Source organism: Homo sapiens, chromosome 12 (genome assembly GCF_000001405.40).
Source record: "Homo sapiens chromosome 12, GRCh38.p14 Primary Assembly".
Classification (NCBI taxonomy): Eukaryota; Metazoa; Chordata; class Mammalia; order Primates; family Hominidae; genus Homo; species Homo sapiens.
The window spans coordinates 82,346,852-82,635,209 of record NC_000012.12 but is presented as its reverse complement, the minus strand read 5'-3'; the positions used below and the strand labels follow the sequence as shown (position 1 = coordinate 82,635,209).

The 288,358-nt window shown below is 36.1% G+C and overlaps 2 protein-coding genes, 2 long non-coding RNA genes and 2 pseudogenes across 24 annotated transcripts, besides 6 other annotated features; 2 read left to right on the top strand and 4 right to left on the bottom strand.

The window, feature by feature from the left end:
• Positions 1-8,552: 8,552 nt before the first annotated feature.
• LOC107984487 (uncharacterized) lies at positions 8,553-20,982 on the bottom strand. Its single transcript, XR_001749145.1, has 3 exons — positions 20,902-20,982; positions 18,062-18,204; positions 8,553-8,697 (listed from the first exon to the last, which is right to left on the bottom strand). It is a non-coding gene; the product is annotated as an uncharacterized LOC107984487 (long non-coding RNA).
• Positions 57,888-58,668, top strand: LOC100418732 (KIAA1586 pseudogene; annotated as a pseudogene).
• Positions 102,199-102,403: a silencer, noted in NCBI's record as "fragment chr12:82926586-82926790 (GRCh37/hg19 assembly coordinates)". NCBI's record gives its function as "represses an EF-1alpha promoter that drives an FKBP-Casp9 reporter gene in an ReSE screen in HepG2 liver carcinoma cells {active_cell/tissue: HepG2}" and the evidence as "EXISTENCE:reporter gene assay evidence [ECO:0000049][PMID:32094911]".
• LOC107987180 (uncharacterized) lies at positions 119,396-130,915 on the bottom strand. Its single transcript, XR_001749233.2, has 3 exons — positions 130,214-130,915; positions 124,001-129,094; positions 119,396-123,566 (listed from the first exon to the last, which is right to left on the bottom strand). It is a non-coding gene; the product is annotated as an uncharacterized LOC107987180 (long non-coding RNA).
• On the bottom strand, positions 155,971-276,681 carry METTL25 (methyltransferase like 25). 20 transcript variants are annotated; one of them, NR_144943.2, is made up of 13 exons: positions 276,294-276,681; positions 265,650-265,823; positions 248,243-248,407; positions 245,288-245,394; positions 235,816-236,415; positions 232,080-232,227; positions 204,223-204,317; positions 200,486-200,515; positions 178,390-178,483; positions 160,627-160,709; positions 158,492-158,566; positions 157,858-157,929; positions 155,971-156,278 (listed from the first exon to the last, which is right to left on the bottom strand). NR_144943.2 is itself a non-coding variant. In NM_001347934.2 (13 exons), the coding sequence occupies exons 2-13, from the start codon at positions 265,750-265,752 to the stop codon at positions 156,186-156,188; spliced, it is 1,656 nt and encodes a 551-aa protein (NP_001334863.1). In that variant the 5' UTR covers positions 265,753-265,823; positions 276,386-276,681; the 3' UTR covers positions 155,971-156,185. The 20 variants fall into 20 exon arrangements, 11 of the variants coding, with proteins under 11 accessions (NP_001334863.1, NP_001306604.1, NP_115606.2 ...); NM_001347934.2 differs by lacking the exon at positions 160,627-160,709 and adding an exon at positions 196,419-196,492 and having other exon boundaries at positions 276,386-276,681; NR_144941.2 differs by lacking the exons at positions 160,627-160,709; positions 265,650-265,823 and adding an exon at positions 227,339-227,393 and having other exon boundaries at positions 235,571-236,415; positions 276,386-276,681.
• LOC100421061 (hepatitis A virus cellular receptor 1 pseudogene) lies at positions 165,989-166,752 on the bottom strand (annotated as a pseudogene).
• Positions 233,546-233,840: a silencer, noted in NCBI's record as "tiled region #15106; HepG2 Repressive non-DNase unmatched - State 24:Quies". NCBI's record gives its function as "represses a minimal TATA promoter and a strong SV40 promoter by Sharpr-MPRA in HepG2 cells {active_cell/tissue: HepG2}" and the evidence as "EXISTENCE:reporter gene assay evidence [ECO:0000049][PMID:27701403]".
• Positions 275,893-276,453: an enhancer, noted in NCBI's record as "H3K27ac-H3K4me1 hESC enhancer chr12:82752536-82753096 (GRCh37/hg19 assembly coordinates)". NCBI's record gives its function as "activates a minimal SCP1, AML or CMV promoter by ChIP-STARR-seq in naive H9 embryonic stem cells {active_cell/tissue: H9 hESC(naive)}" and the evidence as "EXISTENCE:reporter gene assay evidence [ECO:0000049][PMID:30033119]".
• Positions 276,384-276,943: an enhancer, noted in NCBI's record as "active region_6690". NCBI's record gives its function as "activates an Ori minimal core promoter by ATAC-STARR-seq in GM12878 lymphoblastoid cells {active_cell/tissue: GM12878}" and the evidence as "EXISTENCE:reporter gene assay evidence [ECO:0000049][PMID:35858748]".
• Positions 276,384-277,014: a biological region, named in NCBI's record as "H3K27ac hESC enhancer GRCh37_chr12:82751975-82752535".
• CCDC59 (coiled-coil domain containing 59) lies at positions 276,405-282,907 on the top strand. 2 transcript variants are annotated; one of them, NR_033192.1, is made up of 4 exons: positions 276,405-276,531; positions 277,941-278,250; positions 280,616-280,715; positions 281,898-282,906. NR_033192.1 is itself a non-coding variant. In NM_014167.5 (4 exons), exons 1-4 carry the CDS (start codon positions 276,834-276,836, stop codon positions 282,057-282,059), a joined length of 726 nt encoding a protein of 241 aa, NP_054886.2. In that variant the 5' UTR covers positions 276,823-276,833; the 3' UTR covers positions 282,060-282,907. The 2 variants fall into 2 exon arrangements, 1 of the variants encoding a protein (NP_054886.2); NM_014167.5 differs by lacking the exon at positions 276,405-276,531 and adding an exon at positions 276,823-276,987 and having other exon boundaries at positions 281,898-282,907.
• Positions 276,454-277,014: an enhancer, noted in NCBI's record as "H3K27ac hESC enhancer chr12:82751975-82752535 (GRCh37/hg19 assembly coordinates)". NCBI's record gives its function as "activates a minimal SCP1, AML or CMV promoter by ChIP-STARR-seq in naive H9 embryonic stem cells {active_cell/tissue: H9 hESC(naive)}" and the evidence as "EXISTENCE:reporter gene assay evidence [ECO:0000049][PMID:30033119]".
• Positions 282,908-288,358: the final 5,451 nt, after the last annotated feature.

Here is a 288,358-nt window from a genome sequence, read left to right as displayed (position 1 = left end):
ACTCCAGTGGCGCCTGGAACACCAGTGAGACAGAACCATTCACTCCCCTGGAAAGGGGTGCTGAAGCCAGGGAGCCAAGTGGTCTGGCTTGGCAGGTCCCAACCTCACAGAGCCCAGCAAACTAAGATCTACTGGCTTGAAATTCTTGCTGCCAGCAAAGCAGCAGTCTGAGATCCACCGACTGGGGACTCTGGAGCTTGGTGGAGGGAGGGACATCTGCCATTGCTGAGGCTTGAGTAGGCGGTTTTACCCTCACAGTGTAAACAAAGCCACCAGGAAGTTTGAACTGGGTGGAGCTCACTGCAGCTCAGTAAGGCCGCTGTGGCTAGACTGCCAGATTTCTCCTCTCTGGGCAGGGCATCTCTGAAAAAAAGGTAGCAGCCACAGTCAGGAACATATAGATAAAACCCCCATCTCCCTGGGACAGAGCACCTGGGGGAAGGGGCAGCTGTGGGCACAGCTTCAGCAGACTTAATCCCTTGCCTGATCGCTCTGAAGAGAGCAGCGGACCTCCTAGCACAGCATTTGAGCTCTGCTAAGGGTCAGACTGCCTTATCAAGTGGGTCCCTGACCCCCGTGTATCCTGGTTGGGAGACACTCCTAGTAGGGGCCGAAAGACACCTCATGCAGGAGAGCTCTGGCTGGTATCTGGCAGGTGCCCCTCTGGGACAAAGCTACCAGAGGAAAGAACAGGCAGCAATCTTTGGTGTTCTGCAGCCTCTGCTGGTGATACTCAGGCAAACAGGGTCTGGAGTGGACCTCCAGAAAACTCCAGCAGACCTGCAGCAGAGGGGCCTTACTGTTAGAAGGAAAACTAACAAACAGAAAGGAAGAGCACGTCCACTCAAAGACCCCACTGAAGGTCACCATCATTAAAGACCAAAGGTAGATAAATCCACAAAGATGGGGAGAAACCAGTGCAAAAGGCTGAAAATTTCAAAAACCAGAATGCCGCTTCTCCTGCAAAGGATCACAACTCCTGGCCAGCAAGGGAACAAAACTGGACGGAGAACGAGTTTGATGAATTGACAGAAGTAGGCTTCAGAAGGTGGGTAATAACAAACTCCTCTGAGCTAAAGGGGCATGTTCTAACCCAATGCAAGGGGGCTAATAACCTTGAAGAAAGGTTAGATGAATTGCTTGCTAGAATAACCAGTTTAGAGAAGAACATAAATGACCTGATGGAGCTGAAAAACATAGCGCAAGAACTTCGTGAAGCATACGCAAGTATCAATAGCCAAATCAATCAAGCAGAAGAACGATATCAGAGATTGAAGATCAACTTAATGAAATAAAATGAGAAGACAAGATTAGAGAAAAAAGAATAAAAAGGAACAAAAAAAAAAGCCTCCAAGAAATATAGGACTATGTGAAAAGATCAAATCTATGTTTGATTGGTGTACCTGAAAGTGACGGGGAGAATGGAACCAAGTTGGAAAACACGCTTCAGGATATTATCCAAGAGAACTTCCCCAACCTAGCAAGGCAGGCCAACATTCAAATTCAGAAAATAAAGAGAACATCACAAAGATACTCCTCAAAAAGAGCAACCCCAACAGACATAATTGTCAGATTCACCAAGGTTGAAATGAAGCAAAAATGTTAAGGGCAGCCAGAGAGAAATGTCAGGTTACCCACAAAGGGAAGCCCATCAGACTATAAGTGGCTCTCTCAGCAGAAACTCTACAAGCCAGAAGAGAGTAGGGGCCAATATTCAACATTCATAACCCAGAATTTCATATCCAGCCAAAGTAAGCTTCATAAGCAAAGGAGAAATAAAATCCTTTAAAGACAAGAAAATGCTGAGAGATTTTGTCATCACCAGGCCTGCCTTATAGGAGCTCCTGAAGGAAGCACTAAACATGGAAAGAAACAACCAGTACCAGCCACTGCAAAAATATACCAAATTGTAAAGATCATCAACACTATGAAGAAACTGCATCAACTAACGGGCAAAATAACCAGCTAGCATCATAATGGCATGATCAAGTTCACACATAACAATATTAACCTTAAATGTAAATGGGCTAAATGCCCCAATTAAAAGACACAGACTGGCAAATTGGATAAAGCATCAAGACCCATCAGTGTGCTGTATTCCGTAGTCCCATCTTACGTGCAAAGGAACACATAGGCTCAAAATAAAGGGATGGAGGAAGATCTACCAAGCAAATGGAAAGCAAAAAAAAAGCAGGAGCTGCAATCCTAGACTATGATAAAACAGACTTCAAACCAACAAAGATCAAGAGACAAAGAAAGGCATTACATAATGGTAAAGGGATCAATTCAACAAGAAGAGCTAACTATCCTAAATATATATGAACCCAATACAAAAGCATCCGGATTCATAACGCAAGTTCTTAGAGACCTACAAAGAGACTTAGACTCCCACACAATAATAGTGGAGACTTTAACACCCCACTGTCAATATTAGACAGATCAACGAGACAGATAATTAACAAGGATATCCAGGATTTGAACTCAGCTCTGGACCAAGTGGAACTAATAGACATCTACAGAACTCTCCACCCCAAATCAACAGAATATACATTCTTCTCAGCACCTCATCATACTTATACTAAAATGGACCACATAATTTGAAGTAAAACACTCCTCAGCAAATGCAAAAGAACGGATATCATAACAAACAGTCTCTCAGACTACAGTACAATCAAATTAAACCTCAGGATTAAGAAACTCACTCAAAACCACACAACTGCATGGAAACTGAACAACCTGCTCCTGAATGACTACTGGGTACATAACAAAATGAAGGCAGAAATAAAGATGTTCTTTGAAACCAATGATAACAAAGACACAATGTACCAGAATCTCTGGGACACATTTAAAGCAGGGTGTACAGGAAAATTTATAGCACTAAATGCCCACAAGAGAAAGCAGGAAAGATCTACAATCAACACCCTAACATCAAAATTAAAAGAACTAGAGAAGCAACAGAAAACAAATTCAAAAGCTAGCAGAAGGCAGGAAATAACTGAGATCAGAGAAGAACTGAAGGAGATAGAGACAGAAAAAACAGAGTAGAACTGAAGGAAATAGAGACACAAAAAACCCTTCAAAAAATTAATGAATGCAGGAGCTGGTTTTTTGAAAAGATCGACAAAATTGATAGACTGCTAGCAAGACTAATAAAGAAGAAAAGAGAGAAGAATCAAATAGACGCAATAAAAAATGACAAAGGGGATATCACCACCGATCCCACAGAAATACAAACTACCATCAGAGAATACTATAAACAACTCTACGCAAATAAACTAGAAAATCTAGAAGAAATGGATAAATTCCTCGACACATACACCCTCCCAAGACTAAACCAGGAAGAAGTTGAATCTCTGAATAGACCAATAACAGGCTCTGAAATTGAGGCAATAATTAATAGCTTACCAACCAAAAAAAGTCCAGGACCAGATGGATTCACAGCTGAATTCTACCAGAGGTACAAGGAGGAGGTGGTACCATTCCTTCTGAAACTATTCCAAACAATAGAAAAAGAGGGAATCCTCCCTAACTCATTTTATGAGGCCAGCATCATCCTAATACCAAAGCCTGGCAGAGACAGAACAAAAAAAGAGAATTTTAGACCAATATCCTTGATGAACACTGATGCAAAAATCCTCAATAAAATACTGGCAAACCGATAAAAGCTTAATACTGGCACATCAAAAAGCTTATCCACCTTGATCAAGTGGGCTTCATCCCTGGGAGGCAAGGCTGGTTCAACATATGAAAATCAGTAAACGTAATCCAGCATATAAACAGAACCAAAGACAAAAAACACATGATTATCTCAATAGATGCAGAAAAGGCCTTTAACAAAATTCAACAACTCTTCATGCTAAAAACTCTCAATAAATTAGGTATTGATGGGACGTATCTCAAAATAATAAGAGCTATCTATGACAAACCCACAGCCAATATCATACTGAATGGACAAAAACTGGAAGCATTCCTTTTGAAAACTGGCACAAGACACGGATGCCCTCTCTCACCACTCCTATTCAACATGGTGTTGGAAGTTCTGGCCAGGGCAATCAGGCAGGAGAAGCAAATAAAGGGCATTCAGTTAGGAAAAGAGGAAGTCAAATTGTCCCTGTTTGCAGATGACATGATTGTATATCTAGAAAACCCCATAATCTCAGCCCAAAATCTCCTTAAGCTGATAAGCAACTTAAGCAAAGTCTCAGGATACAAAATCAATGTGCAAAAATCACAAGCATTCTTATACACCAATAACAGACAAACAGAGAGCCAAATCATGAGTGACCTCCCATTCACAATTGCTTCAAAGAGAATAAAATACCTAGGAATCCAACTTACAAAGGATGTGAAGGACCTCTTCAAGGAGAACTAGAAACCACTGCTCAATGAAATAAAAGAGGATACAAACAAATGGAAGAACATTCCATGCTCATGGGTAGGAAGAATCAATATCATGAAAATGGCCACACTGCCCAAGGTAATTTATACATTCAATGCCATCCCCATCAAGCTACCAATGACTTTCTTCACAGAATTGGAAAAAAACTACTTTAAAGTTCATATGGAACCAAAAAAGAGCCCTCATTGCCAAGTCAATCCTAAGCCAAAAGAACAAAGCTGGAGGCATCACGCTACCTGACTTCAAACCATACTACAAGGCTACAGTAACCAAAACAGCATGGTACTGGTACCAAAACAGAGATATAGACCAATGGAACAGAACAGAGCCCTCAGAAATAATGCCGCATATCTACAACTATCTGATCTTTGACAAACCTGACAAAAACAAGAAATGGGGAAAGGATTCCCTATTTAACAAATGGTGCTGGGAAAACTGGCTAGCCATATGCAGAAAGCTGAAACTGGATCCCTTCCTTACACCTTATACAAAAATTAATTCAAGATGGATTAAAGACTTACATGTTAGACCTAAAACCATAAAAACCCTAGAAGAAAACCTAGGTAATACCATTCAGGACATAGGCATGGGCAAGGACTTCATGTCTAAAACACCAAAAGCAATGGCAACAAAAGCCAAAGTTGACAAATGGGATCTAATTAAACTAAAGAGCTTCTGCACAGCAAAAGAAACTACCATCAGAGTGAACAGGCAACCTACAGAATGGGAGAAAATTTTTGCAACCTACTCATCTGACAAAGGGCTAATATCCAGAATCTACAATGAACTCAAACAAATTTACAAGAAAAAAACAAACAACCCCATCAAAAAGTGGGTGAAGGATATGAACAGACACTTCGCAAAAGGAGACATTTATGCAGCCAAAAGACACATGAAAAAATGCTGATCATCACTGGCCATCAGAGAAATGCAAATCAAAACCACAGTGAGATACCATCTCACACCAGTTAGAATGGCGATCATTAAAAAGTCAGGAAACAACAGGTGCTGAAGAGGATGTGGAGAAATAGGATCACTTTTACACTGTTGGTAGGACTGTAAACTAGTTCAACCCTTGTGGAAGTCAGTGTGGCGATTCCTCAGGGATCTAGAACTGGGAATACCATTTGACCCAGCCATCCTATTATATAATCCTTTGGCTTATTATTATTTATAAGCCAAAGGATTATAAATCATGCTGCTATAAAGACACATGCACACGTATGTTTATTGTGGCACTATTCACAATAGCAAAGACTTGGAACCAACCCAAATGTCCAACAATGGTAGACTGGATTCAGAAAATGTGGCACATATATACCATGGAATGCTATGCAGCTATAAAAAAGGATGAGTTCATGTCCTTTATAGGGACATGGATGAGGCTGGAAACCATCATTCTCAGTAAGCTATTGCAAGGACAAAAAAACCAAACACCGCATATTCTCACTCATAGGTGGGAATTGAACAATGAGAACACTTGGACACAGGAAGGGGAACATCACACGCCAGGGACTGTTGTGGGGTGGGGGGAGGGGGGAGGGATAGCATTAGGAGATATACCTAATGTTAAATGATGAGTTAATGGGTGCAGGACACCAACATGGCACATGTATACATATGTAACAATCCTACACGTTGTGCATATGTACCCTAAAACTTAAAGTATAACAATAATAAAATTAAAAAAAGGAAATAAAATAAAATAAAATAATCATCTGTACACACAAAAAAAAACCCACAATGAGATACCATCTCACACCAGTTAGAATGGCGATCATTAAAACATCAGGAAACAACAGATGCTGGAGAGGATGTGGAGAAATGGGAATGCTTTTACACTGTTGGTGGGAGTCTAAATTAGTTCAACCATTGCAGAATACAGTGTGGCGATTCCTCAAGCATCTAGAACTAGAAATACCATTTGACAGAGCAATCCCATTACTGGGTATATACCCAAAATATTATAAATCATTCTACTATAAAGACACAGGCACACATATGTTTATAGTGGCACTATTCACAGTAGCAAAGACTTGGAACCCGTCCAAATATCCATCAATGACAGACTGGATAAAGAAAATGTGGTGCATGTACACCATAGAATACTATGGAGCCATAAAAAAGAATGAGTTCATGTCCTTTGCAGGGACATGGATGAAGCTGGAAACCATCATTCTCAACAAACTAACAGAGGAACAGAAAACCAAATACTGCATGTTCTCACTCATAAGTGGGCTGTGAAAAATGAGAACACATGGAGACAAAAGGGGAACATCACACACCGGGGCCTGCTGTGGCGTGCAAGGCTAGGGGAGGGATAGCATTAGGAGAAATACCTAATGTAGGTGACGGGTTGATGGGTGCAGCAAACCACCATTGCATGTGCATACCCCTGTAACAAAAGTGCACATTCTGCACATGTACCCAAGACTTTAAAGTATAATAAAAACAAAACAAAAACAAAAACAAAAAACACTGCTATTTTGAATTCTTAGAGAGTTCACATACTGCTGTCTCAGATTCAGAGGATTGTTTCTTGCTTTGTCCATTTGGGGAGTCATGGTTCTCTGCTTGTTGTTTCTTGTGGATGTATATCTATATCTTTGCACTGAAGGATTATTTATTCCAGTCTTCTCTGTCTGGCTTGTATTGATTTTTATTTGATATGTTTGCTTTTAATTTACCCGTTGATTATTTTTCTTTTTCTCCTTTTTCCACTAGGTTACTGCCTCCTTTTGATCACTAGATGGCTCCTTAAGTCCAGGTTTGCCCAGTTCTAGTAAACAATCGCAGCCTGTCTGGAATGGAGAAGATACCAAGGAGAACATCCCAGTAGTATGAAAAGGCTGGCTAGGGGTTCGTGCCGTGGGGACCAGTGTAACAAACCACCTACAGTGCGGTGCTGCTGAACAGCCACTCTGATTTGGCATCTCCTTTGGCCAAGTGACAGAGCAGAGTTTTCAGGCCGGGAATAATACTCCCACCACCCCGCTTTGTCTCTTGCTCTCAGAGATATTTCTCCCTTCAGGCATTCCTGATGCGCTCATGAGTGGAGGTAGAAACAGGTCTCCTGCCAGGGAAACCAAGATGGTGCAGAAGCTAGTTGTTCGCCTTGATCTTACTTTTCCCAGTGTAGAAATTGTGAGTCAGAGGACAGTTTTCCACGTGCTTGGTGCCAGGCAGATTGGCATCAGGGATGTGGAGATCTGTTTCTCTTATCATCGCCTTCAAGTTTGTTCACTTCTCTGTGGCCCTGGAACTGCCTCCTCCTCATATTTGAGTTCTGGGATATTGCTGGTGACAATCTTAGAACTGTGTTTGTTTTTGGTTTTCTGTGAGGTTAAGTGAAGCCAGCTTGCTTCTTCACTGTCAATTAGGAACCACTTCAGACAATTATAGATTAAGCAGACTGTGTTGATGATTTAACTGCTCCAACTTCCATTATCCATTCTTCCTATGTTTTGCTCTGTATTGCAGGTAACTGTACCATGCCAACTCTCCACTTCCTTGCCTTTTTCTTCTGGTTCCTTTCTACCAATGTGAGGAACTGGCTAGATTGAAGTGTGGGACGAAGGAAGAAGCTAGGTTTTTTTCCCTTCCTTCCTTTCCACTTCAGGTAGCAACTCTGGCGATAACCACATAGTCTCTGTATTTCCAACTTTCATCAGATAGCTACTCCCTCTGTGGTCCTAACTCCTGGTGGACAGCCTCTTACAAGGAGGCATTGGCTTTGGGCTCTGTCAACCTTACCTCCTCCCTTGGGCCTCCTGCCATTGCTATATTCAGGCTGCCTCACTATCTCTTATAGATCTTCTCTTTGTACATCCATTATTAAACTATCTGATGTGGGCTTTGCCTTCTTGATTGATCTTGACTGACAATAGTAAATAATGGGTCATATAGGGTCCCAAATCCTGCTCAAACCATAACACAAAATTTTAATATAATTAAAGTTTTATATAATGATTAGACAGCATAGGATTCAGATTAATACATAAAGATTTTGATATACCTATGAAAAGAATGAGACAACCCCTATTGGGTCTCAATGATTATGTACATGTGAGGTTTTGGAAGTGTTTGAGAGGATAGGAAGAAGAAAATGGTAAAAAGACATATACAAATAAGTAGAACTTACCTAGAATGGGTCCAAACAAGTTGCTATAATGGCTCAGAGGAAGATGACAACATTTTAGCTTCAGGTATTGGGATGGTAAACACAGAGCAGGCAGTTTTCAATAAGGCCTTGATGGATGACTAAATCTTGAAAATTTAAAGATGAGGATAATGATATTCTGGAAATAAGAAAGAGCAGGCGCAAAATTTCAGTAGTGAAAAGAGGAGAAATTTACTTTTTATATTGAAATGTCTAGTTTGACTGGAATACCAGAAGAAAAAGCTAGAATAGGCTGGGTCTGAATAATTGAAGGGTTTAGGTAATATTTTAAAAGTCCTAGTTTCTATTTTTCACATACCCATGGCTTGTAACTAATATAGAAGTACACTTCAGTTTATGTGCAACAATATGATAACAGGGATTTTGTTTTGTTTACTGCCCAATCTGTAGTGACTTGCAATGTGCTGCTTGGCATAATATGTGCCCAATAAGTATTTGTTATATAAATTAATGGGGCATAGTCTTTGTATCATAGTTCACAATAACTATAAAACTAATCACTCATTTATATAAAAATCAGGCACCTACTAAGTGAAGGGCATTTTTAAAATGTCTCCTCCAAATATTTAACAGAACAAAGTGCTGCATTAGAAAATCATTCTAACAACATTATCACAATAACTACCAACACCTCTCAAAATGTGAGCTTTGAAGCACATGAATCTGTGAGACCTTGAATATTATTTAGCACAACTCCTTTCCAGCAGAATCTGGGCTTGGGCTCCACAGGATTCAACACCTATTTATCCCTTAAATGTTGCTGCTAAAATGTGGCCCTTCACAGAGGTTAATGGATCTTCAAACTGGAACGTCTTTCCAAACTTTCACAGCTGCTCTGAGTAAATACACCAGATTCCCAAATGCCAGGCTTGTGTGACAGAGCTCTGGCACCAGCTGAGTTTGCCATTCATTATGCCATTGTCTCACAACACACCCGGAAAACAAAGCCCTATAGATGGCTGGTCATTATCTTGGTTTGGGATAGCACAAGGGCCCAGAGGGCAGTGCTTGGAAGAAATCCACTTGTGTGTAGGGACTTTTAATTGAAATCTCAAACACACTCCGGAGCTCTGGAATGCTACTTCTTGGAGCTATTGCTATTCCCTCTCACCAGGCACATTTTGGCTCTAACTTTTGTAAGGATAGGAAGCTGTTCCATAAATGCTGTAGCCTGGCGAATGCGGCTACAGTGAGACACTAACAAATCCTGCTTTTAGGTGAACTGTTTCTAACCATGGATGCTTGCCCTGGGCTATCCATTTCAATTAGTGAGATTTAGTTTTGTCTTCTTTAATTTCTAACTTGGCCTGTTTTTAATGAGCAGCTAAAAATTCTATAACAATGAAGATGAAGAATGACTTACATTCTTTATTTGTAGTAGGAATGTCCATGTATCAACTGTTATTTTGAACAAGTTTGTTTTTTTTTTTTTTTGGTTTCTTGTTGTTTTGAACAGAAGTTTTCATCATGAGGGAATCTGATTTATAAATGGCCCTTGACATTCTATAGAGAGGGGAAAGGTTACATTGATAATTATATCTGTGAAGAAAGGGGAAAGAAAAGTTTGGATGATGGCTTGTTTACATGACTATCTCTGGAGTTCTGTACTATAGCACTGAGGAGATATTTTCACTTCTTACTCCCATCTAAGACCAAAGGATTTTATTTGCCAATGGCGATGTATGGCTTGGCAAATGTAGAGCTACTCAGAAGACGTTATACTGAACATAGATCCTAGTGGATTGAGACTACACCAATCTGCGAAGATTCTGGAAATCCAGGGCACAAGAATGCTACTGAAACCATGATCATGGCCTCAAAGCCCCTTTCACTACCAGTTATCACACATGATCATAACGATCCTAACACTTTGATCACCTGAGATATGTCTAAGGAAAACTTTTACAGGTTCTACATAATCCCAATATCTACTTCTGTTAAACTCGTTCCATAAAATGTAGGAGATAAATAAGGTCCTGTAAATTATTGCTGTGCAATATAATCAACACTAGTAGGTACAACGGGTAGAATATGCCTAGTTATCAACCTGAGCCTTCTCCAAACACAGGCAAAATTTGATTTATAAACAAAAGAAATGATTTCTATTTTGTCAAACTTTAAAATCTTCAAATCCATAGCAACATTGTGTGTGTGATTATCTAACACTTTGGTAAATTGTTTCAGTGTATGTAACTTTTCAAAGTACTTTAGTATTAGGTAAACTGACATGATATAAAAATATTGGGAAGAACTTACAGCAATATTAAAAAGCTTCCTGTTGCAATTATATTCAGAAATAAATACAGCTTAATTCTGATTTAAAATCTACTGCTGATTCCCTTTTTATATCTTCATCCTTTATCTTCCCTACCCCATCATGTTATCAATATTGCATTTATTATTTTTGTTTTTCGATGACTTTATTTCTTGGTAAAAAATTATGCTTGCTTGTCATTTTTGAAAAATTAAAGCAAAACAGAAAAATACAAGAAAGTTTTAAAAAATCCCACTACAGGCCGGGCGCGGTGGCTCACGCCTGTAATCCCAGCACTTTGGGAGGCCGAGGCTGGTGGATCACGAAGTCGGGTGATCAAGACCATCTTGGCTAACACTGTGAAACCCCGTCTCTACTAAACATAGAAAAAAAATTAGCTGGGCGTGGTGGCGGACGCCTGTAGTCCCAGCAACTGGGGAGGCTGAGGCAGGAGAATGGCGTGAACCCGGGAGGCGGAGCTTGCAGTGAGCCAAGATCACGCCACTGCACTTCAGCCCAGGCTACAGAGCGAGACTCCATCTCAAAAAAAAAAAAAAAAAAAAACCCACTGCAGAAAAAAACCCATTATTAATATTAAAGCAGGCATTATTCTCCATATTTTTCTCTTCATGTGGCAAAAAGAAATAAACATTAACTTATTATTTCTAAAATAATTACACATGTCCAAGTCTGGGTTCCCAGGAAGCAGATGTTAAGATGGAGTTTAGGGTGCAAGATAATTATAAGGAATCAACACACGACAAGAGAAAGGCGAGAAAGCAGTGTTGTGCAGAAAGAGAAGTCAAACTGTAGTACTGGCCCAGAAAATGCCTGAACCAACCCAGCAGAGAGCCCTGGGACATGTAATGTCTTTGGAGGGTCCTATATGGGTCCTTCAGACTCCTACTTTTTCATGGAATGCAGACTGTCCACAGAAAGGGTGTGACTCAGGCAAGGTGTCTTCATGCAGCTGACTTCCTTTTTCTCAGCTGGGCAGCAAGTTCTTCCTTGGGGAGGAACTGGACAGTATATCACCATGCCCACCATGGGTGGTGGTGAAGTCTGTGTCAGGCTTTATTGGCAGAAACATAGCTGAGAAACCCATTCCTCTAGTGGTGTTATCAAATCCAGGAATTAAAAACATCTACCAGAAGTAGCTTATGTAACATCCAGCAAAGTAAATTTAGACTTTCTTTCACATCTTTCCTCTAGTAAAACATTTGCTTTGATAACTTGATTACCTTGTGGTTTTAGAACACTAATCTTTGTTACTATGGCATATGGAAAATATTTAATCATCTACTAATTCCTTTTGTAAGCATTATTTGTACTACATGAAAGCATAGATTCAAACTTGGAAAAGGCCTGAGAGCTCATCTTGTTGAATTCCTGTACTTGATATCTGCAAATAATGGCTCATAGAGGTAAAGTAACTCCTCCAAATTTACCTGGTGGCAGAACCAGAGCAAAACTTGTCCTTTAATTCCTAATACATTACGTTGGCACAGAAGTAATTGTAGTCTTTGCCATTATTAATAAAAGTAATGGCAAGAAGAGCAATTATTTTGGCACCAACCTAATAATTGCTGTTTTATAAAATATGAAGTGTTATTTTTAAAAAAACTCCTTTAAAAGGGGGGAAATGATGAAAATATACCTCTGTATCATAATATCATAAAAATTTGCCTGCTAAATATATGACATTTCAGAGTTTATCATGATAGCTTTCGTTATAAGTACTGATTTGAATAGGCGATTAACAGAGAAACAAACCATCTTAGATGTGTTCTTAGATGAAAGAGATGAGATGAGCAGTCTGTGTGTTCAAAGAAATTTGGCAACATTTAAACCCTATAGAAGCTCAGAGTTTTCACAAATGATATTTCATATTCATTTCAAAGTATCATTGTTGAGCATTTTTAGGGAATTAGGATAAATTTGTTTTTATTTTTTATTTCCATAGCTTTAGGGGAACAAGTGGTTTTTGGTTACATAGATGAATCGTAAAATGATGACATCAGAGATTTTAGTGCACCCATCACTCAAGTAGTGGAAATTGTAGCCAATATATAGCTTTTTTAAAAATCTTTCACTCCCTTCTCACCTTCCCCACTTCTGAGTCTTCAATATCCATTATGCCACTCTGTATGCCTTTGCATACCCATAGCTTAGTTCCCCCTTGTAAGTGAGAACATATGGTGTTTGGTTTTTGATTACTGTGTTACTTTACTTTAGTTAGAATAATGCAAATGATTACTTATTCCTTATTAATGTCCTCTTCTTTTTGATATTGAAGTGTTTCCTTTAGTATTTCTTGTAGAACAAGTCTGCTGTTGATAAAATCCCACAGCTTTGTGTGTGTGTGTGTGTGGTCTGGGAAAGTATTTCTCCTTCATGCTTGAAGAATATTTTCACTGTATGTACTCTTCTAGGGTAAAAGCTTTTTCTCCAGCACTTTAAATATGCCATACCACTCTCTCCTGGCCTGTAAGGTTTCCACTGAAAAGTCTGTTGTCAGATATATTGGCATTCCATTGTATGTTGTTTGCTTCTTTTCTGTTGCTACTTTTAGGATTCTTTATTTACCCTCGATCTTTGGGAGTTTGATTATTAAATGCCTTAAAGTTGACTTCTTTGGTCTAAATCTGTTTGGTGTTCTATAGCCTTTTTATACTTATACTTGGATATTGATATCTTCCTTTAGGTTTGGGAACTTCTCTGTCATTATCTCTTTGAATAAACTTTCTGCCCCTATATCTTTCTCTACTGCCTCTATAAGGCAAATTACTCTTAGATTTGAACTTTTCAGGCTATTTTCTAGATCCTGTAGATGTACTTCATTGTTTTTTATTCTTTTTGGTTTCGTCTCCTCTGACTGTGTATTTTCAAACAGCCTGTCTTCATGCTCACCAATTCTTTCTTCTGCTTGATCAATTCTGCTAATTAAGACTGATGTGTTCTTCAGTATGCCAATTGCATTTCAGCTCCAGAATTTCTGCTTGATTCTTTTTAATTATTTCAATCTTTTTGTTAAATTTATCAGCTAGAATTCTGAATTCCTTCTCTGTGTTCTTTTTAATTTCTCTGAATTTCCTCAACACATTATTTTGAATTCTCTGTCTGATAGGTCACGTCACTGTTTCTCCAAGTCATATATCTGTCCTCTTGAATTTCTCTGAATTTCCTCAACACAACTATTTTGAATTCTCAGTCTGAAAGGTCACATATCTGTTTCTCCAGGATTGGTCCTTGGTGACTTACTTTGTTCATTTGGTGATGTCATGTTTTCCTGGATGGTACTGATGCTAGTAGATGCTTGATATTGTTAGGCTCTGTGTTCCCACGCAAACCTCATCTTGAATTGTAGTTCTCATAATCCTCATGTGTCATGGGAAAGACCTTGTGGGAGGCAATTGAGTCATGGGGGCAGTTACCCCCATGCAGTTCTCGTGATAGTGAGTGAGTTTCTCATGAGATTTGATGGTTTTATAAGGGGCTTTTCCTGCTTTGCTTGGCAGTTCTCTCTCCTGCTGCCATGTGAAGAAGGATGTCTTTGCTTCCCCTTCCACCATGATCATAAGTTTCTAGAGGCCTCCCCAGCCACGCAGAACTGTGAATCAATTAAACCTCTTTCATTTGTAAATTACTCAGTCTCAGCTATTTCTTCATAGCAGCATGAAAAAGAACTAATACAATGTTCTTTGGTGTCTGGGTATCGAAGAGTTAGGTATTTATTGTAGTCTTTGTAGTTTGGGCTTGCTTGTACCCATCCTTCTTGGGAAGACTTTCCAGATAATCAGAAGGACTTGAGCATTGTGATCCTAGCTGTGTCTGCTTTAGGGGAAACCTTATGCCCAGTAACACTATAGTGTTAGCCAAGTGAAAGACCAAGTCTTTCAGACTTGTAGAGGTACTGCCTTGATGGTCTTGGACAAGATCTAGAAGAATTCTTTGTATTACCAGGCAGAAACTCTTATTTTACTTCTTTACTTTCTCCCAAACAGAGTCTGCCTCTGTTATGAGCCCCCTGAAGCTAGGGATGGAGCGACAGAAGCACCCCCATGGCCACCAACACTGTGACTGCATTGTGTCAGACCTGAAGGCAGCACAACACTGGGTCTCATCCAAGGCCTGCTGTAATGACTCCCTGGCTACTGCCTGTGTTTGTTCAAGGCCTGGGGCTCTACAATCAGCAGACAGCAAAGCCAGCCAGGCCTATGTCCTTCCCTTCAGGGTGATGAGCTCCCCCAGGCCCCAAGTGGGTCCTAAGGTGCTATCTGGGAATCAGGGCCTAGAGTCAAAAACCTTAGAAGTCTGTCTGGTGTTCTGTTGTACTGTGGCTGGCACTTAATCCACAAGATTCAGTTTTTCTTACTCTTTCCTCCCCTTTCCAAAGGCAGACGAGGTTCACCCCATTGCCACTGTCACTACAGGCCCATGGGGAATACTGCCAGACTACTGCCAATGTTTTCTTAAGGCCTAAGTGCTCTTTAGTCAGCTTGTGGTGAATGCTGCCTGGCCTGTATCTCACCCTTCAGTGCAGTGGGCTCCTCTGCCGGCAGGTCCAGAAATGCCATCCAACAGTCAAGTCCTGGAATTGGGGAACCCAGGAGCACACTCAGCGCCCTACTCCCCTGTGGCTGAGCTGGCACCTAAGGTACAAGACAGTCCCTTTCACTTTTCCCTATGTTGCTTTCAAGCAGAAGGAGTCTAACCCCATAGCCACCACATCTGGGAGTGTGCTGAGTCTTACCTGAAGCCAGCAAGTCTTAGAGTCTCACCCAAGATCCTTGATATAATACCTGGGTATTGCTATTGGTTATTCAGGGGCCAAGGGCTCTTCAGTTAGCAGGTAATGAATCCTGCCAGGACTTGGTCCTTCCCTTTAAGGTAGCTGACTCCCTTCTGGCTCAGGGTGTGTCTAGAAATGTTTTCTAGGAGGCAGGGCCTGGAACAGGGGCCTTACAATTCTGACCAATGTCCTATCCTGCTGTGGCTGAGCTGGTATCCAATATGAAATACAAAATTGTATTAGTTTTCACACTGCTGATAAAGACATACCCAAGACTGGGCAATTTACAAAATAAAAAGGTTTAATTGGACTTACAGTTCCACATGGCTGGGGAAGCCTCACAACCCTGGCAGAAGGCAGGGAAGAGCAAGTCACATCTTACATGGATGGTGGCAGGCAAAGCGAACTTATGCAGGGGAACTCCTCTTTTTAAAACCATCAGATCTCATCAGACTCATTCACTATCACAAGAACTATCACAGGAAAGACCCACCCCCAAAATTCAATCACCTCTCACTGGGTTCTTCCAATGACATGTGGGAATTGTGGGAGTTATAATTCAAGATGAGATTTGGGTGGGGACACAGCCAAACTATATCAAAAGTCCTCTTTCCTCATCCCTCTCCTCTCCTCAATGGAAAGGAAAGAGTCTCTTTTGGAGCCATGAGCTGGACAGCGTTGTTAGGGGAGGAGTGATGCCAGCACTCCCTTACCGACCCCAACTGGTGTCTTTGTGGGTCACGTAGCCAGCAGTCCACTGTCTCTGGGCCCAGTTCGGCACTAAGACTCGCCTAAGAGTCCTTCAGACTACACTACATTTCAAGTTTATTTAGAGCCCCACAGCCCTTTAGTCCATGGTGGTGAGTTTTGTGGGAACTCAAGTTCTGACAGCTGGGATTCGCAATTCACTTCTGGCTAGGGCTGATTTAAATGCTCCCTCCATAGGGAATGTCAGCTGAGTTTGGTCTGGTTTTACTTTCTGCTATAACAGGACAGCACTGAGTTCATTGCCTCTCAAATTTTGGCATTGCCTCCTTTCTCTCTCCCCAGCACACAAAATCACTCTCCACACTACACCACTGCTGCCAGGGGATGGAGGATGGGTGGCATCAGTGATTCAAGACTGTTTGTTCTACCTCTTCAGTGTCTCTTCAAGTAATACAAAGTTAAAACCAGGTACTCTGAGTGCTTATCTGATTTTTGGTTCTTATGAAGGTACTTTTTTTGTGTAAATAGTTGTTAAGTTGGTGTCTCATTGGGGGAACAAACAGTGGAGTTTCTATTCAGCCATCTTGCTCCATTATCCATCTTTTGAGCTTTTAAATAAGAATTCTATAGATAGATATGTGAAAGAAATATTACGAAAAGCCAAGTCTTAATACTCATGTATTATGTCTTTTCATTTACAAAGTTGGGGGAAAAACCATAAAGAATATGTATATGATCTCTGAGATACACTGGTCTCAGCTTTAGGGTGGAGAGGTTATACAAACTTGACACCAAGCACTGAGTATTAGCAGAGACATAAGTTCCAATTTGTCTATCACCTTCTTTAAATAACACTGTCCCTTTAGATTTCTTGAACAACACGAACAATCTGAGACTAGTGTATCTCCATGCATCTTAGTGGGTTCTATGAATGCAGCATTCCCACAGCTGAGTTAAATACATTCCCCCCATAGCTCAGATTTTATATGAATATATTTCAGAATCTTCTCAGTATCTGCTCCCCATCACCATGACAACCAAGGGTATTTTCAGAGAAGTCAGCCAGTCACTAACATCTTCTCAGCTAATTTTGAGAGATGGGATTTCAGAATCTGTGAGAGCTGACACTAACTTGTAAGTACCAACACCTTCATGCCAATGTATAGTTAGTCAAGATTTTGGTTCCATGTATTAAAAACCCAACTCAGACTGGGCGCTGTGGCTCACACCTGTAATTCCTGCACTTTGGGAGGCCGAGGCAGGTGGATCACAAGGTCAGGAGATCGAGACCATCCTGGCCAACATGGTGAAACCCTGTCTCTACTAAAAATACAAAAATTAGCTGGGCGTGGTGGCATGTGCCTGTAATCCCAGCTACTGGGGGGATTGAGGCACGAGAATTGCTTGAATCCAGGAGGTGGAAGTTGCAGTGAGCTGAGATGGCACCACTGCAATCCAGCCTGTTAACAGAGTGAGACTCCATCTCAAAAACAAAAACAAAACAACTCAAGCCAGTTTAAGGCAAAGAAAGTAAATTTGTTGGTTCATGTGGCTGGAGAATCTAAGATATGAGGATGGCTTTAGTGGATCCTTTAAAGATGTCTCCATAAAACTACTCCCTTTCCTCCATCTTTCAGTTTTGCTTTTCTCCATAATGACCTCAATCTCATATAGGCCTTTAGCATCCCCAAAATATCCACTGGCAACTTTATACTTGCATATACTTACAGCTAGCAATCCAAGAGAATGGAGTGACACTTCTTCAAAACAAACTCTGGCACAAGTCCCAGGGTAATCTCCAATTGGCCTAGTCTGTGTCATGTGCCCCACAAACCTGGAGTTTTGGGTATGGTCAACACTGCCCACACAAACTGGACAAAGAATGAGAGAAGAATAATTCCAATAAGAGACATTGAGCATCAATAAAAAGTTTATAAGACAACCATATAGGTTAGGTTGTCTCTTACGAATGGTATGGCATCAAAACTAGAATTATGCAAAGTCTACATATCAATCAGAGGAAGGAAAAAGCATTTTAAGCCAAAAAAAGTGCAGGTTGAATGACAGAGGTTTGATCATTACATAATCCAGAATAATCTAATCACAGAATCCTAATATTATTGTAAGGGGTTTCACTCTATATATCCCCTGTAGCCACATGATTATTTATTGGGATTATACCATACTTTAATTTTCATTAGTCAGATTATGTTCTATTGAAACTTTAAGGAACCCACCAAAAACTTGCTGAAACAAAGGAGGGAATTTATTAGCTCATGTAACAGAAAAGTTAGGGCTAGGTTTCAGGCAGAACTAGGTGTAGGGGTCAAACATTGTCATTGGATCTTGTTTCTGTCTCTCCATATTTCAGCTCTACTTTGTCTATATTGACTTCAAAGAGTGCTGGTGCAGAAGCTTGTGATTCTTTGACTGTCACAAATTGAGCAATGCACCATTTTTAAACCAATCACTAGATCAGAGTGATATGGCACTTTGGCCAGCCTCAAGTTACAATCTCATCCTGGGAGCCAGGAATGGAGATCAATTTTGTTCAAACCACATTGACAGGGGTCAGAGATTGTACAAGGGAAAGTTAGGATGCAGTACCAAAAAAGGCAAAAGGAAGATATCCCGTATATAAATATCTTCTTCACATTTTGCAAATATATGCGATGTAGCATCCTGGAAATGACAGGAGAGGATGAGATCAAGGGTGTTGATAGAAAGATTTTGTAAGATGTGAGTAACTCTTCAACCACATAAAAACAGGAATCACTAAAGAAAACCAAAAACAGTGAAGTTACAACTTCTTGGTCACAATAACAACAACAACTAAAAGCTTTCAGCAAAATTTACACTAGAATCTTTGATTCCTGTAGCTCTCTCACTGAAATTTATTTACATCCTTGATTTTCTATTTCTTTCCATTTGTCTACAAATTCAGCTACTGCAGGTTTGTTCTCATGCCGTGGCTTCAGGCTTTGGTGTCCTCTCAGTCTTTCAAATCTTAATCTACTGGATCTTGTGATTCATCTTTATCTCTAGGAATCCTTTCATCCACACCTGTCTCTTTGCCTGAACTCCTTTGACATTTCAACCCTTCAACTCTACAAGTATTCTTAGGACTCCCTATCATCTCTCTCTTGTCTCCATCTACCTATGGGCAGTGGGAATCATTCTTCCTGGAACCCACATATTCTTCTCTTAAAAGTCAGAAAAGACTCAAAGTTTTGGTATTTTGGCATGTCACCCTTAGAAAAGAAGAAAGACACTTTTTTTGTCATGCACACAATGTACAGAGATGCAATGATATAGAGAATATTGAGGTAGCGAGAAGTTGGAAGCACTAATGTTATAAAGCCATCATCTTCACAGATACATAGGAGTAGGAAACAGATGCTTAGAGACATAAGGAACAGTTTGCAGAAACAGCTGTGGAGAATGAACTAGATCATCTTTCAAATAAATGAATAGATTGCTGAGCTATTGTGAGATCCCAGTTGAGGTCACATGACATGAAAGTATGTTACAGAAGGAATACATTGCATTTTTCTTCTCTTAGCCTTTGATAATATTTTAACTATTTGTTTGTTAGGCTTGTGAATAAATTCCATTAATTTTAACAAAAGTAGAATGGCACAAATACTTGCCGTCTGGGTTAGGAAAATCATCAATGAGTTAATAATAAATTGAGTCTAAAAATAAGTTTGTGATCTTCAAACATTTTTGATCACAAAGTTGTGTAGATAAAATAAAGATCTTTAACAAAGCTTTTTAAAAGAACCTGTAAGGTTATAATATTTACCTGTGGTCCTTCCTTCTTTATGTTCATAAGAACCACTTGAGGATTTTTTGTTGTTGTTGTTTGTTTGTTTGTTTTAAATGCAGAGTGGCAAAATTCAGCCCTAGAGATTCACTCAGGAAGTCAGTGTTGCAGGTATCAACTGTACATTATTCAAAGCACCCTAGGATTCTGTGATAGTTGATCCTTAGAAATACCAGCCTATACAAAGGGACAGGGGTGCAGTACCTGTCACTCTGTACAGTCCCTATGCTGGAATTGACCTTTTGTGTCATTTTTTCCAATTTTATCCTAATGTTGAAAGGTCAAATTTGCTCTTTTTTTTTTCATTTCACTGTGAAGCATTGCATATTTACTCATCTTGTAGGAGTGGAATATGGTCTGCAATAATTAGCAAAGTAGCCCGAATGGCAAACTGTATTAACAAAGGAATCAAAAGATGACAATGAGCAAAGCTAAAAGCCACAGGCATCACATTTTAATGGTCGGATGACACCAGGCCTCTGCTAACTGATTACATTTTCTAGTTATAGGATAGTAAGGAAATCCATCTTGAAAGATTGCCCAATTCCCACACAAGAATTTTCTAGAAGTGATAAGGTAATAGTAGAGGTAATGGCACATTTTTCATACAAGAGCTTATTATGATATACGTGACTCTTATAAAGCTGGGGATTCTGAGCTATAATTTAACAATGTAAGAAGGGGAAAAGCTGCAACTGTGATGAAACATTTGTTATGGACTAAGGATAATAGCTCAACTCACCTGTCTAATGTCTTGTTGAAAGAAATGTAGCCTGGATCAAAGTAACTTTTGATATTTTAGTTTGTGGAGCACAGAACAATCAGTAGAAAGCTGTACATTCTTCCTGCAGTGAGAAAGTAGTGGAATTTCAATTTCAAGTAGGAGGAAAGGAAAAGATATAATCTGGCTCATTTTTAAGGGGATGGACAATATTCATTCTACATAGTTTCTCAGCATGTGGATACTGGAGGGGTCCTCTTTGATATATCTAAAATCCAAAGTGAAGATAGGAAGTACAGGTGAGTACAAAGATGGGATGGGGTCACGTTAGGCAACAGAGGTAAGGTTGGGATGGAGTCAAGGTGGAAATAATGGAATTACATAATAGGCTGTTCCTCCCTTTCTCTCCTCATTCAAACAATTAAAACCCAATAGGAATTTCCTTTTCATTCAACTATTTATTTAACAGTTTTTAGTGAACTCCTATTATGTGCTGAGATTCATTAAGCTCTTATCCAAGAGAACTCATCCTTCCCTTTGCATTTTACAAATCAGAAAACTAAAATGCAGACAACAAAAATAGGACAAAATTTAATTTACTCTTAATACAATAAAGAGGGGAGCTGGAAAGGGAAAGAAGAAATTATCTTAATATGAAACATATATGACTTAAAGAACTATAAGGTTTATGGAGTGCTAAATACTTGAATAAATGTGAAGACATCATAAACGGAAAGGCAAAGACTGAATGATATAAAGATATCTGTTTTTTTCAAGATAATTATATAAGGTAATACAAATCCATTTAATATTCCAAGGATTTATATTTCTAGAAGTTGTTAAATGTTTTATAAAGTTCACGTGGAAAATAGGTGGGGAGGACATAGCTAAAAAATGAAGAAAGAAAGAACTAACCATCATGGTATCTAAGTTCAACAGACAGTAGAGTACATTAAAAACCAAAATAAGTGAAACAGAATAATGCTGATATGAGAAGAGAAAGTCTAAAGCAGCAGTCCCAACCTTTTTGGCACCAGAGACCACTTTCGTGGAAGACAATTTTTCCACGAAATAGGGAGCGGGGAATGGTTACATGATGATTACATTTATTGTGCACTTTATTTCTATTATTATTACATTGTGATATCTAATGAAATAAATTATACAATTCACCATAATGTAGAATCAGTGGAAGTCCTAAGCTTGTTTTCCTGCAACTAGATTGTCCTGTGTGGGGGTGATGAGAGACAGTAACAGATCATCGGACATTAGATTCTCATAAGGAGCGTGCAACCTATATCCTTTGCATATGCAGTTTACAGTAGGGTTCATGCTCCTATGAGAAGCTAATGCCACCGCTGATCTGACAGGAGGCAGATCTCAGCGCATGCAAGTGATGGGGAGTGGCTGTAAATACAGATGAAGCTTCTTTCACTTTCCCAGCATTCACCCCGTGCTGTGTGGCCTGGTTCCTAACAGGCCATAGACCCATACCAGTTCGTGGCCTGGGGTTTTGGGACCCCTGGTTTAAAAAACTATTATATAAGAAATAAATATACAATGAAATAGGTCCCATAAATAAACAAGAACAATAGTATTTCAATTAATATTTTATGCACATTTTTGATAAAATGTTTTAAATCACCCCATAATACATACAAATGTAAATTCCAGATGAATTAATAGTAATTGATTTTTTAAAATGTTACACTAAAAAAGAAATCAAACAATTGAATGTATATCAAATCTCTGAATGGAGTAGAAAGCTTTTCTAAGTTACAAGCAATTTAAAAAACAAAGAAAGCAATAATTTAATAGAATAATAAAATAACTTCATAGATTGTGTGTTAAAAACTAAAACTAAAATGAAAGCCAAAATAAAAAATATTTTTGACAAATGTGACAGAGGAAAAGTATTTTTTTAAGTCTAAAAATATTAAATCGATAAAAGAATTAGAAAAAATTTACCTGAGTAGATGATATTCAGAAAAACAAACACAGTAGATAATAGACAATTGTAAAGTAAATACTTAACATAATTCAATGACATACTACTATCATGTAATAAATTAGATTTTTTTAAAATTATAATACCTAGTTCCAGGTAAAAAAGGACCTCCCAAACAATACTATAATATAAGTATAATATAACAGTTTTTATTTCTTGAGTGGTTATCATACAGTGGTCTTTATGTGGATTTATAAATGTTATTGCATGTAATCCTCCCAGTCCTTGGGAGAAAACTTTCTTAGAGTGGTTAAGTAATTTGCCCATGTCACATAGCTGGAATTGATTTCAGAACTAATTTCAATATAACATGGGTCATATAACCCAATATAACCTGGGTTATACTGTTTTTAAATTAGTTTCCTTGTATGACTCAACAGTTTTCAAATGGCCATGCCCTTTAGATCAATAATTTTATTACTGGTCATTAATTCTAAAGAAATATTCCTAAAAATGGAAAAAAATGTATGCACAAAGCTGTCCATCTCAGTTTTGTTTGACAGTGAAAGATTATAAACAATCTTTATGAATGACTATAGGAGAATAGTTGTATAAAGTACATCAAATAAATGGAATATTACTCAACCATTAACACTGTGATGAAAAGCATAAATAATACCAAAAATGATTATAATATTGTGGAAAATGAAAAAAACAAAATGTAATTATATATAAAGTACAAACGTGTCAAAACCACTGTGAATATAAATGCAAAGAAAATTCATCAAAATATTAACTTTGTATTCAGATTGGTAGGGCTGCAAGTGCTGCTTTTTTTCTATCTTTTTCTTCCTATTTATAATGAGTTTTAGATTTCCTTTTACAAAACAAAATGTCATATAAAAGTATGTATGATCTACTACAGAACGTCTAAACTTGGCTATATATTTTAAGCAGATACCATTGCATGTCCCTTTTGAATTTTTGTTATTGCTATTTGAAAATATCAGTTTCATACCCTAGCTTTGGCTTTTCTCCATCCTTTGAACCCAAGCATATGTAATATACCTATTTATTGCTTGCACACATGTATGTCAATGAATTATCATCCCATAATTATTACCTAATATGATAGAGAGAGCCACAGATCAGCTGAGATTATGAGACAGTGGTGCAGCAATCTTAGCTTTCTCTATCTGGTACTACCCTATTTTATTCTGAGATCCTAAATTCAATAAAGATCACCTAAGAGCACAGCATAAAATAAATTCTTTCAGTGATTTTGGGATTTTTCAATTAAACAGAATGTCTGTGTGTGGTAATGTGTGGATTTTATGAATGAACTATGTAAAAACACACTTTCCAATAGATATTTGAGGAATTTGACATCACAGTAAAAGTCGAAGATTGTCATATTTGGTTCTAGATCTTGCTGACTCTCAGTCCTTCATTTGCTATTCTATACATTGTAGTGCACAGTGAAAATTCATTTACTTATTCCAGGTTAAGAATTGTGGTTATTAAGATGATGGCTTGAGCTACCTATCAATAAAAGTATTTCGTAAGTGGTGGAGATAAATTTTGTAATATACTCAATTGAACAGAACATTTTAAATACTTGAGAAGTGGTCATTCATAGCTATTTTGGGGACACTATTTTTATTCTTACCCACCCATGGATGGGGCCTGAGAAATATCTTCAAAGTAGCTATGAGCTAATTTACATTGTTTTAATTTTAATTAGTCCAATTCAGCAGAGCTTCATTAAAATAACAGAATATGAGAAATCCAGGATAAAACTGTTTATACTCCATTGTACACGCATGAGTGTGTATGACTGTGGTTATGATTGTGTTTGAGGATGTGTGTGCTCTCTTCCCTGATGTAGAATGGAACACTGATGGCACAAAGCATGGCTTGAGAGAATTTTACCTCCCTTCCGCATGTCCATCAAACCCTTTTCTATATTTTTATATGCATAATAGATGTTTTCTCAGTCTTATAAGATATTCCATACAAATGCAGCTTTACATTCCATCTTACCTCTTTCTACAGCTAGATGGACAACCCTAAGACTCAATAAAAGTTCTGGAGCTGCCACTACCAGGGAGGTTAAGGGTCTCTGGGGACTTTCTTGCAGAGAACCCTTCCTTCTATCACCTTTTCCTGGATACTGGATAGACATGAGTATTCCATAGATACATTGTATGGGTAAGCATTTTACTACAAAACTTTCAGTGTGAAAGAAATCGAATTAAATTTTACTCTGAAACTCTGTCCTGCCAGAATGGTCAAGAGTGCAAATCACTATTAATTTTGGGGTTGAGGTGGAGTAGAGCTTCTCTTTCTTGGGATCCATAAAACTTCAATAACTTTATATAATATCCCCAAAATGAAAGGGTCTGCTTCAGTTCGTCACGTTCTCCACTGATTATATTCATCCATTCAACAAATATTGAGAACTTAATAATGGGCAGGCATTTTTCCAGGGACTAGGGACACTCAATGAGTTGGACATCACCATGCAGGCTCACACGGACATGTGGAGGCAGGCAGCTCTGTGATTCTGTGGCTCCAATGCTAAGTTTGAGCATTGATGAGTTTGCTGATGCTTTGTGTCACAGGCCCAAGGAACAGCTTCTCCAAGTCTGCTCTGTAGCCCTTCCCCTTTCAGGTCTTGTTAACTGCAGTCATCTCTGACACTGGCTCTTACTTTCTCTGTCCCTCTTTACTCTCTTTCCTTCTCTATGTATACTAAAAGCACTCTCCACTTCTCTCTTTCTTCAATATATTTTCCCCAGAAAACCACAGGCCAGAAACCAGGTTGTCTGTAAGCAACTTTTGTTTTTTGTCCTCTAACACAAACCTCCTTTCTGGCAAGCTGGCACAAAGATCTGGCTTGGAAAAAAAGTATATGGGGGAAAGAGCATGGAAAGAGAAGTAAACACAGGTGTGTATGTCAATAAAATACCTTGCGTGAAGTGTGGTGAAGTCCTAGAGAGGCTTGACTTTCCCAAGGCCAGTTCATGTTTAGTTTTCCAGAGATTTTTATTAAACAAGCTCAGTCTGATCCTTTATGAAATTGAGTATAAATTTATTTTTGAAATAGGTCAAAGGATTTAAGGTCAGAGCCCATGGGTTCTAACATTTATAGGATTCTGGATCTTATTTCTGTATTGGATCCAAAGTGAAAATAGAGAACCAGAAACATTCTGGGATTTTTAAATCTATTTTTCTTTTGAAAGCTTCCTATTTCCTTTATTCTTTGCCAATTCTCAATTACCCAGATACAATTATTTTGAGATTGATGCTACTGGTAGAGAATAATAGTTATAGTTACTTATGTAAAAGAAAAATCATATCTACTTCATTTGTATCTCCAGTAGGAAGAGAATATTCAGTCACTGGGATAAAGTAAGAGCAAATAAATCAAAGGGAATTTCAGGAATGCATCATACCCAGAGCATTCTGTGACAGCTCAGCTCTTTTACAATCAAAGCTAAATTTTGCGGTTTTTGAAGCCAGCCCTTATTTGAGAGTCTAAACATCAATGAGTTGATGTAAGAGGGAATATAATTTGGTCTTAGAATGGTATATAAATAGCAGTGCAGATAAATGAGGGGTACAAACTATAATTTGCACAATTTTCTAAATCATTTTCACAGCAAGTTTCATGGAAAATAGCATTTAACTTTGACTTTGGTCAGCTTTGGCATTTCTGTACTTGAGGGTGACTATTGATTACTTGAATACTAAACTATTTTCACTCTTTTTCTACAGTCCGCTTTTTGCTAGTTCCTGGTTCAGAAGGAAGCCTTGTGAATGGGATGGTGATCCCTTTATGATAAATAATGTATTCCTGCACTTTATCTAGTCCCTACCATCATTGCCCCAAAACAGTTCTCTGTCTTGTTACCAGGATATGCCCTTTCCTACATATCTGGATTTCCTTGGTAGGAATCCAGATTTCATTTCAAGTATTAGACAGTGCAAGAATAATACATAAAAACATAACAAATATGCTTTAATGCAAGTTGGCCAAGCGATTTGGTAAGATTTATTACCCTCAAAGGCAAATGTTTAAGTGGTCTCCTTTAAAATAGAGTTTCTATAGAAACTTTTAGTTTTGGAATATTTGTATATTACATATATTTACATCCAGCTGGATATGGGCATAAGGAGAAGACTCATAACTTCATCTCTGCTATGGTGGCTGGAAACAAAAGGTGGGGTGGGATGGCTGATCTGGTCTTCTACAAATATAGGAGTGGAATAGGTGCTCCAGATCAGAAGTAATGGTAACCCTATTTCCAGGGAATTATTTTTGAGGCTCAATTTTTGCTCAAAAATTGAGCAAAAATTTTTGAGTAGAGTATTTCTTAAGTTTTAGTAATACTACTGGAAATGTTTTACATTTCTAAGTGATTTAACTAATATTTCTGCATCACACATTTGCCAGGCCTGCTTCCTCAAACTGTTTGTAGAAAGGAAGAAAGAAGAAAGTATGGGGTGAGAGGCAAGAAAAAGAGGACCCAAAGTCATGAAATGTATCCAATGCAATAAACTTTTCTAGGTATTTTCATAAGGCATCAATCATATATAGATCTATATAATTTGAGGCTCAATTTATGATATTATTTATATTTGTAGTAACTTATTTGAATCTGAGAGCCTCAATATCACACAAGAGCCTGAAATATTAATTTACACGTATAAGCACATTAATCAGTCTCAATGTCAAAATGACCCAGAGTGAGTGGATACAATGAAAGTGAAATGAATCAGACTTTCCTTTTCAAAATCATTCTTAATAATTAAAAACACTCACTTCTCTACGAAAAAAAATCCAGTTCTTTGCAAAATTTGAAATGCATAATATAAGCTTTTGCATCCAAGACATGACAGTGCTTATCTCTTACCACAATAATAAAACTATATGTGAGTTCTTTCTATGTACCAGTGATTATGCTAATATCTGTACCAATATTCCCTTCATTATTACATCTTGAGATAGATACAGTCTCCTTCAATTTAGAAGAAGAAGTTGTGATTAGCTAAGGCCTAATGAGTGTTATGCTGTAGTCTAAGATTCTAATCTAGGGCTGCCTAACTTCAAAGTCCGTGCTCTTACATTAGGAATCTTATAGCTTTAATAGGAATATAACATTGACACTAGACATGAAAAAATCATGTTTGAAAGAGAAAGCATCTAGAACCTTGTGCATCTATCACTTACTAAGGGTAAACTAATCACAGATCAAGTTCAAGGAAAGGAAGCATTCAGGAGATGGTCAGCCACCCAAAACCAGGCAAAAACACAAAGGCAAATACAAAGGCAAAAACACAGAAATGGAAAACATGGTGAAGTGAAGGTACTGTGGGAAAGTAACTTTAAGAGATGGGACATTTATATCTGACATCTAAGCCGGTAAGAAACATAAAAAGACAAAATTAATTAACTTTAAAAACATTGAGTGCATCCTATGTGCTAGGAGAGAGGCATGTGCCAGGGATATAGTAATGAGTCTTAGAGAAAAATGAGATACGATATCAGTTAGGATTCCTTTGGTTGCAAGTAGTGGAATACTTGACCCAAACCAGTTCAAGCAAAAAGTGATGATACTGAGATCTTAACTGAAATAATTGGGCTGTTCAAGGGGCCATCCAGTTTCAGGCATGGCTTGAGTTGGAACTCAATGCCACTAGAGAGTCACCTAAGTCCAGCCCCTAGCGATTTTTTTCTTTTCTTTCTTTTTTCTTTTCTTTTTATTTTGAGATGGAATGTTACTCTGTTGCCCAGGCTGCAACCCCTGCCTCCCGAGTTCAACTGATTCTCCTACCTCAGCCTCCTGAGTAGCTGGGATTACAGGCACATGCAATCATGCCTGGCTAATTTTTATATTTTTAGTAGAGACAGGGTTTCACCATGATGGTCAGGCTGGTCTTGAATTCCTGACCTCAAGCAATCCACCTGCCTTGGCCTCCCAAACTGCTTGGATTATAGGCATGAGCCACCGCGCCTGGCCTCTCTTAGCGATTTCATGTTTACATTTGGTTCTACTTTATCCTCTGGGTGAGAGGTTGAGAGAAACTAATGTTAAATAAGGACAAACGTTCTGGAATTGAACCTTATTGGTTCTGATTTGCCTGGCTTGAGTGTAATCATCCATGAAGCAATCACTGTGACTAAGGGGATACAATGCACAGATTGAATTAGCCTAAAGCAGGTGCTCTAGTCTTGGAGCCTACAGGTCGTGGAGTTAGCACCCATGCCAAATAAGTGTAAATGGACAAACCAAAATTGGGATCCTAATGTCAAATGAGGAAGGAATGGACCCTAGGTGATGAAAACAAATATTGCATCTAAAAGCCAAATGAAAATAGGACAGACAAGTGGGAGAATAAAAATAAACAGCAGTGGTAAAAATTTAAAAACTGGAGCTGATTCTAAAATAAATGTCGAAAAAGAAAAACAAAGTAGATAATTTTTGGAAATGGTAAGGACTAGTGACCAGAGAATTGGGTATTGAGGATGTGTGAAAGACAGAGGAAAGGTAAAGGTAGGGATGAATAAATAAATGTTAATAATAAGATTATTTAATCTGATAGGATTGTTAAACACTATTATTAAAGTAGCTTCATAATAGTTCAGTAGATTTTAAAATATATAGTAATAATAAGGTCACTTCATGGGGAAGATCCCAACTTCAAACTATCTATTATGGTTCATTGATGTTTTTCCAACAGTGCTCTAAGACAAGAGTTGGCACACTTTTTTCGTAGAAGGCCAGATAGTAAATATATTAGGTTTTGCTGGCCATGTGGTCTCTACTACTCAACTCTGCCATTGTAGTACAAAAACTGCCACAGGTGATATATAAATAAATGAGTATGGCTGTATTCCAATAAAACTGTATTTATAGATGCTGAAATTTTAATTTCATATTTTTCACATCTCAGGAAATATTCTTTTAGGACTTTTGCAATCATTGAAAAGGTAAAAACAATTCTGGGTTTCAGAGTGGTTTAAAAAAGAGGAAATGGGTCAGATTTGGCCTGTGCACCTTGTCATAGTTTGCTTACTCTGTTCTAAAATAATCAGTTACATGTTTCCAGAAGATTACCTAGAAAATGTGAAAGAATCATTGAAAGGAAAGAGGCAGTAAGGAAAGCTATTGCTTTCCATTAGACCATTGCACTAATCCAGGTTGAAGTAAGTTTGATATAGATGTGTTGAAAGTCTTGGTTGAGAAAGGAAAACTAACTAGATGACAAATTAAACTTTGTTATAGAGAGTTAGGCGCATCAAAGAAATAACCTGGAGTGATTAGGTAGAGAGTTGTATTAAAGCTGGTGATTCAAGCAGGGGAAGAAATGAGTAATACAACCCATGGAGGTAGAATGTATTCCCTTGGACTTGAGGGATGTAGTTGGGGGTCAGTTCAGTGATGGCAGTACTAGAACCTCAGAATGGAAATGGAGGGACAGTGCCACAGATGCTCAGGGTCTGTGATTGTGCTTGGCATATTTGGATGCTTTTGGGGGAGATGGTTTTTCACTTCTCTTGAGTTACTTGGAAAATAAGCATTTCAGTGATACACATTATGGACTGTCTTAGTTTTGTTTGTGCTGCTATAACAAATACTTGAGATTGGGTAATTTATAAATAATGGAAATTTATTTCTCACAGTTCTGGAGGTTGGGAAGCCCAAGATCAAGGTACCAGCCAGTCTGGTGCCTGACAGCCAGGTCTCTGCTTCCAAGATGGCACCTTGAATGCCGTGTCCTCATGTGGCGGAAGGTAAAAGGGCAAAAGTGCCAAAGGCTGTGTGAAGCCTCTTTTATTTTATTTTACTCATTATTTTCAACTTTTGTTTTAGATTCAGGGAGTACATGTGCAGTTTTGTTGCCTGGGTATATTGCATGATGCTGAGGTTTGGGGTATGAATGATTCTGTCACCCAGGCACTGAGCATAGTACCCAGAGTTAGTTTTTCAACTCTTTACTCCCTCCCTTCCTGCCTCCTCTAGTAGTTCCTGATGTCTATTGTTGCCAACTTTATGGCCATGAGTACCCAATGTTTAGCCTCCACTTATAAGTAAGAACGTACAGTATTTGGTTTTCTGTTTGTGTGTTAATTTGATTAGGATAATGGCATCCAGCTGCATCCATATTGCAGCAAAGGACATTATTTCTCTTTTTAAAAATAGCAGAATGGAATTCTGCAGTGTATATATGCCACATTTTCTTTATTCAGTCCACCATGGATGGGCACCTAGGTTGATTCCATGTCCTTGCTATTGTGAATAGTGTTGGGATGAACATGTGAGTGCATATATCTTTTTGGTAGAATGGTTTGTTTTCTTTTGGGTATATACCCAGTAATGGGATTGCTTGGTTGAATGGTATTTCTGTTTTAAATTATTTGAGATATCTCCAAACCACCTTCCACAGCAGCTGAACTAATTTACATTCCCACCAACAGAGTATAAGTGTTCCCTTTTCTCTGTAGCTGCATCAACATCTGTTGTTTTTTCTTTTTAATAATAGTCATTTTGATGAGTGTGAGATGGTATCTCATTGTGGTTTTGATTTGCATTTCTCTGGTGATTTGTGATGTGAAACACTTTTTCATATGTTTGTTGGCCACTTGCATGTCTTCTTTTGAGAAGTGTCTGTTCATGTCTTTTGCCAATTTTTTAAATGGGGTTTATTTTTTGCCTGTTCAATTGTTTAAGTTCCTCATAGATTCTAGATATTAGACCTCTGTTGGATGCATATTTTGTGAATATTTTCTGTTATTCTGTAGGCTGTTTATTTCTGCCATTCTGTAAGCTGTTTATTTCCCAAGGCCAATGTCTAGAATGGTGTCTCCTAGGTTTTCTTGTCAGTTTCTTATAGTTTGAGGTCTTACATTTAAATCTTTAATCCATCTTGAGTTTATTTTGTATATGGTGAAAGGTAGGAGTACAGTTTCATTCTTCTGTATATGGCTTGCCAGCTGTCCCAGCACCATTTACTGAATTATTTTTGTTGACTTTGTTGAAGATCAGATGCTTGTGAGTGTGTGGCTTTATTTCTGTGTTCTCTATTCTGTTCCACTGGTGTGCGTGTCTGTTTTTGTACTAGTACCATGCTGTGTTTTGGTTACTGTAACCTTTGAGTTTGAAGCCAAGTAATGTGATTCTTCTGGCTTTGTTCTTTTCACTTAGGATTCCTTTGCGGTTTGGCTCTTTTTTGGCTCCATATGAATTTTAGAATAATTTTTTTTTGAGATGGAGTCTTGCTCTGTCACAATGCTGGAGTGCAGTGCATGATCTTGGTTCACTGTAACCTCCACCTCCCAGGTTCAAGCGATTCTCCTGCCTCAGCCTCCCGAGTAGCTAGGACTACAGGCGCATGCCACCACACCCAGCTAATTTTTGTATTTTCTGTAGAAACAGGATTTCACCATGTTGGCCAGGATGGTCTCCATCTCCAGACCTCATGATCCACCTGCCTTTGCCTCCCAAAGTGCTGGGATTATAGGCATGAGCCACCGCACCTGGCTGAATTTTAGAATAATTTTTTTACAATTCTGCGAAAAATGACATTGGTAGTTTAATAGGAGTAGCATTGAATCTATAGATTGCTTTGGGCAGTTTGTCCATTTTAACAATATTGATTCTTCCAATGCATGAGCATAGAATGTTTTTTCCATTTGTTTGTGTTATCTGTGATTTCTTTTAGCAGTGTTTTGTAGTTCTGCTTGTAGAGATCATTCAGCTCCTTGGTTAGACATATTCATAGGGTTTTTTTTTTTGTAGCTATTTGTAAATGGGATTCCATTCTTGATTTGGCTCTCAACATGAATGTTATTGATGTATAGAAATGATAGTGATTTTTGTAAATTTATTTTTTATGCTGAAATCTTGCTAAAATTATTTCAGTTCTAATAGTCTTTTGTCGGAGTGTTTAGGGTTTTCTCAGTATAGAATCATACAGTCAGTGAAGAGAGATAGTTTGACTTCTCCTTCTCCTGTTTGAATGCCTTTTATTTCTTTTTCTTGCCTAATTCCTCTGGCTAGCACTTTCAGTACTATACTGAATAGGAATGGTAAGAGTGGATATCCTTGTCTTGTCCCAGTTCTTAAGTGGAATGTGAGGCCTCTTTTATAAAGGCCTCAATCCTATTCACAAGCAAAAAGCCCTCATGGTCTAACCACCTCCTAACAGCCCTGCCTCTTAATATTATTGCATTGGAAATAAAGTTTCAATATGAATTTTGGAGGGAGACATAATCATTCAAACCATAGGATGGACTAAAGACTGAAAGTCTTCCTTTTTTCTGTATTTTACAAGCTCCTGTGTTCTTTAATAATCTTGAGGAAACAGGAAGCATCTTTTGGAAAAAAACTGAGTTGGACTTTCTGTTATTAGGATGGGTACATATTGAGCAGATCAAATTTCAGGCAATTTCTTCCCCTGAATTCTAATGTTATAGGCAAATGTATACCAATAACTAATAGGATATTTAAATTTTTGCTAAGAAATATTTTAATTTAGAGATGACATTGTATCTCTGCATTGATTTTAGGTAGTTATAATATACTAGAGGGTAATCAGATTTTATCCTTAACCAAGTCACAAACTCCAACTACATATAGCAACAAAGAAGCAGTCATGTCTTCTTGAAACTTCAGACACTGTGTATAATGTGAGAAAGTAAAGGTACATAGCTTGACATAAACATGACCCCTCCTGGAAGAAGAAACTCCAAGCATGGGTCCTTCACCCTTTGAAACAGAAGAGAATCCATCCATGTGAAGTGCAATCTGTGAAGCATTTATATATGAAGCATAGCATTGTCAGTGCACAATGAATGTAGAGTTTCTTTGTAAGATAATTTATCAAATAGAAAAGAATTTATAGGCATGATGCCAGTGAATTCTTGCTGTAGTGCATTTGTAACTTTTATTCCATTTGCAGTATTCAATTTATATTAAAGTTAAATTTAATAGGCTTTATACAAAGAAGTTATTTCTAAGACATTTTTCAAAGGGTCTGTTCAATGAAGTATTGCTAATGGTCACTTAATCATCCAACTAAGGCACAGATAAAGCACTATGGGAAGTAAAATGGTGTGTGCAAAGCTATTCTATTTACATAAGCAATGGAAAGAAAATGGAAGTCTTAAGTATCCTCACTGAGCTCTCTACCACGATTATTATTCCTCTTTATTTTTTCTTCCCCAATTTTACTAACATATACACTTTTATCATCTTGGGTAATGTCTGTTTAAGAGGAGAAAGAATCATTTGGATTAATGTATTTATTTCCCCTGTACTTGGAATTTTCTTATTCCTTTATTTTTTTGTTTGAAAATAGTTAATGAGTACCTATTAAATACCAGACATTAAACTAGATGTTTGGGAAACAAAGATAAAAAAGACAAAATCATAGTCTAAAGCAGTTGTTCTCATAAGGTGGTCAAGGACAAATATCATTAGCATCAGCCTAGAACTTGTTAGAAATGCAAATACTCAGGCTTCCCATTTCACCCAATAATATGTGTTTTAACAGCTCCTCCAGTGTAGGTGATTCTCTTCTACACTCAGTTTTGGGAACCACTTATCTAACAAAAGAAAGACATGCAATTATAGTTGCAAAACATTTTAACAAGGTGAATAAGAGTTATGTATAAATTCCTATTGGAATGGAGAGGAGGAAGCTTCTAACCTCTTCTATATTTAGTATAGAAAATACATGCTCTATCTAAGATGCACATATGTTCTTGGCATCCTTCCCATGCAAAAAACACTTCATTGCTCTCTATTGCTTTCAGAATAAAGTCCAGGATTCCTAGCATGCCATTTGAGAGTTTCCAGGCTTTAGCCTCTGCCTGTTCTCTAGCCTCATCTCTTGCCACTCCATCAACTTTATACAGTTTGTAGCACTCAAACACACTATACTATTTTCATCTTTATTCTGCCTACAGTATCTTTACTTCAGATGTATTCACAACATTGTACAACATTATGACTCCACTAAGGAGTAATCTGCTAAGGGAAGTCTTTCCTAACTCTTCCCTATGGTTGTCTCAGCTTGTCTTCATGTGTTTGGGCTGCTGTAACGAAAATGCCGTAAGTTGGGTGGCTTACAAATAACAGAAATTTATTTCTTACAGTTTTAGTGGTTAGGAAGTTCAAGATCAATGCATCAATGCAACTGTGTGGATTTGACATCTGGTGACACCCCATTCCTCAAAGATGGTACCCTCTATGTGTCCCCACATGACTGAAGGGATGAACAAGCTCTCTTAAGCCTCTTTTATAAGGGCACTAATCCTATTAATGAGAGCCCTCATAATTTATCACCTGCTAATGGCTCCACCTTTTAATACCAACAGATTGAGGATTATGTTTCAACATATGAATTTTCAAGGGACACAAACTTCAATTATAGCACAGCTCACCTGTATAAAATTACATCATGGAATTCATTACCATTACATTGCTTCTCAGCATATCTGTCCATCTCTGACAAGTAATTGTTAGTTGCTGCAAAGAAGAAAGTTTAGTGTACCTTTTTATGTTCTTAATACCCATGCAATGTCTGGGACTGAATGGAAGTACAGAGAGTTTGCTGAGTATATTTTAAGAAAGGAGTATATTTCTTTTATGAGAAGTTTCTGTATTACATGGTTAGACTTTCGGGTGTATTCCTTTCCTTCAACTCCAGAATTATTTAGCCAGTCTATTGTGTTTAAAATTTCCTCTGATTTTCACACTTTTGAATTATGAAAAATTGTTGGAAAATGTTTTAAAATGAGAATTTCAAATATGCTAATTGATATTAATGGTAAACATATTTATAACTTTTGTAATTTTATGTGGATATCTGAAAAAATGCTTTACTCTCAGTCGTCAGAAGACATTGCCCAGAATAGAGGCTCGTCTCTCTGTAAAGGACATTATTAAGTGATTGCTCGCCATCTTGTCATGTTACACCAACTTTATCATTCTGTGCAAGGCTATATATATATATATACACATATATATATACACACACATATATATATATACACATATATATATACACATACATATATATATACACATATATTCTGAGATGGAATTTTGCTCTTGTTGCCCAGGCTGGAGCATGCAATCTCAGCTCACCACAACCTTTGCCTCCTAGGTTCAAGCGATTCTCCTGCCTCAGCCTCCTGAGTAGCTGGGATTACAAGCATACACCATCATGCCTGGCTAATTTTGTATTTTTAGTGGAGATGCTGTTTCTCCATGTTGGTCAGGCTGGTCTCTAACTCCTGACCTCAGGTCATCCACCAGCCTCAGCCTCCCAAAGAGCTGGGATTACAGGAGTGAGCCACCACACCTGGCCAACACTTTGTCTTAATCATTCTTCTTAAACATTTATTCAAAGGTTTAATGGACACCTATTATGTGCTAGGTGCTAGAATTAGAGTGATATAATGTAAATACCACTTATTGAGAATTTTGATAGACATTGAGAATACTGCATACATATTATTGATGCTAATTCTAACTATAACCCATGAAGTAGGAACCATTATAGTTTTACGAGAAGAGAGATTAAATAATTTGCTTAAGGTCACATGCCTAGTAAATTACAGAGCCCCAGAAATGAACTCAGATTGCCCTGATGTTATTATCTAATAACGTTCTTATTGGTCTCCTTCTGAGCTTCATGCTACCTGTTGGTTAGATATATTTAACTTCATTTTATATATCTTTCTTTCATAGATGTCATTGTCATCACATATGAAATTTTGGATGCCTAGCAATCAATCTCACTTTAGATTGGAAACTTTTAGAGGTAGACACCATTTATTCCTAGATCCTTCGTACAAAGGATCTATATTGCTCTGCTGTTTTATGTGTAAACAGTGCCTTTTAAAGAAGTTTAGATTATCAGATACTGCAAATTGCTTCAATTCAATTTTCACACCATTCATTCATTGCAAAAATGTTGATTAAACATCTATTATGTATGAGATACGTTTAGGCCCTGGAGCTATACAGAGAAGGAGATAAAGTTTTTCTCCTTGGAGAGATTATATCAAATAGACAAAGAGAGACAGATAAACAGGTAATTACTATACAGAGTGATAAGTGTACAGAGAACTGTGGATATACAATTGAAGGACACATTATGACCTAGACTTGGGGCTTGAGGAAGAGTTACAAATGAATTCTTAGAAAAATAATAAACCAAATACCTGAAAGTCCTGAAGAACCAGTGGAAGTTATGCTAGGGGAGGAGAAGACTGTTCTGTGTAGATGGAATTGTTTAGACAAAAATCTGGAGGCCAAAGTTTACATTCACAGTACATGTCAGAAAAGGAAAGATAGAAGCTTAGGGTGGAGGTCTTTCGTTTTACAATGACTTCAGACCCTGTCCTGATAAAAATAGGAAATTGGTGAAGGGATTTAAATAGAACAGTAGCAGATCTGAATTTTGCAAAAGTTCCTTTGGTTGCTGTATGGAAAATCAAGTGGATAAAATAAATAATAGAAGCAAGGAAATACATGAAGTGGCTGTGACCCAAATTCAGCAGCACATAATGGTGAACTAGAGTGGAGGCATTGGTTTCAAGAGAAATGTGTAGACTAAAAAGGTATCTTTAAGAAGTAGAATGGATAGGACTTTGTGATAGATTGTAGGTGGCAGAGGAATCCAAGGGAGATATCAGAGATAACATTCTGGTTTCTGACTTGGACAGCTTTCACTAGGCTAGGGAATTCAGGGTATGAATGCTCTTTAGAGAGGAAGATAATGAGTTCTGGTTTTGACAGGTTGAAGTTAGTAAAAAAAATCTTAGTGTAGGTTGGGACTCTACTGATCATGAAGAGATTTGCAGATAAAGAAGCTAACTATTAGAAATGAACTGACTACAGTGTGTCAAATGGTTTTGTAAAACTGAAATTATTATCTTAGATTAATTCTTTTTGAGTTTAGTGTAAAGCAGAAGTTCAAATTTCCTCATAACTCCTAAAAATACTAAATGCATATTTTGATGTGATGCAAAGTAACTATTTAAACTTAGTTTCAATTGGCATAATTCCAGCCACTAAGATTCTATAATTGGAAACAGATATCCTCACAGATCTTCAATTCATCAGCCATCCCACAGGTACCACTGAACATATAGTTTCTTAATATTTCAAAATTCCTGAGCTCAAATTTTAATTTTTATTGGAATTCAGATTATTGAAATGAATCCTACATCATAAACTCTAGCACAATATTTTTGGGTGTTTTCATTAATTGAAACATATAATTGATTGAGGAAAGAATAATAAATGTGCTCATAAGATTTCAGAAGGTAGTTTTTTTTTTTTTTTGCTTAGCTTCACAAAGCCTTATCTCAGAGGAATTCATCCTCCTCATTATATTACCTTGATAAAACTAGTAAGAAAGAGCTCATCACCAGTTAATGGGAAATGTCATTGAATCATCAGCATCTAGTAGGTCGTATTATAATTTACTTTAGTCAACTTGTGATATATTAGGCTTTTTTTCTATTAACTAGCTGACAATAAATGCAGCGTTTAAATTTTGAAGCTGATTCTGTATTTTATGCCATTGTGAATACAAGAGTGCTTTCCTAGGTATGTAAAGAGCTTCTACCAGCTGGTGGTGGTGAATCAACACACTTCAGCTGGGCACCCAGAGAGAAGTATGCTATTGTTAGACTGTTGACCCAGGTTTCTATGGCCATAGAATTGCCCACCTAGAGATCACATCAGCATGCATGGTATCAAATAGTGGAACATGAATAGAGTCAAATAATCTGTCATAAGTACAATCAGTCTGATGAAAATGATCTGGCTCAAATCCCTGAACAAAGACTGTGCCACTGAAAAATTCAATTGAAGCATATGTTTTGCAGGTCTGAAATAAAAATTCATTCACTCCACAGTAAAAATAACACTTGGGGAACTTTGTATTCATCTGGCAGAATCATTTAGATTAAAGCAACCATAAGTGAAAAGCACAACACCTAGCAAACGCCATTGAATCTGACATCTTTCTAGGTTTCATCAGAGTCTTTTACAGCCCTTTTTCCTTGCTAGCTAGATCAACCTGATTCTAAAAAATGCAGTAGAGAAACAAAGTAACATAATCAGAGATGGTATTATAAGGTCTATTAACAAAGCAGCTCAGTCATATCAGCTGAAGGGAAACAGCTGTGGATGCTGAAACCCTTAATACATTAACCCTTGTGTTGCTATTTATAAGAACCCTCTGTCTGTCATCATGCCTGTTGTGTCTGTCATTTGCACCTGGTATGAGGGTCTTATGGAACAATCATATATCATTTACATGCAGTCAAGAGCCAATGCATTGTAGAATCATTATTCCTAAATGCTGAACTCCTTTGAATTTAAAGAAAAAAATGCATGAGTACATAATTAAATTGATAATACATTACATCGAAATTCATTACCTGGAAGATATGCATAACTTAAAAAAATTTTTTTTGAGTTCCTGTGTTTTTTGAATGGAGATCCTTAATTAATCCTATTCATTGTCAAGTTTAACCATGATTTAGGATGTCATTCAAATGCATGTTCCTGCTCAAAATGAAAACTGTCAATCAACTTAAATATATACATTTATATATATATATATACACATATATATATATATATATATTTCACTTTTCTCCATCACCATGATGGTCTTCATTTTCTCAGAAAAAAAAAGAAATCATTCTGTTCTTTCTTTAGAGCGATGTCTCTAACAAGGCAATTGCCTAGTCAAAGAATTGAAAAGCTCTTTGGACAATGTGAAAACTTTCCACTTAACCACAGACAATTGTGTTTTCTTTTCTTGAGTTTTTGCTTACCAGTAGCAAATGTCTATGGTTACTAGGAATGTGTTATTGTTTTCCAGAAGGCCTGACCTCTACCTAAATTTGGATTTGACGTATCCAAAGTTCAACCAAATAGAGAGGGGGAAGATGATCACTGAAGTCACCAAAAGCGTAATATATCATGGAGAATTTTAGCTGCTTCTGCCCCTCGCAACTCATGAAAACACACTAGCACCAAGCAAAAGAATTATTTTAGAATATGCTTAGGATAAGAACCTCTCTTATTTAAATAAAATGACCTGAGGATTCCATTATCTCAAAATGGATCTACTCAAATTACAATGCATGTTTTTGACTATTTGTGTAACTATGGAAAACCGAAGTAAAGGCATTGGTGCAAGCTGCGGATTGGCTCAACTGAAATGCCTTCCAACACCAAAGAGCATGCAGAAGCTCACACATTTCTTAGACTACCTTGCAGTTAGGGTTTCATGTATGACTGAAGTTTCACCAACTAGATGATCTCAAGCAAAACTTTGAGTCAGGAATTTGTTCTATGAAAAGAGAAGCAATTTGGAAATAGCCACTTTGAAGGTATAGAACATGGCAGAAGTGGCTGGTTCTGAAGGTGACAGCTGTAGGGCAGCTTCCTAGTTTAGCAAATAAAGTACTGCTTTCATAGTCCTGCTGAAGGAGGGGTAGCTTTCCTGTTGAGAAAGGAAAAAAGGAAAACTGAGTCACTCTCAGTAACTTGGGAAGCAGTGATTGAGGGCAATTTTGTTAAGATCAAGAACGTTCTAAGACCAAACATTGTTATGTTCTTGAATATTGTCTCACCTTCATTACTACTCATCAGTATTTATATTTGTTAAATAATAAATATCTTTCTATTCACTTGCAGGAAGCAACTGGGGACTTTGGATGGACCATTTATGATTTTACACATTGATGGCTTGTGGTTTAAGCACAAGGTTGGTGCATTGTGTCTGTACTCTGCTGGTACTTTTGTGTCTAGTAAAGAGTTGTATATGGCCTTTTAGTCTGCACAGAAAATAGGCTGAGTTTGTTCTTAGGATGACCACTATCCCAATTTGTCCAGGACTGTCCCTGTTTTAAAACTGAAAGTCCCACGTGCCTAGAAATATTTAGTCCCACACAAATAGGCATATTTGGATATCCTATTTGTATGCTGCCTTCTCAGCCTGCTCTGTCTCCCCCCACTCTTCCTTGCACTAACAGCTTTTATGTTATAGAAAACCACCACGGCTGAGTTTTTCTACAGCTACTGCTCTTTTCAGAGAGCAAACACCTGTCAACTTTGTCTGCTAATGAGCCCTGTTCCCCTGGGCAGTGATCTGCTCATTTCTTCTTTTCCCAGAGGACTAAACAACCCAGCCCAGGCTTGACTGCCTGGTTCTTCCTTGGAGCACACATGGCACAAAATACTTCCAAAGCAAAAATAACTGAAAACACACTGGAGCTTACTTTTGGTAGCATGGCAACCAAACCACTGCTGGCTGCATTTGAAAGCTCCTTATTACTGTGAAAGTTATTTTGCATAAAGTTACTTGTTAACTAGGCTAGACACTTTCAGCTCCCTGTGAACCTTGCTTTTTTACAGATTATTTTCCCCCTCAGAAACCTTTTTGAACCAAAGGAGATTTGGAGATATCATGAATAATAATAGGAAATACTTGCCAAGGCCCTTCCAAAGGGTTGAGAGTATCCCTGCATACTAAGCCTAAATTACTTTGGGTTATTTCTTATTCTTTTGACTACTTAATGATAGAGAACAAAAAATACACCACAATACTCTATTCTTTTTATTCAGTTCAAGATAATATCCGACTCTCTATCGTATCCAGCCAGGTATGTGCATCACAATGTCAACCAAAAATTGTTAAGGGTAATGGGTGATTACTCACTCACTCTCATCCCAACAAAGAAAAAAATTATGGGCCTTAATAATTTGCAATTTATCCTTAATTACTTATACAGTTTTATTTCCCACTACTCTCCAATCATTTAAACACTTTAACTAGGTAATCTCATTGATCTAAAAATAAAACACTTGTAATTGTTTCCTAATCTCTGTTCATCCTGTTGCCACCATTAGAGTATTCTCTCCTCTACTCTTTGTTGATACTGTACCACAACTCAGGCAATTACTGTTATGAGTACCATGACTCGTACTACAACTAAGATTGTGACTACACCAACGATTACTACTTTGACTCTTATGACAACATCATTAATGAGTTAGATAAGTTAGAATGAGACTGACCCTGTATTGGGTGCTCTGCAATAATTGTCTCATTTGAATCTTCACCATTACTCAAAAAGTGACTATCATTTTTCTTTGATGGGTGAGGAAACTGAGGTTTGAGATACGAGGTAACTGTCACAAAGTCACAAAGAAAACAGATGGTGGGTATTGGTATGGACCCAGGTCTTTAGGACTTTAAAATTCACATGCTTAAAAATACTTAAATGTTGCTCTGTCGAGGGGAATCTTTCCTAATGATTTCACTCCAGACTGATAATCATTCCTTTATGGTCCTTATTTTCTATATCACTCATATGAATAGTAATGGTATGTTGCTCAACATTGCTATTTTACTAAATGGAATATACATTTATTTTCACTCATTGAAATAGTAAGAAGTATATTTCCCTACTTCTGTGCTAATGATAAGCACATAGTTATAGCTTAGTAAATATTTTTTGAATTGATTTAGTTATTGAATTTCACTGACTCCTCTAACAAAGTAACCAAAATATTTCTAACATTACCTTCTAAATTCAAAAGATATAGGTAATGGAATAGTATTCAGCCATAAAAAAGAATGAAATTCTGTCATTTGAGGCAACATGGATGAGCTTGGAGGTGAAATACGCCAGGCATAGAAAGACAAATACCACATGTTCTCACTCATATATGAAAGCTAAAGGGGTTCATCTCATAGAAGTAGAGAGTAGAATAGTGGTTACTAGAGGATGGGATGGGTAGGTAGGAAGGAGAGGTGGTAAAGGGGAAAGAGAGGTGGTCAGAGGGTGGCTGGTAGATGCAGTGTTGCAGCTGGATGGGAGGAATGGGTTCTTGTGTTCTATGGCACTGTGGGTTGACTATACTTAATGACATTTTACCATGTATTTTCCAGAGGATGGGGGAACAGATTTTGGGTATTCCCAACATGGGGAGGTGATAGGGGTTTAGGGTGATGAATGTGCTGGTTGCCTAGAGTTGGTCATTGCATGTTGTATGTATTATCAGGCTGTGCTCCATAAATATGTACAATTATTATCTATCAATTAAAAATACAAGCAAAAAATTGTACATGCTCATGGAGTGCCATGTGGCATTTCAATCCATGTATACATTGTATGGTGACCAGATTGGGGTGACTGGCATGTCCATTGCCTCATGTCCATTACCTTATCCTTTCTTTGTGCTAAGACCATTCAGGGTCCTCTTTTCTGGCTACTCTGAAGGGTATGGTGCACTGTCTTTGACTATGTTCTCCACGCTGTTCAGCAGAGCTCCAGAGCTTGTTCCTCCTACCTAGATACAGCTTTATGCCCATTGACCAACCTCTTCTCTTTCCCACTCCACTCTACTTTCCCAGCTTTGGTGGCCACTGTTCTCTCTACTTCTATAAGATCAACTTTTAAAAAATGATTTTAATGACTGCATAATATAAAATTAAAGTTTTCAGGCTCAATGTTTTAAATAAATTAATTAACTAGCTCTCTAAAAGTTCAATAAAACTTATCATGAGCTGCATGTTGTGCCTACATGGTCTCACCCAAGGGAAGGTGAGCACATTCATGTTGAGTGGTGAAAATCCAGGCAATATGTCTGTATGGTTCTTTTATTATTATTACTATTATTATTATTATTATTATTATTATTATTATTATTATTATTTGGAGACGGAGTCTTGCTCAGTTGCACAGGCTGGAGGGCAGTGGCGTGATCTCAGCTCACTGCAAGCTCCACCTCCTGGATTTACGCCATTCTCCTGCCTCAGCCTCCTGAGTAGCTGGGACTATAGACGCCCGCCACTATGCCTGGCTAATTTTTTTTGTATTTTTAGTAGAGACAGGGTTTCTCCGTGTTAGCCAGGATGGTCTCGATCTCCTGACCTCGTGATCTGCCGGTCTCGGCCTCTCAAAGTGCTGGGATTACAGGCATGAGTCACCGCACCCGGCCTTTTTTTACTATTATACTTTAAGTTCTGGGGTACACATGCAGAACGTGCAGGTTTGTTACATAGGTATACACGTGCCATGGTGGTTTGGTTTGCTGCACCCATCAACCCGTCATTTAGATTAGGTATTTCTCCTAAAGCTATCCCTCCTGTAGCCCTCCACCCCCAACAGGCCCCAGTGTGTGATGTTCCGCTCCCTGTGTCCATGTGTTCTTATTGTTTAACTCCCACTTATGAGAAAATATGTGGTGTTTAGTTTTCTGTTCTTGTGTTAGTTTGCTGAGAATGATGGTTTCCAGCTTCATCCATGTCCCTGCAAAGGACATGAACTCATCCTTTTCTATGGCTGCATAGTATTCCAGGGTATATATGTGCCACATTTTCTTTATCCAGTTTATCATTGATGGGCATTTGGATTGGTTCCAAGTCTTTGCTACTGTGAACAGTGCCACAATAAACATACATGTGCATGTGTCTTTATAGAATGATTTATAATCCTTTCAGTCTATACCCAGTAATGGGATTGCTGGGTCAAATGGTATTTCTAATTCTAAATCCTTGAGGAAATGCCATACTGTCTTCCACAGTGGTTGAACTAATTTACACGCCCGCAAACAGTGTAAAAACGTTCCTATTTCTCCACATCCTCTCCAGCATCTGTTGTTTCCTGACTTTTTAACGATCACCATTCTAACTGGCATGAGATGGTATCTCATTGTGGTTTTGATTTGCATTTCTCTGATGACCAGTGATGATGAGATTTTTTCATACGTTTGTTGGCTGCATAAATGTCTTCTTTTGAGATGTGTCTGTTATTATCCTTTGCCAACTTTTTGATGTGGTTGTTTTTTTTCTTGTAAATTTGTTTAAGTTCTTTGTAGATTCTGGATACTAGCCCTTTGTCAGATGGATAGATTGCAAACATTTTCTCCCATTCTGTAGGTTTCCTGTTTACTTTGATGATAGTTTCTTTTGCTGTGCAGAAGCTCTTTAGTTTAATTAGATCCCATTTGTCAATTTTGGCTTTTGTTGCCATTGCTTTTGGTGTTTTAGTCGTGAAGTCCTTGCCCATGCCTATGTCCTGAATGGTATTGTGTAGGTTTTCTTCTAGGGTTTTTATGGTTTTAGGTCTAACATTTAAGTCTTTAATCCATCTTGAGTTAATTTTTGTATAAGGTGTAAGGAAGGGATATAGTTTCAGCTTTCTGAATATGGTTAGCCAGTTTTCTCAACACGATTTATTAAATAGGGAATCCTTTCCCTGTTGCTTGTTTTTGTCAGGTTTGTCAAAGGTAGGATGGTTATAGATGTGTGGTGTTATTTCTGAGGCCTCTGTTCTGTTCCATGGGTCTATACATCTGTTTTGGTACCAGTACCATGCTGTTCTGGTTACTGTTGCCTTGTAGTATAGTTTGAAGTCAGGTAGCATGATGCCTCCAGCTTTGTTCTTTTGGCTTAGGATTGTCTTGGCTACGTGGGCTCTTTTTTGGTTCCATATGAAAGGTAAAGTACCTTTTTCTGATTCTGTGAAGAAAGTCAATGGTAGCCTCATAAGGATAGCATTGAATCTATAAATTACTTTGGGCAGTATGGCCATTGTCATGATATTGATTCTTCCTATCCATGAGCACGGAATGTTTTTCCATTTGTTTCTGTCCTCTCTTATTTTCTTGAGCAGTGGTTTGTAGTTCTCCTTGAAGAGGTCCTTCACATCCCTTGTAAGTTGTATTCCTAGGTATTTTATTCTCTTTGTAGCAATTGTGAATGGGAGTTCACTCATGATTTGGCTATCTGTTATTGGTCCACAGGAATGCTTGTGATATTTGCACATTGATTGTGTATCCTGACACTATGCTGAAGTTTCTTATCAGTTTAAGGAGATTTTGGGCTGAGATGATGGGGTTTTGTAAAAGTACAATCATGTCATCTTCAAACAGAGACAATTTGACTTCCTCTTTTCCTAATTGAATCCCCTTTATTTCTTTCTCTTGCTGGATTGCCCTCGCCAGAACTTCCAATGCTATGTTGAAAAGGAGTGTTGAAAGAGGGCATCCTTGTCTACTGCCATTTTTCAAAGCGAATGTTTCCAGTTTTTGCTCATTCAGTATGACATTTGCTGTGGGTTTGTCATAAATAGCACTTATTGTTTTGAAGTAGGTTCCATCAATACATAGTTTATTGAGAGGTTTTAGCATGAAGGGGTGTTGAATTTTGTCCAAGGCCTTTTCTGCAGCTATTGAGAGAAACATGTGGTTTTTGTCATTGTTTCTGTTTATGTGATGGATTATGTTTTTTGATTTGCATATGTTGAACCAGCCTTGCATCCCAGGGATGAAGCAGATTTAATCATGGTGATTAAGATTTTTGATATGCTGCTGGATTTGGTTTGCCAGTATTTTATTGAGGATTTTTGCATCGATGTTCATCAGGGACGTTAGCCTAAAATTTTCTTTTTTTACTGTTTCTCTGCTAGGTTTTAGTATCAGGATGATGCTGGCCTCATAAAATGAGTCAGGGAGGATTCCCTCTTTTTCTATTGTTTGGAATAGTTTCAGAAGGAATGGTACCAGCTCCTCTTTGTACTTCTGGTAGAATTCGGATGTGAATCTGTCTGGTTCTGGACTGTTTTTGGTTGGTAGGCTATTCATTGCTGCCTCAATTTCAGAATTTGTGATTGGTCTATTCAGGGATTCGACTTCTTCCTAGTTTAGTCTTGGGAGGGCATATGTGTCCAGGAACTTATTCATTTCTTCTAGATTTGCTAGTGTATTTGCATAGAGGTATTCTAGTTTATTTGCACAGAGGTATTGCATATAGTATTCTCTGTTGGTAGTTTGTATTTCTGTGGGATTAGTGGTGATATCCCCTTTATCATTTTTTATTGTGTCTATTTGATTCTTCTCTCTTTTATTCTTTATTAGTCTGGCTAGAGGTCTATCTATTTTGTTGATCTTTTCAAAAAGCCAGCTCCTGGATCATTGATTTTTTTGAAGGGTTTTGCGTGTTTCTATCTCCTTCAGCTTTGCCCTAATCTTAATTATTTCTTGTCTTCTGCTAGCTCTTGAATTTGTTTGCTCTTGCTTCTCTAGTTCTTTTAATTATGATGTTAGGGTGTCGATTTCAGATCTTTCCTGCTTTCTCTTGTGGACATTTAGTGCTATACATTTCCCTCTACACACTGCTTTAAATATGTCGCAGAGATTCTGGTACATTGAGTCTTTGTTCTCATTGGTTTCAAAGAACATCTTTATTTCTGCCTTCATTTTGTTATTTACCCAGTAGTCATTCAGGAGCAGGTTGTTCTGTTTCCATGCAGTTGTGTGGTTTTGAGTGAGTTTCTTAATCCTGAGTTCTAATTTGATTGCACTGTGGTCTGAGAGACTGTTATGATATCCATTCTTTTGCATTTGCTGAGGAGTATTTTACTTCCAATTATGTGGTCAATTTTAGAATAAGTGCAATGTGGTGCTGAGAAGAACGTATGTTCTGTTGATTTGGGATGGAGAATTCTGTAGATGTCTGTTAGGTCTGCTTCGTCCAGAGCTGAATTCAAGTCTTGGGTATCCTTTTTAATTTTCTGTCTCATTTATCTGTCTAATATTGACAGTGGGGTGTGAAAGTCTCCAACTATTATTGTGTGGGAGTTTAAGTCTCTTTGTAGGTCTCTAAGAACTTTCTTTATGAATGTGGTGCTCCTCTATTGGGTGCATATATATTTAAGATAGTTAGCTCTTCTTTTTGCATTGATCCCTTTACCATTATGTAATGCCCTACTTTGTCTCTTTTGATCTTTGTTGGCTTAAAGTCTGTTTTATCAGAGAGTAGGATTCTGACCCCTGCTTTTTCTTTTTGCTTTCCATTTGTTTGGCAAATATTCCTCCTTCCCTTTATTTTGAGCTTATGTGTTTCTTTGCACGTGAAATGGTTCTCCTGAATACATCACACTGATAGGTCTTGACTCTTTATCCAGTTTGCCAGTCTGTGTCTTTTAATTGGGGGCATTTAGTCCATTTACATTTAAGGTTAGTATTGTTATGTGTGAATTTGATCCTGCCATTATGATGTTAGCTGGTCATTTTGCCCATTAGTTAATGCAGTTTCTTCATTGTGTCGATGATCTTTGCAATTTGGTATGTTTTTGCAGTGGCTGGTATTGGTTGTTCCTTTCCATGTTTAGTGCTTCCTTCAGGAGCTCTTGTAAGGCAGGCCTGGTGGTGGGAAAATCTCTCAGCATTTGCTTGTCTGTAAAAGATTTTATTTATCCTTTGCTTATGAAGCTTAGCTTGGCTGGATATACAATTCTGGGTTGAAAATTCTTTTCTTTAAAAATGTTGAATATTGACCCCCACTTTCTTCTAGCTTGTAGGGTTTCATCTGAGATATCTGCTGTTAGTCTGATGTGCTTCCCTTTGTGGGTAACCCGATCTTTCTCTCTGGCTGCCCTTAACAATTTTTCCTTCATTTCAACCTTGTTGAATCTGACAATTACGTGTTTTGGGGTTGCTCTTCTTGAGGAGTATCTTTGTGGTATTCTCTATGCTTGATTGGTGTACCTGAAAGTGATGGGGAGAATGAAACCAAGCTGGAAAATATTCTTCAGGATATTATCCAGGAGAACTTCCCCAACCTAGCAAGTCAGGCCAACATTGAAATTCAGGAAATACAGAGAACACCACAAAGATACTTCTAGAGAAAAAATTTAAAAAAAGATATAAGATGTGGCTTCAAATACATGAAAAGACCATAGTCTAATTTATAACATTTCGTGGGGTCAATGAAACACTTATAAATAACATGATACAATTATGAACTAAAATTTCAGTAAATTTTTAAAATAATATAAATTTTAAAGCATGTGATGTGACAATAAAATGTTAGGGATATATAACCTTTTGAGAGATGTTAATTATGATCATCTGCCTGTTGGTAATCCTTTGAAGTCATCTGTTCTTTTTCTGAATTTCTCTAGGAAAATATTAAATATAGCCCTGCCATTGAATGTCTAGGTCTGATTTTGGAGCATGAGTTCCCTGCCATTGGTTTTATAACCACACTCCTTTCCTATCACTGCATGATTAATTAATTGGCCATTTCTTTACTACACTTCCCTCTTCCAAATATCAGGCTGTACCATCATTGCATCATTGTCTTTAACAACTGATTCAGTTGAAGTTCTTCTCCTGTCTATCACTGCTCTTCAGATTGACCTTGTTAAACACTTATGAGTGCTTCTCTGTGTAAAGCATTTGACTACTTTGGGAGACATAAAACTGACAGTCTAGAAAGGGAAACAGGTAAGTAAAAATAACACGATGTATTTATTGTTTTACTTACTAGGGTCTCTGGGAACAGAACAAATGAACTATATGCTGTCATGGAAGGGACTATGAAACATTTTAATACTTGAAAAAATGCATCAGCTCCAAAATATGAAAATAAGCTGCAAAATTACATAAATATTACTTAAATACCTATAGATCTACCATTATATTACTAGGGCTTAGTTGTAAGTTCATGGTGTTTTGAATAATACGCACTGGATTTCAATTCTGGTTGTTACTTACCAGCTATGTGACCCTGGGGAAGTTACTTAGTCATTTTTCACAATGGGTGAAATGTAGATTATCTTAACACTTATAAGATGGTTGTAACAACTAAATAGGTATAAACTATTATGAACAATACTGCTAATAAGTAAGCTCTCCAAAAGTTAACTATTATTAAATTATGTCAATTTTGCAAAATGTGGATGTGTTTCAATGGTTGATATAATGTAGGCTGGGACCAACAAAAGTAGGAGTGTCTGGGGCCTTGATGGTCTTAAAATGTTTCTTGGCAATGATTGATGTGTGTGTGTTGGGTAGAAGGAAGCTGAAATATGATTTCTGTTTAGACGGGTCACAGGTAAAGAGAAGCTTGAGCTGATTCTTAATTTGCTACAATCTGCTCTTTTGATACTTCTATGATTTCTCATTTCCAGGTCAGAGAAATAAAATCAGGGATAGGGCACTGGATGAACCATTGCTTTTCTAATTTTGTAATGGGAATAGATTGACTTCCCATCATGTGTTTGGACCTATGCCTGACTTACATTTTTGTTTGTTTTTTCAAAAAAACATTTTCCTGGGCTGTTAAAAAAATCCTTAGGACTTTGCCTCATTAATTTGTCTTATTGGGTGTTTTCTGAGAATGTAAGTTATAGTAATAAATTATTAGTAGAATAAAAATAAAATATTAATAATTATTATATTAATATTTTTCTTCTTTTTAAAAATAAACTTAATTTTCCTAAACTTTTTAATCTAAAATATTCTTGCTTTTATGTAAACAATTTAGTAAAATAAATTGGAGAATTTCTTGTGGAATAAAAGTATTTCAGGGTAAAACAGCTATAATGCAAATAGAGATAGCTACCTTTACCATAAAAGCTTAATTTTATTTTCTTTATAAGGCAGGAAAAGCATAAGATGATACTGCAATATGGAATTTTGAATGATTTTTAGCACATGAAAAAGTTTTTCAGAAGAGTATCTTGTATTTATTGCTTTTCCTTAATAGTAATGTGAAATTTGGACAGCTAAAAATGAGCTATATAAACTAGAATTTTGGTTATCTAGAAATATTAAGAATTTTAGAGATGTCATTTGTGTGCTTAGGCTCCTTGCTCATGCTAAAGACCAAAAACTTCTATGTGACTCACTGGCATAGGATTTTTACTTTTAGAATCTGAATATAACGACATAGTATGTTAAGCCCATATTCTTCTTGCTTATGGAAACTACCCCATGCAATGGGAGTCTCAGCTTTGCTAAGAACTTATTTGGTATTGAAATTTGATGATAGAGAAAGGAAAAGATATTTTTCTCTATAATTAATCCATTTTAGAAAGAAATTTTATAGGGTAAAGGTCATACCTGCTTAATCTTCCTATTTGAGGTATAAAAGAAGTTTTGGAGATGGAGGATTTGAAGTCAAACAATATTAATTTCAGTTCAATTCTTGGTTCGATCTCTTATTATTTCTCAATATTTCTGAGTATAAGTTTTCCCAAATTAATAATGCTCACTTCACAGGTTTTTTTTGTAAGGATTAAAGAAGAAAACTTGTGAAACAATATTATTCCTGAAACATATTAGGCCAAAAAATATTTATGCTTTTTTTCTCCCTTCTTTCTAAATGATAATTCTGAGTTTATTCCCTTAATCCAGAAATTCTGACCATTCATTGACTACCAAGTATCTGTAATTTAAAGCTGGTGATAGAGAAAGAGATGGAAAGAACCTGAGACCCTGAACACCCCATTCTATCCTTTCACAAATCAACCTTCTAGAGGTCACCGAGGTGACAAGACCATACTAATTCACACCTCTTATCACTCTGAGGCTTTAACCCTAAACCACAGTGCAGTACCCTGATGGTAGCTACACTGAACCACATGGGTGACTTCTAATCATATTCCAGGGTTAGTGCCTTTGTTGCTTCTTTTCTCCTACCCTTATATAAATCTTGCCTTCCTTTTGGCACTAATCAAATGATGGAGAAAGTGCTAAACATGGATAATATCCTGCTGGAAGGAAATCCGTCTTTCCCCCTCCTGAAGGAAGTTCTATTCTTAGAAACCTCCTGCCTGACTCAACTTCCTAACTCCCTCTTTCCCATGGGGCTTTGGGAGAAAGAACTGAGCACGGACATCTCAAACAACTCCTACCTCCCACTCTTCCTTTTGGGAACCAGCTACTTGCAGGAAGCATAGACTCTGCTCCGTTCCTCCATGCAGCCAGTTTTGTAGGAACAGGCCTCAGTGGAAGCTCAAATATGCTTTGGCTATTCAGTGTCTTTTGTGGTTCCATATAAATTTTAGGATTGATTTTTCTATTTCTGTAAAAAATGCTATCAGGATTTTGACAGGGATTACTTTGAATCTGTATATCACTTTGGGTAGTATGGGCATTTTAACAATATTAATTCTTCTAATCCATGAATATAGGATGTCTTTCCATTTATCTGTGTCTTTAATTTCCTTCCTCAGTGTTTTATAATTATCAGTGTGCAAGTCATTCACCTCTTTGCTTAAGGTTATTCCTAAGTATTTTATCTTTTGGTTACTATTGTGAATTATATTGTTTTTTAAATTTCATTATTTATTCTTAGTATATAGAAACACAGCTGCTTTTTGTATGAGATTTTGTTTTCTGCAACTTTTTTGAGTTTGTTTATTGGTTCTAACAGGTTTTTTTCTTCTGAAATCTTTAGAATTTTCTACAAATATGTTCATTTCATCTGCAAGAAAACCCCATAATCTTACTTCTTTCTTTCCAATTTGAATGCCTTTTATATCTTTTACTTTTCTATTTGCTGCAAGTAGAACTTCCACTACTGTGTTGAATACAGTGGTGAGAGTGGGCCTCCTTGACTTCTTTCTGATTTTAGAGGAAAAGCTTTCAGTTTTCTCCCCTCATTTATGAGATTAGCTGTGGGTTTTTATATATGGACTTTAATGTGATGAGGTAAGTTCCATCTATGGATATTCTGAGAGTTTATATGGACATTAAATTGTGTCACATGTGTTCTCTGAATTCACTGAGATGATTCTATCTATCTATCTATTTATCTATCTATTCTTTTTTCAATTCATTCTTTTAAATGTAGTATATCATGATTTGCATTTGTCGAACAAGCCTTGCATCCAAGGGATGAATCTAACTTGGTCATAGTATGTGATCATTTTAACGTCCTATTTAATTGTTTGCTTGTATTTTGTTGAAGATTTTTGTTCAATAAAATACAAACCGATGTTCATCATGAAGCCCATGTTCAACATGAAGACCCATGTTCATCAGGGATATTGGCTTGCAATTTTATTTTCTTGTTTGCCTTTGTCTGGCTTTGGTATTAGGGTGATGTTGGCCACATGAAAGGAGATTGAAAGTATTTCTGTTTTTATTTTTTGGAAGAGTTTAAGGAGGATTGACATTATTTCTTCTTTGACTATCGGGTAGAATTCACCTGTTAAGTCATCTTTTCCTAGGCTTTTCTTTGTTTGCAGGTTTTTAATTACTGATCCAATCTCCTTATTTGACATTGGTCTGAAGGGCTTTCTATTTTTTCTTGATTCAGTGTTGATAGGTTGTATGTTTCTAAGAATGTCTCCATTTCTTCTATATTATCCAATTTGTTGGCATATAATTTTTTCATAAGAGTCTGTTATGATCCTTTCTGCCACATTTGTTACATTATCTCCTTTTCAATTCCTGATTTAATTTGAGTCTTCCCTCTATTTTTCTTAGTTGGCCTAGCTAAAGATTTGTCAATTTCATCTCTGCAAAATCCTTTTCTCTTTTTATTCTGTTCTCTGTGTCATTTATTTCTGCTCCTACCTTTATTATTTCCTTCTTTTGTTCTAACTTTGGGCATAGTTTGTTCTTCTTTTCCTAGTTTCTTGAGGTGTAAGGTTATTTTTTTTTTTTCTGGTAATACTTTGTCTTTTTTACTCTAGGCATTTATTGCTATAAACTTTCCTCTTAGTATTGCTTTTTCTGTATCCCATAAGTTTTGGTTTATTGTGTTTTTATTTTCATTTCTGTTGAGAAATTTTAAAAATTCCCTTTTGATTTTCTTTTTGATCTTCTTGACCCAATGGTTGTTAAAGAATATGTTGTTTAGTTTCCAGTTACTTGTGAATTTTCTGATTTTCTTCCTGTGATTGTTTGCTAGTTTCATTCCATTGTGGTCAGAAAAGATACTTGGAATGATTTTGATCTTCTTAAATTTGTTATACAACTTATTTTGTGACCTAACGTGTGCTCTAGCCTACAGAATGTTCCATGTTCACTTCAGAATAATGTGTATTCTTCTGCTATTGGGTGGGAAGTTCTGTGTATGTTTGTTAGGCCCATTTGGTCTACAGAATTATTCAAGTCTGCTATTTTTTTTCTGAACATTCTATCAATTATTAAAGATGATGTATTAAAGTCTCTTACTATTACTTTATGGCTGTCAATTTTTCCTTCAGATCTGTAAATATTTGCTTCATATTTTTAGGTGCTCTCATGTTGGGTACATAAATATATTTGTAATTGTTATATCTTCTTTGTCCCTAGAGACAGTTTTTAACTTAATGTCTACATTGTCTAATATAAGTGTAGCTGCCTCTGCTTTCTTTGGTTGCCATTTGCATGGAATATGTTTCCCATCCTTTCATTTTCAGACTATGGGAGTTCTTAAACCTAAGGTAAGTCTCTTATAAATAGTACATTGCTGAATCTTGTTCTTTTAAAATCCATTCAGCCATTTTATGTCTTTTGATTGGGGAGTTTAATATATTTACATTTAAAGTAATTATTGATAGACGAGGATTTACTATTGCCATCTTAATGATTTTCTGTTGGCTTTGTGGTTTTCTTCCTCTCTCTTCCTCTCTTACTGTCTTCCTTTGCTATCTGAAACTTTTGTAGTGATTTGTTCTGCTGCTTTTTTCATTATATTTTGTGTATCTATTATAACTTTTTCTTTGTAGGTGCCTTGAGGATGGCATAAAATATGTTAAAGTTATTGCCATCTATTTTAAGTTGGTAACAGCTTCCTTTAATCTTAAACAAAATCTCTCTACTTTTACTCCCTTGCTTTGTGTTCTTGTAGTCTGAGTTTGCATCTTTTTATATTGTTTATCCAGTACCAAACTTTTGTCTATATTAGGATTCAAAATAAATTACACACTACCATTACATTGTTACATTATGCTTAATTTGTCCATATATTTACCTTTACCAGGAGATTTATGCTTTTATATTGCTGTTCAGTGTATTTTCATTTCAACCTGAAAAACTTTTTAAAGCATTTTTTGTAAGGCACGTTTAGTGGTGATTAATTTGTTCAGGTTTTGTTTGTATGGAAAAAAATTTATTTCTCCTTAATTTTTAAAAGATAGTTTTGCTGAGTATAGTGTGCTTGTTTGGTAATTTTTGCTTTTAGTACTTTGAATATATCATCTTACCTTCTCTTTGCCTGTGAGATTTCTGCTGAGAAATCTGTTGATAGTCTTATGGGTTTCCCCTTAGATGTGATGCATTGCTTTTCTCTTGTTCCCTTCAAAATTCTTTCTTTGCCTTTAATTTTTGATAATTTAATTATAATGTGTCTCAGTGTAGACCTCTTTATGTTCAACCTATTTGGGACCTCTTTCACGTCTTGAATCTGGATGTCTATCCTCTTCCCCAAATTTGGGAAACCATCATTCTGAGCAAACTATCGCAAGGACAGAAAATCAAACATTGCATGTTCTCACTCATAGGTGGGAATTGAACAATGAGAACACTTGGACACAGGAAGGGGAACATCACACACTGAGGCCTGTCGTGGGGTGGGGGGTGGGGGGAAGGATAGCATTAGGAGATATACCTAATGTAAATGACGAGTTAATGGGTGCAGCACATCAACATGGCACATGTATATATATGTAACAAACCTGCACGTTGTGCGCATGTACCCTAGAACTTAAAGTATAATAATAATAAAAAAAAAGAAAATACATTTCCACCCTTGGGGGAGAATGTCCTTGGAGTTATTGAATTAATATATTGTTCTGACAAATTTCAGAACATCAAAGGACCAAATATACTTTGGCTACCAGCATTCCTAGTGGTCACTCTAAGGAGCAGTGGTGCTATTGAGACAGTGGTCACTTGAAATTGAGAACAGGACTTTCTGGATAAATTCCTCCCCTGTGGGAAATACAGGCACTCCTACTTGGTCATAAGCTCCACGCAAATGGAGGAGAGCACAGAATTCTGAGCACTATTGCAAGGGAAATACTTCTTGCCCCTTCCCTCTTGTATCCCTCTAAGAGGAGGGACATCCATTAGTGTAACATGTGTGACAACTTTCCATGTTGTTCATTCTTCCACAGTGGAGGTGAAGTGACCAGGTAAATTGATAACTTGGGATTAGGATCTGTATCTCATCCTCTTTCTGTCTTTTTCCTAGGAGCTGGGTGCTCTTATGCTGGCTCCTACACACATTGAGTTTCTTAAAGTTAACTTCAGAAATCCCCACAAACCCTCTATGGGTGGCTTGCAGTGTTCACATACTGGCAGTGTCTGGTTGACTAAGTTTGTCTAAGTGTGGTGTTCCATGTAAGGTTTGTTGCAACAAACCTATGCCATATTCTCCAATGTCACCTTTATCAGTAAGAAACACTGGGTGGGTATTCAGCAGAAACACACTGATATGACTATAACAGTTATTAAAATAACAAAATACTTGTGTATATGTTTTGTAAACAGTATAGTGGTAACTACAATAAGTTGAGATATTAATAATATAAATAAAATGATGAACTCAATAATTCAACCTGATGAGTCATGTTTCTTTCATAGCGATATCTGAAAATTCTTTGCAGCGAGTTCAGCCCAAGTGAGAGTAGGCATTGCAGCTGTATTGCAAAATCTTCACAAGGTATTCTGTATCAGTTTTCATTGTCTTTACATTAATTGCAACTGCTTCCAAATAGTCTAATTTGTACTTTGGTTTATTGTTATTGTGGTGCAATTCTAATGTAAGTAGAAAGTGTGTAGCATTTTGAGATACTGAAATTCAAGAATTTGCAATAAAGTAATTTAAGTGAACACCAAAATTTAAGAGATCCCGAAGTTTAAACTTCTTAATGCAAATGTTACTTTTTATAAACCGACATTCTCTGAATCTGTAGGATAATCAAGAAGAAATGACATTAATATTGAATCACAACCTGAAACTACAAAAATTAGAACACTCAGGAATATCTTTAATACTATGTAAGAAGTAATATAAAATTAAGCAAATAATATACATACCCAATGGAAAAAACAAATTTGCTTTTAAATTATTGTTAGTGATGTAAATTTTGAGGCAAATTGTGGTCAAGATTGTGTTATTTCAGTTAAAAGTGTTCAATACTACATTTCTCAAAAACCACATTCATATTTGGTTAAAGCTTCTGATTCAAATAAAGAAACTTAAACTTGCAATTATCTATAAAGATAACATTGAAATGCACATCAGTTTCACACAATAAAACATTTGAAACACTGAAAAACAAACGCAGAAACTTTGTCAAATAGTATCAAAAAAGAAAATGAAAAATCTTAGAAAGTGTCATAAGAATTTTTAACACCATCTACTATATAGTTTAAAAGGTCAAATATTTTCAAATATAAACTACTGATGATGTTGCCATGCATGTGGTGGAAAGGGAATACTTTTACACTGCTAGTGGGAATGTAAACTAGTACAACCCCTATGGAAAACAGTATGGAGACTCCTTAAAGAACTAAAAGAAGAACTACCATTTGATCCAGCAATCCCACTACTGGGTATCTACCCAGAGGAAAACAAGTCATTATATGAAAAAGACACTTGCACATGCATGTTTAGAGCAGCACGATTCACGATTCGTAACTGCAAAAATATGGAACCAACCCAAATGCCCATCAATCAATGGGTGGATAAAGAAAATGTGATATATATATACACATACATATATGTATACACATAAATACATACATACATACCATGGAATACTACTCAGCCATAAAAAAGAATGAAATAATGGCATTTGCAGCAACTGGATGTAGTTGGAGACAATTATTCTAAGTAAAGTAACTCAGGAATGGAAAACCAAACATCGTATGTTCTCACTTCTAAGTGAGAGCTAAGCTATGAGGACACGAAAGCATAAGAATGATACAATGGACTCTGGGGACTTGGGGGAAGGGTAGGAGGAGTGTGAGGGATAAAAGACTATACATTGGGTACAGTGTACAATGCTTGGGTGACGAGTGTACCAAAATCTCAGAAATCACCACTGAAGAACTTATCCATGTAACCAAACACCACCTGTTCCCCAAACTATTGAAATAAAAAAAATATAAACTATTTAATAGAACTTTGTGAAAAGAAAAATTTCAAACAGAGCTTAAGATTGCAATCTAGGTTTATGGTCTCTCTGGGTACAAAACATTCATCTACAGAAATGAGTTAATACTTTTCAAAAAACATATATTAAGGCAATAAAGTTATAAAATTCTGAAATTAGTAAGGAAGCTTAAACTATTTTAAATAAAACTTTTACTAGTTTAATTAAAGTTTAAGCTTTATGAATTAGATCATTCTGCATTTGTTGATCTTATAGAGCTATAAAGAACAACCACTAAAATAACACATCTGATTTTATTGCTACTGTTTGAGAAAAATAGTTTCAATTAGAAAAATTACAGAAAAATCTCACTGGATTTTGTGCAGATAATGTTAGAAGAATACTACAGAGAAATTTGAGTGTTTCAGGCAAAATTTTAGAAACATTCCCAGATGTTTTAATTTAGCACTGTGTCAGTCACTGTATTCAATTATCACTGGATGATGCAAATCACTGAATATTTTCTTGATAAACTTTTATTTGCTCCCATATATAAAATAAACTTTGGAGAAAAATTCCTGGAGTTAAAATCATGAAAATTGGAAGAATATTTCGACTTAAATAGGCAATGTGTGGTGCTGAGGCTGCAAAAATCTTATTTTTATTTATTTGTTGGAAATTGTGAAATGGGACTGCTTGAAAATTTGTAAAACAAAATGTTTATAAGGATTTGGCTTTAATAAATGATAGTCTAACAGAAATCCAGTGTGATCTGTTGCTTTACAAGAAAGAATATATTATAGTTATAAAAGCTGACTGATAAATAAAAATGTTTGAAAATATAAAATTAAATAGAGAAAACTTTGAAAGTGAAGCCAATGATATCATAAAAATATAAAAAATTATACTACTTGAAATAGAAAGTATCATCTTAATAGAGATTAGTAATGTCCATAAATAATATGAAAATACAACTGTTATTTTTATAACTAAAGAAAAACAAGACTTTGAATTTATTGAATCCTAAAAATTATCCACATAAATTTTGCAAAACTCTTTGGATTGATATGGAAAAAAACAATAAAATTAAGCCTACTAAATAAATATTGTAATAAATTATTTTGTGACTCAGCCAATAATAGAGATATTGTATATATAAAACTTTCAGATAAATTTACATAATAAAGGGAATATATTTTCATATTGATTTATGTATTAATTTATATTTCCATACAGATTATTTAAAGCTTTTCACAGCATCCAGAGACCAAAATTTTGTAAAAAATTAATGGCAATTATTTCAACAAAAGAGAATCTGACAGAGCAGTACCATGAAAAATATAATAGATATTAAGAGATACTTTCTACTTATTAAATTACATTTCACCTATTGAATGTAACTTTAATAGAGAAATCAAAGAGGTTGATGCCACTCCAAGATTACAGCTTAGATGCTAAGCTTAAATACTTAGCTTTTTATAACTCTGTTAAACAAAAGATTACATCAACAATTTATAAAAAACAAACTATAATTTGGAAATTATTAGAATTAGTTGATTAATGATTTGCATTACAGGTTATCATTATTTAGCATTTTTCAACATACTGTTTATTTAGAAAATATAAGAAGTGCTATTTTAAACATCGACTTATAAATTTATATCATGATAGAGATTATTAAATATTTTGAATCTCACTCCTGAATAAAGGAGACATCTATTTTCTTTATCTGCCAATTGTTTATTTTATTTTTTATTTTTTATTTTTTTTGAGTCGGAGTTTCGCTCTCGTTGCCCAGGCTGGAGTGCAATGTCGCCATCTTGGTTCACTGCAACCTCCGCCTCTTGGGTTCAAGCAGTTCTCCTGCCTCAACCTCCCGAGAAGCTGGGATTACAGGCATGCGCCACCATGCCCAGCTAATTTTGTATTTTTAGTAGCGTCGGGGTTTCTCCATGTTGGTCAGGCTGGTCTTGAACTCCCGACCTCAGGTGATCCACCCACCTCGGCCTCCCAAAGTGCTGGGATTACAGGCATGAGCCACCGCACCCGTCCCCAATTCTTTATTTCTTAAGAGGTTCAAGACTTTGGTTGAGAAAGTGAGCAGTCACATCTTTTCACTTTCCAGCCAGAGCCTCAAAATTCTGGCCAGTCCATCTCATGACTTCGTAGGATAGAATAAACTACCTTTCCACTCATTTTTTTGTTAGGTACATGGGAAAGAGAGTCAGAGGGAGTGAAGCAAGAAATCCAGAGTGGGAACAGAGAAGGGACCTGGCTTGATTGCAGCAAGTGGAACCTCATTGCATAATCTATCTGTAAGAAGAGACAGACTCTGATATGGTTTGGCTGTGTCCCCATCCAAATTTCATCTTGAATTCCCATGTTGTGGGCAGAACCCAGTGAGAAGTAATTGAGTTATGGGGCCAGGTCTTTCCCAGGCTGTTCTTATGATAGTAAGTATCACAAGATCTGATGGTTTTATAAAAAGAAGTTCCCCTGCACAAGCTCTTTGCCTCCTACCATTCGTGTAAAACGTGACTTGCCCTCCTTGCCTCCTACCATACTGTGAGGCCTCCTCAACCACGTGGAACTGTAAGTCCATTAAACCTCTTTCTTTTGTAAATTGTCCAGTGTCAGATATGTCTTTATCAGCAGCATGAAAACGGATTAATACAGACTCCAACAAAATAGGATGCTGAGAGATTCTGAGCTCAGTTCCATGATCTCATGAAATGTTCTTGAAGCTGGCTGTATACATTTTTCATTGCTGCTATAACAATAAAACAAACTTAGAGGCTATTGATATCCATTTGAGGGGCCTTCAAAAAGTTCATGGAAAATATATATTATTTTGAAAACAACTACACATGGATTTCAAAATTGTTTCATACTAAAATAAACTTGTACAAACATGTTACAAGATGTCTGAGCGATGTCTGAGCAATGTCTAGTTTGAGGTACTAAGAAGGATGAAACATCAGTTTGAAAATAGCCTCTATTCTATTCTGCTAAAGTTGAAGCAAGAACAAACAACAAATTTGTGGTGAAGCTTGGGTGGAAAAATGGCGAAATCATTGATGCTTCATAAAAAGTTGTGGGGACAATGCCCAATAAGGTATGGCCACCTGTGCCCAATTGTGGAATAGAGGTGGGTGGGGACATGGTTTGCTCATGAGATCAGTTCCATGGCATGTTGCTGATGCTGGTTTCTGAGTCTCACTCTCCATCTTTCTGGAGACTGTATAAACTACTCAATATCCTTTAATAATTAATTTTCTGATCAGATTATCCAGTGTTTGTGTTTCTTTCAGCTAAAATATTTACACCAACCTAATTGATTGATCGTATTTGCCACTTTCCAGCTTCCAAAGTTTTGTGTGTGTGTGTGTGTGTGTGTGTGTGTGTGTTTCTAATGTGTATGAAATCACATCAGTTAGAAACCCCTGTTTCTAACCTGAAACTGGAACAAGAATTTCCAGTGGGAAGTACTTATAAATATATATGACACACACACACACACACACACACACACATATACACACACACATATTTTAAAAAATCCTTTAAAAATGTTACTTAGCACTTATCACACTTTACCTTGATTTCATATTTAATGTGTTATGTATTATATCACCCTTGAAATCTATTATATAAATTTGAAAGTCTTTAAGGACATGATAGTGGGTTGAATGGTGGACCCAGAAAAATAAATCCTTGTCCTAATCTCTGGAAACTGTGAATGTCGCCTTAGTTTGAAAAAATAATCTTTCTGATATAATTAAGGATCTCAAGATGAGATCACCCTGGATTTAGGGTTCACCCTCAATCCAATGACAACTGCTCTTATAAGAGAAAAGTAGAGACACAGGGAAGCAGGGGAGAAGGTCATGTGTGATGGAGCCAGAGATTGGAGTTATGCGGTCCTACATGAAAGAAGGCCTCTAGCCCCTAGGAGCTGGAAGAGGTAAGGAGGTATTCTTCTCTAGAGGCTTTGGAGGAAGCACAGCCCTGCCTATATCTTGATTTCAGACTCCTGGCTTCCAGAACCATGAGAGAGTAATTTCTGTTGTTCTAAGCGTCTACTTTGCAGTCACTTGTTATGGCAGCCCTCAGAAGCCAGTACAGACATCATCGTTAAATCTCTCATGGCAATTTCTGATCATGTTATTATCATTACCGAATCTGAGTTACCCAGATACTATGATGAACAACAGTGGTTTTTCTTCCCTATCATCAAATCTTCATTTATCTGGTAATAGCTCTTACTTTTAGTTTGGGGAGCTACCTTTCCCCTTGGATGGGGTTGCCAGTCAAGTCTGTTGTCTTGGCTTCTTCCTGCATATGACCCAAATTTGGCCTATCAGATCCTATCTTCCTGGAGCATGAATCTTCAGAAACTGAGATGAGACTGAATAGAAGTGTAATTTAATTTTTTTAACTAATTCCTGATACTTAGATCACCTGAATTTATTAGTGCTTGTCCTTTATACAATCGAGTCCTTCAGTTTATTTAAAAATTCTATGAACTATTTCCAATCTGTCTAAAACTCTTTTTGTGCTTAGATTGGTAGAGTTGGTTCCTTTCTTTGTAAAAATACTACCGGAGATAGCAACTTTTTAATATAAACATTCCTGAGGTCATCCTAGACTCACTGATTCTAAATCTTTGAGGATCAAGTCCGGAAACCTTCATTTTCATAAGCTCCATAGGTGATTCTTTTCTCCTTTATTTATTTCCTTTAAAAATGTTAATAATTGATGCATCTTTTATTAAACAACATCTGTTGATTCAGATTACAATGTTTAGAGTGTACAAAATCTAAAATTCACTTTAAACTTAATCTTAAAGTGCTGCTGAATATATCAGAATTGGAGATAAAAAACTGTTGTCATGACAACTATTTATGGGTCTTATATATTTACATGAAAAGAATATAGCCCCACAGGAACTGGTAAACCCCATAGACAAACTAATCAATGTACTTTGGTCATGTTCCGACTTTACTTTTTATCTTAGACTTCAGGCTAGAAAATGGAGCAAGGAATAGTTAGGCTACAAATCTCAAACTCTATTATACCCCTGTTTCTAACCTGAAACTGGAACAAGAATTCCCAGTGAGAAGTGCTTATAAAAAATATTTTGGAAAAAATTCAGGTGTGAGAAGGAAACAGTCAATTCAGACTTTGTTTCTCACCTCTATTCTCTTCTCCTGGTCTCTGTAGAGGTACTTAATTTCCTGACAGCTTATTTATAGTAGCAATGACAGTACTAGCAAGTTAGCATCCCTGATCCACGTCTCATCTTCTTCTTCTTTTTTTTTTTTTTTTGAGACAGGATCTCACTCTATTGACCAGTCTGGAGTGCAGTGTCACAATCATGGCTCACTGTAGCCTCAACTTCCCAGATCCAAGTGATCCTCCCACCTAAGCCTCCTAAGTAGCTGGAACCACAGGCATATGCCTTCATGTCTGGCTAATTATTTTTTTCTTTTTTTGGTATAGACAGGTTCTCCCTATGTTGCCCAGGCTGGTCTCAAACTCCTGACCTCAGGTGATCCTCCCACCTCGGCCTCCCAGAGTGTTGGGATTACAGGCGTGAGCCACTGTACCCTGCCCCCAAGTCTCACCTTCTGTTCTTCCTGTGCTCCTCTGGGTGTATGTCAATGTCTCTAACAGATTCTCAGCACTGCAGTAGCCTCTGTTTGATAAGAATATGAATCTTGAATCTTTTTTCCCTACTACTAGGCTTCTTCTGGTCTGCAGGCTTTGACACTTCCTGTCTTCTTGAGGCTCAACAATCTATGAGGATGTCCTTAGATCCAGGCACTGGCATGGTTTCCTCAATCATTCCACCTTACTGCTCAGGGATTATGTTCAAAGCCTCCAGTAGTACCTTGAAGAAGCTTGTGGTCTTTTCTATTCTAAGAGACTCCCAAATATTTGTTGGGTTTCTATTACAGGATTTTGTTTTGTTTTGTTTGAGACAGAGTCTCTCTCTGTGGCCCAGGCTGGAATGTGGAGTGCAGTGATGTGATCTCCACTCACTGCAACCTCCGCCTGCTGGGTTCAAGCAATTCTCCCACCTTAGCCTCCCGAGTAGCTGGGATTACAGGCACGTGCCACCAGGGCTGGCTAATTTTTGTATTTTTAGTAGAGGTGGGGTTTCACCATGTTGGCCAGGCTGGTCTCAAACTCCTGACCTCAGGTGATCCACTCACCTCGGCCTCCCAAAGTGCTGGGACTACAGGGGTGAGCCACTGCACCCGGCCCCAACTATGACAGCTTACATCGTGCTGCTTCTCACTCCACCATCCCATTCCTGAAATATGGGACCCTTCAGCCTTCGTCAAGCCTCTAGCCATGTCTTTAAAGTGATTCTCCCTTACTAATAATTGTCAAACTTTCCTATCTTTTTGAGATGGGAAATTGCTCTTACATCATCATATATTTTCTTCGTTTTCTGATTAATGAATAAATACTGTGCTCTGATAACTTTAAGAATCTCAGACTTTGAAGATCATTAAAACCTTTTATCATTCAAAAAAACCTGGCTTCTATTGATATATTAGGAAGCCTTGCTTTCAAGACTATTGCTTATACCATGGACTTGGTCAAAGTCTAATTTGAACCTCAAAGATAAGCAATGACTTCTTCTCTGTTGTATTCTCTCTGGCCCTGAGGGCATTTATAAGCAGAACTGTTGTGGTTGCCTGGATGGTGTGAGATGAATAATCCACATAAGCAAAAAATGAAGAAACTGAAGTTGGTTTATATCAAAATATTAACCACAATACTCTACTCAAAGAATTGGTTAAAGGAAAGTTCTATTAATGATTTCTTCTGTATATTTTTCTTCACCTACTATGTCTAAAATTGTAATGAGAATTAACTCCTACTAGAAAACTGTAACTAATAACCAAAATCTAACAAAAACTACGTACTTAATGAGAAAGAGAGAGTGGGAGAAAAATATATAGAGAGAGATAGAGAGGAAAAAAGGGATTTATTATAAAGACACTCAGCTATTCAAATATTCCAAGGACAAAAATAGGGTTGCTGGGCTTCAGAGGCAACTAAAACCAAGCATGGATATTCCATCAGGACTATAGTTATGCAAGAACCAGCCCTACCAGCTCACCAGAGTCACTTGTTAAATTAATAAACTTTGTGAGCTGGTTGTAAGACACAGCCATTATTAAAAATTAAATCATACAAACTTACAGTTAAGTAAATAATATTATTTAGGTACTAAATAATCAAGGCTCACTGTTTCCTAATTATCTTCCTATTACTAACGTTAATCTTATCTATTTTATATTTACTATTATCTGTGTTCTGTGCTCTTCCCATTTATTTACATTTATTGCATTTGTGTGTTGGCAATGCCATATAATGATGTGCTAATGGGAATCTCTTCCCAAATTATGTTCAGTGACATCACGATAGTAGTTTCAAATTAGCCATGGTGGTAAAACTTCCACCAAAGAAATTGGCAAATGCAACAATCAGATCTTTTTTTTTTTTTTTTTTTTTAACTGGAGAACTGCTTGTTAAATATTTTCCAGAGCACCGTTGCTCAGGACTCTCTCTATTTTCTATGTCTTTCCTTTCACATTTTTATGCCTTTGCCCTTCTCTCTCAATCATTTGGCTATGTCTGTGTTTTCACACATGTAGCTAGAAACATGAGCACTGAGAAGTTTTAAGATTCACAATTTAAAGTTAAGGCACTCAAAGACAATACAATCATAATAGCTCCTGTGCTAGCCAAAATGGACTGAGATGAGAAGAAATTCCCAGAACAGGGATGCTGTGTAGACAGTCTCAAAATTATCCACTATATTATCACCCTCACATTCTGTTTTTAGAGTTTTCTCATGAAAGATCGTCCATGAAAATGCCCAGAGTACCTTGTCAGTTCCTCTCTTGGTGTCCTAATTGTCCTCTCTGTTTCTAGTTTCTTACCACTGTCCTCAAAGCAATTCAAAGTCTTTTTATGCCAAACACAAATGGCTAGCTCGGTCTCTCCCTCTGAAAGCAGGACTTTGATACAAGTTTAAGGGCATAAGTAGTCTTTCAGGCTGCTCATAGAAAGCCAGTAAAACAGAAATATTCCTTTTAAAGCAAATTAAACTCTCACTAACCCCAGGAAGTTCGAAGGAATTATTTTCCCAAACTCTCACGACTCCCATTTATTGGTTGTAAAATGTATTCTTTAAAACATGAAGAGTTCTTTTTCAGGTTATTTCAAAGGCTAGCAACTCTCCTGAGCTTTTTTTCCCAGCTAAGATGACAGAAAAATGCTTACTGTCCAGAGGATGCAACTAAAATTCCTCCACAAAAGTGATGCATGATTCTAATTACATTGCAAACCTGGATATATTCTCTGTGCTTGATATGGAAAAGGTAACCACTGCAGGGATTCCCAGTTAGATTTTGTCATATGAGAATAACATTGCAGAGCTTTCATTCTTCTTTTTAAAATTTTAAGAATCAACTGACTCACCTAAAAACTCATTGGTGACTGATTACACAAAATACGTATTGCTCTTCTGGCTGACTTTCATCCTAAAGTTAATTTTCTGCAACAGTGTTTTTTTTTAAGAAAACAGATTTGTAACATAAATATCTGCTAACCAAATCATAAAAAAGCAAAAAGTGAAGGTTTTTCTGATTTCAACAATTTTATATATATAAATATATATAATAAGTATATATATATACTTATATATATATACACATACACACACACACAATAAGTATATACTTGCTTTTCAAATTGAAGAAACCATGAGTAAATTGAGAATAAACCATATCAGGCAATCAAAAACTTACATTTTAATATGGCCCAGGATCATATCTAATACCTACTTTATCAGCTATTAGATGTTCAGCTAACAGGCCAGAGCTCTTTCTCCCTATTCCATTCCAAATATTTCTGCATAGTTACTTCATCTAAAAGAATGAAGCCCCAGTTTTTGAGGGAACTATGACAAAATCCAGAACAGAGACTCTAATGTGCATTTCTGAATCTATAGCACTAAATGCAGTGCTGGACTTACAGTAGATGGCCAATAAATCTTTGTGGAATAAGTGAATGAATGAACATCAGATACCCTTCCGGAGATCATTTTGAACTTTAGTGACACTGTGTTTGTAATCTTTGAGAATAACTGTTCACATGGTAGTTCAAACTAAATTTTTTTTACATGAAGTAAGAGAAAACAAATTTGGAATAGTTCAGTGTGGTGTTTCATTTTGTATTGTTGTTTAATGTGTGGTTCTCTAAATACTTGCTATAAAACTGGTAGTTAGATCACTAGGTTTAATTAAATTCACATTTTAAAAACTTTTTTTTGCAATAATATTTCATGTAGGTACTATGTAATTCCTATTGCATCACATCAGAAGAGGCATCAGGTCCAGTTGTTCCACTTTTACTCAGGAGAAGCTTAAGTAGTAGGTTCAAGGAATGTCAGCCCAATCTATCTATTATAAAGTTCCCCATCAACATTTTACTCAGTGGTTTTAGAAGCCACTGATGATCTTTGATCAGATCACTAAGGATTGCAAAATAATGACTTTCCTAATTTTACTATGTCTTTTAAATTATCTACTTATTAACTACTTTGTAGTTCTACTACAAAGATTTTTTTTCACATTAACTATTTGTTATCCTGACATACAGTTTGCATAAAAAAGAAAAAATTAAAAGCTTGATTATTTCCTTTACCAATTTTCAGGATCCTTTACCAATTTTCAGGATAAAATTGATATCACAATTTTAGAAGACATGAGTGTATCACACCGGGCAAGAATGAAAACAAGTATACGCATTTGGATCAAGGCAAGAATAATTTTCATTCATTCATTTATTCAAGAAATATTTGTGATACACTTATATTAGATGTATGTGATTCTCAAGTAAGAGATATATTCTAATTTCCAAATAGATTATTTCTACTGGCAAAACACATTTATGAATATGGGGATAACTTCTCATTCATGATGTACCTTTCTTTCACTTTAATTTTTGTAAAACTCTTCCCAGAACCTCTGTTCTGCTCTTATATCCAGGAGATACAAAACCTGAAGGCTGGCCTTCAAAGCTGGCAGCAGAGTTACAATCTCCTTTTCTTTAGCTAAGTGGTTTTTAAAAACTTCTTTGTCTGCCATGGTTGAGAAATGGCTGTTCATAACGAAGGCTGGAAACAATGCCAAAGGGAAAGTAATATTTTTCTTTTGATCTTTTTTCTCAATTTACTAAGCCATTGCAATCATTTTCTCATTTGTTTCTTGCGACTCAGGAGGTAAACAGAGCGCGTGTTTTTTCTTCATTGTGCATAAGAGGAAATTGAAACCCAAAGAGATTAACTTTCAGGCTCAGGGTTACTAAATACAAAATCAGGGTAGGAATCCTAGTCACATTTCCTGGCCATTTTTTTTCCAGTAACATTTTAATAAAGCTACAAAACCTAGGTAAGAGATAGAAAAATAGTAGTGTATAGTGATCTCACTGTGCCTTCTGTTTAGATCTACTTATGGATTCAGCTTGATCTCCATTAAGAGATCAATTTCAGAATTTCTGGAATCTAAGAGTGAAAGAACCAGGCTCAGGAGCAAGAGTGAGGTGGTGGCTCCAGGGGTCCAAGTAGCTCAGTCCTCTTGCAGATATTGTTCTGACAGCTTTCTACCCCAATCTACTAGTCCTCACTCTTGGGTTCTACTTTCTCTGCTGCTAGCTGATTAGACCCACCTATTGGGTCTCTGACATATATTGTGAGATCTCTTTATTCCCTTTCATTTGTATGCTCAACAATTGCTATCTCACCTCTGCCAAACAGAGTAGCTACTTTGTGAAAATGTATTAAATCAGACCATGAATGCCTAGATATGTGTCTCTAATCTGGAATTCTGCTTTAGTCTAAAAGGTCAGTTCTGTCATTTCCTTTTCTCTTTAACTGTTTTTTAAATTTTTTATCTCATGCCCTGATGTATTTGTATTCTTAAGAGCATAGTGGCAATTAGGGATTTTTTGGTTGTAAGCAAAAGAAATGATCGTTGCTAAGCAAAAAAATATTTAACAAAATAAATAAATGTGAATAATGTGAGGGTAATTTCAGAATGAAAGGAGAAATGAAAGAACCAGGCTTACCAGGAGCAAGCATGAGACAGCTCCAGGGATCCAAGAAGTTGAATTTAACTGATAGGCTTGTCAGCATGTTGCTGCTGCAATGATTCAGCTTCCTCAGTTTTCCTGTGCTAGAGTCAATGTGTTCAGGATCCAAAGTCTCAGAGAGTGAGTCTGATTTTTCTAGCATTTGGTCGCATAAAACTGTAGTCAAGCCCTAGCTGGGTAAGACCTTGACCAACAGTCCCACAAGACTGTGAGCAGTTGGCAAGAATAAATTTTCCCAAAAGTGTTTAGAGTGCTATGTCAAAAATAAAAAGAAATGAGTTATAATTATCCAATTTGAAGAGTATATTGGCAAGAGCAATGAATGGAAGTTAGGAAACCTGGATTCAAATTTCAGTGCTTCTGTTATTTAGCTGTGTGATCTCAGCATGCTATTTCATATTTCTATAGTTCAACTTCCTCATCTACAGAATAAAAAGCATGGAGTAGAAGATAGCTAATTCTTGTCTTGTTTTTGTTTGCTCTGAAATGGTATTTTTCTAACTTCAGGAGGTTCTCCCAGGTAAGTAAGTCCATGCCGATAAGTGAATACCTTCATTGTTTATAGACCTTAATCATTTCTCCTGCTTCTATTTGGAAGTCTCTTTCATGGATTAACAAGTCTTGTATCATACACACTTACAATGTTCTTCATTCTCATTCCTGCCCACCATTGTGTGCTGACCCCAGTACATCTCCTAGTCCTGGCTTTCCTTTGCTCAGTTCATTTCCTCCTGAAATATGATATTTGGTCTCTTTAATACTGCTCAGGAGGTGTGTTCTTAATTTCTTTTTCAGAACAAACAATACAGAAGCTATTTACTTCTTTCACTTTTTCCCTCTATGGAACTTAGTCAAATTGACAGCAGCATTTCAACCCTATTTTTCCCACCTACATTAATTAAGTCCTTAAAAATTTAAAAACAGTTTTATTTTCTTAATTCCATGCAAAACAAGCATTAAATTGGTCCTAAATAAAATGTCCAGACACCCCCTTTTCCATTTTCTTCACATTTCATTCATATTCATACCAACAGTCATTTATCCTTTAATTCATGTGACACTTACATGGGATGATTCTATGTATTGTCGCTGAGAAAAATAAATTCTTATTCCTGCATCCCCGTATAATATTCATTTTGTATTAGCCACTGATATGGCTTGGCTCTGTGTCCCCACCCAAATCTCATGTCAAATTGTAATCCCCACATGTCAGGGGAGGGGCCTGGTGGGAGGTGATTGAATCATGGGGGCTGATTTCCCCCTTGCTGTTCTTATGATAGTGAGTGAGTTCTCATGTGATCTGAGGGTTTAAAAGTGTGCCGCTTTCTTCACTCTCTCTCTCTCTCTATCTCTCTCTCTCTCTCTCTCTCTCTCTCTCTCTCTCGCACGCGCGCGCTCCACGATGTAAGACAATGCCTACTTCCCGGTAGCCTTCCACCATGTTTGTAAGTTTCCTGAGGCCTCCCCAGCTATGCAGAATTGTGAGTCAAATGAACCTCTTTTCTTTATAAATTACCCAGTCTCAGGTAGCTCTTTATAGCAGTGTAAGAATGAAGTAATACAGTCACAGAGTTAGGCTCTGTTACAAATGTACAGATATATAAAGTCTAATCCCTACCCTGTAGGATCTTACACAAAATTTTTGAAGGGAGAGAAAACATATCAGCTTCCCCAAATACAGACTGAATATAATGAATATCACAAAAGAGTAGCAACACATTGTTATCAAGTATAAAAAAAGAGACATTTATCTCCATTCATGTAAACAGAGAAGGTTTCATGGGACAAAGCAGTATTTGAACTAGGTTGGAAGTAGATAAAGAGAACTGGTCTACCATCACCTACTTTTGCTCCCCAACAACCTATTTACCAAATAGAAACAGTGACTAACAAATATTTGGTTCCTGACTTATTTGTGTCCAATCCTCCAATAACATCCCACTGAATTTGAAATAAAATATCTACCCTTTACTGTGGCTTACAAGGCCCTGCATGACCTGGTTTTTCCTCCCACCATTTTCACATTCAATTATTATTTTCCAGCCATGATGGCCTTTTTGCTACGTCTCAAATACAGCAAAGGACATTTGCTGTTGGACACTTGTCTTTTCTGGCTGTTTGTTGTTGTTGTTCCAGAATCTTCTTTCCCAAATCTTTACATAACTAGTGCTTTCTTGTCATGTAAGTTTCACTCTAAATATTATAGCTTCAGTGAAGACTTCCATGAACCTAATCTAAATTAATGTATCTCCAAGGCTCTTTTGCACTCCTCTACTTTGCTTCTCTCAAACTACCTGAAATTTTCCTTGCTTATTTACTTGTTTTCTTTATAAATTCCTGCCTTCTCATGACTAGAAATTTATTAATAGTTTTTAATGTATGATGAGCTTTTGTGTGATGAGTAATACTAATATCTGACTTATTATTGTCCAGTTTATTAATGTTATAATTTTATTAAACAATAAGCTTTAAAAATTCCTTTAAATAATCAATTGCACAAATTAACAAGAGAAAATTTATGACCCTAGCAAAGTAAATTCCCCCAAATATTTAAATATTATTATTTAATAAAAACTTTTTTTTTTTTTGAGATGGAGTTTCACTCTTGTTGCCCAGGCTAGAGTGCAATAGCATGATCTTGGCTCACTGCAACCTCCGCCTCTTGGGTTCAAACAATTCTCCTGCCTCAGCCTCCCAAGTAGCTGGGATTACAGGCACCTGCCACCACTCCCAGCTAATTTTTGTATTTTTAGTAGAGACAGGGTTTCACCGTGTTGCCCAGGCTAGTCTTGAACTTCTGACCTCATGATCCACCTGCCTCAGCCTCCCAAAGTGGCACGGGTGAGCCACCATGCCCAGCCTATCAAAAACATTTTAAAAACACTTTACATTTTAGGTTATTTTCAATGTTTGAAACGCCTTTTAGAAAGACAAGACACTGTTAAAAAGTTACAAAATTAATGAATATATATACTCTAAAGTCAAGAATGAAAGTGTTTTAGGTTATTCTTATCCAAATTTTTCCTTATTTCTCAGTTTGTCTTCCTAAATTTTTATTAAAACTCTGCCTGGGGTTTTAATAATCTTTCATCTTAAAGAAAAGGGTATCATTTCAGACTAACCAGATTTGGGGTATGATTTATTTAGAGTTCAAGTCTTTGTTGGGTCATGGCCCTAGTCGAGTCATCCAAGGTGTTTTCTAGGCTACTAATGGTTAGTAAATACCTTTTAATAGTAAAATTGTAATCATTACATCATGGGACTTTTATTGTTTTTTTTTCTTTAAAAAGGTTTTGATTTTTTGAGATTCAATAGCTTTCTAAGAAATGAAGGATTCTCTTAATTTTTACCTATCCATTGCCCTGTCGATTTGATGTGCTAGTTTGGTTTGTTAGTGCAATTAAAATCTTATGTAGTATCTTATTAGTATTTTATTATGATTAGTTGGACCATCAAGAATTGTCAACTCCTAGGAGATGAGAGATTGTGTTGTAGTCAGCTCTACTCTTTTGTACATTTGGTTAATTTTTCATTTTAAGACATGTGGTTGAACCATTCTTTAAAACTTGGTTATTGTGTGTGACCATTGAAGCTGATTAGCTGTAGATACCCTTTGAATCTGATTCATTATATGTGCTAATCAGACCTTCTTTTTCTTGCTAGTGAATCCACTTTTGCTGGGATAACATGGTTTCCTTATGTACTCTGTGTTCATCAAAGAAAGTAAATACCTAAACTTTACAGATAAATATTTAATGAATACTTTTATATATTAACAATCCCTTATATATTCAAATCAATAAACTATTAAATATATTCTATTATAATCACAATTTTTGTGTATTATAATACCTATTGGTAATCTTATATAAACTTTTCCTATTTGAGTATTATTAGAAACATATAGACTTTCTTAGATTTAGTCTGTTTAAGTAACTACTATAATGGTCATAATAATTATCATGAATCTTATTTTAATGCCCAAACTATATAAATTTGGCCAGTGAGGGCCCTGAAATTTGTCTCTCTTTATTTCAGCATTTTTTTCTGACTATTAAAGAAACATTCTTACATTTAGTAACAACTGCTTTTAGAGTTCAATGTTCTCATCTATAAAATAAGAAGCAACAATAGATGTTTCATATCCATAGTGATTTTTTTCTACCCTAAAGTTTGGACTCATTTACCTTTCAAGGAGTCCTTAGTGTGTGTGTGTGTGTGTGTGTGTGTAGATTAGAGACCAAAATATGCATACAAGAGGATTATAATGAGATTTGGCTTACATATAATAGTTATAAAGTTGGAATGCATGTTATAAATTTACAGTTTTTTCCACTCAACATGTCATATGGCTGCACCAACACACACACACAACTATATATGATAAAGCATATACATAAGAAAGAACAAAATATGTAAAAGTATAAACCTGGAAAACTTGATTTTTAAACATTCAAATATGGGGGACTCTGGGAAGATGGCATCAGAGTTATTAAATTTCTCCAAATTCCATATAAACAGGGAAAGGAACTAGGATAGCCAAACCTAAAACACATAGACAACATCTACCATTAAGCTAACACTAGGTTAACTTTAAACATCAAAATATGAACAGGTAGGGACCAACCAGTACCACCAAGAAGCACCATGTGGTGTCAGCAATAATGTGAGAGAAAGCAGAGGAAAGACATAAGGATTCTAATGTCTACAAGAGCTGAAAAGTACCTAAATCACTAGCAGGTAGTCACTGGTAAACTCATCAGGGCATTTTGAAGTTAGCAGGTGGACCTGGGAGTAACTGAGTTAGTCACTTTGTAGATTATTCGCAGTTAAGAGCTAATGGGTGATGGAAGCACAATGATGCTGGAAAAATCTGGGATTTATAATCTCTTACTAGTAACCAGTGAAAATTTTCTTCCAATATTAAATCATGTACTGCATAGAAAATACTGAGTAGAATCTCAATATGAACAAAGAAAAGAAATGGTTTATAGAAACACTGGGGAGAAGGAGCCAAAGTTAACAAACCTCAGGAAAATGCCAGCTTTTGTTTTTGAACACATTTTGATCGTGGCTCACTACAGCTTTGAACTCCTGGGCTCAAGGGATCTTCCTGCCTGTTTCTTGAACAGCTGGGACTACAGGTATGAACCACTGTGTCTGGCTTGAACACATTTTTAAAAGAACAGAAGGGAGAAATCTAGAACCAGTAAGCTAGGAAAGATATCCTGATTTACCTTTTTCTAATACAGAAAAATAAATACCATGAAAATCACAACAGAAAAGAATTTTTATCAAATCCCACCAATGTCTTTATAATAATAAAAAAATACTAGGAGCAAAATATTATCCTTTCAGACAATGAAAGCATGCCAGGACAATCTCCATAGGAAGATACATCATAACTGTAACCAAATTTCTTAAACTGAGACAAAAGGATTTAAGAAAATGTTAATAGCTATGAAACAACATAAATCATAATTTTTAAAATTCAAAAATAAGGTAATTGGAGAAGAGAGAAAAAGAGTATAGGAAGATTTGAAATTTGAGCTCATAGAATGTAGAAAATCATTACTAAAACAAAATGTTACTTCAGAGTTTAAAAATAAACCAGGAAGAACAAAACAGTGAATAAACAAATAGATAATGAATGCCTTTAGAGAAATAGAACATAAAAAGTAAAAAAAAAAATTAAAAAGAAAGTGTTAAAAGTATTTGAGAGACAGTGACAATTATAGATGACAGGAAAAGAAGACTCAGCATACACATAAAGGGACATCCTGAGCACAAAAACTAAAGCAATGAAAGAGAACAAATACTAGAAAGTATAAATCAAGAGAACTTCTCTGAAAAAAAGATGGCTTAAACCATGTGTTGAAAGGGCACACTGTATTCCTGCTGATGAGACAGCTAATTCTCTTCTGAATTTATTTCTTGTAATACAGGTGCTTCCTTGACTTACAATGGGGTTATGTCCCAATAAACCCGACATAAATGGAAAATATCATAAGTCAAACACGTATTTAATACACCCAACCTACCAAACATCATAACAGCTTAGCTTACCTTAAATGTGCTAAGAACACTTACATTAATGTACGGTTGAGCAAAATCATCTAACACAAAGCTTATTTTTATTATGAAGTATTGAATAGTTCACTTTATTTATTTATTGAATACTATACTGAAAGTGAAAAGCAGAATACATTCTCAAAGCACAGTTTCTACTGAATGTGATTTGCTCTGGCATCACTGTAAAGCCAGTGTGCACCTTCCCAAATGCAGTCAATAGAAACTAACACTTGCTATTAACATTTTGTCTTTTAATATCTTCCCCTAAAGGCTTCGGTTCTAACAGATACGTAAACTGATCTCTGATTTTTTTTTCTGGTGATAATTTTGCTATGTTTTTCTACTGAATGAAATGTGTCCCCATCTTTACAGCCTCAGGTGAAAGTTTTCTCCCTGAACAAACCCAACCTCTAACTCCATGGCACATATTCCTTGTTATTATATCACACAGTTCTGGTACTAATTCTTTATTAGTCAGGATAGAGCAAGTTACACCCTGGTTGCTAACAATCTTGTAATCGCAATAAACAATCGCAAAAAACAATAATGTTTTCATGCTATTTCTCTATTGCAGGTTGGGTGGAGTCCAACAATGTCTGCATCTATTGATTTACATTTCTTTCATTATTACCAAAGTTAAACATAGTTTTCATATTTTAAAGCCATTTTTGGCTTAAATTGAGATTATCTTTCCTTTTGATGTGTAAGAGCTCTTTAAACATTAAGATATGTCTTTGTGCATCAAAACTGTTACCAATGTATTGCCCTTTGTTACCTTATTTTTAAAAAAATTATGTCTCACATTAAAAAACTAGAAAGATCTCAAGTCAACAAACTAACAGGCTGGGTGCGGTGGCTCATGCCTGTAATCCCAGCACTTTGTGAGGCTGAGGCAGACGGATCACTTGAGGTCAGGAGTTCGAGACCAGCCTGGCCAACATGGTGAAACCTCGTCTCTACTAAAAATACAAAAACTTAGCCAAGCGTGGTGGCGCACACCTGTAATCTCAGCTACTTGGAAGGCTGAGGCAGGAGAATTGCTTGAACCCGGGAGGCAGAGGTTGCAGTGAGCTAAGATCACGAGATCATACAACTACACCACTACACTCCAGCCTAGGTGACAGGGCGAGACTCTGTCGCTAAAAAAAAGAAGAAGAAAAAAAACTAACAGCACAACTAAAAGAACTAGAGAACCAAGAGCAAACAAACCCTGATGCTAACAAAAGACAAGATGGATTAAAGACTTAAATGTAAAACCCAAAACTATAAAAAACCCAGAAGAAAACCTAGGCAATACCATTCAGGACATAGGCACAGACAAAGATTCCATGACAAAAGTGCCAAAAGCAATTGCAACAAAATAAAACAATTGACAAGTAAGATCTAATTAAACTAAAGAGCTTCTGCACAGCAAAAGAAACTATCAACAGAGTAAACAGACAACCTACAGAATGCGCAAAAAGTTTTGCAATCTATCCATCTGACAAGGTCTTATATCCAGCATCTGTAAGGAACTTAAACAAATTTACAAAGAAAAAAAACCCCAAAAAACAAATAACCTCATTAAAAAGGGGGAAAAGGACACTTCTCAAAAGAAGACATACATGTGGCCAACAAACATATGAAAAAAAGCTCAACAACACTGATCATTAGAGAAATGCAAATCAAAATCACAATTAGATACTATCTCATACCAGTCAGAATAGCTATTATTAAAAAGTCAAAAAAAAGAAAACAGTAGATGCTGGCGAGATTGTGGAGAAAAAGGAAAGCTTTTACACTGCTAATGGGAGTGTAAATTAGGTCAGCTCCATTGTGGAAGACAGTGTGGCGATTCCTCAAAGACCCAGAGGCAGAAATATTTGACTCAACAATCCTGTTACTGGGTATATACCCAAAGGAATATAAATCATTCTATTATAAAGATACATGCATGCCTATGTTCATTGCAGCATTATTTGTAATAGCAAAGACATGAAATCTACCTAAAAGCCCACCAATAATAGACTGGGTAAAGAAAATGTGGTACATATACACTCTGGAATAGTATACAGCCATAAAAAGAACGAGATTACGTCCTTCAGAGAGACACAGATGGAGCTAGAGACCGTTAGCAAACTAATGCAGGAAAAGAAAAACAAATACTGTGTGTTCTCACTTATAAGTGGGAGCTGAATGATGAGAATGCATGGCATTGCGGGGAACAACCACACTGGGGCCTGTTGGAAGGTGAGGGGTGGGAGGAGAGAGAGCATCAGGAAGAATAGCTAATGAATGCTGGGCTTAATACCCAGGTGATGGGATGATCTGTGCAGCAAACCACCATGGCGCACGTTTAGCTATGTAACAAACCTGCACGTCCTGCACATGTACTCCTGAACTTAAAATAAAAGTTGGAAAATTAAAAAAAAATTGTGTTATGGTAAACATGTAAAACTTTTAAGTTTTATGCCATCAAATTTATCTAGCTTATCCTCTATGGCTTCTGAGTTTTACATTTTAACTAAAAAGTTTTACTCCCTTTAAAATAATAAGAATAAAAATTATCCCATGTTTTCTTCTAGTACTTTTTTTTTTACAGTGGATATTTTCTGCTCTTGTACTTTATAATCTGCAATAATCTCTTTGATCCCCACACCCTAATTATTGAAATTTTTATATTTATTGGTACTTTACAAAAAACATTTTTCCCTAATTTTGTATTTTCAGTTTCACAATTTCCCCCAATCTGGTGTGTGTGTATATATGTGTGTGTGTGTGTGTGTGTGTGTGTGTGTGTGTGTGTGTGTGTGTGTATAGTGGCTGAGTCTATTTCCCCTTCTCTAATGCAGTAATTCCTAAAGGAAATATCATGAACCCACCTTCTCTCATTCTCAGTGGTGTATTATTGGGTGGGGTTGTTCCGAGGGAACCCCTGAAACTCTGAATGGCTTACATTAAATATGATACCATCTCCTGGTCCTTCCAGGGAAGGACTTAAACCTCACTGAAGGTAGTTACATACAATGAGAAAATTTTTTGCCCTATTGAAAAGAGAAATTTACTCTCTCTTCTGCAGGAACTAAAACACTTCTTTCTTTTCTTAGTAGGTATAGTGTGAAGATGTGGAGTCTGCAACATGGCAGCTACTTTTCAACTCTAATGGATCAGCCGAAATCTTCTGAGCGCCACCAAAGAGAGCCTGAGGATAAAGCAAGCATGCAGACACCTTGGAAGGTCAAGGGTAGGAATAAAGATAAATGATGCTGACTGAATTGCCAGATCTAGTCCTGCCTGAATTTAGACCTACATCTGGATTTTTCACTTACATGAAAGAGTAAATTTCTCCCCTCTTGAAAAGCCAATTGGAGTTGAATTTTCTGTCACTTGCAACCAAAGAATTCCTGATGCTTTTTTTTCTGTTATCCTTGCTATTTCCAACAGTTCTATCTTCTAATTTCATTTTACTCTGAGTCAGATGTAACTGAGTAGTATACGGGTTGATTCTGCCTTGTAGCTACTGTCTTTTTTTCCACACCAGAATAGACTTACAGAATTTATATAAATTGAATTAGTTTTCAACATTTAAAAATTGAAAAGAAGTTCCAAAAATATGTAGTTTTTTTTAGCAATGGGCCTAGAGTTGCAATAATTAGCTAGAGCTAAATAGCCATGACTATATGAAGATGAGTCATAGTGGCTCCAGTTTTCCACAGTCCCTATACCTCTATGGCCTTATACTAGGCACATGTCCTTTGCTTTCCTGTCTGGTATTCCTGAGTTTCGAGTGTGTGATCTCTGATGTCCAACCTGGTAGATAATGGGGATGGAGAAGAAGAGAGTGTCTAGGCTTATTTCACTGAGGAACGACAGAATGATGATTCCTAGAGGGTATCTTTATTACTTTATACTAATCTCTATTTATCTTTATCAAAGTATTTAGTGAATTGCCATTCCAACAGGGAGTATTTAAACATTTTTGGAAAAATAAGAATTACTTTTTCAAAAACTGAACTACAAAGGCAGTTAAAATAAGGCTTAAAGTTATTTTCTTCCGCTTAATTTGGTAAATTATATTTGCAAAAGCCCAATCTCATAATTGAATGCTACTTGAATGAATGTGCTAATGGTGACATAAACATTTTTAAATTAAAAAAGATCTAAAAATATCACTTAGATCAGTTCTTACCTTTAGCACATTCTACTTTATATAAATCCAGCTTGACTAAGTCTAAATGACACTCAGTGGCACACTTTAGTTCTTTGTAAAAGATTGCACTAACAAGCATATGTGACTGTAAGATGTTATCAGCTCCTCCACGTAAGAGAATGAAATCAGTCCAAGGCCAGTGATGTGTCAGGAAGGATTGTTTCTCCTTTCTAAGTCAAAGGGAACATGGATATTTTCCAAAGGAGTCTGAATTTTGTCCTTGTAAGTGACCAGGCACCCTGACTTCTAGTAGAATACAACTGGTAGCTATAAGGAGTAGCATTATACAAATCAGAGTGTTCCTTTTTAAAATAAAAATCTATGAAACTCAAAAGTTTGTTGTGCTATGATATAGGCATTTGAATAGTATGTAGATCTAGTAGGCACTTTTAACATATACACCTCTAACATTAAATGTGAACATGTGCTTTAATAAACATTCTATAAATATTTCATAAATGTCATTCATATATTATTTTCTTAGAAGAAAGGTATGTATTTATTTACTTGTGTTAATATTCAAGTTAATGACCCATAAAATCTGTTTAGTGTTCAAAATCTAATCTTTTCATTGGTGACTTTGAATATGGAGTTGGGAATGACAAAGGAGGAAAAGAGATATCAGCGTTTACTGAATCATGATAGGAGCTACCAATAGTGAGTAATTGCTATGTGCCAGACATAGTTTTGAAAACTCTATATACATTTCTCACATGTATATATTTTCATATATATATATATACATATATATATATTTTTTTCATGGAGTCTTCACAACACATCCTTTTTATTCTCATTTTACTTGTCCAAGGCCTCTGCAGGGTTTGAAATGTTCTCTTGTTGTAGGGGCAGGTGGTCATAGGGATCCTGGCCCAGGAAGAAATAGGGGGATATTTATGAGGAGAGTGCCAGTAGGAGATGTATTGCTGTGCTAGGATATTCTGTATGATATGTTACTTTCTCTAGCGTTTTATTTTGATTATCCCTTTAGTTAGGTGTTACGCAAATATTTCAGGCCAGGTGACCTTGTTGTCTTTTTGCAAATTAGAAAAAGGCTCTGCTCTGTGCAGGCAGTGCTTGGCCAGGGGAACATGAGCTGCATTTCCACCAACACGCCTTGTAACTCACTTTATCCAGATCCCTTGTTCATAACACAACCTGTAGCACCATTTCCTGTGTCTCTGACTGAGAAAAAATAAGTGAAAATGAGAATAATGTAACAAAGTTAAAGCAGCAGCTTCTGAGGTCATTACAGTAGCAGCAAAATGATCTCTTGTGGCATTCAAGAGGAAGCTGAGTCACAGGGTCAGCCTATGGTCCAGTAACCCCTTTTGCACGTAGAAACTGTTTGTCAGTTGGGAGATTTGGGAATTCTGATTTTATTTTTATTAAGGAAGTCACAAAGGTAATTTTAGTTAAGGAGACTGTCTTTTAGAAGATAAGGACCTCAAATAAACTTAGAGAAATAAAGAGCATTAATTTTTCAAAAAAGCAAAGAATATGTGAACTAAAAACTTGAAAATCACACTGATCTATTTGGAAGGCTTCCTAGAGAAGAGCTGATGAGGGAAGTCAAAGAAGAAATCTTTTCCTTACATTTCAAGGCAGGCGTTACATTTACAAGGAGTGTAAAGAGCTAAAGTGGTATGATGAGTGTTAGCGAGTTTTGAACAGATGCATTAAAGATATATGGAAGTGGTAAACTGGGTAAGCATACTGGGACAAAAAAGATATTAAGTGATATGGGAGCTCTGAATACAAAGTGCTTTAAAAAATCTTTATGCTGGAAATACAAAGGAGTGATGTCAGCAAGATGGCAGAATAGGATTTTCCAGCACTTATTCCCTTGCAGAACCATCAATTTGAAAACTATCTACAAGTGACAATACTACATAAGAGCTAAGGAATCCAGGTGAGAGATTATAGCATGTGAGTATGGCACAGAAATAAGAAAAGATACCTTGAAGACGGTAGGAAGGACAGTGTCACATTACTTGCTTCACCCTATCCCAAAGCCCAGGCAGCACAGGACAAAGAGAGACTCTGCTTGGAGTAAGCAAAGGGAAGTGAGCACCTGACTTTGCAATGGACACCAGCACTAGTGGAACCCAGCATGAGACACCCCTTCCAGTGGAACCCAGCATGAGGTCAGCACCTATAGCTATTGGCTCCAGGTTGGCCCTGCAGCTCCAGGGTTCAGGCCTGCCCTAGGGCTACGCCAGCTCCATAGCCCCAGGCTTCAGGCCTGTCCCAGCTCCCGCCCCCACAGTCCAGACTCTGGTCTGGCACCTGCAGCCCTAGGCTTCAGGGCCACCCCAATGCCAGACCAATACCTGAGGCCCCAGGGTCCAGATCAGCCCCCAGGGACCTAGTCTCCAGGCTAGAATCTGCAGAATCAGTCTCCAGGCTAGAACCTGAAGAGCAAGCCTCCAGGAAAGCCTCTGTGACACCAGGCATCAGGTTAGCACCCATGAACTCAAACTGCAGACCAGCCTTTATGGACCCTGGCTCTAGGCATGCCTTAGTACCAGACCCAAGCTTCAAGCCAGTCCCCATGAAACTAGGCTCTAGGATACCCAAGGTACAGATCTACTGCAGTAGAACAGATTTCATGCCTTCCCCAGTTTATCTCAGCACTGGGCTGGCCCCTGTTGACCTAGGCTCCAGAACTGCCCTGAGTATCCAGGCTCAAGGACAGCTTCTGCAGACTCAGGAGCCAGGCATGCCCTCATGGAGTGAGGCAACAGGCCCACCCCATTACTGGGCTAGCTCCCATGTTCTCAGGCTAAAGATCCACCTCAGCACCAGGCTGGTACCCATGGACCCAGACTCCAGTTCAGTTACCACAAACACAAGCTCCAGACCCATCCCCAGGGACCCAGGCCTCAAGCCCAGCCCCATGGACCCAGTCAACAGGTCCACCCCAGTGAACTCCAAAACCAGGCTGGCCCCCATAAACCCAGGATCCTGGCCCACCCTAGTAGACCCTAAAATCCAGGCTCATTCCAGTGGACCTAGTCTCTATGCCAGGCCCCATGAATCCAGGCTCCTGGCCAGGCACATTGGACCCAAGTATCAAGTCTGCCCACCTGCTGATCTAAGCACCCACCCAGATTGTCCGTGAACTCCAGTGTCAAGCCTTTCCATGAACCCAGGCAGATGACCTGCCCAGAATATGGACTGGCTGACTGGTAAAGAACTTTCTCTACCAAAGCCAGTCTATAAAGACTGGAAATGGTGCTTACTTCTTCAAATGCACACATACCAATGCAGGGCCACATGATCCCATGGGAAGGAAATGTGACACCACCAAAGGAATAAAATAAAGCAGTAGTAACTGATCCTAAAGAAACAGAGATTTACAAACTGCTGGACAAAAATTAAAAACAATAATCATAAAAATGCCCAGTGAGCTACAAGAGATACTGATCAGCAACTAAACAAAATCATGAAAACAATATACAAACAAAATTAGAAGCTCAATAAATACAGAAACCATACAAAAGAACTACACAGAAATTCTGAAGCTAAATAACATAATGACTATACTGAGAAATTTCATAGAAAGCTTAAGTAGCAAACTCAATCAAGCAGAAGAAAGAATTGATGAGCTTGAAGACAGATCATTTGAAGTTACCTGGTCAGAGGAACAAAAAGAAAACAGAAGGAAAAAGAGTAACGAAAGTCTACAGGAATTACGAGACACCATTAAGTGAACTAATATACGTATTATGGGAGCAAGCCAATACGTGGATTATTGGCATAGAGTTTATTTAAAGAAATTATGACATCTTGGCAGCTTTTCTGACCAAATAATAAGAAGAACAACAACAATAATAACAGAAAACTCCCTAAATCAGAAAGGGAAATGAACATCCACATCGACAAAGCCCGAACACTGTCAAATGGATTAAAAATAAGAAGATATACACCAAGACATATTATAATCATATTATCAAAAGTCAAAAACAGAGAGTTTTGAAAACAGCAAGAAAAAAAGCAACTTGCCACATATAAAGCCATGTTTGTAAGTCTACCAGTGGATTTCTCATTAGAAACTTTGCAGGCAAGATGAGAGTGGGATAATATATTTTAAATGTTGAAAGAAAAGTCTGCCAACTAAGAATACCATACATGGTAAGTCTGTCTTTCAAAGATAATAGAGAGATAAGGGCTTTTCCAGGCAAATAAAAGCTGAAGGAGTTCATTACCACTAGACCTGCCTTAAAAAAGAGAATTCTACAAGTTGAAATGAAAGAACACTAACTAATAGCTTAAAAACATGTGAAAATATGCTGTAATGATGAGAATACAGCCAAATTCTGAATACTCAAATACCATAATGGCTGTGCATAAATCACTTTTAACTCTAGTATAAAGGTCAAAACACAAAAGTGTTACAAATGAATATAGCTAAAATAATTTATTAATGGATGCATGATATGTAAAAAACAGAAACTGTGATATCAATAATATAAAGTATGGGGAAAGAAGAAGTTAAAATGTAGTGTTTTTGTATGCTATTAAAATTAAGTTTTATCAGGCTAAAATATACTGCTATAAGAATTTTATTTTGTAAATTTCATGGTAACCCCAAAGCAAAAACCAGTAGTAAATACACAAAGATAAAAAGAAATAAAAGAGAGGACCAGTTCCAAGATGGCCGAATAGGAACATCTCCAGTCTGCAGCTCCCAGCATGATCGACACAGAAGATGGGTGATTTCTGCATTTCCAACTAAGGTACCTGGTTAATCTCACTGGGACTGGTTGGACAGTGGGTGCAGCCCACGGAGGGTGAGCTGAAGCAAAGTGGGGCATTGCCTCATCCAGGAAGCACAAAAGGGTGGGGGATTTCCCTTTCCTAGCCAAGGGAAGCTGTGACAGACTGTAACTGGACAATAGGGACACTGCCACCCAAATACTGTGCTTTTCCAATGGTCTTAGCAAATGGCACACCAGGAGATTATATCTCGTGCCTGGCTCAGTGGGTCCCACGTCCTCAGAGTCTGGCTCACTGCTAGTGCAGCAGTCTGAGATTGAGCTGCCATTTGGCAGCGTGGCTGGGGGAGGGGCATCCGCCATTGCTGAGGCTTGAGTAGGTAAACAAAGCAGCCAGGAAGCTCGAACTGGGTGGAGCCCACTGCAGCTCAAGGAGGCCTGCCTGCCTCTGTAGACTCCACCTCTGGGGGTAGGGCATAGCTGAACAAAAGGCAGCAGAAACTTCTGCAGACTTAAACATCCCTGTCTGACAGCTTTGAAGAGAGCAGTGGTTCTCCCAGCACAGTGTTTGAGCTCTGAGAACGGACAGACTGCCTCCTCAAGTGGGTCCCTGACACCTGTGTAGCCTAACTGGGAGACACCTCCCAGTAGGGGCCAACTGAAACCTCATATAGCTGTGTGCCCCTCTGAGACGAAGCATCCAGAGGAAGGAACAGGCAGCAATATTTGCTGTTCTGCAATATTTGTTGTTCTGCAGCCTCTGCTGGTGGTACCCAGGAAAACAGGGTCTGGAGTGGACCTCCAGCAAACTCCAACAGATTTGCAGCTGAGGGACCTGACAGTTAGAAGGAAAACTAACAAACAGAAAGGAATAGCATCAACGTTAACAAAAAGGACATCCACACCAAAATCCCATCTGTAGGTCACCATCATCAAAGACCAAAGGTAGATGATACCACAAAGGTGGGGAGAAACTAGAGCAGAAGAGCTGAAAATTCTAAAAATCAGAGCACCTATTCTCCTCCAAAGGATCACAGCTCTGCCCCAGCAACAGAACAAAACTGGATGGAAAATGACTTTGAAGAGTTGACAGAAGTAGGCTTCAGAAGGTCAGTAATAACAAACTTCTCCGAGCTAAAGGAGGATGTTCGAACCCATCACAAGGAAGCTAAAAACCTTGAAAAAAGATTAGATGAATGGTTAACTAGAATACACAGTGTAGAGAAGACCATAAATGACCTGATGGAGCTGGAAATCATGGCACAAGAACTACGTGATGCATGCACAAGCTTCAGTAGCCAATTCGATCAACTGGAAGAAAGGGTATAAGTGATTGAAGATCAAATTAATGAAATGAAGTGAAAAGAGAAGTTTAGGGAAAAAAGAGTAAAAAGAAACAAACAAAGCCTCCAAGAAATATAGAACTATGTGAAAAGACCAAATCTACATTGGATTGGTGTACCTGAAAGTCACGGGGAGAATGAAACCAAGCAGGAAAACACTCTTCAGAATATTATCCAGGAGAACTTCCCCAACCTAGCAAGGCAGGCCAACATTCAAATTCAGGAAATACAGAGAATGCCACAAAGATACTCCTTGAGAATAGCAACCCCAAGACACATAATTGTCAGATTCACCAAAGTTGAAATGAAGGAAAAAATGTTAAGGGCAGCCAGACTGAAAGGTTGGGTTACCCACAAAGGGAAGCCCATCAGACTAATAGCAGATCTGTCAGCAGAAACTCTACAAGCCAGAAGACAGTGGGGGCTAATATTCAACATTCTTAAAGAAAAGAATTTTCAACCCAGAATTTCATACCCAGCCAAACTAAGCTTCATAAGTGAAGGAGAAATAAAATTCTTTGCAGACAAGCAAATGCTGAGAGATTTTGTCACTACCAGGCCTGCCATACAAGAGCTCCTGAAGAAAGCACCAAACATAGAAAGAAACAACCAGTACCAGCCACTGCAAAAACATGCCAAATTGTAAAGACCATTGATGCTAGGAAGAAACTGCATCAACTAATGAGCAAAATAACCAGCTAACATCATAATGACAGGATCTAATTCACACGTAACAATATTAACCTTAAATGTAAATGGACTAAATGCCCCAATTAAAAGACATAGACTGGCAAATTGGATAAAGTGTCAAGACCCATCAGTGTGCTGTATTCAGGAGACCCATCTCACGTATAGAGACACACATAGGCTCAAAATAAAGGGATGGAGGAAGATATACCAAGCAAATGGAAAACAAAAAAAAGCAGGGGTGGCAAGCCTAGTCTCTGATAAAACAGACTTTAAACCAACAAAGATCAAAAGAGGCAAAGAAGGCCATTACATAATGGTAAATGGAGCAATTCAACAAGAAGAGCTAACTATCCTAAACATGTATGCACCCAATACAGGAGCACCCAGATTCATAAAGCAAATCCATAGAGACTTACAAAGAGACCTACAAAGAGACTTAGGCTCCCACACAATAATAATGGGAGACTTTAACAACCCACTGTCAATATTAGACAGATCAACGAGACAGAAGGTTAAAAAGATATCTAGGACTTGAACTCAGCTCTGCACCAAGCAGACCTAATAGATATCTACAGAACTCCACCCCAAATCAACAAAATATATATTCTTGTCAGCACCACATCACACTTATTCTAAAATTGACCACATAGTTGGAAGTAAAGCACTCCGCAGCAAATGTAAAAGAACAGAAATCACAACAAACTGCCTCTCAAACCACAGTGCAATCAAACTGGAACTCAGGATTAAGAAACGCACTCAAAACCGCACAACTACATGGAAACTGAACAACCTGCTCAATGACTGAATGACCACTGGGTAAATAATGAAATGAAGGCAGAAATAAAGATGTTCTTTGAAACCAATGAGAACAAAGACACAACGTACCAGAATCTCTGGGACACATTTAAAGCAGTGTGTAGAGGGAAATTTATAGCACTAAATGCCCACAAGAGAAAGCAGGAAAGATCTAAAATCGACACCCTAACATCACAATTAAAAGAACTAGAGAAGAAAGAGCAACAAATTCAAGAGCTAGCAGAAGGCAAGAAATAACTAAGATCAGAGCAGAACTGAAGGAGATAGAGACACAAAAAACCCTTCAAAAAATCAATGAATCCAGGAGGTGGTTTTTGGAAAAGATTAACAAAATTGATAGATCATGAGCAAGACTAAGAAAAGAGAGAAGAATCAAATAGATGCAATAAAAAATGATAAAGGGTATATCACCACTGATCGCACAGAAATACAAACTACCATGAGAGAATACTATAAACACCTCTACACAAATAAACTAGAAAATCTAGAAGAAATGGATAAATTCCTGGACACATACACCCTCCCAAGACTAAACCAGGAAGGAGCTGAATCCCTGAAAAGACCAATAACAGGCTCTGAAATTGAGGCAGCAATTAATAGCCTACCAACCAAAAAAAAGTGCAGGACCAGACAGATTCACAGTCAAATTCTACCATAGGTAAAAAGAGGAGCTGGAACCATTCCTTCTGAAACTATTCCAATAAATAGAAAAAGAGGGAATCCTCCCTAACTCATTTTATGAGGCCAGGATCATCCTGATACCAAAGCCTGGCAGAGACACAACAAAAAAAGAGAATTTTAGACCAATATCCCTGATGAACATCAATGCAAAAATCCTCAATAAAATACTGGCAAAACAAAGCCAGCAGTACATCAAAAAGCTTATTATCCACCATGATCAAGTGGGCTTCATCCCTGGGATGCAAGTCTGGTTCAACATACACAAATCAATAAATGTAATCCATCCCATAAACAGAACCAATGACAAAAAACACATGATTATCTCAATAACTGCAGAAAAGGCCTTCGACAATATTCAAAAGCGCTTCATGCTAAAAACTCTCAATAAACTGGGGATCGATGGGACATATCTCAAAATAATGAGAACCCACAGCCAATATCATATTGAATGGGCAAAAACTGGAAGCATTCCCTTTGAAAACTTGAACAAGACAGGGATTCCCTCTCTCACCACTCCTCTTCAACATAGTGTTGGAAGTTCTGGCCAAGGCAATCAGGCAAGAGAAACAAATAAAGGGTATTCAATTAGGAAAAGAAGAAGTCAAATCGTCCCTGTTTGCAGATGACATGATTGTATATTTAGGAAACCCCATCGTCTCAGCCCAAAATCTCTTTCAGCCAATAAGCAACTTCAGCAAAGTCTCAGGATACAAAATCAATGTGCAAAAAATCACAGGCATTTCTATACACCAATAACAGACAAACAGAGAGCCAAATCATGAGTGAACTCCCATTCACAAATGCTACAAAGAGAATAAAATACCTAGAAATAAAACTTACAAGGGATGGGAAGGACCTCTTCAAGGAGAACTACAAACCACTGCTCAACAAAATAAAAGAGGACACAAACAAATCGAAGAACATTCCATGCTCATGGATAGGAAGAATCAATATTGTGAAAATGGCCATATTGCCCAAGGTAATTTATAGATTCAATGCCATCCCCATCAAGCTACCAATGACTTTATTCACAGAATTGGAAAAAACTACTTTAAAGTTCATATGGAACCAAAAAAGAGCTCTCATTGCCAAGATAATCCTAAGCAAAAAGAACGAAGCTGGAGGCATCACGCTACCTGACTTCAAACCATACTACAAGGCTACAGTAACCAAAACAGCATGGTACTGGTACCAAAACAGAGATATAGACCAATGGAACAGAACAGAGCCCTCAGAAATAATGCCACATATCTACAACTATCTGATCTTTGACAAACCTGACAAAAACAAGAAATGGGGAAAGGGTTCCCTATTTAACAAATGGTGCTGGGAAAACTGGCTAGCCACATGTAGAAAGCTGAAACTGGATCCCTTCCTTACACCTTATACAAAAATTAATTCAAGATGGATTAAAGACTTACATGTTAGACCTAAAACCATAAATCCCTAGAAGAAAACCTAGGCAGTACCATTGAGGACATAGGCATGGGCAAGGACTTCATGACTAAAACACCAAAAGCAATGGCAACAAAAGCCAAAATTGACAAATGGGATCTAATTAAACTAAAGAGCTTCTGCACAGCAAAAGAAACTACCATCAGAGTGAACAGGCAACCTACAGAATGAGAGAAAGTTTTTGCAATCTACCCATCTGACAAAGGGCTAATATCCAGTATCTACAAGGAACTGAAACAAATTTACAAGAAAAAAAATCAAACAACCCCACCAAAAAGTGGGCAAAGGATATGAACAGACACTTTTCAAAAGAAGACATTATTGCAGCCAACAGACACAGAAAAAATGCTCATCATCACTGGTCATTAGAGAAATGCAAATCAAAACCACAATGAGATACCATCTCATACCAGTTAGAATGGTGATCATTAAAAAGTCAGGAAACAAAAGGTGCTGGAGAGGATGTGGAGAAATAGGAATGCTTTTACACTATTGGTGGGACCATAAACTAGTTCAACCATTGTGGAAGACAGTATGGCGATTCCTTAAGGATCTAGAACTAGAAATACCATTTGACCCAGCCATCCCATTTCTGGGTATATACCCAAAGGATTATAAATCATGCTGCTATAAAGACACATGCACACGTATGTTTATTGCAGCGCTATTCACAATAGCAAAGACTTGGAACCAACTCAAATGCCCATCAATGATAGACTGGATTAAGAAAATGTGGCACATATACACCATGGAATACTATGCAGCCATAAAAAATGATGAGTTCATGTCCTTTGTAGGGACATGGGTGAAGCCGGAAACCATCATTCTGAGCAAACTATTGCAAGGACAGAAAATCAAACATTGCATATTCTCACTCATAGGTGGGAATTGAACAATGAGAACACCTGGACACAGGAAGGGGAACATCACACAGTGGAGCCTGTCATGGGGTGGGGGGATGGGGGAGGGATAGCATTAGGATAGATACCTAAAGTAAATGATGAGTTAATGGGTGCAGCAAATCAACATGGCACATGTATACATATGTAACAAACTTGCAGGTTGTTCACATGTACTCTAGAACTTCAAGTATAATAATAAAAAAATAAAAGAATAGCTTTACAGAAAATCATCAAATCACAAAAGACAGTAAAAGTGTAATAAAGAAATAGAAAAACCACAAAACAAAAAATTAATTTAAATGAGAGTAGTCCTTTCCTACTTATAATTACTTTAAAGTAAATGGGCTAAATTCTCTAATCAAAAGCCATATAGCAGAAGAATAGATAAAATCAGACAAATGAAAACACTATATACTACTTAAGGAGACTTACTTTCACTTTAAGAATACACACATGGGCATGGTGGCTCATGCCTGTAATCCCAGGACTTTGGGAGACCAAGGGGTGTGGATTGCTTGAGCCCAGGAGTTCAAGTCCAGGCTGGGCAACATGACAATACCCTGTCTCAACAAAACAAAAACAAACAAGAATACAAAATTAGCTGGGTGTGGTGCTGCATGTCTGTAGTCCCAACTACTCAGGAGGCTGAGGTGGGAGGATCACTTGAGTCCAGGAGGTTGAGGGTGCAGTGAGTCGTGACTGCATCATTGCCCTCCAGCCTGGATGACAGAGGGAGACTCTGTCAAAAAAAGAAAGAAAGAAGGAAATACAGAAAAAGGGGAAGAGAGGGAGAGAAAGGAAAGAAAGAAAGAAAAAGGAAGGAAGGAAGGAAGGAAGGAAGGAAGGAAGGAAGGAAGGAAGGAAGGAAGGAAAAGAATACATACAGGCTGAAAGTGAAGGAATGAAAACAGCTATTCCATGCAAATGGTAACCAAAATACAGCAAGAGTGATTACACTTATCAGATAAAATAGAATTTAAGTAAAAAACTATCACAAGAGACAAAGAAACTTATTATATAATAATAGAGGAGTGAATACATTAAGAGAATATAACAATAAAAATATATATGCACCCAACATTAGAACACCTAAATATATAAAGGAAAAATACATAAGATAACGGAAGAGAGAAATAGATAGCAGTAGAATAATAGCAGGGGACTTTAATGTCCTACTTTCATTAATGGCAATATCATCCTGACAGAAAATCAATAAGGAAACAGTAGAATTAAACAACAGTGTAGACCAAATGGATGTAATAGACATATGCAGAACATTCCACCCAAAATCAGCAGAACACACATTTTTGTTTCAAGTGCACATGGAACATTCTTCAGAATAGACCATGTGTTAGACCACAAAACAAATCTTAACAAATTTAAGAAGACTGAAATCATAGTAAGTATATTCTCAAATCACAGTAGTATAAAACTAGAAATAAACAACAGAAGAAATTTCAGAAAATTTACACACGTGTGGAAATTAAACAACATACTCTTGAACAACCAGTTGGTCAAATAAGAAATCAAAAGGGAAATAAAAAATATTTTGAGACAAATAGAGATGGAAAGACAGCATATAAAAAGTTATGAGATGCAGCAGAAACAGTTATAAGAGGGCAGTTTACAATGATAAATGCCTACATTAAGAAAGAAAGATCTCAAATGAACAAACTCTATACCTCAAGGAACTAGAAAAAAGCAGAATGTATCAAGCTCATGGTCAGCAAAAGGAAGAAAATGACAATGAGCACAGCAGAAGTAAATGAAACAGAGACTGGAAAAGCAATAGAAAAAAATTAATAACCAAAAATTGCTTTATTTAAAAGATAAACAATATTGACAAACCTTTAGCTAGACTAAGAAAAAAGAGAGAAGACTCAAATAAAAGAATTTTAAATAAAAAAGGAGAAATCACAGCTGATAGCACAGAAATATAAAAGATAAGAGACTAAGTGGACAATTATAAGCCAACAAAAAATGGATAACTTAAAAGAAGTACAGAAATTCCTAAAAATGTACAGCCTACTAAGATTGAATCATGAAGAAATAGAAAATCTGAACCGATAAATCAGGAGGCTGAATCAATAGCCAAAACCTTCCAACAAAAAAAAAGCTCAGAACATGAAGCCTTCACTGGTGAATTCTACCAGATATTTAAAGAAACATTAATGCCAATCCTTTTCAAACTCTTGAAAAATTGAAAAGAAGGCAACACTTCAGAATTCATTTTACAAGTTCAGCATTATCCTGATAAGGATTATGTCTGATCCAAAGACAGACAAACACTCCACAAGAAGAGAAATGTATAAGCCAATATCCCTGATGAACACAGATGCGACAATCCTCAACAAAATTAGCAAACTGAATTCAACAGCATACTAAAAGGATCAGAACTAGGCGTAGTGGTACGTGCCTATATCCCAGCTACTCAGGGAGGCTGAGCAGGAGGATCAATTGAGCCCAGGAGTCCAAGTCAAGCCTTGGCAACATAGCAAATTTCCATCTCTAAAACAATAATTAAATAAACAAACAAATAAAAATAATAGTATCATACCCCATTATAAAATAAGTTTTATCCCTGGGATGCCAGGATGATTCAACACATGCAAATCAATAACACGGTACAGCACATTAACAAAATAAAGGATAAAATTAGATGATCATCTAAACAGATGCAGTAAAAGCATTTGACAAAATTAACATTTCATAATAAATATCTCAATAAAATATGTATAGAAAGAATGTACCTCAACATAAATAAAGTCCATATATGACAATCTCACAGCTAACATCATACTCAATGTGAAAAGCTGAAAGCTTTTCCTCGAAAATCTGGAACAAGACAAGGATACCCACTCTCATCATTTCTTTTCTGAAGAATGAAAACTACTTCTACTTCTAGTACTAGAAGTCCTAGCCAAAGCAATTAATCAAGACAAATATATTAAAATGCTTTCAAATTGAAATGGAAGTAGTAAAATGATCTCTGTTTACAGATGACAGACATACATAGAAAACCTTAAAGACTTCACCAAAAAACAGTAATAATTAATAAACAAATTCACTAAAATTGCAGGATACAAAATTAACATATAAAAATTAGTGGCGTTTCTATATAACAATAAACTATCCAAAACAAAGAAATCAAAAAAATCTCACAACATCATGAAAAAATGCATAGAAATAAATTTAACCCAGAAGGTGAAATACCTGAACACTGAAAACTATAAAACATTGCTGAAAAAAATTGAAGAGGACACAAACACATGGAATAATAGTCCATGTTCATGGACCGGAAGAATTAATATTGTCAACACATTCATACTACACAAGCTATCTACACATTCAAGCAACTTCTATCAAAAACCAAATGATGTTTATCATAGAAATAGAAAAAAATTCATAAAATTTGTAGAGAATCATAAGAAATATTGAATTGCTGAAGCAATCTTGAGCAAAAAGAACAACACTAAAGGCATCAAACTCCCTGATTTCAAAGTATACTACAAAGCTATAGTAATTAAACCAGCATGGTACTGGCATAAAAACAGACACATAGAGCAATAGAACAGAATAGAGAGCCCAGGCATAAATCCACATATATACAGTCAAGTGATCTTCCAAAATGATACCAAGAATACACATACACAATGGGGAAAGAATTGTCTCTTCAGTAAATGATGACGAGAAAACAGCATATACACAACCATAATAATGAAACTGGATCCTGATCTCACATCACAAATAAATAAACTCAAAATGGATTAAAATACTTAAATGTAAGACCTGAAACTGAAACCTCAATAATTAGGTTTTTGGGAACACTAAAATAGAACATAGGAAAAAGGCTTTTTGACAGTGGTTTGAGCAATAATTTTTCTAGTATTAACCCAAAAAGGTCAGGCAACAAAAGCAAAAATAGACAAATAGAATTACATCAAACTAAAAAGCTTATGCATAGGGAAGGACACAATAGATTGAAGACACAACTTATGAAATGGGAGAAAACATTTGCAAACCACACATCTGATAAAAGAGTAATATCCAAATATATAAAGAACTCAACTTAATAGCAAGAAAACACTTTAATTAAAAATGGGTAAAGAATATCAATAGACATTTGTCAAAAGAAATGGCCAACAGGTAAATGAAAAAAAAATGCTCAACATCACTAACCATCAGTAAAATGCAAACTAAAACCAAAATGATTGGGAGGCCGAGGCGGGTGGATCACCTGAGGTTGGGAGTTTGAGATCAGCCTGACCAATATGGTGAAACCCCGTCTCTACTAAAAATGCAAAAATTAGCCGGGCATGGTGGCACATGCCTGTAATCCCAGCTGCTTAGGATGATGAGACAGGAGAATCACTTGAACCTGGGAGGCGGAGGTTGCCGTGAGCCGAGATCGTGCCATTGCACTCCAGCCTGGGCAACAACAGCGAAACTCCGTCTCAAAAACAAAACAAAACAAAAAAACCTCAAATGAATATCACTTCACTCCTTTTAGAATAGTTATTATCAAAATGACAAACTATAACAAGTGTTGGTGAGGATATGGAGAAAAGAGAGCCCTTATACACTGTCAGTGGGAAGGTAAATTAGTATGGCCATTATGGAAAACAGTACGAAGACTCCTCAAAAAATTAAACATAGAACTACTATATGATCCAGCAATCCCACCTCTGGGTATATATATTTAAAAACTTAAATCAGCATGTTAAAGAGATATCTGCACTCTCATGTTCACTGCAACATTATTCACAAAGGCCAAAATATGGAATCCACCTAAATGTCCATAAGTGGATAAATAGATAAGGAAAATGTCATGTATATACAGTTGCCCCTTGAACAACATGGTTTGAATGCATAGGTTAACTTTTTTTTTTTTTTGCTATTTTTTTTATTCATTATTATTATACTTTAAGTTTTAGGGTACATGTGCACGGGTTAACTTATACATGGATTTCCTTTTCATACTGCAACCTCTGAGACAGCAAGACTAACCACTCCTCTTCCTCCTCCCTCTCAGTCTACTCAATGTGAAGATGATGGGCATGAAGATCTTTATGATGACTTACTTCCACTTAAAAGAATAGTAAATTTATTTTCTCTTCCTTATGACCTTCTTAATAACATTTTCTTTACCCTAGCTTACTTTATTGTAAGACTACAGTATACAATACAAACAACACATAACATATATGTTAATCAACTGTTTATGTTGTCAGAAAGGCTTCCAGTCAACAGTAGGATATTAATAGTTAGGTTTTTAGGCAGTTAAAATTTATATGCAAATTTTTTATTACGTGTCAGCGCCCCAACACCTACATTGTTCAAGGACCAATGGTATTCACAATGAAATACTATTCGGTCTTAAAATCTTATCATTTGTGACATTATGAATGAACATGTAGGACATTATGTTAAGTGAAATAAGGCACGCCCAGAAAGGGAAATTCTGCATGATTTCACCTCCATGTGGGACCTAAAAAAGTCAAAATCGTAGAAGCAGAGTAAAATGGTGGTTATCAGAAGCTGAGGGGTGCATGGGGAGGGAGACGTTGGGGAAGGAGAGATGTTGGTTAAAAGGTACAAAATTTCAGTTACACAGGTTGGATAACTTCTAGAGATTTATTGTGTAACATGGTGACTATAATTCATAATAATGACTTGTATACTTGAAATTTGTTTATACAGTAGGTTTTAAATATTCTCACCATAACAAATAAGTATATGATGTGATAGAGATATTAATTAGTTCAATATAATCTTTTCACAAAATATATAAATATCAAAACATCAAGTTGTACATCATAATGTGCTTTATGAGTCTCATCTTGATTACCTGCTATTTGATCTTTACCAAGTCATTTGGTCTCTCTTAAATTCTGTTTATTATCCTATAAAAGGATGTTAAGGATTAATATAAGTATAATAATAATACCTACTTCAAATGGTTCTTTTGTTGATTAAACCAAGTGATATATGTCGAAGTTCTTTGTAACCTGTGATGCATGATAAACCATCAAGTGGTATATCTATTTAAAATTTATCATGTGTTTAAGCAGTCTCTGGCCATAAGGTTGTCAATTGCCAACTCTCCCACACATCCTGGATTCACCAGAATAATATGTTGATAGAGCAAAGTTGGGTTATTACTAACTGCTATTATTATCTTATTGTATTCTTACTGTTAGAAACAATATCCCTTTAGTAGTCTTAATAGTGTTTCTGAAGGAAAAAAATCAAGGGTACATATTGATATGATTGTGGGGGTGGGGTTCTAGTAATTTAATCCTGGTCTTGCTTGCAATGTAGGGATCTGTTCAAGAGTGGGAGAAGCTGTAATCCCAGGACTTCGGGAGGCCAAGGCGGGTGGATCACCTGAGGTCAGTAGCTTGAGACCAGCCTGGCCAACATGGTGAAACCCCATCTCTACTAAAAATACAAAAAATTAGCTGGGCGTGGTGGTGGACGCCTGTAGTCCCAGCTATTTGGGAGGCTGAGGCAGCAGAATCACTTGAACCTGGGAGGCAGAAGCTGCAGTGAGCTGAGATGGTGCCACTGCAGTCCAGCCTGGGCAACAAGAGCAAAACTCCATCTCTCTCTCTCTCTCTCTCTCTCTCTCTCTCTCTCACACACACACAAAAAAAAAAGATAAAATAAAAATAAAAATAAAATAAAATAAAAAAATAAAGTGGGAGAAGTTTGCAATATAAGTAATTCTATACTGGTGCTTACAGACAGATGAGGGTCTTGATGTGATTCTTGATAAGTAAACAATTGTTTTAATAGCAAACAGCTTGCCCAGATGAGTAACTTATTGTCTTGAGAAGGGGATCATTGGTTTATTTTCAGGAAGTTGCTGAAGTAAGCAATCAAGTAATTTACTGGCTTATAGGTTTATCTTCCAGAAAAAAAAAGTAGTAAAGTCAGGTTGATGTAGGCCACCTTAGTTCTTAGTTTTGAAATTAAAGCTGTGTAGCTGCATGTAGTCTTACTTTTCAGGGATATATAAAGATATTTGGTGAGAAAGTCTTGTGCTGTAGACCAAACTATGACTTTGGAGTTATAGAGTTCTAGATATAATTCTTAGAAAATTACTAACTTTCTTACAATGTCAGTTTCTTTATTTTTGAAATTTGAGACCAATGTGCCAACATGACAACTGTTAATTTCAGTGTCTTAGTTCATTTTGGGATTCTATAACAAAACATCCAAGGCTGGGTAATTTATAATTAAAATAAATTTATTTCTCACAGTTTTGGATGCTGGGAAGTCCAATATCATGGTGCCAGCATCTGGCAATCACCTTCTTGCTGTTTTATCCCATGGCAGAACGTGGAAGAGTAAAGAGAGCTTGTGCATATGAGACAAGGTGAAAAGATCAAACTCAAAGCCTCAAGACCTTTTATAATCAGCATCATGTTATTCATGAGGGTGGATCTCCCATGACCTGAGCACCTCAGATTAGGCCCCACCTCTCAATATTGTTACACTGAGGGCTAAATTTTCAACACATGCTTTTGTGGGGAATATTTTCAGACCATAGTATTCTGGTAATTTTTGTCCAGGAAAAGAAGAATGTAAACTAATACATAATTTTACTTCTAGCTTGATAAAATTCTTGGAAACTAATTTTTCTGAGCAAACAGTTTGCTCATTTTGGCCAAGAGCACTTCTTTTGGAACAACAGATTACTCATCTGGGAAACAGTTCACTTACCAGAAAGCTTTACTTATCAAGACTCCTTTAAAATTTTACCTTGCTGTGTCTTCCAATTTTGAATTATTATGTCATGTATTTTCCCAATCCCAATAAGTTTCCTGCCAGGAAAGACTACATTACCCACTTAATCTCAGATTCCAAGCCCTATAAATAACCTTTTCTGACTCCTTCCCTACGCTTTTCAGATGGCACTAAGACCACGTTAAGGTCTTTCTACAGCAAGTCTACTCAATTTACCTTGCTTGATCAACAAGGTTTTATGGAAGTCTTTCTTGAGAGTCAATAACAGACATTTTAAGAAAAGGGAATAGAAATAATTACCTTCCAAGTTGGTTATAAAGTTTAGAATATGTACATATAAAAGTACCAAGCATTGCTTCTGGCATATGGTAGGGACTTCTTGACTGGTACTCATTATTATTATAGGTAAGTTTCAGGAAGATTATATTTCATTGAGAGATCTAGGACTAGCAAAGGTGTCTTTCCCCAAATGCAAAGGTTATATTTATGAAAATCCCTGTGCTAGAATGAAAGGGTTTAAGAATATAGACATTAATAAAAGAAGGGTGCAGTCTTGGGAGATGACATGTGAACATATGAAGGTCCTTAAAAATGCTTATTTACATTGCCAAAATAAAACAAGATAACATATGATACATGTACTAAATTGAGACAGTAATACTTATATTTGTACATTCCAAACAAAATTAATTTCCAATTACCATCCCTAGCTGCCTAGAAGTAAAACCAGATTTTTTTATCTTAGTTTCAGGGAAGTAATATTCACTTTACTTGGCTGGATATAATATGCTATGCAGAATTAGCCAAACTTGAGGTTAAGGGCACAGTCTTTCAGACTGCCAAGTGTACCCAAGATTTCAGACACCAACTGCGAGTCTGGGGGTTTCCCAAAACCACCATCAGTTTTGATAATTCACTAGAATGACTCATAGAATTCAGGAAAGGGCTATACTTATGCTTATGGTTTGATTATAGCAAAAGGATAAAATTAGAACCATCCAAAGGAAAAGATGCATAGAGCAAAATCTGGGACCCCAAGGGCTCCAAACATGAAGCTTCTGTATCCTCAGGGACACAGTACCCTATTGGCATCTGTACATGGCAATATATGCATGAAGTATTGCCACCCAGGCAGCTCACTTGAGCTTCAGTTTCCAGAGTTTTTATTGAGACTTCATTTCATAGGCGTGATTGATTGATTTGCTGCCCACATGGTTGAACTCAAAGTCCACTCCTCTCGAGAGGTCAGGGTAGTATAATGTGACTCAAAGCCCCGACTTCTATTCACATAATGATCTTTCTGGCATGGCCAGCCCCTATCCTGAGTTATCTTGTTAGCATAAACTATCTAGGGGCTCACCCTGAGTCACCTCATTACCATAAACTACAAATCTAGGGGATCCACTGTGAAAAACAAAGACATTCCTATCACTTAAGAATTTCCAGTTCAGATGTTTTCTCCCAAGAGTCAAGTGGAAACAAAGTCTAGCCCTCTCTTAAGGTAAAGTTAATTTATTTACTACTTACATGTGTAATGATAGTATCTATAAATTATTGAACATCTACAACATGGCAAGTACTTTACCTATTATCTCTAATTCTCATTAGAATTGGTATGAAGAATGTTATATATTACATTTTAAGATTAAGAAATAGTGATTTTGCTAAGGCCATAAGCTAGTAAACAGCTGACCTAGAATTAGCACCCTGGTCTGTCTAACTTCAAAGATTATGCTCTTTCTACTATTTTTAGCTTCTTTTTACTGTCAACAGATATGAACAAATACTATATGCTCCACCACTATCCCCACTCAGGCACCTCCTATGACTGTTCACTTATCCAAATGTTCAGTATCTTTTTGATTTTTTAAAAGTAAGAATTTTTAATTACATTCCTCAGATAAGAACTTAGAGTGAGAGTAACATTCTGCAAATTTTTGCAAGTGAGGAAAAATAAATATGTAGTAAAATGTAAGGGATATATATTTTATTGTTCTCCAATTTTAAGAGATAGAAAACATTTCCAATTGCTGGGCGAGGTGTCAGAACCCCGGCATCAGGAAGTGGTCGACTTGCCGGTTCGTAAGAATTTACCGACAACAGTATAGATTTGAAAAAGAAATGTTTAATAGGAAGAAAGAATGCTGCAAAGGGTGAAGTGGCACACCTCAGTTACAACCTCACCAACCTACCCCATAAGGTGGTCCTGCAGAATGAGGATGGGGACAAGGGCAAAGGCAAGGACAAACACCTCTAACTTTATTCCTGAAAAGAAGGAGGGGCAATTTCCTATAGAAAAATCAAAGTGCTGCTATTATAAAAAGGATGAATGTATAACTGATAGAAGAGAAAAGGGGAGAGAGGGAGAGGGAGAGAGAGAGAGAGAGAGAGAGAGAGAGAGGAGAGAGACAGAGAGAGAGAGAAATTCCATACCACCTCATTCACCAAATGGGACAATAACTCAAGCTGAAGCATTGGAGTAAGTGATGTGTTCCTGTACCTCCTCTCCCCTCTTGCATTCCCTTCATATGAAGCTTCCCTTTTTAAATGCTAGATTTCTGCCCCCAAATTTGAAATGATTTCTTTAAGGCAGGAAGCCTAGACCATTTCCCCACTGCTAGCTTGGGAAGTAAAGTCACTTGCCTTCTGCCGCATCTCTTCTTTGTTACTCAGTTTTACAAGCAGAGAGAAGTTGAAACTGCATTCGGTTACACAAGGACAATTAGTGATAGGGGTGTGCATATATACAAATAAGTCAAATAGGGACATTAATTATAATCTCCATGGAAAACTTGTTTAAAAGTCCTCACTTTTATGTACACAGAACAAATCGAAGGGAGGATTTCACGACATTAGGCTAGTGGTAAGTGGAGACACCTACTGAGGTAAATGAAGTTCTAAACCATTAAAATATACCAAAAACTTGAACTGGTTTATCTGATATTTCCACTGTGCTTTATGATACCAAATAGTGTCAACCGTGATAGCACTAAAAAGATAGCATCACACCACCATTCATATTATGTACAATCTAAATAAAAACAGAGTGCTTGCTGTGCAAAATGCAGCTTTAAGACATAGTCCCCCACAAAGATTGTTGGCCTAAGTTCTATATGGTGTACTGATTGCAAAAATATCCTAACTTCCAACCCTTTCTGTATCTACTCACTATGAGATGTGACATTCCAGTTCCTTCCATTAAGATATGGAGTGTGTTTCCCAGCCTTTAACTCTCTCTGGGGTAGCCTATGGCTTGTTTTGAACAAAAGAATATGTCACAAATAAAAGAAATTCAGTTCTGGTCCTAGACCTCAAATGGCCTTGTACACTTATAACTCACGCTCTTGGATTCTCGCCACCACCATGAAAACAAGTCTGGTTAGCCTGTTAAAGGGAAATGAGGAAAACTTGGTGGTGGGCAGAGTTTTCCCTGATGGGGCCATCCTAGATCACTTTACTTGGTTGGATGTAATATGCTATGCAGAAGCATAGCTGACCTTCCATTTGGCTATAGAAGCATAAGTGACGCAGTTGAGATCATCAGAGCCCAGCTCAGAACTTCAGAACCAACCAGTCAATCCGTATACTCATAAGTTCATGTTTATTATTGTATGTTCCACTGAAGTGCTGTGTTTTTTATGCAGCATTATTGTGACAATGGATAACTGATTTGCCCTTCTTCTGTATAACAGCCACTGAGAGGAAGGAATCAGAGACCTCTTCCTGATACGTCTTCCATATATTTATCTTGCAAATATCTACGGGTAAATAAGGAATGAGAATAAATGTATAATACTTGACCATTCTGTTTTCATGAAGCATTACGAGGTCTTAGACCACAACCAGAATTTGCATTCTGGTTGTGTATTTGCACAGGAAAGTGATTACAAAACCACAACCAGAACATAAATTCACTTGATAACCATCAAACTATCACTTCACTTTGTGTTTTCCTAGATCTAGACACTATGTTCAGTAAAAATACAAATACTCACTGGTAGTTATCTTTACAACATACAGCTATGAACAAATTTTTAAAAAGAAGCCTTCGCTAAAAATAATTTGTTTATATGCTAAGTATAAAAATGGCTCCTTTCCAACAGAGGAAATTGCCTAGATGTTATACTTCAGCCAAAAGTATCAGATCAAGCTTGGAAATTACTTTTCCTGAAATCAAGCAACCATATGAAGTACATAATTTGAAATCAGAGTTGAGAATGAACACTTTAAACTTTACAGATGATATTTATTAACACTTATTACATGCTAATGGAATATTCAGAACTTCACAAAAAACCCATGCCCTTATGCCTCATTTTTATAGATCTTGGAGGACTCACCTCCTTTTTTAGATACCTGCTAGAGTAAAAGTTGCTCAACACCTGGGTCTATGGCAGAATCAAATTGCATCCGTACTTATAATTCTTTTCTGGTTATATTTGCACAATTAAATCTCAGCAGAGATTTTTTTTTTATTATACTTTAAGTTCTAGGGTACATGTGCACAACGTGCAGGTTTGTTACATATGTATACATGTGCCATGTTGGTGTGCTGCACCATTAACTCCTCATTTACATTAGGTATATCTCCTAATGCTATCCCTCCCCCCTCCCCCCACCCCATGACAGGCCCCAGTGTGTGACATGCCCCTTCCTGTGTCCAGGTGTTCTCATTGTTCAATTCCCACTTACAAGTGAGAACACGCGTGTTTGGTTTTCTGTCCTTGCGATAGTTTGCTGAGAATGATGGTTTCCAGCCTCATCCATGTCCCTATGAAGGACATGAACTCATCATTTTTTATGGCTGCATAGTATTCCATGGTGTATATGAGCCACGTTTTCTTAATCCAGTCTATCATTGTTGGACATTTGGGTTGGTTCCAAGTCTTTGCTATTGTGAATAGTGCCACAATAAACATACATATGCATGTGTCTTTATAACAGCATGTTTTATAATCCTTTTGGTATATACCCAGTAATGGGATGGCTGGGTCAAATGGTATTTCTAGTTCTAGATCCTTGAGGAATTGCCACACTGTCTTCCACAATGGTTGAACTAGTTTACAGTCCCACCAACAGTGTAAAAGTGTTCCTATTTCCCCACATCCTCTCCAGCACCTGTTGTTTCCTGACTTTTTAATGATCGCCATTCTAACTGGTGTGAGATGGTATCTCATTGTGGTTTTGATTTGCATTTCAACCTAACAATGACTTTCTTCACAGAATTGGAAAAAACCACTTTAAAGTTCATATGGAACAAAAAAAGAGCCTGCATTGCCAAGACAATCCTAAGCCAAAAGAACAAAGCTGGAGGCATCATGCTACCTGACTTCAAACTATACTACAAGGCTACAGTAACCAAAACAGCATGTTACTGGTACCAAAACAGAGATATAGACCAATGGAACAGAACAGAGCCCTCAGAAATAATACCACACATCTACAACCATCTGATCTTTGACAAACCTGACAAAAACAATAAATGGGGAAAGAATTCCCTATTTAATAAATGGTGCTGGGAAAATTGGCTAGCCATATGTAGAAAGCTGAAACTGGATCCCTTCCTTACACCTTATACAAAAATTAATTCAAGATGGATTAAAGACTTAAATGTTAGACCTAAAATGGAGATTTTTAGTCTCTTCCATTCCCAAATCTCCTCTACCTCTATCTTATTCTTAAATAAGTTAATTCCCAAAGCAAATGAATAACCATTCCTCAAGTAAGTGAAAAGAATACACAGTTTCCAAATGCCTTTTACCTGTATACTTTATGGGATGCTATTTTTTTCCCTCTTTACTCAAAAGAATAGCAATTCTTTACCATAGGTTAATACATAATCATTTGAAATCAGATTATATTCTTGATGGGCTGAAATGAAAGAAGTCAGTTTCCTGAATACAAATAAATGGTATTTGTCTCTTTGAATACTGTGATAGGAAGCTTTTTAATTATAGGCTTTTTATTGAAGTTTGGCTTCCTTATCAAATATTTTTTTTCTACCAATTTCATAAAGCAACATGCCCAGAGGACTGAATTTATTAATCTATATTTTGATGGGGAGCTATTTAGTTTTGTCCACTTACTTGTTTTAAAGATGGGAAAGTAGTAGCAAAATACACCCTGTGTCCTAAAACGATGATGAAATTCGGGGGCTACTCCAGGTAAGAAGTGAGAATAAAAGACTGGCGTGCTGAAACATAACATTTAGGCAATTTTATAATAGGGCAATGGATACTTCCAAGAAAAAACTTATAATTGCTCTTTTAAAGGTATAAATATGCTGGGCACGGTGGCTCATGCCTGTAATCCTAGCACTTTGGGATGCCAAGGGTGGCTGATCACTTGAGGTCAGGAGTTTGAGACCAGCCTGGCCAACATGGTGAAACCCGTTTCTACTAAAAATACAAAAATTAGCCAGGCTTGGTGGCACGTGCCTGCATTCCCAGCTACTCAGGAGGCTGAGGCAGGAGAATCACTGGAACACAGGAGGTGGAGGCTGCAGTGAGCTGAGATTGTGCCATTGCACTCCAGCCTGGGTGACAGATCGAGATTCTGTCTTAAAATAAAATAAAATAAAGATATAAATATGACTCATGAGTACATAAATAAAAATTTGGGAAGGAGGCAATAATGAAAAGTAGATATACCCATTCGGTGTTGAAAAGGACCTCTTGGGTTGAGTAGGTTTTGCCTTCAGACAATTGATATCTAAAGGACTAGAATTATTGAATGGTAAAGGATGTTTTTAAGGAAGACCTAAAAGAAGAAAAGGACAAAAAGAATATCTAGGCTAGGTCGAAGAAATCAGAGCCTTGAGAACAATTGAGAACTGGACCTTAAAGTGTCAGCCAGAAAGATGAGACAAGGAGAAAAGACTGCACCAGGGCCTGGCAGGGGGATAGTAGTAAAGATAGTCAGGTTTGTGGGTAACTTGAAGAGGCAGAGAAGATAAGTCAGGTAAGGATATGTGTGTGGCATTACCTGGGTAGGATGAGGCTTCTACAGAAACCCGAAAGCAGGCCACTAAGTCAATACTTGGACCTAGAACGGGAATTAGAAGTTGCACAGTCTATCCAAAGTCCCTTAATTTTATTTGCAGAGTAAAGGGGAACAGATAAATAAAATATGAAATAATTCAATAGTGTGTCAAAAGACATAGTATTAACCAGTTTTGTAGCTTTGAATAACTGTTTGGGTGTACTTTTCTTCCTTACAAAGTGAAAATAGAAATATAAAATTTTATAAAATGAAAAGTTTGCACAAACTGATTCCTTATGTTCAGCTCTCATCTTCTAAGAATCTGACACGCAAAATCCTAGTTGTATTTAATTTGCCCATGTTTCTGAATGGAAGAGGGGATGAATATCACTCTAGGGGGTGATAATTGGCAACGTCCAGAGACATTTTTGTTTGCCACAACTGGGGCAATGTTACTGGAATCTAGTGGGTACAAGTCAGGGTTGCTACTGAATATAAACAGGCAAGACTCCCACAACAGATAATTATCTAGCCCAAACATCAATAGTGCTGAGGTTGTGAAACTCTGCTACAGGTAAGAATTTCTTTACATCCAATTCGTGTTTACTGATCAGTTCTGCAGATCCTTTAGTAGAAAATATTGGGGAAAGCATTTCATTAGAGAGAATAGGCATAATTCAGAGACTTCTGAAGGAGTAAATCTTAACCTTGAAAATATCCAGTAATGAGGTAAGAGTGTTATGATCATGTTTATCATACAATAGCTATGGAAAAACTGTTGTCTCCTTACTTCTCTAATGAAGGCCTATTCAGCAATGGGAGTACATTCTGGAAGGCAGGAGAGATGGATTCCAGTGTGTTTGATTTTCTTCTGTCATTAGCCAGTTGTAATTGGGGTAGTAACTTAGTCACTGAGATTTGGTAGTTAGGAATACAGGAATCTACTTTTCCTTCTATCAAAGTTGCTGTGAAAATCAAGTGAAAGGACATCTGAAAGTGGTTTGAAAAGTTAAAAGTGCTATAAAGATATAAAAATTAATTCATGCTTATGTTTCACAATATTTACAACATTTTATCTAGCTTAACCTTGCTACGTATTAAAATGAACTCAACAAAGTTTGCATTCCAGTATGAGAAAGTATAGCATTATATTTTATGTAGAAAATGAAACCAAGTAAATTTCTGCTCACTAAGAGTTGAGAGTCTTGTTTGGTACATGTATCAGTTATCTATGACCACAATAAGCCTGCATAATAAACAATTGCAAAACCCTAAGTGTCATACAACATTAAGCATTTATTGTTCACATGTCTAGAATCAGCTGGGGTTTAGCCAGGCAGCTCCATCTTGGCTTAGATCACTCATCTATCTGGAGGATGGCTGGCTGTCAACTAACCGAGGATGCCTTGGCTGAGGCAACTGGCTTTGCTTTGTATGTCTTTCATCCTTCTGTGGACTAGACATAAGCATGTTCTTATGTTGAAAGTAGAGGGCAAGCTTCTGCTTACATCTTATCTGCTAATATTCCTTTGATCAAAGCAAGTCACCTGGCTGAGACCAGAGTAAAAGGCTGGGGGAACACTGCTATATGCATAGGGAGTGGACACTGAGTTACATGGCAAAGAATGTGGATATAAGGAATGATTAAGGTTTTGGCCACTGGTGCAATATACTTTAGGAAATAGTCACTAGATTATAAGGTGTCACACCCAGACCTGATGGAGGGGATAGGTATCACCCAGATTTTCTGGACTTTTAGTTGGATCAAGTTACTAAATATAACTCTGAGTTGACTTCTTTGTAGAGATAATACATGTGTAAGAAAAAGGATGTGCACAAATGTTCAGTTGTCAGAGGGAGGACAGTGGTAAAGAAAGCAACTGAGTATCAATATTTGTGCTTTCTTTTCTCTCTCAATCCATGCGGGGTCATCTAACTAGCTTTCTGCAATGGAATATAAGCAGAAGTAAGTGTGTTATTTCCAGTTTAAGAATTAGATGTTCATTCTCTTTTGTTTCTTTCCCTTTCTGCTGGGTGGAGGCAAAGTACTTCAATGGCCTAGGAGATGGCAGAGCCACAAAACGGATAAAGACCAGGGTCCCTGAATCTCCGTATAAAGGAGAGTCATCCACCAACCATTAATAACAGCAAGGAATAGTGCATGAGTTTGAAATAAACAGTTGTGCTAATCCACTCTAATGTTTAGATGTATTTGTTAACGTAGCATTATCCTAATGCAACATAATTTTATCAATAACACTGTTATCAATTTAAAACAAAAAACCCTAAAAATTACACATGATCTTTCTTAGAAATCTAGTAAAGCTTCCCCCTCAAACCTGAGTATTCAAATTCCTAACACATTCTTACCAAGATTCTCACCACATCTCACTAATTATCCATCCATGCAAACATTTCTAGTGATGGTAAGCTCACCATCTGAACTTCTGAAATAACCATTTCTATTTTTAAAAACATTTTGTTTATTGGAAAAGCCTTCCGTTGTTTGAATCACCTATCACTACCCATTTGCACATTCTAAATTATCAAGCATACGTTTATTCCCTCTTCTAAAGGGAAGATATTTTCTTATGTCAAGATATACATAGATTCTCCCTCCAAACTATAAAAAAGAAGTCTTTTCTTCTCAGTTTAATTATGACTTAAAGAAAATAAGTTAAACTTTAAACTTCTTTTGGGAAACCAAGTAGCAGTAATTATATACTAAAGCTTCAATGTGCTCTTTTCAGTTGTGATAACCACAGGCCACTTTAACACTATGACAGGTTAATTTTCACTGTGCAGTAGATACAACTAATAAATTAAGAAAAATTAAAACACAGAATGAAAGTCACAGAATATGTGAGGTCAAAACCAAAAATTTGAGATGCTTAGGGGTTCCAAACACATACTAGTAGAAAGAGACCACAATGCCATTTTACAAATGTATACATTTTATTATGTTCAGATTTGATAACATTTTGAGGTTTCTTTCCAATGTTTTGACATGAAGAATAATTTGTATTAACTAAGTCAACTAGAAGAATTTTTATGTAATTTCTAAGAAATTCTGTTTTTTGAAGTTCTGTAACACCAACATCTTGGATCCATTATTTTTATTTATTCTTTTTTCCTCTCACTTGAATATTGGTTCAATTATGCAAAGCTTTCAAGAGGAAAGCTTCATATTGAAAACTTCTGACCTCTGTGCATTTTTACTAACCAAACATTCATAATTTTTTTTCCTCTCCCTGACTTGCTACAATGTGGTAGGTGGCGACCTCTACTGGTTGTCAGATAATGTAGCCAAAGCCGCATTGACAATTTCAGCAAATAACCTCTTCTCTAAGATGCGTAGGAGAAAATAACCAGAATGCATTGAAAATTAAATGTTTAAGAAAAATAACAAACTCTTGCTGGTTTTAACGCGGTTTGAAGGTCTACATTTAATAATTTCTTTAGTTCAAGAAATGTGTTTTGGTTTTTACCCTCATCTGTATTTATTTTTTGAGAATAAAATCATGGTTGCTATAGAGTCATCAGAACACGTATTTCAGATTTCAAAAGCAATGCCTGAAGTTGCAGTTATGCAAAGTAAATGAATTCTAGAGACCTTCGGTATATCATAGTGCCTATAGTTAACAATATGGTATTGTGTACTTAAAAATCTAAGAGGGTACATCTCATAGTAAGTATTCATTTCACAGTAAAATAAAAATAAACAATGTTTGGTAGGATTTTACTTATAATCAAAAGAAACACAAACCTGTTGTAAAAACATTCAAATACTCCAGAAGTGATATCAGTTAAAAAAAAAAGTGATTTTCTCCATCAGCACTTCCCCTAGTCTAACTTTACAGGATTCAGATTAATTTAACATGGGCAAAATTATTTTGATGTGTGTTTTACCTGTTTTAGGTCTTAGGCTAAATTCAGATGGATGGAATTTAAGCACGCATTAAGTTTCAGAGTAACAGGGTAAGGAGTAAAAAAATTAAAGACACCTCCTTCCATGCCCTTAAGGAATTGAATGCTGGAGAAGATTGCCTGATAGTTTTGCCAGAGGGAAGACTTAACTAATTCTTTCTCCTAAAAATGTCAGAGTATTAATATTAATTTTCAAAAGGATAGGAAAAAGAACAAAGTGTACTTGAATGTAAGTATCCTAAATCTAGGTTTTCCAAGTTCAGTAGAGGGAAAAAACTAAATTTTTAGCCTTTCATTTTCAGTGGAAAGCTGCTCAACCAGCAAAAATAAAACTAAGTTCTTTTTTCATAACAGACCAATCTCTTTTTAAAATATCAAAATCGCTGAATAAAAGGATTCTTAAGTGTCTGCTCAATGACCATTTATTATTAGACATTTAACTCAAGACGAAGCCAACAAAACAAGGAATCTTAGTAGTTTCATGGAGTTCATGGTTTGGTTTAACCTGTAAAAAAAAAATCTGATACTTAAGAGGTTTTTCATTCAGAATGAAAAAAAGGAAAGCTGGAATTAAGAGTGATCTCCACTTGTAAATTAGAAGTCTTGCTAACGTTTCAAAACATGTTAATATTTACGATACGAACTACTCAAAGCTTGGTAAAATCCTAGCTATGCCGGGTCCTTGAATGTAGTAAGAAAAAAATGAAATTTTATTCCAAAGAATTTATTAAATGGGTACAAAATAAAACACCATTTTCCAACAAATGCAAATATTCACTGAAAGATTTAATCATTTTGTCCTAAATTACAGGTATTTGCTGTTTAGTTAGACATTGGAAGCTTTTGAGTTAGATTTTAATGGCTGCTTAGGGTAGAGAACTAGCTCATGTTAACAAAGTGAATCAGGCTAGAGGTTTTCGGTTGTGGTTCTGCAGACCAGCGCTGGTTTGCCACAATATTTTCACTGGTCCACAGTGAAATTAGAACACTATGATAAATGAAGATAATTTTTCATGAAGCTAAGTACATTAAATTTAAAGACCTGCACTTTGAACTTCAAACTTTTGTACTGTCAATCATCTTTATGAAAAGAAAAATAGAGTAATATTAAAATTGATTTAAAAAATTAAAATTAAAACTGATCTTATTCAGCAAAAGAAAAACTTGACAATGTTTTCAGTCCCATCTCTCATACTTTTGAAATTTTACTTATTTTTAAAATCCTAAAGCCCATAGCCACTGCATTTCAGTCTTCCTCTCTTCTTTCAAAACAAAGATCTTACTCTAATATGTAAGGGATGAATCTTCTGATCTGAGCTTACTCAGGTTGTAAGTACAGTTGGCACAGTACTTAGAAAATTCCTCATTTAACCTGAGGAAAACTGCAAAAAGAACATGTGACTTACCATAATTCCAAAATAGTTATAGAACTGCATTTTGTGGAAAGGATTTTTTTTTTCCTTATAGTTTTTGAGAAACCCTGTGAAATCCACGTGTATATCAGTGGGATTTATCTTTCAGAATTGGGAAGATATGTTTTGTCAGTCATAAATGAACTGTAATCCCCATAGATTCAGGTTTAATTCAAAAACATTCTCTCTAGAGCTGCTAAATTTGGCAACTCACATTCTCCCCTCCATATGCTATCCTTAGAGAATTCTACATATATTGTCCATAATGGTTTCTACTTAGGATGTCTGGAAAAGTAGATATTATGGTCACAGAAGGGCCATTAAAGGGAATTTGAAAACAGATCCATTAAGTTGAAGTATTCAATTGTCAGAGTCTTCAACTTGGATGGACTATGCTAATTGATATTCAAGGAATAACTCCATCTGCCCGCTGCTTATATCATAGCTTCTAACTACTCATGCTTGTATCACTCACTAACCTGGTTTGGTATTCTCCCTGGAGAGAGAATTAGCAGAACACGGTGTGCATAAAAAGTACAGCAGATAAATAATGAATTGTCCCTAAATGTGGACTTCATTTCCATTCCATTCTGTTATTCAGAGCCTTCACTATTTCAAATAGCCATCTTTTTTTCATTAATTACATCAGCTCTGCTTTTGTTATGTCTTGTTGGAAAAGAGAAGAAAGTTTCCATTATTTCTCTTCTAGACTGTGGAATGAAGCAGATGGGGCATTTTGCAAACATTCAATCATATCTTGAAATCTCTGGTCAGTTTTTGAGTGGATTTAAAAAATACTTTTCTGTATTCTTACGCTAGCTTTCCCCAAATTCGTGTTTTTTTCTCTCTCTGCTCGTCTTTTGTGGCCTTATCCTTTTCCCCCAACCTGGCTCTCATTTTCAAACAGTTCTCAAGAGAAACAAAAGTTTCCCAAAGGTTCCCCAACTTGGCTCTGTCTCAGCAATGCAGAACTATTTTTGAGTTTCTCTTTTTTAATTCTAAAGTTGCTTTTCTTCTGTTTAAGTGATTTTTAGGAAACAGTCTCTCCTCTGGTGTGTATACTAGCTGCTCTCTGTTGGACAGCATTTCTGAGGTCCTTGTCATGTGGCACTCAGCTAAAGATTAACTTGTAGTTTTAGCTGCAAGTTTTAGATTAACCTTTCATGGGATGGTCGTCTCAGGAATAGCACAGTGATAATATTTGCTTGAATATGGGCAGTACGTACCCACTTGTTGTCTCATTTGACTCTCACAAGGATCCTGCAAAGCAAAGAAGACTGTTATTATTTTTCCCGTTTTACAGATGAGGAAAATATGGCCCTAAGGAGTTATGTGACTGGTCTAGCAAACTCTGTGTACCAGTAAATTGTGGAACAGAAAGAGGAATGCTGCTCTTCTGTCTTTGGTGTTTTCTCCCAGTGTTTTTCCTGGGACCTCCTTCTTTATCTTTAAGATGAGAAAACAACAACACAAACTGTCTTACTGTTGTTAAGAGGAAAGAGTGAAAGAATTTGGATAAAACAGATTAATGCATGGCAAGAATAATGCATGGCACTTAGTGAATGCTCACCAAATGTTAATTATTATACTTTATGTGTCATATAAATATAACAGATAAATTGGCAGAATGACATACAAATGTAGCTGCTTTCCTTCTGCTCACAAAAGGATATAACAATCTACAAGGGAGAGCTTTTAAGTAGCCATTGACTAAAACCCAAGGATTTTAATATTATGTTTGGTTCCAGTTGAACAGCAGCAACACCCTCCCCACACTGGCTTTACCCTCCCTTTTCTCAAGGAAAAGTAATAGATAGATTGATTCTTCTATACAATGAAACCAGCTAATCCAAACAATATGATGCACAGTCTGGAGAAAAGATTCTGGATTCGTATCATGTCTCAAATTTACAAGCTGTATGGCCACGCTTTGGGCAAATATTTAATCTCTCTGTGCCTCAGTTTTCCTATCTGTAAAATGTGGCTATTAAGGCCTATCAAATAGGTGGTTAAGAGGACTATAATAGGAATCAATATGAGTATAAAGGATGTTTAATTGGAATTCTTGACCATGGCACCAAGATATGATGGATATTGGATATAACAGACGCTCAAAATGAAATTTACAAAGAAAATATTTGGGTCCGTTGCTCTCATGAGCCCCATCCCCAGCTGTCTTTTACCCAGAGCAGGGATATGAAAGGACCAGAAGAGTGGGATTTGGGGAGGATTTATCAAAAGACTTTCTTAGTTGACAGCTGGAGGGGTGTAGTGGTGCTGTCTGCCAGTGCTAGGTCAGGTGAGAGGGGCTTGGCAAGAGCACTGAGAGTATAACAGGTGTTCCTGGGCCTGTGGACTGAGCCCTACCTCAGGATTGAACAAGTAAAACAGCTGATAACAACAGAGCTGAGAGCTGCTCCTGAGAAGTGACTGCACCTGTCTTGTCCAATAGCAGGTTAAAGGTAATTGGATCTCAGGGGCTAGAACTGGTTGTGATGTCAACCTGGAGTTGTTCTTAAAGGGATCCCCTCAAGTGCATGGTCTGCCAGGGAAAGGAGACTGCAGATACAGCGACTATACCAGCCAGGGCAGGAATGCTGGGGAGGACGATGGAGACCCACCAATGCTAAAGGCCTGCCCATGAAAAGGGAGTTACCATTGGAAAGTCTTGAGGGAGTTCCCAGAAATTAAAAGGATCCCATGAGAGAACATGTCAGCATCAAATAACTGCTCCACTCCTTCAGTAGCTCCCTGGAGAATATATCACCGTCTTACGAAAGTACCCATCGGGGAGAAATGTCCTTTGTACCTTACGTCTTTCCATGACCCTTCTTTCTTTTCTGGCTCTCTCCCACTGCAAACAGCTTAACAAAGACAGGCTCTGGCCAATGGAAGTGAGGAGGCAGGAGTGTTTCCACTTTAAATCAGGCTCAAACTTTTGATTATAACACAATCATGGATGTTTTACATTATAAATTAGATTGTGTTTGTGATTTAAAGTGACTGCAGGGCTACCATCTAAGTATAACCAGTGATGTTAGAGGCTGGCTCAAGATTTCATCCAAATAGGGAAAAGAATAGCTCCACCGCACTTTACTAAAGAGAAAAAGGGACAAAAATAGGCTATTTTGTAATAGTTTTCTATAATGCATGTTATATTAGATTTGCGGGCAACTCGGACCCCTCAAGTTATTTTCATAGGAAGTATCCTCACAAGTCAAGTCTTCCTCATCCTGCACTTACTTGTACAGGATGGGATAATTTTTTTTTTTTTTTTTTGAGACAGAGTCTCACTCTGTTGCCCAGGCTGGAGTGCAGTGGTGTGATCTCGGCTCACTGCAAGCTCCGCCTCCTGGGTTCATGCCATTCTCCTGCCTCAGCCTCCTGAGTAGCTGGGACTACAGGCACTCGCCACCATGCCTGGCTAACTTTTTGTATTTTTAGTAGAGATGGGGTTTCACCATGTTAGTCAGGATGGTCTCCATCTCCTGACTTCGTGATCTGCCCACCTTGGCCTCCCAAAGTGCTGGGATTACAGGCGTGAGCCACCATGCCCGGCCAGGATGGGATAAAATTTTAAAATAACCATTTTTTATCTCTCTCTTCACCTTTAGTACTTCTCAGTGGGGATATTCCTTTTGCTTTGTCCCATGGTTTCTAATTAAGATTAATTAGATGAAGAACCTTGAATGTAGTATTTTCTCAAAGCTATTGGTATTCTTTCTTCTTTAATCTGCAGGCCTATGTTCTTACCTAAAAAATAAAAATTTTGAATGAAAAAAATTAAGAAAATTTAAAATATTTAAAATCTCTCACCAAATATAGAATAGACAACCATCAAGTTTCTTCTTGATAACTTTAAGTAGTAACTTACTACTTCTCTAAACTATTGGAAACCTACAGATGCCAGAAAGTTATTTCTTAAACTAAAACAAAATCCATATTCATATAATTTTTATCAATTTGTTCATCTTTTACTCCCCAGAAGAATATATCTCATGCTTAACTGACATTCTATGGTTTTCAGTGTTATCTGTCTTCTACATAGTATTGGAAGACAGTTACATCTTCCTTAGTTGGACACAAGGCCCACATGTAACCTAAGAGCTGAGCCCATTCAGCTGTCATAACACGTATATTAGGTTTGTGTTCAACTCAAACCTATCAAGTTATTTTTATAAGAAAAATCCCACAAGTCAAGTCTTGCTCCTCCTGTACTTATACAGTTGGTTATTGAAAAATAAAAGAAAAAAATGTATCATTTTTGACTCTATTTTGTTGGTTTTATTCTACTGTTCCAGGCTTTTACAAATATTTGGAATCCCCTTTCTGATTCAGAAAAACTGATATTTATTTTTGTATTTATGTATTATTTACTTTTTATTTTAGAGACAGGATCTCGCTGTGTCACCTAGGCTACAGTGCAGTGGTATGATCTCAGCTCATTGAAGCCTTAACCTTCTGGGCTCAAGGAATCCTCCCACCTTAGCCTCCTGAGTAACTGGAACTACAGGTACATGCTACCACATCTGGCTAGTTTAAAAAAAATTGTAGAGACAGGGTCTCACTTGTTGCCCAGGATGGTCTCAAACTCTTGGGCTCAAACAATCCTTCACCTTGGCCTCCCAAAGTGCTGAGATTACAGGCATGGACCACTGCACTCAGCCTAATTTTTATAGTTATTTTTTTCTCTATCCCATCTTTTACCTTTGATAGTTTGTAGGAATTCTTTTAATTCCTCTTTTAAGCCACTGATAAAAAATTTGAACAGGAAAATTATTCTTCAATGAACATCCTTGGATATGTTGATTCTTGTGTATTCTGAGTGGATTTCACCAAGGCATATACTCCCAAAATGAATTACTGTATAAGTTGTGAACATTTTAATTTTTATTAGACATTGATAAATTTCACATTCTTTAAATAAGTTAAATATAAGCAGTATGGTTGCAATTGACTTTTCTTATATGAAGGAGTTGCTGTTCTAAAAATCACTGTCTGTAATGAATGTGCATAATGTGGTCCATGTAATGCATGTGACAATGGCCCATAGTGCCCAACGTGGGAGGAGCAGACTTCAAGGCGCAGATTCCCATGGTGAACCAGTGGTGTCATCATCAGATTGGCTTGTGGCATGATTTTGGCTCTGGTCTGACCTTGTTTCTTTTCACATTCTAAGCCTGGTGTTTCTATCATAAGGTCCTTCTATGAGCTAGCCTTTATTCTTTTAATAAACTCAATTTCTGTTTAAATATGAGGACAGAATTATTTTCTGTTGCTTCCAGCTAAGAGAATATTGTAACTATTTTCCCATCACTACTTAACCTCTCATTTCCATTTTTTCTCCTGACAGTTTCAGGGCAAGACTAACACCTCTGTAAATACCTATATTCATAGATGTTTAGGCACTCCTATGAGCTGAAGACCACTGTCCCAAATAAAACACACTCAGTTCCCTTTTCTTTGAAGGCCCCTGCAGTTTCTTCAGCTAGGAATTTAGCAGTGATGAAAAATGGGGATTCACAGTTCTTCTGAGGTCTACATTCTTTCTTTTTCTTGTTTCTTACTTCTTGTTTCAGTTAGATTTTTTTTCCATGTTTATTGCTTACACAAGCAAAAAACCAGAAATACAGAAATAAGATATCAATGGCAGTACTAAAATTAGCAAATTTGGCAATGATCAATACTTGGAGGAGAGAAGGCTGCACTGTAGCTCTTTTCCTGTTGGGAGTGCACATTATTGGCACCAAAGCTGACCATGAATTCATGAAAATTCACAAAATACAGTGATAAGAATGCATTGTGTGCTTGTTGTCCTGCTGGCCTTAAACTCCTTTCTGGCTCCTTTAGATTGCTTTGCATATTTATACTGTAATCCATTGATTATAGATCTTATAATTTGCTTCTCAAAGAATAATTTTCTTCTACTCCTTAATTTTTATGGGAAGGAATATTATCATTTTTGCTACATGGGTGCATTTGAGGAGCATTTTAAACAGATATTAAATAGTGGTTGAATTGGGACTCTTTCATTAGTTTCTAATAACCTATACCTGAAAAGGCTGAACCTCAGCATTAAGCTACTAAAAAAAAAAAAAAGTATCTTAGGGTCTTTGGTTTCTGTAGAAAGAGTTCTGAGGAAAAGCATCTAACCAGAATATCTGAAGGTAAGCCTTTGGCATAGTTTTTTGTTTTTGTTTTTGTTTTAACAAACTCCTGGATCATTTCAGCACATAGCTGTGATTGGGAATTAATGGCCTAGTAGGTTTGTAACACTGGTGGACTTGAGTGATATTGCCTTCTTGGCATCCCTTTCTCTCTCTCTCTCTCTCCCGGTACAGTCATTCTGATTTCCTTTTGGGAAGCCTCCCCACCCCATCCTCAGCCTGTTGTTCAGAAGGGGCTGACCAGAGGCTAGGGGTTGCAGGGATAGATAACTAGCCCAGGCTTAGCCAATCACTGCATACATTGCCTTTGCCATAATAATTGGTTGAAGGATAAATTTCTGACCTAAGCTAGGCCAGTAAGGCTCAACTGCAACTCTTTTTTAGAACTATGGGGAAAGAAGCATTCCTCCCCCTGAGATTTCACTATAATTATGCACTAGGATCCCATGTTAACGGGGAGTGTTTAATCCCAGGACTTTTCAGAGCCATGATATTTATATGGACAGGAGCCAGGGAAATACCGGGTAGAAGAGGGCAGTCCCTGGTGAGGGCCATACCTTCAAGCCTGGGACTGTGGCCCAAAGTGAGAACATGTATTCCTGTTTTTCCACTCAAATGTTGCCTTATGGCCTTCCCCACACCCCATCCTGTACCCATAAAAACCCCAGGCTTCACTGGCAGAACTGCAGTGTGGCAGAGCGGCAGAGAGGGAGAGATGAGGCAGGCAGACATCAGAGAGAAGCAGCTTGACTTCAAAGGCACAGCTTGATGGCAGGACTTTGGAGAAGAGTTTGGCCGGGGACAGAGGAACTCCAGGGGAAGACTACCTTCCCACTCGATCCACTTTCCAGCTCCCCATCCTGCTGAGAGCCACTTCCACCACTCAATAAAATCCTCCACATTCTCCACTCTTCAATTTGTTTGTGCAACCTGATTCTTCCTGGATACCAGACAAGAACTCAGGTACCAAGAGGGTACATGCAAAAGGATATCACCCTGACCCTCCACTGAGCTATTAAACACTTAAGCCATCCGTGAATGGCAAAGCTAAAAGAGCACATTGTAACACACCCACTCTGGGGCTCCGCAGGTTACAGGTACCCTACAAGATACCACCATGGGGCAGCACAGAGTTATACTCCTGTTGGCACCCAGGAGCACTCGATCTGGCCTCTGCACCTGCTCACCTGCATGCTCCCCCTCCTGTGAAGGCTTGAGAGCTGCAGGCTGAGTAAATGAGCCAACTTCTTCATGAGTCCTGTGAAGAGATCAAGGGAACTATCTCGTTTCAGTGAGTCTTTGTCTATTCGGGCTGCCATAACAAAATACCATAGACTGGATGGCTTAAACAACATAAATTTATTTCTCAACGTAATGGAGGCTGGAAATTTCCTATCATGATGCTGGGAAGGTAGGTTTAATTCTGAGGCCTCTTCTCTTGCCTTGTGGGAAGCTGCCATCTTACTGTGTGCTCACATGCCCTCTTCTTTGTGCATGCTGAGGCAGAGAGAGAGAGTGAACCAAAGTGCAAGCACTTAAGTGAGCCTTCTGGTGTTAGTTCTTATAAGAACACTAATCGTGTCATATTGGGTCTCTACCCTTATTACCTCATTTAACCTTAATTACCTATTTATAAGCCTTATCTACAAATACTGTCTCATTAGGGGTTAGGGCTTCAGCATATAAATTTGGAGGGGACACCATTCAGTCCATAGCATGATAATTCCTTCCCCTCTTTTCTTCCTTAAGGCATTGCACTGAATTTTCATCACTAAATGTGACAGAGGTCCAAATGCTATAGCCACAGTGGTTGACCACCATACTTAATTCATTCTATTCTGTCCTCATGTGTCTGTTTGCCTTCCTAAGCAGACCAGTGCAATGGGACCAACAAGCCATTAGGATGGAAAAGGCCATCTAGTGGTGGTTCAAAGCAAGGCCTCTGGAGTCTGGCTGCCTGGGTTTGAATTCCAGCTCTGCCATTTACTTAGCCTCCCTCTGTGGGAATGAACCCACCTGCAAAATGGTATGTACACAAGTCTCTACCTTGGGAATCATTATGATGATCTGATGCATTAATATTTATAAAGTACCTAGAATAATTGCTGGCACTCTGCTGTAATAATTTTGCTCCACAGATCTGAGTTAAATCTCTACTTGTGCTCTTATTAGTATATGACTACGTAAGCTAACTTTTCCAAGCTTCTTTTTTCTACTGAGTAAAAAGAGGATGAGTAATCATTTTGGGCAATAGTACATATAAGTTTACTAGCACACGTCCTGCCATAGTAAACACTCAATAAATGATGTGTGAACAAATGAACAAATTGCAATTAGAGAATGAAGTTCTCCTTTTTGTCTAAAAATTTTTACTTTAAATTTAAGCATATTTAATTTTGGGTGCTTAATAGATTTATTAGATTGATCTATTTTTTTTTTACTTTAGAAAGCATGAGTCACCTAATGCTCATATATAATTACATAGAAATGACAATTGTGCCCAAATGAGACAGAATAATTTAGTTGAGCATTTGATAATCGTGCTCTCCACAACTCTTATGAAATCTGTTGTTAAAAAATATGAGGGCAAAGTGAAAGCCTAACATGAGCTGTGTAATTAGCAATTATTTGGATGGATTAGTTTTCTGAGAAACTTTCTGTAATGGAACAAATCATGGCCTATGAAAATTATACTCTGTGTATTGAAAATAAAGACCAAAATAGCAGAATGGATTGCCTCTTTCTGACTTATTTAGTCAAAGCAAGGCTTATTCTAAGTCAGGACTCTACTTGACGTTAGATGAGCTTTATATAAATATAACTCCCCTTTAGCAAAAAAATATGATGATGAAGTTATTTTGCAGGTGAATTCACATTATAAGTAAGTTAAATCTTTCTACTTTGCCTGAGTCTGTGAGTGTTAGAAGCTGAGTTCTCTTTCTTATCAGGGAAATGGATGTGTGTACCAAATAGACTATAAAGGATGAGGTTTTGTTCCCAATTGCACTTACAATTTTTCTATTTAAAAATAATTACTATAAAAGTTAATAAAGATGTGTTTAAAGAAAAAGTTAAATGCTTTTTTATCCCCCACCACTTCCCTATCTGGTCTTAACTGCCCGAGGTAACCAATATTATCCATGTATTTCCTTTTTTCATGAAAATGAAATTGTATTGTAAACTTTATTCTGCATTTTGCTTTTTTTGTTGTTGTTGTTATCAGTATGTGATGGACATCCCTCCCCGAGGGCAGTACATGTAGCTAAACACATTCTTTTACATACAGACATCATAATTTATGTAATTATGCACCACAATTTATTCACCAGGACAAAGTTATTTTCAGAGTTTATTTTACTTTTTGCCACCACAAAGAATGTCACTAAACATGCACATATTCCCACATTGATGAAAACATGAAATAGGATTTCTCTAATGTACAGTGATTTTAGGGTAAGTTCAAGGTGCTGTCACATTCCTTAAACATAGTAGAAGAAAATAATGACCTTTGTCTACAAGAAATTTTGATAATAAAAATAAGAGAATGTGAAGAGTAAATTTAAGTAATTTAAGACAAAAGTGATCATATTCATATTTGCAGTGTGGTACTTGTTATAACCAACCTTAATAAATCATTTTTAGATCTGTGAGGAGGGCCATAAAGTCTCCACACTTGGGTAGTTTCTTAAAGTGTGGTCCCTAGAGCCACACTGGTAGGGATCACACGCATGTTCACAGCACAGATTCCATTGCCCCACCACCCAGAGATTTTTATTCAATGGGTTTGGAGTGGGGCCCAGGTAGCTTCACTGTTCAACAAAAATCCCCAGGTGGAATTCCTGGGTGAAATCTTCCACCTGTTTTTTATAGCCCAGAGCTGAGAATGGTTTTTACATTTTTAAAAGGTTGAAAAAAAATCAAAAGAAGAATAATATTTAATGACATGTGAAAATTATATGCAATTCAAATTTCAGTGTCTATAAATAAAGTGTTATTGGAACACAGCCACACCTATTCATTCCATATAACCCATGGCTTCTTTTGCATTGCACCAGCAGAGTTGAGTAGTTGCCACAGAGACAATATGGCCACAAAGCCAAAATATTTACAGTCTGGTCCCATACAGAAAAAGCTTGCCAACTCCTGGACTAGATGATCTCTAAGGTCGCAGTCCTGAATTTCTGAATGTTATCTTATTCACTGTAGTTATTTACCTCCTTCAATATGTGCAAATACATCTCCAGGCCCTAAAACTGATGCAGACTGATGGAAGTGCTGAGTGTGGGTGAAGGTCAGATACCCTTGGGACAAGTTTCTTTCTACCAGTCACTTACAAATTAGGAGGTGACATGAGCAACACAGAATAAGTGAAATGTTAGTATAATCAGAAAATAAATGAGGACTGCAACAGTGAACACTTACATGGTACATTGTATTTACCAGGCACTATCTTCAGTGCTTTCCACACATTAACTCATGTAATTCTTTTGACAACTCTATGATATAGGTACTATTTTTATCCCCTATTTATGGTTGAGGAATGTGAGGCATAGAGAGGTCAAGAAACTTGCCCCAGGTCATATACTTAGAAGTAGCATAATTATAATTGTAGGTAATCGTAATAAGGGTAAAAATTGTATCTGAATTCCATTTGAAAGTCAGGGGAGGAGGACACCACAATTTGATGAACATGTATCACCTTATTACACATGGTCACAAGGTCAAATATCTTCAGGGCCCATTAGGAGCATCAATGGGTTAAGAACACAGCCTCTCAAACTATAGTTCCTTTTCTTACTTTTGATAGCACCATGGAAACGGAACTTCTTCACTGTAAGAAAACAGCTGCTTAAGGAGTGATGATAACTGGTAGTTGCCAGGTAGGGAAACTCTGGTGTGGTGGGTGCTGTGTATGTAGCTGGGAAGCACATGCCCCAGGGAAAAGGGGCCTGCTACTCATCTCTACTTTTTTAATGACATGCAGAAATGAGAGTAATTTAGATTCCTGTAGCATAATCTGCCAATATTCAAGAATTCAGAAATTAATTCAAATATGAAAAACAAATAAAATCCATTGTCTGTGTCTAACAAAATAGGACTACAGGCCACCAGTGTGTAACCCATGGTTTAGCAATTTTCTTTAGGCTAAATCACCTCTATTCCAAACCTTTCCATACAGCTCTCTAGGCCCAGACTTTAATCAGAAACATGGCTGCCTCCAGGAACTGGTGCCAAGCTTTACAGTCATCTTCAGTTGATGAGCATTACAAAATTACTTTCAGAAGCTGGAGTCCTACCTGGAAGAGAGTTATGCTAAGATCAAGGCTAATATCCTCTTCATATTTATTACAAGAAATGCCTGCTTTATATTATGTTAGAGTTGACAATCTTTACCAGGACTGGCAGCATTGATAAGTGCTTCCCCTTAACTGAAAAACATATTTTCATAGCTTTTCCAGGAATATCTTGGTGTTTTTGTTTTGTTTTGTTTTGTTTTTTTGAGACAAGAGTCTTGCTCTTGTCACCCAGGATGGAGTACAGTGGCATGATCTAGGCTCACTGGAACCTCCTCCTCCTGGGTTCAGGCAATTCTCCTGCCTCAGCCTCCCAAGTAGCTGGGACTACAGACGCCTGCCACCACGCTCGGCTAATTTTTGTATTTTTAGTAGAGACAGAGTTTCGCCATGTTAGCCAGGCTGGTCTCGAACTCCTAACCTCAGGTAATCTGCCTGCCTTGGTCTCTTAAAGTGCTGGGATTACAGGCATAAACCACTGCATCCCGCCTATCTTGGTGTTTTTAATTACACCATAATCCATTTTCTTAGTTAATCTTCAATCATATAATGCTTATTTCATTGACTATAATAGCTCATGCACATTCACTAATGGCCCTAGAATACAATACTGTTCTTTTTTTAATTTGAAAGTGCTTCAGAGCAGAGTATAAAACGAGGAAAAGAACATAACACAAAAATGCCAGTTATTTAGGTGAAGCGAAAAAAATTTTTCAAGTACTGTAAACTGGAGTGATAAATCATTATGAAAATAATTTAAAAACATTCATCATTCTGACAGTCTGAAATAGCATTTAAACTGTTCAAACATTTTACTAAAAGTCTACCTAAAGAACTTTTCAGATTCTATAGGAAACAATTTTTTAATACAACAATATTTTAAAATATTTTCCTTGGGCATCTATTCAGAAAAGTAGTGCCTCAAATGGAATTTTAAAATCAATCAAAATGTATTGCTCAAATTTGACATTTATGTATTTTGGTTAGAGTTCATGGACTCTGCACAAAGTAAGCATTATTTTGAATACTTTCAGTTACTTTAATATATAGTATTATAAATAAGGGACAAGTTGTCTTCGGAAGCCTTCCTGAGAGTTTGGAGTGTGAAAAACATGGTATTTTGGCACTCAAAAGCAATACTCAGATGAACACTGTTGCATTAAATGCTTATATAGAAGCACAAACAAGACACTGAATTAAAAAATGTGGAACCTTATAAAACATCCATTTTTTTAAAAAATCACAAAACACTATATACAATGTGGTATTCTGAATTAGGTCATGAAAGAGAAAGAAGACATTAATGGAAAACTGTTGAAATCCAAATAAAGTCTGGAGTTAAGTTAATATGGTAATAATCCAATGTTTCTTTTTTACTTTTGACACACACGCTGTGGGAATGTAAGGTGTAACATTAGAGAAAACTGGGGTAAGAGGTATATGAGAACTCTTTTTCCTACTTTTCTGTAAGTCTAAAATTATCTTGAAGTAAAAAGTATATTTAAAATATATAAAACAATTTGTAAGAATATTAATCTGTGCCTTAAAGCATTCAACAGAATAGAGTAAGCTGATAAAATTCACATGCCATTAAGTACCATTTATGTATATACATGCAGGTTGTGTGTGTATTGTTGGGGGATAAATGAGGGTGTATGAGCAGACTTAACACGCTTAGACGTTTTCCTCAGTTGTTACTCCTGATGCTCAAAAGTTAAAAGCACACATATGAAGGTGGGAAGTGGGTTCCTAAACATTTTATTAATAAAATGCATATGAATAGTTCTGTCTAAAATAAGAATGTAAATATATATACACAATAAATACACACACACATATATATATATATATATATATATATATATGCTTCCCAGGAATTCCTTTCTTTAGCACTATTTTTTAAAAAGATAGGTTACCAGTGAACAACTTTCAACTTTTGTTTCTTTGTGTGTGCTTGATTTTTTAAAAAAAGTTTTGTGCCTCTGTGGTAACTTCAAACATATACCAATAAAAATGATTATAGTTTGTTTCCAAACTCTAAGCAATACAACTCTGTACTAAGTTCTATCTCTTCATCGAATCAAATGCATTGTGGTAGGTTTTCCTTTTGCTCTGCAGAACAGAGCCATTGATGAGGTACAGTAGACATACGTCAGCATGTTGAAATGAAATTAGTAGGTCTGTTGTCAGGCAGGTCACCACAGGCCAACACACTGCAACAACCAGAAAAAGGCAAATAAACCACAAATAAACACATTTTTAAAGATATCAGAGTAAGAAAACAGAACGAACAAAAATTCCAAGGAAAGGAGAATCACTCTGAAACAAGCTGGCAATTTTTGGTTGTCATTTTCCCTAGTGGCTGAGGATTGATCTTAACCCAGCAGGGAGCTTCTGCTGGGGGAAAGGAGATGCTGGCAAAATTTTGAGCTTTCCTGTGGGGCTGATAGACTCAGTAAGAAAACTGAGGGGCCTCAATGACATAAGATATGGTGGAAATGCAAGTAGAAACTGTGCCAAACAACATTTGGATGTGGTGAGACCTCAAGAATCAGTATTAGGACATACTGATCTAACTGACGAAGATTCCATGTAGAAACAAAGGGTGGTGTAGGTACTAGACAGCCTAATGCATCTATATTATCACCTCTTATGGCCTCAGCAGCAGACTGTGTCCGTCTTCCACCTCTGCACCAACACCAATTCCTGTGTCAAGTTTCCAACAAATGGAAATCATCGGAAGAGTACCGCCAAGTTCAGTGGTGATGGTATTGTGTGAGCGAGTTGGAGCCTAGCCCCTTCCTAAAGATGAAGGAGGAAGATGGAGGATGCACAGGATAAAAGAATCTACGAATTTATCATCAGATGCTTAGAAGTTCCATGTTCCACAAGGAAAATGTACACCAGTGGTCAAAATCCCTTATGACTTCTCCCCAGATGACAGCAAGACCTTATTACTGTGGAAGGGCTTCAATCCTGTAAATTAAATGGCTATCACTTTTTTTTTCTCAATAAAGATAAACTGAGGACATTTACCTTGAGGGCACCAGAAGCTAATTTATATGTAAAAAGCTGTATTAAAGAACAACAGTAGCAGCTCTATGCTACGAATTGTGCAAAAGTGATCAAAAAGCAGTGCTGCAGCTAGCAATTCAGAGGCAGAATCTTTTTTTCTTGATGGACTCAGTCATTACTTTTTTTTATTTGGTTTTAAATTCCAATATTCTTGGCATCATTCCAACATGCATTGTTCTAAGAAAATATAAAGGGAATGTCAAATTATAATTTCTTGGAACACTTAATTTGTCACCAGGAAAGAACAATGTAACTCTGAGACAGTAGAAGGATTTACTTCTGGGCCTGTTAATTTTAGTGAAACTGAAGAATAAACATTCAATGTTATGACCTTGGGAAATATTTCATTCTCTTTATTTCATCCTCATCTTGATATATAAATGCCATAATTAACAGTTTGGGGTTTATTTATTGCAACAAAGCAGATATGTGGCACATGATTTAATCTCTAAAAGCAATTTCAATTTGGCCTATTTGTCATTTAGGGCGTGTGCCCAATTTAAAATGATTTCTGCTTGCTCAAGTCTCTCTTACACACACATGCTCAGTGATCAAATATTTAGATTTATATAAAGTTCTTGACACTAACAATAAAAAGGCAGCATTTAAGTAAACTGCAAAATGCCAGAAAGGCCTAAGAAACTCAAATATAATATTGAGGAACATTGCTAGTATAGGGATCATGGAGAATATATTTTTATTTTGCTTTGCTGACTATATGTACTGAGTTTTCATAAATAAAAAGAAGTCATGTGTCCTAAAAAAAGTCTGTCAAAGTTGGCTGGTTTTATGTGCATCACAATATTTTATTTAATGAGGAACTCAATTTGAATTTTGATTAAAGCAATTAATAGAAAGTACGGGCCCTATTAGGAGTAATCTGTGGCAAGTTTTTCTGATTACAAGGAAACATTCAATTCATACATTTTTATTCTTACAAAAGATTCTAGATAAAGAAAAGTAAAAGAAAATTATAAATATCAACAAATATTATTTTTTCAAACATCATTTTTATCATTAGATGTACCATTATTTCAGATTTATAGAACAGATGGTTTATGAGAACATTATACATCTGAACATTAATCCATTAAAAATATTAGCTGGATTCATTAATGTATACAGCATCTTTTTCACGTAGATCAGTTGGAAAGTTTAAAATAAACAGCACTTGGCACATATTAAAACATAATATTAGTTGCAGATAATTTTTAGGGTCAAGTTAATTTTTAGGCTGGTTTAGTTTTCCCTGCACATCTTCTACATTTCCTTCGTTGTACTTGTCAAATTATAACAATTGAATAATTGTCTAATTTTTGATATGTCTTTTCTGTTATGTTTTGAACCCCAGGAGAGTTGGAACTGTTTCTCTGTTCACTAAGCTTAATATTTAGGCCACTGCTTAAAAGATAGAGGCGCTCAATAAAGATGTGCTTAATGAATATAGGATTGAATGATCTATACCACGAGTAGGCAAATTATGGCTCGAATCCAGCCTATTGCCTGTTTTTTACAGCCTTCATGTGAAGAATGGTTTTTCCATATTTGAATGGGTTGATTTTTTCACATGGTTAAATAAGTACCTAAATGATAGATTCAATTTTGCCTCTTGTCCCATAAATCCTAAAATATTTACTATCTAATACTTTAAGAAAAGGTTTTCTGACCCTGGACTAGACAAGCAGTAAGTAATACAACGGCTGTGATGATAAAAATATTCTATATTTGTGCTGAGCAATAGGATAGCCACAAACCACATGTGGCTATTGAGCACATGAAATTTATCTAGGATCACCACACTTTTAATTTAATTTTAATTAATTTCAATAATTCTATGTGGCCAGTAGCTAGTGTGTCAGACATCAGCAGATCTAGATATGTAAAAGAATAGCTTCATGTAAAGACAGTAAACAATTACCTGAAGCTCAACTCTGTACAAGGAAAAATGTAAAAATATGTGCTAACTTGGTAGTTAGTTGGTCTTTCTCGCAATAAAAAAAATTGGAAATAACTAAACTATCTACCACCAGTTCATTAAAACAACTAATGTTATGACAAAATGTTGAAAAGGCCTAAAGGTAAGAATTAGTTCATTTAATTTGACAGTTACACAGGAACTCATTTAAAATAAGCAGTGGCTTTTCATTCCATAAACTGTACATGAGAAACAATTGTTTTGGATAAGGCGGATAATGTTAATGTTTTATTAACAAATAAATGAAAGAAATTTCCTTTATGAAGATTTTAACATTTTTCTTTGCATTATTGATTCAAATATCAATTATTTGCAAGGAAATTCTTAAAACACGTAGAGTCCTTATTGATTTAAATATCAATTATTTGCAAGGAAATTCTTAAAACACATAGAGTCCTATTAAAAGAAAGTGTGCTATGTAATGCAGTAGGCAAATATTAGAGCACATAAACATGCTAAAACAGTGCTATAATCTAGTAGTCTCCCCAAATCGTTAGAATTAATGCAGGTATTAAAATGAACTGAGAAGTAAAGATTCAAATTGAAGAGTGAAGTTTACAACACCCACAACCACATATGATTTCAAGTCTTTAAGATGATAAGCACTTAAAGGGAATTCTGAAGTATGTGCTATTTAGGATTGAAATTGTTTGGTGCTATTATTTACAACAAAGTAAGTAAAAAAGGGAACATTAGAATATATTTCCTTTTCATGCTTACACTGTTTCTGACATGTCTATGTATGAAATAATATCTTCCCAAGTAAAACTACTTTGGCTGCACTCTTTTATTTCAAATGATTTTATCATTAGGGAAAAATTTGAAATCATGGCGGACAAATAATCCCTTAATGCTCTTCTTGGCTAGCAAGTAATTTATCAAAGCAATCCAATTTCCAAATAGCATACAAACTCAGTAAGTTGCTGAGCCAATGCATCTGTTCCTCTCAGTATTTAGAGCATGAACAAATGCCTTTCCTTTGGGCGGGGGGAAAACCTGAGCTTGAATTCTCTAAAAGGGCAAGTTAGCTTTAGTAACACTAATAACTAGTAACTCATAATTTCTCTCTGATAAAACTTTAAGATTAAAAAAAACTCAGGCTTTATTGAAAAATAATTTACATGCAGTAATACTGACCCCTTTTAAGTATACAGTTCAGTGAGTTTTAACAAACATACAAGTTGTATATCTACAACCAAAATTAAGATTTGGGATATTTTCAATCACTGCAGAAAATTCCCGCATGTTTCTTTGTAGACAATGCCTCTCTTCCCTCACAGTCCACAGGCAACCAGTGATATGTTTTCTGTTTCCACAGTTTTTCTAGAATGTCATATAAATGAACCATATAACATGTAGTCTATTGTGCCTGGCTTATTTTACTTAGCCACTTAGTATAATGAGATTTTGAAATTCACCCGTGTTGTTGCATATATTGGTAGTTTGTCCATTTTTGCTGCTTAGCTGTATTCCATTGTATGAATATACCACAATATTTTTAGCCATTTTCCTGTTAATGGAATTTTGGCTACTGTGAATAAAACAACTATTAACATTTGCTGTGTGAACATATGTTTTCATTCCTCTTGAGTAAATATCTATGAGTGGAATTGTTGGGTCATAGGGTAAGTATATGTTTAACTTTATAAAAGTCTGTCACATTGTTCTCCAAAATAACCCTATTGTTCATATTCCCATCCACAACATATTAGTGCTCTGGTTGTTCTGTATTGTCTCCAATGATTAATGTTATCAATTCTTTTAATTTTAACCATTCTATTGGCAGTATAGTGATATCTCTTTGTACTTTTGATTTCTATTTCCCCTGATGACTAATGATATTGTGTATTTTTCCATGTGTTTATTGGCCATCTGTACATCTTCATTGATGGACATTTGTTCCAACTCTTTGCCTTTCTTTTTACTGAGTTGAATGTTTTGTTATTTATGTATTCTGCATGCAAGTTATCAGGTGCGTGCTTTGCAGTTTTTCTTTTATCAATGTGTGGCCTGTATTTCATTTTCTTAACAGTTCTTTTGAAGTGCAGACATTTACAATTTTGACTAAGTCCAATTTGTCAATTTTTTGGCTTATGGTTTGTGTTTTTGTGTCCTGAGAAAGATTTTCTTAACCAAAGGTCACAAAGATTTTCTACATTTTCGTCAAGAAATACTTTAGTTTGTCATATTACGTATTTTACTATGTATTTGAAACATTGTCAGAGAAGAAGTATAAAGGCATTTCCAGACTGTCAAAAGGTCCATGGTCCAGAAATAGTTTAGCTATGCCATTTTTATTCCCATTTTCCAGGCCTACTACTCCTTAGGTTGTCCTTTACCCTGGGAAGTACATTACAATATCTTTAATGCTTCCATTTTGAATATTGCATTATAACCAGCTTTGCCTTATCTTATATAGTTTAGTTCAATAAACCTTAATTGAATGAGAATCTCCATGTCAGAACCTGGAGATTCAAAGATGAATCAGATGATTTCTATCTATGAAGAATTCATATCCAATATTGTAGGTAGATACATAAATAGGCCATGGTACTATAATGTTTATGTGATCCAATAATCACATATGAGAGTGACCTAGATGATGTTCTTACCCCTATCTTAGGTGGTGGTAGAGGTGTGGGCAGAATATCAGGAAATGCTTCCCTCAGGAATTGATGTGCATGAGGAATCCTGGAGAATAAGAAGGCATGAAGTAGAGATGAAAGAGAATGTTTCACACAAAGGAAACATATGCAAGCATCAACTCAACTCTATGCCTACAGTTCTGGGGCAGAAGAACTGCCAAGGGAGAAATTATGCATTGCCTGCCCCCAGTTCCCTCAGGATACATTACATTAAGGAAGAAATCATTCTCAAAATGTGGAAGCCAAAGCAAACTCCCATTCTTGACTAGAATATTCAGCTTGCCATTTACCATTCCATTCTGAGAGGCAAAAGTTCTTTCTCTCAGTCCCTTTTCCCCAGAAACTGTGAGAAGGTGCAGAGTTGTTGGATGAAGAAGCCCGTTCATCAAGGGCTCCTCCCTGTTTCCTGTGCTCTTTCTCAACCCAAACTCAGTGTGCCTCCTTGGCCTTAGCAGTTTCCTTCACTCCTGGACTGATGGGTGGCACATGATTGTGCACTTAAATACCACAGTACAAACGGGAGGAACACCTGGCTAATAACTCACAGCCCCAATTTCTCATTCAGTACCTTAGCCCATGTAACCCAGACTAGCTAGAGCAGTGAAGGTCCTCTCTCATCCTTGATTACATGCATCATTTATTACATCCTAAACAGAGATGATTACATTCCAATTTCAACTGTCCTTAAAACATTTCTTTAGGCTCACAGAAACATCAGCAGCAGCTTTTCCTCAGCTAATTAGAGACTAATTGACTCTTTAGCACTGTTATCAGCTGTGACAGAGCCCTTCCTGCCTCCTGTCTGCCAGCGTACTTGGGACCATGCCTCTGTGAAGGACTTCAATTTCTCTTTACAAGAATCAACGTGGAGCAAACTCCAGTTGCCTACTGCCTAGCATTCTTGCTAAGATACGTATGTAAATAAAATGTCTTTATATACCTGAGAATTTATCTATGTAGTTCAAGAATTGTCTTCTTTGCTTAGTTATCCTACCTTTGAAGGTTTCTGCTTCCAATTGTTGAGGTGATGTTACATCTTTCTGAGGAAGAAGATGATACCCTTTTTTGTCCTCCGTAAAAAAGCTTTGTGTGGTGTGGGGTGTGTGTGTGTGTGTCTGTGTGAGCATTTTGAATTATGACCACTGCATTTCATGACTTCACTTACCTTGAATTATTCTTTTCTCTCAGAGGATGGACTAATTTATTTTCTCCATAGAGGATCAGTGTGTTAATTTCCTTCCTTTCCTCCAAAGCATATTCTGAATGCTTTCACTGCTAGGCATAGGACAAACAGTTAAAATGATATATTTTCTGCTCCTCCAGGTCAAATAGAGGGATGCAAAAGTTTTAAAATTAAGTGTAATAAAGTGCTATCGATGTTGTCATAGGCATCTGTACAGAGTATAGTTGGGACATAATAAAAAGATAGCGATTTCCTGTGGAGGCAGGATCATAAATATTAAAGGACAACATAGGAAAGTGTTGACAGGAAGAGAGAGGGAAGTTAGCTTTCCTGGAAGGGAGACTAGGGAGAGCAAAGTCCAGATGGAGGGAACAACTTGAGATGTTGTGGGAGTCACAGAAAGTCTGGATAACTTGAAACCTGGGGTTAGATGGAGTGCAGCAAAATATTATGTTGATGAAATAGCCAGGGGAAGCCTCATGGAGGATTTGAATGCCATGCGAAAATGTTGAGGGTTTCCTGTAAGAACATCGGATGGCCACAGAAGAGTTATGAGCAGGGTTAGGATACTGATGCCAGGAAACTAAAAGGGCAGCTCAGAGGCCCTGAGCTTAGACAGTAGCAGTGGGACTGGAAGAAGAGGGAGTCAAAAGAAATGAAAAAGGTAGAATGAATATAACAATGTTTAAGTGAATTAAAAGGAGAGAGCTTCCTAGGATGATTTTTGGTTTTCAGCTGAGGGTTTCCTTCACCAAAAAGAAGTACTAAAAAAAAGGGAAGTTTTGACAGGGAAGTTCCATTTTAGATAATTTCATTTTGAGGGCTAGTAAAATGTATTTGGGGAGCGGCAATATTCACCAGGCATCTGGATAAGCAGGACTCGAACTCAGGAGAGAGATCCTAGAAATTAATATCTGGGCCTCATCAGTATATTGGCAGTATGGGAAGCCATGGCCATGCCCCTTGGAAAGAGAATAGGTTGAAGAAAGCCCAAGGTCAGAGCTCTGAATGAAGAAGACTAATATTTAAAGGAAAAATAGAGAAGAATCTGCAAAGAAGGCTGGGAGACAATAGACAGTGAATGGAAAGGAAAAACCATAGGAATAGTGGTTCTTTGGCTTCCAGAAAGCAACTCAGGTATCAGGTGTTCCCTCTACCTCCTTGGATCTTATGACATTTCTGTCTTTCCGTCTGTATTGCCTTAATCTCTCCTCTCTCATGATCTCTTCATATATAGTTGTTAATTCCCCATAACATTGGCTTCACATGGTCAAACACTGTCTCTGGAGTTTCTTTATATACTGTGACCTTTCAGCTTCTATCCCCATGTTGTTTCTTCCCTCTCCCTTCTGCCATTTCCCCTCTCCCCTCTCCTCTCCTCTCTTCTCTTCTTTTGATGGAATCTCGCTCATGGTGCTCCACACCTGTAATCCAAGCACTTTGGGAGGCCGAGGTGGGCAGATCACCTGAGTTCAGGAGTTGGAGACCAGCCTGGCCAACATGGTGAAGCCCCGTCTCTACTAAAAATACAAAAATTAGCCAGGTGTGTTGGTGCGTGCCTGTAATCCCAGCTACTTAGGAGGCTGAGGCAGGAGAATCACTGGAACTGGGGAGGCGTAGATTGCAGTGAGCCAAGATTGTGCCACTACACTGCAGCCTGGGCGACAGAGTGAGACTCCAGCTCAAACAACAACAACAACAACAACAAAACAAAACAAACCCTAAAAACAGAATAACAATATTATCCAGCAATCCTATTATCCTATTTCTGGATATATATCCAAAGGAAATGAAATCAGTACATAGAAGAGACACCTGAATTCCCATGTTTGTTGCATCATTACTCACAAATAACCAAGATACAGAAACCACCTAAGTGTCCATCAGTGGATGAAGAGATAAAGTAAATGTGGTGCATATACACCATGGAATAACATGTAGGCTTAAAAAAGGAGGAAATTCTGTCATTTTCTGTAACATGGATGAACCTGGAAAACATTATGTTCAGTGAAATGACAGGCACAGAGGTGCAAATACAGCATTATCTCACTTATATGTGAAATCTAAAAAAGTTGAGCTCATAGAAGTAGAGTAGAATGGTTGCTACCAGAGGCTTGGGCAGTGGGAGGGTGAGGAAAGGGGAAATGCTCGTCAAAAGGTACAAAGTTTCATTTATAAAAAGTTTTAGTGGTCTATTGCACAGCATGGTAACCACAGGTAATAATATATATTTCAAAATTAATAAAAGAGTACATTTTAAATGTTCTCACCCCAAAATATAGTTGAAGTGATAAATGTTAGTTTGCTTTAATCATTCCACAGTGTATACATATATAAAAACATCACGTTGTACTCCATAAATATATATACTTATTATTTGTAAAGTAAAAATTAAAACAAAACAAGACATTGTAGGGGCTAAACAAAGATGTTGTGATCCTTTGAAAATGGCAAGTCATTTTATCCACAGAATGGATTGTCTGACAGAGAAATATCTTTCCAATCATGGAATTCGTAAGCATTTCACATGTGCCAAATGCGCACCTGATAGTTTTGTTACCTGAGCAGTGGTCCATTCATGAGTCCCTTTCCATGAGGAACATGTTCTCTGCATTCTTCCTACATGTCAGAAGCAAGGCAACATACCCCCTGCGTTGGAGCAAAAGCAAAGAATAGCCATCCTGGCAAACATGGAGCTATTTTCTATGAATCTAGAAGATTATTAGAGTTTGGTACCTTTCTGTTTTTAAAAGGCTAAGCCACCTGTGAGTGGCCTCATAAGCGTCTACATGTAACAAAACAAAACAAAACAAAGAACACTGGTCTTGGAGTCAGAAAATCTGGATCACCTTGGGCAAATCATGTACATCTTTTTGACTTCCACTGTAGAGTGGGAATATTTTACTTACAATGACATATGTACACCAAAAGCCATGGAAGCTTAAAGGAAGGAAAAATTATGCCTGCTAAGGTTAGTTGGGGAAGATTTCTAGAGAGAATGACATTTAAGATGGGTCTGGAAATGTGAGCACAGCATGCCAGGAAGAAGGTAAGGAAAAGGGTTTCACTTGAGATAAGTATGCAACAGCTACTACTTGGGCTGAGGAATTATCATACCACTTACCACAGAGACAGAAAGTGACCATCTGAGGTCCCTCAGGGGCTTTGTTTGAAAAACCAAAAATTCAGAAGTACATGTCTTCACCTTGTTGTCCTTCCCCAATGGACAAAACATGTCCCTCCAATCATCTAGCCTTCTTTATGCTCTAACTGTACTGCTCTGTTCTTCCTTCTTCTCACTCACTCCCTTACTGCTGCCATCCTTTCCACTGAGGTCCTCTGGAAGTCCCCATTTAGAGAAAACCAACTACCCTACACCATCTACCTTTTTACCATACATGTGCTTCCCTGAAGTGTGGCTAGCTCTCCAGGCACTTCTTCTCCTGCCACTCTCTCCAGTGCACAATGCTTATTTTTCTCACAAGACCTGGACCACAAGGAGAAGCTGGGAGGCTGAGGGGAAGAGAAAGGGGCTAGGCTTCTTCTTGGTCCCTATTGTTATTCCTCATCCTTAATCTCCACTGTTGAATAAAAGAACCCCATTTGAGGATGTTAGGCAGCTATAGAAGTTGCCATTATTTGTCTTCTACTAAATTCTCAATAAGATTCAGCATTTGTCTATTGTCAACTGCCATCATTTACCTAAATTAACTCTTCTGAATAACACATTTTTCAAGCATGTTTTCCTCTCTAGTCTTCCTCAGTAACTATTTGAACATTCATGTCTGAAACAATAATTATAAATCTTGAGCTCAAATTTTCCTATGGGTTCTAAGTTGTGTATCTTCATTTGGTGTCCCATATCCAATAGATACCACATATCCAAAACTGAGCATTCATCCTCCCAATTCCCAAGCAACCCCTTAGCCCTTTGTCCTTCCTGGATTTTCTGCCCCAGTAAATGGCTGCATTACTCAGCTAGCAGCCACTCAGCTTGGTGTGTATCCTAGACTTCATTTTGTCCCTCTCTTGCAATATCAATCAGAAACCAAGTCATAATAATAGTACCTCCTTGACTTTTCTCACAATTTTTTTTCCTTGTTCATTTCTGCTTCCTCTGTCTTAATCCAGGCATTATCACTTTTCCTTTAGGTTTTTGGAATAGGCTACTAATTGCTGTCCTAACCCCCACATCAGTTCTGCTCCAATCCATCATCTAGCCAACAGTCAGTGTGATTTTTCTAAAATAGAAATACAATCATATCACTCCTTTATTAAACTCCTTCAGTGGATCCTATGGCTTGAGAGGAGATCTACCTCATTAACATGGCAATCAAGGTCCTCTATGTCCACAACCCTGTCAATCTCTCAGGTCTTAGCACTACAACCACCATTCACATTGATCTATTTTCAAGCCCCTATGGGTGTTTTTGTAATATGTTTTTGTAATAATTGTTGCTAATATTCATTGAGAAATTTCTACATTCAAGACTCTGTATTAATGGATCTATTCCTTCTCACAACCCCATGTGGTCAGTTACTGTTTTACCCCCAGTTGACAAATGGAGAAACTGAGACACAAATAAGTTAAATAATTGACTAATGTCACACAGCTAGTAAGAGACAAATTTGGAATTTGAACTCTATCAGTCTCAATCTAGAGTCTATACATTTAACCACTACTTATAGTACTATCATGCTGTCCCTTTTTCTGGATGATCCTTCCTTCTTTCTTCACTTAGCTTGCCTCATACTTACTCCTATTCCATTTAATCTGGCTTCTGTTTCCATCATAACTCTGAAAAAATCTCTCACAAAAATACCAATGATGAACTCTGTATTAAATCAGGGTTCTCTAGAGGGACAGAATTAATAGGATAGATGTATATATAAAGGGAGTTTATTAAGGAGTATTGACTCACACAATCAGAAGGTGAAGTCCCATGATAAGCCTTCTGCAAGCTAAGGAGCAAGGGAAACCAGTCCAAGTCCCAAAACTTCAAAAGTAGGGAAGCAGACCATCTGTAGCAAAAAAAAAAAAAAAAAAAAAAAAACAAAAAACAAAAACCCTGAGAACCCCTGGCAAACCGTTGGTGTAAGGCCAAGAGTCCAAAAGCTGAATAACTGGGAGTCTGATTTTCCAGGGCGGGACACATCCAGCACAAGAGAAAGTTGAAGGCCAGAAGACTCAGCAAGTCAGCTTATCCCACCTTCTTCTGCTACCGCTGGCAGCCTATCAGATGGTGCCCACCCACATTGAGCGTGGGTCTGCCTCTCCCAGTCCACTGACTCAAATGTTACTCTCCTTTGGCAACACCCTCACAGACACACCCAGAAACAGTACTTTGCATACTTCAATCCAATCAAGTTGATACTTATATCACAAACTCCAAAGGGCATTTTTCAATTGTCTTCTTACTTGCTCTCTAAAATGTTTTCAAACATTGGTCACTCCATAGGCCCTGGCATATTCTCTTCTTTGGTTTATGTGATGATATGCTCTTGGTTTTTGTACTTGAATTTTGGATGAACTTTCTCAGCCTTTCTTGTCAGTCCTTCTCTACAGAACCTTCATACTGGAGTTATTCCAGATTCAGTGATAGTTTCTCATTCTTCCCTTCCTATGCTTTTTACTCTGAGTGATATCATCTATATCCTGACTTCCATTTCCATTTATATGTTGGTAACTTCTAAAGGTGTATCCAAGCTTCCCCTTTGTGATAGCACTACTTTAACATCGTTTGAATGTCTCAAAAGCATCCTAAACTCAACATACACAAAATAGGAAATTTGAAGTTTTTTCTCAAATATTACTTTTTAATATACCTTAGCACCACCTTGTATGTAGCCAAACAATCTAGAAGCTATTATAGGCCATCAACCAAAGAGCTCTAGGAACATATCTGTAAGTCCATGTTAGATTTATTTAGCTTACTGCTGCCAGTAAGAATGCACTCCAGAGAAACCATGGGTTGTCCTAGTAAAAGAGAGTTTGCAGGAACTTCTTACATATGATTTGGCTTTGAATTGCATGGTTGAAGGCTGGATTTTAAAACATGGAGTCCAGTTCTGTACTGGATGTTCTTAAGAAGCTGGGATAAGTCAGTAAGTGGACTTATTTTTTTTTTTTTTTTTAGTCTGGGAGGCAGGAGAATTAAAGTGGGCCCAGAGTAGTTACTAGTAAAAAAGTAGCAATCACTAATGTTAATCAGAAGAGAGGATGTTAATCAGATGAGAATAACGTCTGTCTTGTTTCAGACATGTCATTAAGTGGTCTTGTCTGAACATTTTCCATAATTGTTATTTATTTTGAGTTTTAGCATCTTCCGGTTTTAGCTAGGTAATTTTGGGAAAAAAATGACTTTAACTTTCCAATATAAAAATTAGAGCAAATATCTATTATTATTTCAAACAGAAAATTCAAAATCAACTTATATATGATTTTAGTTGTACACATTTTCCTAGTAAGACTTTTTTTAGGTTTCTATCTAAGAAAAAGTCAAATATTATTTTACCCATTTGTAAAATTCGTTCTATTCCTTGGCAGATTATGAGACCTACCTATTTGGAGGCAGGGCAACCAAGGCATCATCAAGTTCTTGAGGTCTGTAGGGCTATAGGTCCAGTAATATCTTGCTTTTCTCAAGAGGAAATGGAAAAAATAGAAGACCAACACAGAAGACCCTTAATTAAGTGGTAAGGGAGTATCTGTAGTGGTTAAGTGGTTAAACTCTCAAGACAGAATGCCTGAATTTAAATCTTGATTTTACCATTCAATTGTTCTCTCTAGCTACTCCTACTTGGAACAAGGTGCCTGACCTTCTCTGTATCTCAATTTCCTGCAGCAGAAACAAAATCATCCCTTCCTCTTAAGATTGTTGTGAGGATTAAATAAATTAATAAATATAAAGTGCTTAGAACAGCACCTAACACAGAATAGGCACTCAATAAATATTTAGTTGACATTATTATTATAATCCATCATGCCATTTGGAGTTTAAAAAACCTTTTAAAAATTGAGTCGTTGCCAAGGACACTGTGTATGAATGGTATGTATGTGTATAAGAGAAATATAAAGTTGGAGTCACCTCTAAAATTTTTAAAACAGATCTGGCCACTCAAGAAGACTCCTTCAGAGAAGGCTGCTCAGTTACCAGCACACTTGAGAATAGTGAATCTGGAATTATGTTAACATATTGGAACTTTCCATGGAGTCTGAAATGGTGAAACAGCAATTTAAATTGTAGACTTTCAAAACTGTCAAAAAAAATTGATGATGTACTCCTGCTTGCCAGGAAGGGGCTTATGCAACACCTTTGGGCTGAATATAAGAGGCCAATAAAAATGGAAATTCTGGGGGGAATTCCATGAAATCTGTAATTGAAGTGGTCCCATTCTTCTATTGCTGTCAAGCAGGCCATTTTGACATCTATTAACTAATATAGGTAAGTGGGGTACTTTTTTTTTTCACTATGACATTATTTTAAATTGAGCTTCTGTGTCTGTTCATGATTTCACTTAATCTATACGCTTTTTGCATTTACTAGATTAGAGGTGGATCCTTTGGGACAGAGTAAACACTTTGCAAGACAGATTAAGTTATGGAGTGTTTAAAAAATTATATATATGGGGTACATAGAAAATACTATGTATGTGTTTGGTTACTGGTCATTTGTGCATTTTGGGTAACATTTTTGAATTAAGTTTATTGGCACATTTATGTAAAAGACTTCATTTATTTGAATCAATTTCTGTCAAATCTTTAGTAGATTACTTGTCTATGATTTCTGGTATTTTTATGTACAAATATCTAAGCAGTAGAATATTCAAAGCTTGCATTTCGTTGTCATGAAGCTGTCTATGGATCCTGTGTTTAACCATTAATAATTTCCCAAGCTGGGAGCTGTTATGAAGAACAATATAATTAAATATTTTAAATATATATATTTAAAAATGGAAAATTTCTGGGAATATATGCTCTGGGACAGTAACTAATTGAAGAAAGGGAATAATGCTTTAAGCTCAAGGTATTCACAGCAGTCTTAGCATTCAACAGCAAGAAATCAGAAACAACCTAGAGATCTAACAACAAAATTATGGTAAACAGTGTATGTCTCATTAGGATGGAGTCTTAAAAATAATTATCATGAGGGTGATGTAGAATCATAAGAAAATGCTTTTTATATAATATTAAGTAAAAGATTATTTGTAAAAGAATATTAAGTAAAAGATTTGTAAAAGATCATTACGTAAAAGAATATTAAATGATATGTTCATTATTAAGGCAAATATAAATAATGAATGTATTTGAATCAAATGAAAAATATCTTTTCTTGGTGGTGGGACTATGAGTAATTTAAATATATTTTCTTCATTCTTTCAACAAAAAGAGAAAAAACGAAGAGTTTAAAATGGCATGACCATATTATTCAAGAACCAATTTCCTTACTCATTTTTCATGGATTTGTAAAAATGACAGCTTGTATGTTAAGGTAATTTGAGCTTTGGACCAGTAACCTGACTTCTTTGCCTCAGTAAATTCACTGTATCCTGATTTTCTTAAAATTCTGTGTAAATTCCAATGCCAATTGCTTTGCTACCTTTATTAATATAAAAAGAACCCATGAGTGAAAAGACAGCAGTAATCAGAGAGAAACAGAAAAAGCACAGAATTTGGTGTGCAGAGTCTACCAAAAAATTATAAAGTCCTTTTAAAGAGCTATGTTTTCCAAACTGCAATATATATTTATAGATGCTAGAGTTTTTGATATATAGATAATACAAAATTTTTTAAAAATTTATTTTTTTAATGACAGATGAAATTGTATGTATTTACTGCATGCAAGATGATGATTTAAAGTATATAAATGTTGCAAAGTGATGAAATATAGCAAATTAAAATATGCATTATGTAACATAGGTATCCATTTTTGTGGAATGAACACCTTACATCCACTGTCAGCATTTTTCAAGAATACAGTATCATGTAATTATATATGTCTTAAACATATTACACTTGACTTGTGCAATAGATGTCTTAAGCTTATAACTCCTACCTTCCTGAATTTTTCTGTGCTTTGACCAACATCTCCCCAACCAGCCTGCTGTCCCCACAAACCAGCCCAGCCCTGGTAGCCACCACTGTACTTTCTACTCCTATGAGATCAACCTTTTTAAGATTCCACCTATGAATGAAATCATGTGGTGTTTGTTTTTTGTATCTGTCTTATTTCACTTAACATAATATCCTCCAGACTCATCCATGTTGTTGCAAATCATCACCATTTTTCATGGCCGAATAGTATTCCATTATGTGTATTTACCATATTTTCTTTATTCATTCATCCATTGATGGACACTTAGGTTGATTCTGTATCTTGATTATTGTGGAAAATGCTGCAATAAACATGGAAGTGCAGATATCTCTTCAACACACTTATTTCTATTCCTTAGGATATATACTCAGTAGTGGGATAGTTGGATCACATGGTAGTTCTACTTTTAATATTTTTGAGAAAACTCCATATCGCTTTTCATAATGGCTGTACTAATTTACATTCCTGCTCACTGTGAGAGTTCCTTTTTTCCACATCCTACTCGATACTTGTTATTATTTTTAATAACCTTTCTAATAGGTGTAAGGTAATATATCATTATGGTTTTGATTTGTATTTATCTGATAATTTGTGAAGTTGAGCATTTTTTAATATACCTCTTGGCTATTTGTATGTCTTCTTTTAAGAAAATGTCTATTCAGGTCCTTTGCCCACTTTTAGATTGGGTTATTTGTTTTCTTGCTATTAAATTGAGCTCTTTATATATTTTCAGTGTTAATCCTTTATTGAATGTATAGTCTCCAAATTTCTGTAGGTGGTCTCTTCACTCTGTTGATTGTTTCCTTTACTGTGCAGAAGCTTTTTAGTGTGATGTTTCCATGTGTCTATTTTTGCTTTTATTACCCTTGAGATCATATCCAGATTATCATTGGGCAGACCAATGTCATGGAGCTTTCACCTCACATTTTCTTCTATTAGTTTCATAGATTTGGGTCTTACATTTAAGTCTCTAATCCATTTTCAGTTGATTTTTATATATAATGTGAGATAAGAGTCTAATTTCATTCTTCTGCATGTAAATATCCAATTTCCCCAGCATCATTTATTGAAGAAACTGTCCTTTCCTTACTCTGTGTTCTTTGCACCTTTGTTGAATATGAGTTGTCTGTAAATGTGCAGATTTATTTCTGGGCTCTGCATTCTGTTCCATTGGTCTATGTGCCCGTTTTTATGCAGCACCGTGATGTTTTGGTTACTGTAGCTTTGTAGTATATTTTGAAGTTGGGTTGTGTGATGCCTCTTGTTTCATCTTTTTTTTTTTTGGTCTTTTTTTATTTTATTATTATTATACTTTAAGTTTTAGGGTACATGTGCACAATGTGCAGGTTTGTTACATATGTATACATGTGCCATGTTGGTGTGCTGCACCCATTAACTCATCATTTAGCATTACGTATATCTCCTAATGCTATCCCTCCCCGCTCCCCCCACCCACAACAGTCCCCGGTGTGTGATGTTCCCCTTCCTGAGTCCATGTGCACAATGTGCAGGTTTGTTACATATGTATACATGTGCCATGTTGGTGTGCTGCAGCCATTAACTCGTCATTTAGCATTAGGTATATCTCCTAATGCTATCCCTCCCCCTTCCCACCACCCCACAACAGTTCCCAGCGTGTGATGTTCCCCTTCCTGTGTCCATGTGTTCTCATTGTTCAATTCCCACCTATGAGTGAGAACATGCGGTGTTTGGTTTTTTGTCCTTGCCATAGTTTGCTGAGAATGATGGTTTCCAGCTTCATCCATGTCCCCACAAAGGACATGAACTCATCATTTTTTTATGGCTGCAGAGTATTCCATGGTGTATATGTGCCACATTTTCTTAATCCAGTCTATCATTGTTGGACATTTGGCTTGGTTGCAAATCTTTGCTATTGTGAATAGTGCCACAATAAACATACATGTGCATGTGTCTTTATAGCAGCATGATTTATAATCCTTTTGGTATATACCCAGTAATGGGATGGCTGGGTCAAATGGTATTTCTAGTTCTAGATCCCTGAGGAATCGCCACACTGACTTCCACAATGGTTGAACTAGTTTACAGTCCCACCAACAGTGTAAAAGTGTTTCTATTGCTCCACATCCTCTCCAGCACCTGTTGTTTCCTGACTTTTTAATGATCGCCATTCTAACTGGTGTGAGATGATATCTCATTGTGGTTTTGATTTGCATTTCTCTGATGGCCAGTGATGATGAGCATTTTTTCATGTGTTTTTTGGCTGCATAAATGTCTTCTTTTGAGAAGTGTCTGTTCATATCCTTTGCCCACTTTTTGATGGGATTGTTTGTTTTTTTCTTGTAAATTTGTTTGAGTTCATTGTAGATTCTGGATATTAGCCCTTTGTCAGATGAGTAGGTTGCAAAAATTTTCTCCCATTTTGTAGGTTGCCTGTTCACTCTGATGGTAGTTTCTTTTGCTGTGCAGAAGCTCTTTGGTTTAATTAGATCCCATTTGTCAATTTTGGCTTTTGTTGCCATTGCTTTTGGTGTTTTAGACATGAAGTCCTTGCCCATGCCTATGTCCTGAATGGTATTGCCTAGGTTTTCTTCTAGGGTTTTTATGGTTTTAGGTCTAACATGTAAGTCTTTAATCCATGTTGAATTTATTTTTGTATAAGGTGTAAGGAAGGGATCCAGTTTCAGCTTTCTACATATGGCTAGCCAGTTTTCCCAGCACCATTTATTAAATAGGGAGTCCTTTCCCCATTTCTTGTTTTTGTCAGGTTTGTCAAAGATTAGATAGTCGTAGATATGCGGCATTATTTCTGAGGGCTCTGTTCTGTTCCATTGGTCTATATCTCTGTTTTGGTACCAGTACCATGCTGTTTTGGTTACTGTAGCCTTGTAGTATGGTTTGAAGTCAGGTAGCATGATGCCTCCAGCTTTGTTCTTTTGGCTGAGGACTGACTTGGCAATGAGGGCTCTTTTTTGGTTCCATATGAACTTTAAAGTAGTTTTTTCCAATTCTGTGAAGAAAGTCATTGGTAGCTTGATAGGGATGGCATTGAATCTATAAATTACCTTGGGCAGTATGGCCATTTTCATGATATTGATTCTTCCTACCCATGAGCATGGAATGTTCTTCCATTTGTTTGTATCCTCTTTTATTTCACTGAACAGTGGTTTCTAGTTCTCCTTGAAGAGGTCCTTCACATCCCTTGTAAGTTGGATTCTTCATCTTTTAGTTCAAGTTGACTTTGGCTATACAGGGTCTCTTGTGGTTACATAGACATTGTAGGATTGCTATTTTCTATTTCTGTGGAAATGTCATTGGCATTGTAATAGAGATTGCCTTAAATCTGTAGGATGCTTTGGGTAGTATGGGAACTTTAACAATATTAATTCTACTCATCCATGAACACAGAGTATCTTTCCATTAACGTGTGTCTCCTTCAATTTGTTTCATCAGTGGCTTATGCTTTTTAGTGTAAGGGTCTTTTAACTCCTTGGTTACATTTATTCCCAAGTATTTGATTTTATTTTGCTATTGTCAATGGGATTGTTTTCTGCATTTCTTCTTCATATGGTTCTTTGTTGGTATATATAAATAATACTGATTTTTGTATGTTAATTTTGTATACTACAACTTTATTGAATTTGAATTTATTTATTCTAATAGTTTTTTTGCAGAGTCTTTAGAGTTTTCTATATATAAGATCATGCTGTCTGGAAAGTGGGATAATTTACCTTCTTCCTTTCCAATTTGTATGCCTTTTATTTATTTTTCTGTTGCCTAATTGCTTTGGGTGGGACCTCCAGTATTATAATAAATAGGAGTGTTGAGACCGAACATCCTTGTCTTGTTTTGGATCTTAGAAAAAAGCTTTCAATTTTTTCCACTGAGTATGTTAGCTGTGAATTTGTCATATACAACTTTTATTGTATTGATGTACATTCCTTTTATACCTAATTTTGAGAGTTTTTATGATTAAAGGATGTTGAATTTTGTCAAGTGTTTTATCCATATCTATTACAATGATCATATGGATTTTGCCCTTTATTCTATTAATGTGATGTATCACATTTATTAATTTACATATATTGAATGATCCTTGCACCCCTGGGATGCATACCACTTGATCATGATGAATGATCTTTTTAATGGGATGATGAATTTGGTTTGCTAGTATTTTGTTGAGGATTTTTTGCATCTATGTTCATTAGAGATATTGATTTCTAGTTTTCTTTTTTATAGTATCCTTGCCTGGCTTTGACATCCGAGTGATACTGGCCTTGTAAAATGAGTTTGAAAGCTTTCCCTCCTCCTCGATTTTTTTCCAAGAAATTGAGAAGGATTGTATTAATTCTTCTTCATATGTTTGGTAGAATTCAGCTGTGAAACCATCACATTCTGGAATTTCTTTGATGGGACACTTCTTACTGATTCAATCTCCTTACTCATGTTTGTTCTATTCATATTTTCTATTTCTTCATAATTCAGTCTTGGCAGTTTGTATGTGAAAAGGAACTTATGCATTTGTCTTAGGCTTATATGATCTCATGTATTTTATTTCAGTTGTGATGCCTTTTTCATTTCTGAGCTTATTTATTTGAGTCTTCTCTCTTTTTACTAAGTCTAGCCAAAGGATTGTTGATTTTATCTTCTGAACTCTTAGTTTCATTGATATTTTCTACTGTTTTTCTAGTTTCTATTGTATTTATTTCTGCTCAGATATTTATTATTTTCTTCCTTTTACTAATTTTGGACCTAGTTTGTTCTTGTTTTTCTAGTATATTGAGGTATTAAATTAGGTTATTTATTTGAGATATTTCTATTAATGTAGGACTTTGTCACTATAAACTACCCTTGTAGACATTTTGCTCCATCCCATAAGTTTTGGTATGTTGTGTTTCAATTTTCATTTGTCTCAAGACATTTTTTAAAAAATTCCCCTTTTATTTCTTTTTTAACCCACTGATTATTTAGGATTATTTAATAAATATTAATTAAAATAAATTTTGATTATTTAATTTTCACATATTTGTGGATTTTCTGAGGTTCCTCCTTTACTAATTCTAGTTTTATACCATTGTGTTCAGAAAAGATGCTTGATATGATTTCAATTCCTTTGTAACCTAACATATGCACTAGCCTGGAGAATGTTCCATGTATGATTGGGTGGAACGTATATTCTGCACCCGTTGGAAGGAATGTTCTGTATATGTCTGTTAGATTCATTTGATCTAAAGTGCAGTTTAAGTCCAATATCCCCTTATTCATTTTACGTCTGGATGACCCGTTCATTACTGAAAGTGAGGTAATGAAGTGCCCTGCTATTTTTTGTGCTGTGGTCTCTCTTTTCAGATGTATTAATATTTGCTTTATATACTTCAGTGTTCTGATGTTAGGTTTATATATATTTACAAATTGTTATTTTTTTTTGCTGAATTGACTCATTGTATAATTACTTTCTTTGTTGCTTTTTAGTTTTGGACATAAAGTCTATGTTTTTGATATAAGTATAGCTACTTCTGTTATATTATGGTTTCATTTGCATGCGATATCTTTTTCACTTTCGGGCTATGTGTGTTCTTTTAGATAAAGCACGTCTCTTACAGGCAGTGTATACTTGAGACTTTTTTTTTTAAATCTATTCAGCCACTCTATGTCTTCTGATTGGAAAATTTAGTCCATTTATATTCAAAGTAATTACTGATAGGTAAGGACTTACTACTAGCATTTTGTTAATTGTTTTCTATTTGTTTTGCAGATGCGTTGTTCCTTACTTCCTTTCGTGCTACCTTCCTTTGTAGTTCAGTAATTTTCTCTAGTGGTATGTTCTGATTCCGTTTTACTTTTTGTGTATCTACTGCAGGTTTTTTGCTTTATGGGATAACATGAGATTTACCAAAAAATCTTATGACCGTGAAAGGTTATTTTAAGCTAACAACTTAACTTTGATCACAAAATACCTCTACATTTTTACCCCTCTCTCTGCCACCCATTTTGAATTTTTCATGTCAAAATTTATGTCTTTTCATACTGCATGTTCAGCATCCTTTTCATTCAGCTTGAAGAACTCACTTTAGCATTTCCTGTAAGACAGGCCTGTGGTAATACACTCCCTCAGCTTTTGTTTTTCTAGGAAAGTCTTTATCTCACCTTCATTCCTGAAGGACAGCTTTGCTAGGTACAGTACTCTTGGTTCAGTTTTTTGTTTTCTCCCTTCAGCACTTTGAATATATCATCACACTTTGTCCTGGCCTATAATGTTTCTGCTGAGAAGTCTGTTGATAGACATATTAGAACTCCCTTATATGTTACTCATTTCTTTTCTCTTGATACTTTTTGTCTTTGATTTTTGATAGTGTGGTTATGTCTTGTGGTAGTCTTATTTGGATTGGATCTGATTGGAGACTTCTGGCCTCCCAGTACCTGGATGTTTACAGCTTTCTCTAGGTTTAGAAACTGTTCCGTTACTATGTCTCTAAATAAGCTTTCTACCCCGTTTATCTTTTCTTCTGCTTTTATACTTCTATGACTTGAAGCTTTGCCCTTTTGAGGTTGTTTACAAGTTCTGTAAGTTTTCTTCATTCTTTTTTCTTTAAATACGTAAAACTGTCTTTATTTGGAAACAACATGATCATGTGTATAGAATAGCCCATGAAATGTATCATTATGCTTCAGAAAAAACAATTAAAACGCTAGAGTAAATGGGGAATGAATGAAATAGTTTAAGGTATTACTGCTCTTTCCCTAGGTGTAAATGAATGTTTTGATATTAATGATCTATAGCACCAATTTAATAATAAGTTTATCGTTCTGAGGGCGGAGATAAGTGTAAAAGCACCTAGTACAGTGTCCAGCTCATAGATTTTCAATGAAGTTTTGGTGGGATTGAATATGTGTTACTTGATCCGAAACACATACACCAATTTTTGAAAAGCTGTAGAGATTTAGTCTCCTGTTTCCTGTCTTTTGGAGATGGCATTTTTATTTTGGTGCCAACAAATAGCTATCCTATACACCTTATTAATTTGCATTTTGTACAGAAGTTAGAATCTAAAAATGAGGACATACATTAAATGTGTATATGATGGGACTTCACTAGTCTACTATAATCTTCAGAAGTTCTACAACAACAGGACATTTACCTAACTTTAAACGAAGCTTAAGAGACTTAATTTTATTTTAATAATAAAAGAAAGTTAAGGAAATTTATGTTGATTTACCCCTACTTTGTTAAAGTTAGAAGCTATGTTATTAATGGTAACAATATTAATTCTTCTCCAAGCATTTACTACCAATGTATTAGAATGAAAACACATTACCAATAACCACATTAAAAAAGTAGATATTAAAACTGTGCTAGATATCTAAAAGTATGAATCACATTTTTAAGAACTTCAAACCTGGCCAGGCGCGGTGGCTAATGCCTGTAATCCCAGCACTCTGGGAGGCCGAGGCAGGTGGATCACCTGAGGTCAGGAGTTCTAGACCAGCCTGGCCAACATGGTGAAACCCCGTCTCTACTAAAAATACAAAAATTAGCCAGGCGTGGTGGCAGGTGCCTGTAATACCAGCTACTTGGGTCAGGGGGCCGAGGCAGGAGAATCGCTTGAACCCAGGAGGCGGAGGTTGCAGTGAGCCGAGATCGCGCCATTGCACTCCAGCCTGGGAGACAAGAGCGAGACTTTGTCTAAAAAAAAAAAAAAAAAAAAAAAGGAACTTCAAACCTGTTTATCTGCAAGCTAAACAACTGTGCTTGCTATTAATGAGAGAGAAGTTACCTATGAAATAATTTATCTTGCAAAAGCCTTCAGTTCTTACACCCTAAATATTGATCCTCAAAATCTTTAAAAATCATTCTTTAGTTCAGTATAACATGCTATTAAGGATGGATTCCTAAACTTTCTAAATTAAGTATAAGCTAGTAATGTGAATGCAAATGTGGACTCTTTAAGGCATTACTTGTATACACAGAACAATGTCTAACATCCTACAACATTAACACTAAACCCTCCTTTGATTTCTATTTTTTTTTAGTTCAATCCTTTTAAGTGGAAGTAGAACACTAATACTTTTTTATGATTTAAATTCTGTCGTTTTTTCCTTTATTCAGTGGTCTACCTACACAGAATTATATTATCTACTAAAATTAGAAATATTCTGAAGCCACCAAAACACTAAATATTTCTGTTGTTATAATCCAGTGGTATCTGGAGTTGTTTTATCTTGCTCTTGAGACACACTATTTGAATATACTTTGCTTGATGGAAAAACCACCATTCAGATGAAGTATTTTTCTTAGAAAAGTTGAAGCAATATTAGAAGATTTTGCCTTTCCTGAGAGGGCAGCTAAATCACAATACATGTGCAGTTACTTCAACATGATCATCTGATGGACACAAAATCCCATGTTGACCAAATGGAAGGCAATGTGGTACATTTTAGGCTGGAACTTCATAATTTCTCTATTTTTCTAAAATTGACTATGTTTGATCATAACTTAATGCAAGTTAAGGGCTTTTCCTCCCATGAGATTTAAATACATGCTACTTTGTTCTATGCTGACATGTGTTAACTCTTTTTTGCTGGATTGTGCATTTGAGAATTCTAATGAAAACAGTATATTTTTTAAACAAGGCCTTCCAATGACAAAATATTTGCAAACTAAATAAGGCAAACTACTGAGATAAATACATCAACTAATAAATTATGATAAACATATAGCCAGTAGCCAAGTACAAGCCATCCAGGAAGGTGTGGGAGCTTGGAGTTCCTTTGGTCACAGGTTAACCACAGCACATATTTCATATAGAGGATTATTTCTTAAACAGTCCTTCTCCATGAAAATAAGCCATTGTACTGAACACACTGAAAAACAACATGAAGGAAACTATGAGTAATGCACCATACTCACAGTTGGCAACAGAAGTGAACAGTACTAGGACATAGTTCATTGTAAAAGATCGTGTGTTCATGTAGCAACTAATTTTTTTCTCTTCTCAAAGTCATTATCTAAATCTTAACTCTTCCATATACCTATCATATATGTTTCAATGACTAGATTATAAATGCTTGAAATTAGGAACTGTCAAAGTTCTTAAAACTTTCTCCCCACCTTTAGTGTCTAGCATGGTCTTTGTCACAGGGCAGCTAACTAACAGATGGTGATCGATTAAATTATATGCAACATCAGCAAAGTACTTTCATTGAAAGGTAGAGACTTAATAAAGAATTAATTGCAAATTCAATTAAACAGTCACATTTCTTGGGATTCACTTTCCTTCTTGAGGCAGTTTTGCTATATTGCATTTCTTTTAGAAATTTTTTCCATTTCATACAAATTTATACATCTACCATAAGAGTTGCTCTAATTTCTGTAGGATCTATAGTGATGTTCCCTTTTCAATTCCTGATATTGTTTAAATGTTCTATTTAAAAGAATTGTAAGTTTTGACAGAGTTGTTTCAATTTTGTTAGTTATCTAAGAAGTGATTTTTGAATGCATTCATCACCCCTGAATGTGTTTTTCTTTCATTAAAATCATTTGTCAGTACTTTTCTCATATTTGTGACAAAAGTAGTACTGCAATTATAGCATTTTAGCTCAGAATATAGGTTTTCATACATAATTTTCCATTATGATTCCATTCAATTATTTTCATTATTATTCACTTCAAAATATTTTGTGATGTCTACTGTGATCTCCTTGGCTCCCAAATTTCACTGTACAATTTTAAAATTGAAAGCAAATGAAGATTTTCTACTCATTTTAAAGCATTGTTTTTTCAGCTTCAATACATTGTGATCGAAGACTATACTGTACATGATGTCAATCTTTTGAAATGTATTGAAATTTGCTTTAAAGCCCAACACATAGTCAAATTCCTAAAAGTTCCATATGTGCTTAAAAAAATTATGTAGTCTGTAGTAATTGGGTACAGTGTACTGTATTGGTCCATTAGGCTACTTTTACTTATTTCATTGTTCAGATCTTATATGCTTATAATTTTGTTTGCTTTTTCCATATGATAGCTAGGAACATAAAGATACTTCTGGAATGACTGCAATTTATCTATTTCTCCTTGTAGTTGTGTTAATGTTTGCTTCACATATTTTGAGATTATGTTAACTGAATATGTTAACTAAATTTAGAATTATTATATCTTCCTGAAAAATTGAAACTGTTTTCATTATGAAGGCTGTCTCTTTAAGAGTTGCGTAAAGAGGAGAAGGCCTGCAACAGTTTGTAATCTGGACTAGGGCTGTGAGGGCTGCCCTGCCCAGATGGCACTGTCAAGCCAGATGGTCCCATGCCCCAGCGAGGACTCCAATGTTCAAGGATCTTTGATGTGTGGGGCTTAGAACAGGGGGCCCTGCTTGCCCACATCTAAGTGTGATAAAGATTCTCTGTCTCCCAAGAACAAAAAGAGCCATAAAAGACAAAAAGAAACATAGAACAGGCAGAACATATAGAAAACAAATAAAAGAATGGCAGACTTAAATTCATATATATCAGCAATTCCACTGAGTTTAAATTAAATCCTTCAATTAAAAAACAAAGACTGACCTGAAAAACTAAGGTCCAACAATATGTTGTTTAGACGAGACGTATATAATACATGTAAGTACAAAATATTCAAAATTAATAGAAAGGAAAAAGGCATATTTGCAAATATTCATCAAAAGGAAGCTACATCAAAATCAAAGTAGGCTTTAATATTTTAATTAATATTGGACAAAAGTATCCTTTTTTTGTATTTTTAAAAAATAATTTCAACTTTTATTTTAGATTCAGTGGGTACATGTGCAGATTTGTTACATGGGTTTAATGCCTAACACTGCGGTTTGGAGTGTGAGTGAGCCTGTCACCCAGGTAATGAGCATAGTACCCAATAGGTAGTTTTTCAACCCCTGCCCCCACCCTTTCTCACCCCTCTTGTAGTCCCCAGTGTCTGTGGTCCCCATCTTTATGTCCATGCATATCCAATGTTTAGGTCCCACTTATAAGAACATGTGGTATTTGGTTTTCTGTTCCTGCATTCATTTGCTTCAGATAATGGCCTCCAGTTGCATCCATATTGCTGCAAAGGACATGATTTTATTCTTTTTTATGGCTGTGTAGTATTTCATGGTGTTTAGGTACCACATTTTCCTTATGCAATCCACCATTGATGGGCACCTAGGTTGATTCCATGTCTCTACTATTATGAATAATGCTACAATGAACATATGAATACAGCTGTCCTTTTGGTAGAACAATTTACTTTCCTTTGGGTATATACCCAGTAATGGGATTGTTGGGGCAAATGGTAGTTCCAAGTTCTTTGAGAAATTTCCAAACTGCATTCCACAGTGGTTGAACTAACTTAAAGTCCCACCAACAATGTATAAGTGTTCTCTTTTTTCTGTAGCCTCACAAGCATCTGTTGCTTTTTGACTTTTTAGTAATAGCCTTTCTGACTGGTGTGAGATGGTATTTAATTGTGGTTTTGATGGACATTTCTCTGATGATCAGTGATGTTGAGCATTTTTAAATATGTTTGCTGTTGGCCACTTGTAAATCTTTTGGGAAGTGTCTGTTCGTGTGCTTTGCCCACTTTTTATATGGTTGTTTGTTTTTTGCTTGTTGCATTAAGTTCCTTATAGATTCTGGATATTAGACCTTGGTCAGATGCATAGTTTGCAAATATTTACTACCATTTTGTAGGCTGCCTGTTTATTGATAGTTTCTTCTGTTGTGCAGAAGCACTTTAGTGCAGTTAGGTTCCACCTGTCAAATCTTTTGTTGAAGTTGCTTTTGAGGGCATAGTCATTAATTCTTTCCCCAAACCAAAGTCTAGAATGGTATTTCCCGGGTTTTCTTATAGTATTCTTATAATTTAACGTCTTATATTTAAATATTTAATCTATTTTGAGTTCATTTTTATGGTGAAAGTTAGGGGTCTAGTCTCATTCTTCTGCATATGGCTAGCCAGTTATCCCAGCACCATTCACTGAATACGAAGTCTTTTCCTTATTACTTGTTTTTGACAACTTTCTCAAAGATCAGACAGTTACTGGTGTGTGGCTTTATTTCTGATTCTCTATTCTGTTCCGTTGGTCTATGTGTCTGTTTTTGAACTAGTATCATGCTCTTTTGGCGACTGTACCTTATAGTATAGTTTGAAGTCAGGTAGTGTGATGCCTCTGGCTTTGTTCCTTTTGCTTTGGATTTGTCTATTCAGGCCCTTTTTTTGGTTCCATATAAATTTTAGAATACATTTTTCTAATCCTGTGAAAAATGACATCGGTCATTTCACAAGGATAACATTGAATCTGTAGACTGCTTTGGGCAGTATAGCTGTTTTAATGATATTGATTCTTCCCATCCATGAGCATGGGATGTTTTTCCACTTGTTTGTATCATTTACAATTTCTTTCAGCAGTTTGTAGTTCTCCTTGTAGTGATCTTTTATCTCCTTGGTTAGATGTATTCCTAGGTGTTTTTATTTATTTAGGTGCCTATTGTAAATGGGATTGCACTCTTGATTTGGCTGTTAGTCAGCTTGAACATTATTGGTGTATAGAAATGCTACTGATTTTTGTACATTGATTTTGTATACTGAAACTTTCCTGAAGCCGTTTATCAGTTCTAGGCACCTTTTTGTAGCGTCTTTAGGGTGTTCTAGGTATAGAACCATATCATCAGTGAACATAGCTAACTTGACTTGTTCTTTTCCTATTTGGATACCTTTTCTTTCTTTCTCTTGACTGATTGCTCTTGCCAAGACTTTCAGTACTATTTTCAACAGGAGTGGTGAAAGTGGCCATCCTTGTCTTGTTCCTCTTCTTAGGGGAATGTTTCCAGCATTTGCCCATTCAGTATGATGTTGGCTGTGCAATTTCACTTTTAAATGTAAAGAATTCTCAGCTTTTAAATGGGGATACTAAAAATCCATTTGTAAGCTGTTTAATCAGAATTTACAACACTTTTTCCTATGAAACCAATGTTATAAATATGGTTAAGTTCACATTTTAGTCTCTCTAGAAAATTTAGCAAACACAACTATTACTTTTACACTATGCATTATGTAGAATTAAGTGCTTTACATTGAGAAATGTAAACATCTGCATCAGCATGACAGAGATACTAGGTTTAAGAACTGAAATCACCTGTGTTTATCTGATTTATTTGTTGTTGTTTTTCTTTTTTAACGGAAAACTTTGCATAGGAATAAGATTGTACCTCAATAAGTAATTTCATTGCTTCGGAAAATTCCTATACATTAATTTATCTCAATCCTCTCCACTTCTCAAAGAATTCACTTACCACGCAACAATTTACTTATCAACACTTGCTTCAAGACCCGTGCATTGCTATATATGCTAATCCTAATCTCTTCTGTCATAAACTTTTTCAAATCCCAGTTTGTTCTCTACCTTTGAACCCAGACCTCCAAATCCTATAAATATCTTCCCCTAATTTCCCCCTTGAGCTGCACTGTGAAGACTGCCAAGGCAATGCCCTCTGTTACTGCAGTGAGTTATAAAAAGCTTAGTTTTACTTCATTAGCAGCTTTTTCTGGAGGCATTTTCAGGTAGTTCAATAACATACACTTAATCTTCCTAACCATCTTAAGAGTGAGTTCTATTTATTGTTCTTTTTACAGATAAGAAAACTGGGGCACACTAAACAGTTAAGTGACTTACTCAATGATACAAAACAATTTAGCTCACATGAGTCAAAACTATACTACTACTATTACTGAGTCCCTGTTCCCTTTGGCTACTCGTTTGAAGATGCCCTTAAGAAACCTATATCCTGAACCCTTCAGTTCTGATCTTGACTATTGTAACTATTGTAATTAATACTTTTATTTTTTATCTTTCTCACTGGACTGTAGGCTCTTTGAAGACAGTGGAATACTGTTTGTCTCCATACTGTCAATGCCCAGCGTAATCTCTGACAAATGGTAGGCATTCAATAAATGTTTATAAAATAAAAGTAAATAAAACCCCACTTTACAAATGAGGCTCTGAGATGTTAAGCACTGTCATGATTTAGTTCACTCAGAATTTAATTATCAGAATTTGTGCTCATGCCTAGGCACCACATTCTTTGGCTAAACTGTAAACTAGTTCTCAAAGTGCAGTTTTTATGAGATGGGAGTCTACAACCATTGCAAAGGGATTCATGTGTACAAAGCTGCAGTCTGAAATACTCTGTTTCTTTGCTTTCTGTAGAAATGTTATCTCAGTGTGATGAATGCAGTTATGTCATGTTGATTTGATGCTTGCATTCCACATTTAACTGATTAATAAAAATGGAAACCATTAATGGATACACGTAATTTCTGACAACTGTTTAAAACATAGGGAAATTACAATCAAGTTGCCTTGCTAATGAAACTGTTGTAATTAACTTTTTTTTTTTTTCTTTTTTTTGAGACAGAATTTCGCTCTTGTCGCCCAGGCTGGAGTGCAATGATGCGATCTCGGCTCACTGCAACCTTCGCCTCCTCGGTTCAAGTGATTCTCCTGCCTCAGACTCCCGAGTACCTGGGATTACAGGCATGTGCCAGCACGCCTGTATTTTTGTATTTTTAGTAGAGACGGGGTTTCACCATGTTGGCTAGGCTGGTCTGGAACTCCTGACCTCAGGTGATCCGCCCGCCTTGGCCTCCCAAAGTGCTGGGATTACAGGCATGAGCCATCGTGCCCGGCCTGTTGTAATTTCCTTCTCTATACTAAAAGGTGTTTTATACATATAAAGTATTTTTCTTTATTATAATGAGAAATAAATCTTATAAAAATATTTGGGTACCAGGAAAGGATTTTAAATTTTTACATAGAAAATTATAAAAGAAAAAAGTTGGCTGAAAAGGTTTTCTGCTCCTGAAATAGTTACTCTTATAGTCAACAATATGAGGAAATCACAGCATGCTGAAACAAGGCGGCTACATTTAGAAGAATGCAATGGACAAATTGAAACTGAGGGGGATTCTTAGGCAGTCAGTATGAATATGACAAATGAACTCACAGTCTGGTTCTTTTCTTTCTTCCTGTTTTCCATCACTGCCATTGGCTGCTAAGACCATTTAGATGAAGGTTAATGGGAAAACTTTATATTGAATAAATAAAACAACTGAAGCTGCTGATCAATCTTAGTATCACTAAATATGGAACAGCCAAACAAGATGTGTCTCCTGATGTGATGCAATAGAAAGTACGTAACACTAACGATGAAGTATTTTTGCCAAAAGACAAAAATAAACAAACACATAATAATAACTTAACTCTCATAAATTTCTAGATCTACCAGCTTTTAGGAAATACTTGGGATGGGTGTATTAAATGGCTCTCTGAGGGTATCATCAGGTAAATCTAGAAATTTATCCTACAGAATCTATCTGTATTTTATAGGATAAATTACCTGGTTTCTTAAATAAATAAAAATGATATGAAATTTTAAAGCTGGAGGGGAAACCATCATATATTTAAAACAACCTAAGAGACACATCAAGCAAATGCAAATGTGTTAAATTTGTTTAGATTCTGAATTGAAGAAACTGATATAAAGAATTTTTCAGCCAACTGCAGATATATGAATGGGGACAATTATAGATGTTATTTTGAAAAAACAAAACAAAACCCCATAACTGTTAGAAATAACGAACTCCTGGAATTTGCTTTAAAATTCTCCAGCTAGGGTATGTGTGGGTGGGGTGTGCATGTTCATGTTTATGTGTGTATAGATGAAACAAAATTGGTAAAATGTTGATAATTATTCACTTTGTGATGAGTACATGGGGATTCCTTATACTCTACTCTCCACTTCTAGATATGTTTGAAATTTTGCAGGAAAAAAAAGCTTAAAAATGGCTTATTTTCTAAGCATTGTACTCTCTCTACAAAGAACCTGATTATCCAGGTTCTTTGTACTCTCTGTACAAAGAACCTGATCACCTGAGGCTGTAAACTCAATATTTATATTACAATACAAATAAATATAATTATTCTTCTTAATCGTGGATAGATGCCAACATTTAAAAAAGCAGTTCCTTTTTTTGCTTTGGAAAATTTTATAAAATCTCTCTAGTTGAGGATCAAGGAAGCTTTATCCCAGTTCTTCATCTCTTTGGTATGCATTAGAATCCTCAAGTTTTCTGCTAATGAAAGGAACTTGTTTCACAATGGGCAGAGTGTTGGCCTCATTCCATTGACTCTTGGTTTACTCAGATTGGCTTTTTACAGAGCATAAAGTAATTACATTAAGTGCCAACCCATCACTTTATTTTAGTAAGATAAATTGCCTCAAGAATCCCTAAAGAGAATATCTTACTTATAAGATACAACTTTCTTTAAGGGAATATCCCATGTACTTAGATTAAAACCCAGTGTAAAATGTGCTTTAAATGAGGCACTTTTAAATTTCTGACCTGGTTCCTGGGTATTTCTTCCCTTTAAGTGCAGATTTTTTCCCTCCTGGTAAAAACAGAAAAACCCTTCTAAAATGTGGAAGAAATTGCAAATGATCTTCCGCACCAGCTACCTTTACCTCTTATCTACGTTTAATTCAATACATCAAAATGTGATTTGTAGCAAATGTAAGGGGTCTTAAATATTGAACAGGAATTAAGACGTAGATTACAATGTTCTACTGATGTACTAACTCAGGAATGTAGGTCAACTGTTTTATATTATTATGACAGGTTCTTCTTTTATTAATGTATGCTTTGACAATGGAAAAATGGATTATAACCTTCTGTTGTTAGCCATTATTTTATTATTTAAAATACATAACAGTCATTTAAAAATTTTTGTATAACAGGACATATATGTTTAGAAAAGCAATCTCAGCAACAGGTCTCATAGAGAAATACATCTAATAATTTGCTTCAATGGAAATCACTGCTGCTTCTTCAGGGCAATAACAGCATAACATCTGGGAGATTTCACGGGATCAAACAACTTCACAAGAGCAGACCATGCAATATCTTCCTGTAAATTAATAAGTGATTTAGATATACAACCATTTGTTGAAGAAAAAAATTAGACGCGAGTTGGATTATATATTGTAATATAAAAAATACATAAAAACAAAGCTGTTTCACAGAAAATTCTTATGCTTTGTTAAACAAAATTAACATTCACAATTACACCTTCAAAAAAGTTTATGCTGAGGAAACAAGGATGTACATAGAGAGTGAATTACAAGTTTATTCTTTGCTACGGTTGTGAAAAACTGGAAGTGGCCAATCACAAATGAGTATTAGTTAAATAAATTATTTTATGATGAAATGTTCACTTTCTATAGTACATTTAATATGGTGGGAAATTCTGAATAAAATAAAACAAATTAGATGTAAAACTGCATTTATAATTTTATTCTAATATTAATTAAAGTACAAATAATATGCACTATATATGTTATAACCATATATATTTGAGAGATTCCTTAAATATACTAAAAATCTAATAGTTGAAGCTATTAAATAAAAGGTAGGATTATGACTACTCTTAATTTTCTTTATTATATATCCTGTATTTTAAATTTTCTAACATAAATGTGCATTACTTTATAAGATATTAATTGAAATATTAAAAATAACATTTCTATAATTTCTATCATTTCATTACAACCTATTAATCTTTGTGCACATTGTTTTGCTTACCTCTTGTACATAGGTCAATGGAGATTGTTTTGAAAAGGGATGTGAGAATCTAGTAAAATAGGTACTGATTTTATCACCCACTAACTTAGGAACCAAAGCTTTCCAGTGACTTGAAGTTAGCTGGCAGCTTAGGAAAGTACATCATTATTTACATATTTAAAAATTGCCTTTCTCCATAAAAATACAAATTAGAACAAAGCAAACATTTTTAAATATCCATTTGTTTCAATTAGCATTTGTTCCAATTAGGAAAATAAGAAAGTAAAGCTCCCCATATGACAAAATAAAACTGTTAAAGAGTTTATAGCGGAAACATTCGGTGAGTCCATGAATGGGTTTAATTTAAACAGTTCACCAAACTTTATTTTGAGCATAGCTCATAATAGAATCTGCAGAAAATATTTTCCTTAAAGACAACCCAAAAGACAGTATTTTTGTCATTTAACATAGATAAGTAAGATTGTGAAAAAAACAGAAGGAATCTTCCTTGATCAGAAAGAAGTTTCTATTCTGCAGAATCCATATGGCCAACACTCCAAAAGTGAATTAAAAGACAAATTCTTACAAAATGAAACGCTTATACAATATCTTTTATGTCTAGCCTTTATAAATTTCAGCTATACAATATTTCATATATAGCAGTTTATGTTCACTGCCTATGTATAGTAATTACCATACAATTAAAAGAATGTAAACTTTATTATAGCAGCTTTGCTGAAAACATCTGTTGTACATATGTTTATATGTTTAAAAAGGGATGGAATGAACATTTAAACTATGAAAATATAATGAGAAAAATTTTCTTACTAGTTTTATGTGAAAGACTCTTATCCTAGATATAAGTGGCTCTATATTACTGTATTTAATAAGATATTTGTTGTGTATTTTAAAATAACATAATTTACCTGCTCTTTCAGGTAACAAAGTCGATCCAGAAGAATCAAAGTCTCTATACAGGGAGCCAGTACAACTTTCAACTAAAATAAAAAAATTAGATAGGTAGGTTGGTGGTACTTAAAAAAAAAAGACTAGCTTATTTCCTTAAACTTATGTTTAAATAAATGTATCTACAGAAGTTTATATAGGCTGAATCTCCAAAATCCAGGTACATCTTCAGAAAATGAATATTTCAGAGATCAAAAGGTTTTCTTTAATAATAGGAAAAGAATGTCCTTTAAGTGACTGTGAGGTAGACTCCAACAAGCAGTCATATGTGATAGAAAGCTTTTAAAGGGGTACTAAGAATGAAGTTCATTAAAAGGAATGCTTGTGAAATAACTGCATTGGGACCAATATGTGTTCAAAGGACTCTGAAACTTTTTGTGCATTTATAATACTTTTTTAAGAGAAATCTACCATGTGTTCTCTTTATTACATTACTGACACCTAATATAGTCCTGAAATAGGAAATGATCCAAAACAGTTTTTCTACAGTAAGAGAAAAACAACATAGATTGCTTAGCCCATAATAAAATTTAATAGGACCCTATTCAAGTCTAGCAACATATCCAATTTAATATGCTTAACTCTGAGATTTACCATATTAAAAGCTTCCAGCTCATTCATTCGAGGCTTATACTTCTCGTAGTAGTTCATTATAATTTTTTCTGGCAGCTTCAAGATAAAAAACAACAATAAATTTAACGATAGTTTAAAAATATTTTTCCTTGTCAAACATATCCTAAAGTAAAATAAACATGACATCAATTTAATACAACCTTAGGTGTCTGAAGAACTCGCTCTAAGGATATTCATGAAGCAAGTCAAGATAACTCTAAATTACTTAAAATTTTTACACTGATATAGGTTATGCAGCACATCATAAATAAAACCACCAGCAACATCCCATTAATATTGTTTAATTTCAACAACTAAGAAGGAAATATTTACTTTCATTTGTTATTATGCTTTGGACACACAGGAGGAGATCAAACATTTTTTGACTAAAATTAAACTTTACAACACTGTATCTAAAACAAGACATTTTGAGCAAAATTCAAAGGCAAGAGGAACACAATGGCATATGTTCATACTTAAGGTAGTTTCTTCTAACATGCACTTCACAAATCCATCAGAGAGAATTACTTTTATTTCTTTTTCTTCTTTTTCTAAAACAAATACCTATAGTATGTTGAACTCTTGTATTTAGCAGGCCACTCTCTAGTTCAATTGTGCTTTTGCTCCTGCTAGATGAGCTTTGTTACTGAGTCAATTGTATTTATTTCTAAACTTGCTATGCCAGTTACATTATTGTCATAATATACAGGTTGAGTATCCCTAATCCAAAATCTGAAATGCTCCAAAATCTGAAACTTTTTGAGTGCCAACATGACATTCAAAGGAAATGCTCATTGGAGCATTTCAGATTTTGGATTTTTCAGATTAGGGATGCTCAAATGGTAAGTATATAAGGTAAATATTTCAAAAAAAATCTGAAATCTGAAACACTTCTGTCCCAAGCATTTCAGATAAGGAATACTCAACCTATCATATAAATAAGTATTACATAACAAATGAAATATGAAAGCAACAGGAAAAATTGATTCTATAATTTTTGCAAAAAAGCAGCCCTCCCCTGGACAGAAAAGCCTGATAAAGCAGAGTCACCAGAAGAAACTGCTGTCAATTAAATGTGGTCAGAACAAATGAAAGGCTGGATAAAATGAGTAAAAATCTGAAAAGACTTGTACTCAGATTTATCTGCAAATGTTTAAATAAATTTATTATTTTTTCAAAGTCCTTTTTTTTTTCACAATAGCACTAAATTTCTTCTGAATTTAAAAAACTATAAAGGGTAGTGGAAAGTAAGGCTCTGTCTCATTCAATTTCTTGTGAAGCCTTCCAGAAAAACTCTCCCACTTTGTACAGAACCCATGCAGATTACACACTCCCCATCCTTTTTAAAAGTTTGCCATTTTTTGAATCAAATGAGTCCCTGCTGGAGCAAACTTTTGTAGAAGAATATATTGGACTAAATCCAGGCCTGAACTTCAAGGTAGCAGAAACTCTCAACTCACAAAATTGCGTGTGTTGAATTACAGCCTTTAGTTCTCTCCTTTACCATCTGAAGATCAGCAGTTGTAAGATAACTCAGAACTCATAATCTTTCCTATCTTGCTCCCTGAAAACGTATTTCTTCAATATGATTTCTTGGGTGCTCCATTTTCTTTTTTTCTGTTGTGCCAAATTGGGAAGCACCATGCTGGTCACCAGTTGTATTTGTTTCAAACTAGAGACTGTTGATTTTGTTCCTCAGGATATGACACTTTAGAGAACTATGTTCTGTTGATTTTGTCTGAGATCTGTAACCGTGGGCATTTCCTCTTGGCATCTTTCTGCATCCCTCTTTTACCTTCATTATACTTTGTAATATACATAGTTTAAGATTTCAAATTCCTTCTGATATTGTCAAAGAGAGTTTTGTTTCTCTTTCTCATTCTGTTTGTTGCTTTTGAGTATATTCTGGAAAGAAAAGGTGAGAACACCTTTTTACTGTAAAATTAAAAAAAAAGTTTGTTGTTTTAAGAGATCCAAAACTGGATATCATAGACTATGCATTGTAAGTATGTTTGATGCAAAAAAGCCAAGGGAGAACCCCAAACAGTGAAACCATATGCAAACCTGTGTGTAAAAAAAACCAAACCAAATCAAACTAAAAATGTCCTTGTTCTTACAAGCGCATAAGAAGTATACAGCTGGCCTTCTCTAACTGCAGGTTCTGTACCCACAGACTTAATCATCTGCAGACCAGAAATACCTGGAAAAAAAAAATAACAACGCAAAGTGACATTAGCAAGATGACTGACTACAGATGCCTGATGCCAGTTCCCCCATACAAGAAAGAGACAAGGCAATGAATATACAGATGAGATTTGATTGGAGTGTTGAACAGAGAGCACTGGAGTGCAGCAGGGAAGTGCAGATGCACCTGTGGTGATTAGAAGTCCAGGTGGGCAGCTTGGAGACACCTAGCCTCTGTAACTCCATCTTCTCTGATTGGATGAGATCTGCCCCAAAGCAGCAGAAACTTCCTGTTACAGGGAAAAAGTAAGCAGAAGAACACTACCAGCCCCCATTGCTACCACAAACACTTACCATCCTTTCTACAAGAGAATGTCATAGTCCTCATAAATGGTGAGCCCAGTTTGGAGGGCTTCCAGGAACCCTCACAGCTGCATTGTCCCAGATTAGGAGAACAATGCGCGCACTCCCCACTCCCACCTAGCCTTGTATGCCAAGCTTCTACAGCACAGAGCCATCTTAAGACCAGAGTAACATCAGGAGTGCACCCTGCTCTGAAAGTCAGTAACACTACCTCTACACCACTGGGGTTCTATCTTCATTCCACCAAGCCCATATGGGTGGCTGACTGCCACAACCTAAGCTGCATGGGGCCTGGGTCCAGGATTGGCTGTCACTCTGGTCCTACACAGCAGAGAAACCAACTCACTTCCAGACACAAAAGCAGTCTGGCAGTCCTGTCTAGTGTAAACCTACCCTTGAACTGGCAAAATTGCTGCGTGCCCTCTCCTGAGGGCGAGAGGCCATGAAGCCTCCAAACAACTGACATGCTCTGAGGCCAGGTGAAGTATACACCCACAACCAACGATGTACAAACAGCCCTGTGGTGCTGCACCCGCTGAGCTACCCAAAGGCCCAATGCACTCAATCAGGGTTTGAGAAAAACAGCCCTACAGGCTGCCCCTGGAGGGCGATCACCCAGGCTGACTGAGCAGCTGTGGGCCTATGACACAGGCCTGAGAAATAGCTCTGGGGACCATCCCCAGTATACAAGCCTCCAAGCCAGCCAAGTAGCTGTGTGCCTACATCCCAGGCTTGAGAAGCAGCCCTCCCCTGGAGAGGCCTGGCCGACATGCCCTAGGTCAGCTGAAGAGCCTTGCGCTCCTGTTCCAGGCCTTGAGAAACATCCCTGTGGGCAGCTCTTGGCAGCCACACCCCAGGCTGGCTAAGCAACTGTGTATATGTACTCCCAGCCAGAGTAACTCCCCATAACCCCAGTGCCAGCTCCAAGCTGGCTGACCCATGATATGCAGGCATGCACCCTCAACCTGAGAAACAGCACAGTGAGGCCATGCCTAGCAAAGCTGCCCCACCACTATCCACAACTCTCTCAGCCTAGGCCACCGAGACACTCATGAATGCCACTAGCATGGACTGCATCTGAAGAATCTATGTGGACACTACACTACTGCATCCACCTAGGACCACAGCAAATGTACCCCACCCAACTAATATCCCAAAACTCATTCATATGAGTAAGCCTTTACTTACGAAACCTACTCCATAAAATTGGATGATGTGACTTTTCCACTGAGTGCATAGAAACCAATGTAGGGACACATCAAACATGAAAAAGCAAGGAAACATGATACCTCCGAAGGAACACAGTAATCCTCTAGTAGTGGAACCAAACTATAAGGAAAGACACAAAATGCCAGAGAAAATAATTCAAAAATAATAATCTTAAGAAAACTCAGTACAAATAGATAAGTCAATGAAATCCAGAATGAGAAATTAAAGAGATAGATACAAAAAAGAACCAAATTGAAATCCTACAGCTGAAGAATTCAAGGAATGAAATAAAAAATACAATTGAGAGCTTCAATAACAGAACAGACCAAGCAGAATAATTTTTTTTCGAGACGGAGTCTCACTCTATTGCCCAGGCTGGAGTGCAGTGGCAGGACCTCGGCTCACTGCAAACTCCGCCTCCCAGGTTCAAGCCATTCTCCTGCCTCAGCCTCCCAAGTAGCTGGGACTACAGGCACCCGCCACCACGCCTGGCTAATTTTTTGTATTTTTAGTAGAGATGGGGTTTCACCGTGTTAGCCAGGATGGGCTCGATCTCCTGACCTCGTGATCTGCCTGCTTTGGCCTCCCAAAGTGCTGGGATTACAGGCATGAGCCACTGCGCCAGGCCCAAGAATTTTTTTTCAAAACGAAAAAAACAAAAAAATGTTATTGATGAGTGCACATACAAATGAACCTAGACAACCACTAAGAGTTTCTCACACTTTTATGTACTCACAAAATTATTTCATCTTTATAGACATAAGTGAACAATTGGCTCTGCTACTTCTTAAAGATGTGAAAAACTTCTTAGGTTTAAATATACAGTCTTAATTACACCAATGTCCCAATGTCCCAAGACAGATTGTAGGTAATGGAATCTCAACTGCGTCTCAAAGAATCAAAAACAAAAAACAAAACTCAATGCAATCTATAAGATTAATATATTTATAGGAAAAATTCATATTAAGTAAATTCTATCCCTTTCTCCCTCTTATCTATTCTCTCTCTCAGTTATTGACAATTTTTTACGGTGTAAGAGGGCAGGAAAATTTCTCATCAACTTTTTCAAAAATAAACTATTAAAAAGATACCCAAGAGACTTATGAATATAACACCATTGAAATGATTTACTGAGAACTAATGCTAGATCTGCTATTATTATGAAATCTACTGAGAAAACACTTTGCATTTCTATAGTATTTTTAAATAAGTTCTCCAAACTGCTTCAGAATCTATAATGGTTTTCACAAGTAACATTTTATTGGAGTTACCATCATATGACATAGTTGGTATGGAAATGATTACATCTAATAGATGAAAAAGATTTAGACATAAAGAACAATGTGCCCTAATGTTACTGTTAAGAGTTAGGATTAGAACTCTCACCCTATTCTTAATCCTGTTTAGTACCCTAAGTCTCTATATATTCTGTTTCACAGAATGCTACTAGTCACTGTGCTCATGTGTTCAAACAAATTTGGGCAATGCTGTGTTAAACAAAGCCAACCATATTCCCAGAGGCTTTATCATGCATAATAAATATCCAGGAAAGGTATAGAGAATAGGGCAGGTGCCATAAACTGAAAGCCCTGTAGGCACCAGGCAGGTAACAAACATGAGGAGGCAGGGCTAGAGAATGTGGCCCCATCTAGTGGGGCCCTGACCACACAGGAATGCAGACTAATCTAGCCAAGTCTTTTCAGAGAAGCTACAAATCTGAGCTTTAATTTCAAATTCCCAGGTTTATGCATGTTGCATCAATTTAAGAAAACACTGTAGTATGAAAAAAATATTTAGGCCAGATCAGGCTGGTCTCATTTAGGAAATGTGAAATACCATGAGTCACAATTTTATTTTCCCATAGGACCTTCATTCAAAGGATCTATTAGTTTCTTAGACCTCTGCAGAACAGTGTTGAAAATGTTCACTTTGAAAGCAAGCATCTTGTCCTCCTAGACCATTATGATGGGAGCACCTCTAAACCCCAAGCATGAATTATTCAGGGTTTACTCAAATTGAAATAGAAATTAATGCCCAGCTTTAACTGTTCATGTAGAAATGTTTCTCTTCTGACAAACCTAGCCCTCGCAAATCTATACTTCTCAACAATTATACTGGTAACTGAAGGTATCTTTACAATAAGCCTCACAATTGAATTGTGAAAAATAACACCATAATTCATTAGATATGAAAAAGACCCTTCAACTTTCTGAAACAATTTTAAATATATAAGTGGTTTGAAGGCATTTACAAGTTTAGAATTTGGGTTGAAACTAGTGACAGTTTCAAACACTATAATACTTGCAATGTAACTTTTCTAAGGCAGAAAGGCTTTTTTTTTCCTATTCTTTCCTCTTTTCCCTTTCATTTCTGCCCTGTCTTCTTCATTTCTGCCCTGTAAAAATTAGTTGAGAGAGCCTGCTGGTTGTTTACTGTAGTGCCTAGTATTGTGGCACAAACATAGTAGAAACAGCATAAAAGTGTTTAATCACATGGCAAATGATTTTCTCCACCTAGTTTCTACTTGGTCCATACTCACTTCTTTTGACTGGTAAAATAGCTACCCTGATCCAGGGATCAAGTACTGAATGCATCATATTTCCAGAGCCATGAGAAAACAAATACACCTGTTACAGACAAATGAGACTACCTCCTATTTTATTTCCATGGATGAAATAAAAACCTGGGTTCACTGGGAACCCTTGCAGGAACCTAAGAAATGTAACATTTGGAGTTATAATATAGAAATAAGAAATAATCATGAATTTCTTTCAAATAAAGTCTCAAATCAGATTTGATTTTTAAATCCTATTTCTGTCTTCTCAGCAGCTTTGGTGGCCAAGATAGAAGTCATTTCCTACATTGTCAGTGATTATTGTCTTTGATGGACACAAGATTTGTGGAGTCTAAAGAGAACATACAATTCTAAAGCGTTCATGTTGGAGAGGGAACTCTGCAATGATCAGAAGGACTGAGTCAGTTTTAGCATAAAAAATGAGAACTATATTAACAATGAGGCTGACTACACAGAGTTTTGAGCTAGAGACTCACTCTACCCAATACCATTGACATCTTGAAATGTTAGATGAAACTGACATAGAAAAATAATCCTGGAGTTTAAAGTATGTCTTGTCAGACCAGATGGTAGTATCTGGTCACTGTCTTCTACAGTGATGGGCATAAAACCTCAAAGTGCACCATTTTAATCCATGACATAAAGATTAACCTCAATAATATAGATATCATCTTCTGCTTGCACTTGTCTTTCACCTGCACTCTGCAAAGCTCCAATTAGAAGGTGATATGGTTTGGCTGTGTCCCCACCCAAATCTCATCTTGAATTGCAGTCCCCATAATCCCCACGTGTCCTGGGAGGGACCTGGTGGGAGGTAATTGAATCATGGGGGCAGTTTCCCCCATGCTATTTTCATGATAGTAAGTTCTCATGAGATCTGATGGTTTTATAAAGGGCTCACCTCTTTGCTCACCTGTCATTCTTCTCCTTCCTATTGGGGTGTGAAGAAGGATGTGTTTGTTTCCCCTTCTGCAATGGATCTTAATTTTCCTGAAGACTCCCCAGCCCTAAGGAACTGTGAGTCAATTAAACCTCTTTCCTTTATAAATTACCCAGTCTCGGGCAGTTCTTTATAGCAGTGTGAGAACAGACTAACACAGAAGGTCTCTCAACAGAACCACATGCAGTTGCAGCATCTTGCAGATGATGTAGAAATACTTTATGTTAATGTTGACATCCAAAAAAGTGAGAAACACCAGGCAGAAATACAGATTTCCATAGACATCCCCTTAGTGATGGTGGCGATCTGTGGATTTTGTGCTGGGGACATGAGTTTGATTGTTATGTCAAAGGCAATTTGAAGAATGTGTCATGGTGCCATTCCCATGTGTTGTGTAAGAGTACAATGGGGTTGGTGGGTTTTGTCCTTGTTTGTAATGTTGTAATCTGGGTTTCTGTTGTTGTAATCTAGGTTTCTATTGGCTGAGTTGGAGAAGGTGAAATAACTACTGGTTCATGGCTCTGCAGGGGTGATGGCATTGGAGAAGCAGAGGTTAGAGACTCCAGATGACATGGGAATACTCGTGTTCCTGGCTGGTTTAATCTCCAATGACAGGGTGATTTTCATGTCACTGAACCACCCCCTGTGCACAACATAGCAACAATACAAGCCACTGTCAGTTTCGGTTGCATTTTCTATAGTTAAGAAGGCATTCCCTTTCAAAAGGTACGTAATTCCCGTTAACACATTTGCTTCTAAAAGGTGACATGGGATCTACTAATCCAGACAATTTCATCTGAGGATCCAAATATAGGGCACATCCTTCAGCCCCAGCACATAGATGACACCTCTCCATCATAGATGCAAGGTAGCATGACAGGCTAACCTATTGCTCTACTCACTTGTACCTAAAAAAACTACAGTATCTGCCACAAGTAGGATGAGGCTTAAGATGATCCCTTGAGGATGCATTATGGGGTGAGTTATTTAGGAGGCAGTTTTCCAGCTTCTTCTTTAGAGTGCCTCCTCATGCCTCCTTGTCCTTAGCTGACCCTTCCTCCAAAGGTCTTTGTAAATAAAGACAACTTTCTCCCAGAATTCCATTCTTTATCTCCTTGTTACATCTTTTTCATAAGAATACTTAGAAGTATATTTGAAAATCAAATTTTTCCAGTTGGCCAATCTTTTTGGTAGATTTGACCAACTTACAAATTTAAAGAGATTATAGGGAGATTATTAGTGGACTGGAACAGTACTTGTTTTCTGCTGGGTTATTTTAAAAAATTTAGCAAAGATCTTAATTTTAGTTGACACACTAGGTTAGAAAAATCATACAGACTTTGAGAATGCTGGTGTAGGAAAGGACTTTGAGAAGAAAAAATTTCTGAACCAGAAGACAGGTCTTCTGAAATAATACAGACAGACAAAAACAAATTTATAAAAACAAAAAAATAAAAAAAAGCCTATAGGCTTTCTGGGACACCCTTAAGACCACCAAGCAAATATTTGCATTATGGGTATTCCAGAAGGAAAAGAGAAGGAAAAGGGTATAGAAAACATACTTAATTAAATAATAGTTGAAAACTTCCCAAGTCTTGGCAGAAAAATGAACATCCATGTCCAGGAAGCTCAAAGACCCCAAATAGATTAAACCCAAACAGGTTCTATCCAAGGCATATTAAAGTCAAACTACTGTAAGTCAAGAACAAATAAAGAATTCTAAAATCATCAAGAGAAAAGCATCAAGCCACATATAAGGGAATCTCAATTAGACGAACAGTGGATTTTTTCAGCAGAAAGCTTATAGGACAGGAAAGAATGGCATGATATATTCAAAACATTGAAATATAAAACAAAAAAACTGCCAGCCAAGATAATGATACCCAGAAAAGCCATCTTTCAGAAATGAAGATGAAAGAAAATATTTCACAGATCACAGATAAGTAAAAACTAAGAGAATTCATCGCCCTTAGACTGGCCTTTAAAAGTACTCAAATGAGTCTTACATCTGGAAGTGAAAAAATAACAATCACCATTATCAAAGCATGAAAACTATAAAACTCACTGGTAAGGGTGATACACAAAAGAGAAAGGAATCAAACTTTATCATTGCAGAAAACCACCCAATCATAAAAATAAATAAGAGGTAAGCAAGACAAAAAAAGATTTAAAAAACAACCAGAAAACAATTTTTAAAATGCCAGAAGTAAGTATTCACCTGTCAATAATAACCCTGAATGTAAATGGTCTACATTCTCCACTTTAAACATATGAACTGGCAGAATGGATTTTTTTTTTTTTAAAGACCCAACTATATGCTGCCTGTAGGAAACTTACCTCACCTGAAAACACACTCACAGGCTTAAAGTGATGGGATTACAAAAAGATATTCTGGCCAGATGTGGTAGCCCACACCTGTTATCTCAGCACTTTGGGAGCCAAGATCATGCCATGGCTCTCCAGACTTTGAGACTCCATCTCAAAATAAAATAAAATAAAATAAAAGGTATTCTATGCTAACGGAAAAATTGAGCAGGAGTAGATTGGGCAAAATAGAATTCAAGCCAATAGCTATAAAGAGAGAAACTACATAATAATAAAGGGAATACTTTAGCAAAAGAATATGACAATTTTAAATACAGATGCACCTTATACTGGTGTACCTAGATATATAATGCAAATATTATTAGATCTAAAGAGACAGATGGACCTCAATCCAGTAATAGTTGGGGACTTCACCTCACTCTCAGCATTGGACAGATCATCTAGACAGATAATCAACAGAAAAAACCCATTAGATTTAAACTGCACATTAGATCAAACTAACAGAACAGACATTTATAAAACATTTCACCCAGCAGCTGCAGAATACACATTCTTTTCATCAGTACATGGAATATTCACCAGGATTAACCATACCTTAGGACACAAAAAAGTCTCAAAAATTTTAAAAAATCAAAATCATACCAAATATCTTATCTGACCACAATGGAATAAAACTAAACATCAATAACAAGAGGAAAATTCAAACCTATACATGGAAATTTAAAAACATGCTCCTGAATGACCAATGGGTGAAAAAAAGAAAAAAAAAAAACTAAGAATGAAGTTAAAAAATTCCTTGAAACAATGGAAAACAGAAACATAACATACCAAAACCTATTGAAGACACCAAAAGCAGTATTAAGGGGTAAGTTTACAGCAATAACTAACTACATCAAAAATCTAGAAAGATTTCAAATAAAGAACCTAATGATACATCTCAAGTAATTAGAAAGGCAAGAACAAGCCAAATCCGAAATTAGTAGAAGGAAAAAAATTAAGATCAGAGCAGAAATAAATGCAACTGAGAATTAAAAAGAGAACAAAACAAAAAATTGTTTTTTTGAAAAGATAAACAAAATCTACAATTAGTGAAACAAAGTAAAAAAAAAAAAACAGGCAAGAAGAATCAAATAAAGAAGATCCAAAACAAAAATATAGACATCACAACAGATACCACAGAATATAAAGACTCATTAGAAACTACTATGAACAGCTATACACCAAAAAATTAGAAAATGCAGTGCAAATAGACAAGTTCTTAGACACATACAACCTACCAGGATTGAACCAGGAAGAAATAGAAAACCTGAATAGACCAATAACAAGTAACAAGTTTGAATCAGTGATTAAAAGTCTTCCAACAAAGAAAGTTCCAGGATCGATGGCTTCATAGATGAGTTCTACTAAAGTTTAAAAAAGAATGAATACCAATTCATTTGAAACTATTGCAAAAAATTAAAGTGTAGGGAATTCTTACTAACTCATTATACGAGGTCAGCATAACGCTGAAACCAAAAGCAGATAAGGACACAACAACAAAAACATAAAACTACAGGCCAATACTTCTGACAAACATTACACACAAAAATTATCAACAAAATACTAGCAAACTGAATCCAACAGAATATCAAAGATAACACACTATGAAAGTGAGCTATATCTCAGGAATGCATGGCTGCTTCAACATACACAAAGCAATAAATGAGACATCACATCAACAGAATGAAGGACAAAAACTATAATATTATCTCAATAGATGTAGAAAAAGCATTTGATAAAATTCAACATCCCTTCATGATAAAAACTTTCAACAACCTAGACATGGAAGAAACATACCTCAACATAATAAAGGCCATATATGACAATTCCATAGCTAACATCATACTGAAAGGGGGAAAACTGAAAGCTTTTCCTCTAAGAACTTTAGCAAGACAAAGATGCCCAGTCTTACCACTCTCATGCAACACAGTACTGGAAGTTCTAATCAGAACAATTAGGCAAGAGAAAGAAATAAAGGACATCCAAATTGGAAAGGAGAAGGTAAAATTATCCCTCTTTCCAGATGACATGATCTTACATATAGAAAAACCTAAAGATTCTACCAAAAAAAGTCTTAGAACTAATAAACATATTTAGTAAAATTGCAGAACATAAAATCAACATACAAAAATTATTGCATTTCTATACAAAATGAACTAGATTAAAAAAAATCAAGAAGTCAATTCCATTTACAATAGCTATAAAGGAAATAAAATATATACGAATAAATTTAACGAAGGAGGTAAAAGACCTCTACAAGAAAAACTACAAAACACTGAAGAAACTGAAGTGGATAGAAACAAATGGAGAAACATCCCATGCTCATGGATCCAAAGCATTAATAATATTAAAATGACCATACTACCCAAAGCAATGTACAGGTTCAATGCAATCCCTATCAAAATACCAATGACATTCTACACAGAATTAGAAAAAAAAATCTTAAAATTTGTATGGAGTTACAAAAGATCCAGAATAGCCAAAGCAATCTTGAACCAAAAGAACAAAGCTGGAAGCATCATACTACTAGACTTCAAAATATTCTACAAAGCTGTAGTAACCAAAACAACATGATACTGGCATAAAAACAGAAACACAGACAAATGCAATAGAACAGAGAACCCAGAAATAAATCCATGTGTCTGCAGTCAACTAATTTTTGATAAAGATGTCAAGAATATACACTGGGGAAAGAATAATCACTTCCATAAATGTTGCTGGGAAAACTGAATATCCATATGCTGAGGAATTAAACTAGACACCTCACCTCTCATCCTATACAAAAATCAACTCAAAATGGATCCAAGACCTAAATATAAAACTCAAAACAACAAAACTACTAGGAGAAAACATAGGGGAAATGCTTCAGGATATTGCTCTGGGAAAATATTTTTGAGTAAGACCTCAAAAGCACCGGCAACTAAAGCAAAAATAAGCAAAGAGGATTATATCAAACTAAAAAAGCTTCTGCAGAGCAAACAAAACAATCATCAGAGTGAACAAGACAATCTACAGACTAGAAGAAAATATTTGTAAACTCTTCATCCAACTGGGAATTAATATCGAGAATATACAAGGAACTCAAATATCTCAATAGCAAAACAAGAACAACAACAACAACAACAAACCCAAACACCCAAGGAAAAAATGGGCAAATAATCTGCACTGATATTTCTCAAAAGAAGACATACAAATGGCCAGAAAATATAGAAAAAAAATGCTCAACATCACTAATCATTAGGGAAATACAAATCAGAACCACAATGAGGTATCATCTCCCCCAGTTAGAATGGCTACTATGAAAAAAGATAAAAAATAACAAATGTTGGCAAGGATGCAGAGAAAAAGGAACTCCTATAGACTGTTGGTGAGAATGTAAACTAGTATAGCCACTATGGAGAAGAGGATAGAGGTTCCAGAAAGAACTATAAATGGAACTATCATATGATCCAGCAATCCCACTACTTGGCATTTACTCAAAGGAAAAGAAATCAATATATCAAAGAGCTATCTGCATCCCTATGTTTACTTTAGCACTATCTATAATAGCCAAGATATTGAACCAACCTTGGTGTCCATCAACAGATTAACAGAGACAAAGAAAATGTGGTATGTATAAACAATGAAATATGATTTGGCCATAAATAATAATGAAATCCTTCATTCCTGGCAACATGTGTAGAACTGTAGATCATTAGGTTAAGTGAAATAAGCCAGGATTAGAACGTTAAAAACATAGTATATTCTCACTCAGATGCAGAAGCTGGAAAAAAAAAGTTAATCTCCTAGAAGTAAAATATAGTACAGAGGATCCCAGAGGCTTGGAAGGGTAGGGGGAAGTGCATTATAGACAGTGATTTGTTAAAGAATATAAAATTATGGCTAGATAAGAGGATTAAGTTCTAGTGGTCTATAGCATTGCAGGATGACTATAGTTAACAATAATATACTATATAGTTTCAAATAGCTAGAAGGAGGATCCTGAATGTCCCCAACACAAAGGAATGATAAATGTTTGAGATGATGGATATGCTAATAACCCTGGTCTAATCACTATACATAATATATATTGCAACATCACTATGTATATCATAAATATGTACAATTATTATGTGTCCATTTAAAAAATAAAAAATAAAAAAATACAGTACAACAACTACTTACATAGCATTTACACTGTATTAGGTATTATATGTAGTCTAGAGATTATCTAAAGTATACAGGAGGATATGCATAGGTTCTATACAAATACTATGACACTAGAGACTGGAGCATCCATGGATTTGGATATCCATGGGAGTCCTGGAACCAATCCCCTGAGGATAGCAAGGAACGACTGTATTCATGTGTTTTTCAGTGAAAAATTCAGTGCTTGAAGACTGCTTTCATGATAAACTTTTTAAATTAAATGCTTAAAAATTAGTCTCATTAGATCACAGAGATTTTAAGAAAATTTTAAAATGAAGAGAGTATCTCATTTAAGCTGTATATATACACCTTAAAGATAGATGTCAGAAGTATATTCATGGTCTCATGTTATAGACATGTATATTTATGTATATACATTATGATAAGTGAAATAAGCCAGGATCAGAACATTAAATACGGTATGTTCTCACATATGCAGAAGCTGGAAAAAACATTAATCTCATAGAAATAAAACATAGTACAGAGGATTCCAGAGGCTTGGAAGGGTAGGGTGAAGTGGGGAATAGGGAAATATTTGTTAAAGAATACAAAATTATAGCTAGATAAGAGAATTAAGTTCTAGCAGTCTATAGCACTGTATATTCATGGTCTTGTATCATAGACATCATTACTGAGTGTTAAAGCCAGTGAGAGCCTCTTCAACTTCCTGAAGATAAAAGGAAGGCATTGGAATGGAAGCATCGCCTGGTACAGATCATCCTTAGGCAAGAACAGACATGCAAACTTATAAATTGAGAGTGCACACTGAATGGCAGCTGAAAGTACTGGTTATGAATGCCATTGCTCCATACTGCTCAACTCCTAGTCTATAGAAAAAGGAACTAGCATGAATTAAGCTGTGCAGTAAGGCCCTAGTAGGGCCTACTTAGTGGGCTCTGAGTCATCTACAGGAAGATATGCAGTCCTAAAGAGAAACTAGAGTGGGAGACAATATATAAGAAATCATGCTCAGGTGCTTGTAGTTTGTTGACAGTGATTTTAACTCTAATCTATTCTATGCGTTAGATCGCATACATCTTAGTACCCAAAATGTTTCATACATTTGGTCAGTTTTGTCCCATCAGCCAGACTTTCATGAGTTAAAGTCCTGGATACAAGCAAATCTTTAACTCTTTAGTAAGATTCATCATTCCTTGATTTTTTTTTGCCTTTATTTCAAAGTTTAATTCCTTAATCTGTTTTAGAATTACATCTATTTTGTCTGTTGACAAGCATGAATTTTCTCTTTATTTTTTTTCTCGTAGGTTTATTGTTTGCCTGATGATTGCTAGTTTTGGAAAAATGCCAAACAAGCATTCTTGTGCTCCATGTCTGTTAATAAGTTATATAAGTATGACAAACAGAAGCATGAGTTCTAGAGTTAGACAGCCTGGATTAGAATTCTTCTTCCCCAGTTTCCTAGATTTTGGGCTAAAGAAATCCACTTAACTTATGTCTCAATTTCCTCATCTATAAAACAATAATAACATCACTTATTTCATAAGGCCATCCTTAGTATTCAATGAGATAATATAAACAAAGCTTTTAGCACAGTGCCTGGCACAAAGCAAAGGTTTGATAAACGTTAATTATCTCATGTTGTTTCTAAAAAATAAATATATAACAGTTTTGTATTATAGAAATTTTGAAAATAGGACAGAGAATTTCCATATACTGTATACTCTTTTCTTCTGTTAACATTTTACAATATGGTATATATATACATATTTTTTTGGAGACGGAGTCTTGCTCTGTCACCCAGGCTGGAGTGCAGTGGCACGATCTTGGCTCACTGCAAACTCTGCCTCCCGGGTTCATGCCATTGTCCTGCCTCAGCCTCCTGAGTAGCTGGGACCACAGGCGCCCGCCACCATGCCCGGCTAATTTTTTGTAGTTTTAGTAGAGATGGGGTTTCACTGTGTTAGCCAGGATGGTCTCCATCTCCTAACCTTGTGATCCGCCCGCCTTGGCCTCCCAAAGTGCTGGGATTACAGGCGTGAGCTACCGCGCCCGGCCTACAATATGGTATATTTGTTATAATTAGTGAACCAGTATTGATACATTATTAACTAAAGTCCCCATTATATTCAAATTTCTTTAGTTTTTATTTAATGTCCTTTTCCAGTCTAGAATCCCATCCAGGGAACCCACACTGCAATTAGTCCTCTTGGCTTTGACAGTTTCTCAAACTTGTCTTGATTTGCAGACCTTGACAGTTTTGAGAAGTACTGATCAGGTATTTTGTAGAATGTTTCTCCACTGGGATTTGTCAGATATTTTTCTCATAAATAGAGTGGGGATAGGCTTTTGAAAGAACTATCATAGGAATAAAGTACATATTCCTCACCTTATAACAAGAGTACATACTAGCAACATGAATTATCACTGTTCATGTTGAGCTTGATTACTTGGCTGAGATTCTGTTTGTCAGGTTCTTCACTGGAAAGTTCCTCTTTTTCTACCATTCACATACTATGCTCTTGGAAAAAAGTCACTATGCACAGGCCACACTTAAAGAATGGGGAGTTTTGCTCTATCTCCTTGAGGAGGAAATATCTATATAAATTATTTGGAACTCTTTTCCATAGGACATTTGTCTCTTCTCCTCCATGTATTTATTTATTCAATTTGTTTTTTACAGTAAATCTATATAAGGGGGGTCTAGACAAGCAAAGGTAGACCATATACTGTAACTTTTAGAGTGTGGGTTGGATGAGTGGATTACAGACACAGTTGTTCAGAGACCCTCCCCACATCATATGTGATAAGAAGATGGGTTAACAACTGAGGTAGTTCTCACCACTTGATGGTGGGACTGAAGGTTCTTGGCTAGGACATAATTGGCTTAAGAACTAAAGTAAGTGGATGTGAAGGTGAAGCCATCAGCGGATCCTGTCAAAAAAGTCAAGGAAGACAAAGCCATTGGCAAGGAGGCTGAAGTGTTCCTGATATTCTCAGGTTGATAGAGGAAGTTATCCAAAGATTAGTATCACTGTGATCTTCTGGAATAAATAGAGCAAAGGTGACTCAGTATGTTTATTACTTTTAGGTATGATTTCATTTTGCATGTAACTGATCTTCCTAAGCTTGAAACATATGGGCTTCTTGCTTTTTAGTTTTCAAGTTTTCTATTGATAGATCCTCAAGTTCACAGATTCTTTCCTCATCTGTGTTCAGCCTAATAATAAGCCCATCAAAAACATTCTTCATTTCTATACTAGTATTTTTGTTTGTTTGTTTTTCTTTTCTTGGAGACAGAGTCTTGCTCTGTCATCCAGGCTGAAGTGCAGTGGCACAAGCACAGCTCACTGCAGCCTCAAACTCCTGGGCTCAAGCAATCCACCTGCCTCAGCTACCCAAGTAGCTGGGACTAGAGGTGCATATCACCACACTATCTAATTTCTGAATTTTTTGCTGAGATGGAATCTTACCATGTTGCTCAGGCTAGTCTCAAACTCCTGGGCTCAAATAATTCTCCTGTCTTGGCCGTCCAAAGTGTTGGGATTACAGGTGTGAGCCACCATGGCTGGCTACCGTGACAGTATTTTTTGATCTTTAGCATTTCCTTTTAGCTCTTTTTAAAAATTTCAATCTCTTTCCTTACATTTTCAGTTTGTTCTTGCAGGCTATCTACCTTGTCCATTAGAACTTTTAGTATATTACTCATTATTGTTTTAAATTCCTGGTCTGATAATTCTAACATTTTTGCCATATCTGAATTTGGTTCTGATGCTTGCTCTGTCTCTTCAATCTGTGTTTTTTGCCTTCTAGTATGCTTTGTAATTTTCTCGATAGCGAGATAATAGAATACTGGGTAAAAGTAACTGCTGTAAATAAGCCCTTAGTGATATGATGGCAAGGTGTGAGGGGAGGGGAAATGATTTTCAATGGTTTGTAGTCCTATAATTATGTCTCAGTCTTTTAGTGAGCCTGTGTCTCTGTACTACAAACTTTATCAGTGCTTCTCCGTATTTTTACCCTTTCTTGGGTGGCACAGGATGGCTAGAGTAGGCTGGAGTTGGATATTTTCTTTCTCCCCCATGGAAAGTTAGATTTGGCTGGACCTAGGTATTTTCCTTCCCTCAGGTGAGTTAGGCTCTGACAAAACACTAGCAGGTTAAGTTCTGATTATAGTTTCTTCTGAGAAACTATTCATAAGAAAGTATTCAGAAGAGTAGAATGCTCTGGCGTATTTAAAAAATGTTTATTTTTTCCTCCCCTTGATGGAAGGAGGGGATTTTTTTTTTCTCCACTATTCTCTAAAACCAGGTTGAGCTCATTAAGGTAAAACTCACAAAGGTGTGGGTGGTCTCTTATGAGTGGTTCTCTCTGTATTTTTTAATTCCCAAAGTTGTCCACACTGAGCCTCCAACAATTAAATTACAGTTCAGGTTTTCCTACTCTGGCACAGGTTTCTGTGGCGGTTTCTGCTCCTGTAAGTTGTAAATCTCTGTATTTGCCTGTCTTTCCAGTTTGGGAGGTAGCAGTTTGCCCTGTGACCTCACTTCTCATTAGATCTGTGGATTTTTCTGTTGTTTTTAGCTTTTACTTGCTAAGACTGAGTGGCAGTTTCCAAGCTTTTATATGCTGGACTGGAAGCTATCCACTGTAAATGTTTTTGTGCAAAGTAAGTAAGGTAATGTTTGTGATGTCCATAGCATAATATCTATCACAGAGTAAGTGTTTGGTAAATATTAACTATTCTTAGTATCTTATTAGTTATATACTAATAAATATATTAATAAACATTTGCTGTGGTTATTATTAAAGACAAACTGGGAAAACAAAGCCAGAAGGAATGATAATAAATTTTTTAATTTATTAAGTTTAAGTAAAACTGTAGCTCTTAATTTGTGACAATAATGCTTAGGTTTGTGTTCTTGATATTAAATGCAAGACATGAAATGAGATATGCACTAAAGGTTTGCACTAGGTAAGACTAATTGGAAGGAAGATCAGTCAGGTGAATGAAAAACATTTTTTTTAAAATAACCTAGAAAATAATCCAGAAATAAATAAATTAGTGTAACCTTGTCTATTCTCCTTCATTTATGCAAAAACTAGGAGAGTCTTCATTTTAGTGACTAAATAAAAATATTTATAAGCATCATGTTGATTGTGTTGTTACTCATAGTACATACAAAGGGATTACGATAATTAAAAGGAGTATCATATAGTTAGCATTTACTATATACACTGCGTTAAGAGCTTTATGTATATTACCTAATTTAATCCTTCCTAAATCCTATGGCTTTCTTATAGCTATTTTAAAGGGGAGGAAACTGACTAGTCCCAGTTCAATTGCTTTGAGTAATAAAGCAACTGGGGACTAAATGAATAATTGATATAATAAATAATAATACCCTTTAGCTTTGATATAACATTATTATGTCCTTGTAACATTTTCAAGAAATCTATTTCATTCCTTTGACCACATACTCTATTCTTCGTTTCAATTTATACTCAATTCAAAATACCAGAGTAATCCAAGTTCATTTAATATTTTAGTTAATAGCTCGTCTGAATGTTGAAAGCTGTTTTTTTTTCCCTCAGTGGTAGAATATTTATTACTATCAGTCAACAAGTTTACCTTTCTGCTTTCAGTAATATGTTATCAATTACTAACTTGGGCCTCCTATGATATTACAACTTTTCAAGATTCTCCTATTTGAAGGCTTTTGAATTTAAGATTTTTAATTTTAGTTATATAAGCTGTAAATAGATGCATTTCAAAATTAAAACCATTCTCTCTTGCTTTACTTCTATTTCTCACTTGTACTGTTGTCCTGCTTTTTAACTGTATTTTGATTTGTAAATTGGCACATTTTTAACTCGAACTAAAAGAGGGAAACTCTGGAGATACATGACAGTAAACTTTCTACAATGACAAGAAGGATAAACTGGAAAAAAGATGATGGAGGTCTTGTTTCAATATAATTTGGACCTTTTCACAAATGAGAGAAAATTAGAAGGGAAACTATTTTGTATTCTCTCAATTCATTACAAAATAGAAGTTCTTCTGTCTTTTCTGAAAATAATGAGTCATCATATACTGACCTTGGACTCATCTAATCCAAGCTTCTTTAGAGACCGTCTGACATAATCCAGAAAAGAAGAACATTTGGAATAAATTTTACCAACATGCCGATCACTGTAAAACAAAATTGAATAAATTTTTAGTTTTTCCAATGTAAATTTTAGATGGTTTTAATTTCAATCATGAAATATTTTTAAATATTTTCTGTGGATATAGCACAAGATCCAAATGTGATCAAAATACAGTAATACTTTTGAGGACATTTTAAAGTTACATGTTATAATGTATTCAGGATCTGCTTCTGACAATTCTTATAACATATAGCAGTGAAGGCTGTGAGAAAGAAGTTTTAAACACAGTATTAAAAAGCCTCATTTTTAAAAGGAACTATTGGTCTTTCAAAAGTTTCCATTGTGCTATGAAACACATTTGAGATTTACTGGCTCAATATTACAATGCACATCTCATGACAACACCTGTTAGTAGAGGCAATAATTCAACAGCTATGCAAAGAGAACTTCTTCAATTCCAGCCATTGATCAAGCCCCATATAATGAGATGGATCTGACTTGATCTCATTTATGCCCTGCAAACTCTTATTAATAATGTACACAAAGTAGCATGGGATGGTTTTGAATTTAAACAATACAATGCTAGAGTACCACATCTCACAACTTTGATTACAATTTAGGTGTAATGTAAAAATCAAGAGGATAAAAAAATTAACTACGAATTATCAAAAACAAGGAATGAAGCCTCATTTACTCTTGGCAATATAAATATTAACACCTCTGATTAATTAGACATAACATTCTATCAATTCTTCCTTTAAAATATATTCAAAACATATTTCTTCAGCTCAATTTCAAGACGGCATCTCAATTCCACTTTTTATTACATCATGTCCTGATTATTCCAACTATTTCCTAATTAAGACCTCTAAAACTGAAGTCTCTCTTCTTCACCTCTTCCTACATGTTATTTTCTAAGAGCCTTTTTATTTTGTCACTTTTCTGCTCCAAAAGCTTTCAATACCTCTCCCATTTATTGGGATAAATTTGAAAGTCCTTAAACCATCAGGGCCCACTATAATCACATTTCTCAACCGCATATCCCATTACATTCCAGTATTTAGTTTTTTCTCCTTAGATCAGTCTACTAATTGTTTCAGACTGTCTTCCACATTTCTGCCTTGGTACATTTGCTCATGCAGTTTCCTCTTAATGGATTACACAGTTCCCCACTCTCTTCTACATCTTAGTTGAACTGAAGTCTTCCTTTATGATAAAGTGTAAATGTACATGTTCTTTTTGGTAACATGACTAATAATAATCTTTTCTAATTTTGAATTTCTATAGCCCCTACGATTCTTCCATTCGTTTGTTATTTATCACTGCCTTGATTTAATAGTCACTTGAATAGGTATAGGTTCCAGAAGGCAGAAAATATATTTTTGTAGGTTTCTGTATCATTCTCAGATCCTGCACATACAGGATCCTACACATACACATTATTCTCAGATCCTATACATCTTAGGTGTAACAGATACCATATAATAGATATATATCTTATGTATCACAAAATAATTGATTTCACTGTGTAGCCAGGAAAATAGGCCATTTAATATTAACTTCCTGCTGCTCAGCTTAAAAAAGTTAAGCTTTGATTTTTTTTTTTTTAATCCAAAAGGACAAGCACTTAAGTTTTTCCCATAAGCCAGTTATTCTGGCTCCAATTTTATACCATTCTTCACCGTCTTATGGAGTAGCTCTTGAGAAAAAGCATAGAATAGTACATAAGAGGGTGGCTTCCAGTCAGACTGGCTCTATCATCTATGAGTTTCTTGTTCATTAAAAGAGGATATCAATAGCATTTACTTCATAGAGTCACTATGAGGATTAAATTTCGTAACACATATAAGGTGCTCAGAACTGAGCCATGATGTAAGCTGTTGTTGTTACTTTCATTAATATTGCTTTTATAATTACTGGTATTATAGTCTAGATTTTGCTTTTATTATACTGTTAAAAGACCCTGAGTAAAATGTTCCTAAATAAGTATTAAACATTGTAAGTGTAAGAGAGAATATAGTGTAAGTATAGGTGGTATTGGTTTGTTTCCTGGGTGTTGTCCTTCAGACTACTTGAAAATAAGAGACACATTTTCAATTTTAATTTGGCCTTGTTTTAGTTTTCCCTTTCAAAATACACTACTTTTTACTGTAGCAAAGTATCACAGTATGGTTATTATAAGATTGCTTTTAGTGTGTTAAGCAGTGATTTGCTATATAAGACTTTTTCTTTAAGTCCTTTGTTAATCTGTATTATTTCAGACCTGTTTTTAGCAATAACAGGAAAAAAATCACTCAACTAGAACTAGAAAGTTGATGATGTGATCATGTTACTTCATCTCTTTATAACACTGCCTCCTCAACAACACTGGCATTCTCTTAGTTTCTTGAACATACCATGCTTTTAGCTACAAACACTATTCCCAGAACACTATACTCTCAATCCCTCTGCTTTGGAAACACCAAACTCCTCCTTTCAGATCCTATCTCAAATATTGCTTCCTTAGTTAAGCCTTTTCTGGCCCTCCAGAAGTTGGGCTCCTAACACAGAGAACTTTTCCTTCACATACTCTCTCTTCTTTGTTTCTCTGATCATCTCCCCCTTGATATTTTAAGCCAGTGAATTCTCCAAAGTGGGTGAACACATCCAAAGGGAAAGAGAATATTAGATTTTTTATTTCTATTTTGTCTCTTTTAAATTTCAATTTCTGAGTTTACTGTAAAATCTATATAATATGCTAGTGGAGAGACATGTATACCACTTATAAATAAATATTCATTTTTGCATACATGCTCAGAAATGTTTCTTGACAGAGGTGTGAAGCATAAAAATATGTTTGAGACTACTACTTTAATCAGCTGGAACACAGCTGTCTTGCTCATAACAATATCCCCAGAACCTAGCATAGTACCTCACACAGCAGGAACTCCATAAATGAATTAAATAAATAATATCTCAGCTAGCAGAAACAAATACATCTAGTTACAAAATAAGAGAAAAATGCATTAATATAATAAACAGGTCTATCTATTGTATTCAAGTATAATAGATAAGCATATAGGCAGGCTTAGTTATACAAATAAGTGTAATTTAAAATAGAGAGCTACTGAAGAAATATGTAACAGAAAGTGCAAAGTTAACAATACAAATAACAGCTAGTATTAATTTTGTTTACTATGTACCAGTAATTCTTATGTCCTTTGCTGCATTTACTCACTTAATCCACACAACCACCCCATGTGGTAGGTCCCATTATTATCCCCATTTTAAAGATTTTAAAGTAGACAGAGGTTAAGTAAACTTTCCAACATCTGACTTCATAATCTGGGATATTAACTATTAGTCAATATTACTTCCAGCATACTACTTGAATAGGATTCATACTCAATACTGTTAAACTGCAGATGAGGAATGGCCACCTCTGTGTTACAGGTAAACAGCAAAACAGATTCCATGACACCACACCAAAGTGTGTGTACATATTCTTACAGAAAAGCTATGCAGACCCTCCTGCTATAATTAAGGAAACAGAATTTTAGTGTTTTAGTGAACCTATGGGATACTAAATAATTCTAACAATTAAAAAATTATATGAGGGAATAGACTTCATAGGAAGGGATTTGTTCTTCCCAAGTCATTTATTGCTAGACTTATTGCCCAAACTCATCAGCAATTAGGACCAGGAAGTATGTTTATGATTTCCAAATGTTATACATGTTAATTAGGTTGCTTATTCATTCATTTTAAAAAACATTTATTTAAATGTTGTATATGCACGATAGTGTAGTGGTTGGTATAGGTTTTGAACTAAAGACTGAAACAAGCTTGAATCTGCACTCTACCCTTATACAACCTCTTTGCCTCTTCTTGATCATCAGTAGAATGGTGTTGTTAAATCTATCTCATAAGGCTGAGGATAAAATAAAATATTCAATATACGGTGCATGGCTCAAGAAAAAAGGGACTTTTTCAGAAAACAGAAATATCAGGTATAGTATTATTACCACTATTAAGTATAACGAATCAGACTTTAGAACCTTTGAAAGTTAAAGGTTACTTTTGCATGATATGAGACCAATTTCTAGAAGGCTTGGTATTTCATAAAGTAATCTTAAAAATAATATCTGCAAAGTGAGTTTATGATGTAGAATGTAATTGCTCTTTTGTAGGTGCAAGGAAAGGGAAGTATTCATTAGTATTTAGAAGGGTCTATAGTTTTAAGGATAAATATTGTGATTAAAAATTATTTATTCATTCATGTAATTTAGAAACAGGGTCCTGCTCTGTTGGCCAGGCAGGCGTGCAGTGGCATGATCATAGCTCACTGCAGCCTCAAACTCATTGGCTCAAGTGATTCTCCTGCTTCAGCCTTCTGAGTAGCTGAGACTACAGGCATGAGCCACTGCACCTGGCTAAATACTGCAATTGTATTAGTTAAGCAATAGAAGAAAAAGAGGTAGGCCAAAGAATCTTTAAACAGAAAATAAAAGGGCAGAATAGGATTATTCACAAAAGGAATATGGGGTGTGTTATATTTTTCAGGAATGGCAGTCTTATTTATAAGAGAACGCGCTATAAAAGAAAATTCACAAAAATCTTTACAGTTTCTTGAGAGTATCATTTATGGCATTTTGGTCCAATAATGTTTTACTCTTCATATTTAATAATTTAAAATAAAAACTTATAATTTCTTTATGTTGCCTCCATGTAGAAGTATTAATGTAACAATAGCTCAGTCTAGAAGAAATTTTTAACACATAGAGCCTTATGGGCACAGAAACTTCTGTCATTAAACAGACATGATAGAAAATAATAAAAGGAGAGCAAAAACCATTCACCAAAGAGAAAAGATGTCACACTGTGTTCCTAAGATAAACTGTTTACTGTAGTTAAAAGAAAATATTAACATTTAAACATATTAATATTTCAGAAGAATTCTTGAAAGTATTTTATAGTTCCCTATCAATATTTGTGATATTAAAGAAAATTATGACAAAATATTTATTTTGTTATTGTCATTTCCTTTGGAGTTGATAGGCAAATAATCACTTAAATCCCAAATGAGACCCTAAAAATCAGAATAATTATTTTCATGATTTTCCTGTGTTTTTCAGAGTGGGCTCCACAAAACAGTGTTTAATTGTCTATACACAGTTCGGAGAAGAAAGATTGTATGAACAAGTAAGCATGGTTTCAACAGAGGTAAAGAGATTTCTTCTAATAATAATAAAAATCAATCAGTATGTTCCAGGCATTGTTGTAAGTACTTTTTAGATTTTAGCTTCATTTTCAAAACACCCTTTTGAGGTAGGTACTGCTATTAACCCCAATTTACAGATGGGAAAACTTAGGCAAAAAGATATAAAATAATATGACCACGACCACAGTGATATGATGCAGTGGGGATACTGGGATTAGAAACCAGGCAGTAGAGCTCCTGTGCTTATGTTCTTAATGGTGACACGCTGCTGTCTCTCACCAAACTATTAGGAGTCTTTAAAATATAAATACGCACTTAAGTCTTAAAGAGGAGGATACTGCATGAAGCATTCACTTTTAAGAAATTCTTTTCTTCCCAGGTATTTTCACAGAATCATTGCACTTTAGGACAACAATCTGGAGAACAGTTACAGAATAATCAAAGTCTGATTTATCCTCTTTCAAAAGCTTTTCTAAAATACTCTGGAGTCAGGTTCTTTGGTTCTATTACTTGGTGAACGAAAGGAAACAAAAAATCATTTGAGATGGGAGATGATCAACAACACAAATAAATAAAACATGTACTATTAATATATTAGATAGTAAGAGCTGATGAAAACCTGGTGATAGAGGAGAGAAAGCAGATATGAAAGGTTAGAGAGGAGTGATGGTAAATAGTGGATATCTCAAAGATAATAATTTTGAATAAAAGACCTGAAGAAAGAGGCTGAGCTAACCAAGAGACTATCTGTGGAAGAATTCCAGGCAGAGAATGTGGCATAATTAAAGGCCCTGAGTAGAGAAGTGTTTCTGGTATTTTCAACGAACTTTAAGGAAATTAGCGTATCTGGCACAGACATGAACAAAAGGAAGAGTAGAAATGAGGTCAGAGAAAAAATGAGGAGCCAGATGACATAAGGCTTTGCAGATCACAGGAAAAACATTAGCTTTACTTCTGAGGTAAACAGAAGCCACTGGAAGATTGTGAGCAGGAGCCCACTTAAAAATATCAATGGTATCACTCTAGCTATTGTGTAAAGAATAGGCTATAGTGAGCAAAAGTAGAAGAGAGAGACCAACTAGGAAATTATTAAAATAATCTGGGTGAAAGATGATGATGGCTTGGACCAGAGTGATGGTCCTGAGGACGGTGAAAAGTGAAAAAAAATTACATATATTCTGAAGGGAGAGGTTATAAAGTTGCTGAAAGATTGAACCTAGGCAGTGAGAAAGAAGAGTCAAGGATGTCTTAAAGATTTCTGGTCTGAGTACCTGGAAGAATATGATTGTCATTAACAGGTGAATTTGGGATTCACCAGTATAGATGATACTTAAAGCCACCAGATGGGATGAAATAAGGTATGTAGTAGGTATAGACAGAAAAAAAAAGCCACCTCAACAATTAGAGGTTTGAAAATGAGAAATCAGCAAGAAAACTGGAAAAAGAACAAGAGTGAAAGGTGAGTATATTCTGAGTCTTTCCCTAGAATATGAGAGAAAGAAGTGTTTCAATAAAGAGTGGAAAATTGGGTGCAATACTAATGGCAGGCAAAGTAAGAAGAGGACTGAGAATGGATCACGCAATTTAACAACATAGGGTCATTCATGTTCCAGAACAGGGTGGTTTGCTGGAGTGATGGAAATAAAATCTTACTGAAACATGTTTAAAGGGAAATGGGAAAGAAATTGGCAGCACTTTCAAGGAATTTTGCTATAAAGGAAAGAACCAACATAGGACAGTGGTTAGAGGGGAAAATTGGGTGCAGAGGATTTTTAGAATCTGTGCTCTTAAGCACTATGATACACCATTTCATTTAATAAAACTGAAAAAATGGTCATCAAGGAGCTCAGAAGGTAGCAGAGGAGTAGAAATACAATTAATTGTATTATTCAGGTTCAGTAAGAACAGTGAATCACAGCTTAAGTATTACAGGAGAACAGAAAAAGAAGAAAAGGAGGAAAGAAAGCTATCACAGAGATGTCTTCTAAACTGGATTTTAAAAAACCCAGAATTTCACCTTCCAGAGGTCCTGGAATGAAAGGATGGCAGAAATAGGGAGAAGAATATTCCAGGTAGAGAGAACAACTCCAAGAAAACACACAAAGTGTAAAAATAATGGCATGGGAAATGATGAATAATCTGGCGTGCCAGGACGGTGTGCATGGGCAGCTGTTCATGGTGCACAGGAAGAATGGGATGATGGATTAGGCTGGAATGAAAATTAATAACAGATTTGAAATGGCCTTGAATGCCACAATAATAGTTTAGGTTTGGGCATAAAGAATTATTAGCAAACATTTGAAACTTAGAAAAGTGACATGACTATTTGGGAAAGACAAATGATGAGAAGTTAAGAACAGATTAAAAAGGGCCTCTCTGTCAGAATAAAGCATGGTCAGCATGCTAAAAAGGAATCAGTATACTTTCTTTTAATAAAAGTGAATGCACTGGATCTAATTAAAATTCTACTCAAGTGAATCCAACAACACCCACATGCTTCTCCAAAAATGCAATTGTAAGAACATGGTTTACTTGTAACACTTTCCAAGGAAGCAGCATTTTGGAGGGAGATTTTAGAGAAAGGTGAAGCAGAGGTATACTAAATAAATGAAAGCAAACACATGCAGGACAGATTGTACCAAAATTCAGTTTCTCCATAATCACAAAATATTTATGAAATTATTGTAACATTATTATTATTTTGTGCCTTTTGTATGCTAATACATATTGAAAGACTTAAAAGATCAACATAAAATTTTGCTGTAAATAGCTATCATTTAAGGGAGCTCCAAAAAATCTTCAAGTTACTTTTCAGTTTAAAAGATACCTTCTAATTTCAACTTGACCACACATTATGGATTAAATGATTATCTTTAATTTTGTGAGATAGTTTTTAAGATCACTTTCCTATTTGATTATAACAAAATCACAATTAAAATTAAACTAGGTAACATAATTATAGGTAGCAAAATACTATATATATTTTTTGTATAGCTGTATACATTTCTTATTATGCAAGAGAATAATAAAGTGAAAAAAGTGTACAAATTGGATTTTCCCTGTTTTCTTTCCAAGTGTTTTAAAAGAGATTTTTAATCCAAGAAATTCCTTCCTTGGCATTTTATTCCCCTTAGAAAGTTTCTATTATAGATAAGTACTAATTGTAAATAAATTTCCATAAATTATTGAGTTTTAACATAAATGGGCTAAATCACAATTATAAATAATAAAGTTAAAATGTTATCCTTAAATCCCTGAAAAAGGCTTACTTCTAACCTTAGGCTATATAAACAATTACACTTAAAGAACTTTCAGGATAATGTTTCAATTATTCTAAAACAGTATTATTACTGGAAGATGATTTATTTTAGCTAGCAAGAAAAATAAAGAAAATGGAAAAGAAGTAATTAAGTGACCTTATTTTCTGTCTTTAGTACTATTGCTGGCCAGTAATTCCAATAACCTTGATTTACAATGCTAATACAAAGAGCCTTGCAAATCAACTCATATTAAAAATATCTCAAAGAGAATTTACCATTAAAAACAAGAATGGGATGGTGAAAATCTTTCTGGACTGTGAATTTAGTCCTGATCCTGGTTCTTTCAGGCTATATGACTTTAGACAAGCTTTTAACCACTTATTTTAATTTTTCTTATCATTATAATGAGGTGCCTATATTAGATATTGGAGTATAATATGTGGCTCAACTGACTGTGGGGTATAGCCTGATAAAAGATCAATATTTTAGTGATACTGAACAAAAGCAATAAGCGTTTACAAAACATGTGTAAGGCATAAAGAATGTAAATAAAACAAACTCTTGTACCCAACATCAAACTTGAGAAATACATTACTAGTATTAAATACCTTGATTTCTATATGTACTTCTCCTCTTCCCTACCTTATCATTCTGCCTAATAATCCACTGCTCCCCGCAACTCCCACAGGAAACTATGACATTGAATCTTGTGTTTACCTTACTTATGTTGTTCTTGCTTGTTTACCACATATTTATACTCCTAAATTATTCAGTTTTGCTCTTTTCTGAATTATATAAGTGGAACCATTTTATAGGAGTTTTTCTGAGATTTCAGTTAAAATTATATTCACAAGATTCAACCACATTGATGCATGTAGCTGTAATTCATACATTTGCATTGTGGTATATAAAATACTTCTATATACATGAATGTAATACAATTTATCCATTCTTCTATTAATGAGTTTTTTGTTCCTGGATTTTTGCTTTTATAAACATTGCTGCTATTGATCATTCTTGTAAAAGTTTCTAGAAGCAAACATGTAAGACTTTGTCTAATATATATATAATTAGGTGTAAAACTGCTGAGGCATGTATATATATTTTCCATTTTATTAGATAATGCTAAGTTGTTTTCATTTCATTGATCTTCCGTGGGTTTTTTTTCAGTCTCAATTTTATTTATTTATGCTCTGATCTTGATTATTTCTTTCTTTAGAATTTTGGATTTGGTTTTTGCTTTTCTAGTTCCTTGAGGTCATTTATTTCAAGTTTTTCTACTTTTTTGATGTAGGTGTTTATTGCTATATACTTTGCTCTTAATGTTTCTTTTGCTGAATACTATACAGTCTGGTATGTTGTCTTCATTTTCATTTGTTTCAAGAAATTTTAAGGCCGGGCGTGGTGGCACATGCCTGTAATCCCAGCACTTTGGGAGACCGAGGCAGGCAGATCACCTGAGGTCAGGAGTTTGAGACCAGCCTGGCCAACATAGTGAAACCCCGTCTCTACTAAAAGTACAAAAATTAGCCGGGTGTGGTAGCTTACACCTGTAATCCCAGCTACTGGGGAGGCTGAGGCAGGAGAATAGCTTGAATCCGTGAAGCGGAGGTTGCAGTGAGCCGAGACTGCACCACTGCACTCCAGCCTGGGCGACAGAGCGAGACTCTGTCTCAAAAACAAAAAAAAAAAAAAAAAGAAATTTTAAAATTTCCTTTTTAACTTCTTAATTGACCCGTTGGTCATTCAGGGTCATGTTGTTTAATTTCCATGTATTTGTACAGTTTCCAAAGGTTCTCTTGTTATTGATTTCTAGGTTTATTCCATTGTAGTCAGAAATGATACTTGATATGATTTCTACTTTTTTGAATTGGTTGAGACTTGTTTTGTGGCTAACATATGATCCTGGGTAATGATCCATGTGCTGATGAAAAGGATATATATGCTGCAGCAATTGGATGAAATGTCCTGTAAATGTCAGTTAGGTCCAGTTGTTCTACAGTGTAGTTTAACACAAAGTTTCTTTGTTATATTTCTGTCTGGCTAATCGGTACATTACTAAAAGTGGGGTGTTCAAGTCCCCTATTATTATTGTATTGCAATCTATCTCTCCCTTTAGATCTATTAATATTTGCTTTATATATTTTCATGCTCTGGTGCTGGGTGCACATACATTTACAATTGTTATATCCTGCTGAACTTACCTGCCTATCATTATATAATGACCTTCTTTGTCTCTTTTGGCTTGAAGTCTATTTTATGTGACGTAAGTATAGCTGACCCTTAAACAACATGGGGATTAGGGGTGCCGACATCCTATGCAGTAAAAAATTTGCATGTAACTGTTGACTACTCCAAAGCTTAACTACTACTAGTGTACTTTTGACCGGAAGCTTTACCGATATCATAGTGAATTAAAACATATTTGTATTTCACAGATAGTACAAGTTTTTTGCACAAGCTGTTATAGCTGCAGCAAAGGTGTTAGGAATTTCTTTTTCTCTTTTTACAGTAGTCCTTATGCTGGATTCATTTATCTTGAAATGGTGGGCAACCACAGCTGCAGACCTCAATCTATAGTACATATCAAGCAAATCAACTTTTTCTTGTAATGTCATGACTTCTCTGCATATCGGGAGCACTTCCAGGATCACTAATGGCACTTAATAAGGATATCATGGTATTGTTATTCAAGGTTTATGGTACTGCCCTAAAGACAACGAAAAATAGACAAGAACTGTGAGAGATCACTTTTTACTGATACACAGTCCACTGGAGAAACAAACTGCTCACAGAGATTTGCAACACAAAGTGTTTTAAACGAATACTCGCAACACTTGAGCTCAATACAATGCTAATAAGAGGTGGCTATAAAATTATTACACTATATACTATAGCTAATTTAATGTGGTTATAATTTAATATTTCATACTTACATTAGTTTACATTTCTCTTGACTGTGAATAGTGCCACATATTGTCTGTGTTTGTGTGCATGTTTTTATATAAATTTTGACTTTTATTATAGATTTGTATATATTTTATGGTAGTAAATGGTAAACAATATGTATATATTTTATGCATTCAAGATAGACCTCATTTTCTTAATTTGTTGATATTTTTAGGCTACATGGTTTGTGTGTGAGTTTATTCAATTGTCACAGGTCTCAAATATATTTTCCAATGTACTTATTAAAAAAATACTGCATATAAGTGGACTTGCACTTGGGTTTTGCTTTTCTAGTTCCTGGAGGTATACTATTAGGTCGTTTCTCTCAAGTTTTTCTACTTTTCTTGATGTACATGTTATACACTTTGCTGTTAATATTTCTTTTGCTGAATTCTATAGAGTCTGGTATATTCAACTCTGTGTTGTTCCAGGGTAACTGTATATAGCAATACCTGGTTTCCATTTGAATGGAGTATCTTTCTTCCATCTCTGTACTTTTGGTCTATGTGTGTTGTCCTTACAGGTGCAGTGAGCTTCCTGTAGGTAGCATGTAAGAATGGCTGGGTCTTGTTTTTTTGATCCATTTAGCTACTCTATATCTTTTAATAATTTTGTCAATTTACTTTCAATGCTATTGATTGGTAAGGAATTACTACTGCCATTTTGTTACTATAAAAAAGCTAAAAAAACCTCTATAACTCCATCACCCCCACATTTTGACTTTTTGATGTCTGTTTACTTTTTTATGCCTATCTCTTAACAAATGTTATGATTATTATTTTTGATATATGTCTTTTTGCCTTTATACCAGGGATATGAATTGCGTGGCGTATCACATTTACAGTATTAAGAGTCTTCGGAATTTTGTCTGTGTACTTACTTTTACCAATGAGTTTTATACCTTCAGCTGATTTTCCTGTTGCATGTTAGCATCCTTCTCTTTCCGACTGAAGAACTCCCTTTAGCATGTCTTGTAAGACACCTCTGGTGGTAATAAATTCCTTCAGCTTCTGTTTATCTGGGAGAGTATCTCCCTTCATATTTGAAAGATAGCTTTGCTGGCCACCATATTATCGGTTGACAGTTACTTTGGCACTTTGAATGTCCTCCCACTTCCTCCTGGCCTGAATTTTCCACTGAGAAGTTTGTTGCCAGATGAATTAGAGCTGCTTTTCCCTTGCTGCTTTTTTGATCCTTTCTTTGTCTTTTACTTTTGAGATTTTGATTATTATATGTCTTACAGTAGTCTTATTTGGGTTGAGTGCAAAAGTCTTTAACTTTCCTACATTGAAGTATTTGTATCATTTTCTGAGTTTAAAAGTTTTCTGTATTATTTCCTTGAATAAGCTCTCTATCCTCTGCACTTTTTCAACTCCATTTTGAAGGCTGCTATAGTCTGAATATTTGACCCTTCCAAACCTCATGTTGAAATTTGATCCCCAATGTTGGAGGTGGGGCCTAATGGGAAAAGTTTAGGCCATAGGGGCAGACCTTTCATGAATAAGTTATTGCCCTCCTGGGTTGGGGGACAGTGAGTGAGTTCTTGCTCTATTAGTTTCCACAAGACCTGGTTGTTAAAAAGAGCCTTGGCACCTCCCCTCTGTTTTGCTTCCTCTCTTGCCATGTGGTTTCTGCACATGCTGTCTATACTTTGCCTTCTGTCATGAATGAAAGCAGCTGAGGCCCTCTCCATAAGCCAAGGAGATGTTGGGACCATTCTTCTTGTATAGTCTGCTTAACTGTGAGCCAAATAAACCTCTTTTCTTTATAAATTACTCAGCCTTAGTTATTCCTTTATAGCCACATAGAAATGGACTAATGCCATGACTTAAATTTACTCTTTTGAGGTTATTTTTTAGGCATACTGCATTCTTTTTTTTCTTTTTTTTTTTTTTTTTGGTCTCCTCTGACAATGTATTTTCAGATAGGCTGTGTAGGCTGTAGGCTACTTTCTTTCAGCACTTTGAAGACATCACTGACTTCTAGCTTCCACTGTTTATGCTGAGAATTCAGCTGGTAGACTAGTTTAGTTCCTTTAGGGGTATTCTGCTTCCCTCCTTCACTCCTCTCACCTCTGGCTGCTTTAAGAATTTTCCCTTTGTCTTTATTTTCAGCAATTTTACTCTTACGTGTCTAGAACTTTTCTTTTTACTTCATCATAAGATTTGTGTACTTCCCAAATCTTAAGATTGATATCTTTTTGTCAGGATTGAAAAATTCTTAATATTGCTATTGCCCCATTCACTGTCTCATCTTCTTCTCAGACTGCAGTTAATATATACATGAAACCTATTCCCTGTATTCCACATAGCTCTTAGTCTTTGTTTTCTATTCTCTAGCTTTTTTTTTTGTTTTTTGATCCCTCATTGTAGATATTTTCTTCTGATCTTTCAGTTCATTAATTATTTCTTTAGCTGTGTCTAAAGTGCTGTTAAGACTATCCATAAATTTCTTGATTTTAGTCATTTTCTTGTTCAGTTCTAGAATTTTCATTGGGATTTTTTTAATGTTTTGGTTCTCTGACAAAAAATATTTTATTTCAATGTGCATATTGAGCATAGTTCTTTAAATTAAACTTTCAATTTTAAAATAATTATAAAATCACATACAGTTGTAGGAAAGAATAAGGACTGGTGTACTCTTCATCTGAATTTCCACAATGTCTCATGACAGTAATATTCAGGATACTGACGTGGATGCAGCCAAGATACAGAACACTTCCATCACCACAAGGATCACTCATGTTGCTGTTTTACAGCCATATGCACTTCCTGCTTACTCCACCCTCTTTTCCTACTTCAGCAACCACTAATACCTTGTCATTCTATAATTCTGTCATTTCAAGAATGTATATAAATAGAATCATATGGTATATAACCTTTTGGGATTGGCTTCTGTTCATTCAGTATAATTCTCTGGAGATTCACTCAGGTTGTTGTGTGTATCCACAATACTTTTTGTTTTATTGCTTAGTATTTCATGGCATGGATTATTACAGTTTGCTTAAATACTCACTCACTGAAGGACATCTGGGTAGTTTTCAGTTTGGGTGACCAGGAATAAAGCTGCTACAAACATTTCTGTACAAGTTTTTGTATAAAGGTAAGTCAGCTTCTATTGATTATTAAAGGTCTTTTTTATTGCTGGGACTTCCAGATTCCCATGTGATCTCCACTGACACCCTGATAGGGGTTACCTTGTTACTGCTGAGTGATGGTGAAAGTCCTAACTCTCTACTAGGCCTTCCTTGATACCAACCACCCTAGTAGGGGAAACGAGGGGTGTCATATGGCTGGCTGGGTAGGAAGTGCAGGCCTCTCACATGGTCTGTATGACACTGTGGTAGTGGTATTGCGTTAATTTTTATCGCAGTTGGATACAAGTCCTAGTTTCCTACTCAGCCTTATCTAATACCTCCACAAACGGGTTATAAGGGAGTTTCATTACAGCCTGGCAAGGATGAAAGTGCAGGCTCTGTACTTCTTTGCCTTTGTTGGCATAGGTGAGAGTGGAGTCACAGGTTTTTCTGTGTGTGTGTGTGTGTGTGTGTGTGTTTCTATTTTTTTTTTTTTTTGCTATAGTATGGCAGTAATGCATAAAAGTTTTTCTAGGCCTGCCCGCTTCCTGGTCTTTCAGTTTTCATTTGAAATTTCTTTTTTTTTCTGTGCCTATTGGTGGTTCTAGATTACTACCTTTTTCAACTCCAATCCTGGGCTCTATGAAACAAAAAGAAAACCCGGGGGACTCGTACTGTGTTGTTCCTTCGGTCCGGAAACCCCTAGCCAGTCTGCTCTATTCTCTTTACCTTTTGTCTTTTTGTATTCATTTTATACATAATGTTCGGGGATTTAGTTGTACTTAGCAGGAAAAACAGAGAAAAGTACATCTATTCTATATTTCCAGAGTTGAACTCTCTCAAGTATAGTTATTTTAAGCCTTTCTCTGGCTTTCCTAAGGGTACATTTCTGTTGACTGTAGTTTATCTTTGATTTTGGTCATGTTGTCTTGTTTCATCACATAGCTAGTTATTTGGGATTGGTTTTGTAAGGTACTATATATATATATATAAGATGTTAGTGATAATTTGAGGCTTAGATTTACATTATTTTGTCCAGAGGGAATTTATTTCTTGTAGGCAGCTAGCAGAAGCAATAATCTGAAATACTTTAATTGCAGCTTGAGATAATTCAAAATGGGGCTTTACTCATTTCAGGACTATTCTAGTTCACTCTTAACTCTTACAGTATAAATCTTTAGGGGCCTAACTCAAAGTATGAGTGGTTTACTTGGCTTGCTCCCAAGTCCTCACCAGACCATGAACTCGAACTTTTGTTTCACTAGAACTGTCTTTCTATTGAAAGCTGTGCTCACCCTCTCTGTTGATGGGTGGACAGTTGCCTATTCCAGAACTGACAGATCCTGCTGGGGAAAGTGCAGCCATAAAAGCTGGGTTTACTTCTGTTGAAATCCCATTTCCTCTTTGATTTTTGTCCCATAATTCTTACCTACTTCAATAGGTCTCTGATGTTCACAAACCAAGTAAAAACAAATTTAAACACACACACGCATGTGCACACACATCTCTGGCATGGTTTTGTTTCCTCAGAAGTGAGGTTAGTCCTAATTATTTAGTATGTTATTGAAAGCAGGCTTCAATCATTTCGTTTGGTTTTCACATAAGCCATCCTGACTAGAACATAAATTGTTCTTGTGTGGAAACCATTACCTATGCATCCAGAATCCCCAGGACCTAACATGTTGCCTGTCACACAATAAATAAATTCTGGATTAAAAAAAAATAACATGTACAAATCTTGATAACTAATTATGTGGTCTGATGATAAAAGTAGAATCAAGTATCATTTCTAGACTTCTAATGTTTGATAACGGTCATGTCATTTCCAGAAATAACACCTGTTTATTAGAAGTCAAGAGAAAGAAGAAAAGAATAGAATTGGTGGGAAGAGAACATTGGTTTTGGAGGTAGCTGACTGATGTATTTGTGAGGTATTTAAGTGAAGTTATTCAGATGAAAATGAGAAAGTGGATGTGGACTTCTGAAAAAGAGATGGGAGCTAGTTACATATTTCAAGAGTCATTTGTAGTAAGGATCCTAAGAGAAAGAGGAAATATAGAGATAGGAGCTGCATATAAAACATTAAAGAATGGCTAGATATAACTAGGGGATAGAATAATAAGAAACTGTGAAGAAAACATATGAGTGCTCAGAGTAGAAAAATGAAACTCAGAGAATACAGAATAATGGAAGATAATGAGGAAGAGATTTTAGAGAAAAAACAATTACCGACATGGTCAAATGTGACTAAAAGGTCAATGGGGCTAAGGAAGAAAAGTCTTCTAATAAATACGAGCTGTCTTCTGAATACTAAAGGAACACAGGCATGTGGAGCGTTGGAAAGTATTGAGTTTTTAAGTGAGAAGAAAGGTTTAGAAAAGAACAGAAACAAATTTAAGAAGTCATAAAGGAAATAAACACATGAACAGATCTGAGGTCTTTAAAGAAGGCAGGTAGTAAATATTTGAGTTGACATGAATTTGCACAATTTTATGGCTTTTTTCAACAAGGTTAGCATCTTAGGGTAAATATAAGAGAAGGAACTAGTTTTCAGGAGCACATGAAAAATTCAGTTTTAGACATTTTGATGATTTGGAAAAGAGAATGGAGACTGAGATACAGATTTGGGAGTTATCTACATAGGAATGACAGTTGAAAACAGTCTGTGTAGGTACTTGTATGTAGTAACTTCTATCCGTAAAAAGTGGATATTTTTTCTTACAGAGAAGTAATAGCTAATCTAAAAATCCCTTTTATATCTTTTCATAAATGTGAATTATTTTTGAGAACCTGAAAATTGCCTTATTTTAATTTGTAGAATAATCCTATTATACCAAATAACTATCAGAATCCTAAAATTGTAATTAGCAAGAGAACATTCATAAAGCATGCCAGAATTACAAATGTATGCTTGAATACAACAGTTGTTGAACCAATATTATGAAAAAAATTATCCTACCCCTTGCTTTTCTGTATAAATAGTGCATTATTTAGGGGCAACAGGAATAAAACAAAACATATGTAGTGCTAGTATTCTACTAGCAGAGACCTGAAGGGCTATAATAGTTGTTTGTGATCAATATCTGTTCTAATTAGAGTTAAGTGTTTATGCTATAATAGTTGTTTATGATCAATATCTGTTCTAATTAAAGTGTTATGCTGTTTATGAAACATTCTAAATATGACTCTTGCTCATATAATATCGTCACTGAACTATTTAATATTTTAATACTTCAAAAATTCTAAAGTACATTTTACATAGATTATTTTATCATTACAACAAGCTTTCAGGACAAGAAGGAATCATTAGAGCCCCCACTTTAATGATAATTAACCTAAGATACAGTTGTTGTGTACTTGTTATTGACATTATGCTCAAATTCAAAGTTGCTTCTACTAATAACAGTGACCCTGCATAAATTCACCTGAAGACTAAAAGTCACTTTACTTACAATATAACATAGTTATTCTTATTAAAATAAAATCCTCATACCATTTGGTGATGCCATAACAATCTTTAATAATATCCTGAAGAACAGCACGATAGAAGAGTGATTCAGTAGGCAGCTGAAAAAAATGTAGACATATATAAGCACAAGAAACAAAAAAAACAGAAATAAAATAAATACCAGAATGTTGGAACCACACGTGACTGTCAGAAACCTTTGTTGCTAAACACAGAGGATGACTTAATAATTTTTCCATTACGAGCGAAAGTGTTACCCTGAGGCTAATTCTCATTGTGAAAGTAATTCTGAAAAAAAAAAAAAAAGAAACCATAAAAGAAACAGTAGTGAATAAGAAAGAAAAGTTATAATCAATGAACAATAAGCTAATGCCCAAATAGAGTCCTTACCAGTTAAAAATGAGAAATACTTTCAAGACCAACCAAGTCAGCTCTGGAGCATTTAAGAGTCAGGAAGGATATGTGTGAAAAAGAAGAGAATGTAGATTTGTCTTAATGGAGGTGGAATAAAGATAATAACAGCTAGGAGTCACAACAAGAAAGAAATAACTACCCTAAGTAAAGAAATACAAAGATTGTCTGAGGTCTGAAAGACAGTACTGGTTACTACAGAGTTGAAAAGTAGAGCCTTGGAAAGAACATAGGATAAGAGATTGCACTCTTGACAATGCTTCACTTCTTGCAGAAAGAGATATGGGAGATGTCCCATAAAGGTTCAAAGGTTTTTGAATGGAAAGAAGCAATAGCTGAAGAGAAGGGCTCCAATGAAGCACGATTGTTTTAAAAGAGCAGAAAGTAAAACATTACTATTTATAAAAGAGCACTTCACTGCAGCAACAGAATTACTCAAACTAAGAAACAAGTCACCAAAACCCTATGCACATCCCCACAGATCTCGATATTGATAGTATAGGAACATCCAACACAAAATAATGTCAGCAACAACAACCCAGCTTGCATGTAGTTATTATTTTTTTAAAAAATGAGTAAGAATAGAAGGAGGACAACAATACGGAATGCTTTTAAGAAGTCAAATAAGGTAAAACTGAAAACTGTCCAATGACTGGTAAAGTTTTAAAGATATAATTCAGTAAAACGTGTATATCCATGGAGTTATCCTTTTGTAACTTTTATTATCCTTTGGAGTCCAAAACTGTTATTTTCACATGTTTTCAACTAGAATAAATATGTTTTAATTAATTCAGATGGAGTTTATAGCAAAATAAATTTTTCGTGCTCAGGCAGAAAACCTACTCTACTGCCCCTCTCCCTTATTTAACATTAACTTCCCATACTGTGCTGCTGAGACTACAAAAACTAAAAGTTGTGAGCTGAGGGTCAATCATTTTCCTTACATCTTCCCCTGATGGCACTGCCCTCTGAAGTCGCTAGTGAACACAGACTTGTAGACTCTTAGAGCATTGTGAAAGAATACAGGTTCTACCACTGTAAAGCAGGAATAGTGGGGATGGTGTTACAAATATCACAGTCCCCAAATAACTGCTAAAATAATTCACTGAAGGTAGACTCATATACATGTTTGAGTGCCCACACTAAAATTTGTAACTTTTCAAAGGCACAATTCTTATATAAAATCTCTTTCCAAATTTGTCACAAATGCCTTCACTTGAGGAAAAAACGATGGATTTCAAAACTTAACTTTCCTTAAAAATTACATCAAAACATTTCATTTAGAATTTCTTAATCTCTGGATATATTTTCCATTTGAGATTTTCTCATCTTGAATAACTTTTTCTACAGCACCAAAATCTCTACTTTATCATCTGTCCCCCACTTTCTTAAAAATCCTTTCATTTATCTCATAAAAATGCTGAAATACATTTTCAATATTAATACCTATTCCTATAACATTTTATTGAAATTCAAAGTCACTTTCGCAAGTCTACTATTGCATGAATTTAAATATTAGTACTATAAATGGCTTACAAAGTTCTTAACTTTTGGTTTGACTAGCTATAATAGGTAAGTTTAATTTTATATGAAACGCCTAAAAATAGTTAAAATCTCTTCTTTCTCATGCCTTTGAACAAATTACATTAAATGGTATCAAGATAACTTTGAAATAAATATGTATTTATATTGTTATTAAAATGATTGTAAAATACAACAAAAAAGAACAAGTTCATTTTAAACAAGATAACATAAAAAAATGAATGCACAGAAAAATACAGCAGAACAGAATAAGTCATCATTCTCAAGTTACTCTGAGTAAATAAGAGCTTTACAGCTGTTTCCTAAGAGAAAGGGAAGAGGTTATAAAATACCTTCAAATGTGCATTACTGGAATAACTAAGTCGGACTACCTATCCTGGTAAATACAAATGGGTAAGTGGAAAGGGAATCAGTATCTCCTGAACAGTCTGTGCCTGACTATTCCAAGAACAAACTGGATGTGGCCAGAGTTTACTTTATTTCCCTTAAGTGATACATTAACATTTTAATGCATTTTTAAAATGGGAGGGAACACAAAGTGTATACCCTTAAAGCATGTGTATCAGACATGCATTTTACAGGTCTAGTGGAAAGGGCACTAAGTTGGAAGTCAGGGCTCTGCAATTAATTAAGGGAACTAGAACACACTATTAAACTTTTGCTCTATATCATTCTCATGCAGGTTTAGGATAATACCCAACTAATAAGATTGAGTGTAAGTATGAGCAAACACTTGTAAAATTAAAAAAACACCACATGAATGCATTAGAGTATTATGATAAAAGCTCTCTTTTTTCCCCCAGACCTCTAGAAAACCATTAAGTTGATATGCAGTATAGTAGTTAAGAGCTTGAACTGCAGACTCAGAGATTCAAGTCTTAGTCTTTGTTACCTTACAGTCTCTTCATGTGTATCATGGGATAGTAAGAGTACATACTATATAGTACTATGTATTTATTATCTCAATTGATGAGAAGATCTTTAAATAGTACTTTGGTAAGCTCTGTATTAAATTTAGCTATTATTTTCATGATCATAATTATTAATTATCTATAACAGCAACAACAGTTGGCATTTATTGAGCAATTACTATGTGTTAGACATTGTTTTAAGCATTGTACATTTTTCATTCACTTCATCCTAACAACCCTATAGGAAGGTATTATTATCACTCCACTTTTTTTCCCTATTTTACAGATAAAGAAATTAAGCTACAGAGAAATGATGACATGTGTCCAGGGTTATGAACTAGTAAGTGATAAAGACATGATGCAAACCAGTAGTTTGTAACTAAAGTCCCACACACTTAAAGTCCCCAAACTCAAATGATATGCTCTAACGCTAATGCCTTCAAAAGAATCAGATTTTATCAATTTTAAGATAGGCACAGTGTATATATTAAAAAGATAATTACATACAAAATGCTTAACAATGTTTCTGGCCCAGGGTAATCACTCAGTAAATGATACTTGTTATTAAAATTATTTTTTAAATTATTATTTTTAACAATTCAAATTGACACATTAATGTTCCTTGAACAAAAGCAAAAGAAATATTTCTAAACTTTAGGTTAAATTTAAAAATTTTATGAAAGGGTCCAAAAACTCTTAAAAAAATCTTAATGTTTCCTGAATACAAGGTAAAGGATAAGACAATTACATGGATATTTGGGGGATTATATTTAACTTCTATCTCTAAGTGCAAACCCATTTGGCCACTGCAACTAATGGTTAATCAAGTCAGTAAAGAAAAAATTTATCAAACAATCAACTGAAGTATGTGTTTTGGACTATAGTTAAAATAATGCACTGAATAATATAGGTTATCTTTGCTTGAACTAAGCACCTAAAAACCTAATTGTCAACAACAGCATTCTTCAGAAATATTTATAGACTGTTTAGTATAATACAAAGAAATGAGTAGTATAAGAGCATAATGCAGACATTTTCCTAAAAGCTCAAAAGTTCTGAAAAGTTCATTTTGCTTTTAAAGTAAACTTACAGAAAATGCACAAATTTGAATATGCATCTGGGACAAGATATTTATTAAATTCCATTAGGTTTTAAGTTCATCAGCAGGTCAAGTATGAAGAGTACTTGAGAGAAAAACTGTCGTGTTCATCAGTTAACACTCTTACTTACCCCTTGGCCAGCTGCAACCCGCTCCAATGCCTTAAAGGGAAAAAAACAAGACAGATTGTTGATATATTGAGTCTTATAAGATTTATAAACACACTGTATAAGAGTTTGTAAAACTGACATTTAGAAAGATTAATTATGTGATAATATGTAAGTTTATGCACTTAACAGTGTTAATATCATTAAAGAATGTTAACTAATATGCTTGTGTAATTTAGAGCTAATTTATAATGGATGTGTGTCATATACACAAACACATATCCTTGAATGTCAATTCTAATTATATACAGTCCTTGAATTTCAGAAGGAATTAGAAAACAGGAAAGAAATGAAATGACATAGTCTTGGTTCATTTTTAGTGTAGCTAAAACAATCAAATAAATCCAACACTATTATTATGCACATATACAGACATAGATATATTTATATATTTTAACATATTTTCTCATAATTTTAATAAACATATGATTTCATCTTTTAGTGAACAAAAAAAATCCAGATTATAATTAAAAACTTATTTTGGAAAACTATATGTATTTTTGGTCTGTGTGATCTACAAATTCAAATCAAGTTCACATATGATCAAGTACCAGGTAGAAGAGAAAGTAAAACATATTTTTACAATTTTATATACACTGGTTTTTGCATTTATATTTATTTAAAATCCAAAATATTTTTTACAAAATATTTCCTAACATTTATAATAAATACTCACACTTCAAAATATATAAAAGATTTGTCATAATTTAAATATGGAATAGAGTATTCTGAAACTTTGAGTTTTTAGATATATTTCCAAATATATATAATTTTTAGCTAAATTTTATTAAAAAAGTTTAAATTAGGAAACATTTCAAACACAGAAAAGTAATAAATGTATAAGAGATGTGCATATACTTGCTATTCAAATTTAAAATACCCATATTTGCTTCAGGTTTTTATATTTTCATAAATGAAACTGTTTACATATAGCTAAATCACACACTTTTAAAATGAAAAGATAATTTACAATATCTTTTCATAAGTATAAGAGCAATTTTTGTAGATACACAAGATCACTATCAAGATAAGTTAACTTTCCTCAAATTGCATAGCTAGTTAGCAAAGAACTGAGCAAGAACTAAAAACCTGTTATTTGAATCCTGGTTTAACATGCCCTCACACCATGTGGAGTTAGTGGGAAAAAGAGTTCATTGCATGAAAACTGGCTTCACGGAAATGGTTTGAAGAAAAAAAATGTAATATTCCCATTTACTTGAAGGATACTTTCACTGAACATCTACAGCCAAGTAGAATGTTACGAATACAGGAGACAGCTATTACATAATTTTCATATTATGATAACAGCAACAGGTCCAGAACAGATTTATCCTTGAAGATAACAATGAGTTTTCATTTATGGTACTCCTTGTGCTAATTTCAGATTAGATTTTTCTTATAAATTTTCCTAAAGGCCAAACTGAATTAAAAAAAAATAGACTATTTAAAAAGAGGCGATTTGGTGTCCATAAAAATATCATATACCCCAAGACTGCTTTTGGTATGTGTTGCTGATAAGCTTAATTTAGAAATAGAAATAATAAATTGTGATTACATAATAAAAAATAATCAGGTAGGTGGTTACAAAGTGTTTTGCAAACATTAATACTATTCTTGAACAATGAACAAAGAGGATGAGAAAACATACCAAGCATTCATTTCATGCTACTCTGGAATAATTTAGAAGTTTTATCAGGCTTAACATATGCTAATGATATTGCTCTAATTTAATTAATATTTTGTGTCTGGTTAGTATCCTTAACTGTTTATCTGAAAGCATTCCCCAGAAAACCCAGCAAAGTATCTTTTTTTTTTTTTTTTTTTTAAAGAAGACCACTTAAGATTTGAATATTTTTCAAAAATGTCAGTTATGGAGCGAAAGGCAATAAAATAAGATATATTAAAAGAATTGTTCCTTAGATTTTCCAACATTACTTTGGAATCAAAAAAATAAGACAAGGTGGACATGGGTTGGGATGGAGCTAAGGAGAAGGGCATTCCATGGGCAGCTGACATTGATCAGGGCAAGTTAAGGCCAGCATGGTCTGCTAATTCTATATTTACAGAATTTATTTTCCAAAGTATTTGTTTTGGTTCTCTGAATGTTTATTTTAATAGAAATAATTCTTTTTTATGGATACAATCTATTCTTTTGTCTTTCTAAGGGATATTACATAGTTCTTTTCTTTTAGATAGTCTACATTTCTTCCCAGTTGCTTTTTCTTTTTTTAAATCTAATCTCTCTCTTTTTTTGTCAAGGGTATAACACTGGCTATGAGCATTTTGATGCTCAAGTTATCCCAAGAAGAAGCTGTCATTCTAACAAGACCTTGAACAAGTACCATTTACTAGAGAGTGAGAGAACAAGACAAATTTCCAGAAAAGTAATTTAAGTGGGGCTACCAAAGGAAATTATTATGTTAGCATAAATACATTTCTAAGATAATTCTAGTATATAACTTAGAACACTGGCACACTATTTCTTATATTGCTATGTAACAGGCATAGAAATAATGGGTCCTAAAAGAATTGGTTTATCTTGCAGTTGGACATTAAACATATTATTTAATCAACTGTATTTTATTTTATTTTACTTTGTTAAATATTTTATTGCATAAATTTAAAGTATACAACATGATGTTTATATATATATAGACAGTTCCCAACTTTCAACTTTGCAATAGTGCAAAAGTGATATGCATTCAGTAGATACTATAATTTGAATACTCATACAACCATTCTATTTTTCACTTTCCATACAGTTTTCAATAAATTGCATGAGATATTCAGCACTTTATTATAAAACAGGCTTTGTGTTAGATGATTTTGCCCAACTGTAGGTTAATGTTTAAGTGTTCTGACCACATTTAAAGTAGGCTGAGTTAAGCTATGATATTTGGTAAGTTAGGTATATTAAGTGCATTTTTGTCTGTAGTTTCAAGGTATGAAGGGTTTATTGGGACATAACCCCATCATAAGCTGAGCAGCATCTATATCTAGTGAAATGATTATAATAGGTAAGCAATTTATTAATAACATATCCACCATCTTACATAATTACTGTTTGTGTGTGTGTGCAGTAAGAGCACCTAAAATCTACTCAGAAGATTTCCAGTATATAATACAATAGTAACTATAGTCCTTACGTTGTACTTTAGGTCTCTAAATTTATTAATTCTACATAGCTGCAGTATTTTAATTTTCTGATAACACAAAAATCACTTACATTATTTAACTCATTTCTTTGTAAACTGACATAGTGCCATGAACAGAGAACATTATGGGCTAGAGTGTTCTAGGTCTGAGGGCACTAGTCAAATGCAGCACAATAAATGTTTTATTTAATTAGATAGTTACTTCATATCTCAATTAGCTTAATATTTTTCCCATTCTATAAAAATTTAGGAAACCAAACGATCTGCTATAAAGAAACACAAACCACAGAGCGTTGGATAAAGTATTGAACACTTTACATTATATTTTATTTAATAATTAAAATATATATAATTTTATCATGACACTGCATGTAGAGTGGATATTGTTTAAAGGGCAAGTCATTTTTTTCTTATAATTTCCAATGCACAAAAGCATTAATGGGATGTTCTGCAAAATTTGGCATTGAATGCATGATACTAGCCAAAAATAATAAATTCTACAACATCTGGATAAAGCTGTTACTCCAGGAAAAAATATAACCATACCAAACATGCTGACATTCTGGCATTACGACCACAGCACCATCTCTCTTCCTTTAAATAGTGGCACATTGGAAATCCCCACTTTTCCTGAGTACGTTCTGCAGATGGGGGAAAAATACGGATTATTTAAATAAAATTCTTTCTTTTTCAGTTAAAATAAATAATCTACCAAGAAAGCAAATCAGTCATTGAGAAAGTAAAAACAGTAGTTAAACATGGAAATGGTGATGTTTAACAGTTCCTTCCAGTTTGTTAATTGAAAGCATACAAATGTTATGAAAATGGTATTTGCTCAACACAGCTGCTTTGTGTTTAAATTCCAAGTCTGGTACCAACCAATTTGCCAAAACAATTTCTGTAAGATTTAGCAATTTAAAATGCAAATACTCTTGATATTCAATATAACTATAGGAGATAAGTAATGAGATATTGAAAATTTATTGTTGGTCTGACTTTTTAAAAATGATTTATTAAATATGACATTTGGCAATTTATTATAGGACAATATAAATTCATTCCTAACAATGTTGAAGCATCAGATTTTTTCTTTTAGCCACTATGTTCCCCTTTCAGAAAAAGAACAGCTGTACAGGCTCTTATTTCTTCATTATACTAACAGACTGTAATATTTTCAACTATGACCCAATTCAGCTCAATTGCACCTGTTTTACAACAAAAACAAAAATCAATGTTCATTACTTAATCACATATCTACTGCTCAACTTATAGTTACACATGCAACTTGGTGATGTTAAAATTTCTGATGTAGAACTATTAGTTCCACAGGGTTTTTGAAAAGAAAAAAAAAGCAATTTCTATTTTAAATTAAGACCTGGAAAATTTTATTTAAAACAAACCCAGTGACAATTAAAAAAAAGTCGAGATAAACATAAATATTAATTTATATTATATTATAAAAAGTAAAATAAAATAAAAACAAAAAGGTGCTTTGTAAGAAAATGCAATTGGGATAGCTTCCCCTAAATAAACTTCTGTACCATGAGGGATCAGATGACTTTTGATTAAAAGAGAACAAGTTTAACTTTTACAATCATAGCCTAAGAAAGATGTTACAATCATAGCCTATCCAGATGTTCAGGTATTAAATAAAAATTTATAACAGACCCTACTGATAATCAGATGGAAGATATGGACGATCCTCCCTAGGAATATAAATAATAATACAAATAAACAACTCAACAGCAAAACAACTAATTCAATTAAAATGTAGCCAAAGGATCTGAACAGACATTTCTGAAAAGTTGGCATATAAATGGCCAAGAGGTGTATGAAAAAATGCTGAACATCACTAATCATCAGGGAAATGCAAATCATGTAGCTAGCCATATGAAAAACAGCATGGAGGTTTCTCAAAAAAACAAAAACAGAACTACCATACATACAATCCAGAAATCCCATTACTGGATATTTATCCAAAGGAAAATAATCAATTATCTCAAAAGGATATCTACAACCTCATGTTTATTGCAGCACTATTCACAGTAGCAAAGATATGAAATTATCCTAAGTATCCATCAACAGATGAATAGATATAGGTAAGGAAAATGTGGTATATACACAATAGAGTATTATTTGGTCAAAAAAAAAAAAAAACCCTACATTTGCAGCAATATGGGTAGAAACGGAAGTCACTGTGTTAAGTGAAATAAGCCAGGCACAAAAAGGCAAATATTGCACATTCTCACTCATATGTGAGAGCTAAAAATATTATCTCATGGAGATAGGGAGTAGAATGACAGTTACTTGAGGCTGGGAGGGGTATATGTGCTGTGGGGAGAGGTAGATGAAGAGAGGTAGATTAATTGGTACAAACATACAATTGGATTGAAGAAATAAGTTTTAATATTCGATAGCACAGCAAGGTAGCTATAGTTAACAACAATATATTGTATATTTAAAAACAGCTAGAAGAGATTTGAAATGTTCCCAATACACAGAAATGATAAATGCTTGAAGTGATGGATATCCTGAATACCCTGGCTTGATCATTACACATTCTGTGCATTTATCAAAATATCACATATACCCTGTAAATATGTACAAATATTATGTATCAATAAAAATGCTAGTATTTACACAGCACTTAACATTGAGACACTATTGTAAGTCCTTTAAATGTATTAACTAGCTTCAGTTCCTAGAACAATTCTGTGAAGTAGGTATACTATTATTCTCATGTTCCAGATAGGGAAACTGAGCACAGACAGACAGGTTAAGTCAATTGCCTTACTTACAAATCAAGCACAAGGCAGAGCTGGAATTTAAACTCAGGCAATCTGAATCCAGAACTCATGCTCTTAAACACTCATGCTATATAAATGTACATTAACAAACAATTTCAGTTACAATTGCATAGGACTCATAGAGCCCTTGCAGCCTATCCAAGTCCTAGGGACTCTGGGCTACTTCTTCTATTTCCAAGATGACTTCAAAGACTGGTTTGGGTTTTACTGAAGCTTTTATGATTTAAGTGAGACATGATTATTGCTAAATGAAAGGGTTACAATAAGTATTTTATTTTTTTCCTGACAAATAAAAAGAGAAATACAGATCTCGCTGTAAAAAGTAAAGGGCTAGAGAGACAGGGGTGTGCTATTTTATTCAAACTGGTTTATTACTAACCAATAAAACAGCTACTCCTCCCTTTACCCATCCGTTCTCTCCTTATTCCTAGTACTAACAGAGAACTCAACTGCTGAGACTAGAGGCTGCAATTCTCAGATTTCCATGCAACTACTAGGATAGCTACATGAGTAGGTTGTGGCCAGTTGAATGTGGGCAGAAATTATATGTGCAAATTCCAGGTCACGTACTTAAAAGGGATGGGGGGGTATGTTCTTTCACCCACACTTTCTACCCCTACCTGCTTACTTAATTTCTTTTCTGTCTGGAATGTGTTCACGGTACCAAGCAAACTAAGACCATGCAAACAAGAGCAGTAGAGAGTAGAGCAAAAAAACAGAAGAACCTTCGGTTCCTGTAAGACTTTTTGGTACAAAGCTTCTAGAGCAGTTCTACTTGTTGACCTCTGGATTGAAATATAAATGTCCCTGTGTCTTGTTTAAGTCACTGTTACTTTGGTCCTAAATCTATTTTACATTTAAATCTTCATCTTAATGTTTGCCAAACTTTTTATAGCTCAGCAATCTTGGAATATAGCAAAATCTGTATATCACACTAGAATAAACAGATGATGATTGTGGTCACAGGCGAAACCCAGGGAACAAGGGAAACAATATCTCAGGAATACCCATAAAACATCTCTGTTCTAATTAACACAGAAGTCTTTTTCTGAGGGTGTGCTATTTGAGCAGAGATTTAAATCTAATAAAGAAGCATGCCATAAGGATGAGAGGAAGATTTAATGAAATATGAAACAAAAATTTAAAAACTGAGCTTCCAGTGGGATATAGTTACTCTCCAGGCAGAGAGGTCTTCCCTCAGTGATAATCTAAAGAAAACTTGGACTAGAAAAAATACTACTTAACATTAGATTGAAAGGGGTACAGCATATATGAAAAATACACTACACTGGAAAGGGTATATTATTAGAAGGAAAAATCTAATACAAGAAACCCATAGCCAAGTATACTCCCAAATTCTTGACCCACAGAAACTATGAGAGATACTAAATAATTGTTGTCGCTATAAGCCATTGAGTTTTGGGGTGACTTCTTACACAACATTAGATAACACACACAGTCTACGATTAGCAATGAGAAGTATGGAGGCTTATTCCATACAAGGAATGTGGGAGAGAAATCCACTGCTTGAGGAGTATGGGTAGTGTGCTTCATTACAAGAGCTAGGTTTTGATTAGGTAGGAAAATAAAAAAACTTTCAGAGAAGAGGCAGTATATATAGGCAATTTTGATAATGACTGACTGTGAATTCCAGAAAATGGGATACTTAGTAAAAACCAAGCGCTTATGGAGATACCTTTGATTAGGGTCCTAGGAATAAGAAACGAGCTGTGAGTCCTCAGGCTCTGGTGGTAGCTAATATGAATAGGGATAAAAGGCATGATGGGATTAGTTCTCAGAGTTCTAGAGACAAAGTGGTGAAGCTGTAAGTGTTGTGGTAGAGGGAAGATGGGGTGAAAATTTTTCCATGGGAACAGAGTTCTGGGCTTCCCAACTGATTTCTGGTGATAAAGCGAAGATATGGGCAGAGAAACACAGGATTCCTGGGATCCCTCTTGTTTCCAGGTGATACAGATGGAAGCCAGCAAGGGAGCCATCACACCTGGAGCCCATGGGGCTGTGATTGGAGAAGTGGAGCATAATAAAAGATGGTCTTACTTCAAAAATGTTTCCTGACTTGTGCTGATGAAGATTATGAGGCTGAAGGAGGGTTACGGTCTCCCTTAGAACACATAAAGCTACTATTTACCACCACAACAAAGGCTGACAGAGGGTACTCAACCTGTGTGTAAGAGAGCTCCCTCTTAAATATTTAACAACGTATGAAGGACAGAAGGGCAGTCTTCCTTGATGCACCTGGATCCCTGAATTCCTATCCAAAACACCTAGGAACTTTAAGATACGACTGCAGTTTACAGGAACTGCCAGCCTTGGCTCAAAGCTACAGGAAAACACATCACTCCTCTGGACACCACGTGGTTACATAACCATCTTGAAGTTTTCTGAATCTGCGTTAACAGTTTCCTTTGCGGCTGAGATCACAGTGGCCTCACACCTTTGCTCTTTATCTAATGGAGTTAAATGCAAACAACTGATAAGGAGGCAGCAAACCCTCAAAGTCAAACAAAGCCTTTTATGTAGATCCTCAATATTATCTTCAGAATCTGTTTCATTAGTTTTATTCTGTCTGCAGTGAGGACTGAAGCTCCCTCATATGACCTGAATCAAAGTTAGAGTTCACCATTTCTACTTTTATGTATCAGTCTTCTCTTTGCATTCATATACCCATATTCAAATCTAATCAAATTAAGCATTAATCATCCTTTATCAGTGAATCAAATTGCTTTCCCCTAGCCTCACTTCCATAATTTTGGAATAGATGAAGTCTCTTCTTTTCTATCCTATTTCTTAGTATTTCTTGCAAGCTTTAGAATCAATAATCTCTTAGAGATTGTACTAGTTATTCCTTCTTGTGTTAATATCATTATCCACCTAACTAAACAAGCTTGAACTTTAGAACCATTTTCCATTATTCTAAATTCTTATACATACATCCTCTTAATTATACTTCCTGTTCATATTCAGTCTTCATTAGCTACTAACTTGGTAATGCAATACCTACTCATTAAATCTTTAGTCGCTTTGTTTTGGTCTTTTTGCCCATCCTTTATACTAAGAGCAATATTATCTTTCTAAAACACACACATTAACCATGTCAGCAGCAGCTCTTGTTTCCCTCAACAGCGTAATCTCTGAGAACAAACACAATGGGTTAAAAAATACTGTAGATTTCCGGAAACTCTTGATACCTCATTCATTAAACAATCTCTTCATCTGGCTTCCATAATGCCATTCTTTCTTATTTGTGGCCTTAATTCTCTTTATACTCCCTTGCTGACTCATCACATTCTATCTGCCTATGAAATGTTCCTGTGGTTTTCTCTTGCCATTCCCCACATCCCTTTAATACTTTCTTTGAACAAAGGCTCAAAAACTCAAATGCCTGCAGTGGTTAAACACATGTATAAAGTGGTAGGTAGGATGTAATAGGTATAAACCTATTTGTATGGTAACCAAGTATCACATCTGCTGGGTCCTACTGCTTTTTAAAGCACAAGGTGGGCATAATAAAATTGCCCAAGTTGCCCAAAATTAGTCTGTGAGCACCCTCTGTCAGTGATAGCCAATTTGTAACCTTTGCACTACCTATACTCTTCCCCTAACTATACCTTCTCTAGGATATCTTATCTATACCGTAATACACAATGATAATTCTTGTATTAGTTTTCTCAGGCTGCAGTAACAAAATAACCACAAACTGGATGGCTTAAGACAACAGAAATTAATTCTCTCACAAATCTAGATGCCAGCAGTCCAAAATCAAGCTGTTGGCTAGGCCACAGACCCTCTGAAGGCTCTAGGGAAGAATACTTCATTGTTTCTTCCATTACCAGTTTCTGGTGATTACTAGCAATCCTTGTCATTTTCTACCTGTCTTCACATGGCAGTTTTCTCTGTGTCTCTCTGTGTGCACTCTCCTAGGATATCAATCATTAGATTTAGGGCCTACCCAATCCAGTATGATGACTCCATCTTAACTAATTAAATTTGCAAATACCCAGTTTTCAGATAAGGTCATATTCTGAAGTTCTTCATGAACATGACTTTTTGGGAGGTATTTATCAACCCATTACCATTCCTATATTATATCTGGAATCCTATAGTCTTCTGTGAGATCTAGTTTTGCATTATCAATATCCTTTATACATATATATATATATATAGTTTTATATTATACTTTAAGCTCTAAGGTACATGTGCACAATGTGCAGGTTAGTTACATATGTATACATGTGCCATGTTGGCATGCTGCACCCATTAACTCGTCATTTACATTAGGTATATCTCCTAATGCTATCCCTCCCCCCTTCCCCCACCCCACAACAGGCCCCGGGGTGTGATGCTCCCCTTCCTGTGTCCAAGTGTTCTCAATGTTCAATTCCCACCTATGAGTGAGAACATGCGGTGTTTGGTTTTTTGTCCTTGCGATAGTTTGCTGAGAATGATGGTTTCCAGCTTCATCCATATCCCTACAAAGGACATGAACTCATCATTTTTTATGGCTGCAGAGTATTCCATGGTGTGTATGTGCCACATTTTCTTAATCCAGTCTATCATTGTTGGACATTTGGGTTGGTTCCAAGTCTTTGCTATTGTGAGTAGTGCTGCAATAAACATATGTGTGCATGTGTCTTTATAGCAGCATGATTTATAATCCTTTGGGTATATACCCAGTAATGGGATGGCTGGGTCAAATGGTATTTCTAGTTCTAGATACCTGAGGAATTGCCACACTGTCTTCCACAATGGTTGAACTAGTTTACAGTCCCAGCAACAGTGTAAAAGTGTTCCTATTTCTCCACATCCTCTCGAGAACCTGTTGTTTCCTGACTTTTTAATGATCACTATTCTAACTGGCGTGAGATGATATCTCATTGTGGTTTTGATTTGCATTTATCGGATGGCCAGTGATGATGAGCATTTTTTCATGTGCCTGTTGGCTGCATAAATGTCTTTTGAGAAGTGTCTGTTCATATCCTTCACCCACTTTTTGATGGGGTTATTTTTTTCTTGTAAATTTGTTTGAGTTCATTGTAGATTCTGGATATTAGCCCTTTGTCAGATGAGTAGATTGCAAAAATTTTCTCCCATTCTGTAGGTTGCCTGTTCACTCCGATGGTAGTTTCTTTTGCTGTGCAGAAGCTCTTTAGCTTAATTAGATCCCATTTGTCAATTTTGGCTTTTGTTGCCATTGCTTTTGGTGTTTTAGTCATAAAGTCCTTGCCCATGCCTATGTCCTGAATGGTATTGCCTAGGTTTTCCTCTAGGGTTTTTATGGTTTTCGGTCTAACATGTAAGTCTTTAATCCATCTTGAATTAATTTTTGTATAAGGTGTAAGGAAGGGATCCAGTTTCAGCTTTCTACATATGGCTAGCCAGTTTTCCCAGCACCATTTATTAAACAGGGATTGCTTTCCCCATTTGTTGTTTTTGTCAGGTTTGTCAAAGATCAGATAGTTGTAGATGTGTAGTATTATTTCTGAGGGCTCTGTTCTGTTCCATTGGTCTACATCTCTGTTTTGGTACTAGTACCATGCTGTTTTGGTTATTGTAGCCTTGTAGTATAGTTTGAAGTCAGGTAGCGTGATGCCTCCAGCTTTGTTCTTTTGGCTTAGGATTGACTTGGCAATGAGGGCTTTTTTTTGGTTCCATATGAACTTTAGTTTTTTCCAATTCCGTGGAGAAAGTCATTGGTAGTTTGATGGGGATGGCAATGAATCTCTAAATTACCTTGGGCAGTATGGCCATTTTCACAATATTGATTCTTCCTATCCATGAGCATGGAATGTTCTTCCATTTGTTTGTATCCTCTTTTATTTTGTTGAGCAGTGGTTTGTAGTTCTCCTAGAAGAGGTCCTTCACATCCCTTGTAAGGTGGATTCCTAGGTATTTTATTCTCTTTGAAGCAATTGTGAATGGGAGTTCACTCATGATTTGGCTCTCTGTTTGTCTGTTATTGGTGTATAAGAATGCTTGTGATTTTTGCATATTGATTTTGTATCCTGAGACTTTGCTGAAGTTGCTTATCACCTTAGGGAGATTTTGGGCTGAGATGATGGGGTTTTCTAAATATACAATCATGTCATCTGCAAACAGGGACAATTTGACTTCCTCTTTTCCTAATTGAATGCCCTTTATTTGCTTCTCCTGCCTAATTGCCCTGGCCAGAACTTCCAACACTATGTTGAATAGGAGTGGTGAGAGAGGGCATCCCTGTCTTGTGCCAGTTTTCAAAGGGACTGCTTCCAGTTTTTGCCCATTCAGTATGATATTGGCTGTGGGTTTGTCATACATAGCTCATTATTTTTAAATACGTCCCATCAATACCTAATTTATTGAGAGTTTTTAGCATGAAGGGCTGTTGAATTTTGTCGAAGGCCTTTTCTGCATCTATTGAGATAATCATGTGGTTTTTGTCTTTGGTTCTGTTTATATGCCGGATTACGTTTATTGATTTGCGTATGTTGAACCAGCCTTGCATCCCAGGGATGAAGCCCACTTGATCATGGTGGATAAGCTTTTTGATGTGCTGCTGGATTCGGGTTGCCAGTATTTTATTGAGGATTTTTGCATTGATGTTCATCACGGATATTGGTCTAAAATTCTATTTTTTTGTTGTGTCTCTGCCAGGCTTTGGTATCAGGATGATGCTGGCCTCATAAAATGAGTTAGGAAGGATTCCCTCTTTTTCTGTTGATTGGAATAGTTTCAGAAGGAATGGTACCAGCACCTCCTTGTACCTCTGGTAGAATTCGGCTGTGAATCCGTCAGGTCCTGGACTTTTTTTGGTTGGTAAGCCATTAATTATTGCCTCAATTTCAGAGCCTGTTATTGTTCTATTAAGAGATTCAACTTCTTCCTGGTTTAGTCTTGGGAGGGTGTATGTGTCAAGGAATTTATCCATTTCTTCTAGATTTTCTAGTTTATTTGAGTAGAGGTGTTTATAGTATTCTCCGATGGTAGTTTGTATTTCTGTGGGATCGGTGGTGATAATCTCCTTTATCATTTTTTATTGCATCTATTTGATTCTTTTCTCTTTTCTTCTTTATTAGTCTTGCTAGTGGTCTATCAATTTTGTTGATCTTTATTTTTTTGAAGGGTTTTTGGCTTCTCTATCTCCTTCAATTCTGCTTTGATCTTAGTTATTTCTTGCCTTATCAATATCCTAACCACCATTTCCAAATGGATATTTCATTGGCACCTTAAAATCAACATATGTAAAATTAAACTAACTTCATAATACAAATCTAGATCTCATGAAGTTTCAGAATTTAATAACTGGCACTAATATTTATTAATTTACACAAGTCAAAAAATTCTGGAGACATCTCTGACACTTTCTCATTCAGTTTGTTTTAGAAATTCCTGTTTATTTATCTCCTAAATTTTCCTCAAATCTATAAATTCTCTATTTCCACAATCCCAAACTACCTGGACTGGTACAACAGTCTTTTGATTGGTGTGCCAACATCCACTCTTGCTCCCTTGTATTCCAATCTCAATTCTGCAACCATGATGATCTTTTAAAATGTAAACCTCGTCAGGGCCAGGCATGGTGGCTCACGCCTATAATTCCAGCACTTTGGGAGGCCAAGGTGGGCAGATCACCTGAGGTCAGGAGTTCAAGACCAGCCTGGCCAACATGGCGAAACCCCGTCTGTACTAAAAATTTAAAAATTAGCCAGGCATGGTGATGGGCACCTGTAATCCGAGCTACTTCGGAGGCTGAGGCAGGAGAATCTCTTGAACCTAGGAGGCAGAGGTGGAGGTTGCAGTGAGCCGAGATTGTACCACTGCACTCCAGCCTGGGTGACAGAACGAGACTCCACCTCCAAAAAGAGAAAAAAAAAAATCAAACCTCATCAGTTCACTTTCCTGTTTAAAAAATCCTTCTTCTCCTTAACAAATCCCTTTTCTCCTTTTAATATTAAGACCCCAATCCTTAGTACAATTGACAAAATCCTACATGATCTGCTTGTGCCTGGTTTGCCAGCTTCATTTCACACTTCATTTGCTGTTTCGACTTTTTACAATTTGGATTTTTAATCTTATATATATTTATTGAGTACTTAATATGGGCCAGTCACTCAATTCATGGCTAAATATTCTTTAGTTTCTAATGAATGAACAATTCACACCTGATATGTATTTTTCCCCTCCCTTTCTTTTCTTAAAACTGTTTTATTGAGGTATGGTTGACATATAAAAAGCTGCAGATATGTAATGTATACAACTTCATGTGTTTGGAAATAAGTCAACACCTGTAAAGCCATCAAGCCAGCATCATTAGCAATGCCAAAAACTTATTCATTACCTTTAAAAGTTGTCTCCTCCCTGTTTTTTTCTCCATTTGTAGTAAAAGGACTTAATATAAGATACACCCTTTTAGGAATTTTTAAGTATAAAATACAGTACTGTGAATCATAGCCCCTGTATTATACACACAATATATCTCCAAATTTTATTTTGTATAATCAAAACTTTGTACCCTTTGACTAATACTTCCCTATTTCTCTCCCACCCAGCCCCTGCTCTTGCTTCTGTGTTTGACTATTTTAGATTTCACATACAAGTGAGATCATGCAGTATTTTTCTCTGCCTGGCTTAATTCACTTAAGATAATTTTCTCCAGGTCCATCCATATTGTAGAAAATGGCAGGACTTGCTTCTTTTTAAAGGCTGAGTAATATTCCATTGTATGTGTGTACCACAGTTTCTTTATCCATTTATTCATTAATGGAGATGAAATGATTCCATATCTTAGGTTACTGTGAATAATGCTGTCATAAATACAGGAGCACAGATATCTCTTCGAGATCCGATTTCAATTCCTTTAGATACATACTCAAAAGTCAGAATGCTGAATCAAATGGTAATTCTACTTTTAATTCTTTGAGGAACCTCCGTATCATTTTCCATAGCGACTGCACCAATTTACATTCCTCCCAACAGTGTAAAAGGGTTCCCTTTATATCCTTGTCAAGATTTGTTGTCCTGTGGCTTTTTTTTTTTAATAGCAGTCATTTTAACAGGTATGAGGTGACATTTCATTGTGGTTTTAATTTGCCTTTCCCTGATGATCAGTAATGTTGAGCACTTTTCCATACACTTGTTAGCTATCTGTACATCTTCTTTAAAGCAGTGTTGAACTTACGGGGTTCTGCATGGCCAGGCACATTGTCCAGTATCATATCAAAAGAACTTTAAAAGCAGCCCCTTATGGACAAGATACTTCATGACTTCAGACATAGCATTGATGAAATCAATCCAGAAAAAGGGTTCTTGTCCAGGCCTTCTCGTTGTACAACTGAAAAGCAGGCAACTGATGTCTATCTTTTCCCTTCAAGGCCCAGGAGTTAGTAATTTTAGAGATAAGGACATTTCTGATGATAAACTTGACTGAATTTGCACAAAACAGTAGCCTTAGCCTATCTCTTCCTGCCTTAAATCCTGGTGCTTGCTTCTCTTCCTTATTAATAAGTGTTCTTTGTGGCATTTTTTTTTATCCAGAATATGGCACTTTTATCTGCACTGAAAATTTTTTCAGGAAGATACCCTTACATTTCAACAGTTTTCTTAATAGCATCTGGGAACTTGTCTGCTGCCTCTTGATCAGCATCTGCTGCTTCTCCTATTATCTTGACAATTTGTTTTAAGCCAAACGTCTTTCTAAAATCATCACACCATCCCTTGTTGACATTAAATTCTCCAGCTTTAAATCCTTTACTGATGTAGATTTAGATCCTTTTGCTTTAACTTGTCATATAATGACTTCACTTTTTCTCAAATCAAATTAGTGTTTATAGACAGGCTTTTCTTTTCACAATCACATACCCACATAAAACTGCATTTTCAAAAACCTTCCACAAAAAGTGTCAGTGACACTTTCACAGCTTCCCTAATTTTCTTTTCTTTTTCACAATAGTCCTTATGATGGATTCATTTATCTTGAAATGGTGGTCAACTGCAGCTGCAGACCTCAATCTATGGTACATATTAAGCAACTCAAGTTTTTTTGTCATAACTTGCCTTCTTGGGAACATTTACAGCATCACGAGTGGCACTTAGTATAGATCCCATGATGTTATTCAAGGTTTATGGTATTATACTAAACAAGATGAGAAATATGCTAGAACTGTGAAATATCATTTTTACTGCAATATGCAACTTACTGAAGAGACTAACTGCTCAGGTGGAGATTATTAGTGTCACACATTTTTTAAAGTGGGTATTTCAAACATTTGACCTCAATGAAATAGCAACGGGAGGTGGCTACAAAATTGCTACAGCAGAATAGTATATATTATAATTTTATGCAGTCATGATTTAGTACTACACCTTTATGTTTGATGTGCCTTTACATTTCTCTGTAAATAGCAACATGTACAATATATTTATCAAAACATACACAAAGTCAACCTGTTCGAAACTGAACAACTCTCATCTCAGTCTGCCCTTTCTGCAGTTATATCCAGATCAATAAATGACAACTCCATTCTTCCATTATTTTAGTTCAAAAGCCATTGATATATACTTTGCTTTTCTCTTTTACACTTGCATATTAAGTGTCAATACATATAAAATATATTCAGAATTTAACTATCTCTTGCAAAGTTCCCCTCTGATCTGCACTATCGCCACCTTCCATATGGATTCCAGCAATAGTTCCCTAAGAAATTTCCCTGCTTTTTGTCACAACACTGTTTTAGCTATGCTCATCTCTGTTCTTTCTTGAAAGGGCCAACAGGTTCCTGCCTTTGGGTTTTTTACTTGCTGTTCCCTCTGTCTGGAAGACCGTCTGTCTCCAAGACAGCTGCATGGCTTGCTCCCTCATCTTTCAACTGTCTGCTCAACGTCATCTTAACAACAAAGCTTCTCCTGGCTACCCTATATAAAACAGCATGCCTCCAAACTCACATTGCTTTATTTTTCTCCATAGTACTTATCACCATCTGATGTACTAGATATATATCTGCTGGTTACTCTGCTGTCTCTACCTACTAGGAGGTAAATCACATGAGTGCAGGGACTTTTTTTCCACTTCTCATTCAAAAGTATCTGGCACATTGTAGACACTCAATAAATATTTTTGAAAGAATATATAAATGTATGAATGAATTATTAAATTCAGTTGGAATCCTTTTGTTAGAAAAAAGGTATTTGTACATGTACCCATTTGTATATGTAGGTGCATAGCAAGAAATATGTGAAGGGAGTGTCACAAGTAATGCCAAACAAACTTTAACTTTTTAACGTATATGCTTGCATACTTTCAGAACTCATTTTATAATGTGAATATATTTATTACTTATGTTGAAAGGTAAACATAGAAATAAATGTTTAATATTTTGAGTTCATTCATCGTTGAAAGTTTTTTATTAAAGCTTCCTTTTTGTGTGTCACATGCATCTACATCACTTTTATAATGCTTTGAAACAATAAAGTAAAATTTAGGTTGATAGGCATCTTACAATCTCCCACAAAATATAGATTTTTTTTCAAGTCAAGTATTTGTCATTTACCAGCCATTTTACCTTGATTTTAAACTTTAGTCTCTGTTCCATGTTATTCTCTTTAAGGACTGATGAAGACTCCTTAGGTTTCCTTAAAAATATCCTTCAAGGGTATCTGAAGAATTGCCATGTAGATTGACACACTCTCAAGTAAAGATGACCTCTCAGTTTTAGTTGCAAGTTTAGAAACTCATTTCCCACCTTAGAATTTTATAGTTTTATAATTAGCATCAGAGGTTACAGGACAATTCTATAAAATTTTCTTGATTTTCATTTCAGGTTTTAAATAAGGCCAAGTATATATGATATTCAAAATATTGCCTACGGATAAAAGGTGTATTAAACACTATATTGAACTATCAGGATTTGTGAAGTACTTACATGTTACCGGTTTCTAAAATATATTAAAACTAAGAGGATAGGCCCAGCATGGTGCTCACACCTGTAATCCCAGCATTTTGGGAGGCCGAGGTGGGCAGAATGCTTCAGCCCATCCATGAGTTCAAGACCAGCATAAGCAACATAGTGAAACCCTGTCTTTATGACAAAAACAAAACAAAACAAAACAAAACAAAAAAGCAAAAATTGACCAGGTGTGGTGTCACGCACCAGTAGTCCCAGCTACTTGGGAAGCTTGGGAGGGAGGACTGCCTGAACCCAGGTCGAGGCTACAGTGAACCATGATCATGATACTGCACTCCAGCCTGGACAACAGAGTGAGACCCTGTCTCAAAAAAAAAAAAAAACCTAAATGATAAATATAATTAAATAATTAGGTAAATCAGACCTACTCTTCAGGATTAATAAAATAATGAAGAATAAACTTAAAATAGTATAACCAGAAGAATAATAATATAGAAGGCAATTTAAAAGCAGGCAAGTTCTAAAAATTGCTCTGCTCTTAAATGATCAGAAAAAATGTGGGTGTAAAAAGTAACTTAAAAAGATAATGTTTATGTGCTGTTGTCAACAATGATTCAAATTGTAAAGGAGATACTTAACGATTCTAGAATTCAAGACATTTAAAGAAAATCACAGCACGATGATTATATGTTCATGGCAATTAACTAATTCATTCCATAAATATGGACTGAGCCCCTACTGCTACTTTCTTTCTGCCTTCACCAGACTGTAACTTCAATTTAAATCACTGAGATATAGACTCTATGTATGAAGTTTTGTTTCCCAGAAAATACAAACGGAGAGAGTTGGTAATAGTAAAATGGTAATGATTACAATACAATGATTAAATTTATTATCTCTGATTTGTTTCCTACTGGGCCACGCCAAGTGTGACGGTTAATTTCATGTGTCAACTTGACTGAGCCATGGGATGCCCGGATATCTGGTTAAACATTATTTCTGGATGGCCCGTGAAGGAGTTTTGGGAAGAAATGAGTGTTTGAATTGAATGAGGTCTGAATAAAGCAGACTGCCCTCCCTAGTATGGGTGGGCATCATCAAACCCATTGAGGGTCTGAGTAGGACAAAAAGTTAGAGAAAGGTTGAATTCTTTCCCTCACTACCTCACTGCATAAGCTGAGACATCCGTCTTCTCTTGCCTTTGGACTGTGACTTACACCAGTGGCATTCCTGATTCTCAGGCGTTTAGTCTCACACAGGAATGTACACCACTGGCTTTCCTGGGTCTCCAGCCTGTAGAGAGCATACTGTGGAACTTGTCAGCCTCCATAATTGTGTCAGCCCATTCTTAGTAAATCTAATTACATGTATGTGTATGATCACCCTGCCTAATACACCAGGTATATATAGCCCGATTTACAATATCCTTTTTTTCTACTTCTCATCTCCACTGCTAATTCCTTTATATGATCAATGTACTAGTATTTCACTTATCCTTTGGTTAAAAACGCAGGCTGGAAATGTGATCTCAAGGTATATGTATATAAAGTGTGATGTATATAAAGAAGAAAATAAACACCCAATTTTAAAAGACATGTATATTACTTTAATGGAGTCATATCTACATTAAAACATTTTTTATTAATGAATCAGTCCAGATACAACTGTCCTGGTATTTTTATGCATGACTATACAATGGCAAAACCCAGGTGCTGAGGGAAAACATTGTGTTGGTTTGGCAAACACTGTGATAGGAGCTTCCCAGTGGAGTTTCTCACTGTGTATGACAGGTTCCCTCTGCTGCAAAACTTTATGCTTGATAAAATAATTTATAATGAGACACATATGGAACACCTGAGATAATTTTTATACTAATATTACAGATGATGTTGTAACTTCATACCAATAAAAATTTCACACATTGTGTCAGATGGATGATAATGAAGAAAATTTAGGCAACTTTCTGGTAATTTATTTACCACAGGAAAAAAGAAATGAGAACGCTATAGCAAAATATTTTTCAAGGTTATTTGCTTAGCTACAGTATCAAAATCTCGATTTATATATAAAATGAGTAGATTATAATCTAGTTTTTTAAAAACCTGTTTTATATTAATTTGACTGTCAACTCTCTGACAAGAATTTGTCAACTTTGCTTTCATATTACTTTATATACAAAGTATAAACTCTTCCTCTTTACTACTTCTTTTAAGTGGACATATTCATTTTCTATTTTGGATTTAAACACATTATTGGCTTCTTTTATTTACCATGAACACAGGGAGAACTTTTTTATGCTGAATAAATCCAATCTGCATGCGCTTCAAAAACCACTTTCTATTAGTCGCAAAAAATAACGAGGTGCAAATTAAAGAAAAAAATAAGCAAAATATATTGAAGTTCCATTTCTAACTACTTATAGGCAGCAAGAACATGCCCCATGGCAAAAATAAAATCAGCGCCAGTATTCTAGAAAACACAGAGCTGACTGAAGATCACATACAGCTGTCAGAGTGAGGTAAATTGTGCACAGAATGCCAAGTACATCTAGAAATCTCTGTATTCATCTCATATTAATTGGCAAGAATGTTTCTGAGACATAGGTCCAGCTGAACAATGAGGAGTAATGTGATATTGTAACAAAAGCTTATAAACAGCTGAATCTACAAGGCTGGCAGTAAAGTTTACTCATCTACTGTAGGATTGCAAAGAACAATACCTACACTAGCCACACCAGAAACTTAATTCAAGCCGAGATAGATCCTGATAGTTCCTCACTGAATTACTGAACAAACTAATACACTATTAATATTAATATAGTTAAGAAAAAATATATATATATACATTTGTTATAAATTTTTTATTGCTAGTTTTACTTCCTAAAACCCAAACATATAAAACTGGGAGAAACAACATTTATGGCCATTATTATACTGGTATAAATGTAAAAGTATAATTTTCAAAAATTTCTTATTATCATCCAAATGCAGAATCATAGCAGGAAAGTAGAGTATTTATTATTTATTATTTATTTATGCAAACCCAATATAAGTAAGAAAAAAAAGATACTAAAAGTAAATGTCTTGATAAATACAAATAAGGTTAAATTGAAATAATACGCATGTTTCAGAAAGCTACATTCAAGTTATAGAATGGTATCATCAGAACCAGAAGAGACAGATCATCTAATTTAACCCCTCTCTTGCTTCACTAATTTACAGATGATCCACAAAAGCTAACCGATCCAGGTCACAATACTGCAGAGACAGAGGAGAACGCTAGTCGGTCAAAGCAACTTTTCTTCTATGCAGTGTTTCTGCACTCCCTTGGACATCTAGAAATCACTCTCTCTATGCTTGGAATGTAACTTATACATAACTCTAATACAGTACCTATCAAACTGTATTACAGTTGTCTTATCTGTAACAAAACCTATTTATTATATTATATATTACTTTAAAATGTTTCATTTAGATATCTTCAGTATCTAGCAAAGTGGGCAGTGGGTGCATACTTAGTTTGCTGAGTGTCTCCTAAATCTCAGCATATTCTATGTTGAATAAATATTTATTGATACTTATGGCCCAATGTTGTTGTTACTAAATTGGCTCTTATGTTCTCATCATTTCAAAGTCTTCATTTTAGTTTCATGGTTTAAATTAGGAGTTGCTAAAAAATGTTCATGCCTCAATCTCCAGATTCTTGACAAAATACTAATGATTTATAGGAAGGCCAAAAGAGAGTCACCGAAAAGAATTAATTTAAAATATAATCAATTACATACAACTGTTTTTTAAATCTTTCTTTTCTTCAAGGATTTATTTTGAAGCATAATCAATCACATAATTTGTTTTAAAACTTTATTTTTTAAAATTTTATGTTAAAATTATTAGAAAAAAATTATAGTAATAAACATGCAATGCTGGGGCACAACAGTAAGTAAAGTAAAATATTTCCTCTTCAACTTAGGAGAAATTTATGAATCTGGAAAATCCCTGTGAGATTCCACTGAGAAACTGGAGCCTTTATGTGAAAAGTTCAATGTCTGAAATAGGAACAAACTTAAAAGGACATAAATATTCTTTTATACTTGTCAAAAGAAACTTATTCTTTTAAAAAATATATATTTAGCATCTGATATATGCCAAATACTATTTGGTAAACATAGGATAACACAGTTAAGGTGATTTGCAGCTTAAATGAGCAAATTCAGTTAGTAAGAACAAACAAATTTATATAGCGATGTTTTACAAACTGTAGGTGAAAGCCAGTGGAATGGAAAAGCTGGCTCTTACTGGGTCCAGAGGGAGCTGACTGTGTGCATCTCTTGCCAACCCAGCATTTACTGACATCAGGTTGGTAGCTTGAAACTGACCACATTAGGTATACTTGCACAATGGAATGAGGAAATACTACACATTAGGGTTTTTATTCAGAGGCAGAGCCAACCATTAAACATTTACCATCACACTGCTTAGTCAAAACCCATTAAAGCCTTATGAAATCAATTGAATAGATTGTGATGAATATTTTATAAAATTTGAAAGAAAGGAACTGAATAAGATTGTCAACAGGAATGCATGTGTTATAAGATTAAGTACCTATTAAGGAAAAAATACTAACCAAAAAGAAAAAGAGTTCAGTTATTTTTTTTGTAAAATGTAAGTACTAGTTTTATTTATTTCTCTATATACCAGGTAGTGTTGTAAAATGTGTTTCTTAATGTGAGTCTGACTCAAAAATATGTGAAACTACTACTATAACCAAGAGAACAAACATAATGTTCTTCCATAAACATGTTTAGTAACTTTTGTGGTCATTATATGCTTTGTGGTTAAAGATCGCACGTTTGGAAGAGGAAATAAACCTTCATAGCTAATAGGAAGCTTAATTATTAAATTGTAAAGTTAAATAATTCTTTATTAAAAATTAGTTAATTTGGAAGCATCTTGTTCCTTCTCAAGGAATACCGAAGCGTGGAATTGTAATTTATAATCACAAAAGAATCTGACTTTGTGTAGATTTAAAGTTAAGTAAGACCTTTGTCTCACCAGAGTAGTATGCTTTGATCATTTTGCTCCAGTGGTTGATGGAATATAAACTTTCTCTAACCTTCTTCTGTTTCTTATCTTTGCTAAGAAGAGCAAAGCCAAACAAGTACCTTGAATTCTCAAATTACTTATGTCAATATAATTATTTCTTCTGGAGATGTCTCATCAAATACCTTTGTTTCTTCTTTAGTTTTGACCAGTGCTGAATCAGTGCTTTTTTTTTCTTACCATTTATAATTTTATTTCATATGTTATTCCTTTGTTGACTGCTTGCTATATACCCCACTTTATGGTAAATGGTAGGAATGAAACAAAAACATTAAAGAAACATGTTCCAACTTTGCCCCAAAACTTGATTCTCCCTTAGTGTTTCCTATCATATACATTGTTCTGTCACCCACCCAGCTGCTCAAAACAGAAACCTGATAATAATCCTTGATAATCCCTTTTCCTTTATCTCCTTTAAACAATCTTAAATGCTTCTTGAATTTTTCAAATGTACTCTCTTCCTACTACTGCTACCCTTATTTTTGTTCCCACCTTTGTGGTTTCTAATTATGAAATTATTAAAGCTCAAGTTTGCCATGGTACACAAATACCCTTAGTAGCTTCAGTGTTTCCATTATCTTTGAGGACTTCAGCATTCTTGTATATATTGACTAGATATATGTTTCCAGCTTTTCAATGCTTCTAGGAAAAATTAATTGTATTCAGCATTTTTAGTTCAATATAATAGGAGGGTCAGCCAAGATATCTAGCCACATGTATCTTATGATTTAGTGGGGATTTTCTAAGATTTGAGCTCATATTTAATAGATTTTAATCTGTTGAAATTTCAAGAGCCTGAATTTAAGAAGTAGTTCCCTTAAAGGATTTGAATTTGCTTATGCATGAGACAGACTGAAGATGGCTTTGTCTCATTCAAGGGTATGGCTTAGTATGGACATTTCAGGATCAGCTTCCGTATTAGTTGGGGACCATTATTAGTTTTTAGATCTCAATGTGACCAGCATTTATCTCAGAACAACACTATCTATCACTTTATGGCTCATAGTTTCCTCCTTTGGTCTCAACTCCTCTTCCTCCCTCTTCCCATTCTCTTCTTTAAAAGTTTTTGTTTATAATTCTTCTTGATCCATAGAGATTTCCCTTATTTTGTGTGGACTCAGCAATGCCTAAAAAAATACGTGTTCTAATTTAGCCAGGATCTAGCTGAACTGTAGCAGGAGGAACACTCAGAAAAATCTCATCTCTCACACTGCTGGAAACGGAAGTCAAATTCATGCTGTTTTGAAAAGAGAAATGATGCTTTATTCCTCAATATCCTCCAAACTTCCAGCATTAAAAGCCCATAGCAGTAAATAGTCTTGTTTAAGAAAATACATATTGTATGAGATAGAAAATATTGTCAGATCTTTACTGAAAAGACAGCAATTGTTTGCATTGTTTCAATGATAGGATTAATTCATTGCCATTAATGGACTAAGACATTAGTCATACATTTCTCTATGATATAATACATGATTTAGTGCTGATATTAACTGGTTAATGTTATGTTAGCAGTTTTAGTACCATATATAGAATATTTGATATGACGGAATATCATATATAGAATATTTGTTTAAGTAAGCTTAAACAGTATGTTATATGTTCAAACGATGTGCTCAACACGTTTTTCTTCAACCTCTAGACACCTTTTCAGATGAAGTACCTCTAAATTTAAAGCAAAGGAACAATTTTTAAACCTCAACAACAGTAAAGATAATGATCTACATATGTATATATGCAGCCTTCTCCCTCACAATTTCCAGAGATGATACAACTTAAGAAACAATCTACACTAGGATAGGTATCATGCACCCTTGACAAATTTCTGTTTGACACAGAAATGGCAGCACCAGATTGAAAGACACCATCAAAAGATGATTCGTGACCCTCTACTGTTTTTTATTTTTTTTAAGTAAATGGAGGAATCTTTGGGAGAATCACCTCTTTATCCCATATCATATTAAGGCTGGGGGTAAACATGAAGTTAAGCCTGCAGGCTTTCGAGGGTTACACCACTGATATTTGACTGTGCAAATGTGGAGTGCACTAACAATACTAGAAGATGCCCTGGGTCTACTAGGCTGGGAGGAGGCAGGGAAGGAGCAGATCAGTCACAAATTTGCACCCTGGCAAGAGTTGCTCCCAGTAGCAACTGATGATTCCTTAACAAAATCATGGTTCAGTTAGCAAAGAAGAAAAAATGTGTGGATCTGAATTGGTAACTAGTAGTGCTTCCTCTATTTATACCTTTTATCAGGAAAACAACCAAGTTATACTGGTATTTACCCAAAAAAGTTATCTCCAAAACTTCTAGAAGAAGAAATAATGTAAACACTTCAAATTAATTATTACAATAATCAATATTCAAAATACTGAAACATTAATCAAGCTTGGCCAAACAGACACTCTATAAAGGACTGCAATAAAAATGTTTCTCGTATTTCTTGTTCTCCTAGGGACAACTGGCTTATAATGTAAAAATATTTAAAAGTAGTTTTAAAACATATGGTATAAATTCAGTATTCACAATGGCTCATAGAGCTTTGCGGTATTTTTGAAAACTGACATTCATGACAGACTACCTGCATGGTCTACCACACTGTATTGGGTAAACACATTCATGGAAAACATATATTGTTTACATAGTAAATATCATCATAAAAAGTAGCAATGTACATACCAGAATTTTCTACTGTACTATGCTAGACTATTAATAACTCAAATTTACATCCCAAAGGGCAACACTGCCCCAATTCAAACTTAAAAACAGCTGTGCAAATAAAGTGAGGGTGAAGGTGTGTAAGATATTAAGAGAAGGACACATGACATATTTGACCATTCAGAGATATAACTCCATGGAACCTAGTGCTTGATATATTACAGGAAATATGCTAACTTTGTGCACATAAACCCCTTTCTCTGTAAGTCAGATATTTTAGCATAATGATCAAACTATATAGCAGTAGATTTGTATTTTAGTATGGAATACTAGGCCTCCATAGCATATACTGTACAAACAAAATAAGGCTATGTCCATATTCCATCTATCAAAATAGTTTCTGCTAAATAGCCCAGAACCAACTCTGTTTGCCACTGTCTGCCTTCACACACACACACACACACACACACACACGGAGTCACATCTGTTCATTGATAAAGGTAAGCTATCAAAAATCTAGGGATACCCATAATAATTATCCCAAACATACTTTACTTGTTCTAGATTTTTCTCCTTGAATTTGTTTAGCTTCTAACCACTTAACTTCATTCCCTATTTATGACCCAGTTTCCTGCCCTCTTGCATCTGTGTTTTTTTCCCCAGGTTTTTGCTCTGACCTCTATACTTCAAGGACTTTGTTTTGGTCTAGTTACTCCAGCTCTCTGCATTTTGGACTTTGATGTACACTCCTAGGCCCTTTTGAGTTTAACCTGTCATATGAATCCGCAAACTGGCACTTGACTAGGACCCATCTAAGTCTCTGCATAGAAGAACAATAACTATAAATAATCTTGAACATATATCTATAAGTCATCCTGTAGAATTCTTCATGTCTTCTTATATAATCATAATACATACCTTGTTTTCAACCATGCTGTTCATCAGAATTACCTATAGAACTTCTTAATCATACTTATATTCAAGTCCTATGCCTAGAGATTATTATTCAGAAGGTAAGAGGCAGGTCCAGGCATCTATACACTAAAAGTGTCAAATTCGACTCAGCTAGGCAGCTAGAATTGAGAAATACTGTTATAAAAATTTCATGGGATGGTTCACATCTTCTCTGTTTTACTACAGCAAAGATACAGTGAGAAAAATGGAGATGGAGTGTTGGAAAGAGAAAAGGGAGTATGTTACCTTTTCCATCTGGTTTTTGAGATGAGAAAATGTGGCAGTCCAGGGCTAGGCAAAACTGTAATATAAACCAAGTTTACTTTCATTATTCCTATCACTTATTTTTCCACATTTTTCTCTTATCTCTTGGCTTTCCAACTGTTTTCTTGACCTCCGAAGTATTTGAGGGTACTCACGTTGCATACGTCCCCGCCCATTTCATCATATCACTCAGTCCTGTTTCCTCCTGCTTATTCTTTGCTTTCCTGACAAGCAAAACTCCCAATCGTCTATTCATTTCAAGTATGTATCAGGAAATTAAGTAACATTAAGATATTACTATTAGCTTTCCCCACTGAAGCCTAGCATTGTTTGCCTGATCATATCAATGATTCTTGATGGGTAAGATATTTTTGACAGGAAGGCCTTTCCAGTTTACTATTCCTATAGGGAGGGAAATTCAGAGTTTATAGCTGCTGGTCACAGTTCTCACAAACCTTTCCAACACTTTTTCTTATTTAAATCCTGTGGCCAAAATGTCCTGCAAACCTACAGTGAACAACAGCAACTTCAGAAGAGAAGACAAAACTGCCTTTACCCAGGCAGGATACAAGACTAATGCTTGAGAATCTGTTAACTGAGAGGCTTCCATTTCTAGTGTGCAAAAGTTTGGAGCTATTCTCTTCAACTAATTTCCTTAGAAGACTCAAAAATGATTTTATGAATGACCAAGTACTAAAGAAAGAAACTAAGAGAACCAAGAAGAGATTTTTGGAAAACAGATTATGGAGTAATCTTAAATGTGAAAGGAGGTCAATAAAAATCATGCCTTTTTACTGACTGAAATGGACATTAGGATTATCATTATAATTGCTTCTATGAAAGACATGAGCAAGAATAAGACAGAAGAAAAGACAATTACAATGAGAAAAAGTGACTATGAAGTCAAAGAGAAAAAAAAAAACTTGATTTTAAACATCTATCACTGCATGCCTTTGTTTATTCTGCCTGCAATACACTTCTTACTTCCTTGTCTGATTAACCTCTACTGAATCTTTCAAGACACAGTGGATATCACCACACGGGAATATACCCTCAACCCCTCACAGACTGAGCTACATGCTACTCTGCTGTAAGATAACAGATGTAATACCCTGTCTTATAGCAATTACTATATTATTTTGAAACTAATGTTTGATGATAAAGAAAACAAAGATGAACACTAGTGCCATATTTTATGTTCTCTAAACTCTACATTGAACTGCTCAACAGTTCACTAAATTTTGGTTTATTAAAAGAAGAGTACCACTGCCTTAAGCAAGTATTAACTATTTAGTACTGAATAAATAAAATACAATATATTAAACACCTTGCAAAATGAAAAAGACTAAAGCAACGTTCTCTGTGCTGATACAGAAAGACTATAAAAAATATATTATGTGGAAAAAAGGTGATGAACAGTTTATACATTTGTTTGCCTAAAACATATAAGAATATAGAATGTGTATATGTACTTTTTTTCTAGAAAGATACATAAAAAAACAATATAGGTACGGGGACTTACTTTGTATTTTCTTTTCCTTTGTTATTTGAATTTTCTATTCTAAATAGTTTTTACAAAAAAACAATGTTTTTAAAAAATTACTAATAAGGATTATCTGGTTCCTAGGATTGAGGGCTTTTTAAAGAAATTATTTAAGGGTGAACACGATATCTCATTTTTGTATCTCCACCACTAAGCACAGAGTGGAACACAGTTGGCACTGATGATGTTGAACTGAACTCTGCTTGTCATCTATTTTTCCTATCTCTTTCCATAACTATTGACTTTTTATGAGCCTCTCCCCCATTTCCCTTTATTTTACATAAAGTACCAACTACAGTGCCTTGAAAATAGTAGCTGCTCAATAAATGTTTGTTCAGTGCAATAACATACTCTCTTATGTGTGTAAAATGCAGCTGCCAAGGCAGGAAAACAGTGATTTTTTTTCTATTCCTAGTTACTTGTTTTTGACACACATTATACAAACATTCATCTATTCAATCACGTTTGAGTGAATGTGCTTAGTACTGAAGATACAAAAGTGAATGGAATCTGGTGCCTCTCAAGACTAATCAATCTACCAATTTTTCATTTGCAGGAAAGAAATGGCAATGACAATATGTGGATGCACAATCTTGCTTCTTTCTTCCTTTAGGTTTTTCAAAGCCCTCTCTATCTAACATGCCCTATTCAAATTCATTTTAGTTAGAATACATGACCAGTGAATATTTGCTAACAGTTTAAAGCAATAATCTATTAGAAAACGTACTGGAAAGCTGATTTAAAATGGATTAGCAAGGAGTAACTAAATTTCTTTTTTCAATCCTGGCAAGTAACTTCTGCTACTTTTTTTAAGTATGAGATTGAAGAATCCAACATCAGATAAAAAAGGCAGTAATGACACCTTCTGGTTACCATAAAATAATGATAGTCACCTAAATCTGAATCTATTTACATATTTTACAAAAAAACAGGCAAGAGATAAAATTGCTCACAATCCACAGCAACGCAACAAATTTTAATTTAAATATGTTAGGAAAGACACTATCCTAAACCAGCAGAATGAGCTCTGGGGATCACTCTGGAGAAAGAGTAAGGTGCAACTGTGCAGAAAAGAGTGTGAGAGAGAGTAGACTACATTGCCAAAAAGGATAGGGTTCATCTTTGGTGGGAAAATACTGAGACTACCTCTGAGACTTCACAGTACAGAGTGATGGCTGCTAGGGTCTGACCAGAGATGGCAGTCTTAAGAAAGCACTGCGTGAAGAGGAGAGGGAGGCCCCTTGGAATGGGAAGGCATCCTTGGGGGCAATGATGATAAAGTGAAAGAAGGAAGCAGGTAACTGAAATTAAAGACCTTAAAATGTAGTGTAAGGATAGTGACTCTAATTTTTTTTTTTTTTCTTTTGAGATGGAGTTTTGCTCTTGTTGCCCATGCTGGAGTGCAATGGCGCCATCTTGGCTCACTGCAACCTGTGCCTCCTGGGTTCAAGAGATTCTCCTGCCTCAGCCCCCAGGGTAGCTGCGATTACAGGCGTCCACCACCATGGCCAGCTAATTTTTTGTATCTTTAGTAGAAACGGAGTTTCACCATGTTGGCCAGGCTGGTCTTGAACTCCTGACCTCAGGTGATCTGCCTGCCTCGGCCTCCCAAATTGCTGGCATTAGTGTCTCTAAATTTAATGACACACAAAGTGTCTACACCTGTCCCCAAATTGAGCCATTTATTAATTGAATTTCATTGTACCTACAGAACAGGAAACTCTTGAACTAACAACCAAATAGTAAACCCCAAAAGGAAGCACTTACCTACATAAATCTTACCCTACTGCCAATTAAGGAAAATGTTATACACAGAACATTTAAAAAGCTGTAGAACTGTGATTGCATTAAAGTATTTTTTCATTTATTTCAGAAAAGATACATAAAAATACTATAATATAATGTAAATATGTGGGTATATAATTTAGTAGAAATACTTTTTTTTTCTAAGTTCATTTTTTACCCTAATTTTTGGTCTTGAAAATTTCTGTACTTAGAAAAAAATGAGTTGGTAATAATAGCATGACAATCGTATACTCTCCATCTAAATTAAACTAGTGCTAAATTTTTGCTAATTTGCTTTCTTTCATTCTATCTCTATACAGTCATAATTTCACTATTTCATACTTTTCCTAAAATAAAAATGTCAAAACACTGACATAAAATAATTATAATTTAATTAACTATATTTCGTAAAAATGTGTGCCAATTCTAAAAATGGTTTCTGTTTCACCTTGTCACATTTCAATAAAATTAAACAATTACAATGTTTACCTCCTGGGCATGACTAAATAAGAAATAATTAAAATATATTAATCTGGGTTTTAAAACTAAGAAAAGATCAACCAATACCATCTTAATGCACACAAAAGTTGGTAACCTAAAAATTCCCGATCTAAAACTCTTAGCAAGGACACAGATAAAGATATCATTAAACTAACATAAAAACGAACTACTATTATTAGTATACTAAATAACCATCTAATCTGAACCAGCAGTTTTGAAATCATATTTTACAATATCTTATGGAAAGATTTAACATGTAAAATGGAGCAAACAGCTATTTCAGGAGCTGCTCTGAATGAATATGTGGGGTGCTTCAAATCTTGCAAACCTACTCCATACTCTGCTCATCAGCACCTTCTAAGTACAGGTAGCATAGTTTGAATACTATTATTTTAATGCAATCACACAGTTTTAAAGTTTTCTAAAATTTTGGTATGTTGACTCTTCAAAATACAGTAAAGAACTTTTTCTTTTTTAAATATCAGTATTCCTTCAGATATGAAAAAAGGCTTTGGAAACAAAAGCAAACTTTGAAATTCAATATTCATAACAAAATAACTCAGTTTTACTAACTCAGTAAATGTATACTTCACAAGTATTTTAAAACAGAAGTTCTCTAAAATATGTATCACATAAAATTTTCAAATATTTGCAAAGGCTTCAGCACTCATTAAGCCCATTTTATGACCAAAGAAACTATAACAAATATACAGGTGGTGATGCATTAAATTTCAATAACACCGTAACACTAAAAGTGCAAGTAAGTCAGATGTTATCTTAAATGCTGATCCAAATCATGGTAATGACGAAAAAACGGGGAGAAATAGAAAATAGAAATAGCATATTTCATTATGCTCAAATGAATAAAAATTATGACACATGGGGAACTTGTACCTTTATGCTGGTTTTCAAATTCTTCAGATAAGAGGTGGTAGCAACAACCCACACTGCAAACTCCCTTGATTTCAGAGTTGGAGGTAAATATTCGCAAAGTATTTGGAGCCAGATCACCACAAGTGTGGAGACCCACCATCAAACAATCCTTTAAAATACAAGAAGAAAAATAAAATTTGGTAATTAAAAAGAGGGTTGTTTAAAATTTTTATTTATTTTTACATACAGGATCTTGCAATGTTGCCCAGGCTGCACTGTGGTGGCTATTCACAGGCACGAATATCACGTGCTACTGACTCAAATTACTGGCCTCAAATGATCCTCCTGCTTCAGCCTCCCAAGTAGCTGGGACTACAAGCACATTGTACCGCCCACAGCATGAGTTGAAGATTTTAAATCTTTCAATTTAAACATCCATTAAATCTTTAATGATTTAATGATTTAAAGATTAAATTAAATCTTTCAACTTTAACGTCCATTAAAATATGTAAAGCTGTTAATAATTATCAAATTCTACCTAGAAAGTATTCTATGTTTTTATTTTCATAGTAATAATTATTTCTTTATAGGTAAAATAACTGTGATCTCTTTTTACAACTTTTGAATTTTTTTCAGTGATTTCACTTATTTACCTGTTTATATTTTCTCCCATTTTACAACTAATATTTGCTTAACAACTAGACAAAGCAAAAATTGGACTAATCAAATGTAACATGTATTTCTAGACCAAACCTGTGCTTTGTTATAAATTTATATCACACTTTGACCATAATATTAATTTTTGAAATTAATTTCACGTCTCAGATTGCCCATCAAAACCTTATAAAATATTGTTATAAAAAATAAATAACTGTTGTAAACTTGGTATTTCTACTTTAACAACAAAAAGCTTAGTTTATACACCGCATCAACTATGACAATATAAAATTTAATTAAAAAATTTTTTCCAAATTTTATAGTATACATCGTATTTAAAATTCTCCTATGAAATGTTTATTCTAATTATCCAAAGCCTAATTTAAATGTACACACACACATACACAATGAGTACAAATGTATACATGCACAGAATCTTGTTCAACAATCATTTTGAAGTTGAATTTACTAATAATACTCTTCTGTCTTTGACATGACTCATAAAAATTTAGTTAAAGTAGGAGTAAAAAGAAACTTGTAAGAAAAAAAATTTATACAGAAAACCTGTACCCTATTAGAATCACATACTTTTACCATTTGGAACTAAAAAATTTCTAATAGTAGCCTCTCAATTTTCCAGATGACACTCAAACCATGATAATGTAAAGATCATGTTTTAGTGTAAATCTGTGAATATAGGTATATTAATTTCTAGTTTTTTAAAATTAAATCATCATGTCTCTCAAAGTGTTCTCTAAAGTATTACTCATCAACTAATTTTAGTTGGTACTTTATAATACCAACTAAAATTAATCTTAAAGCTGTAAATATTAAAGATACATGTGTTTACTTAAGAGATGTTAAAGAAATAGTTATTAATGAACTAATTGCATAACCTGTAGTACAGTCATTAAGAGCACAGTCTCGGGAAAAAGCCTGTCTAAATTCAAGTTCTGTCACAGTGTGATTTGGAAAGCAAATTGAGGAAACTGATTTCCTCAACTGTAAGATGGAGATAATAACAGTACTTCATCTCAATGGGTTCTTTCAAAACTTAAGTAAACTAATCCCTGTAAATGACTTAGTACACTACCATATAATAAAATTCAGAAAACATTGTCCATTTTTTTATCATTGTAATTTACTTTAAATTACAAATTCAAAATAACGTTAAGTATTAACTTGTTTCTCAAACACATTTTTATAACTATTGTCAGCATATAATTGTTTCACTAACATTTTTAAAAATTATTTTACTAAAATGTTATTTTAGCCTATGTCCTAGACATAAAAGACAGCTGTAATCAAACTTACTAAAAAAAAAATTACGCCTGTAAGTGGTTTTGACCTGATAGAACACTCAGTTGCTTCAAGCACTATCCTTTTCAAAGCACAGTTTATAGAGGTTTATACAGCTACTCTGCTTTTCTTGATGATTAGTTTAGATAGGTTTTATTTAGAGATTATGATGTCATCAGTAAAAAATAATTCAGACAAGATTTATTGCTACTTAGGGACAGAGTAATAAAGCTACGAATTTCTCTCTTTAAGCTTAATTTAGCTCTCCCTAAAGAAAATAAAAGAACATTTAACCTCATTCTTTATTGTATTTATCATATAAGATTAGTTAATATTAGCAAGTAGCAGCTAGGAGACAAAAATATGTAGTCACCATATTATCCTACTAGTAAAATATTTAAGTATTGCGAGAGGGTAGGGGGAATAGGGGGTGTTAGTTAATTCTGTTATTAAATTGTGATTTGCTATAGGATCCAAGAAACATTCTTCCAGTATATCTTATTTTAGATGGTTCTTAAAAGAATTTGTATACAGTTTTGATCATATATTTTCAGCAAGATTTTGAGAAAATTAGAAGGTGACAAAATGTACTAGAAATTTACATTTAAGTTAAACTAAAGTCATTGAGATTGTTTAACCCTAAAAGAAAGTCTAAAATAATTACTAATTTCATGTATAAGAAAAAGAATTAATGAAGGTACACTAGATTCCCTTAAATCCAAAAATATCTGGGAAAAAGAAAAATTTCCCATTTAAAAAATGGTAAAACAATGGTCAGCTATCAAACAAGGATTTAAATTTATAAAGAACTCTACTATCTCTTTTATTTATACATTTCTTTTTTTCTTTTTTTTTTTGTTGGGGGGGACACCGTCTCGCTCTGTCACCCAGGCTAGAGTGCAGTGGTGCGATCTTGGCTCACTGCAAGCTCCACCTCCAGGGTTCATGCCATTCTCCTGCCTCAGCCTCCCGAGTAGCTGGGACTATAGGCACCTGCCACCACACCCGGCTAATATATATTTTTTTTTGTATTTTTAGTAGAGATGGGGTTTCGCTATGTTAGCCAGGATGGTCTCAATCTCCTGACCTCGTGATCCACCTGCCTTGGCCTCCCAAAGTGCTGGGACTACAGACGTGAGCCACGGCACTCAGCCTATTTATACATTTCTTTGGGGAAGAATTTCTTTAAAAAGAAAAAAAAATTACAAGGGTAATACAACTCCAAAAGCTACCTTTTTTTTTTTTTTGAGACAATGAGTTAGGCCAAACGATCTCTAGAATCTCCTCTATAATACTGTTTCAACATGCAACATTGCCTTTAAGATCTGCTGTCTTTCAATTACATAAACTGACATACTTGTAATTTAGAAAAAGTTCAAGCTTTGAAGAACACTTAGAAGCTACTCTTGCTCAAGGAAATTCCATATTGGCAAGTGTAACATTGAACATTACTTTGTTCTAGATATCCCTTTACTTCAAATTTAAATTAAAATTTAACTACTTGTTTAGAATTTTAACAATTCCTAAACTGCAGAATGAGAACTTAGTTTACTTACTAGCTTTTGTGCCAGGACTTCAATTTGATTTAAGAGGCTTGAAATGAGTAGAGGATACTCTATTCTGAACAGGCTCATGTCAGGTTTTGATGGGTGTGGGAATAATGAAAGCCTACTTATGATTTCATTTTCTTGGTCTGTTAGATTAATGTGATCAAGTAAGATATGTATGTTAAGTAAGCTACTATTAAAATTGAATACAATGTTTTTGTAAATCAAATTAAATAATTCAAAGGTAAAGTCACCTCCAAATCTTTAATAATGTCATGGAGTTCTGAATCAGCAGTGATAAAAGAGGTTAAAGGTGAATATATATTTGATTCACTTGACTTTGATGTCATTTTTCTTCTCTCTTTATTGGCTTCAGATGTTTCTCTGTTGGGTATTTGCTGTGAAGAAGTAGGCTCTACAGCATTAATAGGCAAAAGGTTTATAAGAGAAAAGGAATTTTCAAAACACAAATTTTCTTCTTGATGTGGCTGAGAATGAAGGGTTTCCATTTGGTTTCTGATATTAGAAATTACAGAGCCAGAAAAATCAGGCAAAATAGCTGAGGTAGGCATCTTTTCTTGATTTGTAGGACTGTTGTTAAACACTTCCTCAGTATCAGCTTTATTTTTAACTTTATTTTGCACTTTCCTTTCTTTTGCCATTTTTAATGCTAGTCCATTGACATCTAATCTTGACTGAGCATGACAGAGTTTCCAATGTTTCTTCAATTTTCTGTTTCTCTCCTCAGCTCCATGAGTATTGGTATTTGAAGAATCAATTCCATAAACTTTTAAGCCATACTTCAAGGACAAAAAAGAGCTTAGGTAGCCTTTACCGGAACCCAAGTCAATCACCTAAGATTAGAAAAAAAGAATAAATTAAAGAATTTTAGGCAAATGGTAATAGAAAGCATTCTAGATTTTTTGAAGTAAACAAATGAGTTATATAACTTAAATATTATTTTAATTTTTTTTTATTCCTATGAAAAACCAACCACTCATCATTTTTATTCAACATTTTACTGGAGGTTCTAGCTAGTTTAATAAGTCAATGAAAAGAAGCAAAAGAAATAAATAATGTAAGGGAAAAAGGAAAACTGTCTTTTTTGTACATAGATGACATAGTCATGTCTGCAGAATATCTTAAAGAATATACAAAAAGCTAACAGAAATAGTAAGTGAATTTAGCAATGTGTCAGGGCACAAAGTCAATAGAATTAACAACGAATCATCAGAACATATATAATATAGTAGCAAAAAACAATTAGGAGTCAAGCTTGGTGGCTCAAACCTATAGTCCCAGCACTCAGGGAGGCTGAGGGAGGACTGCTTGAGGCCAAGAGTTTGAGACTGCCCTGGCCAATATAGCAAGATCCTGTCTCTATAAAAAAAAAAAGAAAAATAAAAATTAGGAAGTAAAATTTTAAAACAATTAAAATAGAATAAAAATAGAATATATAGGAATAAATTTAATGAAGGATGTACAAAACCTATACATTGAAAACTATAAAACACTGCATAAAAAACTAAAAAATTGATATAAAGAGATATACTATGTTCATGAAATGGTGGACTCAATACTAAGATGGCAATTCTTTCTTCACATTTCAACACAATCCTAATTAAAATCCTAGCTAAGCTTTGTAAAGAAATTGATAAGTAGATATTATGATTTAAAAAATAAGGCAAAAATGCCTAAAATAATGAAAACACTTTTGAAAAAGAATAAGGTTGAAGAATTTTACTGACTCAAAAATATAAAACTAAAACAGTGTAGTATAGCTACAGCTAGTATAAAAACAGACACATAAATCAATGGAAAAAATGGAAAGAAACAGCTGATATAAAAATAAACATATAAATCAATGGGAAAAAACAGTACAGAAATAGATCCACACTTATATAATCAACTGATTTTGGACAAAGTGCCCAAGATAATTTAATGAAGAAGATAGGTTTTTCAACAAATGGTGCTGGTATAACTGGATGTTGATATAAAAAAAAGAAAAAAAATTTTTGTCTGCTACAAATCAAACACAAAAACTAATTAAAAGTATATCAGAGATGTAAACATAATAGAAAAAAATGTTATCTGATGGAAGAAAACAGGAGAAAAATTGTGACATTTGGATAGGCAAACATTTCTTATGTAGGACATAAAGATCAGGAATAACAAAAGAATTTTAAAAATGGACTTTACTAAAATTAAAACTTCTATTCAAAAAGACAAAAATGAAAAGAAATACTTGCAAAACATTTATCTGAGAAAGGACTTATATCTAGAATAAAGAACTCTTACAACTCAGTAAGAAGACAAGTAACCCAGTTAGAAAACAGGCAAAATATTCAAACGTACTCTTCCCAAAATAAGATATACACACTGCCAATGTGAAAAGATGCCTAATATCACTAGAGAAATACAAACAACCACCACAGTGAGATGTACGCAGATGTAAAATGGTATAACCACTTTGGAAAACACTGAGTTTACCATAAAGTTAAATATACTTTACATATGACCCATCCATCTCACTCCAATTTATCTAAGAGAAATGAAAACATGTCCACACAAAGGCTTATATGTGAATATTCAGAGAAGTCTTACTCTGAATAGTAGGCAAAAAATAGAAACAACTCAAATGTCCATCAACTGGTAAATAAAAAAACAAATAGCATATCTGGACTACAGCATATGGCATACTACTCAGCAATAAAATGGAACAAGGCATTAATACACAAAAAGATATCAATTGCTCTCAAATACTATGTGCTAAGTGGAAGAACTGAAATGAAAAGTCTACATACTATGATTCCATTTGTACAATGTTCTAGAAAAGTCAAAACTAAAAGCAGATCAGTGATTCTCTGAGAATGAAAGAGAAAATATCCTACAAAATCACACAAGAAAAGTTTTTAGGAGGATAGGTATATTCTTAATTATGCTAGTGGTTACATTAACTGTTATAATTACCAAAATTTATCAAAGCTAGAGTTGGTGAATATTTAAATTACACATTCAATGAAACAAAAAATAAGAATAAAAAGTTATAAACATTATAATTGCCATGTCATTTCATAAAATAAATGGAGAACTATGGAAATACTATCACAACAAATCATTACCTACTCTTATACATATCTTTAATTTCTAAAGTCAATGAAATCTTGACATAAGTATGAGCCACTCAAGGAAACATTCCTATACTTACAGTAATGCATAACCGTAATTAAATCCTCAAAACGTTTCAAGGTCTTACAATGAGACCAGTTCATAGGAAAAACTCCAGTAAATAATGTCTCATAAATACAAAATAAACTTAGTAATTATTCCCTATACTTCCATTTTATGTTATTATTCTAGGATAGGTATTGCAGGGAAACACAGAAGAATTATATACAGTCATGCATCACTTAATGATGGGAATATGTTCTGAGAAATGTATTAAGAAATTTTGTTGTGCAAACATCTTTGAGTGTGCTTATGGAAACCTAGATGGTATAGCCTACTAGACAACTATGCTAAAAACCTGTACAGCATATTACTGTACTGAATACATAACAAAATAAGCACTTGTGTATCTAAGCATATAAAAGGTACAATAAAAATACAGTATTATATGTTATGGCACTACCATCTTATATGTGGTCTGTTGTTGACTGAAATGTCCTTATGCAGCATACAACTGTAAATCTTGACTTTAAGAAACTACAGTCTAACTGCAGATACCATATCATACTCATGCAAGGGCTATATAGTAGAAACTCTATTATTTAATTAGTTTTGTCTTCAAACTATCTGATCAGAATAGGAAAATCCCCACCACCCTGATCTCCTGCCCTTCCCCACAATAGACGTCCCTGCTGGATCATATGCCATACATTATAGGTTTGAAGACAGAGGAGTCTCTAGTCCAATACCTGGTGGGAGGGATCTTCTGAGTATCCCAATGTTGTTTAGGAGACTTTCCCACAGAAACATTGTTACAAGCAGTGGTTAAATTTTGTAATAACACTAGTATGGTACTGTACTTTAGATAGTAAAGATACATTTTGCTGACAGACCTAGAGATCTAACTACCATTCCAAGCTAATGACTCTCAAATTTGTAACATACCTCCAGGTAAAGAACAGGACTCCTTCTGTCTCTCATAAGCTACATCTGAACTGTGAGCAAATCCATGATCTCATCACTTACCAGAGCTACTTCATACCAACTCCATCCTGAGCCTGGTTAACTGCAATGGCTTTCTCAGTGATCTCCCTGTTCTCACCTTTCCCTTTTCACTCCATTTTCAACAAAGAAAAACAAAGTCTGATCATATATCACTACTCTTAGCAAATCCCTCATTACCTCTTTGGTTTCATCTCATACTGTTAACTCCTACGTTTGCTGAGTCTTTTTGCTTCAACTCTGGATGCTCCTGCTCAGATAGGAGCTAATTTTGCAAAGTAACCAGCTCGAATGTCCACAAAGACTATGGTAAAGAAAAGAGGCAAATATAGTGGAAATATCTGTTTCATAATACAACCTAACAGAGTAGAAAGAATGATCCAGTGGCTCCAGTGGCTTCCAGTCTCATTCAGGATAAAAACCCCAAATTATCACAATGACTTCCAAGACATTGCAACTTAATGTCCTGTCTTCTTCCACCACAACCTCAGCTCCTACTACTTTCTGCTTGTTCAATCTGACTTCCTGGATGTTTCAGAAACAAAGTATGCATGTTCAGGGCCACTGAACTTGTTGTTCCCTCTATAAGAAAAGTTTTTCCTCTAGATCATCTAATGGATAGCTTACCTCCCGAAGGTTTTAACTCTATTATCGTTACAATGAGGTCTTACTTGACCTTCCCCTCTGTATCAAAAACTTTAATTAACTATCCCCAGATAAGCTCCTCCCTTTTGTTTTAATTTTTCATCTTTAAAATATATCAACATACACATTAAAATACACTCATAACCTTTTTATTGTCAATCTCTCCTAATTAGAACATAAATGCCACTAGGGCAAAAATATTTCTTGTTTGTTTTGTTCACTGATGCACCCTCAGTATAGAAAATAATGCCTGGAACATGGTTAAGAGCTAAGAAATATTTGCTAAATGAATGAATGCATGCAAGTATGAATGAGTGAACATGTTTTAGAGATAAAAATTAAGAAGCCTTGGTAATGTGAATGAAAGAGACAAAGGTGTTCGGCATGTAGGGAGCAATATGGCTGAGGTAAAAATGATATTCTTGTTTAGTTCTCTATGGTCACCAATAAGGTTATGTATTTCAGAATCTGGGTTTCTACTTACCTCATGAAATTTGTATTTATTAAATCGCATTTTAAAAATATAATAATAGTTGGGGACTTCAACAGTCCCATTCAGTATTGGACAGATCATCCAAACAGAAAGTAGGCAAAGAAACAGCAGACATAATCTGCACTATGGACCAAATGGACATAGTAGACATTTGCAGAACATTTCACCCAACAGCTTCATGTTCTTCTTCTCAGCACATGGACCATTCCCAAGGATAGACCATATGTTAGGACACAAAATAAATCCCCAAAATTGAAATTATGTCAAATATCAATAACAAGAGAAACTCTGAAGAGTATAAAAACACATGGGAATGAAACAACATGCTCCTGAATGACCAATGTGTCAATGAAGAAATTAGAGTGAAATTTTTAAATGTATTGAAAGTAATAAAAATGGAAACACAACATACCAAAACCCACGGGATACAGCAAAAGTAGTACTAAGAAGTTGACAGCAATAAATGCATGTAACAAAAAAGTAGAAAATTTTCAAATAAACAACCTAACAATACACCTTTAAAAAAACACTAGAAAAGCAAGAGCCAACCAAACCTAAAATTAATAGAGGAAAAGAAATAAAGAAACCCACATCTAGCATCATACTGAATAGAGAAAAAGTGAAAGCCTTTCCACTAAGATCTGGAACAGGACAAGAATGCCCACTTTCACCATTTTTATTCAACATAGTATTGGAGGTCCTAGCCAGAGCAATCAGGCAAGAGAAAGATATAAAAGGCATCCAAATTTAAAAGGAAAAAGTCAAATGATCTTTGTTTACAGATGATATGATCTTATACCTAGAAAAACTGACTCGATCAAAAAACGATTAGAACTGATAAAGAAATTCAGTACAGTTGCAGGATACAAAATCAGTAACAAAAACTAGTATCATTTCTATATGACAACAGAGAAAAATCTCAAAAGGAAAACAGGAAAGTAATCTCATTTACAATAGCTACAAAATAAGATCCCTAGGAATAAATGCCACCAAAGAAGTTAAAGATCTCAACAGTGAAAATTACAAAACATTGATGAAATAAATTGATGAGGACACAAAAAAACTGAAAGATATTTCATGTTCATGGATTAGGGGAATCAATATTGTTAAAATGTGCATATTACCCAAAGAAATCTAGAGATTCAGTGCAATCCCTATTAGAATATCAATGACATTCTGCACAGAAATAGAAAAAAAATCCTAAAATTTATGTGGAATCACAAAAGACAGAGAACAGCCAAAGCAATCTTGAGCAAAAAGAACAAAGCTGGAGGCATCACACTACTTAACTTCTAATTATACTACAAAGTTATACTAACCCAAACAGTATGACACTCCCATAAAAACAGACACATAGACCAATAAAACAGAATAGAGAACCCAGAATTAAATCCATGCATTTACAGCCAACTCATTTTCAACAAAGGTGCCAAGAAGATGCATTAGGGTAAGCACAGTCTCTTCAGTAAATGGTAAAACTGGATATCCATAAGCAGAAGAATGAAACTAGACCCCTATCTCTCACCATATACAAAAATCAAATCAAAATGGATTAAAGACTTAAATCTAAGACCTGAATCTATGAAACTACTAGAAGAAAACATTGGGGAAACACTCTAGGACATTGGTCTAGGCAAAGATTTCTTCAGTAGGACCTCAAAAGCATAGGCAACCACAGCAAAAATGGGCAATGGACAAAAATGGGATCACATCAAGCTAATAACCTTCTGTACAGCAAAGTAAACAATCAGAGTGAAGAGACACACACAGATTGAGAGAAAACATGTGCAAACTACCCATTCGACAAGGGATCAACAACCAGAATACATAAGGGACACAAACAACTCAATGGAATAAAAGCAAATAATCTGATTTAAAAATGGGCAACAGCCATAAAAAATGATGAGTTCATGTCCTTTGTAGGGACATGGATGAAATTGGAAATCATCATTCTCAGTAAACTATCACAAGAACAAAAAACCAAACACCACATATTCTCACTCATAGGTGGGAACTGAACAATGAGAAAACATGGACACAGGAAGGGGAACATCACACTCTGGGGACTGTTGTGGGTTGCGGGGAGGGGGGAGGGATAGCATTGGGAGATATACCTAATGCTAGATGACGAGTTAGTGGGTGCAGCGCACCAGCATGGCACATGTATACATATGTAACTAACCTGCACATTCTGCACATGTACCCTAAAACTTAAAGTATAATAATAATAAATAAAATAAATAAAAAATAAATAAATAAAAAATAAAAAAATAAAAATGGGCAAAAAATCTGAATAGACATTTTTCACATGAAGACATACAAATGGCCAACAGGTATATGAAAAAATGTCCAATATCACTAAGCATCAGAGAAATGCAAATAAAAACTATAATGAGATATCATCTCATCCCAGTTAGAAAGGCTATTATCAAAAAGCATTAAGGTAGGTGTTGGCAAGAATGTAGAGAAAGGAGAACTCATATACTGTTGGTGGGAATGTAAATTAGACAGCCATTATGGAAAACAGTATAGAGGTTCTTCAAAACACTAAAAATAGAACTATCATATGATCTAGCAATTCCACTACTGGGTATATATCCAAAAAAAAAAAAAAAAGGAAATCAGTATATGGAAGAGATATCTGGACACTCATGTTTATTGTAACACTATTCATAATAGCCAAAATACGGAAACAACCTAAGTGTCCATCAATGAATTTATGGATAAAGAAATGTGGTATATATGCACAATGAAAAGTTATATATGTTTTATATAACATTTATACACACACACACACACATATACTAACAAAACATCACACTGTACAATTAACATAAGTTCATTTATATCTCAATAAAGTTAGGATTATGGACAAATTTTGCACATTGGCTAGAAAGTGATTAAGACTGAATTATATTTAAAGTGTAAATAAATCTTACACAGTGATACATCATTATATTTTTAATAAAAAGAAAAATCTGTAAAACCAACCCCATAGGAATCCTGACTAAAATCCCTTTCATATAGTACACATTATGTTTTGGCCACTTCTATATTTTCCTGCTTCTGCTTTGTATTCCCAAACTAAATGACTGGGTCTTTGCCTTGGTTTCTATATAAAATCTAAGTCCAGTTCTTGTTCTGCCTCATTCAGACCAGATTTCCCCTCAAGACTGGACCTTTACTCCATTCTCCTACTCTGTAACTGGATTCGTACCATCCATGTACAGAACCTGTATCCAGCTTAGCTGACTACCAGTTATCTGAATTTTCTGTCTTTAGGGCTCTGTCGTCTCCAGTGGACTTGCTGTTATATTAACTGATGCCTTAAGTCTGAGTTCATTATGCCCCTTTTAATTCTAACTAAATTATGTATTTGGTCCTCTAGAGACCAATCCCATTATTACTGCTCTTAATAGAGGTTGGCTGCCACCTGAAAGATATTTAGAAACAGCACTCGCTCCCCAAGATTTTGATATGGCACCATGGGGGAGGGCTTGCCTCTTCGACTCCGGCTAAGTATCATTGCCATAAGGCTGTTACTGGTACTGACAGATATTGCTTAGGTATGAGAATCTGGAGAAAAGGCTGAAAACTAGTATTACCTTAGCTCTTACTCTATACCCACCCTAGAGATCCATGTTGCCACAAGTGGCTCTGCAAGCCTATGCCAAACTTTCATAGTTTTCTAATCATCCTCAAACTCTCAAGTTTTGATGAATCCATGGAAAGATTCTAATACCTAATAAAAATTACAGGAAGGAAAATCTCCATTACCACCACCGATCTTCTTCTAGAGATAAGAAAAAACTTACTATTTTTATAAACAAGGAATAAGAAAAATAACTTACTATTTTTATAGGCCAATGTGTACAATCATTAATCTTATTTTAAAATCTACTATCCAATATCATTATCTACCATAAAAACTATTTTTCAAAACAGGAATGCATTGTGAATCAAACACTATGATATAATCCAAGTCTTAAAAACATAACTACTTTGTGTTACTATAATGATGCAGGTATCCCAGACCACAGCTTGGTAACCCATATCCTGAAAACATCTAGCAGCAAACAGTTTTGCAGAATGTCATCCTCATAATGCTACCTCAGACTGGAGAGAAAATTTATCAAAGAGAATTAAGCTTAATTTCTGTCCACTCTGAAAAGAATGAAATGTGTGGCAAAACATTAACAGTCATGTCTTGATTTTACTATAAATTTTCTAAAATTACAATATACTAGGAAATAACAGTGTATGCTTAAAGAATCTGATGTTTAAAGGATCTGATGTTTAAATGATGCTATTATTTAATGACATTTTAAAGGCTAGCTGACAGTAAAAAGGTGAAATATGAATAATACCAAAAAGTGGCAATAATTTTAACACCTAAAAACATACGGAAATACTCTTACCTGCTTTATTCCATAGTAGTCAGCAATACTGCTGATCAGCTCTGACATTGCCTGAACTTCATGAGATTTCTTCATATTCATAAACTCAACTGCCTTCTGATTTTCACCTAATGAAAATAAAAGTAAAAACTGCTATTAAAGAATCAAAATTTAGTAGGAATTATCAGTTAGATGTTCATATTTTTTGAAATTAAGTAGGAAAATAATACAGAGATTCTACTGTGGTTTCTGGATAGATCTCTACTAGCTTAGCCACTATAAATAAAAATTTAAATTAATAAAGTAAATGTAAAAATCCATAGAACATTAAAACTATTCCGTAACAATTAACTATAATGGAAAAGACTGGTAAAGTGGACTACAAAAGAAATTTTTCATCAAAAGACAACATTATGAGGTAAAAAGGCAAACCCCAAATGAAAGAAGATAATTCCAACACATATATCTACAGAGAATTTGTATCTAAGAATAAAATAAAACAAACTCCTATAAATCAATACAAAAAGAATCACCCAATAGAAAAGTGGGGAAAAAAACTTAAACAGTCATTTCATTACCTGTGCTGTCTAATATAGTAGCTGCTAACCACATGTGATTATTGCAATTTACACTAAAATCAAATATAATTGAAAATTAACATTCTATGCTCCACTAGCCACAGGTGAAGTTCTCAACAGCCACATGTGGCTAGTTTCTACTGTACTGAGCAGCACAAGCACAGAACATTTCCCTCATTGCAGAACTACAGTACTATACGAGTATACACTGTATGCTACACATTATAAAGTATATTAAAATGGCCAAAAAGCATATGACAAGGTAGTCAACATCATCAGTGATGTGGGAGTTGAGTGGTAGGGAACTGAAATGTAGGACTGGAATGGTTATTATGGCACGACAGTGTTCATATCTGTGAATGCCTTGGTATAGGCTTAACCTGGGATTACCACATTGGGATACTGGGTTTTAATGAGGTCTTTCCAGGTGTTAAGTGCTGGTTACTCATGGTCCTGTAGATGGAAGGTAGCACCTTCTTGGTAACATTCTGAGGGCACTTTAGGACATGGTCTCCATCAGAGAGGTCTGAATTCCACAATGTCATTCTGTTGGCAGATACTAACCTAGTAAACAAATATGCTGATTACTCCAGGATGGGGAATATAGCCCCTCCACTCTCACTTATCACCAGCATGCATCTCTCTACATGGCTAAGTCAACTCTTTCTTGTACTGGACACAACAGAGTCCATCCAGACCTTGAATGGTGGTTTTGCTGTTTGTTCTTGCCTAGGATATAACATCTTTACTCACTTTGATGCCCAAACTGTGGCCCTTAAACTTTATACATTGGGGGAGGGGCCAAGGATTTATACCCTTGATGCAGAGGTACACTCATTTATTGCCAGTCAGCAGCACCTGGGATAGAGTGTTCTCCTTAGACCTTTCATTGCCAGTCGACTACAGCCCCCATAGTAACGTTGCTAGTGAACCCATTTGCAGCTATAATGGTTCTTACCAAGAGCCATAATTCACCAAACAGCCCCTCTCTTGCTCCAGGGGGAACACTATGAAATAATTTTGCTTAAAATGGTTAGAGAGATTTAAAAAATTAAAATAATAATAAAAGAATTGGACTCAAAGATAAAAGGGTCCTTTTACAATGGAGAACTCCAGTAGACCCACCTTTACCAAGTGAGTAAACTTAGGGTCACCAATAATGTGACAAAATTCTATGTGCTTCCTAATTTGATATGTGAAAAAGGAATCACTTGAGTAGTACTCCTATCAAAAATGCATAACCTGAATCTAATGTTGGGGAAACAATAAAATAAACCTGCCTATAGATATCAAAAGTATCACTGTCAGGAAAAACAAAAGCAAGGGTAAGAAACGATTTAAGATTGAAAAGACTAAATAGACATGACAACTAAATGCCAGGTATGAGCCTAGACTAATTCCTGCATGAAGAAAAAAAAATGGCTCTAAAAGATATTCTTGGAAAAAGTAAAGAAACTTGAATAGAGACTGCTTATTACACAATATTACTGTATCAGAGTTAAACTCCTGAGTGTGCCAATAAACTATGAGATGTGTAGGAAAATGCCCTTGTTATTTTGAGATACAGAGTGAAGTATTTGAGAGTAAAATGCTAAAATATCTATAACTTATGTTCAAAAGATTCAGAAAAAGAGTGTGTGTGTGTGTGTGCGCGTGTGTGTGTAGAAGAGAACTACAACAAATGTGGCAAAATGTGAACACATGGTGAATCTAGGTGAAAAGTATACAGGGTCTATTGTACTATTCTTGTAACTTTTCTGTAGGTTTGGAAATTTTCAAAATAAAAAGGTGGGGAAAAATAAGGATCAAATAAGAGATATGAAAGAGGTTTGTGTAAGATAAAAGAATCTGAGTTTTTTTTTTTAACCACAGCCTTCTGATCTCTGCCTTTTAATTGGCATGTAGAAACAATTTACATTGAATATTATTATAGATATGGCTGAGTTTTAATCTACCACATTATCATATTTGTTTTTTTAATTTGTACCATCCCCACTTTCTGACACTCATGCTTCTCCCCACATCCCCAAATGTCCCCTTCCACTCTTCCCACCCTCTTCCCATAGAGAACATTAGCCTGCTGCAACAAAAATAATGTAGATTTTGGAATTTGTAGTAGCTCACTGTGATCTGTGTTTGAGGGGCAGGAACTATCTGCAGTAGAAGTTACAAGAGTTACAAGAAGTTACAAGAAAAAAATGTGGACATCTACAAGTTGTTCTGTTTAATATAGTACAAGGGGAAAACCTACACTTCTAAACAATAGTTAATTTGTCAGGGCTTATATATTAAGGTCTAACAATAAATTAATAATATTTTGGAAAGATACACATATATGAACAAAGTATTGCTTCTAAGTACCTAAAAAGCACACATACACACACATAAATAGACATACCAATTCTCTGGTTTTGATTTCCTCGAAGGGCTACAAGCAACTGTTCAAAAGGAGTACATATTCCCAAGTTTTGTACAGAATAGTATTTCGCAGCCAGAGCAAAGGCTTCCACACTCACCAACTTCTGAGAAGTTTCACAAAATATTTTGGGAAAATCAGTCATACCTAAAAAAGTGAAGACAGAAAAAGTCTTCAGCAATAATTAATGGTTAATTAGTGTGATATTAATAAACAACAAATGAACACTTAATTTGTATAACAAATGCCAATATTTTCATTTTGTTGTGAATTTTGGCAATATATCTAATGGCTCCATTTATATTTACTATTTAAACGATTAGCTATATGGAACACCCAGTTTTCTCTTAATATTTTATGCAATTAAAAATTGAAACTCCAAATTACAATCAGGCCTTTTTTATGGAAAGAAAGAGACAGAGACAGAGAGAGAGAAAAGGGAGGAAGGAAGGGAGGGAGGAAGGAAAGGAGGGAGGGAGGAAGGGAGAGAGAGAGGGAGGGAGGGAGGGAGGGAGGGAGGAAGGAAGGAAGGTAGGTTGGTTAAAATCTGAATAGTGATGTATTTATTAAATTTACGAACTGTCCTGGCTGGCCTATAACTGTGCATTTAAAGGTAGTCAGCCCGGGCAACACTGTTACTCCTTGTCCACAGTGCATGAGGAACAATGGTAATATCCCCAGTGGTATATAAATGTCCCTGCAAAACAGTTCCTGCATCATTTGGATGATGCAGACTTGTGGCAGGGGGGCGGGGTGCACGTGCTCAATGCACTGTCAATATGAGTTCCAAAACGAATCAGGTTATAACCTGGTGAAAACAACTCATTTTCTTCCCATGGCCAGTTTTAAACCAGACTTTCTATAAGCTTAGTGTGTAAATGTCAGCAGTTTCCAAATACTCACTAATTTAGACTAGAATGATAAACTGTTGTGCTATTTGCAAATATCTAGTGCCCTTCTCTGTAGGAGGATCATGAACCTTGTTGAACTCAGGTGTGGCTGTATCTTGCCAAGGTGAACCATACCATTTTCAGGAAGAAGTTTTAAGAGTGTCAGAAGATTCAGTACTCTTTTTTGTCTCAGCTCTGTAATCAAAGCATGTGTCAAGACGGAACATTCCTCAGCCTGAATCCTTTAGTGACTACAGCAAGGACAGCATTACTATCAAACTACAATGAACACAAAGCATATATTAAAATTAAATTTCATTCCTTTCAGTAAGTGAGTTTTAAGTTTATTACTGCAGCACACCCCTGCTTATTATGATGGATGCACATAGGCACACTGACAGATTAGTTCAATCTCATTGTTCTATGGCCATTTTTAAGGCAAGTTAATTTATTTAAAAGAGTTAAAAGAAAGCCTTCCAATTTGTCTGTAGTGGTTCAAAGGAGCTCAATAGACGGGAAAGTCCAATCAGGCCCATTCATTGAAAATTAATTTTGAATAATTCAAAAAAACACACATCTTAAAGGCTTAAATGAAGTATGCAAAACGTTCACCTCATGAAACCATGCTGCAATCTAGGGAAGAAGTTTAGTTCTACCAAAAAAATCCATACTATAGGCTATGAAGTCTTCTCCAGCATAGCTAATCTTCTGTAGTTACTTATTAAATTAAAAAAAATTCTTAAACACAAAAAATAGTGATGTTACCTGACAAAACTTAAAGCAAGATAAGTAAGATAAGTGATGAGGGTTTGTAGAATTCTAAATAAAAACTACATATTTAAGCTAATATCTATTAAGCTGGTGGTGGTAATGTTTACCAAATTCATTAATATGAATAAAATCAGCAGATATATATACCTTCCATTTCTGAATCAACTAAACATAAATTAAAATTACTAGAGTAAATTAATTTAAGATATATGTTGTGAATGATGTAAATTTCTATGGATATTTTATAAACTGAATTTACTAACTCAGCCAAAAGTAATAAAATCCACATCAAAATATTTAGCCATGATACAAACTGGAAAACTCAGTCAACTATTAAGTGAAATTCTCAGGTTTAAGGGGAGTCTCAACATCCCCAAGCTCCAAGGCAGCAATTTTGTAGAGTGTGATAGAATAAGAGTATTAAATCTCCAAGTGCAAAGGGACCATTATAATAGTTAGCTATTGGACAATGTTGCCAAAAGAAAGAATTGTGATATTTCTGTTGGAAATGTAAACGTTAAAATCAACTTAACTATCCTACAGAAAAAACTTGAAAAAAATCCAATCCAACATGAATTAAATGCTGTTAATTTCCTTTAAGTACAGGTCTCAGCAATTTCAGAAATTTAAAGATCTGAGTTACAATATTATCTTTACAACAATATTTTTTTTTAAAAAAGGGTAGTTTTCTAATTCAGTCTAACAGTTTATGGTATTTTGGTCTAACCCTAGTTTTACTCAGATAGTCTAGAACTCCATGAAAAAATATTTTTGAATTATGGAAATATAGCTGCTGTACTTTATTTGTTTTCAAGTTATCCAGCCTGTAACTTCCATTACTTGCTATTTTTAAAGATTCAGAGAGAGGGAGGGGGGAGGGAGGGAGGAAGACAGAGAGAGAGAGAGAGAGAGAGCTGTTTATGATCTAGTCTTCATTCCATCTCTGAAACAGTTATGTGAGAAAGTTATGGGACAATAGCAATACATACATATATTCCTCACAGTTCTTCCCTAGGTACTTGTATAATCGCTTTGGATTTGGCAACCAGCAAAACAGAAATTCCAGTGTTACTTAACTTATATTTAGTAAATTAATTAGTACTTAGATTTTTTATGAAGGGAAAACTTTAAATTTGCTGCCTATCGCACCTGCATATTATATGGCTTGATTGTTTGGCCTACATCTCCCTCTACTGGAAGTCCCTGTTCTGCTTTATACATGCTTTACTTATCATCTTTACTTACTCTTACTTTTTATGTACCCCATACCACTAGTCCACAGAGGTTTCTGATAAGACAAGTTATAAGATGGGTTCTTAAAAGATAGGCTAATTGGTCATAAGGGAAGAAGGGAAGGAAAGAGGCAGGAGAGATTATTTTCTACAAATATGAGACCAGGATATATCTCAGTTTATTTTTTTCAATTGTTTGTTTGTATACAAGGGACCAGTGTACAAGGACAAAGATAGAAGAGTCATATATATACACCTTGGATTATAAAAATCTCAAGGCAGAAAAACATATAATATTTTAAAAATAAAAATAAAGTAAAACAATCACTGAATGTATAATATTTATAATTAGTAAATAAAAATAAATGTCTGTCATCCTACTTGAATGTTATACAGCACTTTAAGGAAAACAGAGTACTGTTAGGTCTTACAATAATTCATCCCTATTATTCTAACATTTACTGTATGTATACTATGTGCCAGGCACTGTGCTAAGCACTTTACCTTTCATGTGACAGTTTTATAAGTAGACATAATGCTCTTATCCTCATTTACAGAGGAAACAACTGAGACGTAGGAAGGCTGTAATGTATCAAAGTTTGTACAGACACTAGGTGGATGAATCCAAGGTAGTATGAATTAAGACCTTGGTCTTAATTCCCACATTCCATTAGCATGCCACAGTTGTTAAGTACAGTGGACAAACAAAGAAAATCAAGCAGGACAGCAGTAAAGAAAAGCATTGTCCCAGCTACTTGGGAGGCTGAGACAGGAGAATCACTTGAACCCAGGAGGCAGAGGTTGCAGTGAGCCGAGAACGCGCCACTGCACTCCAGCCTGGGTGACAGACCAAGACTCCGTCTCAAAAAGAAAGAAAAGCATTAGGGAGACCTGACTCTCAGAATCAAGTCTGGCAAGTATTCCCTCTGGCAGAGATCAATATACAGTGATATCCTAAGATACTATATTTTATTAATTATTTCACTTTCTTCACTCCCCTCTACACCTCCCTCTCCACAAAAAGTAATTTTAAGGTTTCAAGAAATTAGCTGGGCATAGTGGCTCATACCTGTAATCCCAGCACTTTGGAAGGCTGAGACATGAGGATTGCCTGAGCTCAGGAGTTTGAGATCAGCCTGGGCAACATAGCAAGACCTCATTTCTACTAAAATTTTAAAAAATTAGCTGGGTACAGTGGCATATACCTGTAGTCCCAGCTACTTGAGGAGCTTAGGATTGCTTGAGCCTGCAAAGTCGAAGCTGTAGTGAACCCTCATCATGACACTGCACTCCAGCCTGGGCAACAGAGCAAGACCCTGAGTCAAAAAAAAAGTTTTAAGAAATTAAAAAGTCATTTTACATATAAAATAATTAATGTCTCTGAAAAAGAAATATCTTTGTAAAATCTTATTATGATATCTATTTGCTGAAACAAAGTAAACCTATGCTTTATGCCCAGTTGTAAAGCAACAATACTTTGCACAAGGCATGAATGAATTGCATGAATGACAGCAATCCCTCAGTACAGTTTGTAGCATCATCAACTATAAAAGGAAAATAAATTCTCCTAAGGCTCCATGGTAATAGCAATCACTGAGGCCACTACAAGGACTTCAATAGCCCAGGGAATGTTTATAATCTCAGGATGAGAAAAAGGTGATTTAAAACATTTAGAATGTGACATAAAGTAAAACGCAATTATGTACTAAATTTGAGATTTTGTTGTTACAGGGTTGGGAAAAGGTCACTAACATCATTATCACACAGCCTAGATCTGTCTCATGGCCCAGAGTTTCAAGAAGAAATCAACAGTGTCCTCTTAATTATAATCTTCACAATGACACAGAAGTATTTTGTATTCATTCCTGCATAAATGTCCTACAGATGTCTTCAATTCAAAAGGTTCAAAACTCAACTGAACATTTTCATGCTCCCAAAACCTTTCCCTTGTTCTATTTTCTAACTTGTTTAATAGCCTTATCACTCACCCACTGGCAAAGCTAAAAGCCTTTACATTACCTGAAATGCTTCTTGTGCCATCAATCCACATGCTAAGCCACCCATCAACTCTGATGTAAAAATGTCCTTCATTTGAAAACCCCCTCCCACATCACTACTGTATTTCAAACCTTGTTAATGCTCTCCAGTACTACTGCCATAGCTTCATAGTTGATTTTTCTCCCTTATCAATAAAACTCTGATAGACAATGCTCAATAGGTTGAGTTGAATTGAACATGTTTTCTAAAATGGAAATTTACTTTTATTCAATGCAAACTTAAACATTTTAAGGCTTTGCCTTCCACAGCAGTTGACTTTTGACTTAAATCTTTGGTAATTGTTTAATACAGCTTAACCGAAAGCTAAAGTCTGTCTTATTGAACTTTGAAAATTAAAGATGGGATGAGTTAAGTTTTCCGAATGTTTTGAGTCTGTTCATAATCCTATACTGTACCAAGGGAAGAAAATAGAATATATACTATCGCTTTCAAAAGAAATTAATTTATATCATCCAATTATGTGCTAGAAAACATTTTGCCTAAGCTATTTCAGCTCACTTTATAGTTGCATATGAAGTGAAAAAATGTTATATAAACATGCAAACCATGCTCTTAGAAGGAATAAAATTAACAAGATATTGACATGCATGTCCTTCTTGTACCAATATTAACATCACATTGAATGTATAAAGTGCATTTAACCATTCCTAAAGCAGTTTCACACTTAACTACATTACTTATAAAAATGAAATTAAATGTAAAAATAGAAAAATGTAACCACAGTATTTTAACTCTAACAGACTCTTCACAGTTTAATTTGAGGGAAAACAAAAATATGCAAAGAAATAGAAATTTAGAAATTGATTTGCTAAATAAAAAATAAACAATTCAGGGGTACCTACCATGTATAAGTTAAAAACTAAACTTGAATAAAGCTACTTTGTTATAACTTACGATTGTCTATGAGACTTAGTGTTTTACTATTTATAGTGTATGCAGACAACAAATGTTCAATATGGATTGAAGGGGGTTCAGCAACTCCCAGTTAGAATTCTATTGGATGCCACATGGAATGAGCTTACTCAGGCCTTTGCACTTGTTTTTACCTCTGTCTGAGACCACCTTCCCTCATGAATTTTCATGGCTCACTCTTCTTTCAGGTGTTTGCTCAAATGTTACCATTTCGGTGAAAACTTCTCTGACAGTCTTGTTAAAAATTGCAATCCCACTGAACTCTCATCACCCTCTGAGTCTTTATTAATTTTTTAAAGCACTTATCACCATCTGGTATAGTAAGCAAGATCCAAGAAGACAAGAATTTTTATTCACTGCTGTATCCTCAGAACCTAGAATAATGTACAGCACATAGAAGGTACTCAATGAATGAACGAGGAAGAACTAGGGTTTGAATTCTGGTTCTCAGAATGTCTATCCCTGTGGCCATGAGCAATTTATTTACCTGCTCTAAGACTCAATTTCTTCATCTATAAAATGGGGAACAATATCTATTTCATAGGGTTGTTTTATGTAATTCACACACATAAACAAATACATATATACACATATACATGTACATTCATATACACACATACAATTATGTACTTAACTACATATATATATATACATACACATACATATATAAACTTTTAAGGTCGGGATGCATGTGCAGGTTTGTTACATAGGTAAACTTTTGTCATGAGGGTTTACTGTACAGATTACATATACCATGGAATACTACGCAACCATAAAAAATAATGAGATCATATCCTTTGCAGGGATATGGATGGAGCTGGAGGTCATTATCCTTGGCAAAGTAATGCAAGAACAGAAAAGCAAATACCAAACGTTCTCACTCATAAGTGGGAAATAAATGATGAGAACACATGGAAACATAGAGGGGAACAATTAACTATATTTTAATATATATTCCTAACACGCAGCCTAGAACATAAATAGGCAACCCTTAAACCATTAAGTCCAAATTAAGTTACTGAGTGTCCTAACAATTGGATCAACTTTCCAAATTTATTGGAATATAGAATTTTTAAAACCTCAAATATTTAAGGCCAGAACATCTTACAGGCTACTAGAGAAGAAACTGAAAGATCAATATGCACACTTAGCTTTTAAATGTGGGACCTGCTGGGAGAAAGGAGATTTGGGCTCTGGAACCTGAGTGCAAGATCTCCATCAGCAGAATGAAGGCATGACTAAGGATGGATGAACTGCACCTTGAGAACCAACATGGAGGTCCAATAGTTAACACTGGATACTATGCTCTAGGTAGGATGAAAGCAAGAATTACTCAGTTTCTGTTAATCCACTGGTTAGCACTGGGCATCATGTCCCAGGATCAACTTTCAAGTGCAGGAGAGAGTTTTAGTATTAATGATACTTCTTACTAAATTTGATGTGAAATATGGTAGATATAATTTCAGCTATGCCTTAAATACCTGGAATAAAGTTTCAAGTTTGCTTCACGAGAATGTTTTAATTTCCCATAATCTCAAACTGTTTCAAAAAATAACAAAAAACAACAGATACTAAATTCCCAGAAATCCAATAAACTTTAAACTTCATTTAAAATGAGAAGCATTTAAGAATAAATTAAATATGTATAAATATTTTCTGAATAATAAATTCAAATTTGATAAATCAAATATAATTTTGTTAGCAAAATACAAATTTCAAATTGTAAAATGTTAAAAAGTGATGTAAAGTATACTAAAAATATATTTATTTCAGTGCAGTAATTGCTTTGAATTGATATCAACCTCTGTTCTTCTCTTTTTCTGACCAAAGATACATCATTTCTTACTTAGGTTGTCATTTCTGAACACCACTGTAGGCTCCACTGCCCCACAGCACCTCAAAATGTCACTACCTTAGTCACTGCCACTGCTACTGTCCATTTACTGAGAAGACCAATATCTCTCTTTATATCTTGATCTGGACCTAGACTTTTGGGCTTCCAAAAATAATTAAGACTTGTCAATTTGTTTATTATTGTTGCTGTTGTTGTCTTTTGAGAAAAGGTCTCACTCTGTTGCCCAGGCTAGAGTGCAGCAGCATGATCATGGCTCACTGCAACCTTGATCTCCAGGGCTCAAGTGATCCTCTCACCTCAGCCTCCTAAGTAGCTGGGATAAGGGCATGCACCACTGTGCCCAGCTAATTTTTTAAATTTATTTTTTCTAGAGACAGGGTCTCACTATGTTACTCAGGCTGGTCTCAAACTCCTGAGCTCAAGCAATCCCCCCACCTCAGCCCTTCCCAAATGCCGGGATCATAAGTGTGAGCTATTGCACCTGGCCAGTTTGTTTATTATTGAGGCAAGGCACATAAAGGATTCTTTGTCTCAGGAAAACTGTAAATTTAAACATAACTAAATTACTAATAAGGGATTTTGAGGGAGTAGAATTAAGTTATATCCCTCTCTTAAAACTGTATTTTTCTTTCCCGTTGTGCATTTCATTAATTTGAGTTCAATTTCATCTTCTATTCTTATTCTAAGCTCCCTTTCAACATTAACACAAAATAGATGTGTTTATTCTACTCTATCAACTGAATTTAGTTATAATCATTTGCCAAGTAAAAGGAAGAAGTGAAAGGTCTTTGCAGTAAACACATACTTTTTTTCTATCTAGCTCCTACCCTATCTCCACCAGATCTTGTTCTTTACTACTTCCTTAGTTTTTGTAATGATGTGTATAGTTCATAAAAGTTAGGTCAATTTTATTCTTTACAGGCCATTATTCAAGGTAATTGCTGTATAGAAAATAAACAAGTAAAATACCCAACCTAAATGTTAAATTTAAATTCCCCATTTGATTGCAATCATTATGTAAAAGGGAAGAATTAAGCCTCAGTGACTGTCATTGGTATCAGCCTAAAGACACTGGTCTGATACTCTGTGGCTGAACCTGAAATGCAGTGTTTACTCAGAGGAGAACCAACAGTTTTCAGCACTTGATAAAAATTAGTTAAATAAATGTTTGAAAAATGGAATATTTCTTAACAAGAAATCAGAAGATACACGAAAAAAAAATAGAGAAGAAGCACAAGTGTCGGCCTAAATCAAGATGAATTCAAACAATTGTAATACTAATAATGTTTTCAACCAGCAGTTCTTATCCTGATGTCTAAGAGTTTACAAGGGCTATGAATCACCTAAAATTGTATGTAAAGTTTTGTGAATATTTGTGCATACTTAAGCCTTTTTTTGATGCAGTGGTTCTATAGCATTCATTTAAATTAGCTATTAAATGGGATTTGTGACCTAAGATATTAACATTACTATCTTTCACAGTTTCCTTACCCTTCATCTCACACAATGTTAAATTACGACAAACAATTCAATTAACTGTTTTTTCTCTTGATTCTAGAGATTATTTTAAATATTCAAAGCAGAAAAACTAAGTAGTTTTTTACTTCCTAAACAATCTGAGATTATTCTTTTTTCACTGGTAGACTAAATTTCCTATTTCTAAAATTAGTCTAACTTTAAAAAACTAAACTTTACTCTCCAGTATTTTCATTATTAAACAGATCCTCTTTCATTCTTCACAATTTTAATTACTAAGCTGAGTTTTTTAGATAACACCCAGCTAACAAAAAACTAGAAATAATTTAAGATACCAAACATACAGGTCAGAATATTCCATTTGACAACATATGTTAATAACAGTAAATGGTTATAATAAATTTGCATGATGCAGGTTGAAATCTATAATAAAGGCAAGCTTATTGTCTTTTTGCATAATCCTAGAGATATGCTAGGTGACGCATGCAACCACTTGATCCAGAGAAGAATCAGCCACATGTGATATTTACTTTTTTGACTAAATTTTTTTTAAATTCATATATGAGATGAACAGAAAAAAAGACTAAAAACAAACAAAAGTAGAAATAAATTACAATATTTTCTTTCTTTCTTTTTTTTTTTGAGACAGAGTCTTGCTCTTGTCACCCAGGCTGCAGTGCAATGGCATGATCTCGGCTCAGTGCAACCTCTGCCTCCTGGGTTCAAGAGAGTCTCCTGACTCAGCCTCCCAAGTAGCTGGGATTACAGGTGCCCGCCACCACGCCGGCTAATTTTTGTAGTTTTAGTAAAGACAGGGTTTCGCCACATTGGGCAGGCTGGTCTCAAACTCCTGATCTTGTGATCTGCCCGCCTTGGCCTCCCAAAGTGCTGGGATTACAGGTGTGAGCCACAGCGCCCGGCCAATAAATTATAATATTAAAGTTTGCAAAGAAGATGAAAAATGACTCTCCCCCTCCAAAAAGTAATTATTTAAAGATAATTTAACAATAAGATTATGCTTCCACATTTGTCTTTTGTAGGAAATATTATAAAGTATTAAGCAGTATTAAAGGTTTATAAATGAAAGTGTTCCAGACAAAAGGATAGGTTCACTGTGTTTGGATAATGCTTTTATAGTCAATAGATACAAAGATAGTAAACTAAGATAAATTTTGAGAAATAACCGTTGTCAAAGATAGAGCCACTTGTGGTGAAACTCTGAATAAATTGTAAAAATACTGTTATGATTTAAATTAAAAATAATTGTCATAGAAGATTACTTCAGTTCCCAATAAAATGACATTGAAATTTTTAAGAAACACATGGAGAAGAATAAAATTATAAATGAAGAACAGCTTGACTTGCAGAAGCAGGGGGACTAGAATTTCTTGCAGAGAATTATCAAAACTAACTCATGAAAGCAATACAATGATTGAGAGATGTACATGTTTTTAATTTAGAAGATAAAGAATGTTGAAAAAGAGGGATGAATGTATGAGTTTAAAAATTTGTATGAGTTGAAAAACTTATCTGGAAAATGAAATCAACTAGTTTTCGATAAAAGTACTGTCACATAATTGGAAATTCAATAATTTAAAAAATATAAAGATTGAAAACCATTTCTTGAGCAATGCTCAGAGCATGGACTTTCACATATTACTTAATCTAGAAAAAGTATAATTCCTACATTAAATGGGAAGAAACTAGAATAAAATTCTGCTTAGAAAGGCATAATCCATTCATCTTCCATTTTGTTTTGTGCTACAATTATTGATATCTGTTATCCTCCTTATTGAGATGTACATTTTTGAAGGCAGAGGTCATACCTGTTGTACTGGCCACAACTACAATTTCATACTGATAAAATGCTAAGTAATTTTTGCAAACCTAAATTGGGATATAAGGGTAACCAGGCATTCTGAGGTCATAAGGGATAAATTCCACTGATCTATTCTTAATTCTATTAATGACCACAGTATTGAAGAATACTGATATTATAAAGGCCATAAAAGAGATGCTCAAAGGTTGTCTATTCCTTCTTCTCAAACATCAGTAGGTTTAAATTCATTTCAATCACTTCTGGACCTCACTAATTCAGCCTACTGCCCAGAGTAGTGACAGTTTACACTTGAAACATCTCAATCATTTCTAAAAACTTAAGGTAGTAGGTGAGTGATTGGGAGGCAGTGAATGGGACTTCTTAAATATCTCTACATGGAAGACCTCAAACACAACTGTTTCAATCCTTTCCTGCTATAACAAAATACTTGAGACTGGGTAATTTATAAAGAACATATATATATTTTTTTTTTTCCTCACAGCTCTAGAGGCTGGGAAGTCCAAGAACAAACCAATCGCCAGCATAGTTGGTACAGATTGAGGGTTGCTCTCTGCTTCCAAGATGGTGCTCCTTGCTACATCTTCACATGCAGCAGGGGTGGTCAGCTTCCTTGTACCTCTTTTATACGGGCACTAATCTCATTCATGAGTGCTCCACCCTCATGACTCAATCACCTACTAAAGGTCCTACTTCTTAATACCATCACACTGGCAATTAATATTTAGCATATGAATTTGGAGGAGCATATTCAGACCACAGCAACATATATCTAAAATGCAATACATTATTTCCCCAGCTTCCTCTGCTGATTCTCCTAATTTTGCTAGTGGTACCATTTGTTCATTATTATTCTGTAAGTTTGCAATCAAAATCTTGGAATTACCTTTGATTCTTCCTTTTCTCTAAACTTTATATAAACAGTCACCAAGCACTACCAATTTTCTCTGTACAGCATCTTTCAAAACTATCACTTCCTTTCTATTCCACTGCCATCACCTTGTCTCAGCACACATCCTTCATCTCTAGACCACTATTGTCCCCATGGAAGGATGATTTCAAAAAGTTTAACAGCCAAGCCTCCAAAACTATCTGCAATATTTTTTTCTGACATTATTTTTAGCTACTTAAAAATATATTAATACTTTGCTCCATGTTTCTAACTGTCCTGAAATATGCTTTATAATTTTCCAGCTTCACCCTTTTGCTTACACTGTTCTATACACTTGGAATGCCCACATACTCTCTATGTAACCATATTAAATTCAACAAACAGAGGTGAATCCAGCTGGGCTTCTGGGTCGGGTGGGGACTTGGAGAACTTTTCTATTGAGCTAGAGGATTATAAATGCACCAATCAGCACTCTGTGTCTAGCTAAAGGATTGTAAATGCACCAATCAGCACCCTGTAAAAACACACCAATCAGCACTCTGTGTCTAGCTACAGGACTGTAAACGCACCAATCAGCACTCTGTGTCTAGCTAAGGGATTGTAAACGCACCAATCAGCACTCTGTAAAATGGACCAATCAGTGCTCTGTAAAATGGACCAATCAGCAGAGCCAAATAAGGGAATAAAAGCTGGCCACCCCAGCCAGCAGCAGCAACCTGCTCAGGTCCCCTTCCATGCTGTGGAAGCTTTGTTATTTCGATCTTCACAATAAATCTTGCTGTTGCTCACTCTTTGGGTCCACACCACCTTTAAGAGCTGTAACACTCGCTGTGAAGGTCTGTGGCTTCGTTCTTGAAGTCAGCAAGACGAACCCACCAGAAGGAAGAAACTCTGGACATATCTGAAGGAACAAACTCCAGACACACCATCTTAAAGAGTGTAATACTCACCGCAAAGGTCTGTGGCTTCATTCTTGAAGTCAGTGAGACCAAGAACCCACCGGGAGGAACAAACAATTCTGGACACATTTTGGCGATCACAAAGGGACTATCACCAAGCAGTGAGTACCATCAGACCCCTTTCGCTTGCTATTCTGTCCTATTTTTCCTTAGAATTCGGGGGCTAATACCGGGCACCTATTGGCCAGTTAAAAGCGACTAGCATGACCTCCAGACTAAAGACACAGGTGTTAGACTTTCTGGGAAAGAGCTCTCTAACAACCCCTGGCTCTTTGGAGTTGGGAGCACTGGTTTGCCTGGAACCAGCTTCTGCTTTTCCTGTACTTCTGGGCTGAGCCAAGGGTTGACAGAGAGAAAAGCCAATCAGCTCCAGGGTCCCACAAACAAGTTGGTTGACCTTGCAGCCATGAGTGGAACTCTCAAAGTTATGTCGCCCCAGCGAGACTCACTCATCTATCCTATCTATCCTGACCCTTGCCTCCTGGGTCCTAATGCCTGTCAGACAAACTTTCTCTCACCTCTCTTCTCCAAGGCTAGTCCCGCTTCTAAAAACCACTCCCTGTCTCTGATGCTTTTCTAGTTTCTCCTATATGAATGATTTCTAGCATAAACTCCAGGACTCTATTCCCTTCTTTAGGCACCCGGGCTCACCAATCAGAAAGACATAATTTTTGCCCAAAGCCCCATTGTAGGAGGGACTATCTTGAATTTTAGGATCCCGCCACAGACAAGCAGGCCTAACAAAAGCTATTCCTGAAGCTAGGATATGGGGAGCTTCAGAAATGATATCCTTCCTATTCAAGTGAGGACAAAAGGTGTCACTCTTCCAACCCTCGAGATCCCTTCCCTCCCTCAGGGTATGGCCCTCCACTTCATTTTTGGGGCATAACATATTTATAGGACAGTGGTAAGGTCCCAATACTAACAGGAGAACGCTTAGGACTCTAACAGGTTTTCGATAATGCATCAGTAAGGGACACTAAATCCGATTTTTCTTGGGCCTCTTTGTGGTCTAGGAGGACACGCAAGGGTGCAGGTTTTCGAGAATGCGTCGGTAAGGGCCACTAAATCCGACCTTCCTCGGTCCTCCTTGTGGTCTAGAAGGAAAACTAGTGTTTCTGCTGCTGCGTCGGTGAGTGCAACTATTCTGATCAGCAGGGTCCAGGGACCGTTGCAGGTTCTTGGGCAAGAAGTGTTTCTGCTGCTACGTCGGCGAGTGCAACTATTCCAATCAGCAAGGTCCAGGGACCCTTGTGGGTTCTTGGGCAGGGGGAGAAACAAACAAACCAAAATCACAGGCGGTTTTGTCTTTCAGATGGGAAACACTCAGGCACCAACAGGCTCACCCTTGAAATGCATCCTAAGCCACTGGGACCAATTTGACCTGCAAATCCTAAAAAAGAGGTGGCTCAGTTTTTTCTGCACTATGGCCTGGCCCCAATATTCTCTCTCTGATGGGGAAAAATGGCCACCTGAGGGCAGTACAAATTACAATACTATCCTGCAGCTTGACCTTTTCTGTAAAAGGGAAGGCAAATGGAGTGAAATACCTTATGTCCAAGCTTTCTTTTCATTGAAGGAGAATACACAACTATGCAAAGCTTGCAATTTACATCTCACAGGAGGACCTCTCAGCTTACCCCCATATCCTAGCCTCCCTATAGCTCCCCTTCCTATTAATGATAAGCCTCCTCTAATCTCCCCTGCCCAGAAGGAAACAAGCAAAGAACTCTCCAAAGGACCACAAAAATCCCCAGGCTATTCGTTATGTCCCCTTCAAGCTGTAGGGGGAAGGGAATTTGGCCCAACCCAGGTACATGTCCCCTTCTCCCTCTCTGATTTAAAGCAGATCAAGGCAGACCTGGGGAAGCATTCAGATGATCCTGATAGGTATATGGATGTCCTACAGGGTCTAGGGCAAACCTTTAGTCTTACTTGGAGAGACATCATGCTATTGATAGATCAAACCCTGACCTTTAATGAAAAGAATGCAGCTTTAGCTGCAGCACGAGAGTTTGGAGATACCTTGTATCTTAGTCAAGTAAATGATGGAATGACAGCTGAAAAAAGGGACAAATTCCCTACCAGTCAGCAAGCCGTCCCCAGTATGGATCCACTGGGATATAGACTCAGATCATGAGGACTGGAGTCGTAAACATCTGTTGACCTGTGTTCTAGAAGGACTAAGGAGAATTAGGAAAAAGTCCATAAATTATTCATTGATGTCCACCATAACTGAGGGAAGGGAAGAAAATCCTTCTGACTTCCCTGAGCAGCTACAGGAGGCGTTAAGAAAATATACTCCCCTGTCACCCGGCTCACTTGAGGGTCAATTGATCTTAAAAGACAAGTTTATTACCCAATCAGCCACAGATATCAGGAGAAAGCTCCAAAAGTGAGCCCTGGGCCCTGAAAAAAATCTGGAGGCGTTATTAAACCTGGCAATCTTGGTGTTCTATAATAGGGAACAAGAGGAACAGTCCGAAAAGGAAAAACGAGATTAGACAAAGGACACAGCCTTAGTCATGGCCCTCAGACAGACAAACCTTGGTGGTTCAGAGAGGACAGAAAATGGAGCAGGCCAATCACCCGGTAGGGCTTGTTATCAGTGTGGTTTACAAGGACATTTTAAAAAAGACTGTCCAACGAGAAACAAGCCGCCCCCTTGTCCATGTCCACTATGCCAAGGCAATCATTGGAAGGCACACTGCCCCAGAGGGCAAAGATTCTCCGGGCCAGGAGGCCCCAACCAGATGATCCAACAACAGGACTGAGGGTGCCTGGGGCAGGCACCAGCTCACGTCATCACCCTCACTGAGCCTCGGGTACTTTTAACAATTGAGGGCCAGGAAATTGACTTCCTCCTGGACACTGACATGGCCTTCTCAGTGCTAATCTCCTGTCCTGGATGACTGTCCTCAAGGTCTGTTACCACCTGAGGAATCCTGGGACAGCCTGTAACCAGGTATTTCTCCCACCTCCTCAGTTGTAATTGGGAGACTTTGCTACAGATAGTAAGTGTGTTCATTTAATCCTACATGCCCATGTTGCAATATGGAAAGAAAGGGAGTTCCTAACCTCTGGGGGAACCCCCATCAAATACCACAAGGAAATCATGGAGTTATTGCATGCAGTGCAAAAACCCAAGGAGGTGGCAGTCTTACACAGCTGAAGCCATCAAAAAGAAGAAGGAGAGAGGAGAACAGCAGCATAAGCGGCTGGCAGAGGCAGGGAAAGGCCAGCAGAAAGGAAAGAGAGAAAGAGACAGAAAGTCAGAGAGAGAGAGGGAGGAAGAGACAAAGAGGGAGTCAGAGACAGAGAGAGAAAGAGAGAGACAAAGAAGGAGTCAAAGAGAGAAAAAGATAGAAATAGTAAAGAAAAAACAGTATACCCCATTGCTTTAAAAACCAGGGTAAATTTAAAACTATAATTGATAATTGAAGGTCTTCTCTTTACAATCCCAAATAGACTCTTTGGCAGCAGTGACTGTCCAAAACCGCCAAGGACTAGACCTCCTCACTGCTGAGAAAGGAGGACTCTGCACTTTCTTAGGGGAAAAGTATTGTTTTTACACTAACCAGTCAGGGATAGTATGAGGTGCCACCCAGCATTTACAGGAAAAGGCTTCTGAAATCAAACAACACCTTTCAAACTCTTATACCAACCTCTGGAGTTGGGCAACCTGGCTTCTCCCCTTTCTAGGTCCCGTGGCAGCCATCTTGCTATTACTCACCTTCGGGCCCTATATTTTTAACCTCCTTGTCAAATCTGTTTCCTCTAGGATCGAGGCCATCAAGTTACAGATGGTCTTACAAATGGAACCCCAAATGAGCTCAACAAACAACTTCTACCAAGGATCCCTGGACTGACCCGCTGGCCCTTTCACTGGCCTAAAGAGTTCCCCTATGGAGGACACTACAACTGCAGGGCTCCTTCTTCACCCCTATCCAGCAGGAATTAGCTAGAGCAGTCACTGGCCGATTCCCAACAGCAGTTGGGGTGTCCTGTTTAGAGGGGGGATTGAGAGGTGAAGCCAGCTGGGCCTCTGGGTTGGGTGGGGACTTGAAGAACTTTTCTGTCTAGCTAGAGGATTATAAATGCACCAATCAGCACTCTGTGTCTAGGTAAAGGATTGTAAACGCACCAATCAGCACTCTGTAAAAACGCACCAATCAGCACTCTGTATCTAGCTAAAGGATTGTAAACGCACCAATCAGCACTCTGTAAAAACGCACCAATTAGCATTCTGTGTCTAGCTAAAGAATTGTAAACGCACCAATCAACACTCTGTAAAATGGACCAATCAGCACTGTGTAAAATGGACCAATCAGCAGGACGTGGGTGGGGTCAAATAAGGGAATAAAAGCTGGCCACCCCAGCCAACAGCAGCAACCCGCTCAGGTCCCCTTCCACACTGTGGAAGCTTTGTTCTTTCACTCTTCACAATCAATCTTGCTGCTGCTCACTCTTTGGGTCTGCATCACCTTTAAGAGCTGTTAACACTCACCGTGAAGGTCCGCGGCTTCATTCTTGAAGTCAGCAGGACCATGAACCCACCAGAAGGAAGAAACTCTGGACACATCTGAAGGAAGAAACTCCGGACACACCATCTTTAAGAGCTGTAACAGTCACCGCAAAGGTCCGTGGCTTCATTCTTGAAGTCAGCAAGACCAAGAACCCACTGGGAGGAACAAACAATTCCGGACACAAAACATTGAATTTGTACCTACTATGTGTCACTTACTATATCCTACACACCAGGACACACTGGAGAGTTAAAGAAAACTGGAAGTTAAAGAAAACAAATCATCATAACACAGTGGACTAAGTGCTCTAATGAAGCTATGAATAAAATAACATACAATGAGTAATTTCATTACTAATTTAGTGTAATCTGACCTGGGCTTTGAAAGAAGATGCAATATGAGTGAATATTTATTATATAGATGGGAGTAGGAAAGCTCTAAACAAACAGGATACCATGAACAAAATTAGAGAAAAAACACATGGTACATTCAGAGAACAAAGTGGCTAAAGTATACAGTTTAAGGGTAGAGGGAAAATTCCAAGAGAAGTGTTGATAATACTAAACCATTTCCTCAAACCTCTTCCCTTCTGCTTTGGCTGAAAATATATCTTAAAAATTAGGAACATCAAATTATTTCACCCATCTTCATAATCAAAGTTGATCAGGGGTCAGATCATGTAGGAAGTTGAATCATTTATTATCTAGGTGACCCACTGACTGGTTATATAGACTTTTTCATTTCAAGATCCAGATTGACACAGCCCTTCAACATGACCATGGTGTTAATAGCAGGGACTAATAAGGTCTGAGGATAAAATATTTAAATCATTGTATTTCCCTAGGATTTGAGAACTGGAAGAAACCCTAGGTATCTTTTATTCAATTGACTTATAACTATTTTTGGTTATCAGTCTCCTTTGAGAAGGTGAAACAAATTCCTGAATTCATTTTCGGGGGTATGAGGGAACTGATTGGAGCCTGCAACCCAAGAGCTGAACTTCTGGTACCTTAGGGGGCCAGGCAGATTACTTCTATTCATGAAGCTAGCTAGAGGAAACGGATATATCCCCCAAAAGAAAGCTGTCTGCCACACAGAGATATGCAACAAAATGGCCAGATCTAATGTTTTCCACAGAAGCTACAATTCCAGGGGTGTGTGTCTGTGTGTATGTGTGTGTTAAATCTGAAATCTGTCAATCTTGAAATGTTGGCTAAAAAAAATGTAGGCACCATATTGGTTAAATGAGATGTGTTTCTAAGCCACACAAGTCTGGCAGTGGCTATTTTTCTACCTCTGCCATAGGTGAACAACTTACGCAGTTACTTCTTGGATGAGAAAATTGAGCCCTACAGTTAAATGCCCTGTGCAAGATAACACAGCTAATCAGAGTTAGAGATGGATTAGAATCAGGTCTTCTGACTCTGCATCTAGTCTGCCTCCATCTGAGAGCATCAGAGTAGGAAGAAGGTGGCTATTATTTATTATGGGGCCTACTCATTTGCACACTACGTTTTAATATATATCTCATTTACTTTTATGGAGACCTTTCAGACAAGAATTAGGATTCCCATTTTTCAAAAGGGGAAATTGAGCTGCAAAAGCTTAACTAAAGTGCACAAGATTATGCAGTACTAAAGTATCAGAGCCAGGATTCAAAACTATGTGTGACTGACACTAAAATCCATATTCTTTCCATGCTATCTCCTATTTGTTTATATTAGTAGCCAAGTTCCAGCTGAAGAGCAGATACAAGATAAGGCCAAAGGTGAAGAACTTTATTTTGTAGGAAATGAAGAACTACTGATGGGTTTTGAGCAGAAGAATGACAAGATCAGAACTACGGTTTTGGACAATAAATCTGAAAGCTGTTGAGTGGCAACATGAATGAAATACAGTCTAAAGGCAAGAACAACAGGTTGGAAGCCATTACAAAAATTCTGTTGCAAGATTTAAAAAGGAGAGGTGACACTGAACTATTTTCTATGGGAATGAAAAAGAGCAAATGCAAGAGTAATGGAGGAAGAGGAATTGGCGGATTATGAACTGAGGTAACAGGAAGAATAATAATGTCATTTATAGAAGGAATGCTTAAACCACTGAGGTGATGAGGAGTAAACAAAATAAATACAGACTCCAGAAGGCATGAAATCATGTAGAAAAGTTTTTTTTAAAACCAAGGAAAGAATTTAAATTATGATAAATGATGATAACAGGTAACCATAACTATAAGCTTACAAGGAAAGTTTAATGATTTGATATAAAATTTTAAAAATCCAAACGAATAGAGGCAACCAAATATATGATGATTGGCTAAACACAGGAAAACAGTATAATATAAGTAGAATGAGGAAAAATGCAACAGATGAAAGGAATCTCCATGAACTCTGTTTTACTGAACTTCTAATAATTGAAAGATATGGGGAAAGGGGAAAGTAGTGGAGGAGGTACCATTAAAAATTAGAAAACAAATTTAAGTTCTAAATAGTTTTATTTAAAAGGAAAATCTGAAGACACTTTCTATATCTCAAACAGACAAAAAGAAAAATTATCCTTGGTTCTCAAAGATTTGTTTGCATTGCAGCTCTCTCTTACTTATGATTACAGAAGTTCCCCTGGAATGGGGCTAACACTGGCCACTATCTTGTTATAATGTAATATTATTTTTACATTTGAAATCTAAAATGACTCAGAAAAACTGAAAAAGAGAAAATGGAATTCAGAAAAATATATAAGGAAAGTGAATGAATAAAAGTTACATACAGCAGAGTAAAACAGAACACACTAATTATTTCTCCGTTGTGCTCTCACTGTCTGTTTCCAACAACATACTTTCTGCCTTCATGTGTTTCAAATTAAATATGAGCGCAATTTCAATGCATTCGAATTACTACCACCACCAACAATAAAAACTACTTAGGATGGCCAAGAAAACATTTAATTTATTAAGATGCAAAAAAAAAAAATAAAGACAAGCTTGATAAAAGAATAATCTATCATGGACATACACTTTCTGTGTTGTTCAATTAAAATGGTAGTAAAATAATTACACCAGATGATCACCAAAAGGAACTGATTCTATAAACATTTACTCAGCACCCAATCCTGGTAGGATCATTTGAGTAATAATGTGAAACAGGAGAAGCAGCATATGGCGTCAAGAAACTGAAAGAAAAGTCAAGAGAAAGTCCCTGGAGGCTCAGTGCCTTAGAGGATCCCTATGCTTTGGCAGGCACAGAAGCTGGAATTCCTGAGAGTTCATTAGGCTATCCCCAGCTAATTTAAATAACATTATAAGATGTTGACTTTGAAATACAAATGTATTAGTTTCCACTGAGAAATATACCTATAACAATAATCTGTAACACTCATTTGTTAGGATAGTCTCCTAATTTTAGAATTACAATGAGAACAAATGAGGCCAGGTATTCTTTTTTTTAAAATTTTTTTAAATTTTTTTGAGACGGAATCTCACTCTGTTGTCCAAGCTGGTGTGCAGTGGCGCAGTCTCGGCTCACTGCAAGCTCTGCCTCCTGGGTTCACACCATTCTCCTGCCTCAACCTCCCGAGTAGCTGGGACTACAGGTGCCCGCCACCATGTCTGGCTGATTTTTTGTATTTTTAGTAGAGACGGGGTTTCACTGTGTTAGCCAGGAGGGTGTCGATCTCCTGACCTCGTGATCCCCCCGCCTCGGCCTCCCAAAGTGCTGGGATTGCAGGCGTGAGCCACCGCGCCCGGCCGAGGCCAGATATTCTTAAAATTTTCAGCAAGCTAAGTAAGCTGCTTAAGTTGCTTCTGTTGTTTTGATCTATTTCTGTTTCATAAAATATTTTAGCTATCCTGACTTAGACTATCTCTCCCCTCTTGCTTTTCAGAAGAATTTTCTAGATTCCATTAAACAACAATTAATTTCTGAAGATCAATGATGATTCTGCTGAGAATGTTACAGATTTACACTTACAGTCATTACTTCCCAAGAACACAGTCTGGTTTCCTTGAAGGAGCTATAATGAAATCTTAATCTCCAAAATAAGATATAGGTCATATTTATCCTATCAGCAAAATATTTAGAAGCTGTCTCTACTGGCTTTTTTGCTGCAGATGGTTAATCTCGCCTATATTATGTACTAACTTTTAGACATTTTAACCTGAAGTGATACTTGTTCTGATTTTATGTCCAAATTCCCAGGGTATTTTATTGTAATCTGTAATGTACTAAATAAAGTACTATATTTCCACATAGGGAAAGAACAGTTATTGATTTGTGTCTCTTCAAATAAATTTAAAAATCTATTAGTTGGATCATATAACTAATATTTATTATCATACACAATGATCATAAATATAACTCAGGGATCAACCAGAAATAATATATGTCTAGTTGAGTACTAGGTATGTGCAAGGAGTGCCTTCAATAAGACTCTTTATTAGATCTATGTTTAACTTCATTCTTTCAAGAATTATTTAAACATGATGTACACAATAAACATACATAATTTTTATTTGCCAATTAAAAATAAACAATTTTAATGTAAAAATAGAATCATTTAATTTACTCATCTATAAACAGAAACTGTTTATGATGCTGAAAATAGTGAAAAAGACAAACATTGTACCTTTGTTTTTTGATAGTTTATAATTTAGTTGCAGATACAGACAAGCCAACAGACAATAACAATAGTATGTTATTTATTAATATGGCAAAAAATATATTTGTTTAGAACATAAACTTCCAGGAACTCTGGACAATTTATTTCTTCCAAGTAAAGACCTAATTATACCATCACTACCAATCATCATCACAACCATCACAATCATGTATTAGCCACAATTTATTAACCCATGCTATATTCTCAGTTCTATGCTAGGTGCTATGTATACATCATCTTTAATCTTTGCTGTCCTAGAAGGTAGGTAATATTATCCCTACTTTTAAAAAAGGAAAGAAAAAACCCCAGATGTAACAGACAGATGTCAGCTCATAGCTGACCTTGAACTAACATGTAGGCCACAGTCTTTCCTACTAAACATGAAAAATTTCTCAGTACACCAACATCAGACAAGGTTTGTGACCATGCCAACTTCATAATCATGTCTGAGTGCAGACAAAAACAAGAACGTCATGTAAACACAAAGTTGCCACAAAAGCATCCCCGTAGGAAAAGTTCACATGGTATGAAACTGAGACCTCATGCCAACAGCCTGCACCAACTAGCCACCTCCGTGAATGAGATATTATGGCCACCTATGCGAATGAAATATTATGGCCACCTATGTGAATGAGATAATCACAGAGGCAAATATTTCAGCCTCAATCAAGCCTTCAGCAACTACAGCCCCAGCCAACTTCTTGACTGTGACCTCTTAAGATCCCAAACCAGATCCACCCAGTTAATCTGCTCCTGAATTCCTGACCCACAAAAACTGATGAGATAGTATAGGTTTAAACCACTTGTTATGCAGCAATAGATAATACATAACATTAATACAATTGTGTGTCGGTAAGTGTGTACTTTTCATTTCAAAGGGGCATAAAGTAGGTACTATAATTAAATATTCCTTAATACCATAGTTTCCTTTAATTCTCCCAGTGTATTTTCTTGGAGCTCTTTAAACATATTTATAACAGCCACTGAAATCCAACACGTTAGCCCAATTAGGATCAGCACTTATTGACTTACTCTTTTTTTCCTAAATACGGGTCACACTATCCTTCAATTCTTTCATCATAGGTACTAAAATCCAGCATTAGGGCTTACTTGGAATTAGTTTCCTAAGTTAGAGTCACACTTTCCTTTTTTTTTTTTTTAAACATCTAGTTTTTTTTAGTTGAAAAATGGAATGGCAGATACTTTATTGTAGTGAATCTATTTTGTTTTCCTAAGGATTTGTGGTGGTTGTTGTTCTATTAATAGTGGGAAGTCAACTTGTTTTGACTCAAACTGTGAAAACTATCCCCCCTTCAGAGTGCAGCAGCTGATGTCTCTGCTTAGTTGCTTTTTATTTACCCACTGTCTGGTGGTATACCTGAGCCTGCAGAGTTTAGCAGTCAGATAAAGATTTGGGTAGATTTTCTAGTCAGATTTTGAGGCTCACCCTTTCTGTAGTTCCTTTTTTTACAATTCAAAGACTCCCTAGTGTAAATTTCCAGTTGCTCTGCCAAACTTGAATTTTGCCCTTTCATACAAGAATTCAATAAGGCTTCTGATATTTACCACCCAAGTTGTATGTACTTTAGGAAATACACTCTGTTGAAGGTGCAGCAAACTTGTGGGATCTCTAGCCAGGGGAAGCTCTGCCTCTCAAAAGTTTTTTGCCAGTGTTTCTGCTAGGATCTCTAGGTCTCCCAGGCATGTGGAGTTAAGAGATCATTTGGGGATTCAGGCAGCGTTTATACTCAGATCTTAGATCTCAGACCTTTTGTATCTCCTGTTTCCAGAATGTACGTCTTAAATTTGCACCTGCTCCGATCTCTGAATTTTGCCATCACCACCTTGACCTGGTAAGGATGTGGTATTCCACTGCTAGATCTACAGGGGCTAGGAGCATCTCTAGCAAGAAAGCCATAAACTCTGACTTCCTACCCAATCAATCACAGTCTTTCAATAGTAACCTCTTCTTATATTTCTGCCTTTGGCATTTTCCAGAATCTTACAGTTGTTTTTAATAATCTGGCCAGTTTTCATCATTGTTATCTGCAGGGGAATCTGACCTCTTCAAGCTACTGTTCCTTGAAATGTCCCTGGACTATTTTAATAGCCTCTTATATTGTATTCCTGTTTCTTCCCTTAATTTCCTTCACCTTTCTTACCTTCTCTTCTCCACACAGAAACCAGGTGATTTGAAACATAAATCACACGGTATCACATCACCACACAAAATTCTCAAAGAGCTTCGCATTTCACTCAGAATAAAAGCCAAATACTGAGTACAGCCTACAAGTTTTATGTGAGGATGTCCTGGGCTACCTCCAAATGCCATCTCTCACCGGTCTCACCAAGACTGCTCAGCTGTGTTTAAAATGCACCAAGCGTGCTCCAGCTTGGGCACCTGCTGTTCACTTCACGTGAAAGATATCCCTTTCTATATATTAGCTGAATTACCTTTCACAGTATCCCATCAGGCAGGTACTAAAGTTACCCCCATTTTACAGATGAGGAACTAATGTACAACGAGTTGAAGTAAATTGCCCAAGTTAGCACAGCTACTAAGTGCTGGAGTCAATATTTGACCCCAGGAAGTCTGTCTGGAAAGCCATAATTTATGCACTGAAAAGATAGTTATTTCTAACATATTTGCTTTTTATTTTAGAGAATTAAATATTTTATTCTAGTTCTTTTTAGACGAACAATGAAGAAGAAACTCTTAGGACTCTAATGAGACAAGAAGATCACCTGGCACATGAAACCTACTGAAATGGACACACTGAGGACTTTTAGAAAAAACTTTGTTCCATAAAACACCAAATGATTGTGCCGAACATCTGTTAGTGTGCTTTTCCAAACTGTGCATTGCGCTCTGGGAATTATGTTTACTTGTAACTCCTCACAAAATATCAGCAGAAGACTGAGAGGTGACAGCGTGCCGGCAGCCCTCACTCGCTCTTGGCGCCTCCTCAGCCTTGGCGCCCACTCTGGCCACGCTTGAGGAGTCCTTCAGCCCACCACTGCACTGTGGGAGCCCTTCTCTAGGCTGGCCGAGGCTGGAGCTGGCTCTCTCAGCTTGCAGGGAGGTGTGGAGGGAGAGGCACGGGTGGGAACCAGGGCTGCGCGCCACGCTTGCTGGCCAGCGCGAGTTCCGGGTGGTTGTGGGCTTGGCAGGCCCAGCACTCAGAGCAGCCGGCCAGCACCGCTGGCCCCAGGCAGTGAGGAGCTTAGCACCCAGGACAGCAGCTGCGGAGGATGCACCAAGTCCCCCAGCAGTGCCGGCCCACCAGCGCTGCTCTTGAATTCTCACCGGGCCTCAGCTGCCTCCCTGCGGGGCAGGGCTCAAGACCTGCAGCCCGCCATGCCTGAGTCCCCCTCCCCCCCACCGTGGGCTCCTGCGTAGCCCAAGCCTCCCCAACGAGCACCGCCTCCTGCTTCACAGTGCCTGGTCCCATCGACCGCCCAAGGGCTGAGGAGTGCGGGCGCACGGCATGGGACTGGTGGGCAGCTCCACCTGCAGCCCCAACGTGGGATCCACTAGGTGAAGCCAGCTGGGCTCCTGAGTCTAGTGGGGACTTGGATAAACTTTATGTCTAGCTAAGGGATTGTAAATACACCAATCAGCACCCTGTGTCTAGCTCAAGGTTTGTAAATGCACCAATCAGTGCTCTGTGTATAGCTGATCTAGTGGGGACTAGGAGAACTTTCATGTCTAGCTCAGGGATTGTAAATGCACCAATCAGCACCCTGTCAAAATGGACCAATCAGCTCTCTGTAAAATGGACCAATCGGCAGGATGTGGGTGGGGTCAGATAAGAGAATAAAAGCAGACTGCTGGCGCCAGCAGCGACAACCCTGTGGAAGCTTTGTTCTTTCACTCCTTGTGATAAATCTTGCTGCTGCTCTCTCTTTGGGTCCACACTGCGTTTGTGAGCTGTAACACTCACCGCAAAGGTCTGCAGCTTCACTCCTGAAGCCAGCGAGACCACGAACCCGCCAGAAGGAAGAAACTCCGAACACATCCAAACATCAGAAGGAACAAACTCTGGACACGCCGCCTTTAAGAACTATAATACTCACTGAGAGGGTCTGTGGCTTCATTCTTGAAGTCAGTGAGACCAAGAACCTAACAATTCCGGACACAAGACCATACTCCTTGTGAGTCCCTAGTGGAAATCTATTTCAGTCTCCTTACAGCTCCTTAAACATACCTTGTAGGCTCCCTCGTCAGGGCATTTCTGTTTCCTGTTGTCACTAAATGGACTGCTTTCCCTCCAGAGATCTTCATGGCTCGGTTTTTTTCTTATCTTTTCAGCGTTAGAGTCACCTCAGTGAGGTCTTGCCAGGACAACTTACTTAAAAATGCAAACATTTTCCTCTTCTTCCCCTTACTTACTCCTCCCTTATCTAGTATACTTTTTTTCTTACAGCACTAAAAAAGTTTCAAATCAGATGACCCAGGTTTGAGAATCTTCCATTATCAGCTATATCCCTTGCAAATTAACTCCTCAAGTTATAATTCCACAAATCGACAATAACAGAACCTATCTTGCAAGGCTGATGTAAAGATTAAAAGAGAAAATACACATGAAGACACTTAGCACACTACAGGGTATATAGTAAATATCAAATAATCCAATTATTATTAGAATATGTAAGACAATCTGACTCTACCATTGTCTGGAGACCAGGCTAAACACGTATTAAAGTCTTACACTCTAAACTTGAGAGTAGTTTCATTTTATTTATTTAAAACTAACATGAGTAACTCATTAATTCCTCCATTCAACAAATATTCATCCAGTATCTAATGTATGCCAAGTATTTTACCAAGTGCTGGGAATACATCAGTTGACAAGTCAGACAAAGACTCTGCTCTTTTGGAGTTTAAGTAAAATTGTCATATCATAAGTGCCATATATTTATTATGAGAGCAAACTGAAGAAGTGCCTAACTTTTCAATAACAATTACTTAAAAAAACAACAACAGTATTTACCAAGTGCTATTATAAGAGGTCCCTCTAGTGATGCTTTGCATTCAGAGAATGCTCAATGAATAAAGTTCACTAGTAAGGGTAACTTTGGGAAGTCTAGAAGGAAAGTAAAAATCCCAGAAGCCTGTTGGTGTCCATCATTCTACTTCCAAAATATGCTTGCCTGAGAAGAATCTACATTTCTTGAGGGTAGGAAAAGCTTGAGCCTACAAAAATTCAAGACACATATTAGGTACTTTAAAATAGTTTTTAAATGAAATAGTGACTATCCGAATACCATCCTAGTCCAAGATACAATCATCTGTTGTACTACTGAGGTAGTCTCCTAACTGGCCTCTCAGCTTCAGCTTTTGCCCTAGTCTATTCTTCAAATAATTCACAGTTATCTTTTCAAATGTGAATTAGGTCACTATGTTGCCTAAATAATCCCAAGGGTTTCCGTCACACTTAAAATCCAAAATCCTTCCAAGGCCTAGAAAGGCCTGTGCCATCTGGCCTCTGCTTGCCTCCCGTCCTGCACCTGCAGCCCCTCACCTGGCTAGAGCCAAGCCTAGCCTGCGGTTCCCACCGCCTGCAACCCCTCCCTGTGGCTCTGCAGCTAGTGCCTTCTCATGTTCCTGACCTCCTAAATTGAGGCAGCCTCCTTACACAATCCCTACCACATTACACTGTTTTTATTTTCTACTTCATTACCACCACTTGAAATTATCTTTATTAACTGTTGAGTAATCTTCCACCACATGCTGGCATTTATAAAACCTGTGAGAGCACTGCTCCCCTAGTTTCCCTAGCGTCAATTATTATGGAATTACTAGATGAAGGAACTCCCCTGCCCTGTTTCCTGCTTTCTTTAAATTGTGGACATACACAAGCACCCAAAGAAAGAGTGATCCTGATTCCAAAGAACATCCCCACCCCACCCCTCAACTAATCCGACCCCTCCTCGGTTTCCCAGCGGGCCGCCCCGCCTCCGCCGCCACGCACCTGGTTCTGCTGGCTTCCACCAGGGGGCTCGCTTCGTCTGCCGGGACCTTCTCCTCCGCCTCCCTTCCCGCCCCGCCTACCCCACCACCCACCTGCTTCCCACTCTGCTTCCACTAGGGGGCGCGTCTCTGAGGGCAGGGCCTCCGTCTCCGACGCTGACTTCCTCAGCGCAGCCAGCACTGTCTCCGGTGGCAAGTCGACCAGCTCCTCCCACACGGATTCTGTGTAGAAATCCACGGTATGTGCATTGGAAATGGACAGGGCATCCCTCAGGAACTGCAGCAGTCCCTGCAACTTGGCACGCAGCGTGGGCAGGTCCGGGGTCACCGGGAGAGGGCAAGAAGCCGCCATGACGCTCACCCTCCGAGGCTGTAGGTGGCGCAAACATGGCCGTGAGGCGCCAGCTCGGCCCAAATTAGCACAGGCAGGCTCAGTAGAGCTCCGAGCCGGATTCCTTCTGAGCGATTGATTGCTTCGGCTTGGTGACGTATTTTGTGGGCGTCCGTCGTGGTCTTCTGATGACGCAGTTAGTCGGCTGCAATGGCGCCGGTGAGGCGGTCCGCGAAGTGGCGGCCTGGTGGTATTGAGGCGCGTGGTGAAGGGGTTTCCACTGTCGGGTACAGGAATAAGAATGTGAGACAGAAGACATGGCGGCCTAACCACCCGCAAGCCTTCGTGGGGAGCGTTCGCGAGGGTATGTAAGAAGGCAACCATTTGCAAATCCTCAGGCTTGCTAAGTTTTAGGATATAAGATTCGCTGAAGCTTGGAAGAAGGATTTAGGAACCAGACCCGGTCCTACTTGGGGCAAGGGAATTCATTCCTGAGCCCGCTAAAGCTGTGAGCTTCGCAGAGCTCTAGATAGGAAGACGGAGCAGTGTTGCTATTATTTAAACGTCTTTTCTGACGTAACCCTGTATTTCATCAGAACTTTTTTCCTATATTTTTCCTGAGAAACTGAGCAGAGAGAGTCTATGACCCTGTGAACTCTTGCGCATGTGGTAAGGTAAAGGATAGAGAGGAGGACAGGGCCAGAAACACTGCTCCGAATTCTTCCTTATTACAAATACCCGAGGCCCTCCAGCCTTCGCTTTAATTTGTGTTTGTCATTTTGTATTGCTGTCTGTAAGGTCTCTTAGATCCCACTTGGAATATATAAATGTTAAATTCAGTCTTCCGATAATTGCTAGCTTTTCAGACAACCATACACTGTCTTTTTCTTTCGTGTTGAAACATTTTCGAAAACATGTAGTTTGTCCAAGATACTAGATGTGGCATTTTCTTTCCTATTTTTTAAGCATTTATTGAAGGCTCAGATTAAGTGTTTTAGATGAACTAAGGAATTTGTTTTGATTTGTGAATACAGCTGTAAACTCAAGTTGTGCAACAGTCTGAACTGGTCAGTTTTTCTTTGAGATTCTTACTTGGATTTCCGCATGACTGTTAGCCTGGTCTTTTTGCAAAGGGCCAACTTACTATGCAATCCATCAGCTTAAATTTGTTGCTTGAAATAATTTTTTAAAGCAAAATATAATACTAGAATCTGAATGTGATGACGTAAAAAAAGTTTTCATTTGTAATTAACAGCTCCATTCTTCGTTCAACTTCTTTTCTCTGAAAGTAATTTTGGATGATATTCCTCAATGTAGGACAAGGCTTTGCTTTTCGAAGAAAACTGAAAATACAGCAAAGTTACAAGAAATTGCTACGGAAGGAAAAGAAGGCTCAAACGTCACTGGAATCTCAATTCACAGATCGATACCCAGATAATCTGAAACATCTCTATTTAGCTGAAGAGGAAAGACATAGGAAGCAAGCAAGAAAAGTCGACCATCCTTTGTCAGAACAAGTTCACCAGCCGTTGCTTGAAGAACAGTGTAGCATTGACGAGCCTTTATTTGAAGATCAGTGTAGCTTTGACCAGCCTCAGCCAGAAGAACAATGTATTAAAACAGTAAAGTATGTATTTTCTTCATTTGAAATCCTTTAAGTGTTGTTTTATTATTTAAAAGTACTATAGGATAATTTATATAGGAATTGTATTTTTTCTTATTTAACACATTTTAGAAGTCACGGTTTAATTAGGGAAACATTTTCATGGAGGCTCTATTTTTAGCTTCAATAACTGAATTAGGCTGGTTTAGCCTAATTGACAAAGTAACGTAATGGGAATTAAGAGCTCTGGAATTTGGGTTTCTTCCTCTCAAGTACAGGTGGTAACTTGATTGGACCATATGTTATGACTATATTTTTGAAAAATAACTTCTGAGAGGTGTTATAATTTTAGTCATTAACAGTATGGGTTCTAGAGCCAGACTCAACATGTTAGTGCCCCAGTGACCTCTTCTTTAAAATGGGAAAAATAACACTATGTCCTCTTTAAATTGGGAAAGATAATACTGTAATGAATATATACTTCAGAGCTGCCATGTTGCACAGCTCCAGAATGGATTACTCACATAAACTCAGGTGTTCCTAAGGTGTTTCATGACATTGTTGTGAAGACTCAGCGAGTTAATGTATATGAGGATCTTAAAGGGTATATATGGTACGTGGTTAGTGCTCTTGAGCGTTAGCTACTACTATTAATCTGGATTTTCTGCAGAGGACCAGAAATGGGTTGCAATTGCAAATGCACAGCTCCGTGACGCTTTGGTTTTATAAGAGTTAACTTATAAAAAACTATCGCTGCATACTTAAAGTTAAAAAACAATGCTAAAATCTAAAATTGCAAGAAGCTGGGTATTAACTTGGGAGCATAATTTTTTACTTCATTAAAACCGTATCTTTTAAAGTCGTGAGCTATTTGCGCTAAAAATAACAGGAAATGGGACCACGGGGGGTAAAAATGTAATTGGGGATGAAGGCAGAGACACAAAAAGTTTACTACTTTTGGTAGGCTTGATCATTATATTGTTAAATAATCAGTATAAAGTTCAGGGAAAAGATTAGCAGTAGAAATGTAGATTTGAGTTATTCTCTGATAATTGAAGTAAGGAAGTTTAAATCATGAGAAAGGAAGGTAAAAAATCATGCTTTTAAAGATTACGGTTTATTTTGGGGTGGAAACAGGGAAAATATTGTCATTGAGGAAGTTAAGCTTTTCAGGACTGGAGAAAGAGAAATACAGTGACAGCTCAGTCCACAGAGAAAAGTTGTGAGGGATTAGTCAGCTATCAAATATTGTGGTCCCCCGTTATCTGTTTGGAAGATGTTCCAAGACCCCCAGTGGATGCCCTGAAACTGCAAATGGTACCAAACCCAGTTTCTGTCAATTGGAATGTATTTCTGTTAATGTCTTTTACTTGGGAATTTAATGCCTTTTCCATCTTAAATCACGTACTGTGGCCATAACTTTTGCAGTTTGAAGTATGACAGCAAAACTAGCATGAATTTATTTTTCCTTCACAATTTGATGTATAGAAGATTTTTTTTAAAACCATAGATCTTAGCAACTTCAACATACGATTTTTTTTCCTTCCTTATTAAGTCAAGAACTTTTACCTTTTCACTTAAAGCAAACACTCAGTGTGGTGTACAATTTAAAACATATGAATTGTTTATTTCTGGAATTTTTCAATTTAATATTTTTGGACCTCTGTTGACTGCAGGTAACTGAAACCGTGGAACAGGGAAACCATGGATAAGGGGTGTGCTACTGTACTATAAAGTTGAAGGTGAATAGGACTGAGGACAGGTCTCTGGATTTGTGGACTAGGCAGTCACTAGTCACTAGTCCAAAGTCGCTAGTGATTAGTAGCTATTAAAATATTATATTGTAGTTACAGAGTATAGTGAAAAGTTGAATGATAGAGGAAAGTAAAGTTATTACTGAATCAAGGATGCTGAGGAAATGAATGGAATTCCAAGTAGTTGGATTAGCCTTGACAAAAAGGACATCTTCAGAGAGGTGAGAAGTAGTTAAAGATAGAACAGTTCAAAATGGTATCTAGATCCAAGGTATGGTGATTCATGACTAGGTAGGTAAAATGGAATAGAGAGGAGGGGCTCAGAAAACTTCGAGATTAAAGTTCATATATACACATAATTTTCTTAACATCCTTAAACAACAAGTTTAATTCTTTTTTCAGTCTGGCATTTCTATCATTCATATACTGGTTTCATTACTTTTAAAAGTTTTTTTTTTTAACATTTTAGGATTTTTCATAGCTTTCTATATTTTTTCCTAGTTGAAATATTTCTCTAAGAATCCCCATTTGTGCCTTTTATTTAATATATACTCTTAAAAGCTACAACTGTGTTTTTAATACCTTTTTGGACATTTTACTAATAAAGTCCTGTTTCCTCATCCCCCAATTAAAAGCTCCTTTACAATTCCAAAGAAAAATAAAAAGAAAACATCAAATCAAAAAGCACAAGAAGAATATGAACAGATACAAGCCAAACGTGCTGCTAAGAAACAAGTAAGTTCTACTTTGAAAATATTTAGTATAGTTTTTCTTATTTATCCTAAATATATATACTATACCTGTTGTGCTTCTTGGTGCTGGGCACACAGTATTCTCTCTGTAAATATTTGTTGAATGAATGAGTAGTCTGAGCAAAGGTAGAGGATTGCATCTTATTCCAAGTCCTTGCTTGTATTATGTCAAGCAATACTAGTAGGTCAAAAATAGGATTTTGAACACATTGTTTATAGGTCAATATTGTGAACATCTGGGACAAAGTTTCACTGAGTTTGGTCCAGGAACTTGCACTTGTTAACAAGCACCTCAAAAGATTTTTATGTATGATAAAACTTGAGAACCACTGACCTAAGAAAAATATAGATGATTTTCATAACATTACATTGAAGAAAGTAAAAGCAAAGGGGAGGTGTTAGAATAAAATACTTTTTTACTATAAAGAGGTGTTCTTGCCTGTTTAAAAAAAAAAAACAACTATTATTTTAGCTTAGCAAAAGTTAGCACTCTATTATTTAGAAAACCAGAATTGTAGACCAGAATTAGGCTTTTTTCAAATGAATACAGAATTACCCACAGCCTCAACAAAATTGTCATTTTGTTGTAACTGTGGTAGTTCTTGTTTTTCCATTGAAGTTTTATTGATCTGTAGCTTTAAAAAGTATAATGTGTCAGTTAAAAATACCCTAAAGATATGTAATTTTGCTTGTTTTTGCTTTAGAATATCTGTAATTAAGAATTCTTAACATCAAAAATGTTTTCATTGTTCTTAAGCTGGTGGCAGATTAGGAGAAAGCAGGAAAATTTCTTCATGGGAATACTGGACCAGTATTAACTAGCACAGCTTTATGCTTTTTCCAACCATCTGTCACCTTTGGAAACAGTATATCAGATGAAGTGCAGTAATGACCATTATGCTGTAAAACATTTAATGTCCTTTTAAAATTTTGTTTATATAGAGCTGGGGCTTTGTGATCATGAAAATTCTCTGTTATACCATGGGTCATTATAATATGAAGGCAAAGAGGGTACTTTGCTTCAATTAGGAGAAACAGTGCACATCTTGCAAAATAGAAGAGACAAACCTTAGAGTGTTTGCTTAGTAATAGCTATTTCAAGACAATTTCTGAACTGTATCTACTGTTTGTTGCTAATGAAAGTTACATATGTTAATAATTTTAGGAATTCGAGAGGAGAAAACAGGAGAGAGAAGAAGCCCAAAGGCAGTACAAAAAGAAGAAAATGGAAGTGTTTAAAATACTGAACAAAAAGACTAAAAAGGGCCAACCAAACTTGAATGTACAAATGGAGTACCTTCTTCAAAAAATACAAGAAAAATGTTAAACATTTTGTTCCTACAGGTTAAAATATCTGCTGCCTATTAGGTTCTTCTGTGACATGTGCCTCCCAGCAGTGAACTAAATTTGTCGACATAAACTGGATTGCTAAACTATGCTAAATATAAGATGTTCACATATTTTTATTATGGTAAAAAATTTTCTAAATATGTTCTACATGTTTCTTATTTATTTGCCTCTGAAGGAAGGTTGGCCTGAAGAACTGAAAGAACCTCTTATTTTGCAAGACAGGCCCAAGCATGTAATACTTTTGTACCATATGAGATTTATATGAAATAAATTTTTTAAAAATAAGGAATCAGAGCTATCAATGAAGCATTTCAATGAAATATTTCAATTTAGTAAACAGTTACGTTGTTTTAAAATTTATTTTAATGATGAGGGAGGCAAAGACTCCTCTTGGACTTTTTATTTATTTTAAGTACATGTTACAGGGTGATGGGTGCTGAAATAAACTGCCCTCACCATATAACAAAGCGACCTTCACAAAGCAGTGAACTCAAAGTCTGATATTTATAAACATTCCCTTAAATGGATGTACATGGCTTGTTAGTCTAAGGTCTTTTAAATAATGATGGAAACCCCACAGTGTCACAGCAAGAATTAAGCTTTCCAGTTCCTATGGACCCTATACTTTAAGAACATTATCTCTGTCTCCCTTGTTGGTACCCTTGTGAGCTGAGATAAGCCACTGGGATAACTGCTTCTCATGCTTTGCAAATTGCAGAAGAATGAGAAAGGCTTGAAATATATATATAGTCATTGTAAGCAAAAAGGGCTGACCAATAATACTTGCCAAATATTGAATAATAAAATTTTATAAATGATAGCAAATACAGTCTGAAATTGCATTAAGATTTTAGGGAGCTCTTTCAGTCTACTAATTTATTCTGCATTTCAAGATCAGTAGAAAGTGCTTAGATAACACTGAACTTAATCTTCATTGCATAGAAAAGCAATGCTTTAGAAATTTGCATTGCACTATATTGCATTTAAAGTAAGCAGCCCAGAAAGCCTAAATTTGGCTACATTGGTGAAGACACATCACATCATGATGGAGGATAAATTATTTCAGTAAATTGCTTTACAATTTTTGTGCATTTTCACTTCTAGACACTTAATCATGACAAAACATGGAAGGAGATCTAGTCCTTTTGAGAGACAAGTGAAAGTCAAATTATATTCATTTTAACGACTTTGTTAAAAGCTACTTTATGCAAAACTTATATTAAGGAGTTACTCTTTAAAATTCCAAAGTTCTTGTAGAGGAATAAATGCCAAGTAATGGTATAATGGGGGAAAAAGTAATCAGTGACAATCAGATAAAGCAAAAGGTTAAGATTTTAGTGTTATCAATGAAGCACCCAGGAAGCTTTTCCTTTTTCGTTTTTTTTTTTTTTATTATCTTGGTGGTGGACAGTCTCCCGCCCACGCTGCAGTGCAGTGGTGTGATCATGGCTCACAGCAGCCTCAAACTCCTGGGCTCAAGTTATCCTGCTCAGCCTCACGAGTAGCTGGGACTACATGTACGTGCCAACACCTGGCTAACATTTTCTGTAGAGATGAGGTCTTGCCAAGTTCAGCCTTGCCTGGGCTGGTTTTGAACTGGCCTCAGGGATCCTTATGGCTCAACCTTGGCCGTACAAAGTGCTGAGATTATAGGTGTGAGCCACTGTGCCTGGCCTATAGGCTTCTTAAGAGGCATGTTTGAGGACCCTACACTAAGGAATTTGGATACTGTAGATGGGCTTAGTAATGGATGTTTTAACAGGCAACCCCAGTGATTCTGCTGGGTTGCTCCTCGCCACACTTAAAAAATGTTGGACCAGGGCCTCAGAGAAGAAAGAGGTTTTGTTTGGTTTAAGAAATCAGAGAAAGTTTCATGTGTGCAATAGCATTTAAGGAAAGCCTTCGAGGTTAAAAAGATTAGAAGTGTAAGAGCATGAGGAAAGTTACAAAGGGAAGCAAGCTTGGTATTATTTAAATATCTAATAAGTAGTTAGAATATATTATTATTGATGGAGGTAATAGTTCCTATCGGTTCCCTATTGTTTCCTTCCATGTGGAGAAGACACCATCATCCAAACACTCATGGTATCTTTACTTCTTGTCCCACTTGTTCCACCCAGGGGAGGTAAAGTAATAAATGATGTCTGGGAGGAGGACCTGGGCTGTCAGCAGAGTGCATGTACTCTTAATTGCTATTCTAATACTATAAGTGAAGAACAGGCTATATTGATAAATGTTAGAAGGGGGATGGATATTTTTGGAAAATATATATAGAAATTTGTGCTATATGGGTTAGTACATCAAGAAATAAAAGAGGAATAAAATTTGAAGGAGCACAACATAGAAAGAGAGAGGCTTAATTGTGGCCATAGCTTATGGTTTCTGGTTTCAGACCTTAATGTATACGTAGGGAGCTTTGATCTTGGTAGTTTGTAGAGGCTTCTATTAGGGCTATTAATTTGACTTTGTAAGTGTGAAGTAGGCTTTTAGTTGCAGTTTTGGCAAGAGGCTTTAAGACTTAAGGCACGTGGGATTTTGACCTAAAAGTTTAGGATATCTTTGTCCAGAGAAATTGGTAATTTCTATAGAGACAATGTGCAATACTGGGCTTTAAGCACATATGCGCAGGCCTCAATGAAGCAGAGTTTGAGTGAGGGTGATGGAGACATATTGGCTTCAGCAAAGACAGAGAATCTGGAAGTGGGGCTCACCCAAATGCTGGCCTCATGGATGTCCTCACCAGATGCCAGCCCAAGGTGAGGCTTAGCAAGCTACTGTAGTGGTGCTGGCATCAACAAAGGCACTGGCATGTGCAAGTGGTCTCATGCAGGCTACTGCAGCTTGACCTTGGCCTACATTAAATATGCATGTGTGAGCAGCAAAGGCCTCACTCATCAGATGCTGCTAACTCGACACCAGAAAACAATTTTATTCGTGGCAAGGATTTAATGATATAAGAAGAAATATTCATAGCTATGCTAGATGTTAATGACTGTATCAGTATTTGCTACTTTTAAAGACATGTGCCTTGGTTGCAATATAAAGTTCTAGAAAAGCTCAAGGTCTAAATTGTTCTGAGAGTCATTGAAATGCTGTGTAAAAGAGAAAATTTTGAATCTGAAGATATTTGAACATACTGGGAAAAGATCAGGTCTCCTTTGACTTGGTGATTGGGACTGGACCACTCCAAATTCTATACTTGGTAAGATAGCATCAGTGTTTCAGATGTCACTTTCTGAAAGAGAAGATAGAGTACCATGCTAAATGCATGGTGAAAAGTTTAACTTGTTGCTGACAAATTTCTTCCAACTTAGTTTAAGTGTGCAGCTCATGTGACTGGCATTCTGATAAGGCTAAAGCCATCACCGGTTATCTTCCTTCCTACTGATTCATGAGTTCCTGCTATAGAGTTTCTGCTACATGTAGTCTTTGGCAATAAATACTACTGAGTTTTGGGAGCATAATTTTGTACAGGATAACTGCCTTTTAAATTTGGTGGGTATAAGGCAAGTATTGTAATTACCTTGGGTGTTTTATTGACTCTCCAGACCTTTTGTAAGTTGAGGCACACCATAGAGTTATTGAACTAATTTAACTTCTGAAGTGCCAAATGAATGTGTTGTATCCATATCCAAAAAGAGACAGCCAGGCTGCAGCTGCTGAAGGAATCCTGAGAGGCATTAAGAACATTTCTGCCTGTGAGTGAATCCAATAAGAAACTGGGAAGGGCTTTAATTTTATTGAACTTTTACCTTATTACAGTGAGAGAATTTGATTCTGGGTTTTGATTATTTTGGTCTTTGGACATTAACTTGAAAGGTAACTTAATATGTAGACTTAATTTTCTCCCCAGGAGTTTGATAAGAGGAAAGATTTATACTGAAAGGTGGGACATCTGCATTTTGCTGGCAAATTAACATTGGGTGCTTTTTATGTATTTGGATAATTCCCATTGAGAACACTTGATTGAATCACCCATGGAGCTGATAGAGAGCCCTGTGGTGGAAATGCTACTTATGGGCCTGATGACCTTGGGTTTTACAAAAAGATTTATTGAGGTATAATTGACTGAGCATACATAAAATGTTCAATTTGGTGACTCTTGACACTTGCATATGCTCATGAAACCATCACGGCAATCAACTACCTATCACCATCACTTCCTAACGTTTCCTCATGGCCTGTTGTAGTCAATCCCAGGCAGCCACTAATCTGCTCTGTCACTAGTATGCATTTTCAAAATTTTTATATAATCAGGATCATATACTATAAACTTTTTTGTCTGGGCCTCTTTAAGTCAGCATAATTATTTGGAGATTCATCCATGTTGTTGGATTTATCAAAAGTTTGCTCCTTTGTATTGCTGAGTGTTCTATTGTATGGACATAGACAATTTGTTTATCCATTCACCTGCTGATAGGCATGATAGGCATTCTTTTTTTTTTTTTTGAGACTCAGTCTCACTCTGTTGCTCAGGCTGGAGTGCACCAGTGCATTCTCAGCTCACTGCAACCTCCACTGCCTGGGTTCATATGATTCTCCTTCCTCAGCCTCTCAAGTAGCTGAGATTACAGACGCATGCTACCACACCTGACTAATTTTTGTATTTTTAGTGGAGACAGGGTTTTGTGACGTTGACCAGGCTGGTCACGAACTCCTGACCTCAAGTGATTAGCCCTCCTTGGCCTCCCAAAGTGCTGGAATTACAGGTGTGACCCACCACTCCTGGCCTGGCTCTTAAAAATAAAGCTATTATGAACATTTGTATATAAGTCTTCTACGGGCATACACTTTAATTTCTGTTAGGTAACTACCTAGGAGTAGAATGACTGAGACACATGGTAGTTAGTATTTAACATTTTTGGGAAATATGACACCTGTAAAATGACTGGGTACTGGAAAAGGAGCTTCCTGGTAAAACGGATAAGGAGCCTATGAAGTCAAATTAGTGGTCCAACAATGACACTCCTCTAAGGACCTCAGTAACACCCCATTGTCTGCTCTGTGTTTTATCTATTTGCAGGGTCGGCCTTCCAGTTCCTAGAGGATATGCATGCTGTATTTTCTACCTTAAATTTCACCACTTTATCTCAGTCTGTTCTTCAGAGAACAAATAAAATAACTGGGGAGGATGTCTCCAGCAAACACTGATAGGCTATGATTTTACCAGACTTGTAACTTTTCCCAGTTTCAGTTGTGTGAAACTAACTACAACTAACTTATTGCTCCAACTAAATTATTGCCACTCACTCTGTAATGGTGTTATGGAATTAAAGTACACCAGAAGGCAGCACATTGGAACAACCCAAATTACAGCAGATCCTTTGCATCTGTTGGACTCTCCTGGTGCACTGTTAGATCAGACTACTTCTAGTCTTCAGGCTAAAGATTCTACTGATGAGAGAAATATTTGCAATTGACCAAGTAAGGTTCAAATAAATCCTTATAACCCCCCACCAACGTCATTCCAATATCTACACAAACCTGAAGAAATCACAGGAATAAAATCTATTATTGAGTCTTTATAAGAATAAGGACAGCCATATCTCATCCTTGCAATCTTCCCATATAGCCGTTTAAGAAGCCTATCAAGAAAGGATACCCATTTATTCAAGAACTCAGGGTAAGCAATAAAATTATGATTTCTAGATTCCTGGTAGTTTCCAATAGGAACCTGTCTTGTCATCCAATTGCTGAAGAAGTAAATATTTATTTCATAGTGGTAGATGTATGTGCAGCATTCTTTAGTACACATGTAGATACAGTTAACATTTGTTCACTGTTTTTGTGGGAAAATTAACAGCATATGTGGCTATATACCATAGTTGCTCCACCCCCCACCCAACCCTCTGCATCCCTGGTTTTGCTTTTCAAAGTTTCAGTTACGTGTGGCCAACTGCAATCCAAAAATATTAAATGGAAAATTCCAGATTCCTAAGTTTTAAATTGTATGTTGTTGTGAGTAACATGATGAAATCTCACACCATCTCATTCTGTCCTCCCTGAAATGTGAATCATATCCAGCGTATCCCAGCAGTGTATGCTATCTGTCTTAGGCACTTAGTAGCCATCTGGGTTTTAGATCAAAAAATAATAATAATATGTATATAGAGTTTGGTTCTATCCATGGTTTTATGCATCCTCTAGGGGTCTTGAAACATATGTCCCACTGATAAGAGGGGTCTACTATACCACATATTGGATTTATGGACTCCTCATCAATTTGTTTTCAATCTAAACAAAATGACTTTTCTTTGAGGGTCCATTCTCACACAA

What these genes read in the sequence shown, in the direction of transcription:
- METTL25 (NM_032230.3), bottom strand. Translation starts at nt 276,644, where the DNA reads ATGGCGGCTTCTTGCCCTCTCCCGGTGACCCCGGACCTGCCCACGCTG. An exon ending in ACATTATTAAAGATTTGGAG is followed by an intron (nt 232,228 to 235,815) that starts GTGACTTTACCT and finishes TGTATTTTAAAG; the next exon opens with GATTGTTTGATGGTGGGTCT. An exon ending in TTGGATTAGATGAGTCCAAG is followed by an intron (nt 158,567 to 178,389) that starts GTCAGTATATGA and finishes TTTATCTTGAAG; the next exon opens with CTGCCAGAAAAAATTATAAT.
- CCDC59 (NM_014167.5), top strand. Translation starts at nt 276,834, where the DNA reads ATGGCGCCGGTGAGGCGGTCCGCGAAGTGGCGGCCTGGTGGTATTGAG. An exon ending in CGTGGGGAGCGTTCGCGAGG is followed by an intron (nt 276,988 to 277,940) that starts GTATGTAAGAAG and finishes TCCTCAATGTAG; the next exon opens with GACAAGGCTTTGCTTTTCGA. An exon ending in AACGTGCTGCTAAGAAACAA is followed by an intron (nt 280,716 to 281,897) that starts GTAAGTTCTACT and finishes TAATAATTTTAG; the next exon opens with GAATTCGAGAGGAGAAAACA.